General features: G+C 45.3%; 12 protein-coding genes and 2 pseudogenes across 30 annotated transcripts in view; 6 read left to right on the top strand and 8 right to left on the bottom strand.

Moving 5' to 3' along the window:
- LOC139372710 (transmembrane protein 196) overlaps positions 1-6720 on the top strand; it is an 11289-nt gene extending 4569 nt beyond the window's left edge. The window contains exons 3-5 of the mRNA XM_071112502.1: positions 5324-5459; positions 5734-5876; positions 6003-6720. Of these exons, the coding sequence (XP_070968603.1) occupies positions 5324-5459; positions 5734-5876; positions 6003-6071 (348 nt within the window). The 3' untranslated portion in view covers positions 6072-6720. The remainder of the gene's footprint in view (positions 1-5323; positions 5460-5733; positions 5877-6002) is intronic.
- A 10114-nt stretch (positions 6721-16834) lies between these two features.
- On the bottom strand, positions 16835-18152 carry LOC139372367 (RNA polymerase I subunit F; the record flags this gene model as incomplete). The annotated part of the gene is given in 7 exon segments (XM_071112080.1): positions 16835-17141; positions 17144-17235; positions 17238-17392; positions 17572-17745; positions 17747-17775; positions 18010-18038; positions 18041-18152. Coding segments are annotated over 7 exon segments (789 nt in total), but the record flags the coding sequence as incomplete, so codon positions are not given.
- A 7135-nt stretch (positions 18153-25287) lies between these two features.
- LOC139372366 (twist-related protein-like) lies at positions 25288-35903 on the bottom strand (annotated as a pseudogene).
- A 9320-nt stretch (positions 35904-45223) lies between these two features.
- On the top strand, positions 45224-45763 carry LOC139372709 (fer3-like protein). The gene has a single exon (XM_071112501.1). It carries the CDS (start codon positions 45224-45226, stop codon positions 45761-45763), a length of 540 nt encoding a protein of 179 aa, XP_070968602.1.
- A 9575-nt stretch (positions 45764-55338) lies between these two features.
- Positions 55339-84857, top strand: LOC139373669 (sorting nexin-13-like). Of its 10 annotated transcripts, none has more exons than XM_071114500.1 (27): positions 55352-55520; positions 67923-68035; positions 68213-68315; positions 68427-68516; positions 69186-69307; positions 69390-69511; positions 69651-69755; positions 70432-70520; positions 70842-70925; positions 71078-71216; positions 72728-72816; positions 72948-73047; positions 74539-74729; positions 74859-74966; positions 75109-75241; positions 75553-75590; positions 75867-75936; positions 76835-76983; positions 77466-77573; positions 77927-78037; positions 78481-78642; positions 79828-79899; positions 80015-80160; positions 80249-80317; positions 80408-80520; positions 80601-80832; positions 82958-84857. In XM_071114500.1, exons 1-27 carry the CDS (start codon positions 55509-55511, stop codon positions 82977-82979), a joined length of 2892 nt encoding a protein of 963 aa, XP_070970601.1. In that variant the 5' UTR covers positions 55352-55508; the 3' UTR covers positions 82980-84857. The 10 variants fall into 10 exon arrangements, with proteins under 10 accessions (XP_070970602.1, XP_070970599.1, XP_070970601.1 ...); XM_071114496.1 differs by having other exon boundaries at positions 55363-55520; positions 76772-76983; positions 82958-83882; XM_071114501.1 differs by lacking the exon at positions 82958-84857 and having other exon boundaries at positions 55339-55520; positions 80601-81705.
- A 3770-nt stretch (positions 84858-88627) lies between these two features.
- On the top strand, positions 88628-141765 carry LOC139373667 (serine/threonine-protein phosphatase 6 regulatory ankyrin repeat subunit A-like). Of its 3 annotated transcripts, none has more exons than XM_071114489.1 (28): positions 88628-88775; positions 110737-110820; positions 113620-113698; positions 116471-116541; positions 116662-116862; positions 116964-117051; positions 117283-117425; positions 119769-119876; positions 119953-120057; positions 122485-122563; positions 122656-122770; positions 127661-127807; positions 127966-128034; positions 128249-128386; positions 128474-128585; positions 128686-128712; positions 128836-128910; positions 129089-129290; positions 129396-129483; positions 129602-129719; positions 130079-130298; positions 130435-130522; positions 130844-130927; positions 132339-132487; positions 132578-132660; positions 132741-132823; positions 132977-133068; positions 140002-141765. In XM_071114489.1, exons 1-28 carry the CDS (start codon positions 88752-88754, stop codon positions 140307-140309), a joined length of 3180 nt encoding a protein of 1059 aa, XP_070970590.1. In that variant the 5' UTR covers positions 88628-88751; the 3' UTR covers positions 140310-141765. The 3 variants fall into 3 exon arrangements, with proteins under 3 accessions (XP_070970590.1, XP_070970591.1, XP_070970589.1); XM_071114490.1 differs by lacking the exons at positions 88628-88775; positions 140002-141765 and adding exons at positions 101949-102231; positions 136580-136720; XM_071114488.1 differs by lacking the exon at positions 88628-88775 and adding an exon at positions 101951-102231.
- Positions 141766-143411: 1646 nt separating this feature from the next.
- On the bottom strand, positions 143412-154817 carry LOC139372365 (uncharacterized; annotated as a pseudogene).
- A 2102-nt stretch (positions 154818-156919) lies between these two features.
- LOC139373666 (SH3 domain-binding protein 5-like) lies at positions 156920-195799 on the bottom strand. 2 transcript variants are annotated; one of them, XM_071114486.1, is made up of 9 exons: positions 195420-195799; positions 194920-194982; positions 192561-192689; positions 162330-162494; positions 160585-160715; positions 159255-159297; positions 158961-159177; positions 158555-158884; positions 156920-158395 (listed from the first exon to the last, which is right to left on the bottom strand). In XM_071114486.1, exons 1-9 carry the CDS (start codon positions 195498-195500, stop codon positions 158214-158216), a joined length of 1341 nt encoding a protein of 446 aa, XP_070970587.1. In that variant the 5' UTR covers positions 195501-195799; the 3' UTR covers positions 156920-158213. The 2 variants fall into 2 exon arrangements, with proteins under 2 accessions (XP_070970587.1, XP_070970588.1); XM_071114487.1 differs by lacking the exon at positions 192561-192689 and having other exon boundaries at positions 158065-158395; positions 195420-195721.
- A 90-nt stretch (positions 195800-195889) lies between these two features.
- LOC139373664 (gamma-glutamylcyclotransferase a) lies at positions 195890-214312 on the bottom strand. Of its 7 annotated transcripts, XM_071114481.1 has the most exons (5): positions 214012-214304; positions 213465-213610; positions 213211-213343; positions 208603-208701; positions 195890-197566 (listed from the first exon to the last, which is right to left on the bottom strand). In XM_071114481.1, exons 1-4 carry the CDS (start codon positions 214168-214170, stop codon positions 208612-208614), a joined length of 528 nt encoding a protein of 175 aa, XP_070970582.1. In that variant the 5' UTR covers positions 214171-214304; the 3' UTR covers positions 195890-197566; positions 208603-208611. The 7 variants fall into 7 exon arrangements, with proteins under 7 accessions (XP_070970582.1, XP_070970579.1, XP_070970584.1 ...); XM_071114478.1 differs by lacking the exons at positions 195890-197566; positions 208603-208701 and adding an exon at positions 211789-213091 and having other exon boundaries at positions 214012-214312; XM_071114483.1 differs by lacking the exons at positions 195890-197566; positions 208603-208701 and adding an exon at positions 211789-213078 and having other exon boundaries at positions 214012-214309.
- Positions 200424-207306, top strand: LOC139372707 (maturin). The gene is made up of 3 exons (XM_071112500.1): positions 200424-200909; positions 205637-205759; positions 205974-207306. Exons 1-3 carry the CDS (start codon positions 200739-200741, stop codon positions 206079-206081), a joined length of 402 nt encoding a protein of 133 aa, XP_070968601.1. The 5' UTR covers positions 200424-200738; the 3' UTR covers positions 206082-207306.
- Positions 207672-210719, top strand: LOC139373665 (E3 ubiquitin-protein ligase znrf2-like). Its single transcript, XM_071114484.1, has 5 exons — positions 207672-208444; positions 208663-208795; positions 209482-209577; positions 209720-209825; positions 209920-210719. Exons 1-5 carry the CDS (start codon positions 208277-208279, stop codon positions 209975-209977), a joined length of 561 nt encoding a protein of 186 aa, XP_070970585.1. The 5' UTR covers positions 207672-208276; the 3' UTR covers positions 209978-210719.
- A 2101-nt stretch (positions 214313-216413) lies between the features above and the next one.
- LOC139372706 (small nuclear ribonucleoprotein Sm D1) lies at positions 216414-219761 on the bottom strand. The gene is made up of 4 exons (XM_071112499.1): positions 219624-219761; positions 218894-218970; positions 217624-217815; positions 216414-216627 (listed from the first exon to the last, which is right to left on the bottom strand). The coding sequence occupies exons 1-4, from the start codon at positions 219635-219637 to the stop codon at positions 216551-216553; spliced, it is 360 nt and encodes a 119-aa protein (XP_070968600.1). The 5' UTR covers positions 219638-219761; the 3' UTR covers positions 216414-216550.
- A 1711-nt stretch (positions 219762-221472) lies between these two features.
- LOC139373662 (ankyrin repeat and IBR domain-containing protein 1-like) lies at positions 221473-248077 on the bottom strand. The gene is made up of 21 exons (XM_071114475.1): positions 247939-248077; positions 246578-246671; positions 242721-242932; positions 241760-241931; positions 241538-241669; positions 239487-239666; positions 232992-233109; positions 231353-231564; positions 230856-230944; positions 230486-230630; positions 230140-230297; positions 228384-228472; positions 228080-228210; positions 227767-227901; positions 227434-227520; positions 227233-227299; positions 226658-226803; positions 226343-226521; positions 226167-226218; positions 225189-225312; positions 221473-225061 (listed from the first exon to the last, which is right to left on the bottom strand). Exons 3-21 carry the CDS (start codon positions 242906-242908, stop codon positions 223125-223127), a joined length of 4341 nt encoding a protein of 1446 aa, XP_070970576.1. The 5' UTR covers positions 242909-242932; positions 246578-246671; positions 247939-248077; the 3' UTR covers positions 221473-223124.
- A 330-nt stretch (positions 248078-248407) lies between these two features.
- LOC139372364 (receptor-transporting protein 3-like) lies at positions 248408-250411 on the bottom strand. Its single transcript, XM_071112079.1, has 3 exons — positions 250302-250411; positions 249856-250021; positions 248408-248750 (listed from the first exon to the last, which is right to left on the bottom strand). Exons 2-3 carry the CDS (start codon positions 250014-250016, stop codon positions 248408-248410), a joined length of 504 nt encoding a protein of 167 aa, XP_070968180.1. The 5' UTR covers positions 250017-250021; positions 250302-250411.
- Between the last annotated feature and the right edge of the window lie 32452 nt (positions 250412-282863).

Below are 282863 nucleotides of genomic sequence, written 5' to 3'. Positions count from 1 at the left end.
AGGTATTCTGCCACTGTGTACTCTCTGTTTATATAAGGTCACAGGGCGAGACCCAGATACAGACACGTGAGGCAGATGGTTTGAGTGTCTGATATTTATTATAATCCAAGGAGCAGGTAAGAGATCATAAACAAGGTCAGTGTCCAGGAAGTACAGAGTGGCAGGCAGGCTTGAGGTCAGGGCAGGCTGTATGGTCAGGCAGACGGGTTCAGAGTCAAGGCAGGCAAGGGTCAAAACCGGGAGGACTAGCAAAAGAGAGAAAAGAAAAGCAGGAGCACAGAAAAACACACTGGTTGACTTGACAAGACAAGACAAACTGGCAACAGGCACAGATAACACCGGAATAAATACCCAGGGACTAATGGGGAAAACGGGTGACACCTGGAGGTGGGTGGAGACAATCACAAAGACAGGTGAAACAGATCAGGGTGTGACAGTAACCCCCCCCCCCAGCGCATAGCTGGCTGACCGGGGTGCCGGCTGTGAAAGTTGGTGATGAGGGCCGGGTCCAGGATGTCCAGGATGAACGTCGATGACATGGGGGGGTGGGCCTAGAAACAGAAGACAAAAGATTGTGAGACAAGGGCTTAATCTTGGACACATGACAAGTAGGGTGAACACGGAGGGTAACAGCAGACGAACAGCAGTGGGACTAAAGACTCTAGAAATGGGGAAAGGACCAATGAAACAGGGGGAAAGTTAGCAGGATTCCACCCGGAGGGTCAGGTCCCGTGTGGACAACCATACCCTCTGCCCGACCCAATAGCGGGGAGCCAGAGTCTGGTGGCGGTCAGCTTGTCGATGATACCTGGAGGTGGTCTTGAGAAGAGCCGCCCAAGCTCTTTTCCAGGTATGCCAACAGCGGTGGACGAACATCTGGGCTGAGGGTGTGTTGACCTCAACTTCTTGCTCTGGGAAGAGCGGAGGCTGATACCCAATGAAGAATTCGAAGGGGAAGAGTCCAGTAGCCTAGCAGGAAAGAGTGTTCCTAGCATATTCCACCCAGACCAGTTGCTGGCTCCAGTTGGTGGGGTTACTAGCAACGAGACAACCGAGTGTCGTCTCCATGTCTTGATTGGCTCACTCCGACTGGCCGTTGGATTTGGGATGAAACCCGCAGGACAGAATGGCTGACAACACGATAAGGATGCAGAACACCTTCCAGAATCAGGACGAGAACGGAGGACCCTGATCTGAAACCATGTCAACCGGGAGTCCATGGATTCGGAAGACATGCTGGGCCATCTCCTTGGCTGAAGGTAACTTGGGAAGAGGGATGAAATGGGCGGCTATGGAAAACCTATCCAACACTGTCGGAATGGTGGTGTTACCGTCTGACGGAGGAAGCCCAGTGACGAAATCCAGGGAAATATGGGACCAGGGGCAATGAGGGACAGGGAGTGGCTATAGGAGGCCAGACAGAGCTTGCCGCGGAGTCTTGCTTTGAGCACACATCATGCATGCGGCGACAAAGGCCGAGACATCAGGAGCCATGGTGGGCCACCAGAAGCATTGTCGGAGGAAAGCCATGGTACGATGAGCCACAGGATGACAGGTAAGCCTGGAGGAGTGAGCCCATTCCAGGACATGAGGCCGGGCCGGATCAGGAACAAACATCCGGTTAGCCCTAGCCTCCCCAGGGTCCGGCTGGGAACATTGTGCCTTGCGGACCAGAGCCTCAAAACCCCAAACAACTGAAGCTGCCAAATAAGAGGCAGGGAAGATGGTCTCAGATTCAGAGGGAGTGGCAGTGGAACTGTACAGATGGGAGAGAGCGTCCAGCTTCATGATTTCGGTAGGAGATGGTGAAATTGAACATATTAAATAACAGGGCCCAACGAGCTTGCCTTGGGTTGAGGTGCGTGACAGTGCGGAGGTATTCTAAATTCTTATGGTCAATCCACACCAAAAATGGATCTTCTCCCCCTTCCAGCCAGTGCCTCCACTCCTCCAAGGCCATCTTAACCGCTAGGAGTTCCCGGTTCCCAATGTCATAGTTCCTCTCTGCAGGGTTGAGATGATGGGACATGAAGGCACAGGGATGAAGCTTTTGGTCCTAGACGGATTGCTGGGAAAGGACGGCCCCTACTTCCATGTCGGAAGCGTCAACCTCAACCACAAACTGACGAGTCGGGTCTGGATGGATGAGGTCCCCAAAAGCCTTGTCCACTGCTAGAGACCATGTGAATGGTACCTTGGGAGAGGTAAGTGCAGAGAGGGGGGCTGCCAGGTTGCTGTAGCCCTGAATGAAATGGCGGTAGAAATGAACAAACCCCAGAAACGTTGTAGCTGCACCCCGGGTTGTGGTCTGGGGCCAATCCACCACCGCTCTCACCTTTTCCGGATCCATCTGAACATTCCCTTCAGTGATGATATATCCCAGAAAGTAGATAATGGAGCGGTGGAACTTGCACTTCTCAGATTTTACAAACAACGGATTTTCCAGGAGGCGCTGAAGGACATGTCGAACATGGAGAATGTATTCCTGGGCAGAACGAGAGAAAACTAGGATGTCGTCGAGGTAGACAAAAACAAAACGATTCAACATGTTCCAGAGCACATCGATGACCAGGGCCTGGGAGACAGCGGGCGAGTTGGTGAGTCCAAACGGCATGACCAGGTACTCATAGTGTCCACTGGCAGCGTTGAAAGCCGTCTTCCACACATAAGGTGGTGGCCATTCCGAAGGTCCAGTTTGGAAAAGATGGTAGCCCCCCTGGAGAGGTTCGAAAGCTGAGGAGAGGAGTGGTAAAGGGTACCAATTTTTGATCGTAATGTCATTGAAGCCCCGGTAATCAATGCATGGACGCAGGGTCTTGTCCTTCTTCCCCACAAAGAAGAATCCTGCACCAGCAGGAGAGGCAGAAGGGCGAACGCTCCCAACAGCCAGAGAGTCCTCGATGTACTTCTCCATGGTCATGGTCTCAGGACCAGACAGGGAATATAGCCGGCCTCGAGGCGGTGTGGTGCCCGGGAGGAGGTCAATAGAACAATCGTAAGGACAATGTGGAGGGAGGGAGATAGCACGAGCGAGCCTTGCTGAAAACCTCCTGGAGCTCATGGTACTCTGCGGGAATGGCAGAGAGATCCAAGACCGTATTCAAACCTGAAGGTAGACGTTCCGGGGAAGCCTGCACCGCCTTCAGGCAATGTGAATGTCCAGTCAATATCGGGGTTGTGCTTCTGGAGCCAAGAAAATCCCAAGACAACAGGGACGTGGGGAGATTCAATGAGGAGAAGCTGTATTGACTGTGATTACCAGATACCCGCAGAATAACGGGAACTGTGCTGTGCGTGACTCTTCCAAAGGCGCGGCCGTCCAGTGCCCTGGCATCCATGGGAACGGAGAGGAGTTGAGTACGAATACTTAGTTCCGATACCAGGATAGCGTCCATGAAAGTCTCATATGCGCCAGAGTCCATGAGCACCCGGAGAGACTTAGACTGGTCTCCCCACAGCAAGATCAAATAAAAAGGATTTTGGTTAATGGGAATTAAAGGGTTCCCAGTCAGGCTCACCAGTGTACTTGTACCTACTAAGGATTCAGGTCTCTTCACTGGGCAGGTGGCTATGTAATGCTCTACAGCACCACAATACAGACAACTATTGGAGCTTAGCCTGTGCAAATGTTCCCTAGGCGATAATCTAGCTCTTCCCAGTTGCATAAGTTCCGGTGTATCCAACTCACCCGTCGTCAGTGATTCTCGAGGGAGGTCGGGTGGCCTCGGATCCTCTCGGAAAAACAGCCTTCGGGGACTTCTGGATTCTTTCGGAGGTGAGCGAGCCATAGCGGATGGACCTCCTCTCACTCCTGCATTCCCGTAGACGTCCATCAATCCTAATGGTGAGGGAATCAAGGTCCACCGGTAACTCCTGAGCAGCTAGCTCATCTTTTATCACCTCTGATAATCTGTGAAGGAAGGTATCGAATAGGGACTCCGGATTCCAGGCACACTCGGCGGCCAACGTGCGAATATCTACATCGTAGTCTGCCACACTACGGGAGTCTTGATGTAATTCAAGTAGTTTTCAGGCCGGCTCTCCCGGATACCAGAGAATCGAAAACCTTCCTCTCCTCTTCCATGAAGTCTTCCAGATCACGACAAATAGCGGATTGTTGCTCCCAAACTGCCGTAGCCTAGGAGAGCACCCTTTCCGACATTAGCGTAATAATATATGCTATCTTTGACCGATCCAAAGGGAATAAAGATGGCTGCAGCTCAAAAATGAGGGAGCACTGAGAAAGAAAACCCGAGCAGGTTCCAGGATCCCAAAAATATTGCTGTGCAGGTGGTAAGCGGGGTTCTCGGGGAGCCGGGGTAGGCTGTACAAACCCACCACTAATAGTAAAAAGGTTACTGGGTGGTTGGGGGGTCTCAGAGGTGGCGGGCTGCTTATGAGCCAACTCCCTGATTTGCTCCATAATAGCCTTGAACCCTTGGTCGTGTTCCTCCCAATGGTGGCTCTCTCTCCTATCCTCCTCTCAGAAGTCACAGAGGTGTAAATGACTGATCCATACCAAAGTAATTGCTCCTTCCTCACTCTGTGTTATTCACTCTTTCCTCTCCTTTCACTCTTTCCTCTCCTTTCACTCTTTCCATCTCCTGGCTTATGCATCACCCTCTGTCTCCCTCCATCCCACCTTCTTTCTCACGCTCCAAATCTCACTGTCATTCGATCTCACTTTAGTAAAAGCCATCCTCTCCTCTTCTCTTCTCTTCTCTCTGTGTGATGATTAGGTTATGGTAGGTTAGTGTATCTCTGGAGTCTGATGTGTTTCCAAACGATGGCTAATGACTGAAAAGTGAGCTCTGATTTGTAACATTAGAATCCCGACGTGTGTGTATCCACACACACCACACAGACACGCACAAGCACACGCACACAGACACGCACACATGCACACACACACACACACACACACACACACACACACACACACACACACACACACACACAGTAATAAAGTGTGTGGGGATACTTAGTGGTCAGTTCACTGTAACTGAGCTACCAGGAAAAGTCAGAAATGTGTGTGTGTGTGAGAGAGAGAGAGAGAGTGGGAGAGGATAACTATGCAGTAAATAATACATTTTGCTCTGTAAGAAATATTCAACAAAAGCACAATATTTACAGTGATACAGTAGGAAACTATAAACGGTGTGTTCCGTCTCGTTCCCTCCCATCTCAGCATGTATTGTTTCCTGCTGACAAGGTAGCTACAGTATGAGGAGGTGCAATAATTTAAACCTTTCTCTCTCTCTCTCTCTCTCTCTCTCTCTCTCTCTCTCTCTCTCTCTCTCTCTCTCTCTCTCTCTCTCTCTAGATGATTCTGTTCTCAGCCTGCTGTATCTGTGGTCTGATTGGAGGGATTCTCAACTTCCAGTTCGTTCGGGCGTTGGCACGACGACCGGACTCTCTCCGCTCGCTACACCTGGCAGCCATGACCATTGCCTGCCTGGGTATGCAACGCTACGAAAGGCTACAAAACACAGTTAAACATTATATTACGTTACACTACAGGCAAATGAACTCATTCCTACTCCAGGTAGTTGAAGTAGGGCGATGCTGACCCAACAACTCTAATCTGCATGAAACCTATCTTTGTCTGTATATGAAAGGGTTATTATTGAATACCTGCTATAAAGTATGAACTGTGGTACAGTAACATTCAACTAAGTTCTGGCACCATTCAATTCAGTAGGTCTCTCTCCCCCTTCTCCGTCTCTCCTGTAGGTATCTCTTCCTGTACTCTCTCTACCTGGTTGACCTGTCGTCTGGCCAGCTCAGAACAACAGAGGATGTTTCTGGAGAGAGAACACTCACTGCACCACTCACATGAGATGGCTGAGAAGGAACCATACACACACGGATCTTTTGTAAGAAACAAACACACGCTCGCATGCATGCGTGCTCACACATTGCTACTGATTTCTCCTAATTTGTGTGTGTGTGTGTGTGTGTGTGTGTGTGCTTTCATGTATGCATGAGTGTGTTTCTAACAGGAGATCCTGGACAACTCCAGCAACGGGATTCCCCAGATCTCCTACAACAGCAACACCACCTCTCTTTGACAACAGACACACATTGTTGCCCTGACAACAGATACACCTTGTTGCCCTGACAATGGACACACCTTGTTGCCCTGACAATGGACACACCTTGTTGCCCTGATAACAGACACACCTCGTTCTGCTGACCATGGGGTGGTATCATCCAACAGAGCTGAGCAGCACTATTACACAGAAATGAACGCTCTTCTTGGACAAGTTGTTACTAGTTCTGATAGTCCTAACAGACAGTCACATGACCTCATGTGCATGCAATCAATTTGTAATCTCTCTCTATCTCTCTCTCTCTGGCTATATGAATGCAGGTATACTGTGTTTGAAGGAAAATGCTATAGCTATCTGATGTAGAGCAGAATATGGAATGCTTTAAATATTATATATGCAACCAACGATGCAAACTGAATATCAGTGGTGGCCAACCATCCTCCTGGGTAGCTACTGGGTTTGCAGGCTTATGCTCCAGCCCTGCTCTAACACACATAATTAAGTTAATCAAGATCCTGGAGACTGAACACCAAGCTCTCAAGGAGGTGGGTTGGCTAACCCTGCTGTATATTCATGCTTGTATATCAGGAAAACAAACATTATCTATGGAGTGACAATATGTTTCTTTAGGCTTCTATAAAACACACATAAAACTCTGTAAACGTTAGATGGTGTTCTAGATTTCATAACCAGTTCCAGAGACAGACAGACAGACAGACAGACACACACACACACACACACACACACACACACACACACACACACACACGTCAGGCATCCTTTCTGATATTGAATTAGAGGAGGCACGCTCTCTGCTAAGGGGACTATTGTCTGTGGGAGTACAAGATATTGATCTCACACGCCAGTGTGTGTGCGTGCGTGCATGCTAATTGAGCATTAAATCAAAGTGCTCCTTAAAAATGGTCCTCTGAAATCTCATTTAGCTAACCCTATTCACAGACTTGTCTCACTATCTGCTACTACAGACAAGGTAAACACAGTAACCAGAGTACTTAGTTAACCCGGTTGATCTGTCACTATCTGCTACTCAGACAGGGGTAACACAGTAACCAGAGTACTTACTTAACCCGGTTGATCTGTCACTATCTGCTACTACAGACAGGGGTAACACAGTAACCAGAGTACTTAGTTAACCCGGTTGATCTGTCACTATCTGCTACTCAGACAGGGGTAACACAGTAACCAGAGTACTTAGTTAACCCTGTTGATCTGTCACTATCTGCTACTCAGACTGGGGTAACACAGTAACCAGAGTACTTACTTAACCCGGTTGATCTGTCACTATCTGCTACTACAGACAGGGGTAACACAGTAACCAGAGTACTTAGTTAACCCGGTTGATCTGTCACTATCTGCTACTCAGACTGGGGTAACACAGTAACCAGAGTACTTAGTTAACCCTGTTGATCTGTCACTATCTGCTACTCAGACTGGGGTAACACAGTAACCAGAGTACTTAGTTAACCCGGTTGATCTGTCACTATCTGCTACTCAGACTGGGGTAACACATAAACCAGAGTACTTAGTGACAGATCAACAGGGTTAACTAAGTACTCTGGTTTATGTGTTACCCCAGTCTGAGTAGCAGATAGTGACAGATCAACAGGGTTAACTATCTGCTACTCAGACTGGGGTAACACAGTAACCAGAGTACTTAGTTAACCCGGTTGATCTGTCACTATCTGCTACTCAGACAGGGGTAACACAGTAACCAGAGTACTTAGTTAACCCAGTTGATCTGTCACTATCTGCTACTACAGACTGGGGTAACACAGTAACCAGAGTACTTAGTTAACCCTGTTGATCTGTCACTATCTGCTACTCAGACAGGGGTAACACAGTAACCAGGGGCAACACCTACCTTGGTTAGTTACAGTAACTAAACAAGGTAAGAGACATTAGGCTTCTTGACAGACTGCATGTCCATGGGTCCTTAACCTACAGGCACAGACACACACCCACCTGAGACCTGTGACCTCTCAGATAGATCTACAGCTACTCTGACTACATCAATGATGTTCAATAGCTCATTACGCTGTTTGCTTACATCAGACTACACCGTATCCATCGTGTGAGTGTGTTGACAGGGACCACGGCATCAAACTCAGCCAGGGGCTCTCTTGCTGACTAAGGAGCAGTGTCACTATTTATCACTGTGACAACGTCAGACATGCGACGCCAAGGAGAGTAGCAGGACCTGCTGTGTTGTGTGTGTGTGTGTGTGTGTGTGTCGTTGTTCTGAAGACAAGCGTCCAGAGCTGAATCAGACCCGGCCGACCTTACCTATCTAGTGCTGCCCCGTTGTTCTGAAGACAAGCGTTCAGAGCTGAATCAGACCCGGCCGACCTTACCTATCTAGTGCTGCCCTATCACAAAGTGGTAACACTAGAAGAGAGCTCTCCAGTAGTGTGTGTGTGTGTGTGTGTGTGTGTGTGTGTGTGTGTGTGTGTGTGTGTGTGTGTGTGTGTGTGTGTGTGTGTGTGTGTGTGTGTGTGTGTGTGTGTGTGTGTGTGTGTGTGTGTGTGTGTGTGTGTGTGTGTGTGTGTGTGGCTGAACAAGGAAATGGATAATATGCAGTTAGCTGGGTTTTCCGTGCATCGGGAAGGCCGAACAGCAGCCTCCGTCCGGTAAGATCAGGGTGGAGTGTCTGTGTGACTTTATTAACAACGTTTGGTGCACGATCTCTAATACGAAGAAAGTCTCAAGGTTTTGCTCGCCTGAGTTGGAATACCTCATGATAAGCTGTAGACCACACTATTTACCAAAATAGTTGTCATCTATATTCTTCGTAGCTGTCTATTTACCACCACAAACCGACACTGGCACTAAGACTGCAATCAACAAGCTGTATAAGGCCGTAAGCAAACAAGAAAATGCTCATCAAGAGCCGGCACTTCTAGTGGCTGAGGACTTTAATGCAGGAAGACTGAAATCACCTTTACTCCACACAGAGATGCGTACAAAGCTCTCCCTCGCCCTCCATTTGGCTAATCTGACCATAACTCTATCCTCCTGATTCCTGCTTACAAGCAAACTTTCAAACAGATAGTACCAGTGACGCGCTCAATACGGAAGTGGTCTGATTAAGTGGATGCTAAGCTACAGGACTGTTTCGCTAGTACAGACTAGAATACTTCTGGGATTCATCCGATGGCATTGAGGAGTATACCATATCAGTCACCGGCTTCATTAATAAATGCATCGACATACGTCCTCTCTCCACTCCTCTCCCCCTGTGTTGTGGCAGCAGCCAATCAAAGAACTGCAGGTCATATTGCCCAGTCAATCACTGCCTTGACAAGCCAACGAGCCTAAGGTGGGCTCCAATCCGGGTGCTGGAAGGGCGTGGCAAGATTGAGAACTTGGCCCCTGACGGCACCACTATCTCCAACGCACAGCAACCCCAGTTATCTAACTTTGCCAGTAAGACTTTAACAGACAATACAAAATACTCCTCCTGAACACAATTATAAAAGCCAGATTGGGACTGCCTAAGTAGGCCTATTATGTCAAGAAAGACATCAACACACGCTGTACAATAATCAATCATCTTTATTGTAAGTTAACAGGATACAGAGAGCGGGAAAAGACCGTGATCATTAGACCAATAAGGAGAATATCAGTGTTTACTTTTTAACATGTATATGCTGATCTCTAGTGGTTAGAGTGGGACTTACACAACATAGAGGAGAAGGAATATCTGTATATCCAACAGCGGTTGAAAAACAGGTTTTAATGACTCCAACCTAAGTGTATGTAAACTTCCCACTTCAACTGTGGTACACTTTATAAGTTCATTATAACATCATAGTATTTCTCCCTTCAGTGTCTCTAGTTTACAGTGTGGACTCCCCATTCCTGAATCCTGCAGGTCATTGTCACTCATGTCCAGTTCTCTTAGGTGTCAGGAGTTTGAGTTAAGAGCTGAGGCCAAACCTTCTCCTTGTGAGTTTACATTGATTCAGCCTAAACAAAAAATAAGATTGCAAAACAGTTGAAAGTTACTTGTCACCAATCCATATTTGTATAAATAAAGCATAATATGATTGATTATGGGGATTTGTTGTTATTGTGATCTAATACTAAGTACTCACAGAGCTGTTCTGGAGCCTTTGACCACTGGCAGCAGCCTCAGAAATTCTTCCTCTGTCTGGAGTATTTCTTCAGGTCAAATACAACTTTTCTGAAGTCAGTAAAACAAAGACCAGAGCTGACCACTGTTCAGGGGAGAGTTTGAATTCTGAGAGACAGGAAGCTTTGGATCTCCTCCACTAGAGAATGGTCATTCAGCTCCTTCAGACAGTGGGACAGATTGATTCACCTCTCGGGAGAGGGATTCTCTCTGATTTCTCCTTGATGAACTCAACTGTTTCCTCATTGGTCTGTGACCTGTTTCCTTTCTGAGTCCATAAACCTCCTAGAAGAGTCTGATTGGACTCCAGTGAGAGGTCCAGAAGGAAGCGGAGGAACAGGTTCAGGTGTCCATTCTCGCTCTGTAAGGCATTGTCCACAGCTCTCTTGTGTAAGTTGATAATTCATTTGTGGATGGATGATGAGGAACATTTCTAGGATTTGTTTTTGATGAGTGGATTTTTTCCACGGTTGATGAATGTGAAAAAATATAAAGCAGCCAGAAACTCCTGAATGCTCAGATGAACAAAGCAGCACACCTTACCCTGGATCAGCCTACATTCTTTTCTGAAGGTCTGTGTACACACTCCTGAATACACTGAAGCTTCTCATCCTCATAGAAGATCAGATTGCCTTTTTCCAACTGTTTGAAGGCCAGTTTTCCGAGTTACATAATCACATCTTCATCATTGTGTAGAACTTTAGAGGTTCTAAGGTACTTCTGATTCCTCTGTTGGGTCTGAAATACCATAAAGTAAGCGAACATTTAAGACCGTCTTGGACATCTCTCCACTCTGCTTCACTCAACAGTCTCTCTAGAACAGTGGCTGAAATCCAACAGAACACTGGTATGTGGCACATGATGTGGAGACTCCTTGATGTACACTGCTCAAAAAAATAAAGGGAACACTAAAATAACACATCCTGGATCTGAATTAATGAAATATTCTTATTAAATACTTTTTTCTTTACATAGTTGAATGTGCTGACAACAAAATCACACAAAAATTATCAATGGAAATCAAATGTACAGTGGGGCAAAAAAGTATTTAGTCAGCCACCAATTGTGCAAGTTCTCCCACTTAAAAAGATGAGAGAGGTCTGTAATTTTCATCATAGGTACACTTCAACTATGACAGACAAAATTAGAAGAAAAAAAAATCCAGAAAATCACATTGTAGGATGTGTAATTAATTTATTTGCAAATTATGGTGGAAAATAAGTATTTGGTCAATAACAAAAGTTTATCTCAATACTTTGTATATACACTTTGTTGGCAATGACAGAGGTCAAACGTTTTCACACACTGTTGCTGGTATTTTGGCCCATTCCTCCATGCAGATCTCCTCTAGAGCATTGATGTTTTGGGGTTGTTGCTGGGCAACACGGACTTTCAACTCCCTCTACAGATTTTCTATGGGGTTGAGATCTGGAGACTGGCTAGGCCACTCCAGGACCTTGAAATGCTTCTTACGAAGCCGCTCCTTCGTTGCCCGGGCGGTGTGTTTGGGATCATTGTCATGCTGAAAGACCCAGCCACGTTTCATCTTCAATGCCCTTGCTGATGGAAGGAGGTTTTCACCCCCATGCTTCACAGTAGGTATGGTGTTCTTTGGATGCAACTCCAAACACGACGAGTTGAGTTTTTACCAAAAAGTTATATTTTGGTTTCATCTGACCATATGACATTCTCCCAATCTTCTTCTGGATCATCTAGCAAACTTCAGACGGGCCTGGACATGTACTGGCTTAAGCAGGGGGACACGTCTGGCACTGCAGGATTTAAGTCCCTGGCGGCGTAGTGTGTTACTGATGGTAGGCTTTGTTACTTTGGTCCCAGCTCTCTGCAGGTCATTCACTAGGTCCCCCCGTGTGGTTCTGGGATTTTTGCTCACCGTTCTTGTGATCATTTTGACCCCACGTGGTGAGATCTTGCGTGGAGCCCCAGATCGAGGAAGATTATCAGTGGTCTTGTATGTCTTCCATTTCCTAATAATTGCTCCCACAGTTGATTTCTTCAAACCAAGTTGCTTACCTATTGCAGATTCAGTCTTCCCAGCCTGGTGCAGGTCTACAATTTGGTTTCTGGTGTCCTTTGACAGCTCTTTGGTCTTGGCCATAGTGGAGTTTGGAGTGTGACTGCTTGAGGTTGTGGACAGGTGTCTTTTATACTGATAACAAGTTCAAACAGGTGCCATTAATACAGGTAACGAGTGGAGGACAGAGGAGCCTCTTAAAGAAGAAGTTACAGGTCTGTGAGAGCCAGAAATCTTGCTTGTTTGTAGGTGACCAAATATTTATTTTCCACCATAATTTGCAAATAAATTCATTAAAAATCTGTGATTTTCTGGAGAAAAAAAATCTACATTTTGTCTGTCATAGTTGAAGTGTACCTATGATGAAAATTACAGGCCTCTCTCATCTTTTTAAGTGGGAGAACTTGCACAATTGGTGGCTGGCTAAATACTTTTTTTGCCCCACTGTATGTGGATGACTCAACACTATACACTAGTGGTGCAATGGATCACAAAACTCACGGTTCGGATCTTATCACGGTTTTGAGTCACAGATCAGACCATTTTTAGGATCAGCAACAAAAAAAGAGAGACTAATATAACTTTGCTTTCCATTTCTTACTTAAAGAACACACACAAGCGTGAACACACAAGCAAGGAACTTTTCAATGTTTAAATAAAATATTAAAATAAAATATTCAATACTCAATTGTTAAATTAAAGTGCAATATGAGGCATGAAACCTTCTTCATTTAAACAATAGTGGACTAAACAATATATATTAAATATATATTAAACAATATAACTTCAAATAATTTTTCAAAAATATGAATGTTTACGTAGTCTGGGGAGAGGCTAGACCTCTTTGCAGTCACTATGTCCCCTGCTGTGGAGAACACCCTCTCGCTAGGAACTGAAGTACCAGGCACTGCCAGGTAGCATCTTGCCATCATGCTATTCCACCATGCCAGTGGATCACCGCCCACTGGAATGCTGCTTGCTGCCTTGTAGGATGCCACCTCCTCTTTGATGGTGTTGGCAAACGTCTTGCCTGCAGACTTGACATCTCTAGTGATGGTGCTGTCTTCCTCACTTGGGGCCATAGATGGTAGAATCCTTGTTTTCAGGAGGTAGGATCATGGACACAGACAGTGCAGTTTCAGTGCTCAATAGGGTTGTAACCGTTTTGAGGGGTTTGAGCACCTGGAGGACCTCCTCTGCCACTTCCACGCCATCATCAGACAAGGTGACAATGTCTTTATGTTTTTTCAGGGTCTTGTCTGTTAGTGCAGAGTATACAGCTGCCTGCTGCTCAAGATAGCTCTCCAACATGTCAAGTGGAGTTCCATCTTGTTGTGACATGGTGTATGAGCTTGGTAGCAGGTCTTGCTTGGTCTTAAGCACATGAGTGGCTTTTGGGCTTTGGTGGAAAAAGGAAACCACCTTACTGATCCTCCCAAGGAGGCGGTCCATCTGGTTCACTGAGATTCCCCTTTAGGATGCTAAATTGATCACATGTGCAAAGCAAGCTATCTGTGGCCCCAGTCCAGCTTCTATCACTGCATTTACTTGGTTCTTGGCATTATCTGTGGTGATTGGGATATTGCTATTGTGCTTCTCTTGCCTCCACTCTGCTACTGCTCCTAGCAGTACCTGCGCCAGATTTGTGCCTTTGTCACTCTCATAGAGGGGGTGTGTCTGTAACACTGGACTTCACATCTCCCACTCCTCTGTGGTGTAGTGAGCAGTCACAGTCAAGTAGCTTTCCATTGCCCTGGAGGTACACCCATCTGTGGTGAGGGCAACAGAGGATCCCTTGGAGAATTTGTCGATTTTGTAGTGTGGCTCAAGCACTTTCACCGTATTTTAAAAGTTTTGTTTTCTGTCATGGTCAAAACATATTGAGCTAAGATGGGGAGAAGTCTGTCCATAATAAAGCGCTACTCTGATTTTTTAACAGCACTATCAACAAGACAGGTCCTACAGGCCCTAGTTTTGTCGCACCTGGACTACTGTTCAGTCATGTGGTCATGTGCCACAAAGAGGGACCTAGGAAAATTGCAATTGGCTCCGAACAGGGCAGCACGGCTGGTACTTAAAAGTACACGGAGAGCTAACATTAATAATATGCATGTCAATCTCTCATGGCTCATATTGGAGGAGAGATTGACTTCGTCACGACTTGTCTTTGTAAGAAGTGTTGACAGGCTGTAACATTCAAAGAGTGACTGGGTGTGGAGTCAGGCGCAGAGAGCCAAGGATACGGGAAAAACACGCTTTAATGTCCAACCAAAAAATGTACAAATAGGTGACGCCGAACACAGGCGTAAATACACTCCACCTAAAATACACACTGGTATCTAACCGGACAGCGGAAACCCCACAATCATAACAACACCTCTACATAACAGAAACAAGCCCGCACAAACACAAGCGGGCTAATCGAACTTAAATAACACCAACCCCAAAACCCCAACAAGGAACAGATGAAAACAATTAGACAAAACCAAACGAAAAGGGAAAAAGGGATTGGTGGCAGCTAGTAGACCGGCGACGACGACCGCCAAGCGCCACCCAAACTGGAAGGGGAGCCACCTTCGGTGATATTAGTGACACATGCTGAATGCACTGAGGTGTCTGTTTAAATCACAGCTCGGACACCCATGCATACCCCACAAGACATGCTGAGTCACTTTAATAACTCTACCTACATGTACTACGTACATACTACCTCAACTAACCGGTGCCCCCGCACATTGACTCTGTATCGGTACCCCCTGTATTTAGTCTCGCTATTGTTCTTTTACTGCTGCTCTTTAATTACTTGTTACTTTTGTCTTATTCTTATCTGTATTTTTTTTAAACTGCATTGTTGGTTAGGGGCTCGTAAATAAGCATTTCACTGTAAGGTCTACACCTGTATTTGGTGCATGTGACTAATAGCATTTGATTTGATTTGATGCCACCAAAGGTCTCTTCACAATCCTCAAGTCCAGAACAGACTATGGGAGGGGCACAGTACTACATGGAGCCATGGCTACATGTAAATCTATTCCACATCAGGTAACTGATGCAAGCAGTAGAATCAGATGTAAAAAAAAAAACAGATTAAAATACACCTTATGGAACAGTGGGGACTGTGAAGATACACACACACACACATGATAAGACACGCACTCCACACACACGTGCAGATGGATTTTGTATTGTAGATATGTGGTAGTAGAGTAGTGGCCTGAGGGCACACACTTAATGTGTTGTGAAAAGTGTTATGAAATGTAATGAGATGTAATATTTTAACTTGTATATAACTGCCTTAATGTTGCTAGACCCCAGGAAGAGTCATTCTTTGTTTTAGCCTAACTCTTTCTTTCATAAACTTCCTCTTTCTCTCTGCCTCCACTTATTTTTCTTGAAAACGCACAGCATCATAAGACATCTGTTTGTCTACATTCCATTCTTATGACTGCAGTGAAAACACCCGTTCAATGAATGAGGAAACTACTTGAGTGGAGAGTAGGTAAGGACTACAGTTCATGTGCTTCACTCATCTCGCAAGAGATTTCACTTAAGAACCAATGGAATGGTCTCAAATGTGCAAACTCCACCCACCCGATGCCTCAGACATTACACTTTGGTCATTTAACAGACACTTATTCTGAGAAATGTTTCGTTGCAAGAAAGGGGAGTATTGTTAAGTTTTGCTGCACCGAAATAAACTGACAAACCCTACTGCAGGTCCTAAGTCTTATTCTATCCTAACAAAAAAGCACATCATCAATCATATTAGATAGACACACACCTAACAGTAGGCCTAGCTATCTATTTCTCACCTGTGTATTCAGCTCTGTTTTCCATTCTGTTCCTCACATGAAGTGAGGGGAGGGTTGTGGCTCAACATATTTGAAATGACTCTGCACTCCCCCTCCCTGTATAAACCGTCCAGATTGTATAATAATAACTTCCTGGTAAACAGTGTAACAACACACCCACTCAGGTGACTTGGGGAGGTGTCTTTGAGGACATACAGTACATCACTCAATGACCACCCACATCTACAATTACAACTGCTATCCTCTACCACACAAACTTATGAATGGCACACAACACAGTCACTTCCAAATCTATAATTATTTAACTAATATAAACACTTTTCTCTGCTTTACTAAAGCCTTCAATGTGGCACCTATACAAACGTAGAAGGGCTGGATACTAGCAACATGTTTCCCTCTCTCTGAGACCGTTAAGAAAATGGCATAACGCAACAAACAACATGTCCAAAATGGCATTCTACATAATGCACTACTTTTGGCAAGGGCCAGGCCCTATAGAATAGCCCAATGTGGCCCTGGTCAAAATTAGTGCACTCCATAGGGAATTGGCTTCCATTTCAGATTGAAGACTGACAAGTTTAAGACACTGGTTAAGACCTGTTGAACAACCCTACAGCATGTTGATGTGCTCTAGTGATAGCTAGAAGGGTAAAGCTGTAGTTCTAAAATAAATTACTTCTACAGGTTTCTATAGGAAACAATGTTAACAGCTGTGAAAAGGATGCCCCCAACAACATGGGAGTCCTGGGGCTGTGATTAGCTAAACAAACAAAGTCACCGGGTCTACTTAAGGCATTTCACTATAGTCGTCATCATCACCATCTTTTAATGTTCATTCAGTTTCACAAAATAATCTTGCTTCAGTCTTCTAGTCAGTGTCACAGTCATATTTATTTTTCTTCTTCTTGGTTTTGGGTTTCAGAATCGCCATGGAGACAGGACACGATATCATCTCCCCGTTTTCTCTTCCTGTTTAACTTGTCACTAAGGGAACCGCTGGAGTTTCTCCCCTTCAACTCCACGGGAGACCACTCCACTGCCCACTCCTTGACTTTCTGTCGCGTCACCTTCTTTTTTTCCTCCTCTCCTATATGTGGCCGTTAGTGGCGCTGTCCTTTGCTGTTCCAAACACAGCGCCTCCCTGCTGGTTGGATGTTGTTACTGCAGTCTCTTCCACTGTGTTTTCTTTCTCCTCCTCTTGAGTTTCCCAGTGGCGTCAAGAAAGTCCTGGCTTGGTTCTAGATCAGGTTCTAGAGCAGGTTCTGTGTCTGGTTCCTTCAGCTGCTCTGCAGGGTCGTTGGGATCAAAACTCTCTCATGCTGTCATCAGCTCCTGAACCCTGAGAGTGAGAAAACACAACACACACACACACACACACACACACACACCACACATCCAGCGCAGGCACACACACTTTAGTATTTATTTGGGATACAAGGAAATTTCTTGACTACTGATTCTGTGCAGGCCAGTCCAACAGCAATATAGACCATCTCAGACACACACTCTCTAACCTACTGTTTCCTGTCCATTCGTCCTCTGATCAGCAGGACTCCGACTGTGTCTGAGTCCAGCTAACAGACCTCAAACTCCAGCTCCGCTCCTATCCTGGGCCCTGCCTCCCTCCAGGTCTCCATGGTGACATGGGCCGGCTTCGGAATACTGTCGTTAAAAGAGCCGTGGATCAGACTCATGACTCACACCAAGCTTATTTACTCTACCCTGGAGAGGAAAGGAAGGGGAGAGAGGGATAGGAGTAGGGAGAGGGGAGGAGGGATGGGAGAGGAGAGAGTTAGCTTCAACTAGACCTTTCCAAGCAGTGTTTCTGACTCTTTCCATATACAGTATGTTATCATTGTAACTAACTACAACATATCCACACTGCAGTCTTCTTTCTGTAAGTCACATCTGTTCTGTGTCGATCTGATGTCACACACACAGTTACAAAGCTCTCACCAGTAGTTTCTGTCCTCTCTGGGGGGGGGGATGACAAAGTTGGCTTGTATGTCGAGGTGAATGTATCCGTTATCGTCGTAGATGTCTCCATGCTGCCCCAGCACACTGACGTCATCATAGGTCAGAGGCACACCCTTCAGATTGCACAGGTAGACAGGTAAGCAGTGTCAAATTAATTAGTGCACTGCACACTGTAGCAAACTGACAACCAAAACAACCATTTCTTTTGGACAAATTCAGTTAGGTCCCTCCCCATTTCGACCAGTTTTCTTCTGTTTGGGTCCTAGTGAATATGACCCAGGTGTGTTGTCAGCAGAGAACATTGAGTGTGGTGCATGCCAGATACACAGATATGTGCAGGCCAGTGGAGACTTCCTCAGAGGAAGAAGGGAAGGCCTCCTCAGTGAATTCCATTTAAAAAATAGTGAAACATTAAAAAAGCTATCATTTTTAGATAAAACGATACTAAACATATTTACGTGATGTCACCAAATAATTTATTAAAGCACACTGTTTTGCACTGAAGGTCTACAGTAGCCTCAGCAGCACTCTGTAGGGTAGCACCATGGTGTAGCCAGAGGACAGCTAGCTTCCTTCCTCCAAGGATCAGAGAATGAATCTAGTCCTGAAAGCATAAGCTACAGCTAGCTAGCACTGCAGTGGATAAATTGTGGTGAGTAGTTGACTCAAAGAGAGGAAGACAATAGTTTAAATGTTTGAATTTAAAAAATAAATAAATGAAGAAGCAAGAGAGAGAGGGAGAGACAGAGCTAGTTATATTTGAATGTATTTTTTTCACTTTCACAGCTAGCTAGTGTAGCCTACTCAAACACCCGGCTCAAACATCAAGGCATGCTATGTTAGGTTGCTGGCTATAGCTATCCAACACTGGAACTATTCCAAGCCAAGGTAAGCTTTTGGTTTTATTAATTTATTTCCACCTCTTTTGGGCACACCTGCTCATTCAAGGGTTTCTCTTATTTGAACTATTTTCTACATTGTAAAATAATAGTGAATACATCAAAACTATAAAATAACACATATGCTCAGCACTTGTTGGCTGTTTTTCCTTCACTCTGCGGTCCAACTCATTCCAAACCATCTCAATTGGGTTGAGGTTGGGTGATTGCGGAGGCCAGGTCATCTGATGCATCACTCCATCACTCTCCTTGGTGAAATAGTCCTTACACAGCCTGGAGGGGTGTTTTGGGTCATAGTCCTGTTGAAAAAAAATGTTTATTCCCACTAAGCGCAAACCAGATGGGATGGCATATCACTGCAGAATGCTGTGGTAGCCATGCTGGTTAAGTGTGCCTTGAATTCTAAATAAATCACTGACAGTGTCACCAGCAAAGCACTCCCACGCCATAATACCTCTTCCTCCATGCTTCACAGTGGGAACCATACATGCAGAGATAATTTGTTCACCTACTCTACGTCTCACAAAGACACGGTGGTTGGAACCAATAATCTCAAATTTGGACTCAACAGACTAAAGGACAGATTTCCACCGGTCTAATGTACATTGCGTGTTTCTTGGCCCAAGCAAGTCCATTCTTCTTATTGGTGACCTTTAGTACTGGTTTCTTTGCAGCATTTCGACCATGAAGGCCTGATTCACGGAGTTTACTCTGAACAGTTGATGTTGAGATGGGTCTGTTACTTGAACTCCGTGAAGCATTTATTTGGGCTGCAATTTCTGAGGTTGGTAACTCTAATGAACTTATCCTCTGCAGCAGAGGTGACTCTGGCTCTTCCTTTCCTGTGGCAATCCTCATGAGAGCCAGTTTTATCATAGCGCTTGATGCTTTTTTACGATTACACTTGAATTTGTTTTTGAAATGTTCCGAATTGACTGACCTTCATATCTTCAAGTAATGATGGACTGTAGTTTCTCTTTTCTTATTTTAACTGTTCTTGCCATAATATCGAATCGTACTACACCAGCTCTGATGCTCGTCAGATGTGGCAGGGCTTGCAAGCCATTACAGACTACAAAGGGAAGCACAGTCAAGAGCTGCCAAATGACATGAGCCTACCAGACGAACTAAACTACTTCTTTGCTCGCTAAGAGGCAAATAACACTGAAACATACATGAAAGCACCAGCTGTTCCGGAAGTCTGTGTGATCACGCTCTCCACAGCCGAAGTGATTAAGACCTTTAAACAGGTCAACATTCACAAGGCCACAGGGATTACCAAGACATGTACTGCGAGCACCGACTGGCAAGTGTCTTCACTGAAATGTTCAACCTCTCCCTGTCCAAGTCTGTAATACCAACATGTCTTAAACCACCATAGTCCCTGTGCCCAAGAACACGAAGGTAACCTCCCTAAATGATTACTGATCAGTAGCATTCACGTCTGTAACATGAAGTGCTTTGAAAGGCTGGTCATGGCTCACGTCAACACCATTATCCCAAAATTCCAAGACCCACTCCAATTTGCATACCGCTCTAACAGATCCACAGATGATGCAATATTTATTGCACTCCACACTGCCCTTTCCCACCTGGACAAAAGGAACACCTGCGTGCCTCCTATGTTGAACATAATAAACGGCTCTCTATCCACCGGATGTGTACAAAACTCACTAAAAGTGGCAGTAATAAAGCCTCTCTTGAATAAGCCAAACCTTGACCCAGAAAATATAAAAAACTATCGGCCTATATCGAATCTTCCATTCCACTCAAAGATTTTAGAAAAAGCTGTTGCGCAGCAACTCACTGCCTTCCTGAAGACAAACAATGTATACGAAATGCTTCAGTCTGGTTTTAGACCCCATCATAGCACTGAGACTGCACTTGTGAAGGTGGTAAATTACCTTTTAATGGCATCAGACCGAGGCTCTGCATCTGTCCTCGTGCTCCTAGACCTTAGTGCTGCTTTTGAAACCATCGATCACCACATTCTTTTGGAGAGATTGGAAACCCAAATTGGTCTACACGGACAAGTTCTGGCCTGGTTTAGATCTTATCTGTCGGAAAGATATCAGTTTGTCTCTGTGAATGGTTTGTCCTCTGAGACATCACCTGTAAATTTCGGTGATCCTCAAGGTTCCGTTTTAGGACCACTCTTGTTTTCACTATATATTTTACCTCTTGAGGATGTCATTTGAAAACATAATGTTAACTTTCACTGCTATGTGGATGACACACAGCTGTACATTTCAATGAAACATGGTGAATCCCCAAAATTGCCCACGCTAGAAGCCTGTGTTTCAGACATAAGGAAGTGGATGGCTGCAAACTTTCTACTTTTAAACTTGGACAAAACAGAGATGCTTGTTCTAGGTCCCAAGAAACAAAGAGATCTTCTGTTGAATCTGACAATTAATCTTAATGGTTGTACAGTCGTCTCAAATAAAACTGTGAAGGACCTCGGCGTTACTCTGGACCCTGATCTCTCTTTTGATGAACATATCAAGACTGTTTCAAGGACAGCTTTTTTCCATCTATGTAACATTGCAAAAATATGAAACTTTCTGTCCAAAAATGATGCAGAAATATTAATCCATGCTTTTGTTACTTCTAGATTAGACTACTGCAATGCTCTACTTTCCGGCTACCCAGATAAAGCACTAAATAAACTTCAGTTAGTGCTAAATATGGCTGCTAGAATCCTGACTCAAACTAAAAAATGTGATCATATTACTCCAGTGCTAGCCTCCCTACACTGACTTCATGTTAAGCAAGGGCTGATTTCAAGGTTTTACTGCTAACCTACAAAGCATTACATGGGCTTTCTCCTACCTATCTCTCTGATTTGGTCCTGCCGTACATACCTACACACATACCTACGGTCACAAGACGCAGGCCTCCTAATTGTCCCGAGAATTTCTAAGCAAACAGATGGAGGCAGGGCTTTCTCCTATAGAGCTCAATTTTTATGGAATGGTCTGCCTACCCATGTGAGAGACGCAGACTCGGTCTCAACCTTTAAGTCTTTACTGAAGACTCATCTCTTCAGTGGGTCATATGATTGAGTGTAGTCCGACCCAGGAGTGTGAAGGTGAACGGAAAGGCTCTGGAGCAATGAACCGCCCTTGCTGTCTCTGCCTGGCCGGTCCCCTCTTTCCACTGGGATTCTCTGCCTCTAACCCTATTACAGGGGCTGAGTCACTGATGTGATCTTCCTGTCTGGGTTGGCACCCCCCCTTGGGTTGTGCCGTGGCGGAGATCTTTGTGGGCTATACTCGGCCTTGTCTTAGGATGGTAAGTTGGTGGTTGAAGATATCCCTCTAGGGGTGTGGGGGCTGTGCTTTGGCAAAGTGGGTGGGGTTATATCCTTCATGTTTGGCCCTGTCCTGGGGTATCATCGGATGGGGCCACAGTGTCTCCTGACCCCTCCTGTCTCAGCCTCCAGTATTTATGCTGCAGTAGTTTATGTGTCGGGGGGCTAGGGTCAGTTTGTTATATCTGGAGTACTTCTCCTGTCTTATCTGGTGTCCTGTGTGAATTTAAGTATGCTCTCTCTAATTCTCTCTTTCTCTCTTTCTTTCTCTCTCTCTGAAGACCTGAGCCCTAGGACCATGCCTCAGGACTACCTGGCATGATGATTCCTTGCTGTCCCCAGTCCACCTGGCAGTGCTGCTGCTCCAGTTTAAACTGTTCTGCCTGCGGCTATGGAATCCTGACCTGTTCACCGGACATGCTACCTGTCCCAGACCTGCTGTTTTCAACTCTCTAGAGACTGCAAGAGTGGTAGAGATACTCTTAATGATCGACTATGAAAAGCCAACTGACATTTACTCCTGAGGTGCTGACTTGCTGCACCCTCGACAACTACTGTGATTATTATTATTTGACCATGCTGGTCATTTATGAACATTTGAATTTCTTGGCCATGTTCTGTTATAATCTCCACCCGGCACAGCCAGAAGAGGACTGGCCACCCCTCATAGCCTGGTTCCTCTCTAGGTTTCTTCCTGGGTTTTGGCCTTTCTAGGGAGTTTTTCTACACCTGCATTGCTTGCTGTTTGGGGTTTTAGGCTAGGTTTCTGTACAGCACTTTGAGATATCAGCTGATGTACGAAGGGCTATATAAATACATTTTAATTGATTTGATTTGAGTGATGAGTAGGATTCTGTTTTCACATACAAAATAATTGCTTTTGATAAAAACGCATTATCTGCCTTCCCAGGGAATATTCAACATTTATTTAATGGAAAAGTGATAATGCACTTTGTTGATTTGCCTTGTTGATTTTAAATGATACAATCACTGAGGTTAAAGTGCAGACAGTCAGCTTTAATCTGGGGGTATTTTCATCCATTGCGATATCTGTATTTAAGTAGTAAAAAGTTAGGTATTTGGTCCCATATTCATAGCACTCAATGACTACCTCATTTGCACACACAGTATATAGACTTTTTCTCTATTGTGTTTTTGACTGTATGTTTGTTTATTCCATGTGTAACTCTGTGTTGTTGTTTGTGTCGCACTGCTTTGCTTTATCTTGGCCAGGTCGCCGTTGTAAATGAGAACTTGTTCTCAACTAGCCTACCTGGTTAAATAAAAGGTGAAAAAAAGATTATGAATAAAAACTACATCAAGCTTGTGACTCTACAAATGTGTTGGATGCATTTGCTTTTTTTTCCCCAGATTATTTTGTGCCCAGTGGAAATTAATGGTAAATCACATATTGTGTCATTTTGGAGTCACTTTTATTGTAAATAAGAATAGACTATGTTTCTAAACACTTCTACATGAATGATTATGGATAATCCTGAATGAATCGTGACCAATGATGAGTGGGAAAGTTACATGCACAAATATCATACCCAAAGACATGCTACCTCGCATCATTACAATAACAGGTTATCATTTATGGGGGGAGTATGCTCAATGGGTAACATGTCTGGTGAGTATGCAGGCCTAGGAAGAACTGGTACATTTTCAGTTTCCAGGAAGTGTGCAGATCCTTGTGACATGAGCCCATTCATTATCTGGTTGAAACATGAGGTGATGGTGGCAGATGAATGGCACGACAATGGGCCTCAGGATCTTGTCATGGTATCTCTGTGCATTCAAAGTGCCATCGATAAAAATGCAATTGTGTTCGTTGTCCGTAGCTTATGCCTTCCCATACCATAGCCCCACCGACACCATGGGGCAACAGGTTATAGAGCAAACAACCCAATTATCACAACACATAGGTTTTAATATGGCTTCTTTTTTCTCTCTTGGCTTCCCCAGTGATTGTACCCTCACAAGGCTACTGATCGGTTTAAGTTTTTTATTTTTATTATGTCACATGCACAAGTACAGTGAAATGCCTTTCTTGCAAGCTCTGCCTTACTAAACAAGATCTACACTGAGCTGCATGTGATCGAGGGGGACTGGGGAGGGGTCATTGATGAGCACAAGGTCAGACATCTGTTAGCCAGAACACCAGATTCAGCAGAAATCCATTAGCACAATTAACATTTTCAAACCTCTGCTTGACCAAGAGAAGAAAATCGAATCAGTTCTTACAATGGGCATTGCTGGCGTGGGAAAAACTGTGCTGCGACTGGCAGAAAGAAAGGAGAACAAGAACATTGATTTCATGTTTCCACTTCCTTTTTGTAAGATTCATTCTAATATTTGGACTGCAGTCTGATTGAACTGCTTCATCAATTATTCACTAACATGAAAGACGTTACAACTCTTGAGGGAGAGTCTGAAGTTTTGTTCATCTTTGACGGTCTGGATGAGAGTTGACTGCCTCTGGACTTTGATAATAACACAGTGTTGGCAGATGAGACACAGCCAGCCTCTGTGGATGTGCTGATCACAAGCTTCGTTACAGGAGAACTCTCCTCTGGATAACCTCCCGACCTGCAGCAGTCGATCAAATCCCTCGAGAGCATATCAGTCAGTGGACGGTGGTAGGAGGGTTCAACGACCCACAGAAGGAGGATTACTTTGGGAAAAGAGTCAATGATGAGAACCTGGCCAACAAAATCATAACACACACATAAAGACTTCAAGGAGTCTCCACATCATGTGCCACATACCAGTGTTCTGTTGGATTTCAGCCACTGTTCTAGAGAGACTGTTGAGTGAAGCAGAGTGGAGAGATGTCCAAGACGGTCTTAAATGTTCGCTCACTTTATGGTATTTCAGACCCAACAGAGGAATCAGAAGTACCTTAGAACCTCTAAAGTTCTACACAATGATGAAGATGTGATTATGTAACTCGGAAAACTGGCCTTCAAACAGTTGGAAAAAGGCAATCTGATCTTCTATGAGGATGACCTGAGAGAGTGTGGCGTCAAAAAAGCTTCAGTGTACTCATGAGTGTGTACACAGATCTTCAGAAAGGAGTGTGGACTGGAGGTCCCTGAGGATCTTCTTGGCCTTCCTGCGACACCGGATGTTGTAGGTGCCACACGATCAGAGTGCCTACCTCCTCCTTGTAGGCTGGCTTGTCGTTGTTGGTAATCAGGCCTACTACTGTCGTGTCATCAGCGAACTTGATGAAGTTGGAGTTGTGTGATGCCACGCAGTTGTGGATATACAGGGAGTACAGGAGGTGTTGAGGATCAGTGTGGAGGAGGTAATGTTGCCTACCTTCACTATCTGGAGGCGGCCAGTCCAGGACCCAGTTGCATAGGGAGTTCAGTCACAGGGTTGTGAGCTTTGTGGTGAGCTTAGAGGGCACCATGGTATTGAAAGTCGAGCTGTAGTCGATGAACAGCATCCTAATATATGTATTCCTCTTGTCCAGGTGGCTAAGGGCAATGTGCAGTGAAATGACAATTGCGTCGTCCATGGATCTGTCAGGCGGTAGGCGAATTGGAGAGGGTCGAATGTGTCGAGGAGGGAGGAAGTGATGCAGTCTTCGACTAGCCTCCCGAAGCATTGATGACAGAAGTGAGTACTACAGGTCGGTAGTAATTCAGTTGTTACTTTCCCTTTTTTGGGCACAGGCATGATTGTGGACATCTTGAAGCAGGTGGGGATAACGGCCTGAGCTAGAGAGAGACTGAAAATGTCAGAGAACGCAACAGCTAGCTGCTCAGCACATGCTCTGTCGAGCTGTAGTCCGCAGCTAAGGATGCTGTCTGGGCCGGCAGCCTTGCGAGGGTTAACACGCTTTAAGGATTTACATACGTCTTCCGTGAAGACCATAAGCACATAGCCCTCGTTGTCTTCAGGGGCTCTCCTCTGCAGCTCTGAGGCTTGTTGCTCGAAGCAGGAGAAAAGGGTTTTTAGCTCGTAAGGTAGGACGGTGTTGGTGTCTGACTGGCTATATATATATCTTTGTACATATCTTTGTTTAAATCACAATTAAAATAGTATTTACATGCAAATCAAGTTAAATCCAATTCTGATTGAAATAGTAACAAAGGAACTTTCCACTCTTTCGTAGTATGTAATAATTCTTATTATGTGTTTAGGCTGAATCAATGTTGGCCTCAAACTCTTCACACCTGTAAGAGCTGGACCTGAGTGACAATGACCTGCAGAATTCAGGGGTGAAACTGCTCTATTCTGGACTGGAAATTTACATTGGAAACTGGAGACATTGAAGTAAGTTCATTTGGATTGTATGAGACATGTTTAGCAAAATCAACAACTCACCATATATTATGAGAGGGCTTGCAAATTTGACCAATCACCACAGTTTTACTGCATGGTTCAGTCAAGCCACATGTCTATCAAATTTTCAATAAAATTTATAAAGCCGTTTTTACATCAGCCGATGTCAAAGTGCTATACAGAAACCCAGCCTAAAACCCCAAACAGCAAGCAATGCAGATGTAGAAGCATGGTGGCTAGGAAAAACTAGAAAGGCAGGAACCTAGGAAGAAATTTAGAGAGGAACCAGGCTCTGAGTGGTGGCCAGTCCTCTTTTGGCTGTGCCGGGTGGAGATTATAGCTACATGGCAAGATGTTCAAATGTTCATAGATGACCAGCGGGTCAAATAATAATAATCGCAGTGGTTGTAGAGGGTGCAAGTTTAACAGGTCAGCACCTCAGGAGTAAATGTCAGTTGGCTTTTCATAGCCGATCATTCAGAGTTAGAGACAGCAGGTGCAGTTGAAAACAGCAGGTCCGGGACAAGGTAGCACGTGAACAGGTCAGCGTTCCATAGCCGCAGGCAGAACAGTTGAAACTGGAGCAGAAACACGGTCCTAGGGCTCAGGCCCTCCGACAGAAGAGAAAGAGAGAGCGGGGGAAATTACAGGACACCAGATAAGACAGGAGAAATACTCCAGATATAACAGACTGACCCTAGCCCCCTGATACAAACTATTGCAGCATAATTACTGGAGGCTGAAACAGGAGGGGTCGGGAGATACTGTGGCCTCGTCCGTCTATACCCCCGGACAAGTCCAACCAGGCAGGATATAACCCCACCCACTTTGCCAAAGCACAGCCTCCACACAACTAGAGGGATATATTCAACCACCAACTTTAAAAATATATATATACAGTATTTCACCTTTATTTAACCAGGTAGGCTAGTTGAGAACAAGTTCTCATTTACAACTGCGACCTGGCCAAGATAAAGCAAAACAGTGTGACACAAACAACAACGCAGAGTTAAACATGGAATAAACAAAACATACAGTCAATAAAGTATATATACAGTGTGTGCAAATAAGGTAAGATAAGGGAGGTAATGCAATAAATAGGCCATAGTGGTCAAATAATTGTAATTTAGCAATTAAACACTGGAGTGATAGATGTGCAGAAGCTGAATGTGCAAGTCGATATACTGGGGTGCAAAGGAGCAAAATAATTAATAAAAATAACAGTATGGGGATGAGGTAGTTGGATGGGCTATTTACAGATGGACTATGTGCAGGTGCAGTGTTCTGTGAGCTGCTCTGACAACTGGTGCTTAAAGTTAGTGAGGGAGATATGAGTCTCCAGTTTCCGTGATTTTTGCAATTCGTTCCAGTCATTGGCAGCAGAGAACTGAAGGAAAGGCAGCCAAAGGAGGAATTGGCTTTGGGGATGACCAGTGAAATATACCTGCTGGACCGCGTGCTACGGGTGGGTGCTGCTATGGTGACCAGTGAGCTGAGATAAGGCGGGGCTTTACCTAGCAAAGACTTATAGATGACCTGGAGCAAGTGGGTTTGGCGACGAATATGAAGCGAGGGCCAGCCAACGAGAGCATACAGGTTGCAGTGGTGGGTAGCACAAAAAGGATAGCACTGTGATAGACTATCTAATTTGCTGAGTAGAGTGTTGGAGGCTATTTTGTAAATGACATCGCCGAAGTCAAGGATCGGTATGATAATCCGTTTTACTAGTGTATGTTTGGCAGCATGAGTGAAGGATGCTTTGTTGAGAATTTGGAAGCCGATTCTTGATTTAATTTTGGATTGGAGATGCTTAATGTGAGTCTGGAAGGAGAGTTTACAGTCTAACCAGACACCTAGGTATTTGTAGATGTCCACATATTCTAGGTCAGAACCGTCCAGAGTAGTGTTGCTTGAAGGGCGGGCTGGTGCTGGTAGCGATCGGTTGAAGAGCATGCATTTAGTTTACCTTGCATTTAAGAGCAGTTGGAGGCCACGGAAGGAGGGTTGTATGGCATTGAAGCTCGTCTGGAGGCTAGTTAACACAGTATCCAAAGAAGGGCCAGAAGTATACATAATACAGAATGGTAACTTACTACACTGAGACAAGGCCGAGTATAGCCCATGAAGATCTCCCCCACGGCACGAACCCAAGGGGGGGCGTCAACCCGGGCAGGAAGATCACGTCAGTGACTAAGCCCACTCAAGTGATGCACCCCTCCTAGGGACGGCATGGGTAAGCCAGTGACTCAGCCCACTCAAGTGATGCACCCCTCCTAGGGACGGCATGGGTAAGCCAGTGACTCAGCCCACTCAAGTGATGCACCCCTCCTAGGGACGGCATGGGTAAGCCAGTGACTCAGCCCACTCAAGTGATGCACCCCTCCTAGGGACGGCATGGGTAAGCCAGTGACTCAGCCCACTCAAGTGATGCACCCCTCCTAGGGACGGCATGGGTAAGCCAGTGACTCAGCCCACTCAAGTGATGCACCCCTCCTAGGGACGGCATGGGTAAGCCAGTGACTCAGCCCCCGTAACGGGGTTATAATTGTAGCAGCAAAATAATGTTATTGTGTAAAGATAAATGAATGCATGAGATTGCATTGAAAATGAGGGCAGTGACCCAAATGTTTTGTGACTATTGTGTGACAGTTTTGACAATTGTTTCATCTTGTTTCAGGTTGTCATTGTGTAGAGTCTGAGAGGAAGGCTGTGCTTCTCTTGCATCAGATCTGAGATCAAATCCTTCACACCTGAAAGAGCTAAACTACAATTAACCCAGAGACTCTGTTGTCTGCTGTACTGAATGATCCACTCTGTGAACTGGAGAAACTGAGGTAAATAATAAATATGTGGTGGGTTGAAATAATACATTTGTATTATACGGTTTACTTTATACACTTTCCATACTGGTTGTGTATGTCCATACTCAGTCTGTTCTTCAGTTTCTCTGCATTAGCGTGGACCATGATGGAAAGGGGAGGATCAAACGTGGGCTTATGAAATGTAAGTCATCATGACTGCTGTGGAGAGTTAGTAAGCATTTTAAGACAAGAAGGAAATGCAGAGTATAAACAGAGGATGCAACTACATTTCGTCTGGAATTCTATCAAACCAGTCTTTGTTACAAACAACTGCACTTTTTATCCTGAAAACATCTTGTGAGGTGAGTCTACCAGGTCGTAGTAAAGGGTTTTGACTCAAACCCATTCTGTCATTTTATTTCATCACGAGGAAAAGGGCTACTGCATAGATATTATGATGGGGCTACAATTGAACTGAGCACGTGTTGATAAGTTTGAGTTTTATATATTCGGATGAGTTTTATGACATTGTAATATTGATTTTTCTATTCATTTTGTCTTATCATTCTCATTCAGATGCCTGTGAGCTCACTCTGGACCCAAACACAGCACATCACATACAGCAAATACCTCTCTCTGTCTGAGGGAAACAGGGGTGACCCGGATGTGGATGCAGCAGCCCTATCCTGATCACCCAGAGAGATTGAAGGTCTGGCTACAGGTGCTGTGTCGACAGGGTCTGACAGGGAGGCAAATTGGATTGGGAGAGGGGCTTTTATAGGAGTGACATATCAAGGAATCAACAGGAGAGGAATTGATGAAGACCGTTTGCTTGGATACAATGACAAGTCCTGGAGTCTGAAATGAGATAATGACAGTTACTTTGCCAGGCACAATGGGAAGAGTACTGCCATACATGTCCCCCACTCCCATCCCAAGAGAGTTGGAGTGTATCTGGACAGGCCAGCTGGCCAACTGTCCTCTGAAAAACAGACCCATCTGCACACATTCCACTCCACATTCACTGAGCCCCTTTACCAAAGGGTTTGGGCTGAATCTTCTCTGACTTTGTGCCATGCTTGAAATTCATGCAAATAAACTCAAATGTAACAGTGTGACATGATATGATTTCCACTTACTGTCAGAAGAGGAGTGGTGTGTTTTCCTATGCATGGATGGATGTATTCCCTTTCCCATTCCTCGATGTCAGTGGTAGTCAATCCTGGTCCTAGAGTGCCGCAGCCACACCCACTGAATGGAGCAAAAGTATCTCAAAGTCTGTTCTAGAATGTGCAAGAACATTTTGGGAAACATGTAATTCAGTACAAATCGTGCCCAACATAACTAGCGTTAAAGCAAACTGAACGCACCCCTGGTGTGGTACCTAGTTAGAACAAAATCCTGCGGTACCTGCGGCACTCCGGGAACAGGGTTCCTACCCCTGTTCTATTTAGTGGGTGGAATGATCAAACTATTCTGCTTGTACAAAATGCTATGCTGTTTCCAAATGAAACAAAATACCTTTCTCTTGTTAAAGCTTTTAGAATTGATTTGTTTGTCTATGTGCTCATGTGCAAAAGAGACATATACAGTGCCTTGCGAAAGTATTCGGCCCCCTTGAACTTTGCGACCTTTTGCCACATTTCAGGCTTCAAACATAAAGATATAAAACTGTATTTTTTTGTGAAGAATCAACAACAAGTGGGACACAATCATGAAGTGGAACGACATTTATTGGATATTTCAAACTTTTTTAACAAATCAAAAACTGAAAAATTGGGCGTGCAAAATTATTCAGCCCCCTTAAGTTAATACTTTGTAGCGCCACCTTTTGCTGCGATTACAACTGTAAGTCGCTTGGGGTATGTCTCTATCAGTTTTGCACATCGAGAGACTGACATTTTTTCCCATTCCTCCTTGCAAAACAGCTCGAGCTCAGTGAGGTTGGATGGAGAGCATTTGTGAACAGCAGTTTTCAGTTCTTTCCACAGATTCTCGATTGGATTCAGGTCTGGACTTTGACTTGGCCATTCTAACACCTGGATATGTTTATTTTTGAACCATTCCATTGTAGATTTTGCTTTATGTTTTGGATCATTGTCTTGTTGGAAGACAAATCTTCATCCCAGTCTCAGGTCTTTTGCAGACTCCATCAGGTTTTCTTCCAGAATGGTCCTGTATTTGGCTCCATCCATCTTCCCATCAATTTTAACCATCTTCCCTGTCCCTGCTGAAGAAAAGCAGGCCCAAACCATGATGCTGCCACCACCATGTTTGACAGTGGGGATGGTGTGTTCAGCTGTGTTGCTTTTACGCCAAACATAACGTTTTGCATTGTTGCCAAAAAGTTCAATTTTGGTTTCATCTGACCAGAGCACCTTCTTCCACATGTTTGGTGTGTCTCCCAGGTGGCTTGTGGCAAACTTTAAACAACACTTTTTATGGATATCTTTAAGAAATGGCTTTCTTCTTGCCACTCTTCCATAAAGGCCAGATTTGTGCATTATACAACTGATTGTTGTCCTATGGACAGAGTCTCCCACCTCAGCTGTAGATCTCTGCAGTTCATCCAGAGTGATCATGGGCCTCTTGGCTGCATCTCTGATCAGTCTTCTCCTTGTATGAGCTGAAAGTTTAGAGGGACGGCCAGGTCTTGGTAGATTTGCAGTGGTCTGATACTCCTTCCATTTCAATATTATCGCTTGCACAGTGCTCCTTGGGATGTTTAAAGCTTGGGAAATCTTTTTGTATCCAAATCCGGCTTTAAACTTCTTCACAACAGTATCTCGGACCTGCCTGGTGTGTTCCTTGTTCTTCATGATGCTCTCTGCGCTTTTAACGGACCTCTGAGACTATCACAGTGCAGGTGCATTTATACGGAGACTTGATTACACACAGGTGGATTGTATTTATCATCATTAGTCATTTAGGTCAACATTGGATCATTCAGAGATCCTCACTGAACTTCTGGAGAGAGTTTGCTGCACTGAAAGTAAAGGAGCTGAATAATTTTGCACGCCCAATTTTTCAGTTTTTGATTTGTTAAAAAAGTTTGAAATATCCAATAAATATTGTTCCACTTCATGTGTCCCACTTGTTGTTGATTCTTCACAAAAAAATACAGTTTTATATCTTTATGTTTGAAGCCTGAAATGTGGCAAAAGGTCGCAAAGTATTTTTTATTCTCTATTTGGTTAGGTCAGGGTGTGACTCGGGTGGGCAAATCTATGTTTCTATTTCTTTGTTGGCCTAGTATGGTTCCCAATCAGAGGCAGCTGTTTATTGTTGTCTCTGATTGGGGATCATACTTAGGCAGCCTTTTTTCCACCTTTAGTTTGTGGGATCTTGTTTGTGTGTAGTTGCTTTCTGCACTGCATGTAGCTTTACGTTCTTTTTTGTATTTTGTTGTGTTTTCGGTGTCATTTAAATAAAATGTCAAATGTACGCTGCACCTTGGTCCACACTGCACCTTGGTCCAATCCCTCTCTAAATGATCGTGACACTACCAAACTAGAAATGCATTTAGAAATGGACCCATTCTTCACTGTTGTACATCAATAAATACATTGTTATTTCAGATTCCAGGAGAAAAAAAGGAGTGTGACTTTGTATAAACTTGTAGATACAAAAACTGATACTTCATCTGTTTCCAATCCCCATGGGGGGAAATAGTGTAGAGGTCACTTGGTGCAGTCTGCCAGTCTGTGTAAACACTTGGTGCAGTATGCCAGTCTGTGTAAAAACTGAAGGTTTTTGACCTATTGTTGGTCCTATGTGTCCCCTCTAAGGCATATGGCTTGTTGGAGCCATGCACACAGAAGCCTGCTGTCATATCTCCAACCATAGATATGTACAGAAAGTGTTTTTGTTTATGTCTCTAACATTCGTCGTTATGAGGTGTTCCAGCACTGTTTTGAATGTAGCACTCTAAATGGTTTAGTCCTGGTATTGTTCCTGGTGTCGTGTCTTTACTATCATTAACTGAAGACTTTTAGTTTTTATCAAAGATTCTCTGTAATTGCATTTCCTGATTAACTAATCAGGCAAGTGTAATTAACTAGGAAGTCGGGGCACCTTGGAAAATATTCAGATTAAAAGTTATAATTTTCCTAATACAACTTTTCAGATATTTAAATATCTGATCAATTAGTCTTCTTAATTAATTATTTATTTATTTTACCTCACGTCAGTCTCATTCCAAACGTCGTAAATTGTTGGTTATCTGCACGAACCCAGTCTTCATTACGAGTCATCCATACATCAATTGTCTTAAAATCATTTATTTACTAACTAAGTAATTCACAGAAATGCATAAACAAACAGTAGATGGTTACAAGGAAATGATAACAGAGTTTCCCTAGTGGGATAAACCGGCATCGCGGCTTGGTGTACAAAAGGGAAGTGGGGGTCGACTGAGATAAGACAACACACAGTTGATAATTATAACAATTGAAATGCTAATCCTTTGCACATGAATGTTCATTCATTCGGGAACAATTGCAATCAATATATATATTTACGCTCAGTGTGACGGGATCTCTGTTGAGAAGCCAGTTTCTGTTGGAGAGTTTGTCCGCCCTCTCTGTCTCTCTGCCGTGGTTAGAATGGATAGTTCAGAGTGACATTCATTCATGTCGTTATAGAATAGATGTTTCGGAGTTTGTCGGACTTCCCGTTCAATGATACCGAATTCCTAGCTGCAGACCAGTAATTATTATCAAAGACTTGTTCTTATTCTGTCGGCATCGATAGTCTAAGAGTTTAACCACGTGGGATGGTTAAAATATTCAGCAGTCTGGTCTCAAACCTTGGCCCTCTCGTTATCGAGGGAAGCTGGTCTGCAACCTTTGTCGTCTCATATTTGAGAGAAACATGGTCTGTTGAGAAATTATCAAGGTGGGGGTTTTATTCGGAATTGCAGAAAAGGGCCTGTCCCAGGATGCCTGACAATAACTGTGCTCATGGGCGGTCCTCTGATTTAGTTAAACAAAGGGAATTGGAGTTTCCTTCATTAAACAGTCCAAAATCACATTACACAATTTCACAAACAGTATCATCCTTACTCATTCATCTTATTCAACAATTAGATGTAAGCCTCATATCTGAGGCTATTATATAAACAGCGTTATTGTAATGTGGCCGTATTGCCTCCCATGAGTTTCACAAAATTGTACCAAACGGACCAGTTCGTAGCTGGATTCTTCACCGATCTTTTATACCTTCTCCAGAACATAAATGTTGTTCGGTTCTTCAGTTCTGTGAGGTGGAAGAAATTCCTTTGTTCTTTTTAGGAAACTTTACTCTCTCTCTCTCTATACTGTGGCCATGAGGAGAAAATCTCCTCCAGGAATGTACAACCTCTCTGACCACAGCAGCCTGGGTGTAGGAGACAGGGGGGTAGGGGGATGGTGCATAGAAAAGGGCTGGTGCAGGGGGAGGGGTGCTCGCTGTACCCAAAGAGGGCAAAGTCGTGACACTGGTATTGTTGTAATACCACAGTCCAGTTTCAGCATGTGAAACCCCCTGACCAGTATGGATCCTCTTGGATCATCTGTGGATAATAAGAAATTAGATTTGTTACCATTATTTAATTATCATGTCTGATATTTTGGGGAATTTAAATCATGTTAATAAATATATTGTTCAATAAACATTGATTAGTGTAATTCGGTAATTGAACTTTATTTGTGTGTTGTACATTAATCACAGAACAAATGTAAGAAAGTTGTGAGAAATAAAACCCCAGCCTACTCTGTTTGTGCCTCTACAGCGGAGTGAGGAGTGAGAGCTAGTGTAATGTAGCAGACCTGGACCATGCTCCCTCCTCCATCCTCCCTCCTCCATCCTCCCTCCTCCACGCTGAGAGGGCATAGCTCAGATGCTCGTGGGCCACATAACCACAGATGGATGCTGCAGACGCAGGCCCCTCATTCAAATCCAGATCCATCCTCTTGCCCTGCAGTACGGGGTGGAGGAAGTCTAAAATAATAATAAAAATCATCAACATCGCCTTCATCATCATCATCATTATTTCTTTGGCACCTTTTATAATGACGTTGCCGCCCAAAATGCTATCCAAGATTCGCACCTCAAATTATGACGTAAAACACTTTAAAATATAACCACTCAAATAAGCCATTAATTGATTGGTTAATTGGTTAATTAAATAATCATCATAACAGTAGGTAGCCTACCTTGTTACCGCATGGCCAGTTTGAGCGTCTGCATCTTGCTGAGTTTGTCTGAGGGCAGCGCAGGGATGATCTGTCGTGGTGAGGCGAAGGCCTGGTTGAGTGACTGGGTCCTCTGTCGCTCCCATACGTTGGCCATGACACACTGACTCTGCACATCCTCCAGAGACCTGGGTGGGCTGCTCACGCTGCTGACATCCCTCCTGTCGCTTCTGTCACTTCCTCTCCTCCTCTTCCACCTCTTCTTCACAGGGTTGCGGCTTTGTTTTCTGGTTCCTCTACTCCGGTGTTGATCTGTCTCCTACTCACAGTTCCCAATGCTGTAAACCGGAGACTGACAACCCAATGGGGAAAGCATCAAGTCCCCAAACATCACCTGATCACTGACCCTTAATCCCTGACCAATGTACTTAGACCCTGACCCGGGTCACAACATTGGTACACAGCCCCTGGTAACCTAGTGGATTCTGTCCCTTTAACAGAGGAGTAAAGATCTGTATTTCTCTCCCTCTCTCACTCCCTACTTCTTTTCTCTCTCTTTCCCTTCCCCTCTCTCTTTTTCTGTCTTTCACTCTCCCATAAAGCTTTGTCCCTTTCAGAGAGGAGTGTAGATAGTTAACGCTGATCCAGTCTGGCGCCAGCTCCGTGCATCAAGGAGGGGATTCTCTGCCAGTTTGAGGTCTTTATAACAGTGAAGCGCGCCGTGGTGTCATTGGGTGAGATCATAATGTGACAGCAGGAGGGGTGGGTGGGTGGGAGGAGCAGGAGGAACGTTTCCGTTATAAGAAACTAATCTCGCTCACGGTCCATTATGCCTTCTGAGCCAAAAACACCAGTGTCCAGAAATTATTTCAGAATGTTTTATGTTTTACCAATGCATAGTTGCACATGGGAAGTTTTGGGAAAGACTCATTTTAAAAAGTAAAATGTGCATATTTTGATGTATTCAAAGCTGGCAAGGTTAATAGGAGAGATGTAGCGGTGCTCGTCTAATCTTCCTCCGTGAGTTCTACCCTAGGGCACGAATGCGCAATTTGGTGTTTCCAAAAGACCATTCAAATTAGTTGGATTTCTTTAAGCAAATCAATCAGGTTAAATTTGTACAATTTACCTTAATTATTCTAAAGGTCATGAACTCAGTCATAGCCAAATGATAAGTATAGTTATTTGCAGATGATAGATGAGGCTTCCAGCTAGTACATAACGTTCTGAGAACCATGTGTTTCATAGAGCTTGGTGAAAGCGTCATTGTCCTAGTGTTATTTTGCATACAACTCCACAATGTTCTGGGAAGGATGCAGGATACCCAGCTAGCACATACGGTTCTGAAAACTATATGTTTCTTAGGTGGGAATTTCAGCACTGAAGCATAAAGTTTTCTACAGATTTCCTCATGGTTCTATTTAAAGTCATGTTCTCAGAACATTCAGAGAACGTTAAGAAACAACCTTCTTCTGTAGGAATTTCAGTCGATCAGCATAACATTTTCTGCAGGTTCTCAAAACGTTAGGAAAACTTTCCATAAAAACCACAAGAAAACATTAGTAAAGTTTAAAGAAAATTCTAATAATTTTTTTAAAAACACACACATTTCTTTCTCAGCGTCAACAAAACTCTCTCAATCCTTGTTAAGTGTGTTCAGATGTGTTGGCCACTAATTGGCCACACCTGGGCCTGCATCCATGAAGCGTCTCAAAGTAGAAAATTGGTCGTAAGTGCTGAGAATAGAGACATTTTACACCTACTCTTATGCGTAAAAATAAAAGCTTAACTTTAGTCATAAGCGTCTCACCTAGTCAACAGATATTTAGGACACCTCAGGAGATGTCTATCATTCTATTATTAAAGTGGCTGGAGTTGAGTCAGTATGTTGGCAGCAGCCACTCAATGTTAGTGGTGGCTGTTTAACAGTCTGATGGCCTTGAGTTAGAAGCTGTTTTTCACAGTCTCTCGGTCCCTGCTTTGATGCACCTGTACTGACCTCGCCTTCTGGATGATAGCGGGGTGAACAGTCAGTGGCTTGGGTGGTTGTTGTCCTTGATGATCTTTATGGCCTTCCTGTGACATCGGGTGGTGTAGGTGTCCTGGAGGGCAGGTAGTTTGCCCCCGGTGATGCATTGTGCAGACCTCACTACCCTCTGGAGAGCCTTACGGTTGTGGGCGGAGCAGGCGGTGATACAGCTCGACAGGATGCTCTCGATTGTGCATCTGTAGAAGTTTGTGAGTGCTTTTGGTGACAAGCCAAATTTCTTCAGCCTCCTGAGGTTGAAGAGGAGCTGCTGCGCCTTCTTCACAACGCTGACTGTGTGGGTGGACCAATTCAGTTTGTCCGTGATGTGTACGCCGAGGAACTTAAAACTTACTACCTTCTCCACTACTGTCCCGTCGATGTGGATAGGGGGGTGCTCCCTCTGCTGTTTCCTGAAGTCCACAATCATCTCCTTTGTTTTGTTGACTTTGAGTGTGAGGTTATTTTCCTGACACCACACTCTGAGGGCCCTCACCTCCTCCCTGTAGGCCTTCTCGTCATTGTTGGTAATCAAGCCTACCACTGTGGTGTAGTCCGCAAACTTGATGATTGAGTTGGAGGCGTGCATGGCCACGCAGTCGTGGGTGAACAGGGAGTACAGGAGAGGGCTCAGAACGCACACTTGTGGGGCCCCAGTGTTGAGGATCAGCGGGGTGGAGATGTTGTTACCTACCCTCACCACCTGGGGTCGGCCCGTCAGGAAGTCCAGTACCTAGTTGCACAGAGCGGGGTCGAGACCCAGGGTCTCGAGCTTGATGACGAGTTTGGAGGGTACTATGGTGTTAAATGCTGAGCTGTAGTCAATGAACAGCATTTACACATAGGTATTCCTCTTGTCCAGATGGGTTAGGGCAGTGTGCACTGTGGTTGCGATTGCGTCGTCTGTGGACCTATTGGGGCGGTAAGCAAATTGGAGTGGGTCTAGGGTGTCAGGTAGGGTGGAGGTGATATGGTCCTTGACTAGTCTCTCAAAGCACTTCATGATGACGGAAGTGAGTGCTACGTTAAGCTCAGTTACCTTAGCTTTCTTGGGAACAGGAACAATGGTGGCCCTCTTGAAGCATGTGGGAACAGCAGACTGGGCCCTGGTTAAAAGCAGTGGTTTGCGCTTTCAGTTTCGCGCAAATGCTGCCATCAATCCACGATTTCTGGTTTGGGAATGTTTTAATCGTTGCTGTGGGTATAATCATCAATGATGTTGCTCTTGCTGCTGGTGATTCTCTGATCCATCTCTACGCACATGACACCATTCTGTATACTTCTGGCCCATCTTTGGACACGGTGTTAACTAACCTCCAGACGAGCTTCAATGCCAGTTAAATGCAAGTTAAACTAAATGCATGCTCTTCAACCGATCACTGCCCACACCCGCCCGCCTGTCTAGCATCACTACTCTGGACAGTTCTGACTTAGAATATGTGGACAAATGCCTTGGTGTCTGGTTAGACTGTAAACTCTCCTTCCAGACTCATATTAAGCATCTCCAATCCAAAATTAAATCTGGAATCGGCTTCCAATTTCGCAAAACAAAGCCTCCTTCACTCATGCTGCCAAACATATCCTTGTAAAACTGACTATCCTACCGATCCTTGACTTTGGCGATGTCATTTACAAAATAGCCTCCAACACTCTACTCAGCCAATTGGATGTAGTCTATCACAGTGCCATCCGTTTCATCACCAAATTCATCGCCCCATTACTACCCACCACTGCAACCTGTATGCTCTCGTTTGCTGGCCCTCGCTTCATATTTGTCGCCAAACCCACTGGCTCCAGGTCATCTATAAGTATTTGCTGGGTAAAGCCCCGCTAGTATCTCTATTTGCACATTTCTCTTCTGCACATCTATCACTCCGGTGTTTAATTACTGAAGGCATGAAAATGACAGACCTTTCAAACATTGTATGCAAGATTATCAGCAAGTGACTTGATGCCTACTGTGCCAAAACGATCCAGAGTTGTTAAACGGGAGTGACGAGTGTGTTGATAAAACTGTAATATTGTACAATTCTGCTTTAAACAACCATGACGTGAGTCAGTTTGGAACTCGGTAGGAAGTGTTGCAACAGAGGACAGGAGATTGTTACGTGCTATGCGCTTCAGCACTTGGTGGTCCCATTCTGTGAGCTTGTGTGGCCTACTACTTTGCTAGCAGGGCAGAAATTTGGTGTCATGTTGAAAGTCACTGAGCTCTTCAGTAAGGCCATTCTACTGCCAATGTTTGTCTATTGAGATTGCATGTCTGTTTGCTCGATTTTATACACCTGTAAACAACGGGTGTGGCTGAAATTGCCAAATCCACTAATTTGAAGGGGTGTCCCCATACTTTTGTATATATAGTGTATTGGGACATTTTTAAGAGTAGGCAAAGTGATTGTGTCAGGCAAAAATTATATCAAACGTTTTACCATTGCAACATTTGATGTACATTCACATTCACTGTGGTTGTCTGATGCGTGCTATAGAGTTCACAGCTGGCAATGCCTTACCCATCATCCAATGTTATACCTAAAATTGTCATGATTACCAGCTGAGATAAACTTTAATGACTTGATTTTACTTCTAGCTCAAACTTTGTCTGGGCAGTGTCTTAACATCATCTTAGGACAACCTCAGGACAATGTTAGGATAACCTCAGGACAATGTTAGGATAACCTCAGGACAACATTAGGACAACCTCAGCTGAGTCTGAATGGAGCACGGTGCAGGGATGACCCTGCAAGGCTTTACTTTGCTAAAACGAGGCTTCTCTTTTTGTTTGAAGACTTTTATTGAAGACAGGGGGGTGGCCGTAGCAGGATATAAAGCAATGTGAAGGAGAGGAAAACGGAAGAGAAAGAGAGGAAGAGAATACTGTATATAGGTGGAGAAAAACACAGGAGAAAAAATATGCATACATTTTTTGTCTGTGTTGACATGATGCTTCACAGGCCAGCTTTTTGTGTCTCCAGTTTCAGGCTGTGTGTGTTGTGATGGGGACAACAGCAGCAGAGAGAGACATAGCTCTGTATCTCCTGATGAAGGAGGAGATCATTTCTCCTCTCCCCCTCACCCACCCAGTCTCCTTCACCATCCTTCCCTTCCCCCGTCTCCTTTTTCCTCCCGCCACTTTCTCCATCTTTCTGTCTCTCTCTATTTGCTCCCTCTCTCTATCTTTGTCTCAGTTCTACAGACACACACTGGTAGGAAAGACCCGTCTATAGTCATTAGTTAGAGATCACCACTGTCTAAACAGCTCAGCAGTCTGTGGGTCAGTAAATCAAATCAAGTCTAAGTTTATTTGTCACATGCGCCGAAAACAACAGGTGTAGACCTTACAGTGAAATGCTGAATACAACAGGTGTAGTAGACCTTACAGTGAAATGCTGAATACAACAGGTGTAGTAGACCTTACAGTGAAATGCTGAATACAACAGGTGTAGTAGACCTTACAGTGAAATGCTGAATACAACAGGTGTAGTAGACCTTACAGTGAAATGCTGAATACAACAGGTGTAGTAGACCTTACAGTGAAATGCTGAATACAACAGGTGTAGTAGACCTTACAGTGAAATGCTGAATACAACAGGTGTAGTAGACCTTACAGTGAAATGCTGAATACAACAGGTGTAGTAGACCTTACAGTGAAATGCTGAATACAACAGGTGTAGTAGACCTTACAGTGAAATGCTGAATACAACAGGTGTAGTAGACCTTACAGTGAAATGCTGAATACAACAGGTGTAGTAGACCTTACAGTGAAATGCTGAATACAACAGGTGTAGTAGACCTTACAGTGAAATGCTGAATACAACAGGTGTAGTAGACCTTACAGTGAAATGCTGAATACAACAGGTGTAGTAGACCTTACAGTGAAATGCTGAATACAACAGGTGTAGTAGACCTTACAGTGAAATGCTGAATACAACAGGTGTAGTAGACCTTACAGTGAAATGCTGAATACAACAGGTGTAGTAGACCTTACAGTGAAATGCTGAATACAACAGGTGTAGTAGACCTTACAGTGAAATGCTGAATACAACAGGTGTAGTAGACCTTACAGTGAAATGCTGAATACAACAGGTGTAGTAGACCTTACAGTGAAATGCTGAATACAACAGGTGTAGTAGACCTTACAGTGAAATGCTGAATACAACAGGTGTAGTAGACCTTACAGTGAAATGCTGAATACAACAGGTGTAGTAGACCTTACAGTGAAATGCTTACTTACAAGCCCTTAACCAACAAGGCAGATTTAAGAAAAATAAGCGAGGCTATATACAGGAGGTACCGATACAGAGTCAATGTGCAGGGGCACCGGTGTTGAGGAAATTGAGGTAATATGTACATGTAGGTAGAGTTAAAGTGACTATGCATAGATAATAAACAGAGAGAGACTGATACAGACTGATGGTCATGTTAAAATGTGCTTTGCAAGTGGATTAATATAAATCTGTGTGTGTGTGTGTGTGTGTGTCCTTGGGTTTTTATTTCTTATTTAAGACCAATATTTACCCAGCAGCCCCAGGGTGAGATTACCTCATATCTTAGTACAGCTGTGCTTTCACAGCATTTCCACGACTACCAAAGGAATGTCACCGTTTACCCTCCTACCAGGACAACAGAGAGAGAGACAGAGTGTGTGTGTGTGAGAGAGAGGTGTGGGGCAGGTCTTGGGGAAGGGGTTAGAGATTAAGGAGAACCACTAAACTTTGAGTGCTGACATACATGCACCTGACCACACACACACACAGTGGTGGAAAAAGTACCCAAATGTCATACTGTAGTAAAAGTAAAGATACCTTCATAGAAAATGACTCAAGTAAAAGTCACCCAGTAAAATACTACTTGAGTAGAAGTCTACTCTTGAGTAGAAGTATCTGGTTTTAAAGATACTTAAGTATCAAAAGTAGATGTAATTGCTAAAATATACTTAAATATTAAAAGTAAAAGTTTAAATAATTTCAAATTCCTTATATTAAGCAAACCAGACGGCATCATTTTGTAGTTACATTTTTTTTGATGGATAGCCAGGGATGGCAGTAGGGATGACCAGGGATGTTATCTTGATAAGTGTGTGAATTGGACCATTTTACTAGCCTGACAAGCATTCAAAATGTAATGGGTACTTCTGGGTGTCAGGGAAAATGTATGGAGTAAAAAGTACATTATTTTCTTAGGAATGTAGTGAAGTAAAAGTAAAAGTAGTCAAAAATATAAATAGTAAAGTACAGATACCCCCAAATTTGTTCAATTTTCGCCTAAAATGACATACCCAAATTTAACTGCCTGTAGCTCAGGACCTGAAGCAATGATACCATTTGAAAGGAAAGACTTTGAAGATTGTGGAAATGGGAAATGAATGTAGGAGAATATAATACATTAGATCTGGTAAAAGATAATACAAACAAAAAAACATGTGTTTACATTTTTTCCATATTCTTTGAAATGCAAGAGAAATGCCATACTTTCAGATAGGAGTCTAGGTGTAATTTAGATTTTGGCCACCAGATGGCAGCAGTGTATGTGTGCAAAGTTTCAGACTGAGCCAGCGAAGAATTACATTGCTGCACAATATTTTGTATCAAGTCTGCCAGGAGTTTGCCCAAATGTGCCGAATTGGTCAATTGATACATTTTTTAAGTACATAACTATAGAGAACAAACAAAAATGCTATGGTAATAAAAAATGTAAGTTTACACAGTCCCAGGAATGTCATACATGATGGATCATTAGCTTATACACTAACTTTCACACATCTAGATGGCCGGGCGGGGTGGGTGTGGAGCCAGAGACATTCCTACATTTGAACTACATTTGATTTTATCAAACAAAACTGTGCTACATTTTATTTCTGGGACCCTCAGGATGACAAATCAGAGCAAGATTCCTGAATATAAGTACATGAATTACCTTCAGAGGTGAATGTATCAAACCAGTTGCCGTGATAAAAGTGTTTTGTTGTTGTGCACTCTCCTCAAACAATAGCATGGTATTATTTCACTGTAATAACTACTGTTAATTGGACACTGCAGTTAGATTAACAATAATTTAAGTTTTCTGCCCATATGTCCTGGAAAGTTGGCTGATGTACACAATGTCAGTCTATTCACATTAGTGCACATTAGCAACAACCGTCCCGGTTTGGGGACACCCATCCCGAAGAGGCTTTAGTGCTTTCAAGTATTTTTACTTAAGTACTTTACACCACTGCACACACACACACTGTTGTAATGTTGCTCCCCCAGACCCAGACTGTATGGCTTTTCTGGGACTGTGGTATGGATGATGTTGCTTCTTTAGAATGAAGTGTTGTGAGTTTTGTGAAGAGGGTTGTGAGTTTGTACCCCAGGTCATGATGTAATTTCCCACAGTGTTCCAGTGTGAGTAAGGTCCATTCCCGAGGACCCCTAGGTAAACCCTGGCCTTCTCTCTTTCTCTCCTCTCCTTCTCTACTTCTCTCCTCCTCTCCTGTCTTACTCTGGCCTCTCCTCTCCACATCTGGTCTCCTCTCCTCCTTTGGTCTATTCTCCCTATTTCCTCCTCTCCCTCTTTCCTCCACTCCTCTCTTCCTTTCATTCTCTCCTTCTCTCCACCTCTTATCCTCTCCTCCTCCTCTCCTCTTCTCTGGCTTCCCATCCAGGCCCATACTGGTGTGTGGACACTGTCCTCCTACCATGGGAACGAGCAGCTATTTACACTAATTTGCAACAGAAAGCGTTGTGGAGGATAGCGACAGTTGGGAATGTACTATTTGGTGTCTTTCCCTCTCTGGCCTGTGTAAGTGGTAGAAGTGCCATTATTTAGCCTATGAAGTGAAGGAGAGAGAGGAGAGCAAACAGGACTGAATGACCCTCAGGTTGGACTGGCTGTCCTCTTCACTACCTCATTAATGCTTGAAGCGTTCAGACGAACAACACATCAAATGGTGGGCCCGACCTGAGGCTACTACTCTCCTATCCAGCTCAGTTCACTTCCATGGAGATCAGCTCACAGTTCACTTCTGAAATGGACTCCGTTTAGAAGTATAAGGACATGAAAGGCGTGGCGCTGGGGGAGAGGAGAGAAGGGATTTATTAAAACAGCAGGACAGATGACGGTTTGGCGGTTGGACTCGAGCCAAAGAGGAACTCGGAACGCACCCATTCGCAGCCTGACAGGATTTAGAAACATCAGGTGGGGACTGGACAGCTATTCAAAAATCATAACAAGAACATTAAACAAGATTGGTGTGTCTTTCATCCAATATTTTGGCAAAAAGATTTTACTACACTTTTTAAATTAAACTCATGATCCTTTGACCCCAACTGCCTACATAGGATTTGAAAATCTGGAATAACGGTAGGAGGATTGATGTCTTCCACCACAACCAAGGCAGGCAACTGTGTCGGTTATCATCAGGCTTAAAGTGAATGGTGTTGGAGCGTTTACCTTCATGGAGCCAGACCCTAATCTAGTCACGGCTCAGATTATAGATTATTGTGCTTGACTGAGTTCCTAAAGTAACAGGACTATATATTCATTAAATGAACTCTCCCTCCAGACAGAAGTCGTGCTGAAGTCGTGAGTCGTGAGTGTGTGTGTGTGTGTGTGTGTGTGTGTGTGTGTGTGTGTGTGTGTGTGTGTGTGTGTGTGTGTGTGTGTGTGTGTGTGTGTGTGTGTGTGTGTGTGTGTGTGTGTTATAAATGGAGAGGCAGGGCCGTCTTGGGGACTCGGCACTGTATGACTTTGTCAGTGATATAAACCTCATGGAGATTCACCCAAAGTCCACTTCGGGTTCAAAACAGCTCATGGACAGCTTTCTCCCAGTCACTGGCTACCGGGGCCGGTACTACAACCTCTCCTATGTTAACGGGAGCCACCGGGAAACAGGTACAAGCGAGGGGGAACAAACCGGACACGGACATCCCCTGCATGAGATGGCCACAGGGAGCACATCTGCCTACACCTATTACAGCCCAGGCTCTTTCTCACACACATCTCACACACACACCTCAGACACACACACCGGGCGGTCGAAGCGGAGGCGTGTGATCAATGTGGGCCAGCGTCAGGCGGCGAACGTCCGGGAGAGGAAGAGGATGTTCAGTCTCAACGAGGCATTTGATGAGCTGCGGAGAAAAGTTCCGACCTTTGCTTACGAGAAGAGGCTGTCACGCATCGAGACGCTCCGCCTCGCTATCGTTTACATCTCCTTCATGACGGACCTGTTAGAGAACACCTGACCTGATCAGGATCACATAGATCCATCAGGGTTATCAGAGCCAGGTCGATTAATCAGACTGGTTAGTTTGATTGATGCTTCACCTCGGCATCGTTTACAACTCCTTCATGACAGACCTGTCAGAGAACACCTGACCTGATCTATCAGGGTGATCAGAACCAGATTGATTGATTAATTGGTTAATTGTTCAGATATTCCGTTTGATTACATTGATTATATCATATCTATTTATGGAATATAAAGTTTTAGAATGGGGCTATGGTTGTCAATTAACATATATACATTTAATATCAAGTAGCTATTTATGCTGTTTTTATAGTGTTGTAGAAATGTGTTATTAACATTATCCCAAGTGAAATGATGTGTACCAGAGCAACAACAAAAAACACTTGTTTTGTTTTAATAGGTAAAACTGGGTTGATTTTCATGGATTTAATTATAATGGGAAATCAAAGAGATTAGAAAACTTGTTATAAAAAAATATGTGGGTTAGGGTAGGGAACAACAGGATCCAACCCAACGGGGTTAGTCTGTGCATAATAAGGGGATCCAGATAGGGACAGATTTACTTCTCATGTTTATGTATCTATCGAGGTGCTAATTGTATGAGAGGGTTTCAGGGTAGAGATAAAAATGTTGGGTAGGAGGGTGATTAGAGAGATTTACCCAGAGGAGGCTGGTGGGAGGAGCTATAGGAGGACGGGCTCATTAGAATGGCTGGCATGGAATCAATGGAACGGTATAAAACACATCAAACATATGGAAACCACTTGTTTGACTCCGTTCCATATATACCACTCCAGCCATTACAATAAGCACATTCTCCTATAATCCTCCCACCAGCCTCCTCTGGATTTACCACTTAGGGAAAAGTTACCTCGTCAGAACCCACTGTGTGTGTTTGTGTTTGTGTTTGTGTTTGTGGGTGGGTGTGTGTGTGTGTGGAATGCCTGGGTCAGCAACTTTTATAGGAGAGAGTCCGCCACCTAATGGCCAATACAGTCCCTTTAGAAAGTATCCCTTGTCTTTTTCCATATTTTGTTGTGTTTCAGCGTGAATTTAAAATTGATTACATTTAGATTTTTTGGTCCCTGGTCTACACACAATACCCCATAATGTCAAAATGGAATTATGTTTTTTCAAAATGTTTACAAATTAATAAAACATGAAAAGCTGAAATGTCTTGAGTCAATAAGTATTCAACCCCATTTTATGGCAAGGCTAAATAAGTTCAGGAGTAACACTTTGCTTAAGAAGTCCCATAATAAGTTGCATTGACTAAAAGAGTGTTTAACATGATTTTTAAATGACTACCTCATCTCTTTACCAAACACATACAATTATCTGTAAGGTCCCTCAGTCGAGCAGTGAATTTCAAACACAGATTCTCCCACAAAGACCAGAGAGGTTATGGGTATGCTTGTAATCATTAAGGACTGGGGAGTTTTCCAGGATAAAAAAGAAACGGGACGGAGCTAATCACAGGCAAATTCCTGGAGGCAAACTTCAGTCTGCTTATCAACAAACACTGGGAGATGAATTCACCTTTCAGCAGGACAATAACCTAAAACACAAGGTCAAATCTACACTGGAGTTACTTACCAAGAAGACAGTGAATGTTTCTGAGTGGCCGAGTTGCAGTTTTGACTTAAATCTACTTGAAAATCTATGGCAAGACCTGAAAATGGTTGAATAGCAATAATCAATAACACATTTTACAGAGCTTGAAGAATTTTGCAAAGAATAATGGGCAAATGTTGCACATCTTAGATACTTTCCCAGAGAGACTCCTGTAATCGCTGCCTATGGTGCTTTTACAAAGTATTGACTCAGGAATGTGAACATTTATGTAAATGAGACATTTATGTATTTCATTTTCAATAAAATATCTAAAAACGTTTTTTCACTTTGTCATTATGGGTAAACTTAAATGGTTTCTGTGTCTATACAGGATACCAACCTCAACTTAAAAGGTTTCTGTGTCTATACAGGATACCAACCTCAACTTAAATGGTTTCTGTGTCTATACAGGATACCAACCTCAACTTAAAAGGTTTCTGTGTCTATACAGGATACCAACCTCAACTTAAATGGTTTCTGTGTCTATACAGGATACCAACCTCAACTTAAATGGTTTCTGTGTCTATACAGGATACCAACCTCAACTTAAATGGTTTCTGTGTCTATACAGGATACCAACCTCAACTTAAATGGTTTCTGTGTCTATACAGGATACCAACCTCAACTTAAAAGGTTTCTGTGTCTATACAGGATACCAACCTCAACTTAAATGGTTTCTGTGTCTATACAGGATACCAACCTCAACTTAAAACGTTTCTGTGTCTATACAGGATACCAACCTCAACCTAAAAGGTTTCTGTGTCTATACAGGATACCAACCTCAACCTAAAAGGTTTCTGTGTCTATACAGGATACCAACCTCAACTTAAAAGGTTTCTGTGATTGTCACAAATGGCAATTTGCATAATTATTAAAGGACATGAATGTTTAGTCTTTCTCATTTTCCATTAGAAAACAAAACTATACCATTCATTCATGATCCATTTGTGGGTTATATTGCGGAATCTATTGATGTGGGTGGTCTTATGACAAACTCATATGACAAAGTATAGTTTGGGCCCTGTGTGTGTGTGTGTGTGTGTGTGTGTGTGTGTGTGTGTGTGTGTGTGTGTGTGTGTGTGTGTGTGTGTGTGTGTGTGTGTGTGTGTGTCTGTGTGTGTGTGTGTGTGTGTGTGTGTGTGTGTTTGTGTGTGTGCGTGCGCACTCACGTGGGGTTCACTCTCTGCGCCTTTCTCCTCCACGCACATCCAATGTTTGCATTGCGCTCCTGCCGTCCACCGCATCAGTGACCTGCTGTGAGCTTGGAACCGCCCTGTGAGCTCCCTTGGCCGGCTTGCTTTTTAACCTGATCCACTCTCACGGGGTCCCAGAAGGGGGGTCAGAATCACTTAGCCGCATACCTTAGAACAAAGCAAAATAAACAGCCAAACTTAGGCTATGGAAAAATTGCTGTTTACCCTCCTCTGCTCCTATAGAAATGGCTGATATTCTCCCTGGCTTGTCTTTTAGTACAATAGTGCAGAATAGGTCATATCCCAGCTAGCACATTTGGTTCCTTGGAAGTTGTGGGAACGTAAGTGTTTGGTTTCTCATTTGTTCTGCGAACAAAGCCACACGTTTCCTGACCAGTGAACTCGAACCTTTTGAGAACGAAAGTGAATTTTTAGGTTACAAGGAGGTTCTGATTCCCTGAAAGTTCTCCTGGAAGGTTTTATTAACTTTCTGAGAATGGAAATTATAGGTTATTTGAAAGTAATTAAATAACGTTCTGAGAACATGTTTAAATAAGACTTTTAATAACACTGCTAGCTTAGTTTGGGCTAACTTTTTTGAACTCCAATCACAGATAGAACACATGGAAAGGAATTTTCTTAGGCATTAATCATGCAAACATTTATTGTGGCACGGCATCAGTGAGAATCAAATCAATGATCTCCTGTTCTCTATCCATGGAATTAGTCCACTGTGCCACCATAATGGAGCTAGCATTGCATGTTTGTTTTTTTACTCGTATAAAGCTGTTTATTTTTGTCTATTCAAACAGACCCCATTTTAAAGGAAACAAGTGCTCATTAAGATCAGGGCCCGTATCAGGGCCCAAAGTATCTCAGAAAAGGTCCTAAGAATCCTGTTAAAACCTGTTTTAAGACAACAACAAAAACACTGCTCAGACAAAGTTAGAGCTAGGAGTAAATCAACTCCTAAAAGTTTATATCAGCTGATAATCACGACTGATTGAGGTACGGCAAAGGAAAGATAGTGATTCCGCTCACTGACATTGTTGCAAATGATTGGGAATAACCAGTTGCCAGCTGTGAACTCTAAAGAGCACACTTCATACAGCGCAGTGAATGTGACTGTAGATAAAATATTGTAGTGTTTCTCCTCCCAGTGTGTGTCTGTAGAACTGACGGAAAGATAGAGAGAGGGAGCAAAGAGAGAGACAGAAAGATAGAGAGAGGGAGCAAAGAGAGAGACAGAAAGATGGAGAAAGTGGCGGGAGGTAGAGAGGAAAAGACAGAAAGAAAAATATAAATATTGAGCTCGTTTCCTAAACCCTCCCCTGCTTTCTGAGTTAGATCGGTGTGTGTGTGTGTGTGCGTGCGTCCATGTGGGTGTGAGCTGCAGACTGCTGTGTGTCAGCAGAGGTCTTAGGGGGGAAGAGGGGGGAGAAATGGTGAAGGATTTGAGACTGGGAGGGTGAGGGGGAGAGGAGAAATGATCTCCCCCTTCCTCGGGAGATGCAGAGCTATTTCTCTCTCTGCTCCTGTTGTGTGGTTCTCCTCCATCCCCAACACAACACACACAGCCTGAAACTGGAGACACAAAAAGCTGGCCTGTGAAGTCAACTCAGATGAAAAAAAATAATAATAATTCTCCTCTGTTTTTCTCCACCTATATATTCTCTTCCTCTCTTTTTCTTCCGTTTTCCTCTCCTTCACATTGCTTTATATCCTGCTACGGCCACCCCCCTGTCTTCAATAAAAGTCTTCAAACAAAAAGAGAAGCCTCGTTTTAGCAAAGTAAAGCCTTGCAGGGTCATCCCTGCACCGTGCTCCATTCAGACTCAGCTGAGGTTGTCCTAATGTTGTCCTGAGGTTATCCTAACATTGTCCTGAGGTTGTCCTAAAAAACGTTCCCCAAACAATCCCTGAAGATTTGTGGTATTCCTACTCGCAGAGCCCCGGGCCCCTTACCAGTTTTTTTTCATATATCTATGAAGGGCAAGTTTTTTATTTTCAACCTTCACGGTTTAAACCATAGAGATAGGTCAAATCAAATCCAAACAAATCAAATCAAATAAACAAATCAAATAAATCACATACACATGGTTAGCAGATGTTAATGTAAGTGTAGCGAAATGCTTGTGCTTCTAGTTCTGACCATGCAGTAATATCTAACAAGTAATGTAACCTAACAATTTCACAACAACTACCTTATACACACAAGTGTAAAGGAATGAATACGAATATGTACATAAAAATATATAAATGAGTGATGGCCGAACAGCATAGGCAAGATGCATTAGATGGTATAGAATACAGTATATACATACTGTATGAGATGAGTAATGTAGGGTATGAGAACATTGTATAAAGTGCCATTGTTTAAAGTGGCTAGTGATAAATTGATTACATCAATTTGTCCATTATTAAAGTGGCTAGAGTTGAGTCAGTATGTTGGCAGCAGCCACTCATTGTTAGTGACGGCTGTTTAACAATCTGATGGCCTTGAGATAGAAGCTAGTGCCCAAAAGCATGGACAGCGCCACTGAGGACTTTCACCAATTTTAAGTAGTCAACTACATCTCAGAAAAGGTCCTAGGAATCCTGTTAAAACCTCTTTTAAGACAACAAGAAATCCCAGCTCAGAGTAGGTTTTAGGATTATGTGACCAGACAAACTTTGAGCCAGGTATACATTTAAACAGGAAAGTCAGTTAAGAACAAATTCTTATCTACAATGACAGCCTACCAGTGAACAATGGGTTAACTGCCTTGTTCAGGGGCAGAATTACAGATGTTTGCCTTGTCAGCTCAGGGATTATGAACCAGCAACCATTCAGTTACTGGCTCAATGCTCTAACCACTGGGCTACCTGCCGCCCCAGGACAGCTTGAGGTAAAACAAAGATCAGGATGACGCTCATTGACATTGTTGCAAATGATGGGAAATAACCAAGGCATAAGGCATCGCCAATTGTGAACTTTGTAGCACACTTCAGACAACCACAGTGAATGTGACTGTATATCAAATTTTGCAACGGAAAAACGTTTGATGTCATTTTTGCCTGACACGATCACTTTGCCTACTCTATTATCTAATATGTTGGCATGCATAACCTTTTTTTTTAACCAATTCTGATGGTTGTTACAAGTGGAATTTGGACAATATTACAGTTATATCAACACACTCGTCACTCCCGTTTTAACAACTCTAAATTGCTTTGACACAGTAGGCATCAAGTCACTTGCCAATAATGCTGCATACAAGTTTTGAAAGGTCTATAATTTTCATTAAACTCAATCAAAAGTTAACAGAAGCCCTAGATGCCTTCATTTGCCAAATGTATAGGCATGAAGTGTCCTAAATATCTGTCGACTAGGTGGGAGTCTTATGACTAAAGAGGCTTCATACATAGTTTTTTTGTTTTTACCAATAAGAGTATGAATAAAACGTCTCTATTCTCAGCACTTAAGACAAATGTTCTACTCTGAGACGCTTTGTGGATACGGACCCAGGTCACCAGGAGGGATCAGCCAATGAATTATCCTCATGAGGAAACATTCCATAACTCCAGGTAACAGGTAATCACCAACCTTGGCTTCATACCTGTGCAAACCACACACTCTAGGTGGCAGTGTGCACACTTTCAGTTTGTTTGACAACTCATAGAAATAGTAGAAGATGAAAATTGGAGACGGACTCATTACAGTACCACAGTATGAGTCGTAATACCCATAAAACCTAATGGTCAAACAGGGAAATGGTTTTAAAAAAAAATTCACCATTCATTTTTCCCATAGGGGATTTTAGAAGGGCTGTATTTCGTTTAGACTGACCCTGGTGTAATGTTTTGATAACCGTGCAAATCTCTCTAGGATATAGTGACTTTTGTCAATGCCTGTATTTATTCCGCCAAAATTAAATGCTAATTAGTTGCTAATGTGGGTGTCATAAAGAACCACAAATGCCATGATGATCTGGACGAGACTGCTGAAGGTAAGAATCTCTGGATTAACTATCTAATGTTAGCTAAATGTAGTAATGAATAAATTGGCTAGATTTCTTTAAATTGACAATTCTGTGAACTGTCTTGTGCAAGTTTTTATTTTATTTTATTTATTTCACCTTTATTTAACCAGGTAAGCTAGTTGAGAACAAGTTCTCATTTGCAGCTGCGACATGGCCAAGATAAAGCATAGCAGTTTGACACATACAACAACACAGAGTTACACATGGAATGAACAAAACATACAGTCAATAACACAATAGAAAAAAAAGTCTATATACAGTGAGTGCAAATAAGGTCAGACTAAATTGACAGAATACCTGTTAGCAAAGGTATTAGCTAGAGATGACGTGCAGGAGCTTGTAGGGATTTGTAGTTTTGCATGACATCTACTTTGACCCTAATTATTGTGTGGCTTACCTCCCTGGTGCTGGCAGCAGAGCCTGGGACTATATTCAACTCCACCTCTGCTTACTGTGTGACCCTGCTGGGGCCCTGCCCACCTGGAAAGAGGTAAGCATCCTTACTCTATTAATTAAATTAAAATGGCTTTATTGACATGGGAAAAATATGTTTACATTGCCAAATCAGGTGAAATAGATAATAAACAAAAGTGAAATAAACAATAAAAAATGAACAGTAAACATTACACTCACAAAAGTTCCAAAGGAATAGAGGCATTTAACATGTAATATTATGTCTATATACGGTGTTGTAACAATGTGCAAATAGTTCAAGTACAAAAGTGAAAATAAATAAACATAAATATGGGTTGTATTGACAATGGTGTTTGTTCTTCACTGGTTGACCTTTTCTTGTGGCAACAGGTCACAAATCTTGCTGCTGTGATGGCACACTGGTATGTCACCCAATAGATATGGGAGTTTATCAAAATTGGATTGGTTTAAAAAAAAAATGTGGGTCTGTGTAATCTGAGGGAAATATGTGTCTCTGATATGGTCATATATTTGGCAGGAGGTTAGGAAGTGCAGCTCAGTTTCCACCTCATTTTGTGGGAAGTGTGCACATAGCCTGTATTCTCTTGAGAGCCAGGTCGGCCAACTGCAGCCTCTCTCAATAGCAAGGCTATGCTCACTGACTATGTACATAGTGAAAGCTTTCCTTAATTTTGGATCAGTCACAGTGGTCAGGTACTCTGCCGCTGTGTACTCTCTGTTTAGGGCCAAATAGCATTCTAGTTTGCTTTGGTTTTTTGTTAATACTTTCCAATATGTCAAGAAACTATATTTTTGTTTTCTCATGATTTGGTTGGCTCTAATTGTGTTGCGCATCTCTCTGTCTCTGTGATCTCTCTCTCTCTGACTCTCTCTCTCTCTCTGACTCTCTCTCTCTCAATTAAATTACATTATATTCAAGGGCTTTATTGGCATGGGAAACATGTTAACTTTGCCAAAACTAGTGAAGTAGATAATAAACAAAAGTGAAATAAACAATAAAAATGAACAGTAAACATTACACTCACAGAAGTTTCAAAATAATACAAGTATTTCAAATGTCATATTATGTCTATAGTATACAGTGTTGTAACAATGTGCAAATAGTTGAAGTACAAAATGGAAAATAAATCAACATAAATATGGGTTGTATTTACAATGGTGTTTGTTCTTCACTGGTTACCCTTTTCTTGAGGCAACAGGCCACAAATCTTGCTGCTGTGGATATGGGAGATAGATATGGGAGTTTATCAAAATTGGGTTTGTTTTTAAATTCTTAGTGGATTTGTGTAATCCGAGGGAAATATGTGTCTCTAATATGGTCATACATTTGGCAGGAGGTCAGGAGGTGCAGCTCAGATTTTCCTTAAATTTGGGTCAATGGTCAGGTATTCTGCCACTGTGTACTCTCTGTTTAGGGCCACATAGCGTTCTAATTTGCTTTGTTTTTTTGTAAATTCTTTCCAATGTGTCAAGTAATTATATTTTTGTTTTCTCATGATTTGGTTGGCTCTAATTGTGTTGCTGTCCTAGGGCTCTGTTTGTGTTTTGTGAACAGAGCCCCAGGACCAGCTTGCTTAGGGGACTCTTCTCCAGGTTCATCTCTCTGTATGTGATGGCTTTGTTATGGAAGGTTTGGGAATCACTTCCTTTTAGGTGGTGCTAGAATTTAACAGCTCTTTTCTGGGCTCTCTCTATCCTCTCTCTCTCTCTAGTGCCAGCATACAAAGGTGTAAGGTATAGCCAATGTTACCAGTGGGACCCTGAATAATGCATCTATGTGGTAACTGGTCAGTCACTGATCAATCATGTGATTCTCTCGCTCTGCAGGTTAGATGGCTAGTTGTCATCAGAGGCTGGTATGGAAACCACATGTGGTGTCCATGTGTTTGATACTGTTCCATTTATTCAATTTCTGCCATTACAATGAGCCCGTCCTCCTATAGCTCCCACCTGCCTCCTCTGGCGTTCAACTACTTGTCAATCATGCACTTGATAGTTATTTGTAACTTTAATTGATTTTATGTTGAGAGAGAGATAGGCTTTACGACATTTTCATAGGTAGCTGTTGTGTATGCAGTCCATCAAACAATGTCGTTGGCCTGCCTATCTGCAAAACAGTAGCAGACATTCTATTTCCCCACCGAACATAACATACAATCATAAATGTTGATTATGTGTTTCAGAGAAAGTATTTGGCTCAGTCGCAATTGTTAAAGTAGTAGATGAGAATATTTGTAGATTCAACAACACCCAGTCACGGGTGTGTTGCTTGCATCATAACCCTTTTCAGCCAATGAGAGAGCGACGTCGAGAAAAGGGGTGCCGGAGACGTAAAGCTTGTGCAACATGGCGACTCTCCGAAGAGACTACGGAGAGTGGAGATACAACCGCTTTTAAACCAGAAAATCCATATATTTGTGCCTTGTACAATGTGGCGGGTTTAGCCCAAGCTACGACATCTACAACATTGTAAACGATGTTTGCAGAGGTAAGTTCATACTCGCTTCAAGGCGAGTCTATAGTTTGTTTTCCGCGCTGGGCAGTGACAGCGTTGAGTGACAGCAGCCAAACAGCTAGCTAACCGTTTAGCATCCGACCACAGGTAAACATTGGACGATGAGCACCGACAGGCTTGTCTGTTTTGAAAAAAAAAAAAAAACTCCTTGCTCTGTCAGTTAGTCCAGGATTAGATAGCTAATGCGATGAGCTGAAGTTATCCTTGGTGACAATACCGTGCTGGAATAAGCTCTCTGGCTAGGTGGAATAACCAACGTTATGCGTTTACATTATTATGAGTAACGACGTTGCTAACAGGAGAATCTATTCAGCTCAACTGATTCAGGTGAGAATGGAATGGGCGCGTCCCAAAGTAGTTATTAACTAGCTGGCTAGTTAGCTGGTGGCTAGCCCATTCAATAGTACATTCTTGGGCTAGGTGGCTAGCAACATCGATGTCAATTGCCCCATTTGCTTCCTAGCAATATAACTTAGCCTGCTAAATACTAGTAACGTTAGCTAACTTTAGTAATGTTAATTATTAACGTTAGATAATTTATAGCACAACCTTATCAGAGTTAGCTAACTAGCCATGTGTCTTTCTGATTTGACATATTTAACCAACTCACTAGCTATCTAAGTAGTTAAGTTACTTGTTACTGTTTTGCCCTGTTCTGTGTGTAACATTAGCCATTTTGATGTTGGCCAGCTACATTTTGGTAAATACGTGACGTTTAGTCTGCCTGCCCCATCATTACATTATCTGGCTTACACCTGGAACTGTCACCAGTCAAGTTTCTGGTACCTTCTGTCATATAATCTGTTATGTAGGCTAGCTATGTGTTCCAATTATGCCTATGCGGCTGCAACTACATTTCCTATGGTATTTAATTTAGCTAGCTAGCTACATGCAAAGTAGCTACAGTTCTCATCAAATGGGTAATAAGTAAGAGTTTCTATCCAGCCCCACTTCCTGTTCCTTTAAATGGGGCTAGTCAAGTTTCTATCCAGATCAGACCGGTGTCTGAAATGGATGTGTAAAGAACATATGACTGACTGCCTGTCATGTGGAATTGGGAGTTGTGTTCGTTCAGCAGTACTTCTCATTACTCTAATCTGTATTGTCTAAACTGACAGTGTTTTCCATTCCAAGGGTTTTATCTAAAGATAATGCTCTACGCCCATTGAGCCTGGTCTGTTTGACTAGACTACTTACCGGTAATGTAGTTATAACTGCTTATAAAGCAACTCTCTATATAGGCCCTTACAGTTCTCTGGTAACTAGGCTGGTAACCTTAGTATCAAGGCCCTTCCTATGTTGGAGACCTATGGTGTGTGTGTCTCTGCCCGGTGTGGTAGGCCTAATCTAGGTTAGACTATATCTCCTAGGTCTCTGCAGGGTGAAGTATTTTATAGCGCTACTGCTTATAGTAAGTCACTCTCCTAATATATGTGTATGTATGTATATATGTATAACTAGGCAAGTCAGTACAAAACAAATTCTTATTTACAATGACGGCCTACCGGGGAACAGTGGGTTAACTGCCTTGTTCAGGGGCAGTTCAAAGACAGATTTTTACCTTGTCATCTCGGGGATTCGATCCAGCAACCTTTAATTTAATGGCCCAACGTTCTAAATAGTAGTCTATCTGCTGCCCCCTAACTCTGATTACTATCAGGTCTATATGACCTCACTGGGGTAAGTTTAAGTTGTGGCTGACATGGCACATTGTCTCCAGTTAATCTGGGATGTTATGGAAGAAAGAGGGCATTGTGTTGTGCTAGATATCACACCCAAGTATAAAACAGCATTCTTGTCTCTAACCTTTAGAGTTAACCAGTCACAACCTGAACACAACCTGGAGCACAGTAGCCAGCCTGACTGAAAGGAGTTGGCTGTTGTGGTGTAACTGGTCTTACAGTGTAATATGCACCCTCAAGGATATGTGTTTCTCTCACAGCTAAATCTCATTAGTATGTCTTAATCAAGGCTTAGTGACAGCGAGGCGTCAGTCCATCAGAACTGCTCCGCCACGCACGCACGCGCAGCCTGCATCAGTCTAAGGTCACCCTAATAGGGAACTTTAACTGGCCCAGGTCACAGTGCAGTTCTATGGGAGCAGGAGGAGCACGGAGCCCAGTATGCATCATACTGAGGCCTCCCAGCCCTGCTCAGCCCAGCTCCCTCACTCCCCTCTGGGAGCTCCACTCACTTTCTCAGAGGAGAGCTTTTTAATGTTCTGAGCTAATCCCTCAATTACTAACCCCTCACTCATTAAACCCTAACCCCTCACCCAATGTCAGTAACTCCTGACTGTCTTGGAGGCCAAGGGGGCTGTGCTGCTGACAAAGTTGAAACATACATTCGCTAACCCCTGACCTCTTAGCCAGAAAAGGACTGGCCACCCCTCAGAGCCTGATTCCTCTCTAGGTTTCTTACTACATTCCTGGCTTTCCAGGGAGTCTTTCATAGCCACTGAGCTTCTGTATCGGCATTGCTTGCTGTTTGGGGTTTTAGGCTGGGTATCTGTATTAGAGGTCGACGATTAATCGAAATTGCCTATTAATTAGGGCCGAATTCAAGTTTTCATAACGATCGGTATATTTGGACACAGATTTGGCCGATTTATTTTTATTTTTATTTTTTTACACCTTTATTTAACTAGGCAAGTCAGTTAAGAAGGCATTCTTATTTTCAATGACGGCCTAGGAACGGTGGGTTAACTGCCTTGTTCAGGGGCAGAACAACAGATTTTTACCTTGTCAGCTCAGGGATTCAATCTTGCAACCTTACAGTTAACTAGTCCAACGCTCTAACCACCTGCCTCTCATTGCACTCCACGAGGAGCCTGCCTGTTACGCGAATGCAGTAAGCCAAGGTACGTTGCTAGCTAGCATTAAACTTATCTTATAAAAATCAATCGATCAATCATAATCACTAGTTAACTACACATGGTTGATGATATTACTAGTTTATCTAGCTTGTCCTGCGTTGCATGTAATCGATGCTGTACGTATCGTTGCTCCAATGTGTACCTAACCATAAACATCAAGGCCTTTCTTAAAATCAATACACAGAAGTATATATTTTTAAACCTGCATATTTAGCTAAAAGAAATCCAGGTTGGCAGGCAATATTAACCAGGTGAAATTGTGTCACTTCTCTTGCGTTCATTGCACACAGAGTCAGTGTAAATGCAACAGTTTGGGCCGCCTAATTTGCCAGAATTTTACGTAATTATGACATAACATTGAAGGTTGTGCAATGTAACAGGAATATTTAGATTATGGATGCCACCCGTTAGATAAAATACGGAACAGTTCCGTATTTCACTGAAAGAATAAACGTCTTGTTTTCGAGATGATAGTTTCCGGATTCAACCATATTAATGACCTAAGGCTCGTATTTCTGTGTGTTATCATGTTATAACTAAGTCTATGATTTGATAGAGCAGTCTGACTGAGCGATGGTCGGCACCAGCAGGCTCGTAAGCATTCATTCAAACAGCACTTTCGTGCGTTTGCCAGCAGCTGTTTATGACTTCAAGCCTATCAACTCCCGAGATTAGGCTGGTGTAACCGATGTGACATGGCCAGCTAGTTAGCGGGGTAAGTAGTTGTTCCCCTTGCTCTGCATGGGTAACGCTGCTTCGAGGGTGGCTGTTGTCGATGTGTTCCTAGTTCGAGCCCAGGTAGGAGCGAGGAGAGGGACGGAAGCTATACTGTTACACTGGCAATACTAAAGTGCCTGTAAGAACATCCAATAGTCAAAGGTATATGAAATACAAATCGTATAGAGAGAAATAGTCCTATAATTCCTATAATAACTACAACCTAAAACTTCTTACCTGGGAATATTGAAGACTCATGTTAAAATGAACCACCAGCTTTCATATGTTCTCATGTTCTGAGCAAGGAACTTAAACGTTAGCTTTCTTACATGGCACATATTGCACTTTTACTTTCTTCTCCAACACTTTGTTTTTGCATTATTTAAACCAAATTGAACATGTTTCATTATTTATTTGAGGCTAAATTTATTTTATTGACCTGTTATATTAAGTTAAAATAAGTGTTCATTCAGTATTGTTGTAATTGTCATTATTACAAACACACTTTTTTTAAAAATCGGCCGATTAATCGGTATCGGCTTTTTTTTGTCCTCCAATAATCGGCATCGGCGTTGAAAAATCGTAATCGGTCGACCTCTAATCTGTATAGCAGTTTGTGACAACTGCTGATGTAAAAAGGACTTCATAAAATACATTTGATTGATTACCCCCTAACCCCTCAGTCACTGCCATTGGTCACAGGGGCTGTGGCAAGGAAGGGAAGTGAAACCTGTATGCCTGCCTCACTGACATACTGGGCATGGGGTGACTTCATGTGGCAGGGAGTTGTGCAATGTCCTACAACTGATTTTGTTTTTTAGGGAGTTTACAAGGAATGCTTTGTGCTGCTTCAGTCTGGAACCCTCAGCTCTTGTATGGAACCCTCAGCTCTTGTATGGAACCCTCAGCTCTTGTCCTGTGATAGTTTGTGAACACCTGTGTCATCCTCTCCAGTCTCCACTAGTCTGTAGTCTGGTACAGTAGTATACTGGGGAGTGGAGGCTCTCTAAGTCAGTGGAGGAGTGGGTCAGCTAGCGCAGTCTGTAAGTAGTAGAAGTTAACCCTGTAGTGGTTTAATAAGCCCTGTCATCCTCTAGCTCAGGGTTTGTTAAACTATGGGTCGGGAGCAAAAGTGGGCCCTGGGCACTTGAGATGTGTTGCGAGTTATGAGAATACATCTAGATTTGCACACTATTTCTTCTTAATTTGGGTCATTGGAGGACGATTAGGGTCCCGGGAGGACTGTCGGGTTGAATGATGGACATTATACAGTGGAGTGTATGAGAGACAGGACAGCCAGGCATGACTACAGGCAGCTATAGGGCAGACTCTTCGCAGCTGTCTGAGGCTATGGTGGGCAGAGAGGAGTTTTATTAAAACGTCTGAGCCCTTTCTGTTGGAATGGTTTTCCTGAACCTTCTTGCTACCGTACATTATCACAGAAGACAAGCATAATTTGTGACGAGTTGTTTTGTTGTGGCTGGTGAGCTGTCGTTTTGTATTCTCTCCCACTAGTCCCTCTCTGTCTGTCTTTAGCCCTGATAAGGTTAGCCTCTATCAAAGTAGAGGGGGCTAGCCAGTAGCCATATCATAACTTGGCCTACCTGTCTGTCCCTATATTCAGACAGTGATTGTTCCGTGGCGGCTCCACTGTGACGCTGGTGCTCTGATAACCCTAGCCCAGGCCCGCTCATATGGGCCCTCTAACACCATTACGTGTGTGTGTGTGTGTCGAGTCAAGGACGTCTGCTAGCAGCCAGGCACCTCGTGAATGAGGAGAGGCCTCCTTATCCCTGCTGTTGTTAGTAGTATAAAGACCCTGATTGACTGAATACCAGGCGGGTCTAACAATCAAGAGTGTTTGCGGTATGTTCATTCCTCTGTTAGGGTGTCTGAGTAACATTCTGTAGGTTGTGTCTCTGATGATACCTGGCTAGTATGCTGCTTCTCACCAGAGCTAGTCTAGGGAAGAATTTGCGATTTAGCCTGAAATATAGGCCTAGCTGTGACAGCCCATCCTCTTAGCTACTGTAGTATACGTATGGTACAGTGCAAGCTAATGTTTCTAAATTCCCCTGTTTGTAATAATGTAATGTAATAGGCTGTGTAACACAGAGGTCAATAACCTGCAGTAGTCAGTCAGTGCCATGTGTTATTATTTGGCCATGATGACTTTGTTGTTTACTCTCAGGTGAATGTGTTAGCAGCAAGGGACTGACAAGCCTGTTTCATTATGTGAGCGAGGGGAAACGCTATGTGTGTGTATTGTGCACTTGTACAATGTGCGACTTTGCGCGCGCACGTGTGTGTGTTTGTGATATAAAGTTGTGTAAGGGATAGCCCGGCTCTATCCAGCGTGGTTGATTGGAACAGATGGTGTATGTTAAATCTGTGTAAGCTGGAATGATTCAGAGTATGCTGCTGCTAGCTCCTGCCTAGTGTGACGCTTATAGCTGTAAAACTGCTGTACTACTCAACACCATCACCCTGACCCCTGGAAAGGTCAAGACATATCCAGTGTGTGTGTCCTTATAGCTGTAATACTGCTGCAGTACTCAACACCACCATCAGCTTTAACACAGAAGCGTGAGTGTCCTGACCTCTGGAAATGTGTTCTCCCCTCAATCTTAGCTAGCTAATTAGTTATACTGTATCTAAATGAAATCTGGCGACAGAACAATGATGACAAAAGCTTGTCCTACTAATTATTTGCCTCCTTTTGAAATGTTATTGTGTTTCCAAGCCACAGTAATGCACTTTTCCCTAAATCTTCATCGGCACTAGTGGTGCACCGATATGACATTTTTGGCAAATACCGATATCCAAAATTTTCCTTGCCAAAAAAAACTATACCGATATTTAAAATGTTACTGTCCTTTTACGTACAGTTAAATAGTTGAAACACACACACTGACCAAAAAGTTATTTTGTTGCCATATATGTATGTCTCCATTACCAGAAAAACATAATTAAAACCTATTTCTTTCACTTACTTGCTGTGTTGTTTCGTTGTTCATTTGTTCAGTCTCAACCAGGATTTCATCATACATGTCAAGCAGTTAAGTTTCAGCTCTGTCTGTCCGTGGCCTCTCTTCCTCGGTGCGCACTGTCACTGTATCCGTTTCCATCTTGTCCAGCTGTCTAACATTTCACGTAAACCCTGTTCCTTGTCTAAGTAGCGGTCCTTGTACCTAGCATCAAGCATGGTGGGGACAGTAGATGCTCTGACATAATGCCACCGAATCGCTTGTTCACAGCCTCTATCAAAGTACTTTTCCAAGTTAACCCCACAGTCTGTGGCAGACCCAATCCATTGTAAAGGGTTTAAACACTGTTTCCTATGCTTGTTCAATGAACCATAAACAATTAATGAACATGCACTTGTGGAACGGTTGTTAAGACACTAACAGCTTACAGACAGTAGGAAATTAAGGTCACAGTTATGAAAACTTAGGACACTAAAGAGGCCTTTCTACTGACTCTGAAAAACACCAAAAGAAAGATGCCCAGGGTCCCAGCTAATCTGCATGAATGTGCCTTAGGCATGCTACAAGGAGGCATGAGGACTGCAGATGTGGCCAGGGCAATAAATTGCAATGTCCGTACTGTGAGACACCTAAGACCATGCTACAGGGAGACAGAACGGACAGTTGATCGTCCTCGCAGTGGCAGACCACGTGTAACAACACCTGCACAGGATCGGTACATCCGATCAACACACCTGCGGGACAGGTACAGGATGGCAACAACAACTGCCCGAGTTACACCAGGAACGCACAATCCCTCCATCAGTGCTCAGACTGTCCTCAACAGGCTGAGAGAGGCTGGACTGAGGGCTTGTAGGCCTGTTGTAAGACAGGTCCTCACCGGCAACAACGTCGCCTATGGGCACAAACCCACCATTGCTGGACCAGACAGGACTGGAAAAAAAGTGCTCTTCACTGACACGTCGCGGATTGGTCTCACCAGGGGTGATGGTCGGATTCGCGTTTATCGTTGAAAGAATGAGCGTTACACCGAGGCCTGTACTCTGGAGCGGGATCGGGGCAGTGTGTCACAGCATCATCGGACTGAGCTTGTTGTCATTGCAGGCCATCTCAACGCTGTGCGTTACAGGGAAGACATCCTCCTCCCTCATGTGGTACCCTTCCTGCAGGCTCATCCTGACATTACCCTCCAGCATGACAATGCCACCAGCCATACTGCTCGTTCTGTGCATGATTTCCTGCAAAACAGAAATGTCAGTGTTCTGCCATGGCCAGCGACGAGCCCGGATCTCAATCCCATTGAGCACGTCTGGGACCTGTTGGATCGGAGGGTGAGGGCTAGGGTCATTCCCCCCCAGAAATGTCCGGGAACTTGCAGGTGCCTTGGTGGAAGAGTGAGGTAACATCTCACAGCATGAACTGGCAAATCTGGTGCAGTCCATGATGAGGAGATGCACTGCAGTACTTAATGCAGCTGGTGGCCACATCGGATATTGACGGTTACTTTTGACCCCCCCCCCCCCCCCCCTTTGTTCAGGGACACATTATTCAATTTCTGTTAGTCACATGTCTGTTGTTGAATCTTGTTATGTTCATACAAATATTTACACATGCTAAGTTTGCTGAAAATAAACGCAGTTGACAGTGAGAGGACGTTTCTTTTTTTGCTGAGTTTCTTTATAAACCTTCCTCCTGTATTGATGGTTCTCTTCCCTCAGCCACTTTATCTATCTAATGTAAATGACCTGAGCTGATAGATAGACCGTTCACAATGTTATCCCGATCACTATCAGGCTCTTCAGTGAGAGGGATCAGCAGCAGGGTGGCTCTACAGTGCGAGGGATCAGCAGCAGGGTGGCTCTACAGTGGGAGCGATCAGCAGCAGGGTGGCTCTACAGTGGGAGGGATCAGCAGCAGGGTGGCTCTACAGTGGGAGGGATCAGCAGCAGGGTGGCTCTACAGTGGGAGGGATCAGCAGCAGGGTGGCTCTACAGTGGGAGGGATCAGCAGCAGGGTGGATCTACAGTGGGAGGGATCAGCAGCAGGGTGGCTCTACAGTGGGAGGGATCAGCAGCAGGGTGGCTCTACAGTGGGAGGGATCAGCAGCAGGGTGGCTCTGACTCAGATCATGGACAGATCACTTTCAATTTGTTTATTCCCCTGGGGTCCTCCTTTCACACAATACTTTATAGCAAAGCTCTCTGAACCTGTTCCTGGAGACCTACCGTCCCAGGGCTCAACGATAAACTTTTTTACAAGGAGCATGTGTGCCCCAAAGTTGAATAAATAAATAAATGTAGGAGCACAGTGAAAAGTATTTTTAGATATTAAAGCTAGAATCCTTAATTTTTCTAGGCACTCTGATGCTCCTAAATAAAATTGTCAGGTCGCTGGGCCTCCCGAGTGGCGCAGAGTTCTAAGGCACTGCAGTGCTTGAGCCGTCACTACAGATGCAGGTTCGATCTCGGGCTGTGTCGCAGCTGTCCGCGACCAGGAGACCCATGAGGCGACACACAATTGACCCAGCGTCGTCCGGTTTAGGGGAAGTTTTGGTCAGCCGGGATGTCCTTGTCCCATCGCGCTCTAGCGACTCCTGTGGTGGGCCGGGCACACTGCACGGTCGCCAGGTGTACAGTGTTTCCTCTGACACATTGGTGTGGCTGGCTTCCGGGTTAGGTGGGCGTTGTTAAGAAGCAGTGAGGCTTGGCAGGGTTGTGTTTCTGAGGACTCATTGCTCTCAACCTTCGCCTCTCCCGAGTCCGTACAGGAGTGGCAGCGATGGGACAGGATTCTACCAATTGGATATCACAAAATTGGGGAGAAAAGGGTGGTCAAAGAGAGAAATTCCAGGTCGCACAACAAAATATTTTATATATGCGAGTGAAATGGTCACACTATAGAGCCCTGCGTCTTGTAGGTTTTCATTCCAACCCTAATCTAGCACACCTAGATTGGAGAGCCTGGCCTATGTGTGAACAGTACACTTCCCTTCAGTAGCCTGTCTGTGATAACTATGGGAAAATCTCAATTGCATACCCCTAGCATCCTCTCTCCTCCAAACACATTTGATGAGTAGGCCAGAGGCTCTGACCCCCCCCCCAAACCCATTGGAGGGGAAGGTCAGAGGGGCGGTACCTCTGGCCTTCTCATCCAATGGGTTTTGAGGAGTGAGGATGCTAAGAGTATGCAATTGAGATTCTCCCCATGGCCTAATTCTCCCTCCCTTCCTGCATCTGGAGTGCCTGCTTCCTCTAGTGACACACACACACAGTAGCATTCTCACCTCACCTATTGCGATTTTCCTTCCTGCACCTGGAGTGCCACATTCCACCTGAGTGCCCCCTCTGTGACTGTCACACTCCTGTGGGTGGACACACACCTGCCTCACCCATATCACTTCACCTAGCACTCCTGGAACCTTTAGCTCTCACAGCAAACATCTGAAGAATGTAAACAAAACAAATGAACTGTGATCTAGACCCTGGTAGACAATCCTCATGCAAAATAGATTCCGGACCAGCTTTAGCTGTTAGCCTGGCTGTCTTTCAAGTAGCCTGAAGAATCCCTCAGATGTAGGCTAATGACCTGAGGTACTGAATAAACCCGTTGTATCTTGTTCGCCTGTGGGATGTGTGCCAGTGTTGGCTGGAGACTGGGTTACGTACAGAGTCTGCTAGCATAAGCTTGCTAGTGTTAGCCTGCATTTAGGCTGTGTGAGACTAAAGGATGCAGTGAGAAAGCTAGCATAGCATTAGCAGTTAGCTTGTAAGCATGAAACTGGGTCACCGGTAGCTAAGCGACTTAACTCCAACATATGTCTTCTACAGAGGTCCAATGCAGCCGTTTTTTTAAATCTCAATATCAAATCATTTCTGGGTAACAATTAAGTACATTACAGTGATTGTTTTAAATTAAAATGGTCAAAAAGTAACTAAATAGCTTCTTAGCAAAGAGCAATTTCTCAAGCAAGAATTTTGCTAGGTCTGTCTGGGAGTGGTCTGATTGGGGAGGGGGAACTAGCAGTTATTGGCAGAGAGATTTGGAACTCTTTCTTATTGGTCTATTAACTAGTCACAAGGCAGGCCAAAACTCCATCCCACCAAAACAGGCTCAAATTTCAGGCAGACTTTTCAAACAGCTCTTACACTAAAAGGGCATTATCATAATTGTCACAATTTCACAGTATTCTTCCAACCTATGTGGAAATATACATACAAAAAAACGCTGGCAAATCATGTTTTTTGACTGTATTGGTCCTTTAAGTTGTGATGCGCCTAGAAGAGTGTGCTGCCAGTACTGGTAAAAATGTCCATTATTTTTATGCTTACCTTGTATCTGTTTGTCTGTAATTGCAAGCTTTTCTTTGGGTGCTGAAATCTGTAGTAGTCTGTCAAATTGCGCCCCGTAATCCACTGTTTTCCAATGAAGTAGGAAGTTAGCGACTTCAAACATGCAGTAACTCAATACTTATAAAATATGTCATTCTTTAATGCTTACTGTGCACCTGTGCTTGTCCTGATCGCTATAGAGTTGTCAGTTTTGAATCCATAGTTTTTGATAAATAGCCGTCTCTGTTTCCCCTGCCAAATCAAAAACATCTGATTTTTGATGGGGTCCTCCTCCTCTGCTAACAAACAGAGGTTGCTTAAAATGTTACTTTTGTCAAAAACTACAGATTTCAGCACCCGAAGTAAAGCTTGCAGTTACACAGGACAAACCTAGAGAAGGAAAACATTAAATAATGGCCAGCTTTACAATTATTGATTGATAGTGACTCGATGTAGTTGGCGGTACATTCTTCTGGGCGAATCACAACTTCTCTCCGTAGAAGATATTATACACCAAGTGTACAAAACATTAGCAACACCTGCTCTTTTCACGACATAGACTGCCCAGGTGAATCCAGGTGAAAGATATGATCCCTTATTGATGTCACATGTTGAATCCACTTCAATCAGTGTAGATGAAGGGGAGGAGACCGGTTAAAGAAGTATTTTTAAGCCTTGACACAATTGAGACATGGATTGTGTGTGTGCCTGTGTGTGTGCCTGTGTGTGTGTGTGTGCCTGTGTGTGTGTGTGCCTGTGTGTGTGTGTGCCTGTGTGTGTGTGTGCCTGTGTGTGTGTGCCTGTGTGTGTGTGCCATTTCAGTGGGTGAATAGGCAAGACAAGATATTTAAGTGCCTTTGAACAGGGTGTGGTAGTAGGTGCCAGGCGCACTGGTTTGATTGTGTCAAGAACTGCACACTAAACAGTCACACTAAACAGTTTCCTGGGCCAGCTACCCTGTGGAAGGCTTTCGATGCCTTGTAGAGTCTATGCCCTGACAAATTACAAGTGCTAGCATTAGCAGTTAGCTTGCTAGCGTTAGGCTGTAGGCTGTGTGAGATCGGGTTAGGATGCAGTGAGAGAGCTAGCAATGTTAGCAGTGAGGTCAGCAGTTTATCTTTTTCCTGCTCTGACAATAACAGGTAACCTGAGGATGAGAAACTCTCCCTCTCACTTTCTCTCGATCTGACTTTCTGTAGTGTTTTATATTTTATTTAACTAGGCAAGTCAGTTAAGAACAAATTATTTACAATGACGGCCTTCCCCGGCCAAACCTGGACGACGCTGGGCTAATTGTGCGCCGCCCTATGGGACTCTCAATCACGGCCGGATGTAATTTAGCCTGGATTTGAACCAGGGACTGTAGTGACGCCTCTTGCACTGAGATGAAGTGCATTAGGCTGCCACAGTTAATATGTGAAATTAGGTGGGTGATTGCTATACGTTAACCCCCTCCCTCCCCCTCCAGGCCAGTCTGTCTGTGTGGGGATGGGGGGGTCTAGGAGTGGTGCTGTTCCTCATCACTTTTGGACCCTTCGCTATCTTCTACCTGGCCTTCTATATCTGCTGCGTTGTAGGCGGGTAAGTGTGTAAAACCTTTATAGATGTGTTTATGTGAAATGATCTGTCTTGGTTGTATCCCAGCTTTCAATAGGTTTTTACTGAGATTACTAATGAATCTGGTTTACATGTCTTCTTCCTCTTCTCCTCCTCCCCCTCCCCCTTCCACTCTTCTCCCTCTCTCCTCTCCTCCTCCAGTGGTTTTGCGGTCACTCTGTTGTTTGGGAAGACCAACTCAGAGAGACATCTTGAGAAGTGTGAACACTCCTACCTGCCAGCCACGCAAACGGGTATACTGAAGGTAGGATGCACACACTCACCAACACACACTCACACAAATGACTCTCTCTCCCCTCCCCCTCCATCTCTTTCTTTATCTCTCTCTCCCCCCCTCTCTTTCTCCCCCCCCCAGACGTTGGATGAGATGAGGTTGGAGCAGAAGCCTATAAAAATAGACAGGAGACTGACTGGCTCCAACTACATAGACGAGCCTCTGCAACAGGTAAGTAACAGATGGATGAGGGATGGGCAAGTGAAAACAAACGGAGAGGGAGCACAGTGCTGACACACAGCCTGATGACACAGATACTTTCTGCTTACTGGGCTCTGTCTATACAACTGTGATTGAAGCCAAGTCACCAGTTTTAGTCTGCAACTATCTCAATGCAGACATTTATGTCTCTGTAGCAAAGGGGTGTGTTTGAATTTCTGCCTGTCTTAGTGGATGTTTATGTACGTGTCTCAGTGTTGAACATAACAGAGATATTCCCTCTGTTAGTCCTAGAGAACGATAGCTGTGACTGAAATGTATCCACTAAAGGGCTAGTTAGTTGCTATAGCAGCCAGATAAAGTGAGTAGCCTTTAAGTAGCCTAATTAGATCATGACCTGCCTGGATCAGCAGCCCCACTGTCTCTCTCTCTCTCTCTGTGTGTGTGTGTGTGTGTGTGTGTGTGTGTGTGTGTGTGTGTGTGTGTGTGTGTGTGTGTGTGTGTGTGTGTGTGTGTGTGTGTGTGTGTGTGTGTGTGTGTGTGTGTGTGTGTGTGTGTGTGCGCGTGCGTGCGTGGTTTATCTCCCTCTTGTGTTCTGTATGGCCACTGTGGGTTTAATGAAAATGGACTTCTCACCTACAATAATGACTGGCCAGTTTCTCACACTCTCTCCCTCTCCAGGTCATCCAGTTTGCATTGAGAGATTATATTCAGTATTGGTATTACACTCTGAGTGAGGATGAGTCTTTCCTGCTGGAAATCAGACAGACTGTCCAGAACGCTTTGGTCCAGTTCTCTACACGGTAACATTCTATTACTGCTATATTACTGGTGATTTCCTGCTCTTCCTTACTTCTCTATAACTACTGTGTTTTTATTATACAGGTCTAAAGAGGTGGACTGGCAGCCTTATTTCACCACCAGACTGGTGGATGACTTCGCTACTCACCTCCGAGTCTTCAGAAAGGCCCAGGACAGACTGGAGCGCAGGGATGACAATAAACAGAGTAGGAATACACATCCACCGACAGACAGGCGCTCTCTCTCTCTGACATGATGATGATGATTGTGGTGATGTTGATGGTGTTAATTGTGGTAATGACAATTGTGTTGATGAAGGTGACGCTTGTGGTGATGTGTTTCTAGGGGACTTGTCGGAGGAGATGGTGGAGTCATTCTTTGAGGCGGAGGTAGAGATGGAGAGGAGCGTCTGCAGAGACGTGGTCTGCACCTCCCTGAAGGATGAAGAAGGTAGACACACACACACTTTCCATTAGAGCGAAGAAGGTTCACACGCTGCACCTCAACAAGGAAGTTGAAGCAACTTTGAGCCTGTGTGTGTGTGTGTGTGTGTGTATACACTGAGTGTACAAAACATTAAGAACACCTGCTCTTTCCATGACATAGACTGACCAGGTGAATCCAGGTGGAAGCTGTTATCACTTATTGATGTTACCTGTTAATTCCTTCAGTCAGTGTACATGAGGAGATGGGTTAAATAAGGATTTTAAAGCCTTGAGACAATTGAGACATGGATTGTGTATGTGGGCCATTCAGAGGGTGAATGAGCAAGACAAAATATGTAAGTGCCTTTGAACGGGGTATGGTAGTAGGTGCCAGGCACACTGGTTTGTTTTTCATGCTCAACCATTTCCTGTGTCTATCAAGAATGGTCCACCACCCAAAGGACATCCAGCCAACTTGACACGCTGTGGGAAGCATTGGAGTCAATATGGGCCAGCATCCCTGTGGAATATTTTCAACACCTTGTAGAATCCATACCTGACAAATTGAGTCTGTTCTGAGGGCAAAGGGGGGGGGGGGGGGGCAACTCAATATTAGGAAGGTGTTCCTAATGTTTGGTATAGTCGGTGTACATCATGTTGACATTCAGGTACTGATGTCTCTGTGTGTGTCTCTGTGTCAGGGTTCCTGAGGGACTTGTGTGAGGTGCTGCTCTACCTTTTACTACCTCCTGGAGACTTCCACAACAAGAACATGAGATACTTCCTCAGGGTGAGACACACACACACACACACACACACACACACACACACACAAAAGCAGACACGCACACACACAAAAGCAGACATGCACAAGACAAGCTCACACTGTGACACAAACACCAACATGAAATTGAGTGTGATGTGTGGTCCTGAGTGGCTCAGTCAGTAGAGCATGGCGCTTGCAACACCAAGGGTTGTGCGTTCGATACCCGCTGGGGCCACCCATACATCAATATCTATGCACACATGAATGTAAGTGGATAAAAGCCGTCTACTAAATGGCATGAAGTAATATTTTATGTGATGTAATTTGATTGTGTCCATGTCCCAGGAGATTCTGGCGCGAGGCGTTCTCCTTCCTCTGGTCAACCAGCTGAGTGATCCTGATTACATCAACCAGTTTGTTATCTGGATGGTCAGTATCAGTAATCACGTTGATAATCAATATCGTTATTGGAATCTTTTATCAATATTACCACTTGATCAACCAGTTGTAGAAGGTTAGTAGAGATCAATAACTTTTATCAATACAACTGATATAAATGTTATGTAAACGTATGTATGTAGATCCGGGACTCTAGCTGTAACTACGAGGCGTTTATGAACATCTTGAAGCTGACAGACAAAGTGTCTGAGCTGGAGGCTGTTAAAGACAAGGCCCTGGAGGAACTACAGTACCTACGATCACTGGACACCGCAGGAGATGGTACACACACACACACACACACAGACCCACACACACAGACATGCATGACGCCACACTTTTACCATAAAGTAAACTCAGCAAAAAAAGAAATGTCCCTTTTTCAGGACCCTGTCTTTCAAAGATAATTCATAAAAATCGAAATAACTTCACAGATCTTCATTGTAAAGGGTTTAAACACTGTTTCCCATGTTTGTTCAATGGACCATAAACAATTAATGAACATGCACCTGTGGAACGGTTGTTAAGACACTAACAGCTTTCAGACGGTAGGTAATTAAGGACAGTTATGAAAACTTAGGACACTGAAGAGGCCTTTGTACTAACTCTGAAAAACACCAAAAGAAAGATGCCAAGGGTCTCTGCTCATCTGCGTGAACGTGCCTTAGGCATGCTGCAAGGAGGCATGAGGATTGCAGATGTGGCCAGGGCAATAAATTGCCATGTCTGTACTGTGAGATGCCTAAGACAGCACTACAGGGAGACAGGACATACAGCTGATCATCCTCACAGTGGCAGACCACGTGTAACAACACCTGCACAGGATCTGTAAATTCGAGCATCACACCTGCGGGACAGGTACAGGATGGTAACAACAACTGCCCGAGTTACACCAGGAACGCACAATCCCTCCATCAGTGCTCAGACTGTACGCAATAGGCTGAGAGAGGCTGGACTGAGGGCTTGTAGGCCTGTTGTAAGACAGGTCCTCACCAGACATAATTGGCAACAACGTTGCCTGTACTCTGGAGTGGGAGTGGGATCGAGGTGGAGGGTCCATCATGGTCTGAGGCGGTGTGTCACAGCATCATCGGACTGAGCTTGTCGTCATTGCAGGCAATCTCAACGCAGTGCGTTACAGGGAAGACAACCTCCTCCCTCATGTGGTACCCCTCCTGCAGGCTCATCCTGACATGACCCTCCATCTTGACAATGCCACCAGCCATACTGCTCATTCTGTGCGTGATTTCCTGCAAGACAGGAATGTCAGTGTTCTGCCATGGCCGGCGACGAGCCTGGATCTCAATCCCATTGAGCACGTCTGGGACCTGTTGGATCGGATGGTGAGAGCTAGGGCCATTTCCCCCAGAAATGTCTGGGAACTTGCAGGTGCCTTGGTGGAAGAGTGGTGTAACATCTCACAGCAGGCACGGGCAAATCTGTTGCAGTCCGTGAGGAGTATATGCACTGCAGTACTTAATGTAGCTGGTGGCCACATCAGATACTGACCGTTACTTTTGATTTTGACCCCTCCTTTGTTCAGGGACACATTATTCCATTTCTGTTTGTCTGTGGAGCTACTTCAGTTTATGTCTCAGTTGTTGAATCTTATCCTAATACAAATATCTACACATGTTAAGTTTACTGAAATAAACGCAGTTGACAGTAAGAGGATGTTTTTTTTGCTGAGTTTATACATACAATCCCCCAAAAATATATGTATTAATCTCTCATTCCACTCTCCTCTCATCTCCCTCCATCCCATTCCTTCCCTCTTTCTCTCCCTCTCTCAGATATCAATGTTATAAAGAATCAGATCAACAGTCTGTTGTTTGTGAAGAAGGTCTGTGAGACCAGGATACAGAGGCTACAGTCAGGGAAGGTCAGACATGGGGTATTATGGAGAGTTTGATGAACAGTGAAAATTAGTTTAACACACACTTACTAAACCTCTTTCTCTCGTTCTCACGCTTTCTATCTCTCCTTATCTCCACCTCTCTATCACTGCTGTAGGAAGTGGATACTCTAAAACTAGCAGCTAATTTCGACAAGCTGTGCATCATACCACTGGAACACATCCTTGTTCACAACATCGCCTTGCAATTCTTTATGGGTTTGTACTGTACCACACACACACAACATGCAAAGCCAAGTTGTTTTTATATTATATTTAACCTTTCATTTTTTTTATTTCACCTTTATTTAACAAGGTAGGCCTGTTGAGAACAAGTTCTCATTTACAACTGCGACCTGGCCAAGATGAAGCAAAGCAGTGGGACACAAACAACATAGTTACACATGGAATGAACAAACATACAGTCAATAACACAATAGAAAATCTGTATACAGTGTGTGTAAATGAAGGAGGAAAGGCAATAAATAGGCCATAGTGGAAAAGTAATTACAATTTAGCAAATTAACACTTTAGTGACAGATGTGCAGATGAGGATGTGCAAGTAGGGATACTGGTGTGCAAAAGAGCAGAATTTATTATTATTATTATTTAATTTTTTAAGTATGGGGATGAGGTAGGTAGTTGGTTGGATGGGCTATTTACAGATGGGCTTTGTGCAGCTGCAGTGATCGGTAAGCTGCTCTGACAGTCGACGCTTGAAGTTAGTGAGGGAGATATAAGACTCCAGCTTCAGTGATGTTTGCAATTCGTTCCAGTCATTGGCAGCAGAGAACTGGAAGGAAAGGCAGCCAAATGGGTGTTGGATTTGGGATGACCAGTGAGATATACCTGCTGGAGCGCCTGCTACGTGTGGGTGTTGTTATGGTGACCAGTGAGCTGAGATAAGGCAGGGCTTCACCTAGCAAAGACTTATAGATGACCTGGATCCAGTTGGTTTGGCGACGAATATGTAGCGAGGGCCAGCCAACGAGAGCATACAGGTCGCAATGGTGGGTAGTATATGGGGCTTTGGTGACAAAACAGATGGCACTGTGATAGACTGCGTCCAATTTGCTGAATAGTGTTGGAGGCTATTTTGTAAATGACATCGCCGAAGTCAAGGATCGGTAGGATAGTCAGTTTTACGAGGGTATGTTTGGCAGCATGAGTGAAGGAGGCTTTGTTGCGAAATATGATTCTAGATTTAATTTAGGATTGGAGATGCTTAATTAATATGATTCTTGAAGGAGAGTTTACAGTCTAACCAGACACCTAGGTATTTGTAGTTGTCCACATTTTCTAAGTCAGAACTGTCCAGAGTAGTGTTGCTAGGCAGGCGGGTGTGGGCAGCTATCGTTTGAAGAGCATGCACTTAGTTTTACTTGTGTTTTAAGAGCAGTTGGAGGCCAGGGAAGGAGTGTTGTATGGCATTGAAGCTCGTTTGGAGGTTTGTTAACACAGTGTCCAACCAGGAAAGTCAATTAAGAACAAATTCTTATTTACAATAAGTGCCTCCAAGAGTCAAATGGTCTCCGGTGGGGACGTGGGTTGGGGAAAAAACACAGACACAGACAGAAGACACCGGGAAAAACACATACAACAGCAAACAAACTATGTGTGTGAAGGCATGTGTGGGCCTGACAGTGGAGGGCTACATAGGAACATCCTCACCCCTTACCTCTAACCCTTGACCTCTACCCTCTTCTGTAGACTATATGCAGGTGGCTGGGGCCCAGGCAGAGCTGTTCTTCTGGCTGACAGTGGAGGGCTACAGAGTAACAGCCCAGCAACAACTAGAGGTGATGGAGGGATGGCAGAAGGATGGAAAGAAGGGAGGTTCCACTCAAGGACTGCTGAAGGCTGCAGCATTAGGGGTCTATGAACAGTACCTGTCTGATAAGGTAACACACACGCTTTCACGACATACACATACACTTTCGCAACACGCGCACAAACCCACACATTTTCTTCAACTTTTGTCCACCTTTTTCTCTCTTTCTTTCTCCCTCTTCCCCTCTCTCTCTCTCCAGGCGTCCCCCAGGGTGCAAGTAGATGAGGTGTCTGTAGTCAAACTAAGAGAGAAGCTACAGAAGGAAGGAGACCCCACGCCAGAGATATTCGACGAGATCCAGAGAAAAGTGTGTTTTGTTAGTCTGATGAAAAGGTTATCAACTGTCTGAGACTGTAACAGCTAGCAAGCATATTTGAGACCTTTGTGCTCAATGTTTTGTTGTGGATCCAAATAAACTATTCCCATGTGTTCTGGTGTGTGTGTTGCAGGTGTATGACATGATGCTTCGTGATGAGAGGTACTACCCGTCGTTCAGACAGAGTCCCCTCTACATCAGGATGTTAGCTGAACTGGACATGCTCAAAGAACCGTCTTATAGAGGATCAGATGACGGAGATGGAGGTTAGTACGGTCTGTCAATGTCTGTGCGTTGTAAGCATAGCTTAACCCTAACCCAGGTGTGAGAGGAGGGCCGAGTGTCTGCGGGTTTTTGCTTCTCCCTTTTATCAATGAAGGCAATTAGTTAGGAACTCCCCTCACCTGGTTGTCTAGGTCTTAGTTGGACACCTATTGAAAATAAATAACAAAACTAACAGGACACACGACCCTCCATGGAATGAGTTAGAAACCTCTGGCCTAACCCATTCCCCATAACTTTGAAGAGAAACTGTTGTCCTATATCTTGAACTATTTCTCTCTCTCTTCCTCTACAGAATCGTTCAACGGTTCTCCAACAGGAAGCATTAATCTAGTAAGTCCTCGTCAGTCCCTGAGAAACACCAGCGCTCAGTGCAGTCATTAAATACAGCCAGCCCTAGTCACGGTACTGTCTTTTAGAACAGGTGTTATTGGACCTCTAGTGGTGTTCGCTACCCTGCTATAGAGTTGATAAGATTTAACAACTGTTAGGAAATGGTTGACTTTTGCTGCTGTCGAAGTAGCAGTATTGCTGCTGTTGATTGGCTGTTAGTACAGGGATTAACAGTATCTCTGGTTCTTATTGGTTGTTTCTCTCCACTGTTTACAGTCTCTGGATGACCTTTCGAATTCCTGCCATGACGACAATATACAGCTACACGCCTTCATCTCTGACACAGGTACTCACACACTTGAATTCAGACTTGTGATATCCAGTCAGATGAGTGTGTTGTCTGTGGTGGGAGCATGCATTTAGTTTTACTAGTGTTTTAAGAGCAGTTGGAGGACTTAAGCTAGTGTGCTACTGAAAGTTAACCAACTACCATTGTTCTCTCACTTGCATGTGTGTCTACTGACTACTAATGTGGTTTCATTCAGATATGTGTGGGTACAACAGTAGTGGCCTTAAAAACGTTACCCTGTCAAAATGCCTTGATGCTGTAAGAAACCTAGATGCAGTGTTGTCTCCTAACACTACAAGACGGCAGTCCAGTGAGTTCCATTATTTATGGCATGGAATATGTATCTTGGATGATACAATAGCAAGCATGTTTTGACATTTGATTAATGTTTTCGATTGATTTTGGTTGGGCAGGGTGGGCAAGATTTTACAGCGGTGCGACGAGTAACTTTTGTTTTAGGGCCAGAACTGTGTGTGTGCCTTTTTGAACTACTGACCACTCCCCCGACTAGCCCCCTCCTCCCCTCTCCATCACCCTTTGACCTGTAACCTCATCTCCTCACGTTAACCATCAACTTGTATCACTCATGTTACCATCTCATGTTGCTGCTACTTTTCTTTTTACACTTTCATTATTTCATCACCTTTACCATTTCTTCTCTTTTTCCTTCACTTATTCCTTTGCTACTTTTTGTCATCTGTCCTCATTCCCCTTCTCTGTCTCTGTCTGTGCGCTTCCTCTTTATCCTTTCTCCCTTCCCTCTCCTCCTCCTCGCCCTCTCCTCCTCCTCGCCCTCTCCTGCCTCCTCTTCCCCCTGATCTCTGTGTATCAGTAGCTGATGCTTGTCTCCCCGGGGCTGGGTTGGGTATGGGGTTGGGGCTGCTGGGTGCTACAGGGGTGTGTAATGACCACGGCAAGACCTACGCCCTCTACGCCATCACCGTGTGCCGCCGTAACCACGACGGCAGCGAGGACTCCTGGAAAACCTACCGCCGCTACTCCGACTTCCACGACTTCCACATGAGGATCACGGAGCAGGTAAAGGTAAATATATGTGTGTTCCTATAACAAAGTCCTTCTGACTTCTAAGGTGTGTACATAGATATGGAAAGATGCCATACCTTCCATCCTTGCAATCGCATCGTCTGTGACAGCATCTCCATTTTAAAGTTGTATTAAAGTTATACTTCTAAGAGTCCGTTGGCAGTTTGTAAATAAACTGAAAAGGTGCATAACACCACCTAATGTGCTGGAGTGCGTATAGTCTGAACAGGTATAAAGCCAAGGTTGGTGATTTACTGCCTCCTGCACTTAAGGAATTTTGCTTACCTGGATGAAATGAAATGTGATCCTGCCTTAACCCATAGCAAGTCCCACCCAATTGACTACTGGTGGAAGCCCCAATGGTGCTGCCCATGCTAAAAACAGACTTTGGTCCAAGTGCACCCTCCACCCAACTCTATGGATGTGTGATGTACCTCCATTTTGGGAACCTGGCATGTATGTGTGTGTTTGATATATTCCAGTTTGAGAACTTGATGTCGATCCTGAAGCTGCCAGGGAAGAAGACGTTCAACAACATGGACAGAGACTTCCTGGAGAAGAGGAAAAAAGATCTCAACGCATACCTACAGGTGGGAGTGTGTGTAGTATATCTGTTTTACGTGGCTATGCCCATTCCTCTCTTCTCTCTCTGTGTGTGTAGTTGTTATATCTTTAGTATACCTGTTTTACGTGGCTATGCCCATTCCTCTCTTCTCTCTCTGTGTGTGTAGTTGTTATATCTTTAGTATATCTGTTTTACGTGGCTATGCCCATTCCTCTCTTCTCTCTCTGTGTGTGTAGTTGTTATATCTTTAGTATACCTGTTTTACGTGGCTATGCCCATTCCTCTCTTCTCTCCTCTGTGTGTGTAGTTGTTATATCTTTAGTATATCTGTTTTACGTGGCCATGCCCATTCCTCTCTTCTCTCTCTGTGTGTGTTAGCTGCTGCTGAATCCAGAGATGATGAAGGCCTATCCTACTCTGGTTCACTATGTCTATGACTTCCTGGAGAATAAGCAATACAGCAAGGGCAAGGGAGACTTCGCACGCAAGGTACACACACACACACACAAGGCAGATAGCCTAGCGGTTAAGAACTTTGGGCCAGAAACCGAAAGGTCGCTGGTTCGAGTCCCCGATCCGACTAGGTGAAAATTATTTCGATGTGTCCTTGAGCAAGGGACTGAACCCTAATTGCTCCTGTAAGCAGACACTCTTGCTCTGGGTAAGAGTGTCTGCTAAATGATATATTTTTTTACATGTAAAAAAACTCACGTTGCCCAGCTGTACATACTCAAGTGGCTTCGCTACGGAATCGCTCACTACACTCACCTGTCGCGTGTTTGTCTGTGTGTGTCTCATTTACATTATTTAGCAGATGCTTTTATACAGTAGTGGGTGAATACATTTTCATACTGGTCCCCCATGGGAATCGAACCTACAACCCTGGCGTTGCAAGCGTCATTCTTTACCAACTGAGCCACATGTCTCAACAGATGGATACGTTTGTGAACCCACTGCGTAGCTCGATGCGTAACGTGTCCAACGCAGTGAAGAGACTGCCAGATAGTCTGGCTGAAGGGATGAACACTGCTGCTGATAACATGGGACGCATGTCAGAGAAACTGGGCCAGGACATCAAACAGTCCATGTTCAAGGTAAGGACTCGACCTATTAGGGATGTGACAAATGGAAAACATTACTTAACGTTTAAACTGAAAAAATCATATTGGTTTTCCGTTTAAAACAATAAGAAAATGCACATAATTCCACGCGATGCCAGCAACAATTTAGGTCTCGCGGTGTGTCCCTTTCAGATGGTTAAGCATTGCAGCTGTACTACGATTACTGTCCCTCAATTCCACCTTACAAAGTTTACATTTCCTTCTCATTTAACTTCTCACAGTATTGCCCTACAGGGCTTCGCTGCTGTCACTCGTCTTTCTCTACCATTTTTCCAAATGTTAACAACGATGTAGTAGTGGAGTGTCGACTCCAAAAGAATTGACTCCTTGCACATCGACTCCCGGTGTCGACTCCAAAAGAATTAACTCCTTGCACATCGACTCCCGGTGTTGACTCCAAAAGAATTGACTCCTTGCACGTCGACTCCCAGTTTCGACTCCCATTTCTGAGTGTCAAGTTCCAGAATTTTTGGGACAGAGGAGACTTAGTTGCCGTACTTCCGAGAACACAAACACTTGCATCTTTCATAGCGAGCTAGCGAGGAACGGAGAGAGAGGGGAGGGGCACAGTCTAGGCAGGTCGGCCACCAGGCAGAAAGTCAGAACTGTCCACTAGGCCTATCTGCCAATCAAAAACGGTATCTCGCAATTTATTGTCTTGCAACGTCTCACAACGTCAGTAAAGCAAGACCCATCATCAATGAATAGGCTAGGATACTGAGATGAGTGAGATGCAACACTTGGCTCTCAGTGTCTGCGAATGTGCACAGATTCGCTTCACACTGTTCAGTGTGGTTGCCACGGCACCAAAACAGCGGAGAATTTGAGCCTCGCGCTTCAACGATCTTAGTTGTTACGGAAATTGACCCACTATGCTGTTTAGTTTCTGTGTCTATGTAAGGGTTTTTCTTTTCGTTAAGGATCCCAATAAAGCATTTAAACGTTCACAGGCCTACTACCTATACTACAACCTTATATAACCAACATTGGACGCATGTCTGAGAAACTGGGGCAACATCAAACAGTCCATGTTCAACAGTCTTGCTACACTCTCTAACCTTAAGTCCAACCAGACTGACCATGTATTAATTATACTCAGACTATACATCAACCAGACGCTGACTATACTCTGACTATACTCTACTGTCTGATGTCCAGGTGCCTCCACTGCTCCCCAAGTCTAACGTTGACCCAGAGCACTGCCGAGTCTCAGCCCAGCTGGACGACAACGTGAGTACAACACCCCGACTAGCACACGGTCCCACCAGTTTATAGGCCCTCTCCTCTGGAACATGTTCAATTAGTGAAAGCAATATAGTGGTATAACGTTTACTTTGTTTTCCAGGTGGATGATAACATCCCCCTGCGTGTGATGCTGCTGCTGATGGATGAGGTGTTTGACCTGAAGGAGAGGAACCAGTGGCTTCGCAGGAACATCAAGAACCTTCTGCAGCAACTCATCAGAGCCACATACGGAGACACTATCAACAGGTACTGTACACACACACACACACACACACACTCACCAATGCCACATACAGAGATCTGACTGTATTGTCTGCCCCTCTGGTCTCTGCAGGAAGATTGTTGATCATGTGGACTTCATGACAGCTCCAGAACAGGTGGCAGACTACGTCAAGAAGTTCAGGTGACAGACACAGAGACACACACACACACTATTAGATTGCTGTGTGTGATTGGTTAGAAGGTAACTCTCTGTGGTCCCGTCCCTGTGCAGGGATTCATACTGGCCCAACGGAATCCTAGCAGAGTCTCCGCCCCGCCGGGACAAGAACATCCGCATGAGGACACGGGTCGCCGCCAAGACCAACCTATTGGGAATCATGCCAGGTAATGCACGCACACACACACACAGACTGAACACATTTGTTCACTATTAATACATAATTTCTCACTCTATCCTCCTCTAGATGAGTTGAAGCACATCATAGGGGCGGATACGACTCGTAAAGGCATCCTTCGTGTGTTTGACATGTTCCAACACGGACCAATGAATCGTCGGCTGGTCTACGTGCTCCTAGAAGGATTCCTGGAGACCATGTTCCCTCAGTACAAGTTCCCAGAGCTGTTTGTCAAACTGCATTCCCGTTCGCCGCGCACGGCCAGATATACACAGAAACTCAAGAGCACCTCCCTGAAGAGGTGACAGGAGACTGGGATTGGGCAGGGTACTTGGTGACACACACTCGCTCACACGCCGTGAGAGAACAGAGGGAGGAGGGGAGTAGTGGGGAGGGTGTGTATGTGTGCTGGTGAGAAGAGGTGTGCGTGTCCTTCTTTCTATGTCAAGAGGTGCTTTTTGGGCCATCCGAGCACTTAACTCTTCCCTCCTCTCCCCTACATGCCTCTCACACTCTCCTCTCCTCTACTCACTCACACACACACCCTCCTGTGCACAGTTTAGAGACCGCATTTGTGTTTTATTTTATTTTTGTACTTTTTACTTCCTACTAAACTATTTTATTGTAGATGTGTGGTCAGACTGACAGCTGCTCTGATATACACAGCAGCTGATCTCCGTTACTGATACCAGAGAGCAGAGCTATGTATAGAGAAATACATGGGTCGTTCCATGTAATGAGCCCCTTTTGGGTAGTGTTTCCCAAACTCGGTCCTGGGTTCACAATGAGTTTTTTTGCCCTAGCACTACACAGCTGATTTCAAGTAATCAAAGCTTGATGATGAGTTTATTAATCATCTTTGTAGTGCTAGGGCAAAAACCAAAACATGCACCCCTTAAGGTCCCGAGGACCAAGTTCTGGAAACGCTGGGTTAGAGTAATTTGGTGGGAAAGAAATGTAGATATAATGAAGAGCATATTTTCAACCTAATAAAAAGCATAGTTTCCCATCTCAAGAGGTTAAAGAAAAGAATAACTGGGCGGCAGGTAGCCTATCGGTTAAGAGCATTGGGCAAGTAACCGAAAGGTCACTGGTTGGAATCCCCGAGCCGACTAGGTGAAAAATCTGTCGGTGCCTTTAAGGGCAATTAACCATCATTGTTCCTGTAAGTCGCTCTGGATAAGGGTGTCTGCTAAATGACTAAAATGAAGAAACAAAGATGCTAAATGTAAGTGCCAGATAAAGTAACAGGGTTGACCGTAACAGGGTTGACGATTTAACCTTCAATCAGCCATAAATCCCTTGTGACCGGGGGAATGGAAGGCTCTTGTGTGCAACAGGGAGGGGCAATTGAATGCCAGCTTCACAAAAAACAATTAATTCTTAAAACATTTTTAGCCTTTCTATCTATGGGTAACAGGGTTAACATGTTATGCTCAACCCACTCAGTTTTCCACCACAAAACAAGACAAAATGGCAAAAAAGAGTATAACCAGCTCATCTGCTTTTACATTATAATTTTACTGTTAAATGTTCAATTTTTCACTTGAATTAAAAAAAAAGAATAGGATAGTTCATTTAACAGGGTTTACCTGAATGAATCACATTAAATAAATACTCTTCACAAATTACATTGTCAAAGCAACAATATAACTTAGGCTTCACAGTGATGGTGAAAACATGGAGACATTTTGGGGTTAACATCTTCCTAGAAGTCACAGAGAGTGCACGGAGGGACATGGCAAAATGCAGAATTGTGGCACTTTAGCAAGTCTATTCATATTCAAAATCAAATGTATTGAATTGTCCATGTGGTCACTTCATTTAATATAACAGGCTTTTAAAGATGCACTATGCAGAAATTGATCTGCCATTTCCTGGTTGCGCAAATTCTAATAGTTCGCCTAATTTCAGTTTGTGACGAAACAAGCAAGTACAGGGAAGAGAATCATTGTACCATGTAAACCGCCGTGAAATAGCTTTTCGATAACCTAAAATATTGTATTTTCAGCTGTTTGACGCTGGTGTACAAAAAAAAACTAATGTAAAAGTTGCTAAATGAAACTTAAGACCGTGAAGCATAGAAATAACCCACATAGAACATATATACTGCTTCTAAGACTTGCTTTCAATGAGTGACAGATCTATAACTCATATTTCTGTGTGAATTTGGTTGGGTCGCCCAAAAAGTAAGATATTGCAGCTTTAAAAATCAATATTGCCGCACAATTTCTACAAAAAATATCAAAGGGATGCAAAAGGGACTCATTTCGTAGAACGACCCACATAGGTTGACTGGCATATGTTGTGTATATACTGTACCTGTACATAGAAATAGAATGAATAGATTCTTTTTCTACGGGTGTGTGTGTGTGTGTGTATATATATATATATGGGTCTGACTTGTACTGTAATCTTTTAAACAGCAGAAGACAGATGAGGAAATAGAGACAGAGAATGGGCCTGCAGTGTCAACCACATCCGGTTCTGCAAGGCGTTTTTTCACGTTTTGTTATTTTGTGTTTTTTTTTTACACAATGTGACATCCATGCCTGCCATAATCCTTTCACACAGGGAGGCAGGGTTTGGCCTAAAGGCCATTTCCCATTTTTAATGCACCGGTCAGTAGCCATGACAACCAAAGCCCTAGCTGTTTGTGTGTCTGTGTCTCGACAGGCATGATAGAGACAGCTCTAGTCTACTCACTGTGCTTCCTATTGTTAATCATGTGAAAGAAGAAGAAACCAGAATGCACAGCTCACCTGCTTTCTCTAGAGCTGAGACCTGGGTAAATTTGAAATGGCACCCCATTCTAGTGCACTGCTTTTGGACAGACGGATCCTAATAGTAGTCCACTTTTATATTAGGAATATGGTGCCATTTTGGACAGAGCCAGAATGAAATGAAACAGGCCAGACTGTGTGAATGTTGCCGTCTGTGGAGGTGACTTGTCTGTCGGGTATCTACGCATACACAGGTATGCCTATTAGAATGTACTCTGTGGGTCCTGTCTGTCTGTGTTAGGTCTTTCAGAGGTTTTTGTGTGTTTCTGTGTGTTTGAGTGTGTAGCAGTAAGATGCAGCCCTCCCCAGTCAGACACTGTGCCAGTGTGAGCTTTAGTGAAGCAGCCTTAATACAGACCAAGAGACCATGCTATAGTAACGCTCTCTCACTCACACACACACACACACACACACACTCGCAGCACTACGTTACAAAGAGAAAACCCACTGATATCCCTACTTAATCACACTTTTATTGTCATTCATTTTGTGCAATATTTTTCTTTAATGCATGTGTATTTGAATAACTGTATATTGTATAAAATGTAAACTAAAATGTTTTGAAAAATTGTAGAAAAGGTGAAAGAATTCTCCCCCTTCCCCAAAGAAAAAAAGTATTCTAACCCCAACAACCTACATTCCGATGTTAAAAAATAATATGTATTTAGACTTGTTTTATAAGTCTGTTTTTTGGGGGGGTTTCTCACTCCTGATGAATCTGTGGTTTCCGTGCTGATGTGTCAGTAGCAGGAAAGAGGAGTGATCGAGCTAAAGCCTCTGGATAGAAAGCTAGCTCATTGGTCTAGCAATATAGGAGAGGGGCTTATTATCAATTTGAGCCTGTTTGGAGCGTAAACAAAAATGACATCCTGTTAGATGAACCGATGACAGGAGAGACTTTGTCATCTGACCAATCGAATTGCAGGAATACTGTGTTCCTGTGAACCAATAGAATCACTGCTGAAGAGCACTTACTACCCGAGTTCTTCCATTGGCCGAACAGAGCTTCATTCCACTGCTGCCATTGGATGGAACTGTCCCTCGTCTGCTGTGATTGGCTGGCAATGAGCAGCTCTTGACTGTGATTGACAGCGTGAGGACATTAACTCTAAGCTGTGACACCTTTTTAAAGGGAGGTGGATATTTGTCCCTGGACTGGAGAGTTGACCAGGGGAACCCCATAGGACTTCACCTTAAAAGCCTCCACACTCCTCCTGTTCAAGATGGCTTGGCTGTTGATGTTTTTTAATCCCTTGGGGACAGGTTTTCATAGCGTTTACCTCACATCAACATGATCCTGTGTTGTATAAATCATGAAATGAATGGGAACAGAATCTAATGGGTGAACACAATGAGACAACACGGCCTCATGTAGATTTTGATGAAACGTTGCTGTGAAAAACTGGGATCTCCTAGTACATTATGAATCTATGAGAATGAACCGTGTGCATATCTGTGTACAGTACGTGTCTATAGTGTGCCTAAATGTCTGTCAACTCTATTTTCATATTTTTCTTTAACAAAAGATAAAGATCAAACAGAATGTCATGGTCATTTTAGACTGAAAAGAACTCAAGACTCTAGAACCAGAGAAATCTAAAGATTTTAGAGCCAGGGGTGGGTTTTAGACTCTAGAACCAGGTGTGGCCAACCCTCTTCCTGGAGAACTACTGGCTTTTGCTTAAACCCTGCTCTGTTCAAATACACCCAATTTAGCCAATCAAGGTCTCGATGAGGAGCAGCTGAACCAGGTGTGTTAGAGCAGGGCTGGAGAAAAATCCTGCACAGGAGGGTAGCTCTCCAAGAGCAGAGTTGGAGACCCCTACTCTGTGGTGTTTCTTGCATCATGCTTATCAAACTATTCCTTTGGAGACGCTGAACTCCGATCAGTATAACACTAATAATAAAATGATAACTAACTGACCACTGTGTGGTGTGTGGCACGTGTTGCTCTTCAGTGATCTCTCACTCTCCTTCAGAGTCCCTTGCATCCTCCCACTTTGTCTCCCTTTTCTCCCTCACTCTTTTCCTCTCTCTGCAACCACACACTCCAGCTAGAGTTAGCAGGAGCTGCTGTTAGCAGCTTAACACGGTTTAGGAGATGTAGATTTGTAAAAACATTCACTCTCACCAGCTTAGCAGCAGTCTAGCCTAATATGGCTGCAGGGCTTAGCATAGCTGTAGGGCATCTCTCACTTACACACAACACGAATGATGCATTCAAAACAACTGGGATCTAAGGGGGAAAAATTGTTCCGACTAGGGAAAATAGTTTTGAACGGTCATCCAACTCGGAATTCTAAATCGAAAACTCAGGCATCTTTCTGGAGCTCCGACCTGAAGATCATTGATGTCATGATTTGACCTTGTTTTTTTCCAGAGTTCCCAGTTGTCTTGAAAGCACCAAAATACCCTCCCCTTGGCAGCTGATTTGTAGCCAGTGCTATGTCATGACTTCTGTCGATGCTGGGTGGCGTCCTTGCATCTATAGATTTTAATCCGATAGCTCTTGGGTATCTCATATCTGAGCCACATTCTTCACTGATATACATTTGATAAGGAATGTCCCCAGGTCGGGGAGACACTTTAGGCAAAAGGTCAGAGGTAGCCTATCCAGTGACAGCACAAGCTATTAATAACAGTCATTATAGGGACAGACTGCATGTCAATCAACCACCCTGAGCAGGCATAAGTGACATGAGGTCACTTAGGGCCCCCAGCCACTAGGGAACTCAGTCGGGCCTCAAACCTACTATTGAGAGTAAGGATAGTAGAATACACTAAGAATACAATAAATGTGGTTGTGCATCAGCAGTTTTTCTCTGGTAATTACAGTCACTGGCAGTCACTCATTTAGCCATGTCAGCTAATACTTTTTAGATTGGTAGTTAGTCTAGCCAGCTATCAAATATCGACCTGGCCTTCATGGGGCCCACATTGATTTTGTTAGTCATTCTCACTCAGATACTATATTGACATTGCATAAGTCCTTACATGTGTAGAATTGCAGGAAATTAGCTGTAAAGCTACAATGTGTAACTTTTTGGGTGAACCTGACCAAATTCACATAGAAATAAATGTGTTATAGATCTGTCATTCACATTGAAAGCAAGTCTAAGAAGTGGTAGATATGTTCAATGTGTGCTATTTTTGTTTATACATCTTTTGGTTTTCTACACCAGCTTCAAACAGCTGAAAATACAATATTTTTGGTTATGGAAAATATATTTCACAGCAGTTCAGATGGTACAATGATTCTCTACACTACACTTGCTTGTTTTGTCACATAAACTGAAATTAGGCGAACGACTCGAATAGTGCATCTTTAAAACGGCAAACATGCAAAATGGGTAGAACTGCAGGAAATGTGTTATAAAATTACGTTTTTTCTCCGCTCCATGACAAAATGTGTAGAATCGCAGAAAACGTGCTTTAAAAGGAAATGTACTTAAAAAATATATCTCCACTGTCAAGAGGGTGGCCACTAAAATGTTTAGCTGAGAGGTGGGGGGGCACCAAATTTCGCTTATGGCCCCCAGAAGGCTATAACTGGCCCTGACCAAGAGACTGTATCTACTTTACTGATGCATTACGCAGTACCAGTCCAAAGTTTGGACATACTTACTTATTCAAGGGTTTTTCTTTATTTTTACTATTTTCTACATTGTGGAATAATACTGTAAACATCAAAACTATGAAATAACAAATATGGAATCATGTGGTAACTAAAAAAGTGTTAAACAAATCAAAATATATTTTATATGTGAGATTCTTCAAAGCAGCCACCCTTTGACTTGATGACAGCTTTGCACACTCTTGGAATTCTCGCAACCAGCTTCATGAGGTAGTTTTGTTTTGCCACAGAGCACCAGTCTATGGCCCGTTACATGACCGGTCAAAAGCGGTGGGGGAGGAGTGCCCTTCTCAAAACAAGCAAAAATCTGTGCTGCTTGGAAGTGTTCAACAAGGCAGCATAATGCATGGTCTAGAAATATACATATCTTCTCCATAAAATATGTTTGAATTTTCAAACTAGTTTTGAATGGGAAGTATAGTAATATTGTATTGTATCAAAAGCAATATCACTTTTACATGTGAAAACACATACTCACACATAATCATACTCATTACTCCACACGTACTTAGTTACGTCACTTTTGTTTTGAGCCGACTTTGTTTACCTGGGCACCCAGCTTAATCGAATCCCCTCAGTGTTTGACAGGTTCTAGGGATTTTATTTCACAAGATCTCCTCAAAAGTAGTTATTAGAATTGCTGTGTAGAGTTACTAGCTACAGTTGACGTTTACAGTTGAACTAATCTATTTCATAATGATTAATAGTGGGAGTTTTCAATCAATTGTCAAATCTGAGAGATGCACATACAGTATACCTATGACCACGGGCGCAACTTTGGTTTAAGAAGTGGGCAAATATATATATTGTTTTTTTTCTCCAGTTGTGTTATACTCTAAACATCCGCCCGCTCGGAGAGGTCCGCACGGTCCTAAAGCACACCATTGCCTCGTTTTGTATCCCATTCCAATGATAAACCTGTGGGGGACAAAAATGCAATTTCATAATGTTGGAGACAAAAATGCAATTTCATAATGTGGGGGACATGTCGTCCCCGTTCCCATCCCCAGTGAAGGTTGCTCCCCTTCGCCTACCTATCCCACATTTTTATTCTAGGTCCGTTATGTCAAATATTTTCTAAATGGATTTCCCCAATGAAACACGGAAGGAGTTATATTACGCTGGCTGGGGCTGGCCAGGCCTGAACCGGGAAATTGCCCGTCACCATCGGCGAAAGCAGAGAGGAATGCCCTTCTCAAAATCTGGCTTGGTCATGTTGTCAACAGGGCATCATTGTGCATTGTCCAGAAACATACAAGATCTCTTTTCCATAAAATACATTTTTGAATTTTCAAACTAGTTTTCCTTGGGAAGGCAGATAAAGCCGTTTTTGTCAAAAACCAATCACTTTTGCATGTGAAAACACAGAATCCTACGCATCACTCCACATGCTTTTTTTGCGTCACTGTAGTTTTGAGTCGACATCGCAGTCGGCCAGAGCGGGGCACCCGGCTCACGCCCTGGAGGCAGGCAGGTAGGCAGCCTGGTTCCAAAACAAATGCAATCACTTCACCCGGTTTAAACTCCACACACTGGGTAACCCGGGACATATAAACGAATCCCTCATTCCCACCGCTCATCTGCAGCTGACTAACCAGCATCGTTATTGCTCCTGGGTGGAACTTGCCTCTAGCCAATCAATAATCTTTTTACTCGCGGCTGTTATGTTGTTGGGTTTCTTGTGTGCCTGTCTTTGGAAGGAGAGAGCGTGATGCAAACGGGACTATAACGGACCATAACCCTCAGCAGCCGGTTAGCTAGACACGCCGGTAAAACTAAGACATCGGCGAACCAAGAAAAACGATGGTTCTAAAGATTCGAGACCAGGTAGGTTGTGGGCTAATTAGCAACTATCCTAGATAACGTTACTGAAAGAAACCGCTTGTCGTTTAGCTAAGTTAGCCTACATTTGGGTCGTTTGCATAAAGTAAAAACGACTCGAAACTCTTATAATTAGCTAGCTAGCTATATATTTAGCCGAAGTTAAAGCCTGGTAGATATGTAAGTTATATTGCTTTAGCCAACTTATTTTTGCCAGAAAATTAGTTTGTCAAAGCATAGCTACATGGAAAGTCACCTGGCGTCATGACAGATAACTCTCAGCTGGTCAGCAACAGGTGTAAAGTCCAAAATGGGTGTTTGCACGTGAGTGTATCCAAAGGTCCTTGACACTCTACAAGTTGTTTAGTGTACTGCCCACTCACAAGAGCATGCACCCTCTGTCTGCCAATATCCTTCCAATATACACACACTTGTCTTAACACTCCCTGTCTGTTATAGTAGGCTAGTCTATTCTCCAGTTCCTAGGGTGTTTTGATTCTTCTGAAATGTGTTTTTAGGAATACACACACCCGTGTCAATTTTAGCATGTAAATCTTGGTGGGGCAAACTCAACAACAACAAAAAATATCGATGCATGCCAGCAAAGCCACAACACTAACGGTGACAAACGGCGCCCACAAACTGTTCGTTGAGGCTTATTTACTGCCTTGTAAAAAAACAAAGCTGATTTAGCACACTTCAAATCACATTTTATTGGTCACATACACATGGTTAGCAGATGTTTTTGCGAGTGTAGCGAAATGCCTCTGCTTCTAGATCTGAGAGTGCAGCATTATCTAACAGGTAATACCTAACAAATTCCACAACAAAACCTAATACACACAATCTAGTAAAGGAATGGGATAAGAATATATAAAATATGTGGATGAGCAGTGACAGAGCGGCTAAGATGCAATAGATAGTATAGAATAGATAATGTAGGATATAGTATATACACTGCTCAAAAATAAAGGGAACACTAAAATAACACATCCTAGATCTGAATGAATGAAATATTCTTATTAAATACTTTTTTCTTTACATAGTTGAATGTGCTGACAAAAAAATCACAAAAATCATCAATGGAAATCAAATTTATCAACCCATGGAGGTCTGGATTTGGAGTCACACTCAAAATTAAAGTGGAAAACCACACTACAGGCTGATCCAACTTTGATGTAATGTCCTTAAAACAAGTCAAAATGAGGCTCAGTAGTGTGTTTTGCCTCCACGTGCCTGTATGACCTCCCTACAACGCCTCCTTATGAGGTGGCGGATGGTCTCCTGAGGGATCTCCTCCCAGAGCTGTACTAAAGCATCTGCCAACTCCTGGACAGTCTGTGGTGCAACGGGTGGATGGAGCGAGACATGATGTCCCAGATGTGCTCAATTGGATTAAGGTCTGGGGAACAGGGGGGCCAGTCCATAGCATCAATGCCTTCCTCTTGCAGGAACTGCTCACACACTCCAGCCACATGAGGTCTAGCATTGTCTTGCATTAGGAGGAACCCAGGGCCAACCGCACCAGCATATGGTCTCACAAGGGGTCTGAGGATCTCATCTCAGGAACCTAATGGCAGTCAGGCTACCTCTGGCGAGCACAAGAAATGCCACCCCACACCATGACTGACCCACCGCCAAACCGGTCATGCTGGAGGATGTTGCAGGCAGCAGAACGTTCTCCACGACGTCTCCAGACTCTGTCACGTATGTCACGTGTTCAGTGTGAACCTGCTTTCATCTGTGAAGAGCACAGGGCGCCAGTGGCGAATTTGCCAATCTTGGTGTTCTCTGGCAAATGCCAAATGTCCTGCACGGTGTTGGACTGTAAGCACAACTCCCACCTGTGGACGTCGGGCCCTCATACTACCCTCATGGAGTCTGTTTCTGACCGTTTGAGCAGACACATGCACATTTGTGGCCTGCTGGAGGTAATTTTGCAGGGCTCTGGCAGTGCTCCTCCTGCTCCTCCTTGCACAAAGGCGGAGGTAGCGGTCCTGCTGCTGCGTTGTTGCCCTCCTACGGCCTCCTCCACGTCCATGTACTGGCCTTTCTCCTGGTAGCGCCTCCATGCTCAGGACACTACGCTGACAGACACAGCAAACCTTCTTGCCACAGCTCACATCGATGTGCCATCCTGGATGAGCTGCACTACCTGAGCCACTTGTGTGGGTTGTAGACTCTGTCTCATGCTACCACTAGAGTGAAAGCACCGCCAGCATTCAAAGTGACCAAAACATCAGCCAGTAGGCATAGGAACTGAGAAGTGGTCTGGTCACCACCTGCAGAACCACTCCTTTATTGGGGGTGTCTTGCTAATTGCCTATCATTTCCACGTTGTCTATTCCATTTGCACAACAGCATATGAAATGTATTGTCAATCAGTGTTGCTTCCTAAGTGGACAGTTTGATTTCACAGAAGTGTGATTGATTTGGAGTTACATTGTGTTGTTTAAGTGTTTCCTTTATTATTTTGAGCAGTGTATATATCTCATATGTAAACATTCTTAAAGTGGTATTATTAAAGTGCCTAGTGTTCCATTTATTAAAGTGGCCAATGATATCAAGTCTAGGTGGGCAACTGCCTATCTGTGCTAGTGATGGCTGTTTAACAATCTGATGGCCTTGAGATAGAAGCTGTTTTTCAATCTCTGTCCCAGCTTTGATGCACCTGTACTGACCTCGCCTTCTGGATGATAGCGGGGTGAACAGGCAGTAGTTTGAGTGGATATTGTCCTTGATGATCTTTTTTGCCTTCTCATGACATTGGGTGTTGTAGGTGTCCTGGCGGGCAGGTAGTTTGCTCCTAGTTATGTGTTGTGCAGACCTCACTACCCTCTGGAGAGCCCTGTGGTTGTGGGCAGTGCAGTTGCCGTACCAGGCGGTGATACAGCCCTACAGGATGCTCTCTATTGTGCACCTGTAAAAGTTAGAGGGTTTTTGGTGACAAGCCATATTTTTTTCAGCCTCCTGAGGTTGAAGAGGCACTGTTGCGCCTTCTTCACCACACTGTCTGTGTGCATGGACCATTTCAATTTGTCGGTGATATGTCCCCCGAGGAACTTTCCAGCTTCTCCACTGCTGTCCCGTCTATGGATAGACTTGCTTAAACAAATGTGGTTTCTACTGACTGGCATAAGTGGACAACGAGCGCATAAGAGGCAATCTGTAATTTTGATTATAAACTGGGTGGTTCACGCCCTGAATGCTGATTGACTGAAAGCTGTGGTATATCAGACCGAATACCACTGATATGACAAAACATTTATTTATAATGCTGTAATTGCGTTGGTAACCAGTTTATAATAGCAATAAGGCTCCTTGGGGGTTTGTGGTATATTGCCAATATACCATGGCTAAGGGCTATATCCAGGCACTCTGTGCTGCGTCATGCTTAAGAACAGCCCTTAGCCATGGTATATTGCCCATATACCCACACCCCCTCGGGCCTTATTGCTTAATTAAGACATGAGCTAGGACGAATGTAGTCAATATAACTATTTGTTCAGCACTTTTGAAATGTACAGCGACAGAATTCAGAACATGGGCCGTTCTTACAGTATTCTCCCAGTACATCAAGTCAGAACCATAGGATAAATAAAGGGGACATATAAACAGACAATGAAAGCTCTTACAATATTCAATGATTACATACAACAAGCTATAGGCTACATGTGCACCAACAAGTCAGAACAGTAGGCTAAATTGTGAGGGGGAAAGGGAACAATTTATTAGGGTGAGGAACATGGGCTATGAACAGCTTACCACAAAACATTTTTGCAGCAGCATACAATACATTTTTGACTCACCTTGATGTACTGTATTCACTTCAACAGGAAGATGGCATGGTGGTCCTTCGTGGGCAAATTTGGTCATCAAAGTTTGGCATTCTCTGGATTTATGGTGCTTTCAAGACAACTGGGAACTCTGGGAAATAAACAAGGTTCAATCATGACGTCAGTGATCTTCAGGTTGGAGTTCTAGAAAGAGGCCTGAGTTCCCAACTTGGAATACATATTTGGATGACTGTTATTTTTTTCCCCCCCAGAGCTCCCAATTGTCTTGAACTCACTGAAGTCTGAGATTTCCCAGTTTTATGTATAATTTATCTTCATAAAATTATTTGCCATTAGATTGTCGACTTGATTCATGATGATGACTGCTAGCTTGGTAGCTAAGATTTTGAAAGTATGATGTTGACATGATCAGTCCAATCAAAGCTACGGTAGATATAACGTGATTTCATGTCATTTTATCTGTGGCCAATGACCTTGAGCCTTCTTGGATGGGCACTTCTAATATAACTCTATGGCAGCACCCAAGGGGCTCCAATTTTCTAGCTCTACCTGTACATTTTGCAGTGACGTAATGTCCCCATGACTGACAGAACACTGAGCCAATCACGGCGCAACTAGAGAACATTACCAATCCCCTGACTCAAATGTACAGTAAATGTATCAATCATAAATTAACAGTAAACTCACAAGTTTCAAAAGAAAATAAACATTACAAATGTGACCGATCGGCTCGATTCGGTCTTATGTAGCAAAATTTGAAATTGTGTTTTTTTACATTGGACAAAGGTTGAGACTCTAGAAAATGGTATATCATACACTACAGTTGAGGAACAATGGGAAAGTAATTATGCTTTGAAAGTTGATAGACTTGTAAACCCACTTTTGAGAAAATGGCCCTGGGAATGTTTTGGTAAAACTACTGGAGAGCTCTTTGTCTACATCTATTCAGCATTGTTCACACCCTGTTTAACCTTAGCCCCACCCATCTCTTTAAAGATTCACGTGAGGCCTTGTGCTAAACAGAGTGAGTAGTGTACTAAACAACCAAATATTTCAAGACTAAAGGCAGTTGTTGCAGTGACATCATGAACACTCACAACCATGAATGAACGATTCTCCCTCTGTCACGGGTGCCATGGTTTCCCTTAGTTTGAAGATTTATAACACGCCAGAATTTTTCCATCTCCTTAGCTATCATACTCTGCTTCGAGTCTTCTTGGGTATGACGCTACAAGCTTGGCACGTGCAATTGGGGATTTTCTCTCATTCTTCTTTGCAGATCCTCTCAAGTTCTGTCAGGTTGGATGGGGAGCATCGCTGCACAGCTATTTTCAGATCTCTCCAGAGATGTTCGATCGGGTTTAAGTTCAGGCTCTGGCTGGGCCACTCAAGGACATTCAGAGACTTGTCCCGAAGCCACTGCTATGCTGTCCTGTTGGAAGGTGAACCTTCGCCCCAGTCTGAGGTCCTGAGCTCTCTGGAGCAGGTTTTCATCAAGGATCTCTCTGTACTTTACTCTGTTGATCTCTCCTTCGATCCTGACTAGTCTCCCAGTCCCTGTCGCTGAAAAACATCTCCACAGCATGATGCTGCCACCACCATACTTCACCGTAGGGAAATCATGTCCAATAAATTGGAATTTGTGGTCTGTATATTTGATCATTTCATTGAGGATACCATCAACACCACAGGCCTTTTTGGGTTGGAGGGTTTGTATTTTGTCCTGTAGTTCATTCAGTGTAGTTGGAGAATCCAGTGGGTTCTGGTAGTCTTTAATAGCTAATTCTAAGTTTTGTAAATGATCATGTTTTTGTTCTTTGTTATAGAGCCAAAAATATCTGAGAAGTGATTTATCCATACATCTCCATTTTGTTTGTTTAGTGTGTTCCAATAACATTGAGCCGATTTCTGACAAGCTTTTCCTTATTTTTTTCATATTGTATTTCTCTACTGTTTGTGTTGAATTCTTAGTGCCTTCAGAAAGTATTCATACCCCTTGACTTATTCCACATTTTGTGTTATAGCCTGATTTCAAATTGGATGAAATAGATTTTTATCACCCATATACACACACTACACCATATTGACAAAGTGAAAACATGTTTTTAGAAATGTATTCACACCCCTTTGCTATGACACTCCTCACTCCAAATTGAGCTCAGGTGCATCCAATTATTTTTGTTATCATCCTTGCTGTCACTACAATTTCATTGGAGTCCACCTGTGGCCAATTCAATTGTTTGGACATGATTTAGGTCCCACAGTTGACAGTGCATGTCAGCAGAATCTATACCATGAAGTCCAAGGAACTGTCTGTAGATTTCTGAGATACAATTGTGATGAGGCATATATCTGGGGAAGGGTATAAAACTATTTCTAGAGTGGAACTACCCAGACTCTGTCTAAAGCTTGCCGTCCGAACAAACTGAGCAACCGGGCAAGAAGGACCTTAGTCAAGTTGATGACCAAAAACCCAATGACCACTCTGACAGAAATACAGAGATCCTTGGCGGAGATGGGAGAACCTGTCAGAAGAACAACAGTCTCTACAGCACTTCACCAATCTGGGCTTTCTGGGAGTGGCCAGATGGAATCCAGTGCTGAGACAGAGGCACATGACATCACGCCTGGAGTTTGCAACAAAGAAAGGCATGTGAAAGACTGGTGATAAAGCAAAATATTCTATGGTTAGATGAGATAAAAATGTAACGCTTTGGCCTGAATAAAAAACACAATGTCTGGAGAGAACCAGGCACAGCTCATCACCCGTCTAACACCATCCCTACCGTGAAGTATGGTGGTGGCAGCATCATGCTATTGTGATTATTTTCAGCGACAGGGACTGGGAGACTGGTAAGGATAGACGGAACAATGAATGGGGCAAATCCTTGATTAGAACCTGCTTCAGAGTGCAAACAACCTGGGAGACTGGAATGTAAAATTTTTGCCAAAGGTTAATGACCCCGAAACATACACCCAAAGCAATACTGTGAATGTCTTCAGAACAAGGATGTGAAAGTCCTTCAGTGGCCCAGCTAAAGCCCAGACTTAAATCTGTGGAAAGACTTGAAAATGGCTGTTTACCGCCGTTCTCCATCTAACCTAACCCCCCTAGAATTTGATGTCCGCGCCCCTGCGGAAATTGAGTTAGCATAATCAGAAAATCCCCATAAAAATATATTAGTTTAAGCTAGAGATCTGATGCGTCTCAATCCGCAGATGTCGCACTTCGGCATCTACGGTGAAAGGTGTCAGAGCTAGAACAGTGTTTGTCAGACCATGAGACATCCCGAAAATCGGTCTTCTGTCTGTAGCGTCCGAACGGTTTGGCCTACAAACTATACTGAACAAAAATACAAACACTATGTAAAGTGTTGGTCCCATGTTTCATGAGCTGAAATAAAATATCCTAGAAATGTTCCGTATGCACAAAAAGCTTATTTCTCTCAAATGCACAAATTTGTATTTCATCCCTGTTAGTGAGCAGTTCTCCTTTGCCAAAATAATCCATCCACCTGACAGGTATGGCATATGAAGAAGCTGATTGAACAGCATGATCATTACACAGATGCACATTGTGCTGAGGACAATAAAATGCCACTCTAAAAGTGCAGTTTTGTCACACAACACAATGCCACAGATGTCTCAAGTTTTGAGCGATTGTGCAATTAGCATGATGACTACAGCAATGTCCAACAGAGCTGTTGTCAGAGAACTTAAGCCGCCTCCAACATAAAGTTGCCAGTATGTTCAACCGGCCTCGTGTATGGCGTTGTGTCAACGTTGTGAACAGAGTGCCCGACGGGGGCGGTGGGGTTATGGTATGGGCAGGCATAAACTATGGAAAACGAACACAATTGCATTTTATCGATGGCAATTTGAATGCACAGATACCGTGACAAGATCCTGAGGGCTATTGTCGTGCCATTCATCCTCATCACGGCAACATGTCTCAAGGATATCTACACAATTCATGGAAGCTGAAAATGTCCCAATTATTCCATGGGCTGCATACTCACCTGACATGTCACGCATTGAGCATGTTTGGGATCCTTTGGATTGACGTGTACGACTGCGTGTTCCAGTTCCCGCCAACTTCACACAGCTGTTGAAGAGGAGTGGGACAACATTCCACAGGCCACAATAAACAGTTGTATCGCGCAGCATGACGTAAATGGAGGTCACACCAGGAACTGGTTTTATTTTTATTTTTTTTAAGGTAACTGTGACCAACGGATGTTTAACAGTATAACTTTAAACCGTCCCCTCGCCCATACCCGGGCGCGAACCAGGGACCCTCTGCACACATTAACAACAGTCACCCACGAAGCACCGTTACCCATCGCTCCACAAAAGCCGCGGCCCTACTTCAAGGTCTCGGACCAAGTGACGTCACCGATTGAAACGCTATTTAGCGCGCACCACCACTAACTAGCTAGCCATTTCACATCCGTTACTGTATTCCCAGTCTTGTGAAATCCATAGATTAGGGCCTAATGCATTTTAAACTGACTGATTTCCTTATATGAATCATTGAAATTGTTTAATGTTGTGTTTATATTTTTGTTCAGTATATTATGACCCCTCTATTGAAAGATGAGACTCTCACGAACACAATGGTCGTCTCCGTTTTGCTCCAAGACCCCACCCCCCCCCACACACACACACACACACACAACCGTCTTGGGACTTGTCTGAATTTGGTACAGCTGATCTGCCAACTTTTGTCTGTAGTGTCCGACCAGTTTGGGGTACACACTAATATGACCCCTCTCTCACGATCACTCACATATTTTTCTCTATGATGCTCACAAGACTCATCTGAAGGTCCCCAGGTACCAGTTGAAAAAATGAATGGAAGTACAGTGAATCTATTGAGACTGTTTAGTGCCAAAAACAAGGGGTTAAATACTTGTCAAAAAGATAATAAAAGTGAAAAATCCTGATCTTAGTGCATTCGGAAAGTATTCACATCCTTTCCCTTTTTCCACATTTGGTTACGTTACAGCCTTATTCTAAAATTGATTAAATGTATATTGATGAGGACCACTCTACGCACAATACTGCATAATGACAACAAAAAAAAAACAGGTTTTGGGATACATTTTTCTTGACATTTAAAAAAAATAATATATAAGTATTTAGATCATTTGCTATGAGACTCGAAATTGTGCTCATTTGCATCCTGTTTCCATTGATTGTCCTTGAGATATTTCTACAACTTGATTGGAGTCCAACTGTGGTAAATTCAGTTGATTGGACAAGATTTGGAAAGGCGCACACACGTCAGTATGTATAAGATCCCACAGTTGACAGTGCATGTCACAGCAAAAACCAAGCCATGAGGTCGAAGGAATTACACGTAGAGCTCCAAGACCTGATTGTGTCGAGGCATAGATCTGGGGAAGGGTACCAAAAAATGTCTCCATTATTGAAGGTCCCCAAGAACACCATCATTCTTAAATGGAAGAAGTTTGGAACTACCAAGAATCTTCCTAGACCTGGCCGCCTGGCCAAATTGAGCAATCGGTGGAGAAGGGCCTTGGTCAGGGAGTGGACCAAGAACCCAATGGTCACTCTGACAGAGCTCCAGAGTTCCTCTGTGGAGACGGGAGAACCTTCCAGAAGGACAATCATCTCTGCAGCACTCCACCAATAAGGCCTTTATGGTAGAGTAGCCAGACAGAAGACACTCTTAAGTAAAAGGCATGTGACAGCCCGCTTGGAGTTTGCTAAAGGACTCTCAGACCATGAGAAACAAGATTCTCTGGTCTGATGAAACCAAGATTGAACTCTTCTGCCTGAATGCCAAGTGTCACTTCTGGAGGACACCTGGCACCATCCCTACGGTAAAGCGTGGTGGTGACAGCATCATGCGCTGGGGATGTTTTTCAGCAGCAGGGACTGAGAGACTAGTCAGGATCAAGGAAAAGATGAACGGAGCAAAGCACAGAGTAATTATTGATGAGAACCTGCTCCAGAGCCCTCAGGACCTCAGACTGGGACTCATCCCACACCCACTCAATTGGGTTGAGATCCCACACCCACTCAATTGGGTTGAGATCCCACACCCACTCAATTGGGTTGAGGTCCCACACCCACTCAATTGGGTTGAGGTCCCACACCCACTCAATTGGGTTGAGGTCAGGTGATTGTGGAGGCCAGGATGCAGCACACCATCACTCTCCTTCTTTGTCAAATAGCCCTTACACAGCCTGGAGGTGTGTTGGGTCATTGTCCTGTTGAAAAACAAATGATAGTCTCACTAAGCACATATCAGATTGGATGGCGTGTCGCTGCAGAATGCTGTGGTAGCCATACTGGTTAAGTGTGCCTTGAATTCTAAATAAATCACTGCTAGTGTCACCAGCAAAGCACCATCACAATTCCTCCTCCATGCTTCACGATGGGAACCACACATGTGGAGATCGTACATTCACCTCCTCTGCGTCTTACAAAGACACTGCAGTTGGAACCAAAAATCCTAAATTTGTTATTGTCCATTGCTTGTGTTTCTTTGCCCAAGCAAGTCTCTTCTTATTGGTGTCCTTTAGTTGTGGTTTCTTTACAGCAATTCAACCTTGAAGGCCTGATTCATGCGGTCTCATCTGAACAGTTGATCTTGAGGTGTCTGTTAATTGAACTCTGTGAAGCATTTATTTGGGCTGCAATTTCTGAGGCTGGTAACTCTATTAAACTTATCTTCTGCAGCAGAGGTAACTCTGGGTCTTCCATGTCCTGAGGCGGTCCTCATGAGAGCCAGTTTCATCATAGGGCTTGATGGTTTTTGCGACTGCACTTGAAGAAACCTTCAAAGTTCTTGAAATGTTCTGAATTGACTGACCTTCATGTCTTAAAGTAATGATGGACTGTTGTTTCTCTTTTCTTATTTGGGCTGTTCTTGCCATAATATGGACTTGGTCTTTTACCAAGGAGGGTTGTCTTCTGTATACCAACCCTACCTTGTCACAAAACTGATTGGCTCAAATGCATTAAGAAGGAAAGAAATTCCACAAATTAACTTTTAACAAGGCACACCTGTAAATTGAAATGCATTCTAGGTGACTACCTCATTAATCTGGTTGAGAGAATGCCAGGAGTGTGCAAAGCTGTCATCAAGGCAAAGGGTGGCTACTTTTAAGAATCTCACATATAAAATATATTTAGATTTGTTAAACACTTTTTCGTTACGACATGATTCCATGTGTTATTTCATAGTGTTGATGTCTTCACTATTATTCTACAGTGTAGAACATAGTAAAACATGAATAAACCCTGGAATGAGTAGGTGAAACAACTTTTGACTGGTAATGTATATATTTATTTCCTGGTCGTTTTTATACAGTATCTCTCTGATATAGGACAGACACTTCAGAACAAACTTCCTTGGGGGGGTCCTATCTGCTGTTCCATGTAGTGAATATTTTATTCAATGCATTTGTATGGGCTAATAGTTGTAAGGCCCCCAAAAAGTTGAGGGGTATGAATACTTTTGAAGGCACTGTAGATCCTCTAGATGGCGTCTGGTAGCTCAACATCCTGTGTGTGTGTGTGTGTGTGTGTGTGTGTGGACAGATGACCTTTATTACGAACACAGAGCAGGAACAATATATCTAATAACTCATGGCCTTTCTGACTTCCCATCCATCCATATTCCAAAACATAAGTTTGTCAGTTTTCAAGCCTCAGAAGCGGAAACCCAAATTGCATTGATTGATGCAGGACTGTGTGTGGATGTGTTCACATGAGGCTGGAGCTGGTTGTTCCTATGTTACTGAATACCAATACCTTGGGTGTGTTTGGGTATGTGTGAGCATCCGTGTGTGAATGAGTATTACATTACAAACACACACAGTCCTGTGAGCAGGGTTAGAGAAAAGATCAGGGTAAGCATGCCTGTTCTCTCTCACACACATCTCTTTACCTACCCATTCACACCTCTTTGCTATGACAATCCAAATTGGGCTCCGATGCATCCTATTTCTTTTGATCATCCGTGAGATGTTGCTATATGTCAGTACACCCTTATGGGACAATGTTTCCCAGAATAGACATGTTCTGTGGTTCTTCTAACTGGTGCTGTTTTTCTGCAAACAGCCCAAATCTGGTGCTGGTAGCCCCTCCGATGTCTATACCATAGAGACAGACTGGTCATATGATTTAGATCTGCTCTATTGCAGGTCTTCCAACACACACACACACACAAAGCAAAGTGGGAGAATGCATGCACACACACTGATTTAATGGGGTTTTGTGGCTAGACTAGAATGCTCCTCTAGGCTCTCAGGCTCTGCCTCCCATATGAAAACAGTTACAATAGACACACACACTGCTCTAGTTGTCTTGCCAGTTTGTTCCAGTTTTTATAATGAGGGAATAGGGGAAGCTCAGCCACCAATGCACCAATGGGGTTACTGGCATACACACACACACACACACACACACACACTGGCATACACTTCTCTTTAAGTTCTGTGAGAGGGATAAAGCCTCTCTTCTCCTAATGGAGAACACAGCAGAGCCTTTGTGCCCGAATAAAAACACAGACCAGTACAAACCAGTACAGACCACTACAGACCAGCAGTACAGAAACTATGGACCAGACCAGTGCGGACATAATTACAGACCAGTTACATAGACCCCAGCAAGGTGTCCACCATAGACACCATTAAGGACCAGTGCAGACCACTATAGAACAATACAGACTTCTACAGTGTTGACCAGTACTGCTGCACCAGATCCAGGATGTGACCTTTTTGTCAGTGCTTGTCTGTCTGGACTGAGAACAGGAGGATAACTGACTGGCTGCTGAGCTACCTACCTACCTACCTACTGCTAGCTGTCCCCTCGCTCTCCCTCTCCCCTCCCCCTTTCACCACACCCCATCCCCTTTTTCTCTCCATCTCTCGCCTCCTCCCCCTTCTCTCTCTCTCACCCCCTTCTCTTTCTCATCTCTCTCTCTCTCTCTCTCTCGATGAAAGCGCTGGTTTCAGCAGCTTTCTGAATAGAGCAACAAATACACACAGCTCCGGCTCACAGCATTGTCCTCACTAATCATAGGGCCTCTGTGTGTATGTGTGTGTTTGGCTACAGCAGCACAGGCGGCAGTGGTATATGTAGCTTCCTGTGTGCTAGCCAGTCAGATCAGTCTGCCGCATGCCGCTGCTGCCATTATACTGAGGAATCCCTAGCCACTGTGGGTCGAGAGAGAGAGCGAGAGAGAGCGCGTGCGTGAGGGAGAGGGAGCTGCCAGACTGCTGTAGCTCGGTAACAGTCGAGGACATCGAGAGGACAGAGCTGCTTTCAGCTTGGATTATATTATACCCCAGGAGCTGCACTGTTACAGTGGGGGGGCTGGTGTGTGGAGAGGGGGTACGGTGTGTTATTAAGAGAACGAGGGCAGTTGGAACTACAGAGCCGTGTGTGTATGTGAGCGGTACAATGTGTGTGTCTGTATAAGGGGGGTACGTTGTATGTGTGTGTTAACGATGCGGTCGGAGCGTGCGAGCCGTGTGTGTATCGTGGTGCTGGAGGAGGAGGAGGAGGATGAACATTCCTCTCCTCCTCGTCCCTCTCCTCCTCACCCCTCTCCCCTCCTTCACCCCAAACCCTCTCCGGACCGCAAGTCCCATCATGCCGTATGTCGCAGATCTCAGGAAGACAAGGTGAGACTGAGGGACCACCTCCGCTGTTTTGGTTGCCTGTGGATTAGCCTAACGTTTTTGCCAGGGTTAGAGATGCACTTAGCTTGTGAGTGTTTTGAATAGAATAATTTATTGTCCTCGAGAGAATCTGTCATGCACAATTTAAATAGCACCGGCAAAACAATACAGATGTGTATACTGCACAGCACACACAATATAAGGTTGCATGTTGCTAATAGTGAACTATGCACCAAGCCTTTAGCTAGTGTTTGGTTATGGCTAGCGTAATGATGTTTCAAACATCCTCACTGGTAGTGATAAGGAAGATACTGGCTGCCAGTAGCAGATTTACATTTGTTTTTTTGATATAGGCTTAACATTTTGCATAGTCCTCTGCATAATGAACTACATTTGTTAAGAGACCCAACCAATGTGGCTGCAGATCCGGTATGGAATTTTAGATAAGAGGTTAGAACCTGCCACTAACGATTTCTCGGACACAGATGAAGCCTAGTCCTGGGCTAAAAAGCTATTTAAATGGGGACTCCATTAACTAGCCCATATAGCTTTAGATGGGAAGTTGGAGAATTGCCTATAAGAGAGAAGAATAGGAGTGTTGTTGGTTCTTGTCTTGTAGTCAGTCAGTGTCATAATTAGAATGGCCTGTACAGACAGATACTAACATGTCTCACTGTTATATTGTTATTTATAGCCAGAAAATGATAGCTATGCTTTGAATTAAAAAAACCCATGTTAAACATTGGTGATACCTGCCGTGTGTCAGTATCAGGCATCACCATGCTCTCCCACACCTGCAAAAGGAGGGAGTGAGAGATGAATGGATGGAGGAGATTCATTCACCCTTTCTCTCTCTCAATAAGGACTCCTCAGACAGAAGCCTTCGTTCCTCTTTTACACTCCTTCTCTCCTCAGACCAGCTGGTGTTTAACAGACCAGGTGGCCAGGTTGTGTTTTAACCCCTCACAGCCTGGCAGGCTTTCTGTTGCAGACACACAAGTGGCAAACAGAGTGATACGGCTAATGTGTGTGTGGAGGGGGGACCTTTCAGAGAGTGCGTGTCAGGCACGTGTGTGTTTGTGAGTGAATTCTTTTGGGCTTTGCAGCTGCCAGTGTCATAAAAGTGACCCCCTTCCCGTATACACTGACTGACCCCTCCCCCCGCCTGTACTCCTGCTATGCCAGACACCTGAGAAGAGGGGAGGTTTAGTGGGGGGTGCTGACTGGCAAAGTTGGTTTTAGGATCAGAATGGATTGAGGGGGTTTATAGAAAAACATGGGGACTGTGGTCCAGTATGCCGTTTGATACACACAAACTCACTACTGTAGCCCAGAATGAAGCTGCTGTAGGGCAATTCCACTGTACCGAAATGATGCTTTGTCTAAAAGTTCACTTTAAAATGTATTCCAAACCAAAAACATTGATTTCAAAGTTTAACAAACCATACAACTCCATGAACAAGGACTACTTTGAACAATTTACACAGAAAATTTAACAAAAACACATTTACTGGAAGAACTGTGCAGATGCAAAATTTGGTAACAAAATTAGGGTAATGTCCCTCAGTTTATGCGACCAGGTTTGCCAAAAACTCTGCTCCGAATTGAAATGAAAAGATACAGTGCTTTCAGAAAGTGTTCATACCACTTGACGTATTCCATATTTTTTTGTTACAAGCTGAATTCAAAATGGATTACATAAAAAAAAATCTCACAATGCCTCATAATGAAAAGGTGAAAACATGTTTTTAGAACATTTTGCAAATGTATTGAAAATGAAATACAGAGATATCTAATTTACATAAGTATTCACATCCCTGAGTCAGTAAATGTTAGAATAACATTTGGCAGCAATTTACAGCTGTAAGTCTCTAAAAGCTTTGAAGACCTGGATTGTACAATATTTGTACATTATTCTTAAAAAAATTGCTCAACCGCTATCAAGTTGGTTGTTGATCATCGCTAGACAGCCATTTTCAAGTCTTGCCATAGATTTTCAAGGCGATTTTTAAGTCATCTGTAACTAGGCCACTCAGGAACGTTAAATGTCATCTTTGTAAGCATCTCTAGTGTATATTTGGCTTTGTGTTTTAGTTTATTGTCCTGCTGAAAGGTGAATTTGTCTCCATGTCTGTTGGAAAGCAGGCTGAACCAGGTTTTTCTCTAGGATTTTGCCTGCATTTAGCTCTATTCTGTTTCTTTTTATCCCAAAAACTCCCCTGTCCTTGCCTATGAGAAGCATACCCATAGCATGATGAGTGAAAGCCACCGCAAGCCACCGCCATGCTTGAATACCAGTCAAAAGATTAGACACACCTACTCATTTAAGGGTTTTTCTTTATTTTTACTATTTTCTACATTGTAGAATAATAGTGAAGACATCAAAACCATGAAATAACACATATAAATCAAAATATATTTGAGATTCTTCAAAGTAGCTACCCTTTGCCTTGATGACAGCTTTGCACACTCTTGGCATTCTCTTGGCATTCTCTCAACCAGCTTCGTGAGGAATACTTTTCCAACAGTCTTGAAGGAGTTCCCACACATGCTGAGCACTTGTTGGCTGCTTTTCCTTCACTCTGCAGTCCAACTCATCCCAAACCATCTCAATTGGGTTGAGGTCGGGTGATAGTGGAGGTCAGGTCATCTGATGCACCACTCCTTCTTGGTCAAATAGTCCTTACACAGCCTGGAGGTGTGTTTTTGGGGTCATTGTCCTGTTGAAAAACAAATGTTAGTCCCACTAAGCCCAAATCAGATTGAATGGCGTGTCGCTGCAGAATGCTGTGGTTTTTGCCTTGAATTCTAAATAAATCACTGATAGTGTCACCAGCAAAGCACCATCACACCACCACCTCCGTGCTTCACGGTGGGATCCACACATGCGGAGATTATCCGTTCACCTACTCTGCATCTCACAAAGCCACTGCAGTTGGAACCAAAAATCTCCTCAAATTTGGACTCATCAGACCAGATGACAGATTTCCACCGGTCTAATGTCCATTGCTTGTGTCTCTTGGCCCAAGCAAGTCTCTTCTTCTTATTGGTGTCCTTTTAGTTGTGGTTTCTTTGCATCAATTCAACCATGAAGGCCTAATTCACGCAGTCTCCTCTGAAAAGTTGATGTTGTGTCAGTTAGGAGGGGGGGGGGGGGGCAGTTGTGAGCTGAACATAACAGTATTCCAGTGGACTGTACTGGTAACTACTATGTTTTCCCATTGTAGCCAATTCAATTGCAGTAATTCCGTTAGTGATTTGTTACAAAATATCGAGTTTTATCCACTTAATAATTCATAAACAAACTTGAGATCAGTCAAAACTATAACAAATTAGTAGGTCTACCTTGTTACTTCTGTGAACTTTTTTTAATTCTACCTCATGAGGGAGAGAAATTAGAAAATATCTTAAAGATGCAGTGCATTTGGAAGTATTCAGATCCCTCAACTTTTTCCACATTTTGTTAATTTAATACATTTTAGAATAAGACTTAAAATAAAAAAAATCCTCTTCGATCTTCACACAATAGTGTGCAAATTTAAAATAAATAATACCTTATTGACATACAGTTGAAGTTGTAAGTTTACATACACTTAGGTTGGAGTCATTAAAACTCGTTTTCCAACCACTCCACACATGTCTTGTGGAGGACATGCGAAGCTGCTGGAGGAAACAGGTACAAAGGTATCTATATCCACAGTAAAACGAGTCCTATATCGACATAACCTGAAATGCAGCTCACCAAGGAAGAAGCCCCTGCTCCAAAACTGCCAGTAAAAAAAACGGACTACGGTTTGCAACTGCACATGGGGACAAAAATTTTACTTTTTGGAGAAAGGTCCTCTGGTTTGATGAAACAAAAATAGAACTGTTTGGCTAGAATGACCATTGTTATGTTTGGAGGAAAAGGGGGAGCCTTGCAAGCCGAAGAACACCATTCCAACCGTGAAACACGGGGGTGGCAGCATCATGCTGCTGGAGCGACTGGTGCACTTCACAAAATGGATGGCATTATGGATGAGATGTTACTTCAATATATCCAAATAATTATCAAGACATCGGTCAGGAAGTTAAAGCTTGGTCGCAAATGGGTCTTCCAAATGGACAATGACCACAAGCATACTTCTGAAGTAGTGGCAAAATGGCTTAAGGACAACAAAGTCAAAGTATTGGAGTGGGCATCACAAAGCCCTGACCTCAATCCCATAGAAAATGTGTGGGCAGAACTGAAAAGGTGTGTACGAGCAAGGAGGCCTACAAACCTGACTCAGTTACACCAGCTCTGTCAGGAGGAATGGGCCAAAATTCACCCAAGCTTGTGGAAGGCTAGCTGAAACGTTTGCACCAAGTTGAACCATTTAAAGGCAATGCTACCAAATACTAATTGAGTATATGTAAACTTCTGACCCACTGGGAATGGGATGAAAGAAATAAAAGCTGATAAAAATCATTCTCTCTGCTATTATTCTGACTTTTCCCATTTTTAAAATAAAGTGGCGATCCTAACTGACCTAAGGCAGGGAATTTTTACTAGGATTAAATGTCAGGAATTGTGAAAAACAGAGTTTAAATGTATTTGGCTAAGGTGTATGTAAACTTCCGACTTAAACTGTAAGTATTCAGAACCTTTGCTATGAGACTCGAAATTGAGCCCAGGTGCATCCTGTTTCTATGGATCATCCTTGCGATGTTTCTACAACTTGATTGGAGTCCACCTGTGGTATATTCAATTGATTGGACATGATTTGGAAAGGAACGCACCTTTCTATACAAGGTCCCACTGTTGACTGCATTTCAGAGCCAAAACCAAGCCATGAGGTGGAAGGAACTGTCCGTAGAGGTCTGAAACAGGATTGTGTCGAAGCACAGATCTGGGGAAGGGCACCAAAATACCAAGAGTCACATCTGCTGGAAACCTGGCACCATCCCTACGGTGAAGCATGGTGGTGGCAGCAACATGCTGTGGGTATGTTTTTCAGTGGAAGGGACTGGGAGACTAGTCAGGATCGAGTGAAAGATGAACGGAGCAAAGTACAGAGAGATCCTTGACGAAAACCTGCTCCAGAGCCCTCAGTACCTCAGACTGGGGCGAGGGTTCACCTTCCAACAGGACAACGACCCTAAGCATCCAACCAAGACAACTCATGAGGGGCTTCGGGACAAGTCTCTGAATGTCCGTGAGTGGCCCAGCCAGTGCCCTGACTTGAACTCGATCGAACATCTCTGGAGAGACCTGAAAATGGCTGTGCAGAGATGCTCTCCATCCAACCTGACAGAGTTTGTGAGGCTCTGCAGAGAAGAATTGGATAAACTCCCCAAGTACTGGTGTGCCAAGCTTGTAGCGTCATACCCATAGAACTCAAGGCTGTATTCGCTGCCAACGGTGCTTCAACAAAGCACTGAGTAAATGGTCTGAATACTTAGGTAAATATATTTCATTTTTTTAAAAAACCTGTTTTTGTTTTATCAGGTTTGTTGAGGGGGGAAAACGATTTAATCCATATTAGAATAAGGCTGTAACGTAACAATTTGGAAAAAGTAAAGGGGTCTGAATACTTTCAGAATGCACTGTACAATAACAAAGTATATGGACACCTGCTCGTCGAACATCTCATTCCAAAATCATGGGCATTAATATGGAGTTGGTCCCCCTTTTGATGCTGTAACAGCCTCCACTTTTCTGACATTGCTGCAGGGACTTGCTTCCATTCAGCCACAAGCATTAGTGAGTTTGAGCACTGATCTTGCGTTCCAATTAATCCCAAAGGTGTTCAATGGGGTTGAAGTCAGGGCTGTGTGCATGCCACCCAAGTTCCTCTACACAGATCTCGACAAACAGTTTCTGTGTGGACCTCGCTTTGTGCACAGGGGCATTGTCATGCTGAAACAGGAAAGGGCTTTCCCAAAACTGTTGCCACAAAGAATTGTCTGGAATGTCATTGTATGCTGTAGCGTTAAGATTTCCCTTCACTGGAACTAAGGGGCCTAGCCCAAACCATGGAAAAACAGCCCCAGACCATTATTCCTCCTCCATCAAACTTTACAGTTGGCACTATGCAGTCAGGCAGGTAGCATTCACCAAACCCAGATTAGTCCGCCTGACTGCCAGATGGTGAAGCGTGATTCATCACATTTCCACTGCTCCAGAGTCCAATGGCGGTGATCTTTACACCACTCTATCCGATGCTCGGCATTGTACATGTTGATCTCAGGCTTGTGTGAGGCTGCTCAGCCATGGAAACCCATTTCATGAAGCTCCCAACAAACAGTTATTGTGCTGACGTTGCTTCCAGAGGCAGTTTGGAACTTGGTAGTGAGTGTTGCAAACAATTTTTACGCGCATTAGCACTCGGTGGTCCCGTTCTGTGAGCTTGTGTTGCCTACAACTTCGCGGCTGAGCCGTTGTTGCTCCTAGACGTTTCCACAATAACAACACTTACAGTTGACCACCGGGACAGCTCTAGCAGGGCAGAAATTTGATGAACTGACTTGTTGGAAAGGTGACAACGGTGCCACGTTGAAAATCACAGAGCTCTTCATTATGGGCCATTCTACTGCCAATGTTTGTCTATGGAGATTGCATGGCGGTGGTCTCAATTTTATACCCTGTCAGCAACAGGTATGGCTGGAATAGCCGAATCCACTAATTTGAATGCGTGTCCACATGCTTTTGGCCATGTGCTGTATGTGGGTTACTGGTAACAGAAAGGTGCAAGGCAATGTTTCTTAAACAGAAGGAGAATCATTTCTCCCAAACTATACTGAACAACAATATAAATGCAACATGCAACAATTTCAAAGATTTGACTGAGTTACACTTCATATCAGGAAATCAGTCAATTGAAATTCATTAGGCCCTATGGATTTATATGACTGGGAATACATATATGCATCGGTTGGTCACTGATGCCTTAATGTGACCAGCATTTGCCTCATGCAGCGCGATATCTCCTTCACATTGAGTTGATCAGGCTGTTGATTGTGGCCTGTGGAATGTTGTCCCACTCCTCTTCATTTGTTGTGTGAAGTTGCTGGATATTGGCGGGAATTGGAACACGCTGTCGTTCACGTCAGTCTAGAGCATCCCAAAAATGCTCAATGGGTGAGAATGCAGGCCATGGAAAAACCTTGACATTTTCAGCATCCAGGAATTGTGTACAGATCCTTGCAACATGTAGCTGTGCTTTATCATGCTAAAACAGGTGATTTCAGCAGCTGAATGGCACGATAATGGATCTCGTCACAGTATCTCTGTGCATTCAAATTGCCAAAGATCAAATGCACTTGTGTTTGTGCACTCTGTTCACAAAGTTGACATCAGCGAACTGCTCGCCCACATGATGCCATACACGTGGTCTGCGTTTGTGAGGCTGGTTGGACAAACTGCTCGCCCACATGATGCTATACACCTGGTCTGCGTTTGTGAGGCCGGTTGGACGTACTGCCAAATTCTCTAAAACGACAGAAGCGGCTTATGGTAGAGAAATTTACATTAAATTCTCTGGCAACAGCTCTGGTGAACATTCCTGCAGTCAGCATGCCAATTGCACGCTCTGTGGCATTTTGTTGTGTGACCAAACATATTTTAGTGTGGCCTTTTATTGTCCCCCGCACAAGGTGTAATGATCATGCTGTTTAATCAGTGTCTTGATGGATTATCTTGGAAAAGGAGAAATGCTCACTAACATGTATGTAAACAAATTTAAGAGAAAAAAGCTTTTTGTGTGGAACATTTCTGGGATCTTTTATTTCGGCTCATAAAAAATGGGACCAACACTTTACATGTTGCGTTTATATTTTTGTTTAGCGTAAATATAATTGTTGATATTCGTTGCCAGATCTTAAAAAAAAGTTTTTTTTTAGAACGTATTCTGGTAGATGTCAAAAACCACTGTTTGACCAGAGATCAAAGCCTACGCTTATAGCTGTGGGAAATGGTTGAAAATGTTTTAATGCCTTAATATCTCAAATATAGACTCTTAGCTTTTTGCTCCTATGACCTTCAGATGTTGGTGCTCATGGTTCCCTTTAGATGAAAAAGCCCTGTCGTAATTGTCAGCATGTAACCAAACTGTAGTAACGTTAGCAAGCAGGATGTTAACAGGTTCTGTCTTGTTAGTCATCTAGCCAAGTCATTCAGAGGAAAATTATCTAGCACCTTTCCATCTCTCTCTCCAGTTTTCTCACTATCTATTCTTTCCATTGTTTGCTCTTGTTGTCTCTCTCTCTCTCACTCACTCAAATTCAATCTGCTTTCATTGGCATGAATGATAGTCAATGTTGCCAAGGTGAAGAGATGCACCTAAATATTATGAAAACAACAGCGACAACAATAATAATAGTAGCTATAATACTAAATAATCCAAAATATATATTTATTTTACACACACACACACACACACACACACACACACACACACACACACACACACACACACACACACACACACACACACACACACACACATACACAGTGACTGATAGTTCTCTCTGTGTCCTCCCATACAGCCCTCTCTGCTGAAAGCCATCTTCAGTGTGGACCCTAATGAAGTCCGCTCCCTCATATTCAAGAAGGAGGATGTAAACGTACAGGTAACATTACTGTACACACACACAGACAGGAGTCAGTCAGTCCATAAGCATCTCTTGCTCTAAATTGCTTGCAAATCCATCCTCTCCTCATCTCCTATCCTCTCCTCATCTCCTCTTCACACTTCATTTGCAATGATTGTCAAAGACTTGACAGGTGGACGCTCATCATTAGGCTGGCTTTCCTGGTCAGTTCTCATCATTAGGCTGGCTTTCCTGGTCAGTTCTCATCATTAGGCTGGCTTTCCTGGTCAGTTCTCATCATTAGGCTGGCTTTCCTGGTCAGTTCTCATCATTAGGCTGGCTTTCCTGGTCAGTTCTCATCATTAGGCTGGCTTTCCTGGTCAGTTCACATCATTAGGCTGGCTTTCCTGGTCAGTTCACATCATTAGGCTGGCTTTCCTGGTCAGTTCTCATCATTAGGCTGGCTTTCCTGGTCAGTTCACATCATTAGGCTGGCTTTCCTGGTCAGTTCTCATCATTAGGCTGGCTTTCCTGGTCAGTTCTCATCATTAGGCTGGCTTTCCTGGTCAGTTCTCATCATTAGGCTGGCTTTCCTGGTCAGTTCTCATCATTAGGCTGGCTTTCCTGGTCAGTTCTCATCATTAGGCTGGCTTTCCTGGTCAGTTCACATCATTAGGCTGGCTTTCCTGGTCAGTTCTCATCATTAGGCTGGCTTTCCTGGTCAGTTCTCATCATTAGGCTGGCTTTCCTGGTCAGTTCTCATCATTAGGCTGGCTTTCCTGGTCAGTTCTCATCATTAGGCTGGCTTTCCTGGTCAGTTCTCATCATTAGGCTGGCTTTCCTGGTCAGTTCTCATCATTAGGCTGGCTTTCCTGGTCAGTTCTCATCATTAGGCTGGCTTTCCTGGTCAGTTCTCATCATTAGGCTGGCTTTCCTGGTCAGTTCTCATCATTAGGCTGGCTTTCCTGGTCAGTTCTCATCATTAGGCTGGCTTTCCTGGTCAGTTCTCATCATTAGGCTGGCTTTCCTGGTCAGTTCTCATCATTAGGCTGGCTTTCCTGGTCAGTTCTCATCATTAGGCTGGCTTTCCTGGTCAGTTCACATCATTAGGCTGGCTTTCCTGGTCAGTTCTCATCATTAGGCTGGCTTTCCTGGTCAGTTCTCATCATTAGGCTGGCTTTCCTGGTCAGTTCTCATCATTAGGCTGGCTTTCCTGGTCAGTTCTCATCATTAGGCTGGCTTTCCTGGTCAGTTCTTTCAGATCAGTGCATTGAAGGACAGGAAGAGAGGACAGACTTTTTAGAAAATTGAAGAATAGCCAATGTGTCTGTACTCTCGGTCTCTTACTAAATTAATGTTGAGAGGCCATAGTCTTTCAGCCAATCAATCAGGTAAGGGTAGGTTAGTTCCTTCTTTTCAACTCCCTCTCTGTTCAGCCCTCTCTCTTTCCCTCTCACTCCCCCGTCATCCCTCCCTCTCACCCCCGCCCACATTCTCTCCCTCTCTCCCTGACGTCTTTTCTCTCTCTCCCCACCCCCTCTTTATCTACTCCCCCCCGTCTCTATATTGCTGGGGTCATCAGAGACATTTTGGTCTGTTTGAGTCAGCAGTTTTCAGTCTGACCTATTACAGGCCTCCCTCTCCGTCATGTGACTTTGTTTACGACCTACGTTACTCCCCTGATTGCCCTCTGCTGCATGGAGAGAACAAGAGATGGAGGGAAGCAGAGAAAGAGAGAGGGAGGGAGGGAGTTAGACTGGAGGGGTTAGAGAGAGGAATGGGCAAGGGATAGAGATGTAGAGAACGAGGAAGAGGGGGAGGGCATGGAAGGGAGGGAGAGAGAGCTGGAATTGATTGTTCCATCCATCCAGATTGACTAGCGTGGTTAGTTAGTTCTACAGAGAGGACCTGCTTTGTATGGTCAGACAGACGGTAAAACATCCTCATTACAGAAATGAAGAGGGAGAGCGACAGAGGTACTCTTGTAGTCACACATCGGTCACACACACACACACACACACACACAGGACCACTGGTCGATAGGCCACCCCCCAGGGAGAGCAGAGGGAGGAGAGAAATCCCTCCATCATCCTGTCATCCTGCCTTTATTACCTTGCTCCCTGGTAGGCTGACAGAAGACTGGCCAAAACTACACACACTGACCAATGATTGGCCACAGCTCGAGAGACCACAACAATCTAACACACTTGTTAACCTTTCCTTTCTGAGTTAATTGCAGGTGAAAATGAAGATGCTCTCTTAAACAGTTGATTGTGACATCGTTGGGCGGTTTCCCATTTTACCAATTAAACCTTGTCCTGGATAATAAAGAAATGTCAATGGAGACTCCATTGAGCTAGATGTTTTTGTCCAGGACTAGGCTTAATCTGTGTCTGGGAAAGCAGCCCAAAGATTTTGGGTAAGAGGAGTGGAGGAGTGATGCTGTCATTAGTCTGGCTTCTAGTGAGATCCCTGCCAAGTACAGTAGTAGTTGACCCCCTCCCAGCTACCCTGCAGTGTCTACCAGACTCCTGAAAATGAGGAGAGCGGGGAACAGGGAGAGCGGGGAACAGGGAGAGCGGGGAAGTCAAGACATCCACTTGGTTGTGATTCAGGAAGCTTACCCGTCACACTTGGCTGGCTGCGCTGTTGTGTGGGACATAGTTGTGCTCCCTCTTGTCTACTGGCAGCATAGTGAGAAGCTGTGTGTGTGTGTTCAAGTTTATTATGAACATTGAAGCTAGTTTGAAATGATATGTTTTACATACTGTACCTCCCTTCTAAAATGAACATAAAAGTTGAATGTGTGACATTTCTTTCTGCTCTGGTCTCTACCAGGACAGTGAGAAAAGGACCCCGCTCCACGCTGCAGCCTACCTAGGAGACGCTGACATCATCGAACTCCTCATCCTCTCAGGTACACATCTTACCTGTCTGCCTGTTATACCTGTACCTGTCTGCCTGTTATAGTGTACCTGTCTGCCTGTTATACCTGTACCTGTGCCTGTTATACCTGTACCTGTCTGCCTGTTATACTGTACCTGTCTGCCTGTTATACTGTACCTGTCTGCCTGTTATACTGTACCTGTTATACTGTACCTGTGCCTGTCTGCCTGTTATACTGTACCTGCCTGCCTGTTATAGTGTACCTGTGCCTGTTATACCTGTACCTGTGCCTGTTATACCTGTACCTGTCTGCCTGTTATACTGTACCTGTCTGCCTGTTATACTGTACCTGTCTGCCTGTTATACTGTACCTGTTATACTGTACCTGTGCCTGTCTGCCTGTTATACTGTACCTGCCTGCCTGTTATACTGTACCTGTGCCTGTTATACCTGTACCTGTCTGCCTGTTATACCTGTACCTGTCTTCCTGTTATACTGTACCTGTCTGCCTGTTATACTGTACCTGTCTGCCTGTTATACCTGTACCTGTCTGCCTGTTATAGTGTACCTGTCTGCCTGTTATACCTGTACCTGTCTGCCTGTTATACCTGTACCTGTCTGCCTGTTATAGTGTACCTGTCTGCCTGTTATACCTGTACCTGTGCCTGTTATACCTGTACCTGTCTGCCTGTTATACCTGTACCTGTCTGCCTGTTATACTGTACCTGTCTGCCTGTTATACTGTACCTGTCTGCCTGTTATACTGTACCTGTCTGCCTGTTATACTGTACCTGTTATACTGTACCTGTTATACTGTACCTGTCTGCCTGTTATACCGTACCTGTCTGCCTGTTATACTGTACCTGTCTGCCTGTTATACTGTACCTGTTATACTGTATCTGTCTGCCTGTTATACTGTACCTGTCAGCCTGTTATACTGTACCTGTTATACTGTACCTGTTATACCTGTCTGCCTGTTACACTGTACCTGTCTGCCTGTTATACTGTACCTGCCTGCCTGTTATACTGTACCTGTTATACTGTACCTGTCTGCCTGTTATACTGTATCTGTCTGCCTGTTATACTGTACCTGTCTGCCTGTTATACAGTGGGGCAAAAAAGTATTTAGCCACCAATTGTGCAAGTTCTCCCACTTAAAAAGATGAGAGGCCTGTAATTTTCATCATAGGTACACTTCAACTATGACAGACAAAATGAGAAAAAAAATCCAGAAAATCACATTGTAGAATTTTTTAAATGATTGTAGACCTGCACCAGGCTGGGAAGACTGAATCTGCAATAGGTAAGCAGCTTGGTTTGAAGAAATCAACTGTGGGAGCAATTATTAGGAAATGGAAGACATACAAGACCACTGATAATCTCCCTCGATCTGGGGCTCCACGCAAGATCACACCCCATGGGGTCAAAATGATCACAAGAACGGTGAGCAAAAATCCCAGAACCACACGGGGGGATCTAGTGAATGACCTGCAGAGAGCTGGGACCAAAGTAACAAAGCCTACCATCAGTAACACACTACGCCGCCAGGGACTCAAATCCTGCAGTGCCAGACGTGTCCCCCTGCTTAAGCCAGTACATGTCCAGGCCCGTCTGAAGTTTGCTAGAGAGCATTTGGATGATGATCCAGTCTTTTTGTTTGTTATACCTGTCTGCCTGTTTGTTTGTTATACCTGTCTGCCTGTTTGTTATACCTGTCTGCCTGTTTGTTTGTTATACCTGTCTGCCTGTTTGTTATACCTGTCTGCCTGTTTGTTTGTTATACCTGTCTGCCTGTTTGTTTGTTATACCTGTCTGCCTGTTTGTTATACCTGTCTGCTTGTTATACCTGTCTGCCTGTTTGTTATACCTGTCTGCCTGTTTGTTTGTTATACCTGTCTGCCTGTTTGTTTGTTATACCTGTCTGCCTGTTTGTTTGTTATACCTGTCTGCCTGTTTGTTTGTTATACCTGTCTGCCTGTTTGTTTGTTATACCTGTCTGCCTGTTTGTTTGTTATACCTGTCTGCCTGTTTGTTTGTTATACCTGTCTGCCTGTTTGTTTATTATACCTGTCTGCCTGTTTGTTTGTTATACCTGTCTGCCTGTTTGTTTATTATACCTGTCTGCCTGTTTGTTTGTTATACCTGTCTGCCTGTTTGTTTGTTATACCTGTCTGCCTGTTTGTTTGTTATACCTGTCTGCCTGTTTGTTTGTTATACCTGTCTGCCTGTTTGTTTATTATACCTGTCTGCCTGTTTGTTTATTATACCTGTCTGCCTGTTTGTTTATTATACCTGTCTGCCTGTTTGTTTGTTATACCTGTCTGCCTGTTTGTTTGTTATACCTGTCTGCCTGTTTGTTATAGCTGTCTGCCTGTTTGTTTGTTATAGCTGTCTGCCTGTTTGTTTGTTATAGCTGTCTGCCTGTTTGTTATAGCTGTCTGCCTGTTTGTTATACCTGTCTGCCTGTTTGTTATACCTGTCTGCCTGTTATACCTGATAAAACTAAGATACCTAAAAAGCCTATTAAATTGGAAGACTTAGTATGAGAATTTGGTCACAGCAGCCAATGTTGACATCACCCATTCGTGGAGAGGAAATGATAGGGAGAGAGATGTGGAGGCTGTTTCCCTGTATTTGTTGTGATGGAACAGTATCACGTGATGTGATGGTCTATTTTAACCCCTTACACACATGGGCCTCTCAAAGGATCATGGGGGTTTCCTCTAGTAACTCGTGGGTCCCCACCCACTCTCTGTCAGAGGAAAGTTAACCCTTAACGTTTTCTCTCCCTGTGTTTTTTTAGGAGCCAGAGTAAATGCTAAAGACAATAAGTGGTTAACTCCTCTTCACCGAGCTGTTGCCTCCTGCAGCGAGGTAACAGACTGTCACCCACACCACACACACACCTTCATCAATGCTCTTTCTCATGCTGCATCAGTCTTGTTGAAACAGTGATTATGTCAATGCTCTTTCTTTGTGTGTGTGTGTGTGTAGGATGCAGTGTGTATGTTGATAAAACACAGTGCTGATGTGAACGCGCGGGATAAGAACTGGCAGACTCCTCTCCATGTTGCTGCCAACAACAAGGCTATCCGTGTTGCAGAGGCCCTCGTCCCATTGCTTAGCAACGTCAATGTGTCGGACCGGGGTGGACGCACAGCCCTGCACCATGCTGCCTTCAGCGGACACCTGGAGGTAACACACACACATTCACAGAGGTATTAGTTGCCATTTCATGAGGCTAGTATGACTTCACTGTGTGTGTGTGTGTGTGTGTGTGTGTGTGTGTGTGTCAGATGGTGAAGCTGCTTCTCTCCAGAGGAGCTAACATCGACGCCTTTGATAAGAAAGACAGGCGAGCCATCCACTGGGCTGCCTACATGGGTAAGACACCCCCACTCAGAGCTATACACTATAGAGGGATTAGAATGTCAAAACGCTTGTATCAATACATTTTGATTTGATGATTAGATGTTTTCTAGAAACAAAATGGTATGCTAACAAAATGGTATGAAATGGTATGCTAACAAAATGTACTCTTACCCGCTCTCTTTCTCCCCTCTCTCCCTCCATTTCCTCCTCCCTTCCTCTCTCTCTACATCTCCCTCCCTCCAGGTCATATGGAGGTGGTGAGGTTGTTGGTGTCTAGTGGAGCAGAGATGGACTGTAAAGATAAGAACTCTTATACTCCTCTACATGCCGCTGCCTCTAGTGGGATGACTACCACTGTCCAATACCTGCTGGGGCTGGGGGTACAGGTACACACACATCATTCAATACCTGCTGGGGGTACAGGTACACACACATCATTTGATTTCATCCTCTCCTAATAGCAAAGAAAGAAGTCTATTGAGATACACAAACTAACTGTTTCTCTCTCTCTCCCTCTCCCCCCGCCTTCGCTCTCTCCCCCCGCCTTCGCTCTCTCCCTCCGCCCTCGCTCTCCGCCCTCGCTCTCTCTCTCCGCCCTCGCTCTCTCTCCCCGCTCTCGCTCTCTCTCCCCGCTCTCGCTCTCTCTCCCCGCTCTCGCTCTCTCTCCCCGCTCTCGCTCTCTCTCCCCGCTCTCGCTCTCTCTCCCCGCTCTCGCTCTCTCTCCCCGCTCTCGCTCTCTCTCTCTCCGCCCTCGCTCTCTCTCTCCGCCCTCGCTCTCTCTCCCCGCTCTCGCTCTCTCTCCCCGCTCTCGCTCTCTCTCCCCGCTCTCGCTCTCCGCCCTCGCTCTCTCTCCCCGCTCTCGCTCTCTCTCCCCGCTCTCGCTCTCTCTCCCCGCCCTCGCTCTCTCTCCCCGCCCTCGCTCTCTCTCCCCGCCCTCGCTCTCTCTCCCCGCTCTCGCTCTCTCTCCCCGCTCTCGCTCTCTCTCCCCGCTCTCGCTCTCTCTCCCCGCTCTCGCTCTCTCTCCCCGCTCTCGCTCTCTCTCCCCGCTCTCGCTCTCTCTCCCCGCTCTCGCTCTCTCTCCCCGCTCTCGCTCTCTCTCCCCGCCCTCGCTCTCTCTCCCGCCCGCCCGCTCTGTCTCTCCCCGCACACCTGCTCTCTCTCCGCTCTCTCTCCCCGCTCTGTCTCTCTCGCTCTCTCCCCGCTCTGTCTCTCTGTCCTTGCACTCCCCCTCTCCCCGCTCCCCCTCTCTCTCCCGCTCCCTCTCTCCCCGCTCCCTCTCTCTCTCCCGCTCCCTCTCTCTCTCCCACTCCCTCTCTCCCCGCTCCCTCTCTCTCCCGCTCCCTCTCTCTCTCCCGCTCCCTCTCTCTCTCCCGCTCCCTCTCTCTCTCCCGCTCCCTCTCTCTCTCCCAATCCCCCTCTCCCCGCTCCCCGCTCTCTCTCCCCGCTCTCGCTCTCTCTCCCCGCTCTCGCTCTCTCTCCCCGCTCTCGCTCTCTCTCCCCGCCCTCGCTCTCTCTCCCGCCCGCCCGCTCTGTCTCTCCCCGCACACCTGCTCTCTCTCCGCTCTCTCTCCCCGCTCTGTCTCTCTCGCTCTCTCCCCGCTCTGTCTCTCTGTCCTTGCACTCCCCCTCTCCCCGCTCCCCCTCTCTCTCCCGCTCCCTCTCTCCCCGCTCCCTCTCTCCCCGCTCCCTCTCTCTCTCCCGCTCCCTCTCTCTCTCCCACTCCCTCTCTCCCCGCTCCCCCTCTCTCCCCGCTCCCCCTCTCTCTCCTGCTCTCTCTCTCCCCGCTCCCTCTCTCTCCCGCTCCCTCTCTCTCTCCCGCTCCCTCTCTCTCTCCCGCTCCCTCTCTCTCTCCCAATCCCCCTCTCCCCGCTCCCCCTCTCTCTCCCGCTCCCCCTCTCTCTCCCGCTCCTTCTCTCCCCGCTCCCCCTCTCTCTCCCGCTCCTTCTCTCCCCGCTCCTTCTCTCCCCCGCTCCTTCTCTCCCCGCTCCTTCTCTCCCTGCTCCCCCTCTCTCTCCCGCTCCCTCTCTCCCCGCTCCCCCTCTCTCTCCCGCTCCTTCTCTCCCCGCTCCTCCTCTCTCTCCCGCTCCCTCTCTCCCCGCTCCCCCTCTCTCTCCCGCTCCTTCTCTCCCCGCTCCCCCTCTCTCTCCCGCTCCTTCTCTCCCCGCTCCCCCTCTCTCTCCCCGCTCCCCCTCTCTCTCCCGCTCCTTCTCTCCCCGCTCCCCCTCTCTCTCCCGCTCCCTCTCTCCCCGCTCCCCCTCTCTCTCCCGCTCCCTCTCTCCCCGCTCCCCCTCTCTCTCCCGCTCCCTCTCTCCCTGCTCCCTCTCTCCCCGCTCCCCCTCTCCCCGCTCCCCCTCTCACCGCTCCCCCTCTCCCCGCTCCCCCTCTCTCCCGCTCCTTCGCTCCCCCTCTCTCTCCCGCTCCTTCTCTCCCCGCTCCCCCTCTCTCTCCCGCTCCCCCTCTCTCTCCCCGCTCCCCCTCTCTCTCCCCTCTCCCGCTCCTTCTCTTCCCGCTCCTTCTCTTCCCGCTCCCTCTCTCCCCGCTCCCTCTCTCTCTCTCCCGCTCCCTCTCTCTCTCTCCCGCTCCCTCTCTCTCTCCCGCTCCCTCTCTCTCTCCCGCTCCCTCTCTCTCTCCCGCTCCTTCTCTCCCCGCTCCCTCTCTCTCCCCGCCCTCCCTCTCTCTCTCCCCGCCCTCCCTCTCTCTCTCCCCGCCTTCTCCCTCCATCTCTCTAGATAAACCAGGGTAATATTTATGGTAACTCTGCCCTCCATATGGCCAGTTATAATGGCCAGGATGTGGTGGTCAACGAACTCATAGAGGCTGGAGCCTCCATCAACCAGGTACACATCTGTGTGTGTGTGTGTGTTGGTGTGCGTGTGTTGGTGTGTACATTGTAACTTTATCTCTCTCTAACAGGTGAATGAGAGGGGTCTGTCTGCGCTGCACTTCTCAGCCTGTTCCCGCCAGGGGGCGCTGTGTCTGGAACTACTGCTTGGGAACGGAGCTAATGTCAACATCAGGGTACACACACACACTTCTCCTAGGCCAACAGGGTAGTAGTGGGACATATGGTGTGGGGTGTGAGAGAAGAGCTGAAGTTGCTCAGGGCGGTAGGGTGTGGGGTGTGAGAGAAGAGCTGAAGTTGCTCAGGGCGGTAGGGTGTGGGGTGTGAGAGAAGAGCTGAAGTTGCTCAGGGCGGTAGGGTGGGGGGAGTGTGAGAGAAGAGCTGAAGTTGCTCAGGGCGGTAGGGTGGGGGGGTGTGAGAGAAGAGCTGAAGTTGCTCAGGACGGTAGGGTGGGAGGTGTGAGGGAAGAGCTGAAGTTGCTCAGGACGGTAGTGTGGGGGGAGTGTGAGAGAACAGCTGAAGTTGCTCAGGACGGTAGGGTGGGGGGAGTGTGAGAGAACAGCTGAAGTTGCTCAGGGCTATAGGGTGGGGGGAGTGTGAGAGAAGAGCTGAAGTTGCTCAGGGCGGTAGGGTGGGGGGGGTGTGAGAGAAGAGCTGAAGTTGCTCAGGACGGTAGGGTGGGAGGTGTGAGAGAAGAGCTGAAGTTGCTCAGGGCGGTAGGGTGGGGGGAGTGTGAGAGAAGAGCTGAAGTTGCTCAGGGCAGTAGGGTGGGGGGAGTGTGAGAGAAGAGCTGAAGTTGCTCAGGACGGTAGTGTGGGGGGAGTGTGAGAGAACAGCTGAAGTTGCTCAGGACGGTAGGGTGGGGGGAGTGTGAGAGAACAGCTGAAGTTGCTCAGGGCTATAGGGTGGGGGTGGTGAGAGAAGAGCTGAAGTTGCTCAGGGCTATAGGGTGGGGGTGGTGAGAGAAGAGCTGAAGTTGCTCAGGGCGGTAGGGTGGGGGGGTGAGAGAAGAGCTGAAGTTGCTCAGAGTGGGAGGTGTGAGAGAAGAGCTGAAATTGCTCAGGACGGAGGGTGTGGGGTGTGAGAGAACAGCTGAAGTTGCTCAGGGCTGTAGGGTGGGGGGGGGGGAGAAGAGCTGAAGTTGCTTAGGGTGGGGGGGTGAGAGGTGTGAGAGAAGAGCTGAAGTTGCTCAGGGCGGTAGGGTGGGGGGGGGTGAGAGAAGAGCTGAAGTTGCTCAGGGCGGTAGGGTGGGGGGGGTGAGAGAAGAGCTGAAGTTGCTCAGGGCGGTAGGGTGGGGGGGTGAGAGAAGAGTTGAAGTTGCTCAGGGCGGTAGGGTGGGGGGGATGAGAGAAGAGTTGAACCCCTCTGGGTGGAAGTTGCTCAGGGACAGTTTCCATAAGACCTTTAGACCTTTAGTCCTGATCTGAATAGGAAGGTTTATAACACAGGGAACATCACCCAGTCCTGATCTGAATAGGAAGGTTTATAACACAGGGAACATCACCCAGTCCTGATCTGAATAGGAAGGTTTATAGCACAGGGAACATCACCCAGTCCTGATCTGAATAGGAAGGTTTATAACACAGGGAACATCACCCAGTCCTGATCTGAATAGGAAGGTTTATAACACAGGGAACATCACCCAGTCCTGATCTGAATAGGAAGGTTTATAACACAGGGAACATCACCCAGTCCTGATCTGAATAGGAAGGTTTATAACACAGGGAACATCACCCAGTCCTGATCTGAATAGGAAGGTTTATAACACAGGGAACATCACCCAGTCCTGATCTGAATAGGAAGGTTTATAACACAGGGAACATCACCCAGTCCTGATCTGAATAGGAAGGTTTATAACACAGGGAACATCACCCAGTCCTGATCTGAATAGGAAGGTTTATAACACAGGGAACATCACCCAGTCCTGATCTGAAAAGGAAGGTTTATAACACAGGGAACATCACCCAGTCCTGATCTGAATAGGAAGGTTTATAACACAGGGAACATCACCCAGTCCTGATCTGAATAGGAAGGTTTATAACACAGGGAACATCACCCAGTCCTGATCTGAATAGGAAGGTTTATAACACAGGGAACATCACCCAGTCCTGATCTGAATAAGAAGGTTTATAACACAGGGAACATCACCCAGTCCTGATCTGAATAGGGAGGTTTATAACACAGGGAACATCACCCAGTCCTGATCTGAATAGGAAGGTTTATAACACAGTGAACATCACCCAGTCCTGATCTGAATAGGAAGGTTTATAACACAGTGAACATCACCCAGTCCTGATCTGAATAGGAAGGTTTATAACACAGGGAACATCACCCAGTCCTGATCTGAATAGGAAGGTTTATAGCACAGGGAACATCACCCAGTCCTGATCTGAATAGGAAGGTTTATAACACAGGGAACATCACCCAGTCCTGATCTGAATAGGGAGGTTTATAACACAGGGAACATCACCCAGTCCTGATCTGAATAGGGAGGTTTATAACACAGGGAACATCACCCAGTCCTGAACATCACAGCTAATAGTTAACTCTTCTGACAAACAGAATGAAATATCTTGCTTTCTTTCTCTCTTTCCCCACTCCAGAGTAAGGATGGGAAGACCCCTCTCCACATGGCAGCCGTCCATGGAAGGTTCTCTCGTTCTCAGGCTGTCATTCAAAACGGTGAGGCCCGCCCCAAAACACCACACACACACTGCTATTGGTCTATTAATATTTCAAACACCCTACTATTTGCTCTTTGTCTGTCTGTGCAGGTGCAGAGGTGGACTGTGAGGATAAGAATGGGAACTCTCCTCTTCACATCGCTGCTCGCTACGGACACCAGTTATTGATCAACACTCTGCTCACACACGGAGCCAACACCGCCAAGTAAGACACACACAAATACACTCAGTGGCCAGTTTATTAGGTACACCCATCTATTATTGTGTCGGACCTCCCTGTAGCCATGAAAGGATGAGCCTAGTCAGCAACAATGTTCAGATACTATGTGGTGTTCAAACATTGCTCAGTTGGGACCAAGGGACCTAACGTGTGCCAGGAAAATATTCCCCACCATTACACCACCACCAGCCTGTACTGTTGACACCAGGCAACATGGATCCATGGACTCAGGCTACTTAAGCCATATTCTCACACTGCCTGTCAGCATGATTCATCAGGAAACGGGATTCATCGGAACAGGCAATGTTTTTCTACTCCTCAATTGTAGGAAGGTTTAAACAGCATGATCATTACACAACTGCACTTTAAAATGTTAAGTTTTGTTACACAACACAATGCCACAGATGTCTCCGGTTTAGAAGGAGAGTACAATTGGCATGCTGACTACAGGAATAACCACCAGAACTGTTGCCAGAGAATTGAATGTGAATTTCTCTACCATAAGCCGGCTTCAACGTCGTTTGAGAGAATTTGGCAGTATATCCAACCGGCCTCACAACCGCAGACCAAGTGTAACCACGCCAGCCCAGGAACTCCACATCCGGCTTCTTCACCTGCAAGATTGTCTTGAGACCAGCCACCTGGACAACTGATGAAACTGAGTATTTCTGTCTGTAATACAGACCTTTTTTGGGGAGAAAAACGAATTAGCTCCCAAGTGGGTGAGCCTATGTCCTCCCAGACCCACGCATGACTGCACCCCTGCCCAGTCGTGTGAAATCCATATATTAGGGCCTAATACATTTATTTCAATTGACTGATTTACTTCTGTGAACAGCAACTCATTAAAATTGTTGCATGCTGTGTTTATATTTGTGTTAAGTGTATATACAGTGCATTCAGAAAGTGTTCAGACACCTTGACTTTTTCCACATTTTGTTACGGCACAGCCTTATTCTAAAATGGATTAAAGTTTTTTTCCCTCATCAATCTACACACAATACCCCACAATCACAATGCAAAAACAGGTTTTTAGACATTTCAGCAAATAACAAAAATGATATCACCATTTACGTAAGTATTCAGAACCTTTACTCAATGCATTTTTGAAGCACCTTTGACAGAGATTACAGCCTCGAGTCTTCGCGGGTATGACGCTACAAGCTTGGCACACCTGTATTTGGGGAGTTTCTCCCATTCCTCTCTGCAGATCCTCTCAAGCTCTGTCAGGTTGGGTGGGGAGCGTCGCTGCACAGCTATTTTCAGGTCTCTCCAGAGATGTTCGATCAAGTTCAAGTCCGGGCGCTGGCTGGGCCACTCAAGGACATTTAGAGACTTGTCCTGAAGCCATTCCTGCGTTGTCTTGGCTGTGTGCGTAGGGTCGTTGTCCTGTTGAAAGGTGAACCTTCGCCCTAGTCTGAGGTCCTGAGGGCTCTGGAGCAAGTTTTCATGAAGGATCTCTCTGTACTTTGCTCCGTTCATCTTTCCCTTGATCCTGACTAGTCTCCCAGTCCCTGCTGCTGAAAAACATCCCACACATGATGCTGCCACCACCATGCTTCACTGTAGGGATGGTGCCAGGTTTCCTCTAGACGCTTGGCATTCAGGCCAAAGAGTTCAATCTTAGTTTCATCAGACCATATAATCTTGTTTCTCGTGGTCTTCGAGTCCTTTCGGAGCCTTTTGGCAAACTCCAAGAGGGCTGTCATGTGCCTTTTTTTTTACTGAGGAGTGGTTTCAGTCTGGCCACTCTACTTTAAAGGCCAGATTGGTGGAGTGCTGCAGAGATGGTTGTCCTTCTGGAAGGTTCTCCCATCTCCACAGAGTGACTCTGGAGCTCTGTCAGAGTGACCATCAGGTTCTTGGTCACCTCCCTGACCAAGGCCCTTCTTCCCCGATTGCTCAGTCCAGCTCTAGAAAGAGTCTTAGTGGTTCCCAACTTCTTATATTTAAGAATGATGGAGGCCACTGTTCTTGGGGACCTTCAAAGCTGCAGATATTTTTTTTGTGTCTTTCCTTAGATCTGTGCCTCGACACAATCCTGTCTCAGAGCTCTACGGACAATACCTTTGACCTCGTGGCTTGGATTTAGCTCTGAAATGCACTGTCAACTGTGGGACCTTATATAGACAGGTGTATGCCTTTCCAAAATCAATCAATTGAATTTACCGCAGGTGGACTCCAATCAAGTTGTAGAAACATCTGAAGTATGATCAATGGAAACCGGATGCACCTGAGGTCAATTTTGAGTCTCATAGCAAAGGGTCTGAATACTTATGTAAATAAGGCATTTCTGTTTTTTATTTTTAATACATTTGCAAACATTTCTAAAAACCCTGTTTTTGCTTTGTCATTATGTGTGTAGTTTGAGATAAAAAAAAAAAATGTAATCCATTTTAGAATAACGCTGTGACGTAAAAAGGTAAGGGGTCTGTATACTTTCCGAATGCACTGTATATCGATAGATGGATACACACTACAGAAGTTTGGGGTCACTTAGAAATGTCCTTGTTTTTGAAAGAAAAGCTATTTTTTTTTGTCTATTAAAGTAACATCGAATTGATGAGAGAAATACAGTGTAGACATTGTTAATGCTGGAAATGACTATTGTAGCTGGAAACGGCTGAACTTGCCTCCCACTTTCTATTCTGGTTAGAGCCAGGTTGTGCTGTTCTGTGTAGGGAGTAGTACACAGCGTTGTATGAGATCTTCAGTTTCTTAGCAATTTCTCGCATGGAATAGCCTTCATTTCTCAGAACAAGAATATACTGACGAGTTTCAGAAGAAAGTCTTTGTTTCTGGCCATTTTGAGCCTGTAATCGAACCCATAAATGCTGATGCTCCAGATACTCAACTAGTCTAAAGAAGGCCAGTTTTATTGCTTCTTTAATCAGAACAACAGTTTTTAGCTGTACTAACATAATTGCAAAAGGGTTTTCTAATGATCAATTGGCCTTTTAAGATGAAAAACTTGGATTAGCTAACACAACGTGGCATTGGAACACAGGAGTGAAGGTTGCTGATAATGGGCCTCTGTACACCTATGTAGATATTCCATTAAAAATCAGCTGTTACCAGCTACAATAGTCATTTACAACATTAACAATGTCTACACTGTATTTATGATCAATTTCATGTTATTTCAATTTACAAAAAATGTGCTTTTCTTTCAAAAATAAGGACATTTCTGTGACCCCAAACATTTGAACGGTAGTGTATATATACAAAACCAGTCAAAAGTTTGTACACACCTACTCATTCCAGGGTTTTTCATTATTTTTACTATTTTCTACATTGTAAAATAATAGTGAAGACATCAAAACTATGAAACACACATATGGAATCATGTAGTAACCAAAAAACTGTTTAACAAATAAAAATATATTAGCCACCCTTTGCCTTGATGACAACTTTGCACACTCTTGGCATTCTCTCAACCAGCTACACCTGGAATGCTTTTTCAACAGTCTTGAAGGAGTTCCCACATATACTGAGCACTTGTTGGCTGCTTTTCCTTCACTCTGCAGTCCAACTCATCCCAAACCATCTCAATTGGGTTGAGGTTGGGTGATAGTGGAGGCCAGGTCATCTAATGCAGCACTCCATCACTCTCCTTCTTGGTCAAATATCCCTTACACCGCCTGGAGGTGTGTTGAGTCATTGTCCTATTGAAAAACAAATCATAGTTCCACTAAGTGCAAACCAGATTGGATGGCATATCGCTGCAGAATGCTGTGGTAACCATGCTGATTAAGTGTGCCTTGAATTCTAAATAAATCACAGACAGTGTCACCAGCAAAGCACCATCACATCCCCTCCTCTATGCTTCATGGTGGGAACCACACATGCGGAGATCATCCGTTCACCTCCTCTGCGTCTCACAAAGACACAGCAGTTGGAACCAAAAATCTCAAATTTGGACTCATCAAACCAAAGGACAGATTTCCACCGGTCTAATGTCCATTGGTCATGTTTCTTGGCTCAAGCAAGTCTCTTCTTATTATTGGTGTCCTTCAGTAGTGATTTCTTTGCAGCAATTCAACCATGAAGGCCTTATTCACACAACAGAGTCTCCTCTGAACAGTTGATGTTGAGATGTGTCTGTTACTTGAACTCTTTCAAGCATTTATTTGGGCTACACGTTCTGAGGCTGGTAACTCTAATGAACTTACAGTTAACGATGGGTCTTCCTTTCCTGAGACGGTCCCCATGATAGCCAGTTAAATCATAGTGCTTGATGGTTTTTGCGACTGCACTTGAATAAACTTCAAAAGTTCTTGAAATGTTCCTTATTGACTGACCTTCATGTCTTAACGTAATGATTGACTGTCATTTCTCTTTGCTTATTTGGGCTGTTCTTGCCATAATATAGACTTGGTCTTTTACCAAATAGGGCTGGCTTCTGTATACCACCCCTACCTTGTCACAACACAACTGATTGGCTCAAACGCATTAAGAAGGAAAGAAATTCCACAAATGAACTTTTAACAAGGCACAAATGTTAGTTTAAATGCATTCCAGGTGACAAAGTTGTCATCAAGGTAAAGGGTGGCTACTTTGAAGAATCTCAAATATAAAATATATTTTGATTTGTTTAACACTTTTTTTTGGTTACTACTTGATTCCATGTGTTATTTCATAGTTTTGATGTCTTCGCTATTATTATACCATGTAGAAAATAGTAAAAATAAAGAAAAACCCTTGAATGAGTAGGCGTGTCCAAACGTTTGATTGTTACTGTGTGTTTACACACAGACAGACTTATCACACATGGAGACAACTCCGCTAAGTCTACACTCATTCACTAGACGGAGTTGGAGACTATCACTGTGACATACACCTGGCTAAGCACCGCTGACGTGATGTTTGTTACAGGCGTGGCGTCCATGGCATGTTCCCCCTCCATCTGGCAGCACTCAGTGGCTTCTCTGACTGCTGCAGGAAACTGCTCTCCTCAGACTTCCACATAGACACTCCTGACCACTTTGGAAGGACATGTCTACATGCTGCAGCTGCAGGAGGGTGAAACAACAACTCTTTAAACCCTCCCCTTTTTCGTGTCTCTCTGTCCTTTGCTCTTGGATTTTTAAGTCCTTTCTGCAGTTAGTTGTTCTATCCAATGTTCTACTGTACAATACATTTTTTCTCTCTTTCTCTCTCGGTCTCCCTCTCTCCATCAGGAACCTGGAGTGTTTGAATCTGTTGTTGAATACAGGAGCAGATTTCAACAGAAAGGACAGGTTTGGAAGGTCAGTGGTTCAGCTTTACGTTCAGCCTTTGTGTGTTTGTGTGCGTACATGCCTGCATAAAGAAATGTTTCTGTTCTATGTAAAGAAGATGAAGTATTGTTCTTCCTCTTCTCTCCAGGGGTGTATTCATTATGTCGATTCTGTTGCAAAACATTTCTTAAACAAAAGCAAATGGACTCCATGCCTGTTGTGACAGTAACACTCTTCTCTCTAGGACTCCTCTTCACTATGCCTGTTGTAACAGTAAATCTCAGTGTGTGTTTGCCCTGGTGGGGTCTGGTGCTGGAGTCAACGAGCTGGATGAAAGGGGCTGTTCTCCTCTACACTACGCTGCTGCTGGCACAGAGGGAAAGTTAGTAGTAGTAGTAGTAGTAGTAGTAGTTGTCTGTCCTGTCTGTCTTGTCTGTCCTGTCTGACCCTCTGTGTGTGTGTGTGTCAGGTGTGTAGAGTACCTGTTGAGGAGCGATGCCAACCCAGGGATCAGAGACAGACAGGGCTACAACCCAGTCCACTATGCATCGGCATACGGACACACACTCTGCCTTGAACTGGTTAGTACATCCTGCTCGTACATGACCTACCCGGACACCATTACCTACTTCCCACTACAAGTAGTGACTGGGTTTGACATTCTGTCGTTTTGTTTTTCAGATATCCAGGGAGACTCCTCTAGATGTGGTAAGTAGCTGGACAACATTAGTGGTCTGATGACATGGGAGAGGAGTACCCTCTGCTGCTTGTTCTAATGTTCTAGCTTTTTAGAGAATAATAACGAAGGCATTCTCTCTCTCTCTCTCTCAGCTGATGGAGACATCTGGTACAGACATCCTGAGTGACTCTGATAACCACGCCCTCATCAGCCCCCTTCACCTCGCGGTGAGTCACACACACACTCCGCTGCTTTACGTGGGGCACAATGCATTGCACAATGCAAGGAAGTTTGGGAAGCACCGTGATTAATATATAGATTTGTATTGATTGCTGTGTTCCCCAGGCGTACCATGGTCACTGTGATAAATATATGGATTTGTATTGATTGGTGTGTGTTCTCCAGGCGTACCATGGTCACTGTGGCGTGTTGGAGGTGTTGGCTGCTGGTCTGTTGGAGGTGGACATTCGGACCCCTGAGGGCCGGACCCCGCTCTCCCTAGCCTGCTCCAGGGGCCACCAGGAGTGTGTGTCACTTTTACTGCACCACGGAGCTCACACACACACCAAGGATTACACGCTGAAGAGGACAGCCTTACATGTTGCAGGTATTATATGTATATGAGAGCCAGCAGGCACGCAATGACTACACACACACACACACATTGCATACCCATCTTTTTCCCTAACCCTGAGTGTGTCTCCTCCTGCAGCGATGAACGGCCACTCTGACTGTCTCCGTCTCCTCATCAACAACACAGACACACACAACTCTGTAGATGTACAAGACGCCAACGGACAGTAAGTGTGTGTGAGAGACTAATGTATTGACTGTGTGAGCTAGCTACTTTTAGATTTGCCTGATTAATCAATGATGGATTGATTGAGTGATTGGTAAATATATTGATTGTGTGTGTAGGACCCCTCTGATGCTGGCGGTACTGAGCGGACACACAGAGAGTGTATATTCTCTACTGAGTAGAGGAGCTGACGTAGAGGCTAAAGACCACTGGGGCAGGACTGCACTACACCGCGGGGTGAGACACACAAACTCCCTAGTCCCTATACAGTCACACACACACACACACACACTATATATTCACATACACCATACACACAAGCACAAACACAAAAACACACACACACACACCATATACACATACAGTGCATTTGTAAATTATTCAGACCCCTTGACGTTTTCCACATTTAGTTATGTTACAGCCTCATTCTAAAATGGATTCAATCGTTTTTTCCCCATATCAATCTACACACTACCCCATAATGACAAAGTGAAAAACGGAATACTTTCTGAATGCACTGTACACCGTACACACCACACATACAAACTCACAGACACAAGAACACACACCTTTAATGATCTGTTTTGTTTCTCTAGGCGGTGTCGGGTCATGAGGAGTGTGTTGAGGCGTTGTTGCAGCGTGGGGCGAGTGTGTGTGTATGTGACCGGGCAGGGCGCTCTCCGCTACACCTGGCAGCAGCTTGCGGACACACCGGGGTGCTGGGAGCACTACTTCAGGCTGCTAATGCCTTGCACACTCACACACTTCTTATCGACAACCACGGATACACACCGCTGCACTGGGCCTGCTACAATGGTAAACATGTACACACAGCGTTAGAGAATCATCAGATTAATGTTGGTTAACTGATCTGAATGAATGATAAACTAGAATTAGATGTAGACAATACGGTGATATACTTTTGACTGTTTCTCTGTCTCTCTCGCTCCAGGTTATGATGGGTGTGTAGAGTTGTTGTTGGAACAGGAGGTGTTCAAGAAGACACAGGGAAACCACTTCAGCCCTCTGCACTGTGCCGTGTAAGCCTCAACTCTCACAACTAATGCCTAGGCTTAAGCGCAGGGTGCTAACACAGTATTGAGGGTTCGAACCCAGTCAGTCACTCGTGTGCTGAGATTCACAGGTCCTAGTATGTCTATGACCACCTAAATAAATATATGATCACTAAAAAGGTGTCATTTGTGTTACATCAGGATGTAAATAAAATATTAAATGAGTGTAAAAGTGTGATTGGAAATGATGCAGACAATGACATTGATAGAAGCCTCAATCTACTTGCAATTTTAAAGATGATCTACCCCCGAAGGAGAAAGAAAGTGTTTCCTCTCTGCTTGTTTCAGTATGAATGACAACGAGGGAGTCGCTGAAATGTTGATCAACTCTTTGGGTTCTGCTATAGTCAACACTACAGACACCAAGGGCAGGTGAGACACATTATTACACGCATATATACACTCACTGGACCGTTTATTAGGTACACCCATCTAATACTGTCTCGAACCCACCTTTGCCCCCAGAACAGTCTGACTTCTTCGGGCATGGATTCTACAAGTTGTCGGAAACTTTCCTTGCTCAGTTATTGGTATCAAGGGACTTAACGTGTGCCAGGAAAACATTCCCCACACCATTACACCACCGCCACCAGCCTGTATTAGGCAAGATGGGTACATGGACAAATCCTAACTTTGCCATCAGCGTGACGCAACAGGGCCCGGGATTCGTCGGACCAGGCGATGTTTTTCCAGTCCTCAATTGTCCAGTGTTGGTGATTGTGTGCCAACTGAATTTGCTTCTTTTTGTGGAACCCAGTGTGGTCGTCTGCTGCAATAGCCCATCCGTGACAAGGATCGACAAATTGTTTGTTCCGAGATGCCGTTCAGCAGACCACTGTTGAACTGCACTGTTATTTGTCAGTTTGTGGCCCGCCTGTTAGCTTGCACGATTCTTGCCATTTTCCTTCGACCTCTCATCAACAAGCTGTTTTCACCCACAGGACTGCCGCTGACTGGATGTTTTTTGTTTGTTGCACTCTTCTCTGTAAACGATAGACACTGTCGTACATGAAAAGCCTAGGAGGGCGGCTGTTTCTGAGGTACTGGATCCGGTGTGCCTAGCACCGGTCATACCACGCTCAAAGTCGCTTCAGTCACTTGTTTTGCCCAATTTCAACGTTCAATCAAACAGTAACTGGATGCCTGTCTGCCTGCTTTATATAGTAAGCCAAGGCCATGTGACTCACTGTCTGTAGGAGCGATCCATTTTTGTGAATAGGATGGTGTACCTAATAAACTGTCCAGTAGTGTTTTAATTACACACAAATTATTAAACACACACACACATACACAGCCCTAGTCTTTTGGGGGCCCTAAGTGAAATGTTGTACCTAACGGGCAAAACATATTAGTGCCCCCCCCCTCTTGTCGGTGAACCCCACCCTCTTGTTGTTTTTCAATGGGGCGCAGAGAAGATTGAACAAATTTCATGCAATTCTACTAATTTTGCAATGGGGCAGAGAAAATGTAGCAGTTTTATAGTTAATTTCATGAAACTACACATTTTGCCATAGGGTTGAGACATTTTTGCAGTTTAAAGCAAATTTCCTGCAATTTTCCAAATGTTGCCATGAATTTTGCCATGACCATGTTAATATGATATCTTAGTGAGAGTAAATAAAATCACTGTGGGCCCCCTGGATGTCAGAGCCTATGGGCACGAGCCCCTCTAAGTCGAGACCCGACTGAGTTTTTTTGGGGGCGTGTTGGGAGGTCCGCCCCTACACAGACTCGCAGAACGTGAGGTAGTGTGTGTAACAGTGACTGCTGTCACCCTTTGTAGGTCTCCCCTGCATGCGGCAGCATTCTCAGACCACGTGGAGTGTGTGTCCTTGTTGTTGAGTCACGGAGCTCAGGCGAACACCTCCGACACACACACACGGACCACGCCGCTGATGATGGCAGCGCACAACGGACAGACCAACGCTGTGGGTCAGTACACACTCTCTATGCTTCTCCTCTCCTTCCCTACTACCTATCCCTCACACCTTACCTATTCTGGTGTCTCTCTCTCTCATATAGAGGTGTTGGTGAGCAGTGCTAAGGCAGACCTCACACTACAGGATACTAACAAGAACACAGCTCTTCACCTGGCCTGTAGCAAGGTAATACTCACACATGCACCATATATGGTTAATCAAATGACTGTTTGTTAAATGTTTTACCCTCTCTCTCTCACCATCAGGGCCATGAGACCAGTGCGTTGTTGATACTAGAGAAGATATCAGACAGAAACTTTATCAACTGCACCAACACTTCTCTACAGACGTACGTACCCCAAATGATTTTTGGAATTGGAACACACCACAACCCAACATAGTGTTATTAGTTAGCATGTTATTAGGCTAGTATGACTTCACTCTGCAGGTGTGTGTCTGTCTCTCCCTCTTTCTCCTCTCTCTCTCTCTCTCGCGGCCTCAGGCCCCTCCATGTAGCAGCTAGGAATGGTCTGACCGTAGTAGTTCAGGAGCTGCTGGGGAAAGGAGCCAGTGTTCTAGCGGTGGATGAGAACGGTCAGTATCATAATACTGTCACACACTCACCCTCAAACTCTACAAGCACACATACTGACACGCAAGCATACACAGGCCCGGTCCTGGCCAGTATGCTGCGAAAGGCGAGACACCAAAAATTGCAACCCTCCTCTTATCCCTGCAGAGTAGAATGGTAGCCTAGGCTATAGCCTACAGAAGGGTTCATCAACTAGATTCAGCCACGGCCCATAATTACGATTTATTTGTAAACTAAATTGACCGCAAGAAGCCAAAACAGATTTTATTAAACACAATTTCAAACCTTGTGTAAGGGGTGCGTAACTGGTGGCAGGGAAGTCAGACACAGGAGAGCAGAACTAAGTATTAGACGGAGCAGTTTAATACAAAACCAACGGCATCAAGAAATAACAACTTGGGTACAAAACCCGACACGCACCAGTCAACATGTGTACAAGCACTTACAAACAAACAATACCACACAAAGACATGGGGGGAACAGAGGGTTAAATACACAACACGTAATGAGGGAACACACAGGTGTGTGGGAAGACAAAACAAATGTAAAATAAAAAAATGGATCGGCGATGGCTAGAAGACCGGTGACGTCGAACACCGCCCGAACAAGGAGAGGAACCGACTTCGGTAGAAGTCATGACAGTACCCCACCCTTGATGCGCTGCTCCAGCAGTGCGCCGACACCGGCCTCGGGGACGACCCGGATGGCTAGGCGCAGGGCGATCCGGACGGAGACGGTGGAACTCCTGCAGCGTTGAAGGGTCCAACACGTCCTCCACCGGAACCCAGCATCTCTCCTCCGGACCGTACCCCTCCCAGTCCACGAGGTACTGAAGGCCCCTCACCCGATGCCTCGAATCCAGTATGTAACGAACGGAGTACACCGAGGAGGAACCTCCCGCACCTCAGACTCCTGGAGCGGGCCAGCCACCACCGGCCTGAGGAGAGACGCATGGAATGAGGGGTTAATACGGTAATGGGGGGAAGTTGTAACCTGTAACTCACCTCGTTCAGTCTCCTCATGACTTTAAATGGCCCCACAAACTGCGGACCCAGCTTCCGGCAGGGTAGGCGGAGGGGCAGGTTTCGGGTCGAGAGCCAGACCCAGTCCGCCTCACTGCGGTGACGGTCTGCGGCGGCTTTCTGGCGCAGCACAGCGTGCTGAAGGTGAACATGGGCGGCGTCCCATGTTTCCTCCGCGTGTCGGAACCAGTCTTCCACCGCATGAGCCTCAGTGGCCAATACCCTAGTACGCACTGGAAGGGGGAGAGGTTAGTGGAGGAGTGGCGGAGCGAGTTCTGGGTCATATCTGCCCAGGGCACGAACGCTGCCCACTCCCCCGGCCGGTCCTGGCAATAAGGCTTCAGAAACCTACCCACATCCTGGTTTACTCTCTCCACCTGCCCGTTACTCTCGGGGTGAAAACCTGAGGTGAGTCTGACTGAGACCCCCAGATGTTCCATGAACGCCCTCCAGACCCTCGAAGTGAACTGGGGACCCCGATCAGACACTATGTCCTCAGGCACCCCGTAGTGCCGGAAGATGTGTGTATACAAGGCCTCCGCAGTCTGTAGGGCCGTAGGCCGGGCAGCGGGAGGAGACGGCAGGACTTAGAGAAACAATCCACAACAACCAGGATCGTGGTGTTTCCCTGTGATGGGGGAGATCAGTCAGGAAATCGATCGACAGGTGTGACCATGGCTTCTGTGGAATGGGTAAGGGGTGTAGCTTACCTCCCGAGCAGGTGCCTAGGAGGCGCACAGCCGAATGGACAGATCCACCAGCTGGTCGAAGGTGAGAGTGGTGTCCCTGCAGGCCAACTCTCGACGGACATCCTCGCGCAAACTGCAGCGATAGTGGCCGATCAGGGCCCTGTCGTTCCATCCCGCTCCGGAGGCCAGGGTCTGAAAGTCCAAAGCAAACTCCTGTGCGCTCCTCGTCCCCTGCCGCAGGTGGTAAAGACGTTCACCCGCCTATCTGCCCTCGGGCGGGTGGTTGAAGACTGCCCAGATACTATGGGTGAACTCCTCAAAGTGGTGCAGTACCGCATCTCCTTCCACCCACATGGCATTGGCCCACTCCAGGGCTTTCCCCGAGAGGCATGAGACAAGGGCGGACACCCTCTGGGTGGAAGGTTCCCAGGTATAACTTCAACTGCAACAGGAAACCCTGGCAGCGGGCAGCCGTCCCATCGTAATCCGCTGGGAGGGTGACACTTTGCTTACATGTGTTAATGATCACATATCTCTCTCTTATGTGTTATACTTTGGAACAGATTTCCAAAGTTATACTTTGGAACAGATTTCCAAAATAAAAAATGCTCAGAAAACTTGGGAGGCCAAATAAAATCACCCGCGGGTCAAATTCGGCCCCGGACCGTCAGTTGGGGAACCCTGGCCTTCAGTGTCAGCCCGCAATGCACATTTATGAATGCCTATCTGTGGTAGCTTACCATTTGTAAAACATGCAGTTGCATTGGCTTTATAGTCCTGATACCTGACAAAGACTTAAGACTAATCATTTTTGCTGTTCAAACCCTGAAAATCAGCTACTGCTAAACTTCCCCTAAAGTACATTTTTATACATTTGCCAAAATGATATAATTACTTGTATATACATAAATAAATGAAATACTTCACCAGAGAGCATGATGATCATTAGCTTCTTTAACAAAATTGCTGTGTATTGTTTCAAATCCCTAGCGGGAGAGCCTATGCCTAGTTGGAAAGGCCGCAAATTTGGGCAGCTTGCGTGGCAATAGACCTAGCTGATTGAGTTGCAGCTGTTGGTGACAAGGATCTGAAATATAATTTCTTTAATAAAAATGTGAAATGTTGGTGTGTAGCGAAGATATAGTTGAGTCTGTCCAGAATGTACTCACCTGTCTCCCGAAAAATGATTGCGCATGCCTGAGCACGCATAATAGGGGGAATTGGGAATACGTGGGACACTTTTTGCATTTCCCTCTCCTGTAATCTGTTTCAACATCTATCCAACATATTAGCCCAACACGTGATGCATTTCTGAAATCCTCAAGATGTTTCCTAATCACTCAAAAATGACAAATGTTTATCATATTTACAGACTGCATGACACACCCATTTGTGTACCCTGAACCAAAACCATATTTTCAATTTGCATTTGATAAACTAGGACAGCAGGTTAGATAAACTGGGACAGTCCTAATTGTACCCCAATGATAATTCCATTTTGTGTGATTAGGAAAAATCTTGAGGATTTCAGAAAGGTACAAAATATAAACATTAGACTGGCAACTTATTTTATTTTGATGCACCAGTACATAGAATGCACATACATCACAATTTTTACACAGTGGATTATTTATGACAGTTTGATAGCTTTAACATCGAAACAGGGAAAAAGGCTATGTCACTGATCTATGTGCTTTGAGGGTGAGCTCCCTGTTTGAAGATTGCTCTGCCACCCTCTGTCACACCAATGAAGTAATGTGATTTCTCTGCAAGGGCGTAGTAACAATAGTTTTGATTTTCAGAACAAGAAATAAACTTCAGATGAAGCTGTCCCAGTTTATTTGATGTCCCACGTTTTCTGAATTCTACCTGGCCTGCTGCAGGAAAGTGCCCATTTGGGGATGTCAGATCTTTAGTCTTTAAAGCTGCACTATGCAGAAATTCTCTGCTGTTTCCTTGTTGCTAAAATTCAAATAGTTCGCCTAATTTCTGTTTGTGACAAAACAAGAATGATTGTACCATCTGAACTGCTGTGAAATATGTTTTTCATAACCAAAAATAAGTATTTTCAGCTGTTTGAAGCTGGTGTAGAAAACTGAAAGTTAGATGCAAAAACTAAATTTAAGAATGGGAAGCATAGAAATAGCACACACAGAAAATATCTACCGCTTCTTAGACTTGCTTTCAGTGAAGAATGACAGATCTATAACTCACCTTTATGTGAATTTGGTGGTTGCCCAAAAAGTAACATTGCAGCTGTAAATCACCACCACAGTAAGTCAAGCCTTTTTATTTTGTATCCATTGTGAACAATAATAGTTACTCACAAATCATGTTTCCAGCCAACCTTTTTATGCCCGTAAAGTACATCTTGGATAAAATAAATGAAATGACCGGCCCGATGGAAACAGAAAATATGTCAGTAAACTTTGCAAATGTCGACAAAACAAAATGCCCTCGACAAGGTGGGATCTTTTTGAGTGGGTAAAATGAATTATGTGAGAAATATCGGCACAAATATTGCTATAATAACCCATCATATCGATGTAAACTTGGAGTCACGCGATGACAGGCTGTGTGGTCCTCCCACATAGGCCGGTGAAAGTGCAAGGTGATGAGTTTGACGCTCCTTTCCAATAAATATTAAGGGTCTTATTCTGTTGACATGATCATCGATGCATTTTTTTTTTTGCATTGCTTGGCTCCCATTTGACAAATAAAAATAATTTCGCTCTTTTGTGTATAATAATCTCAGCATGTAGGATATACCCGCACTGTGTCTAATCTCAGCATGTAGGATATACCCGCACTGTGTCTAATCTCATTGTGTAGGAAATACCCGCACTGTGTCTAATCTCATCGTGTAGGATATACCCGCACTGTGTCTAATCTTATCGTGTAGGATATACCCGCACTGTGTCTAATCTCATCGTGTAGGATATACCCGCACTGTGTCTAATCTCATCGTGTAGGATATACCCGCACTGTGTCTAATCTCATCGTGTAGGATATACCCGCACTGTCTAATCTCATCGTGTAGGATATACCCGCACTGTGTCTAATCTCATCGTGTAGGATATACCCGCACTGTGTCTAATCTCATCATGTAGGATATACATGCACTGTGTCTAATCTCATCATGTAGGATATACCCGCACTGTGTCTAATCTCATCGTGTAGGATATACCCGCACTGTGTCTAATCTCATCGTGTAGGATATACCCGCACTGTGTCTAATCTCATCGTGTAGGATATACCCGCACTGTGTCTAATCTCATCGTGTAGGATATACCCGCACTGTGTCTAATCTCATCGTGTAGGATATACCCGCACTGTGTCTAATCTCATCGTGTAGGATATACCCGCACTGTGTCTAATCTCATCGTGTAGGATATACCCGCACTGTGTCTAATCTCATCATGTAGGATATACATGCACTGTGTCTAATCTCATCATGTAGGATATACCCGCACTGTGTCTAATCTCATCGTGTAGGATATACCCGCACTGGTTCTAATCTCATCGTGTAGGATATACCCGCACTGTGACCGTGAGCTGTTGGCTAGAGCGCATGTGCCAATACCAGAGTGGGCACACTGTACATAACACAACATGCTTTGTGAGTAAACCATCAGTAGAGTCAAAAATGTGATGGAAATCCATTTAACTTTCTGTTTTATTCGGTACATGGGAATTCAACCGCAAAAGGTATGTGCACGGTCAGTCTTTTATCCGCAACAAGTCAATTTGATGGAAATTATTCTGTGGTGAGAAAATGCGCTCATTTCTTTTGCCTACGTACATTTGAGCATATTTGCATGAAAATTGGTCTCCAATATATACAAAAAAAATGTCCAACACTCTCCCCCTCCATAATCACCAAGCCTCCGTATGAAAGAGCAAAATGTCACGCTCGGAGGATCCCACATATACAGTGGAAACATCATAAAATACCTGAGAACTTTTCCTTTGCCCAAAAACAGCTGTGTCCGTCCCAAGCTCACTGGCGCAAGAAACTCTTAGGGCCCAGCTAGTTGTTGCAAGTTAGCTATAGTGACCCCTTTGGGACAGACCCAGTTGATTTGATTCTATACAATGTTGCACTTTACTAGCAAATGCTCAAATCATGACCGATAGAAAGGGAGGCAGACAGGCAGAGTAGAGAGTTGAATGCGATTGAAAGAACCTGCATTTTTACCAGGATATTTATTAATGTTTTTATTTGTCAGCGTTATGTATTTTTACTTAGTTGGTAATGGAAGTTATAGGCCTACAGCACTGTTGCATTGGCCTATAAGCAATCTGAGTTCCTTTAGCCGCCAATAGCTCACGGTGTATCAATGTCCATACATATGGCAGAGGCTGGTGATCTCGCATTAGTTGAATTTTAGATTTGTATTTTAATTCATTGTATTATTAACCACGTGACAATGATTTTGAGAAACAAAACGTTATTATCGAAAGGAAACTGTTCTAACTTTATCAAGCATCGCATTATATTGGAAAATGCAGTTTATTTTCTTCTCAGCCATGGTCAGCTTAGAAATTGATGAATAGAGCTAAAAACTTGAAATAGCTAATTATCATGATTAGCTATTGATTTGGAAACACATATGTAGGCCTAAAAAGTTTCTCATGACATTGTCATACATTTGGTCTGCCTGTAGGCTCCAGAAAAGGCCACTGGGTCTCCCAACCCTCTCTTCAGGCCACTCCAGACATTTCACATTTTTAACTGGAAAACCTGATTAATTTATTCAACTAATCATCAAGCCTTTGACTAATTGAATCCGGTGTGCCAGTTTAGGGTTAAAACAAAAATGTGAAACGTCCGGGGGGCCGAGGAGAGGGTTGGGAAACGCTGGACTAGCCTGCATGATATGTTAGATGACATTGACAGAGCATTGTTGGCGCAGCGTCTCTTGCACCATGAGGAGACTCGATGGGCATGGGCAAGATACATATTTTGCGCCCCTGCCTTTGGCAAAGTGGGTACTGCTTATCATGGCCCTGCATCAGCACTCCCTTTAATAGCCCATATCCCACTGGATGGGAAGTTTTCATTGTTTAGGGGCAGAATTATGTGTGGTGTTATGTTGTTGTAGGTGTGTATTGGTCAGTTTACCTTGGAAAATTACGCCCTCGTCAATCTGCTGCCTAATGGGGGGCCTGCCCTGCACACACATTCACACACACCCTCTTTCTCTCTCTCTCTCCCCCCTAGGTTATACTCCAGCCCTGTCCTGTGCACCTAACAGAGATGTAGCCGACTGTCTCGCTCTCATTCTTAACTCCATGCTGCCCGCCTCTCCCCTGGTCTCCATAACAACGCTTCCTGCTTCCCCTCGTATCACGATGGCAACGCTTCAATCTGTCAATCACTACTCCAATCACCAATCAAAAGGAGTAGCATTTGAGTCCCCTCCCCCTCTAAGGACTGACCACACCTCCTACTGCAGGCAGGACCGCCTACTCTGCGTTTCCCCCGACGACGATAACGAGTTTAACGACTCTGATTCTGAGACCTACTGAAGACACGCCTACCTTGGATATCCCACCTCCTCTTTGGCAGGATTTTAGGACTCCACTCTCTGAACCACTCACTCCACTACATTCTGTCCTCTCGTCCCTTCCCAAGAAGAGGTTTAATACTAAAGTAAAATGAGGACTGTCGTCTTCTGGACTGGGTGGCAAGGGTGTGTAGCTCCAGTCTTCTAGGATTGGTTCTTGCTACCAAACATCTGCCCTATGACAATGAAAGGGCTGGGGCTGTACGTATGGAGAGAGCAGAGGGACAATCCTAGCCAAACGGACCAACAGACTTTACATCTCTAATTTCTGTATCTCCAGATCTCTTCCTTTAGGGGTTTTCTTCTAGCCTGGGTACCAGTCTGTTCTAGCCTGGGCACCAGTGTGTTTAGTGAATATTCCACTACTTGTATTATTTTATTCATATACCAAAGCTGTTTAGCATGACAGGAGTGGAATGATGGCTAAACAGACTAGTACCCAGACTAGTTTTATTCTAGTTAAGTTTCATTTATTATAATGGACAAACAGAGACAGAACTTATCACTGTTCACCTAATGCGGCGTCAATACTGAATCGAGTCACTGAATCTCACAGAAGAGTTATAATACTAGTTACTACTGTCTGATTCATTACTGTCTGATTCATAGAGTCGATTCCTCCAGGAGAGGAGTTAGTAAGGCCTCAGTCACTAAGGTACCGTCAGTCTTAAAACTTCACACCCTGAATGTTTCTACACTAGCTGAGAAAGGAAACGTGAGTGTGTGTGAAATGTTGCCAGGAGAGAGAAGTCTTAAGACTACATTTGGTGCAATGTTCTTAATGACTGATAACGAATAAAACAATGATTGATTCTCCAAATGATGGTGGGAATAGATGAAGCACATGTATGCACTAGGTATGGAATAGAGGGTGTGTCCTAATCTCTCCTTGTGTGCACTTGTTCACTTTCCTTCAACAATTTGTAAGGAAGTGCCTAAACCAAGCCAATGCTTTTAGTAGTGCACACTTCAGGACCAAGGGTGTCATGTAGAGCACTAGGTGGCATGATGTATTCAACTATATTATAGGGAACGGTCATGATGGATTCAACTATATTATAGGGAACGGTCATGATGGATTCAACTACATTATAGGGAACGGTCATGATGGATTCAACTATATTATAGGGAACGGTCATGATGGATTCAACTATATTATAGGGAACAGTCATGATGGATTCAACTATATTATAGGGAACGGTCATGATGGATTCAACTATATTATAGGGAACGGTCATGATGTATTCAACTATATTATAGGGAACAGTCATGATGGATTCAACTATATTATAGGGAACAGTCATGATGGATTCAACTATATTATAGGGAACGGTCATGATGGATTCAACTATATTATAGGGAACAGTCATGATGGATTCAACTATATTATAGGGAACGGTCATGATGGATTCAACTATATTATAGGGAACGGTCATGATGGATTCAACTATATTATAGGGAACAGTCATGATGGATTCAACTATATTATAGGGAACGGTCATGATGGATTCAACTATATTATAGGTAACGGTCATGATGGATTCAACTATATTATAGGGAACGGTCATGATGGATTCAACTATATTATAGGGAACAGTCATGATGGATTCAACTATATTATAGGGAACAGTCATGATGGATTCAACTATATTATAGGGAACGGTCATGATGGATTCAACTATATTATAGGGAACGGTCATGATGGATTCAACTATATTATAGGGAACGGTCATGATGGATTCAACTATATTATAGGGAACGGTCATGATGGATTCAACTATATTATAGGGAACGGTCATGATGGATTCAACTATATTATAGGGAACGGTCATGATGGATTAAACTATATTATAGGGAACGGTCATGATGGATTCAACTATATTATAGGGAACAGTCATGATGGATTCAACTATATTATAGGGAACGGTCATGATGGATTCAACTACATTATAGGGAACGGTCATGATGGATTCAACTATATTATAGGGAACGGTCATGATGGATTCAACTATATTATAGGGAACGGTCATGATGGATTCAACTATATTATAGGGAACGGTCATGATGGATTCAACTATATTATAGGGAACAGTCATGATGGATTCAACTATATTATAGGGAACGGTCATGATGGATTCAACTATATTATAGGGAACGGTCATGATGGATTCAACTATATTATAGGGAACGGTCATGATGGATTCAACTATATTATAGGGAACGGTCATGATGGATTCAACTATATTATAGGGAACGGTCATGATGGATTCAACTACATTATAGGGAACAGTCATGATGGATTCAACTATATTATAGGGAACGGTCATGATGGATTCAACTATATTATAGGGAACGGTCATGATGGATTCAACTATATTATAGGGAACAGTCATGATGGATTCAACTATATTATAGGGAACGGTCATGATTGATTCAACTACAGTTGAAGTCAGAAGTTTACATACACTTAGGTTGGAGTCATTAAAACTTGTTTTTCAACCACTCCACAAATTCCTTGTTAACAAACTGTAGTTTTGGCAAGTCGGTTTGGACGTCTACTTTGTGCATCACAAGTCATTTTTTCAACAATTGTTTACAGACAGATTTAACTTATAATTCACTGTATCACATTTCCAGTGGGTCAGAAGTTTATATACACTAAGTTGACTGTGCCTTTAAACAGCTTGGACAATTCCAGAAAATGATGTCATAGCTTTAGAAGCTTCTGATTGGCTAATTGACATCATTTGAGTCAATCGGAGGTGTACCTGTGGATGTATTTCAAGGCCTACCTTCAAACTCAGTGCCTCTGCTTGAAATCATGGGAAAATCAGAAGAAATCACATAAAAAAAAATTGGTTCATCCTTGGGAGCAATTTCCAAATGCCTGAAGGTACCACATTCATCTGTACAAACAATAATACACAAGTATAAACACCATGGGGACCACGCAACCGTCCTACCGCTCAGGAAGGAGATGTGTTCTGTCTCCTAGAGAACAAAGAGGTTGGAGAACATTGATTTACTTTATTTTCTCTCTCGCAGACTCACTCACACACGCACCCTAGTCCTGGTCGTACACCCTGCCGTAGAGACATGCGGTCACCAATCCGACAGACATCCCTGAGTGTTCCATGGTCACTCGACCATCTGTGGTCTTCTCGATCCGGTCGGGTCCATCTACAACCATGCCACTACCTAGCAACGATGGGTAAACGTACCGCGTTCCGAACTTCCCATCCAACCGGAAGTCCACTCTAGACTCTGCCTCCTCCACTCCCTTTCCACAGGAGCTGACCTCTGACCCCGAGCACCGGACCAACGCACACACCTGGAGGGGGAGGAGTTAATCATTAATGCCATGAGCCAACTATTGACAAATCTGTCAATGTGCCCTTGAGCAAGGCACTTAACCCTAATTGCTCCTGTAAGTCGCTATGGATAAGAACATCTGCTAAATTACTCAAATGTAAATGTAAGATCACAGCTGTAGAATTAAATTTAAAAAACATTGCATGTATACATAAACACAGGATCCCTACCAGTTCCAAATGTAAGTTGTAATCAGGGTTGGGGTCAATTTCAATTCAGAAAGTAAACAAAATTCCAATTCTACATTTCCTCATTAAGAAGCATTGAAGAGATTTGGAATTTACATTTCAGTGTACTTCCTGAATTTTAAATGGAATTGACCCTAACCCTGGTTGAAATGCATGCATGTAATGTAAATGTTTCTCCCTACCTGCAAGGTGAAGCGTCCCGCAAACGTGTGTTTGCCAGCGAACACCCCAAGAGCATAGAGCTCTGTATTGCCACCCTGTGTGGACCGTTGGTATTGCAGGTGGCAGCAGAGCAGACCGTCACACAAAGTCAGCTGGCCCTCTGAATCAAGCAGCAAGGCGAAGAAGAACAGGTCACCCGCCATAAAGGCATTGAAAGGGGGAGGGAGTGGGAGAGAGGGAAGGAACTGCGGCAGAGGGAGGTTCACCCTCTCCTCCTGTCTCCCCCTGTCCTCCGGGCTCTCCCTGCCCCTTTGCCTCACCCTGTCCTCCTGTCTCCCCCTGCCCCTTTGCCTCACCCTGTCCTCCTGTCTCTCCCTGCCCCTTTGCCTCACCCTGTCCTCCTGTCTCTCCCTGCCCCTTTGCCTGCTTCTGTGTTGCCAGCCAGTCACTGTCCAGTACAGGTATCCTCAACACCAGCAACTTCCCCTCCTCTGGCTCCCCAGGGTGGTGGAAGGCGTGGTGATAGATGGAAGTACTAGGGGTGAAGATGCCGCTGCCCGTCATAGCCTTGCTGTCATGCCTGAGGTTAGCCGCCAACAGAGTGACGTTAGCTCCCAGACTGACCGCTCTCTGGATCTGAACCGCTGTTAGTAGAGGAAGCAGATTCATCCAGGCTGTGGGGAAGATCATCTGTCTGATACCCTGAGAGAGATGAAGACAAACATTAAGACTTTGGATGAATTCATTTGCATCCATATTGAAACATTGTGCGACTTTGTGTACCTTCTCCAGTAGTCTGACAGTAGGGTCGTGAAACAGGATGTCAAAGCAGGTGAACACTCCAAACCGTCCGGCGAACGGCGTGTCAAAGGTCACCACCTCTAGTCTGGGCGGGGTATCGAATTCCGTCTCAAAGAACAGGTTTTGTTTGTGGTAGCGAGCCGCCAGGGAACCATCAGACCTGCAGTGAATGGGAAAACTAAATGTATTTTCATCTATATTACCCAAATCCTTGTGTAAAAGTAATACAATTATTATGCAAATAAAATAAAGTCCTATAGAGAATGGTTGCTGATAAGGGTGCGCATAGGATGAAAAGCAAAAACATAATTCCAAGACCCTCCTGTATAACTAAAAAGCTTTTGGAAATCAATTCCCCTATTCCAAGAGAACCTCTGGAGGTGTAGAATACCTGTAGTGCTCCCTGTACAATAAATTATTTTCTCACAGGATCAAGAAACGTGTTTAAAACAGAAACAACCCATTTACCACCGACCTGAAGACTACATCAGTGTTGAACTGCCAGCGCCCATCAGGGGGGCAGGGAGTTTGAGAGGGGTCAAGGTGGGGATGAGAGGTCAGAGGGCAGGGCTGGAGGTCAGGCATGTTTGCCACCAGGTACAGTTGGTGACGTCGAGCCATGCAGCTCAAACTCTGGAGGACCTGAGAGAGAACAGGGCAGAACACACATTCAAATTGATGACATTAGACATGGATGGTGGTAAGTAAAGGTGTGTGTGTATGTGCATGTGTATACCTCAGTGTGATTGTGTCTGTCAGATTGTGTACAGGGGTTCCAGTCCTCAGTCAGTGGGTCAGGGATGGTCTCTAGGTAACCAGAGATGGACAGACGACTGAAGTTGAATCCATGGATACCGTCTTCTGGAAATACTATGATCTGAGCCCCTGTTCTGCTGCCCGTGCGGCCTGCTCCTCATAGGCCTTCAGGTTCCTCATCATGTGCTCGAGCGCCGCGGCCCGAGACAGAGGCACATGCGGCTCTGGGTTCAGAATCACCTGATGCTCGTAGACTGTGGCCACGTAGGATGGACAGGAAGTCCCCTCTGTCCTGTCCCCAGCCCGGGTTCACGTTACTGGGGACAGATAGAGAACAGCAACCACCACTGCCAGGAGGACACGGAGGGACATGGCGGAATGACCAGTGCCCAGGAACTTCTGACTTTTTATAGACTGATGAGTACGAGTTCAATGATTCATTGAACAAATATACTGAAAAAAACATGCAACAACTTCAAAAATGTTACTGAGTTACAGTTCATAGAAGGAAATCAGTCAATTAAAATAAATACATTTGGCCCTAATCTATGGATTTCACATGATTAGGAAGAGTTGCTGCCATAGGAGGGCATAGGTCCACCCACTTGGGAGCCAGTTACACCCACTGGGATGCCAGGCCCAGCCAATCAGAATGATTTTGCCCCAACAAAAGGGCATTATTACAGACAGAAATTAACCTCAGCACCCCCCTTCAGACAATCCAGCAGGTGAAGAAGCCAGATGTAGAGGTCCTGGGCTGATGTGGTTGCACATGGTCTACAGTTGTGAGGCCGGTTGGATGTACTGCCAAATTCTCTAAAACAAGGTTGGATGGTCTGAGGGCGTGTTCTCCTGTGTCAGCCCATGCAGTACTGCAGCATGATCGCTACGGGGCAGCAGTTCACTATTGCCGTAGCTGAATCAGAATTAGTTAGGTAACATAGATAAATAAGATGTTTTATTTATTTTATACTTGTCGTTAGATTGTCTTCTTTTGGACTATACTGTTGGCAGTTGCATTTTCCTCTCTCTTCTCTAGGGAACAGTACTTGGGGCCCAGAGAGGGGAGAGGTCAGGCTTGTCTTTTACATGACTGGTAATAGGCAGAATATCAGAAAGGGAGAAGTCAGGTTTGAACATTGTCTTCATAATGAATATATCTGTGAAACCATGTGAAGGGCTCCACTATGTCTGTACTCCAGTCACTCCCTCTTTTTCCCGTTGGAGGGAGGAGTATGGCAGTGTCTGGAACCATTGTATGTCCCCTCTGATGTTGCACTTATCTTGAGATAGTATAGGACCTAGACGCTCACTACTCTCCGGGAGTTTGTCCAGGAGGGGGGTATTTGAGATGGGAGTATCTAGAATTGACAATTGATATATGCCATTGGATGAGGTAATGTTTTGGTAAATCGAAGTACCAAGAACGAGAAGTAGAACCTTGTCTTAGAGAGCAAACTGAACGATAATTTATAGATAATGCTGTCCGTCTATGGGATACTCCTCTCTCAAGTAAAAGTCTTTCTTTGTGAACAGTTCCTAAGATCTGTGGTTTGTCATGTCGACTAGGGGGTGGATCTTTGCTATAAATGATCTCAGTTGCCACTATGTTGACACTCTCAGAATTCATTTATAGACACTGAATTGATCTGAGAGTCACAGGGCTATGGTGAAGCTCATATTATTAAAAGATGAAGTTTTAAAGTATAACTCTGACTTGTGTGTGGTTTGTAAACTCTCCTTTCACTTAGTAATACAGGAAATTACCACGACACTATACATATCAGGGAGATAGTTAGAGGATGTGACATTGTGTCTGCCCATTATGGCGTCTGTGAGAGCATGGTGTCGAGGTGACTAGTATGGGCTATCTCCCTGAAGTTCCTTTTAGGTTCACTCACGCGTGGGTACAGCTAGAGGTGCAGTTGTTAGCTAGCAAGAAATGTGATTCACTTTGCTAGATAGCTATGCTGCACTTGAACGACTTATTCACATTTAGCACATATCTTAGTTGTCAATAAAAAAAATGATTTGGCATCACTCAAATGGTAGGGAGGGCAGGCAGGCAGGCAAGTTCCCATTCAGTTGTCAAATCGTGGGTTGGGACCAATGATATGTATACACCCTGGATGACTGACAGGGGGCACTGTATTGAAGCCACCACGCACCCATCTTGGCACTCCCCAATTGTAAAAAATATTTTGGATGCTATATAAACAGTAGTGTTGTGTGGGTAAAATCACTGGGGAAGCCATGCCAGACCATTTTTTTATATTACAACCTACTGTACGTGTTGTGATAATTGTGAAGTTTAGCTGGGGTAAATTCAATTGATTGGACATGATTTGGAAAGGCACACACTTTTCTATATAATGTCCCACAATTGACAGTTTATGTCAGAGCAAAAACCAAGGAATTGTCCGTAGACAGACAGGATTGTGTCAAGGCACAGATCTGGGGATGGGCACCAAAAACATTCTACATCAAATCAAATTGTATTTGTCACATACACATGGTTCGCAGATGTTAATGCGAGTAGCGAAATGCTTGTGCTACTATTTCCGACCATGCAGTAATATCTAACAAGTAATCTAACCTAACAATTTCACAACAACTACCTTATACACACAAGAGTAAAGGAATGAATAAGAATATGTACATAAAAATATATAAATGAGCGGTGGCCGAACGGCATAGGCAAGATGCAGTAGATGGTATCGAGTACAGTATGAGATGAGTAATGTAGGGTATGTAAACATTTTTCCTTTGAGAAATGAAGTAGCACTGTTCAGAACGAGGGTAGAGAGAAGTGTACTCTTTGTTAGAGGCGCGTGACCTGAAAGCTCGCTACACTTTTGTTTTCCTTCGGTATTGAACACAGTTTATCCCGTCTTAAATGTTATCGATTATTTACGTTAAATACCAAAAGGTGTATTAGGAAAGTTGTTTGAAATGTTTGGACAAAGATTACAGGTAACTTATGAGATATTTAGTAGTCATGTTGCGCGAGTTGGAACCGGTGTTTTTCTGGATCAAACGCGCCAAATAAATTGACATTTTGGATACATATCAATGGTATTAATCGAACAAAAGGACCATTTGTGATGTTTATGGGACATATTGGAGTGCCAACAAAAGAAGCTCGTCAAAGGTAAGGTATGAATGAAATCTTTATTTCTGCGTTTTGTGTCGCTCCTGGCGGGTTGAAATATGATTGTCTGCGTTTGTTTGCTGGGGTGCTATACTCAGATAATAGCATCGTTTGCGTTCGCCGTAAAGCCTTTTTGAAATCTGACACGTTTGCTGGATTCACAACAAGTGTAGCTTTAATTTGGTGTATTGCGTGTGTGATTTCATGAAAGTTGAATTTTTATAGTAATTTATTTGAATTTGGCGCTCTCACCTGGATGTTGGCCAGGTGGGACGCTAGCGTCCCACATATCCCAGAGAAGTTAACATGCCACTCACGACAAAAGCTCCAGCTGAAATGTCATTGCAGAATCCATAAATGAAATGTGTAATGAAACATGTGTGTAACTGTATGAAGCAAAGGTCTTAAGTTAAAACATTCTACTGCAATGGTTTTACAAGTTTGTACAACCCAGAATGAAGGGTTTGAAAGGATGAAATGTCTGGTTTTATGTGTTGATTTTGTTTACTACCCAGAATAAAGGGTTTGAAAGTGTCTGGTTTGAAAGTGTCTGGTTTTATGCATTGATTTTGTTTACTTACTTCTTTGATAATTTAAGTAATAACCAAATGAATCAAATGTAATGATAATTATTACAGAGTGAATGATAAGAGGAACTTTGTTTGTGCTTTTCTAATAACAAATTTCTGTGTTCATGCAAGTGACTGAATGTTCCTGGGAGTAATCCTCACTATCAGGAGAGCAATTTGGCAGTATGCCCAGAACCTTGTTTTGAAAACAAAAGGGATATCTCAGTTTTAAGATCTCAGCTTGGAGAGAGGAAGCCTTATGAGGTATTGGTCGGTCACATGCATAAACCAAACGTTAATGATGAATTCATTCTAAATAATGAATAAGCTAAATCATGCAACTATAACTTGTCTGTGTAAGCAGCATATAAGAGATCTAATGGGACTGCCTTAGGCAGAGCTCCTGACAGACGTGTACTATGGTGCATCAAGTTGGTTGGAACCTCTCCAGTTAACTGACAATAAAGAATGATTCATTTAAGTTTGACTTTGAGTGTCCCTGTGTAGAATATCCATAACAAGATTGATAGTGAAATGTTATAATGTTGAAATAATAGGATGATGATGGGATGTTGAATGTTTTAGGTTAGAGTGAAATAAGAATTGAGTGAAATTAGAATATTAAAGGTTGAGACGTCACTACCATTAAAGTGATGACGGCTATTTTATCAAATCAATTGACTAATTATTACGTGATTAAATTAATAATGTAACAATTAACTCCTTAGTAACTTGGAACACCATGGGGAAAAAATGGTTTAATGAGTTACCGTTTCCCAATTAACTCCAGAATATATTGTTATCATACCAGTCATCCATTCATCTTTATTCATATCCATTAATCACATCAGTCTCATTCTGAACGTTGCAAAATTATTGGATACAGTTAAAGTCTAAAGTTTACATACACCTTAGCCAAATACATTTAAACTCAGTTCTTCACAATTCCTGACATTTAATCCTAGTACAAATTCCCAGTCTTAGGTCAGTTAGGATCACCACTTTATTTTAAGAATGTGAAATGTCAGAATAATAGTAGAGAGAATGATTTATTTCAGCTTTTATTTCTTTCATCACATTCCCAGTGGGTCAGAAGTTTACATACACTCAATTAGCATTTGGTAGCATTGCCTTTAAAGTGTTTAACTTGAGTCAAACATTTTGGGTTGCCTTCCACAAGCTTCCCACAATAAGTTGGATGAATTTTGGCCCATTCCTCCTGACAGAGCTGGTGTAACTGAGTCAGGTTTGTAGGCCTCCTTGCTCGCACACACTTTTTCAGTTCTGCCCACAAATGTTCTATAGGATTGAGGTCAGGGCTTTGTGATGGCCACTCCAATACCTTGACTTTGTTGTCCTTAAGCCATTTTGCCACAACTTTGGAAGTATGCTTGGGGTCATTGTCCATTTGGAAGACCCATTTGTGACCAAGCTTCAACTTCCTGACTGATGTCTTGAGATGTTGCTTCAATATATCCACATAGTTTTCCTGCCTCATGATGCCATCCATTTTGTGAAGTGCACCAGTCCCTCCTGCAGCAAAGCACCCCCACAACATGATGCTGCCACCCCCGTGCTTCAAGGTTGGGATGGTGTTCTTCGACTTGCAAGCATCCCCCTTTTTCCTCCAAACATAACGATGATCATTATGGCCAAACAGTTCTATTTTTGATTTATCTGACCAGAGGACATTTCTCCAAAAAGTACAATCTTTATCCCCATGTGCAGTTGCAAACTGTAGTCTGGCTTTTTTATGGCGGTTTTGGAGTGGTGGCTTCTTCCTTGCAGAGCGGCCTTTCAGGTTATGTCGATATAGGACTCGTTTTACTGTGGATATAGATACTTTGTACCTGTTTCCTCCAGCATCTTCACAAGGTCCTTTTCTGTTGTTCTGGGATTGATTTGCACTTTTCGCACCAAAGTACATTCATCTCTAGGAGACAGAACGCGTCTCCTTCCTGAGCGGTATGACGGCTACGTGGTCCCATGGTGTTTATATTTGCGTACTATTGTTTGTACAGATGAACATGGTACCTTCAGGTGTTTGGAAATTGCTCCCAAGGATGAACCAGACTTGTGGAGGTCTACAAAAAAATTATGCGGTCTTGGCTGATTTCTTTTGATTTTCCCATGATGTCAAGCAAAGAGTCACTGAGCTTGAAGGTAGGCCTTGAAATACATCCACAGGTACACCTCCAGTTGACTCAAATTATGTCAATTAGCCTCAGAAGCTTCTAAAGCTGACGACATCATTTTCTGTACATTTCCAAGCTGTTTAAAGGCAAAGTCAACTTAGTGTATGTAAACTTCTGATCCACTGGAATTGTGATCCAGTGAATTATAAGTGAAATAATCTGTCTGTAAACAATTGTTGGAAACATTACTTGTGTCATGCACAAAGAAGTCATCCTAACCGACTTTCCAAAACTATAGTTTTTTAACAAGACATTTGTGGAGTGGTTGAAAAATGAGTTTTAATGACTCCAAACTAAGTGTACTTATCACTTTCAACTGTATATATGTATTTTTTTTAAGTGAATCACATTTTTATTTGGGGTACCCCTGTACCCCAGTTTGGGAATAGCTGCTTTAGATGATACAGAAACGGTACAGAGAACAAAGAGGTTGGAGAACATTTATTTACTTTATTTTCTCTCTCTCTCTCGCTCTCACACTTTCACACTCACACACGCACCCTAGTCCTGGTCGTACACCCTGCCGTAGAGACATGCGGTCACCAGTCCGACGGACATCCCTGAGTGTTCCATGGTCACTCGACCATCTGTGGTCTTCTCGATCCGGTCGGGTCCATCTACAACCATGCCACTACCTAGCAACGATGGGTAAACGTACCGCGTTCCGAACTTCCCCTCCAACCGGAAGTCCACTCTAGACTCTGCCTCCTCCACTCCCTTTCCACAGGAGCTGACCTCTGACCCCGAGCACCGGACCAACGCACACACCTGGAGGGTGAAGGATTAATCATTAATCATTGATACCATGAGACGACTAAGTGAAAAATCTGCCAATGTGCCCTTGAGCAAGGTACTTCCTGAATTGACTGGAATTTAAATGTAATTGACCCCAACCCTGGTTGTAATGCATGTAATGTAAATGTTTCTCCCTACCTGCAAGGCGAAGTGTCCGTCAGCCGTGTGATTGCCAGCGAATGCCCCTAGAGCATAGAGCTCCGTATTGCCACCCTGTGGGGACCGTCGGTACTGCAGGTGGCAGCAGAGAGGACCGTCACACACAGTCAGCTGGCCCTCTGAACCATGCAGCAGGACGAAGGAGAATGGGTCACACATCATAGAGGAGATGAAGTGAGAGGGGGATGGGGAGGGATTGGGAGAGAGGGTAGGAAGAGAAGCGGAGAGAGGTTCACCCTCACCCTCTCCTCCTGTCTCCCCCTGCCCCTTTGCCTCACCCTGTCCTCCTGTCTCTCCCTGCCCCTTTGCCTCACCCTGTCCTCCTGTCTCTCCCTGCCCCTTTGCCTGCTTCTGTGTTGCCAGCCAGTCACTGTCCAGTACAGGTATCCTCAACACCAGCAACTTCCCCTCCTCTGGCTCCCCAGGGTGGTGGAAGGCGTGGTGATAGATGGAAGTACTAGGGGTGAAGATGCCGCTGCCCGTCATAGCCTTGCTGTCATGCCTGAGGTTAGCCGCCAACAGAGTGACGTTAGCTCCCAGACTGACCGCTCTCTGGATCTGAACCGCTGTTAGTAGAGGAAGCAGATTCATCCAGGCTGTGGGGAAGATCATCTGTCTGATACCCTGAGAGAGATAAAGACAAACATTAAGACTTTGGATGAATTCATTTGCATCCATATTGAAACATTGTGCGACTTTGTGTACCTTCTCCAGTAGTCTGACAGTAGGGTCGTGAAACAGGATGTCAAAGCAGGTGAACACTCCAAACCGTCCGGCGAACGGCGTGTCAAAGGTCACCACCTCTAGTCTGGGCGGGGTATCGAATTCCGTCTCAAAGAACAGGTTTTGTTTGTGGTAGCGAGCCGCCAGGGAACCATCAGACCTGCAGTGAATGGGAAAACTAAATGTATTTTCATCTATATAACCCAAATCCTTGTGTAAAAGTAATACAATTATTATGCAAATAAAATAAAGTCCTATAGAGAATGGTTGCTGATAAGGGTGCGCATAGGATGAAAAGCAAAAACATAATTCCAAGACCCTCCTGTATAACTAAAAAGCTTTTGGAAATCAATTCCCCTATTCCAAGAGAACCTCTGGAGGTGTAGAATACCTGTAGTGCTCCCTGTACAATAAATTATTTTCTCACAGGATCAAGAAACGTGTTTAAAACAGAAACAACCCATTTACCACCGACCTGAAGACTACATCAGTGTTGAACTGCCAGCGCCCATCAGGGGGGCAGGGAGTTTGAGAGGGGTCAAGGTGGGGATGAGAGGTCAGAGGGCAGGGCTGGAGGTCAGGCATGTTTGCCACCAGGTACAGTTGGTGGCGTCGAGCCATGCAGCTCAAACTCTGGAGGACCTGAGAGAGAACAGGGCAGAACACACATTCAAATTGATGACATTAGACATGGATGGTGGTAAGTAAAGGTGTGTGTGCATGTGCGTGTGTATACCTCAGTGTGATTGTGTCTGTCAGGTTGTGTACAGGGGTTCCAGTCCTCAGTCAGTGGGTCAGGGATGGTCTCTAGGTAACCAGAGATGGACAGACGACTGAAGTTGAATCCATGGATACCGTCTTCTGGAAATACTATGATCTGAGCCCCCTGGAAGAGAGTCAGAGAGAGTGTCTATGTTTGCTTTGGCAATGTATAACACTTTCCATGCCAATGAATCCTTTTGAATTAGAAAGACCGAGACAAGGAGAGAGAGGGACGTGGAGGTTGTTTCTCTGTGTGTTATGAAGGAACAGTAACGTGATAGAAAGGGGTAAATGGAGCTGTAAAGCTGATAACTCAAAAACTTCAGATTGATGTTTATCCTCCTGGTCAAAGGTACGTCTTCTCCAGTCCTCGAGAGCTTATCTGCAGGGTGTGCAGGCTTTGTTCCAGCCCTGTATTAACACATCTAGTTGTATTAATTGAAAGAGAAGACCATCTCCCAGTCCCTCCCACAGGTGTGCCTACCTGTTCCGCTGCCCTTTTGAATTAGAAAGACCGAGACAAGGAGCGAGAGGAACGTGGAGGTTGTTTCTCTGTGTGTTATGAAGGAACAACCTGTTCCGCTGCCCGTTCGGCCTGCTCCTCATAGACCTTCAGGTTCCTCATCATGTGCTCGAGCGCCGCGGTCCGAGACAGAGGCACATGCGGCTCTGGGTTCAGAATCACCTTGTGCTCGTAGACTGCGGCCACGTAAGATGGACCAGGAGTCCCCTCTGTCCTGTCCCCAGCCCGGGTTAACGTTACTGGGGACAGATAGAGAACAGCAACCACCACTGCCAGGAGGACACGGAGGGACATGGCGGAATGACTATTGCCCAGGAACTTCTGACTTTTTATAGAGGACCAATGAGTACAACGAGTTTAATGATCACAGTCCAAATTTTCAACATTCGTACCTTGAGGCTGGTCATCTCTCCTCATCTTTAGGGTTACAGCAGTTCACAACACACTCTCCATTCGCTAAACAGTTTTACATACACACACAGAATAAAAAGTGCACATTCACTCACACGCACACACACAAACTCAAGGTCACAGCTGGCACAACACACGCACAGGCTAATGGCTACACACCCACGGAGTACATATACACCCACAGAATTACATTCACATTCACACACACAAACGGTCTTCCAGAGCCTAAATACACACCCGTTTGGGCCAAGATATTACAAGGACAGTATTCACTGAGTAGAAGAGTGTAGTAGGGGTATTGATGTTCAGTTGGGGTATGTACTGAGTAGAGGAGTGCAGTAAGGGTATTGATGTTCAGTTGGGGTATGTACTGAGTAGAGGAGTGCAGTAGGGGTATTGATGTTCAGTTGGGGTATGTACTGAGTAGAGGAGTGCAGTAGGGGTATTGATGTTCAGTTGGGGTATGTACTGAGTAGAGGAGTGCAGTAGGGGTATTGATGTTCAGTTGGGGTATGTACTGAGTAGAGGAGTGCAGTAGGGGTATTGATGTTCAGTTGGGGTATGTACTGAGTAGAGGAGTGTAGTAGGGGTATTGATGTTCAGTTGGGGTATGTACTGAGTAGAGGAGTGCAGTAGGGGTATTGATGTTCAGTTGGGGTATGTACTGAGTAGAGGAGTGCAGTAGGGGTATTGATGTTCAGTTGGAGAGGAATAATTAATTAGCTGTTATTGAAGACGGCTTTTTTAAACATTAAAACGATATAGACATAGTGAAGCCCTAAGGAGGTTTAGGTGAAAGCCCTATGAGGAGGTTTAGGTGAAAGCCCTGAGGAGGTTTAGGTGAAAGCCCTGAGGAGGTTTAGGTGAAAGCCCTGAGGAGGTTTAGGTGAAAGCCCTATGAGGAGGTTTAGGTGAAAGCCCTGAGGAGGTTTAGGTGAAAGCCCTGAGGAGGTTTAGGTGAAAGCCCTGAGAAGGTTTAGGTGAAAGCCCTGAGGAGGTTTAGGTGAAAGCCCTGAGGAGGTTTAGGTGAAAGCCCTGAGGAGGTTTAGGTGAAAGCCCTGAGGAGGTTTAGGTGAAAGCCCTTAGGAGGTTTAGGTGAAAGCCCTGAGGAGGTTTAGGTGAAAGCCCTGAGGAGGTTTAGGTGAAAGCCCTGAGGGTATCTTGAATTTACATTTATAATGTTGGCATAGATTTTTATAATAAACTAGAACTTGAATAAACTTTGCTTTGATGTTCCAAACCTGGAGTCGTCAAAGAGTCATATACACGTGCATGTTGTTGTCTTACTTCTAATTCATTTGATCAATACACGTGCATGTTGTTGTCTTACTTCTAATTCATTTGATCAATTGAGGATTTTGAGAATCTGATTAATTAATTAGAAATCATACATTCTGGAATAAAGGGACCTAGTACCAGACTATAGTACTAGGACATTGGTAGGAGTCTGTGAAGGATTTAATCTAGGCCTTGCCAGACAGGAGAGATTATCCTTATAATGTCTAAAGTGAAAGCTCTGACCTGAACAGCAGGAAGCATGTTAGGTTGAGGAGTTAGACAGCATAGGCACTAGGCTCTGGGGATTGCCCGCTAAGGCCCTTATCGCCTAGGTTGAGATATAGTTCCTAGCTGTGGCCAGCCTGTTGATTAGGTTGTGCAGCCTCTATCAGGCCTTTAAGAACTGGGACAAGGTGTAACTGACTGATTTGGGATAGGCAGATCCGGCTTAGATTCCGGCCCAGAAAAGGGCACACACACACAGACAGGGAGTCTCAGAGCTTTGACGCAAGTCATGAGATAACACTGCACCAGCTGAGAGTAGCAGGAAGAAAACACTCTCGCCAGTGTGTGTGTGTGTGTCAGGTAGTGTTTGTTTACATCCATTAGCATTGAGGGAGAGACACAATGGTGACTTTGGGGTTAAAGTGTGTGAGTGTGTTGGGGGGCAGGTTCCTGTTTGTGAGGCTACAGTGCGTCAGTGTCAGACACACTCAGACACACACAATGAAGTGTCAGGATGTGTTTTATTCTAAGAACAGATACATAGTGTAGGTCAGAGACACAGAGCATAAATATAGACTCTCTCTACTGGAGTTAGAATGTACTCTCCCCATACACCATACAGGAGTCATACACCAACACTACAACTGCATTGAAACAGTCTCTACACACACAGTCGCCCTACTTACCACACATAGCGACACACACAAACACGTACAACACATAGTAATTGCAAACAACCCCAGTCAGTCTATGTGAGGGAGAAAAACTGCAGTAACAACCCCAGTCTGTCTATGTGAGGGAGAAAAACTGCAGTAACAACCCCAGTCTGTCTATGTGAGGAAGAAAAACTGCAGTAACAACCCCAGTCTGTCTATGTGAGGAAGAAAAACTGCAGTAACAACCCCAGTCTGTCTATGTGAGGGAGAAAAACTGCAGTAACAACCCCAGTCAGTCTATGTGAGGGAGAAAAACTGCAGTAACAACCCCAGTCTGTCTATGTGAGGAAGAAAAACTGCAGTAACAACCCCAGTCTGTCTATGTGAGGGAGAAAAACTGCAGTAACAACCCCAGTCTGTCTATGTGAGGGAGAAAAACTGCAGTAACAACCCCAGTCTGTCTATGTGAGGGAGAAAAACTGCAGTAACAACCCCAGTCAGTCTTTGTGAGGAAGAAAAACTGCAGTAACATGCTGTTCCTCTGACACACACACACACACGCGCACGCACGCACACACACACACACGCGCGCGCGTACGTGCGCTGAGACCACAGTAACCTCTGCCCCTCACACACGTTGTGGGATCAGGGGAGCCGGGGGGCTCAACAGCCATATTTACATATCTCTCTCCAGGATAATTCCAACATGTCACAATAGTGTAAACTCCCCCCAGCTTACACCAATCAATAGCTTTTAAATCCATGACAGTGATTGTGCAAGTCCACCCTTTTTGGAAGATTGGGACACAGCCATAGCAAGGTCTCTTTCACACCCTTCCTTGGTTTGGAGTGTTTTAAGGTGTAGACAATAGACTTGCCTGGCTATGATCCCCCACAATCCCCAAGTTTATTTCCCCTTCCAGGTTATTCCAGATCAGTTCTGGCCAAGATCCAAAATGGCAGCCTATTGCCAATATTCCATATTTCCTATGCATGGAATAGGGTGTGATTTCAGATTTGTCCCTGGAGTGAATAAAACACATTGTAATGTTACTGAAGTTCATAGAAACGCTCAGTTAGAGTTTAGGCTTAAAGGTCATGAGTCAAGGGTCAAGGGTAAGAGGTGAAGTTGTCTGTCCGTTAGGCGCTGTTGGTCTGGAGGATGGTAAGGTTGGGAATATGTGTTGTAGTGGCGGAGCTGGAGGTCGTCTTGGGGTCATCCTTGGAGTCGTCGTTCCCAGGATGCAGTGGGTGTGTTATTGTTAGGGTCAGCTTACTTAGACCTGCCTCCAACTTCTGCTCCGCGCCCTCTGCTCTGTCCCCTACACACACACACACACACACACACACACACAAAAGCAGAGTTAAAGGTGAATAAACGTATTTTCTAACATACAGTCCTATAAACAGTAGCCCAACAATAATCCAAACAATTAACACATTTATAGACACAAAGTCACCGGAAAAACACATACACCCACCTCTTTCCTGGTCGCAGTCTGGGGAGGAGGCTCCACTGCACTGGGAGCGGGGACCGAGGAGAGGAGAACCACACCTCCACTCTGGGCTTAGCCAGCCGCCAGGACTGTGTCCCTCCATGGCACTGGGACAGGACGAGGACATAAGGGATGGGCAGGGGGAGAGGTAGGCAGAGGGGGTGGAGAATGAGGAGGAGGGCAGGTCCAGAGGGGTGGAGGGGTAGGCATGGAGAGAAGAGGAGGGCATATCGAGGGGAGCGGAAGTGGAGTGTGTTTTTGTCTCTTCCTCTGATCCACCCCTGTTATCGCCTTCATCAAACGTCACAGATGCCACTGGAAAACACACACAAATTAACATACACACACATTAAAACCTGGCTGTGTGCACGTATCTGTGTGTGACACTCACAGGACAATCCGTCTGACTCCATCTTGAAGTTGGTGATGTCCTCATTTCCCCCCTCCCCCTCAGCCCCCACGCCCCTCCCTCTGGTTCCCATGGTGATGGAGTGTCGCCGGGAGTGGATCTCCTCGGAAATGGTCTCTAGGTTATGCAGCGTTGTGCGGTAGTCTGCCTTGGCAACGGTCAGCTTGGCCTGAAACTTGTCTACATGTCGTCTTAGTTGCTGAGAGAGAAGAAGAGACGTTACAACACACAAGCAACTTATTGTGTATCTATGGCAACAATAAACACTGTACATACCTCAAGTTGTAGGTAGTATTTTGCCTTCAGTTCAAAATATGGCCTGCGGGTGGAGAGAGAGAGCGGGGGAGAGAGAGGGAGCGGGGGAGAGAGAGAGAGCGGGGGAGAGAGAGAGAGCGGGGGAGCGGGGGAGAGAGAGAGAGCGGGGGAGAGAGAGAGAGCGGGGAGAGAGAGAGAGAGCGGGGGAGCGGGGGAGAGACAGGGAGCGGGGGAGAGAGAGAGCGGGGGAGAGAGAGAGAGCGGGGAGAGAGAGAGAGCGGGGGAGCGGGGGAGAGAGAGAGAGCGGGGGAGAGAGAGAGAGCGGGGAGAGAGAGAGAGCGGGGGAGAGAGAGAGCGGGGAGAGAGAGAGAGCGGGGGAGAGAGCGAGAGCGGGGAGAGAGAGAGAGCGGGGGAGAGAGAGAGAGCGGGGGAGAGAAAGAGAGAGAGAGAGAGAGAGGGGGAGAGAGAGAAGGCGAGAGAGAGAGAGAAGGCGAGAGAGAGAGAGAGAGAGAGGGGCAGAGAGAGAAGGCGAGAGAGAGAGAGAGAGAGAGGGAGAGAGAGAGAAGGCGAGAGAGAGAGAAGGCGAGAGAGAGAGAGAAGGCGAGAGAGAGAGAGAGAGAGAGAGCGAGAGAAGGCAAGAGAGAGCGAGAGAGAGAGAGAGAGAGAGAGAGAGAAGGCGAGAGAGAGAGAGAGAGAGGGAGGGGGGAGAGAGAGAAAGAGAGAGAGAGAGAGAGGGGGGGGGGGAGAGAAGGCGAGAGAGAGAGAGAGAGAGAGAGAGCGAGAGAGAGAGAGGGGGAGAGAGAGAAGGCGAGAGAGAGAGAGATAGAGAGAGAGAGAGAGAGAAGGCGAGAGAGAGAGAGAGAGAGAGAGAGAGAGAGAGAGAAGGAGAGAAGGCCAGAGAGAGAGAGAGAAGGCGAGAGAGAGAGAGAGAGAGAGAGAGATTTGAATCACTAGTTCTTTCAGAGCGCTGTATAGTCGTTATAGCAACCATGAACCTCTGGAAAAATAACACTCCACCTCCAACAGCTGCTACATTCCACAGGCCCTTAAGGGAAACACACACTTCGCCCCCAAACTCACACACACACACTACTCCAAAACTCACACATAGTACAAACACACACACACACTACCCCCAAAAATCTCAAACACACACATACAATCACACACACATGTACCTACACTATGCCCAAACTCATACACAACAGGCACAGGCCTACCCGGCCAACATCTGCAGGTCATCACATTCAGCACCGAGAGGCCCAAGATAGGGGCGGCTGAGTGTGTGTATCCTTCCTTTATCTTCTCAGCTAGTCAGTCACATTAACAGGACCAAAACACACACACACACCTGGACTTGTTGATGGTGCGTTTTAGTTTCTTCTCCAGCTGTCTCATATGACTGATGCAGGCGTTATAGTGGTTCGCCGTCTTTCTGTGCTCTAATTCGCTACGAGTCCTCGCCGTCTCCGCCTCCATCACCTGCAACAGCCAATAGGGTGGCAGAGTCAGTCTAGCAGAGTCAGTATTTGGTGTGTGTGCTTTGATCTATTCCACCAAGATCAAGCTACTACTACTACTAATAGCGACGTGCATGCACACATACACACACACACACAAGCGACGCGCATGCACACATACACACACACACGCGAAGTGCATGCACACATACACACAAACACGCGACGTGCATGCACACATACACACACACACGCGACGTGCATGCACACACACACACACACAAGCGACGTGCATGCCCCACCCTGAGGATCAGTCTTTTTCAGACATTAATTTCCTGTGTTTGAGGGGAGCAAAATCTACTTGTCTCTTATATCTTGCTGGATTGATTGCATTCATTTTTCTCTGGCAATTCTTTCCCACTCTTCCATGTGCCATTTGTTATTCCCCGTTAACGTTACGATCACAGAAACGTTTGTAATGACCTGTCAAACACACTGGTAATGGCTGAAATGGGCTCAGTGGAATACATTGTCATTCCGTTGCGTCTATATAAGAACGGAGAAGCTTGGTCTGGGATTTAACGCACCGTCTCTACACTTACATCACAAGAAAGAGAAGAAAGATCACTTTATTTTGGTGGCCGTTTTTTGTGCAATTAAAAAAAATCCTAATTTAATGAAGTTGAAATGTTCACAAATGAGATGCGCTGAAATGAAAGCAACTTCCTGAAATGAACACTCAGGTTATAGTAGTATTATGTCTGATCTTGCAGACAATGTAAAGAATGTTTAGATAGGTGTAATCTAGAGCCAAGCCTGTTGATTTTTCATCTGAGGGTATCCTGCTATTGACACACTTGTTGAATAATGCAACAGAACGTGACAACAACAGTAATTAATGAGGTAGTCGAGACAGCGCTTGTGGGTGCAGGTAGGCCGAGACAGCGCTTGTGGGTGCAGGTAGGCCGAGACAGGGCTTGTGGGTGCAGGTAGGCCGAGACAGGGCTTGTGGGTGCAGGTAGGTCGAGACAGCGCTTGTGGGTGCAGGTAGGCCGAGACAGCGCTTGTGGGTGCAGGTAGGACGAGACAGGGCTTGTGGGTGCAGGTAGGCCGAGACAGCGCTTGTGGGTGCAGGTAGGCCGAGACAAGGCTTGTGGGTGCAGGTAGGCTGAGACAGGGCTTGTGGGTGCAGGTAGGCCGAGACAGGGCTTGTGGGTGCAGCCCTATTTCACCCCTTTAGGTGAATTAACTTATTCATATATACACAAATGAACCCGGTGTGTTTATGCAATTAAGGCACATATAACTTTATTTTAAGACATTTTTATTTATTTTTTACCTGAAACCACTAGAAAATGTATATTTGAGTGCATTAAAAAAAAGATACATGTGAATTCCTACCAAAACTGTAAAATGTTTTTATCTGCAATAATTCCGTCAATATCTGCTGTATTTTAAAAATTCTAAAGGTTCGGAGTGTCTTCATCCATGTCCAGCTGTTGTATTTATTAGACTTGTTTTAAAACCTTTTGATGACCATTGCTACTACAAAGGCCTAATCAAGCTAACAAACCCAGTCGGTCACAGTCTGCACACTCTGTAGCTTTCCAGGACCAAGAGTTGTGTGTTTACCCACCCTGTTGGTGGCGTGGTTGAGCATCTCCTGCCAGGCTGAATCAAACTGTCTGCTGTCCTCCTCCAGGAGTCTCTCCTCTGCCAGGGCGATGGTCTCTTTAGCCGCCCCCAGGATCTCCACCGCCCTCTGAAACTCCCCCGTCGCCCTCTGGGCCTCCAGCTGGGCCTGGGGGGGTAATGAATGCTTTAATGTACTTTAATGAATACCTGAATACTTTATTTAAAGGGAAATGTACTTTGCACGATCCCTCTTGCAAAAATAGGTTTCTAACCTTCTGGTTATTATTCCTGGTTAAATAATGGTTATAAAAAAAACTAACAAGAGGGGGAGGAAAGGGGACGATGGTGGGGAGGAGAGGGGACGATGGTGGGGAGGAGAGGGGATGATGGTGGGGAGGAGAGGGGATGATGGTGGGGAGGAGAGGGGATGATGGTGGGGAGGAGAGGGGACGATGGTGGGGAAGAGAGGGGATGATGGTGGGGAGGAGAGGGGACGATGGTGGGGAGGAGAGGGGATGGTGGTGGGGAGGAGAGGGGACGATGGTGGGGAGGAGAGGGGATGATGGTGGGGAGGAGAGGGGATGATGGTGGGGAGGAGAGGGGACGATGGTGGGGAGGAGAGGGGACGATGGTGGGGAGGAGAGGGGACGATGGTGGGGAGGAGAGGGGACGATGGTGGGGAGGAGAGGGGACGATGGTGGGGAGGAGAGGGTATGATGGTGGGGAGGAGAGGGGACTATGGTGGGGAGGAGAGGAGATGGTGGTGGGGAGGAGAGGGGACGATGGTGGGGAGGAGAGGGGATGATGGTGGGGAGGAGAGGGGATGATGGTGGGGAGGAGAGGGGACGATGGTGGGGAGGAGAGGGGACGATGGTGGGGAGGAGAGGGGACGATGGTGGGGAGGAGAGGGGACGATGGTGGGGAGGAGAGGGGACTATGGTGGGGAGGAGAGGGGACGACGGTGGGGAGGAGAGGGGACGATGGTGGGGAGGAGAGGGGACGATGGTGGGGAGGAGAAGGGACGATGGTGGGGAGGAGAGGGGACGATGGTGGGGAGGAGAGGGGACTATGGTGGGGAGGAGAGGGGACGATGGTGGGGAGGAGCGGGGACGATGGTGGGGAGGAGAGGGGACGATGGTGGGGAGGAGAGGGGACGATGGTGGGGAGGAGAGGGGACGATGGTGGGGAGGAGAGGGGACGATGGTGGGGAGGAGAGGGTATGATGGTGGGGAGGAGAGGGGACTATGGTGGGGAGGAGAGGAGATGGTGGTGGGGAGGAGAGGGGACGATGGTGGGGAGGAGAGGGGACGATGGTGGGGAGGAGAGGGGACGATGGTGGGGAGGAGAGGGGACGATGGTGGGGAGGAGAGGGGACGATGGTGGGGAGGAGAGGGGACGATGGTGGGGAGGGGAGGGGACGATGGTGGGGAGGGAAGGGGACGATGGTGGGGAGGAGAGGGGACGATGGTGGGGAGGAGAGGGGACGATGGTGGGGAGGAGAGGGGATGATGGTGGGGAGGAGAGGGGACGATGGTGGGGAGGAGAGGGGATGGGGTCGGGCTGGGAGGGGGGAGGAAGCAGCGGAGAGGACTGGGAGGGGGGGAGCAGAGGAGTGGACTGGGAGGGAGGAAGAAATCAGAGGAGAGTACTGGGAGGGGGGGGCAGAGGAGAGGACTGGGGGGGGGGAGAAAGCAGAGGAGAGGACTGGGAGGGGGGGGCAGAGGAGAGGACTGGGAGGGGGGAAGAAAGCAGAGGAGAGGACTGGGAGGGGGAAGAAAGCAGAGGAGAGGACTGGGAGGGGGAGCAGAGGAGAGGACTGGGAGGGGGGGGAGCAGAGGAGAGGACTGGGAGGGGGGAAGCAGAGGAGAGGACTGAGAGGGGGGGAGCAGAGGAGAGGACTGGGAGGGGGGGGGAGCAGAGGAGAGGACTGGGAGGGGGGAAGCAGAGGAGAGGACTGGGAGGGGGGGAGCAGAGGAGAGGACTGGGAGGGGGGGAGCAGAGGAGAAGACGGGGAGGGGGGAAGCAGAGGAGAGGACTGGGAGGGGGGGGGCAGAGGAGAGGACTGGGAGGGGGGGTGGCAGAGGAGAGGACTGGGAGGGGGAGCAGAGGAGAGGTCAGGGAGAGGTGAGGGGGCAGAGGGGAGGACGGGGAGGGGGGAAGCAGAGGAGAGGACTGGGAGGGGGGGAGCAGAGGAGAGGACTGGGAGGGGGGGTGGCAGAGGAGAGGACTGGGAGGGGGGAGCAGAGGAGAGGACTGGGAGGGGAGAAGCAGAGGAGAGGACTGGGGGGGGGGGCAGAGGAGAGGACAAGGAGGGGGAGGAAAGCAGAGGAGAGGACTGGGAGGCGGAGGGGGGAAAGCAGAGGAGAGGACAGGGAGGGGGAGGAAAGCAGAGGAGAGGGGACTATGGTGGGGAGGAGAGGGGACGACGGTGGGGAGGAGAGGGGACGATGGTGGGGAGGAGAGGGGACGATGGTGGGGAGGAGAAGGGACGATGGTGGGGAGGAGAGGGGACGATGGTGGGGAGGAGAGGGGACTATGGTGGGGAGGAGAGGGGACGATGGTGGGGAGGAGAGGGGACGATGGTGGGGAGGAGAGGGGACGATGGTGGGGAGGAGAGGGGACGATGGTGGGGAGGAGAGGGGACGATGGTGGGGAGGAGAGGGGACGATGGTGGGGAGGAGAGGGGACGATGGTGGGGAGGAGAGGGTATGATGGTGGGGAGGAGAGGGGACTATGGTGGGGAGGAGAGGAGATGGTGGTGGGGAGGAGAGGGGACGATGGTGGGGAGGAGAGGGGACGATGGTGGGGAGGAGAGGGGACGATGGTGGGGAGGAGAGGGGACGATGGTGGGGAGGAGAGGGGACGATGGTGGGGAGGAGAGGGGACGATGGTGGGGAGGGGAGGGGACGATGGTGGGGAGGGAAGGGGACGATGGTGGGGAGGAGAGGGGACGATGGTTGGGAGGAGAGGGGACGATGGTGGGGAGGAGAGGGGATGATGGTGGGGAGGAGAGGGGACGATGGTGGGGAGGAGAGGGGATGGGGTCGGGCTGGGAGGGGGGAGGAAGCAGCGGAGAGGACTGGGAGGGGGGGAGCAGAGGAGTGGACTGGGAGGGAGGAAGAAATCAGAGGAGAGTACTGGGAGGGGGGGGCAGAGGAGAGGACTGGGGGGGGGGAGAAAGCAGAGGAGAGGACTGGGAGGGGGGGGCAGAGGAGAGGACTGGGAGGGGGGAAGAAAGCAGAGGAGAGGACTGGGAGGGGGAAGAAAGCAGAGGAGAGGACTGGGAGGGGGAGCAGAGGAGAGGACTGGGAGGGGGGGGGGCAGAGGAGAGAACTGGGAGGGGGGAAGCAGAGGAGAGGACTGAGAGGGGGGGAGCAGAGGAGAGGACTGGGAGGGGGGGGGAGCAGAGGAGAGGACTGGGAGGGGGGAAGCAGAGGAGAGGACTGGGAGGGGGGGAGCAGAGGAGAGGACTGGGAGGGGGGGAGCAGAGGAGAAGACGGGGAGGGGGGAAGCAGAGGAGAGGACTGGGAGGGGGGGGGCAGAGGAGAGGACTGGGAGGGGGGGTGGCAGAGGAGAGGACTGGGAGGGGGAGCAGAGGAGAGGTCAGGGAGAGGTGAGGGGGCAGAGGGGAGGACGGGGAGGGGGGAAGCAGAGGAGAGGACTGGGAGGGGGGGAGCAGAGGAGAGGACTGGGAGGGGGGGTGGCAGAGGAGAGGACTGGGAGGGGGGAGCAGAGGAGAGGACTGGGAGGGGAGAAGCAGAGGAGAGGACTGGGGGGGGGGGGCAGAGGAGAGGACAAGGAGGGGGAGGAAAGCAGAGGAGAGGACTGGGAGGCGGAGGGGGGAAAGCAGAGGAGAGGACAGGGAGGGGGAGGAAAGCAGAGGAGAGGACAGGGAGGGGGAGGAAAGCAGAGGAGAGGACAGGGAGGGGGAGAAGCAGAAGAGAAGACAGGGAGGGGGGAATGCCGAGGAGAGGACAGGGAGGGGGAGAAGCAGAGGAGAGGACAGGGAGGGGGGAGGAAAGCAGAGGAGAGGACAGGGAGGGGGGAGGAAAGCAGAGGAGAGGACAGGGAGGGGGGAGGAAAGCAGAGGAGAGGACAGGGAGAGGGAGGAAAGCAGAGGAGAGGACAGGGAGAGGGAGGAAAGCAGAGGAGAGGACAGGGAGAGGGAGGAAAGCAGAGGAGAGGACAGGGAGAGGGGGAAGCAGAGGAGAGGACAGGGAGGGGGGAAGCAGAGGACAGGACAGGGAGGGGGGAGGAAAGCAGAGGAGAGGACAGGGAGAGGGGGGAAGCAGAGGAGAGGACAGGGAGAGGGGGGAGGCAGAGGAGAGGACAGGGAGGGAGGAATGCCGAGGAGAGGACAGGGAGAGGGAGGCAAGCAGAGGAGAGGACAGGGAGGGGGGAATGCCGAGGAGAGGACAGGGAGGGGGAGAAGCAGAGGAGAGGACAGGGAGGGGGGAGGAAAGCAGAGGAGAGGACAGGGAGGGGGGAGGAAAGGAGAGGAGAGGACAGGGAGAGGGGGGAAAGCAGAGGAGAGGACAGGGAGAGGGAGGAAAGCAGAGGAGAGGACAGGGGGGGGAGCAGAGGACAGGGAGAGGGAGGAAAGCAGAGGAGAGGACAGGGAGGGGGAGGAAAGCAGAGGAGAGGACAGGGAGAGGGAGGAAAGCAGAGGACAGGGAGGGAGGGGGAGGAAAGCAGAGGAGAGGACTGGGAGAGGGAGGAAAGCAGAGGAGAGGACAGGGAGAGGGAGGAAAGCAGAGGAGAGGACAGGGAGAGGGGGAAGCAGAGGAGAGGACAGGGAGGGGGGAAGCAGAGGACAGGACAGGGAGGGGGGAGGAAAGCAGAGGAGAGGACAGGGAGAGGGAGGAAAGCAGAGGAGAGGACAGGGAGAGGGAGGAAAGCAGAGGAGAGGACAGGGAGAGGGAGGAAAGCAGAGGAGAGGACAGGGAGAGGGGGAAGCAGAGGAGAGGACAGGGAGGGGGGAAGCAGAGGACAGGACAGGGAGGGGGGAGGAAAGCAGAGGAGAAGACAGGGAGAGGGGGGAAGCAGAGGAGAGGACAGGGAGAGACAGGGAGAGGGAGGAAAGCAGAGGACAGGGAGGAGAGGACAGGAAAGCAGAGGGAGGACAGGGAGAGGGGGCAGAAGGACAGGGAGATGGAGGAAAGCAGAGGAGGGAGGGAGGAAAGCAGAGCAGACAGGGAGAGGGAGGAAAGCAGAGGAGAGGACAGGGAGAGGGAGGAAAGCAGAGGAGAGGACAGGGGAGGGGGGAAAGGAAGCAGAGGAGGGAGGACAGAGGAGGGGGAGGGAAAGCAGAGGGAAGGCAGAAAGCAGAGGAGGACAGGGAGAGGGGGGAGGCAGAGGAGAGGACAGGGAGGGGGGAATGCAGAGGACAGGACAGGGAGGGGGAAGCAGAGGAGAGGACAGGGAGGGGGGAATGCCGAGGAGAGGACAGGGAGAGGGGGGAAGCAGAGGACAGGGAGAGGGAGGAAAGCAGAGGAGAGGACAGGGAGAGGGGGAGAAGCAGAGGAGAGGAGCAGAGTAAAGAGAGAGGACAGGGAGGGGAGGGGAAGCAGAGGAGAGGACAGGGAGGGGGGAATGCAGAGGAGAGGACAGGGAGGGGGGGGAGGAAGCAGAGGAGAGGACAGGGAGGGGGAGGAGAGCAGAGGAGAGGACAGGGAGAGGGAGGAAAGCAGAGGAGAGGACAGGGAGGGGGGAATGCCGAGGAGAGGACGGGGGGGGGGGAGAGGGGGGGAAGCAGAGGAGAGGACAGGGAGAGGGAGGAAAGCAAAGGAGAGGACAGGGAGAGGAGAAAGCAGAGGAGAGGACAGGGAGGGGGGAATGCCGAGGAGAGGACAGGGAGGGGGGGAAGCAGAGGAGAGGACAGGGAGGGGGAGGAGAGCAGAGGAGAGGACAGGGAGAGGGAGGAAAGCAGAGGAGAGGACAGGGAGGGGGGAAGAGGAGAGGACAGGGGGGGGGGGGAGAGGGGGAAGCAGAGGAGAGGACAGGGAGAGGGAGGAAAGCAAAGGAGAGGACAGGGAGAGGAGAAAGCAGAGGAGAGGACAGGGAGGGGGGGAAGCCGAGGAGAGGACAGGGGGGGGGGAAGCAGAGAGGAGCAGAGGAGAGGACAGGGAGAGGGAGGAAAGCAGAGGAGAGGACAGGGAGAGGGGGAAGCAGAGGAGAGGACAGGGAGGGGGGAAGCAGAGGACAGGACAGGGAGGGGGGAGGAAAGCAGAGGAGAGGACAGGGAGAGGGAGGAAAGCAGAGGAGAGGACAGGGAGATGGAGGAAAGCAGAGGAGAGGACAGGGAGAGGGAGGAAAGCAGAGGAGAGGACAGGGAGAGGGGGACGCAGAGGAGAGGACAGGGAGGGGGGAAGCAGAGGACAGGACAGGGAGGGGGGAGGAAAGCAGAGGAGAGGACAGGGAGAGGGGGGAAGCAGAGGAGAGGACAGGGAGAGGGGGGGAGGCAGAGGAGAGGACAGGGAGGGGGGAATGCCGAGGAGAGGACAGGGAGAGGGAGGCAAGCAGAGGAGAGAACAGTGAGGGGGGAATGCCGAGGAGAGGACAGGGAGAGGGGGGAAGCAGAGGACAGGGAGAGGGAGGAAAGCAGAGGAGAGGACAGGGAGAGGGGGAGAAGCAGAGGAGAGGACAGGGGGGGAGTAAAGCAGAGGAGAGGACAGGGAGGGGGAGGAAAGCAGAGGAGAGGACAGGGAGGGGGGAATGCCGAGGAGAGGACAGGGAGGGGGGGAAGCAGAGGAGAGGACAGGGAGGGGGAGGAGAGCAGAGGAGAGGACAGGGAGAGGGAGGAAAGCAGAGGAGAGGACAGGGAGGGGGGAATGCCGAGGAGAGGACAGGGGGGGGGGGAGAGGGGGGGAAGCAGAGGAGAGGACAGGGAGAGGGAGGAAAGCAAAGGAGAGGACAGGGAGAGGAGAAAGCAGAGGAGAGGACAGGGAGGGGGGGAAGCCGAGGAGAGGACAGGGGGGGGGGAAGCAGAGGACAGGGAGAGGGGGGGAAGCAGAGGAGAGGACAGGGAGAGGGAGGAAAGCAAAGGAGAGGACAGGGAGAGGAGAAAGCAGAGGAGAGGACAGGGAGGGGGGGAAGCAGAGGACAGGGAGAGGGGGGAAAGCAGAGGAGAGGACAGGAAGAGGGAGGAAAGCAGAGGACAGGGTGGGGGAGGAAAGCAGAGGACAGGGAGGGGAGAGGGGGAAAGCAGAGGAGAGGACAGGGAGGGGGGAATGCCGAGGAGAGGACAGGGAGAGGGAGGAAAGCAGAGGAGAGGACAGGGAGGGGGGGAATGCCGAGGAGAGGACAGGGAGAGGGGGGAAAGCAGAGGAGAGGACAGGGATGGGGGGAAGCAGAGGACAGGGAGAGGGAGGAAAGCAGAGGAGAGGACATGGAGAGGGAGGAAAGCAGAGGAGAGGACAGGGAGAGGGAGGAAAGCAGATGAGAGGACAGGGAGGGGGAGGAAAGCAGAGGAGAGGACAGGGAGAGGGAGGAAAGCAGAGGAGAGGACAGGGAGAGGGAGGAAAGCAGAGGACAGGACAGGGAGGGGGAGGAAAGCAGAGGGGAGGACAGGGAGAGGGAGGAAAGCAGAGGAGAGGACAGGGCGAGGGGGGAAAGCAGAGGAGAGGACAGGGAGAGGGAGGAAAGCAGAGGACAGGGAGGGGAGAGGGGGGAAAGCAGAGGAGAGGACAGGGAGGGGGGAATGCCGAGGAGAGGACAGGGAGAGGGAGGAAAGCAGAGGAGAGGACAGGGAGGGGGGGAATGCCGAGGAGAGGACAGGGAGAGGGGGGAAAGCAGAGGAGAGGACAGGGATGGGGGGAAGCAGAGGACAGGGAGAGGGAGGAAAGCAGAGGAGAGGACATGGAGAGGGAGGAAAGCAGAGGAGAGGACAGGGGGAGGGAGGAAAGCAGATGAGAGGACAGGGAGGGGGAGGAAAGCAGAGGACAGGGAGGGGAGAGGTGGGAAAGCAGAGGAGAGGACAGGGAGAGGGAGGAAAGCAGAGGAGAGGACAGGGAGAGGGGGGAAAGCAGAGGACAGGACAGGGAGGGGGAGGAAAGCAGAGGGGAGGACAGGGAGAGGGAGGAAAGCAGAGGAGAGGACAGGGCGAGGGGGGAAAGCAGAGGAGAGGACAGGGAGAGGGAGGAAAGCAGAGGAGAGGACAGGGAGGGGGGAATACCGAGGAGAGGACAGGGAGAGGCGGGAAAGCAGAGGAGAGGACAGGGATTGGGGGAAGCAGAGGACAGGGAGAGGGAGGAAAGCAGAGGAGAGGACAGGGAGAGGGAGGAAAGCAGAGGAGAGGACAGGGAGAGGGAGGAAAGCAGAGGAGAGGACAGGGAGAGGGAGGAAAGCAGAGGAGAGGACAGGGAGAGGGAGGAAAGCAGAGGAGAGGACAGGGAGAGGGAGGAAAGCAGAGGAGAGGACAGGGAGAGGGAGGAAAGCAGAGGAGAGGACAGGGAGAGGGAGGAAAGCAGAGGACAGGACAGGGAGGGGGAGGAAAGCAGAGGGGAGGACAGGGAGAGGGAGGAAAGCAGAGGAGAGGACAGGGAGAAGGGGAAGCAAAGGAGAGGACAGGGAGAGGGAGGAAAGCAGAGGAGAGGACAGGGAGGGGGGGAATGTCGAGGAGAGGACAGGGAGAGGGAGGAAAGCAGAGGAGAGGACAGGGAGGGGGAGGAAAGCAGAGCAGAGGACAGGGAGGGGGGAATGCCGAGGAGAGGACAGGGAGAAGGAGGAAAGCAGAGGAGATGACAGGGAGGGGGGAATGCCGAGGAGAGGACAGGGAGAGGGAGGAAAGCAGAGGACAGGACAGGGAGGGGGGGAAAGCAGAGGGGAGGACAGGGAGAGGGAGGAAAGCAGAGGAGAGGACAGGGAGAGGGGGGAAGCAGAGGAGAGGACAGGGAGAGGGGGGAAAGCAGAAGAGAGGACAGGGAGAGGGATGAAAGCAGAGGAGAGGACAGGGAGAGGGGGAAGCAGAGGAGAGGACAGGGAGGGGGGAAGAAAGCAGAGGAGAGGACTGGGAGGGGGGAAGAAAGCAGAGGAAAGGACTGGGAGGGGGGAGCAGAGGAGAGGACTGGGAGGGGGGGGGGGCAGAGGAGAGGACTGGGAGGGGGGAAGCAGAGCAGAGGACTGAGAGGGGGGGAGCAGAGGAGAGGACTGGGAGAGAGGGGAAGAGGAGAGGACTGGGAGGGGGGAGCAGAGGAGAGGACTGGGAGGGGGGGGGAGAGGACAGGACTGGGAGGGGGGAAGCAGAGGAGAGGACTGGGAGGGGGGGCAGAGGTGAGGACTGGGAGGGGGGAAGAAAGCAGAGGAGAGGACTGGGAGGGGGAAGAAAGCAGAGGAGAGGACTGGGAGGGGGGGGGGGGAAGAGGAGAGGACTGGGAGGGGGGAAGCAGAGGAGAGGACTGGGAGGGGGGAAGCAAAGGAGAGGACTGGGAGGGGGGGAGCAGAGGAGAGGACTGGGAGGGGGGGGGAGCAGAGGAGAGGACTGGGAGGGGGGAAGCAGAGGAGAGGACTGGGAGGGGGGGAGCAGAGGAGAGGACTGGGAGGGGGAGCAGAGGAGAGGACAGGAAGAGGGGAGGGGGCAGAGGAGAGGACGGGGAGGGGGGAAGCAGAGGAGAGGACTGGGAGGGGGGGGGGAGCAGAGGAGAGGACTGGGAGGGGGTGTGGCAGAGGAGAGGACTGGGAGGGGGGAGCAGAGGAGAGGACTGGGAGAGGGAAGCAGAGGAGAGGACTGGGGGGGGAAGCAGAGGAGAGGACAGGGAGGGGGAGGAAAGCAGAGGAGAGGACTGGGAGGGGGAGGGGGGAAAGCAGAGGAGAGGACAGGGAGGGGGAGGAAAGCAGAGGAGAGGACAGGGAGGGGGAGGAAAGCAGAGGAGAGGACAGGGAGGGGGAGAAGCAGAGGAGAAGACAGGGAGGGGGGAATGCCGAGGACAGGACAGGGAGGGGGAGAAGCAGAGGAGAGGGCAGGGAGGGGGGAGGAAAGCAGAGGAGAGGACAGGGAGAGGGAGGAAAGCAGAGGAGAGGACAGGGAGAGGGAGGAAAGCAGAGGAGAGGACAGGGAGGGGGAGGAAAGCAGAGGAGAGGACAGGGAGGGGGGAATGCCGAGGAGAGGACAGGGAGAGGGAGGAAAGCAGAGGAGAGGACAGGGAGGGGGGAGGAAAGCAGAGGAGAGGACAGGGAGAGGGAGGAAAGCAGAGGAGAGGACAGGGAGAGGGGGGAAGCAGAGGAGAGGACAGGGAGAGGGGGGGGGGGTGCCGAGGAGAGGACAGGGAGAGGGAGGCAAGCAGAGGAGAGGACAGGGAGGGGGAGGAAAGCAGAGGAGATGACAGGGAGGGGGGAATGCCGAGGAGAGGACAGGGAGAGGGAGGAAAGCAGAGGAGAGGACAGGGAGGGGAAATACCGAGGAGAGGACAGGGAGAGGGGGGAAAGCAGAGGAGAGGACAGGGATGGGGGGAAGCAGAGGACAGGGAGAGGGAGGAAAGCAGAGGAGAGGACATGGAGAGGGAGGAAAGCAGAGGAGAGGACAGGGAGAGGGAGGAAAGCAGATGAGAGGACAGGGAGGGGGAGGAAAGCAGAGGACAGGGAAGGGAGAGGTGGGAAAGCAGAAGAGAGGACAGGGAGAGGGAGGAAAGCAGAGGAGAGGACAGGGAGAGGGTGGAAAGCAGAGGAGAGGACAGGGAGAGGGAGGAAAGCAGAGGAGAGGACAGGGAGAGGGAGGAAAGCAGAGGGGAGGACAGGGAGAGGGAGGAAAGCAGAGGAGAGGACAGGGAGAGGGGGGAAAGCAGAGGAGAGGACAGGGAGAGGGAGGAAAGCAGAGGACAGGGAGGGGAGAGGGGGGAAAGCAGAGGAGAGGACAGGGAGAGGGAGGAAAGCAGAGTAGAGGACAGGGAGAGGGAGGTAAGCAGAGGAGAGGACAGGGAGGGAATACCGAGGAGAGGACAGGGAGAGGGGGGGAAAGCAGAGGAGAGGACAGGGATGGCGGGAAGCAGAGGACATGGAGAGGGAGGAAAGCAGAGGAGAGGACATGGAGAGGGAGGAAAGCAGAGGAGAGGACAGGGAGAGGGAGGAAAGCAGAGCAGAGGACAGCGAGGGGGGGAATGCCGAGGAGAGGACAGGGAGAGGGAGGAAAGCAGAGGAGAGGACAGGGAGGGGGAGGAAAGCAGAGGAGAGGACAGGGAGGGGGGAATGCCGAGGAGAGGACAGGGAGAGGGAGGAAAGCAGAGGAGAGGACAGGGAGGGGGGAATGCCGAGGAGAGGACATGGAGAGGGAGGAAAGCAGAGGAGAGGACAGGGAGGGGGAATACCGAGGAGAGGACAGGGAGAGGGGGGAAAGCAGAGGAGAGGACAGAGATGGGGGGAAGCAGAGGACATGGAGAGGGAGGAAAGCAGAGGAGAGGACATGGAGAGGGAGGAAAGCAGAGGAGAGGACAGGGAGAGGGAGGAAAGCAGATGAGAGGACAGGGAGGGGGAGGAAAGCAGAGGACAGGGAGGGGAGAGGGGGGAAAGCAGAGGAGAGGACAGGGAGAGGGGGGAAAGCAGAAGAGAGGACAGGGAGAGGGATGAAAGCAGAGGAGAGGACAGGGAGAGGGGGAAGCAGAGGAGAGGACAGGGAGGGGGGAAGAAAGCAGAGGAGAGGACTGGGAGGGGGGAAGAAAGCAGAGGAAAGGACTGGGAGGGGGGAGCAGAGGAGAGGACTGGGAGGGGGGGGGCACAGGAGAGGACTGGGAGGGGGGAAGCAGAGCAGAGGACTGAGAGGGGGGGAGCAGAGGAGAGGACTGGGAGAGAGGGGAAGAGGAGAGGACTGGGAGGGGGGAGCAGAGGAGAGGACTGGGAGGGGGGGGGAGAGGACAGGACTGGGAGGGGGGAAGCAGAGGAGAGGACTGGGAGGGGGGGCAGAGGTGAGGACTGGGAGGGGGGAAGAAAGCAGAGGAGAGGACTGGGAGGGGGAAGAAAGCAGAGGAGAGGACTGGGAGGGGGGGGGGAAGAGGAGAGGACTGGGAGGGGGGAAGCAGAGGAGAGGACTGGGAGGGGGGAAGCAAAGGAGAGGACTGGGAGGGGGGGAGCAGAGGAGAGGACTGGGAGGGGGGGGGAGCAGAGGAGAGGACTGGGAGGGGGGAAGCAGAGGAGAGGACTGGGAGGGGGGGGAGCAGAGGAGAGGACTGGGAGGGGGTGTGGCAGAGGAGAGGACTGGGAGGGGGGAGCAGAGGAGAGGACTGGGAGGGGGAAGCAGAGGAGAGGACTGGGGGGGGAAGCAGAGGAGAGGACAGGGAGGGGGAGGAAAGCAGAGGAGAGGACTGGGAGGGGGAGGGGGGAAAGCAGAGGAGAGGACAGGGAGGGGGAGGAAAGCAGAGGAGAGGACAGGGAGGGGGAGGAAAGCAGAGGAGAGGACAGGGAGGGGGAGAAGCAGAGGAGAAGACAGGGAGGGGGGAATGCCGAGGACAGGACAGGGAGGGGGAGAAGCAGAGGAGAGGGCAGGGAGGGGGGAGGAAAGCAGAGGAGAGGACAGGGAGAGGGAGGAAAGCAGAGGAGAGGACAGGGAGAGGGAGGAAAGCAGAGGAGAGGACAGGGAGGGGGAGGAAAGCAGAGGAGAGGACAGGGAGGGGGGAATGCCGAGGAGAGGACAGGGAGAGGGAGGAAAGCAGAGGAGAGGACAGGGAGGGGGGAGGAAAGCAGAGGAGAGGACAGGGAGAGGGAGGAAAGCAGAGGAGAGGACAGGGAGAGGGGGGAAGCAGAGGAGAGGACAGGGAGAGGGGGGGGGGAATGCCGAGGAGAGGACAGGGAGAGGGAGGCAAGCAGAGGAGAGGACAGGGAGGGGGAGGAAAGCAGAGGAGATGACAGGGAGGGGGGAATGCCGAGGAGAGGACAGGGAGAGGGGGGAAAGCAGAGGAGAGGACAGGGATGGGGGGAAGCAGAGGACAGGGAGAGGGAGGAAAGCAGAGGAGAGGACATGGAGAGGGAGGAAAGCAGAGGAGAGGACAGGGAGAGGGAGGAAAGCAGATGAGAGGACAGGGAGGGGGAGGAAAGCAGAGGACAGGGAGGGGAGAGGTGGGAAAGCAGAAGAGAGGACAGGGAGAGGGAGGAAAGCAGAGGAGAGGACAGGGAGAGGGTGGAAAGCAGAGGAGAGGACAGGGAGAGGGAGGAAAGCAGAGGAGAGGACAGGGAGAGGGAGGAAAGCAGAGGAGAGGACAGGGAGAGGGAGGAAAGCAGAGGAGAGGACAGGGAGAGGGGGGAAAGCAGAGGAGAGGACAGGGAGAGGGAGGAAAGCAGAGGACAGGGAGGGGAGAGGGGGGAAAGCAGAGGAGAGGACAGGGAGAGGGAGGTAAGCAGAGGAGAGGACAGGGAGGGAATACCGAGGAGAGGACAGGGAGAGGGGGGGAAAGCAGAGGAGAGGACAGGGATGGGGGGAAGCAGAGGACATGGAGAGGGAGGAAAGCAGAGGAGAGGACATGGAGAGGGAGGAAAGCAGAGGAGAGGACAGGGAGAGGGAGGAAAGCAGAGCAGAGGACAGCGAGGGGGGGAATGCCGAGGAGAGGACAGGGAGAGGGAGGAAAGCAGAGGAGAGGACAGGGAGGGGGAGGAAAGCAGAGGAGAGGACAGGGAGGGGGGAATGCCGAGGAGAGGACAGGGAGAGGGAGGAAAGCAGAGGAGAGGACAGGGAGGGGGGAATGCCGAGGAGAGGACATGGAGAGGGAGGAAAGCAGAGGAGAGGACAGGGAGGGGGAATACCGAGGAGAGGACAGGGAGAGGGGGGAAAGCAGAGGAGAGGACAGAGATGGGGGGAAGCAGAGGACATGGAGAGGGAGGAAAGCAGAGGAGAGGACATGGAGAGGGAGGAAAGCAGAGGAGAGGACAGGGAGAGGGAGGAAAGCAGATGAGAGGACAGGGAGGGGGAGGAAAGCAGAGGACAGGGAGGGGAGAGGGGGGAAAGCAGAGGAGAGGACATGGAGAGGGAGGAAAGCAAAGGAGAGGACAGGGAGAGGGAGGAAAGCAGAGGAGAGGACAGGGAGAGGGAGGAAAGCAGAGGAGAGGACAGGGAGAGGGGAAAGCAGAGGAGAGGACAGGGAGAGGGAGGAAAGCAGAGGAGAGGACAGGGAGAGGGAGGAAAGCAGAGGACAGGACAGGGAGGGGGAGGAAAGCAGAGGGGAGGACAGGGAGAGGGAGGAAAGCAGAGGAGAGGACAGGGAGAGGGGGGAAAGCAGAGGAGAGGACAGGGAGAGGGAGGAAAGCAGAGGAGAGGACAGGGAGAGGGAGGAAAGCAGAGGAGAGGACAGGGAGAGGGAGGAAAGCAGAGGAGAGGACAGGGAGAGGGGGGAAAGCAGAGGAGAGGACAGGGAGAGGGAGGAAAGCAGAGGAGATGCAGAGGAAAGGACAGGGAGAGGGAGGAAAGCAGAGGAGAGGACAGGGAGAGGGAGGAAAGCATAGGACAGGACAGGGAGGGGGAGGAAAGCAGAGGGGAGGACAGGGAGAGGGAGGAAAGCAGAGGAGAGGACAGGGAGAGGGGGGAAAGCAGAGGAGAGGACAGGGATTGGGGAAAGCAGAGGACAGGGAGAGGGAGGAAAGCAGAGGAGAGGACAGGGAGAGGGAGGAAAGCAGAGGAGAGGACAGGGAAAGGGAGGAAAGCAGATGGGGACAGGGAGGGGGAGGAAAGCAGAGGACAGGGAGGGGAGAGGGGGGAAAGCACAGGAGAGGACAGGGAGAGGGAGGAAAGCAGAGGAGAGGACAGGGAGAGGGAGGAAAGCAGAGGAGAGGACAGGGAGAGGGAGGAAAGCAGAGGAGAGGACAGGGAGAGGGAGGAAAGCAGAGGAGAGGACAGGTAGAGGGGGGAAAGCAGAGGAGAGGACAGGGAGAGGGAGGAAAGCAGAGGAGAGGACAGGGAGAGGGAGGAAAGCAGAGGAGAGGACAGGGAGGGGGAGGAAAGCAGAGGAGAAGACAGGGAGAGGTGGGAGAGGACTGGGAGGGGGGAAGCAGAGGAGAGGACTGGGAGGGGGGGAGCAGAGGAGATGACTGGGAGAGGGAGCAGAGGAGAGGACTGGGAGGGGGGAAGCAGAGGAGAGGATGGGGGGGAGGGGGAAAGCATAGGAGAGGACGGGGAAGGGGAGGAAAGCAGAGGAGAGGACTGGGAGGGGGAGGCAAGCAGAGGACAGGGAGGGGGGAATGCCGAGGAGAGGACAGGGAGGGGGGAGGAAAGCAGAGGAGAGGACAGGGAGGGGGGGAAGAAAGCAGAGGAGAGGACAGGGAGAGGGGGAAGAAAGCAGAGGAGAGGACAGGGAGGGGGGAAGAAAGCAGAGGAGAGGACAGGGAGAGGGAGGAAAGCAGAGGAGAGGACAGGGAGAGGGAGGAAAGCAGAGGAGAGGACAGGGAGAGGGGGGAAAGCAGAGGAGAGGACAGGGAGGGGGAGGAAAGCAGAGGAGAGGACAGGGAGGGGGGGAAGCAGAGGAGAGGACAGGGAGAGGGAGGAAAGCAGAGGAGAGGACAGGGAGAGGGAGGAAAGCAGAGGAGAGGACAGGGGGGGGGGAAGCAGAGGAGAGGACAGGGAGAGGTGGGAAAGCAGAGGAGAGGACAGGGAGAGGGAGGAAAGCAGAGGAGAGGACAGGGGGGGGGAGCAGAGGAGAGGACAGGGAGAGGTGGGAAAGCAGAGGAGAGGACAGGGAGGGGGAGAAGCAGAGGAGAGGACAGGGAGAGGGGGGGAAGCAGAGGAGAGGACAGGGAGGGGGAGGAAAGCAGAGGAGATCCTTAAATATTAAAAGTCAATAGAGACCTAAAGGTCAAGAGGACTAAAGTCAATAGAGTACTACAGGTCAAGAGGACTAAAGTCAATAGAGACCTAAAGGTCAAGAGGACTAAAGTCAATAGAGACCTAAAGGTCAAGAGGACTAAAGTCAATAGAGTACTACAGGTCAAGAGGACTAAAGTCAATAGAGTATTAAAGGTCAAGAGGACTAAAGTCAATAGAGTACTACAGGTCAAGAGGACTAAAGTCAATAGAGACCTAAAGGTCAAGAGGACTAAAGTCAATAGAGTACTACAGGTCAAGAGGACTAAAGTCAATAGAGACCTAAAGGTCAAGAGGACTAAAGTCAATAGAGTACTACAGGTCAAGAGGACTAAAGTCAATAGAGTACTACAGGTCAAGAGGACTAAAGTCAATAGAGTACTACAGGTCAAGATGACTAAAGTCAATAGAGTACTACAGGTCAAGAGGACTAAAGTCAATAGAGTACTACAGGTCAAGAGGACTAAAGTCAATAGAGTACTACAGGTCAAGAGGACTAAAGTCAATAGAGTACTACAGGTCAAGAGGACTAAAGTCAATAGAGACCTAAAGGTCAAGAGGACTAAAGTCAATAGAGTACTACAGGTCAAGAGGACTAAAGTCAATAGAGTACTACAGGTCAAGAGGACTAAAGTCAATAGAGTACTACAGGTCAAGAGGACTAAAGTCAATAGAGACCTAAAGGTCAAGAGGACTAAAGTCAATAGAGTACTACAGGTCAAGAGGACTAAAGTCAATAGAGTACTACAGGTCAAGAGGACTAAAGTCAATAGAGACCTAAAGGTCAAGAGGACTAAAGTCAATAGAGTACTACAGGTCATGAGGACTAAAGTCAATAGAGTACTACAGGTCAAGAGGACTAAAGTCAATAGAGTACTACAGGTCAAGAGGACTAAAGTCAATAGAGTACTACAGGTCAAGAGGACTAAAGTCAATAGAGTACTACAGGTCAAGAGGACTAAAGTCAATAGAGTACTACAGGTCAAGAGGACTAAAGTCAATAGAGTACTACAGGTCAAGAGGACTAAAGTCAATAGAGTATTAAAGGTCAAGAGGACTAAAGTCAATAGAGTACTACAGGTCAAGATGACTAAAGTCAATAGAGTACTACAGGTCAAGAGGACTAAAGTCAATAGAGTATTAAAGGTCAAGAGGACTAAAGTCAATAGAGTACTACAGGTCAAGAGGACTAAAGTCAATAGAGTACTACAGGTCATGAGGACTAAAGTCAATAGAGTACTACAGGTCAAGAGGACTAAAGTCAATAGAGTACTACAGGTCAAGAGGACTAAAGTCAATAGAGTACTACAGGTCAAGAGGACTAAAGTCAATAGAGACCTAAAGATCAAGAGGACTAAAGTCAATAGAGTATTAAAGGTCAAGAGGACTAAAGTCAATAGAGTACTACAGGTCAAGAGGACTAAAGTCAATAGAGTATTAAAGGTCAAGAGGACTAAAGTCAATAGAGTACTACAGGTCAAGAGGACTAAAGTCAATAGAGTACTACAGGTCAAGAGGACTAAAGTCAATAGAGTATTAAAGGTCAAGAGGACTAAAGTCAATAGAGTACTACAGGTCAAGAGGACTAAAGTCAATAGAGTACTACAGGTCGAGGACTAAAGTCAATAGAGACCTAAAGGTCAAGAGGACTAAAGTCAATAGAGTATTAAAGGTCAAGAGGACTAAAGTCAATAGAGTACTACAGGTCAAGAGGACTAAAGTCAATAGAGTACTACAGGTCAAGAGGACTAAAGTCAATAGAGACCTAAAGGTCAAGAGGAGTAAAGTCAATAGAGACCTAAAGATCAAGAGGACTAAAGTCAATAGAGACCTAAAGGTCAAGAGGACTAAAGTCAATAGAGTACTACAGGTCAAGAGGACTAAAGTCAATAGAGACCTAAAGGTCAAGAGGACTAAAGTCAATAGAGTACTACAGGTCAAGAGGACTAAAGTCAATAGAGTACTACAGGTCAAGAGGACTAAAGTCAATAGAGACCTAAAGGTCAAGAGGACTAAAGTCAATAGAGTACTACAGGTCATGAGGACTAAAGTCAATAGAGTACTACAGGTCAAGAGGACTAAAGTCAATAGAGTACTACAGGTCAAGAGGACTAAAGTCAATAGAGTACTACAGGTCAAGAGGACTAAAGTCAATAGAGTACTACAGGTCAAGAGGACTAAAGTCAATAGAGTACTACAGGTCAAGAGGACTAAAGTCAATAGAGTACTACAGGTCAAGAGGACTAAAGTCAATAGAGTACTACAGGTCAAGAGGACTAAAGTCAATAGAGTACTACAGGTCAAGAGGACTAAAGTCAATAGAGTATTAAAGGTCAAGAGGACTAAAGTCAATAGAGTACTACAGGTCAAGAGGACTAAAGTCAATAGAGTACTACAGGTCGAGGACTAAAGTCAATAGAGACCTAAAGGTCAAGAGGAGTAAAGTCAATAGAGACCTAAAGGTCAAGAGGACTAAAGTCAATAGAGACCTAAAGGTCAAGAGGACTAAAGTCAATAGAGTACTACAGGTCAAGAGGACTAAAGTCAATAGAGTACTACAGGTCAAGAGGACTAAAGTCAATAGAGACCTAAAGATCAAGAGGAGTAAAGTCAATAGAGTACTACAGGTCGAGGACTAAAGTCAATAGAGACCTAAAGGTCAAGAGGAGTAAAGTCAATAGAGACCTAAAGGTCAAGAGGACTAAAGTCAATAGAGACCTAAAGATCAAGAGGACTAAAGTCAATAGAGTACTACAGGTCAAGGGAACTAAAGTCAATAGAGTATTAAAGGTCAAGAGGACTAAAGTCAATAGAGACCTAAAGGTCAAGAGGACTAAAGTCAATAGAGTACTACAGGTCAAGAGGACTAAATTCAATAGAGTACTACAGGTCAAGAGGACTAAAGTCAATAGAGACCTAAAGATCAAGAGGAGTAAAGTCAATAGAGACCTAAAGGTCAAGAGGACTTAAGTCAATAGAGTACTACAGGTCAAGAGGACTAAAGTCAATAGAGTACTACAGGTCAAGAGGACTAAAGTCAATAGAGTACTACAGGTCGAGGACTAAAGTCAATAGAGACCTAAAGGTCAAGAGGAGTAAAGTCAATAGAGACCTAAAGGTCAAGAGGACTAAAGTCAATAGAGACCTAAAGATCAAGAGGACTAAAGTCAATAGAGTACTACAGGTCAAGAGGACTAAAGTCAATAGAGTATTAAAGGTCAAGAGGACTAAAGTCAATAGAGACCTAAAGGTCAAGAGGACTAAAGTCAATAGAGTACTACAGGTCAAGAGGACTAAATTCAATAGAGTACTACAGGTCAAGAGGACTAAAGTCAATAGAGACCTAAAGATCAAGAGGAGTAAAGTCAATAGAGACCTAAAGGTCAAGAGGACTTAAGTCAATAGAGTACTACAGGTCAAGAGGACTAAAGTCAATAGAGACCTAAAGGTCAAGAGGACTAAAGTCAATAGAGTATTAAAGGTCAAGAGGACTATAGTCAATAGAGTACTACAGGTCAAGAGGACTAAAGTCAATAGAGTACTACAGGTCAAGAGGACTAACGTCAATAGAGTACTACAGGTCAAGATGACTAAAGTCAATAGAGTACTACAGGTCATGAGGACTAAAGTCAATAGAGTATTAAAGGTCAAGAGGACTAAAGTCAATAGAGTACTACAGGTCAAGAGGACAAAAGTCAATAGAGTATTAAAGGTCAAGAGGACTAAAGTCAATAGAGACCTAAAGGTCAAGAGGACTAAAGTCAATAGAGTATTAAAGGTCAAGAGGACTAAAGTAAATAGAGTACTACAGGTCAAGAGGACTAAAGTCAATAGAGTACTAAAGGTCAAGAGGACTAAAGTCAATAGAGTACTACAGGTCAAGAGGACTAAAGTCAATAGAGTACTAAAGTCAATAGAGTATTAAAGGTCAAGAGGACTAAAGTCAATAGAGTACTACAGGTCAAGAGGACTAAAGTCAATAGAGTACTACAGGTCATGAGGACTAAAGTCAATAGAGTACTACAGGTCAAGAGGACTAAAGTCAATAGAGTACTACAGGTCAAGAGGACTAAAGTCAATAGAGTACTACAGGTCAAGAGGACTAAAGTCAATAGAGTACTACAGGTCAAGAGGACTAAAGTCAATAGAGTACTACAGGTCAAGAGGACTAAAGTCAATAGAGTACTACAGGTCAAGAGGACTAAAGTCAATAGACTATTAAAGGTCAAGAGGACTAAAGTCAATAGAGTACTACAGGTCGAGGACTAAAGTCAATAGAGACCTAAAGGTCAAGAGGACTAAAGTCAATAGAGACCTAAAGGTCAAGAGGACTAAAGTCAATAGAGTATTAAAGGTCAAGAGGACTAAAGTCAATAGAGACCTAAAGGTCAAGAGGACTAAAGTCAATAGAGTACTACAGGTCAAGAGGACTAAAGTCAATAGAGTACTACAGGTCAAGAGGACTAAAGTCAATAGAGACCTAAAGGTCAAGAGGAGTAAAGTCAATAGAGACCTAAAGATCAAGAGGACTAAAGTCAATAGAGACCTAAAGGTCAAGAGGACTAAAGTCAATAGAGTACTACAGGTCAAGAGGACTAAAGTCAATAGAGACCTAAAGGTCAAGAGGACTAAAGTCAATAGAGTACTACAGGTCAAGAGGACTAAAGTCAATAGAGTACTACAGGTCAAGAGGACTAAAGTCAATAGAGACCTAAAGGTCAAGAGGACTAAAGTCAATAGAGTACTACAGGTCATGAGGACTAAAGTCAATAGAGTACTACAGGTCAAGAGGACTAAAGTCAATAGAGTACTACAGGTCAAGAGGACTAAAGTCAATAGAGTACTACAGGTCAAGAGGACTAAAGTCAATAGAGTACTACAGGTCAAGAGGACTAAAGTCAATAGAGTACTACAGGTCAAGAGGACTAAAGTCAATAGAGTACTACAGGTCAAGAGGACTAAAGTCAATAGAGTACTACAGGTCAAGAGGACTAAAGTCAATAGAGTACTACAGGTCAAGAGGACTAAAGTCAATAGAGTACTAAAGGTCAAGAGGACTAAAGTCAATAGAGACCTAAAGGTCAAGAGGACTAAAGTCAATAGAGTACTACAGGTCAAGAGGACTAAAGTCAATAGAGACCTAAAGGTCAAGAGGAGTAAAGTCAATAGAGACCTAAAGGTCAAGAGGACTAAAGTCAATAGAGTACTAAAGGTCAAGAGGACTAAAGTCAATAGAGACCTAAAGGTCAAGAGGACTAAAGTCAATAGAGTACTACAGGTCAAGAGGACTAAAGTCAATAGAGACTACAGGTCAAGAGGACTAAAGTCAATAGAGTACTAAAGGTCAAGAGGACTAAAGTCAATAGAGACCTAAAGGTCAAGAGGACTAAAGTCAATAGAGACCTAAAGGTCAAGAGGACTAAAGTCAATAGAGTACTACAGGTCAAGAGGACTAAAGTCAATAGAGTACTACAGGTCAAGAGGACTAAAGTCAATAGAGACCTAAACAGGTCAAGAGGACTAAAGTCAATAGAGTACTACAGGTCAAGAGGAGTAAAGTCAATAGAGTACTACAGGTCAAGAGGACTAAAGTCAATAGAGACCTAAAGGTAAGGAGTAAAGTCAATAGAGACCTAAAGGTCAAGAGGACTAAAGTCAATAGAGACCTAAAGATCAAGAGGACTAAAGTCAATAGAGTACTACAGGTCAAGAGGACTAAAGTCAATAGAGTATTAAAGGTCAAGAGGACTAAAGTCAATAGAGACCTAAAGGTCAAGAGGACTAAAGTCAATAGAGTACTACAGGTCAAGAGGACTAAATTCAATAGAGTACTACAGGTCAAGAGGACTAAAGTCAATAGAGACCTAAAGATCAAGAGGAGTAAAGTCAATAGAGACCTAAAGGTCAAGAGGACTTAAGTCAATAGAGTACTACAGGTCAAGAGGACTAAAGTCAATAGAGACCTAAAGGTCAAGAGGACTAAAGTCAATAGAGTATTAAAGGTCAAGAGGACTATAGTCAATAGAGTACTACAGGTCAAGAGGACTAAAGTCAATAGAGTACTACAGGTCAAGAGGACTAACGTCAATAGAGTACTACAGGTCAAGATGACTAAAGTCAATAGAGTACTACAGGTCATGAGGACTAAAGTCAATAGAGTACTACAGGTCAAGAGGACTAAAGTCAATAGAGTACTACAGGTCAAGAGGACTAAAGTCAATAGAGTACTAAAGGTCAAGAGGACTAAAGTCAATAGAGACCTAAAGGTCAAGAGGACTAAAGTCAATAGAGTATTAAAGGTCAAGAGGACTAAAGTCAATAGAGTACTACAGGTCAAGAGGACTAAAGTCAATAGAGTACTAAAGGTCAAGAGGACTAAAGTCAATAGAGTACTACAGGTCAAGAGGACTAAAGTCAATAGAGTACTAAAGTCAATAGAGTCAATAGAGTACTAAAGGTCAAGAGGACTAAAGTCAATAGAGTACTACAGGTCAAGAGGACTAAAGTCAATAGACTAAAGTCAATAGAGTACTACAGGTCAAGAGGACTAAAGTCAATAGAGTATTAAAGGTCAAGAGGACTAAAGTCAATAGAGTACTACAGGTCAAGAGGACTAAAGTCAATAGAGTACTACAGGTCAAGAGGACTAAAGTCAATAGAGTACTACAGGTCAAGAGGACTAAAGTCAATAGAGACCTAAAGGTCAAGAGGAGTCAATAAAGTCAATAGAGACCTAAAGGTCAAGAGGACTAAAGTCAATAGAGTATTAAAGGTCAAGAGGACTAAAGTCAATAGAGACCTAAAGGTCAAGAGGACTAAAGTCAATAGAGTACTACAGGTCAAGAGGACTAAAGTCAATAGAGTACTACAGGTCAAGAGGACTAAAGTCAATAGAGACCTAAAGGTCAAGAGGAGTAAAGTCAATAGAGACCTAAAGTCAAGAGGACTAAAGTCAATAGAGACCTAAAGGTCAAGAGGACTAAAGTCAATAGAGTACTACAGGTCAAGAGGACTAAAGTCAATAGAGACCTAAAGGTCAAGAGGACTAAAGTCAATAGAGTACTACAGGTCAAGAGGACTAAAGTCAATAGAGTACTACAGGTCAAGAGGACTAAAGTCAATAGAGACCTAAAGGTCAAGAGGACTAAAGTCAATAGAGTACTACAGGTCAGAGGACTAAAGTCAATAGAGTACTACAGGTCAAGAGGACTAAAGTCAATAGAGTACTACAGGTCATGAGGACTAAAGTCAATAGAGTACTACAGGTCAAGAGGACTAAAGTCAATAGAGTACTACAGGTCAAGAGGACTAAAGTCAATAGAGTACTACAGGTCAAGAGGACTAAAGTCAATAGAGTACTACAGGTCAAGAGGACTAAAGTCAATAGAGTACTACAGGTCAAGAGGACTAAAGTCAATAGAGTACTACAGGTCAAGAGGACTAAAGTCAATAGAGTAGTAAAGGTCAAGAGGACTAAAGTCAATAGAGTACTACAGGTCAAGAGGACTAAAGTCAATAGAGTACTACAGGTCGAGGACTAAAGTCAATAGAGACCTAAAGGTCAAGAGGAGTAAAGTCAATAGAGACCTAAAGATCAAGAGGACTAAAGTCAATAGAGTATTAAAGGTCAAGAGGACTAAAGTCAATAGAGACCTAAAGGTCAAGAGGAGTAAAGTCAATAGAGACCTAAAGATCAAGAGGACTAAAGTCAATAGAGTATTAAAGGTCAAGAGGACTAAAGTCAATAGAGACCTAAAGGTCAAGAGGACTAAAGTCAATAGAGTACTACAGGTCAAGAGGACTAAAGTCAATAGAGTACTACAGGTCAAGAGGACTAAAGTCAATAGAGACCTAAAGGTCAAGACGAGTAAAGTCAATAGAGACCTAAAGATCAAGAGGACTAAAGTCAATAGAGACCTAAAGGTCAAGAGGACTAAAGTCAATAGAGTACTACAGGTCAAGAGGACTAAAGTCAATAGAGTACTACAGGTCAAGAGGACTAAAGTCAATAGAGACCTAAAGATCAAGAGGAGTAAAGTCAATAGAGTACTACAGGTCGAGGACTAAAGTCAATAGACACCTAAAGGTCAAGAGGAGTAAAGTCAATAGAGACCTAAAGGTCAAGAGGACTAAAGTCAATAGAGACCTAAAGATCAAGAGGACTAAAGTCAATAGAGTACTACAGGTCAAGAGGACTAAAGTCAATAGAGTATTAAAGGTCAAGAGGACTAAAGTCAATAGAGACCTAAAGGTCAAGAGGACTAAAGTCAATAGAGTACTACAGGTCAAGAGGACTAAAGTCAATAGAGTACTACAGGTCAAGAGGACTAAAGTCAATAGAGTACTAAAGTCAATAGAGTATTAAAGGTCAAGAGGACTAAAGTCAATAGAGTATTAAAGGTCAAGAGGACTAAAGTCAATAGAGTACTACAGGTCAAGAGGACTAAAGTCAATAGAGTACTAAAGGTCAAGAGGACTAAAGTCAATAGAGTACTACAGGTCAAGAGGACTAAAGTCAATAGAGTACTAAAGTCAATAGAGTATTAAAGGTCAAGAGGACTAAAGTCAATAGAGTATTAAAGGTCAAGAGGACTAAAGTCAATAGAGTACTACAGGTCAAGAGGACTAAAGTCAATAGAGTACTACAGGTCAAGAGGACTAAAGTCAATAGAGTATTAAAGGTCAAGAGGACTAAAGTCAATAGAGACCTAAAGGTCAAGAGGACTAAAGTCAATAGAGTATTAAAGGTCAAGAGGACTAAAGTCAATAGAGACCTAAAGGTCAAGAGGACTAAAGTCAATAGAGTATTAAAGGTCAAGAGGACTAAAGTCAATAGAGTACTACAGGTCATGAGGACTAAAGGCAATAGAGTATTAAAGGTCAAGAGGACTAAAGTCAATAGAGACCTAAAGGTCAAGAGGACTAAAGTCAATAGAGTACTACAGGTCAAGAGGACTAAAGTCAATAGAGACCTAAAGGTCAATGGAAATAGTGTTTTTTCTGTAATAGGGGATTAATGATCAGTGGGTCAGGAAATTCAGGAATTGGAGGAATTTCAGACTCATACCTGCATGGCAAGTTCTCATTGGTCCAAATTGTTTATATATTGAACCTGAAATAGGACACTTGTTATTTGGTCATTGGCCCAGTTTTATTGCAAGGAATTCTAATTGGTCAACCACAGGCTAGGGTTGGGTTATAAAACTACATCCTGCCCTTTGTTCAGGAAAGAATCACAGGAGAGAATCACTGAAGAGAATCACTGAAGAGAATCACTGAGGACAGGGGAGAATGAACATCTACCTTTCAGCATTACATCTCCTCTTTGAATAAACCTATTTTTCTACCCCTGATTTACTTTGTGGTATGTGTTATTGAAGAGAAATGTCAACTGCTAACAACCTCCTGAACCTTCCACTTCTCTCTGTCTCCTCTCAGTCTCCTCTCAGTCTCTTCTCAGTCTCTTCTACACTCAGTCTCCGCATCGGAATATCACAGGAGAGACAGTAGTGGGCTGGGGAGTGGAGGGGGTAGTGGCGTGCGCTGGGGAGTGGAGAGGATAGTGCAGGGTGGTGGCGTGCGCTGGGGAGTGGAGGGTATAGTGCAGGGTAGTGGCGTGCGCTGGGGAGTGGAGAGGATAGTGCAAGGTGGTGGCGTGCGCTGGGGAGTGGAGGGTATAGTGCAGGGTGGTGGCGTGCACTGGGGCGTGGAAGGGGTAGTGCAGGGTGGTGGCGTGCACTGGGGAGTGGAGGGTATAGTGCAGGGTGGTGGCGTGCGCTGGGGCGTGGAGGGGATAGTGCAGGGTGGTGGCGTGCGCTGGGGAGTGGAGGGTATAGTGCAGGGTGGTGGCGTGCGCTGGGGCGTGGAGGGGGTAGTGCAGGGTGGTGGCGTGCGCTGGGGAGTGGAGGGTATAGTGCAGGGTGGTGGCGTGCGCTGGGGCGTGGAGGGTATAGTGCAGGGTGGTGGCGTGCGCTGGGGCGTGGAGAGGATAGTGCAGGGTGGTGGCGTGCGCTGGGGCGTGGAGGGGGTAGTGCAGGGTGGTGGCGTGCGCTGGGGAGTGGAGGGTATAGTGCAGGGTGGTGGCGTGCGCTGGGGCGTGGAGGGTATAGTGCAGGGTGGTGGCGTGCGCTGGGGCGTGGAGGGTATAGTGCAGGGTGGTGGCGTGCGCTGGGGCGTGGAGAGGATAGTGCAGGGTGGTGGCGTGCGCTGGGGAGTGGAGGGGATAGTGCAGGGTGGTGGCGTGCGCTGGGGAGTGGAGGGTATAGTGCAGGGTGGTGGCGTGCGCTGGGGCGTGGAGAGGATAGTGCAGGGTGGTGGCGTGCGCTGGGGAGTGGAGGGGATAGTGCAGGGTGGTGGCGTGCACTGGGGCGTGGAGAGGATAGTGCAGGGTGGTGGCGTGCGCTGGGGAGTGGAGGGTATAGTGCAGGGTGGTGGCGTGCGCTGGGGAGTGGAGGGTATAGTGCAGGGTGGTGGCGTGCGCTGGGGAGTGGAGGGTATAGTGCAGGGTGGTGGCGTGCGCTGGGGCGTGGAGGGGATAGTGCAGGGTGGTGGCGTGCGCTGGGGAGTGGAGGGTATAGTGCAGGGTGGTGGCGTGCGCTGGGGAGTGGAGGGTATAGTGCAGGGTGGTGGCGTGCGCTGGGGCGTGGAGAGGATAGTGCAGGGTGGTGGCGTGCGCTGGGGCGTGGAGGGGATAGTGCAGGGTGGTGGCGTGCGCTGGGGCGTGGAGAGGATAGTGCAGGGTGGTGGCGTGCGCTGGGGAGTGGAGAGGATAGTGCAGGGTGGTGGCGTGCGCTGGGGAGTGGAAGGGGATAGTGCAGGGTGGTGGCGTGCACTGGGGCGTGGAAGGGGTAGTGCAGGGTGGTGGCGTGCGCTGGGGAGTGGAAGGGGTAGTGCAAGGTGGTGGCGTGCACTGGGGCGTGGAGGGGGTAGTGCAGGGTGGTGGCGTGCGCTGGGGAGTGGAGAGGATAGTGCAGGGTGGTGGCGTGCGCTGGGGAGTGGAGAGGATAGTGCAGGGTGGTGGCGTGCGCTGGGGAGTGGAGGGGGTAGTGGCGTGCGCTGGGGAGTGGAGAGGATAGTGCAGGGTGGTGGCGTGCGCTGGGGAGTGGAGGGGGTAGTGGCGTGCGCTGGGGAGTGGAGGGGGTAGTGCAGGGGGGTGGCGTGCGCTGGGGAGTGGAGGGGGTAGTGCAGGGTGGTGGCGTGCGCTGGGGCGTGGAGGGGGTAGTGCAGGGTGGTGGCGTGCGCTGGGGCGTGGAGAGGATAGTGCAGGGTGGTGGCGTGCGCTGGGGAGTGGAGGGTATAGTGCAGGGTGGTGGCGTGCGCTGGGGAGTGGAGGGTATAGTGCAGGGTGGTGGCGTGCGCTGGGGAGTGGAGGGTATAGTGCAGGGTGGTGGCGTGCGCTGGGGCGTGGAGAGGATAGTGCAGGGTGGTGGCGTGCGCTGGGGCGTGGAGGGGATAGTGCAGGGTGGTGGCGTGCGCTGGGGCGTGGAGAGGATAGTGCAGGGTGGTGGCGTGCGCTGGGGAGTGGAGAGGATAGTGCAGGGTGGTGGCGTGCGCTGGGGAGTGGAAGGGGATAGTGCAGGGTGGTGGCGTGCACTGGGGCGTGGAAGGGGTAGTGCAGGGTGGTGGCGTGCGCTGGGGAGTGGAAGGGGTAGTGCACGGTGGTGGCGTGCGCTGGGGCGTGGAGGGGGTAGTGCAGGGTGGTGGCGTGCGCTGGGGAGTGGAGAGGATAGTGCAGGGTGGTGGCGTGCGCTGGGGAGTGGAGAGGCTAGTGCAGGGTGGTGGCGTGCGCTGGGGAGTGGAGGGGGTAGTGGCGTGCGCTGGGGAGTGGAGAGGATAGTGCAGGGTGGTGGCGTGCGCTGGGGAGTGGAGGGGGTAGTGGCGTGCGCTGGGGAGTGGAGGGGGTAGTGCAGGGTGGTGGCGTGCGCTGGGGAGTGGAGGGGGTAGTGCAGGGTGGTGGCGTGCGCTGGGGCGTGGAGGGGGTAGTGCAGGGTGGTGGCGTGCGCTGGGGAGTGGAGGGGGTAGTGCAGGGTGGTGGCGTGCGCTGGGGCGTGGAGGGGGTAGTGCAGGGTGGTGGCGTGCGCCGGGGGGAATCTGGGGGTAGTACAGGGTGTTAGTGGGAAGCTAGGGGTAGTGCAGGGTGGTGGGGGGAAGCTGGGGGTAGGGCAGGGTGGTGGGGGGAAGCTGGGGGGAAGCTGGGGGTATTGCAGGGTGTTGGCGTGCGCTGGGGGAAGCTGGGGGTAGAGCAGGGTGTTGGCGTGCACTGGGGGAAGCTGGGGGTAGTGCAGTGCGCTGAGGGGAAGCTGGGGGTAGTGTAGTGCACTGGGGGGAAGCTTGGGGTAGTGCAGGGCGCTGGGGGGAAGATTGGGGTAGTGCAGGGCGCTGGGGGGAAGATGGGGGTAGTGCAGTGCACTGGGGGGAAGCTGGGGGTAGTGCAGTGCACTGGGGGGAAGCTGGGGGTCGTGCAGTACACTGGGGGGAAGCTGGGGGTAGTGGAGTGCACTGGGGGGAAGCTGGGGGTAGTGCAGTGTATTGAGGGTAGTGCAGGCAGTGCAGGGCGCTGGGGGGAAGCTGGGGGTAGTGCAGTGCACTGGGGGGAAGCTGTGGGTAATGCAGGGCACTGGGGGGAAGCTGTGGGTAGTGCAGTGCACTGGGGGGAAGCTGGGGGTAGTGCAGGGTGGTGGGGGGAAGCTGGGGGTAGTGCAGTGTATTGAGGGTAGTGCAATGTACTGGGGGTAGTGCAGGGTGGTGGGGGGAATCTGGGGGTAGTGAGGGACAATATATTCCACTTAGCAGGCACTTTCAGTTCATTGAATCCTAACATTTTTTAGTTTGTATGTGATGTGATCCCTGTGGGAGTTGAACCCACAACCTTGGTGTTGCAAGCGCCACACACTTACCAACTGAGCTAAACAGAAACAGGATGAGATGGGGGGGAAGGAGAGAAGGAGGGAGGATGAGAAGAGTAGCTGTTGGATCAGCCTCCTCCATTAAGCAGGTCACATATGAAATATGAAATATTCAGACATGAATCATAACTCAACAATGGAAGGGTTTATCCCCAAGGCTCACTGTGGGCTGCTAGCTAGATAAGGCTGTGGCCTATTTATGTCACTCTCCTCTTACATATACACACACAGCCACACAAATACACAGTACACAGCCCCACAAATACACAGTACACAGCCCCACACAGCCACACAAATACACAGTACACAACCACACAAATACACAGTACACAGCCACACAAATACACAGTACACAGCCCCACAAATACACAGTACACAGCCACACAAATACACAGTACACAGCCACACACAGCCACACAAATACACAGTACACAGCCCCACAAATACACAGTACACAGCCCCACAAATACACAGTACACAGCCACACAAATACACAGTACACAGCCACACAAATACACAGTACACAACCACACACAGCAAGTCAATGCGTGTGGGTGTTTGTGAGCTGGTTCAGACCCTGCGTTGTGTCCCACCATATCTGCCACACAGCTGAAGCTGTCATCTACACATGCTGTACCTCTACATTGACCAGGCTGATGGAGAAAGTGAAACCTAGGACACACACACACTCTGTCCGCTTGTACCCCCAGCCAAACTCTTTCCTGTCAAAGCACAGACAGGTCAGCTACATTTTCAGTTGGCAGACACACACACGCCAGTCATTTGTTGAATGACTGAAACGCTGCCCTCTCATATGCTGTTGCCAGGGGTGAGGAACCGAGCCCCCTGGGGGGTCTGAATATCTGCCATGAGCCAATCAGAGTAGCTATAGGAGATGGGCGCGACAGGAGGGGCAGAGGACCTGTCTCAAAATACCCACAATACCCCTGGCTGGCCACCTCTCCTGGTCTCCACACATCCCCCCCATCACCCTAACCCCCCCGCTCACTCACACACCCACACACCCACAGACAGACAGACAGACAGACAGACAGACAGACAGACAGACAGACAGACAGACAGACAGACAGATTAGAGAGGATACATAAAGAAAGGATTAAACACCTCCACCTGAGAGACTCATCTATCCCCCTACTAACCCAATGACAGAGTGTGTGTGTGTGTGTGTGTGTGTGTGTGTGTGTGTGTGTGTGTGTGTGTGTGTGTGTGTGTGTGTGTGTGTGTGTGTGTGTGTGTCTGAGTAGCAGTGTGTGATCAGTCTGAGTTAGAGAACGGGAGTGTGACAGAGTTATAAATAGACACAATGTGACTGCTAGTCTGGCTGTGAACTCCTTGAGTGTGTGTGTGTTCTCATTAAAACGTTCCTATCATGTACACTGTTGGACCCCTGCCTGTCTGGCTACCTGCCCATCTATCTGGCTGAGAATCTGTACTTCAGAAGACCACCGGCTCTACTCAAGGTCTAATGTAACGTGTGTGAGGGGCAGAGGTTACTGTGGTCTCAGCGCATGCGCGTGGGGGTGTGTGTGTGTTTGTGTACCTGTCTAGCCACTCTCCTGGCCTCCCAGTAAGGTTTGGAGTCTTCTACAGCTCTGCCGATCCTCTTCACCTGCTCATCCAGCTTCACTGTGGCTTCTACCAGCACCGCACGGAACCTCTGGCGACAGTCCTACACACACACACACACACACACACACACACACACACACACACACACACACACACACACACACACACACACACACACACACACACACACACACACACACACACACAAACACACACACAAACACACACACAGCAGTTAGTAAAGTACCAATAAATCTCCATATTCAAAGACCTTCCCTCAGGGATCCTATACTGAATGTATGACATCTTGTCCTGTTCTATTCTATTGTCACTACTGCATGTTAGCTCCACAGACAGGGGGTGCTCATTTGTACACAGAGAGTGTATATATAACACTGTATCAGTGTCTCTGTGTTGTGCTGTTATGGAAAGTGTTTTCGTTCCCCTCCTCTCCTCCTCACTTCTCCTCCTTTCCTCCTCTTCTCCATCCCAAATCAGAGAACTGAGATAGTCAGGCTTTGTGCTTTCCTCAAAAGAGCTGTGTCAACTAACTCAATAAAACACTAACCCACTTAACCTAGCACACACAAACCACCAGCCTGCAGACAGGAACATTACCACTATGCTGTTATATATTGTCTAAAATGGTCTAATGTCTAAAATTAGGGGCTGAGAAATGTGTCTATCTCCCTGTCAAAGAGGTGTGTGTGTGTGTGTGTGTGTGTGTGTGTGTGTGTGTGTGTGTGTGTGTGTGTGTGTGTGTGTGTGTGTGTGTGTGTGTGTGAAGGCGTGTGTGAAGGCGTGTGTGTGTTTAGCACCAGCTTTGCGAATCAGATTTAGGTGCTGTAACACCTGCATCCTGTCGTCATATGAGAAAGGTAGGAGGTTACAAAGAGAGGGGTAGAGATGGATGGGGAAGAAGAGAGTGGGGAGGAGGGGGACTAGAGGGGAAACTAGCTTCCTGTGACCTCGTCACACTTCTGTGATTGTTTCTGTGGTGATGGAGGTATGATGCAAAGGTTTCTGGGACATCCACTGAGAGATGTTTAAAATAAACATGTTATTATTTGTGGCACTGGAAAAGAACATGAACTAAAACAGTGGTCCATAAAGTTTCAAGCCTCCTGATACTGTGACCCACCACGCCTAACAGCATTACAAATGTATTTCTAATAGCTGATGGCCAGAGAGAGAGAGAGAGAGAGAGAGAGAGAGAGAGAGAGAGAGAGAGAGAGTCGTCCCAGGGTTTAATGGTCAGCGAGAGAGGCCACTCAGGCTTGTCTACCCTACAGGGTCTTTAGACGGGGTCAAGCCAGTCAACCCTACAGGTTCTCTAGAGGGGGTCAGAGTCACCTTTGTTTATAACGTAAACAACTTGACATACCTAACATACCTCGCCTTCAGACATTCTCTTTCGATGGACTAGATTCCTAGAGATATACAACACACTGTGTGTATAACACATGCCTTACATGTGGATGTGGATAATATATGTGTACTCTTCCTGAAACACAAAGAATATGCTGACATTTCCACTAAGTACTCAACGTTTTAGTAAACTCGCTCTCTTCTTCCTCTCTCACTCACTCTCGCTCCCATTCTCACTCCTGTTCTCTCTCTCCCTCTCCCCATTTCCCTATTTTTCTCCCCCCCCCCTCTCTCTCTCTCTGTCTCTCCCCCTATCTCTCTCTCTCTCCCTCTGTTGTTGTTTTAACCTCTCTGGGCTCAAAGGAAAGAGTTTGGAAGAGATCGTATTTCTAATGAAAACCAGAAAACAAAAGGAGATGGTTTAGGACAAAATGAAGAAGTCAGTCTTGGAACACACTGCTAAAGAGTCAAAAACAGGACAGAGTTGTGTCCCTCCAAACCAGGAACAAGCTCCTCTTCTATCCAAAAACAACCTCAATTTAGCATTATAGAAACTTGAAATTGTGTGTTTATATCCGGAGTAGGGGGTAGGGGATAGGGAGTAGAGAATAGGGATGAATAGGGAGTAGGGAGGGGCAGTAGGAAATGTGCTGTGTGAGATTTTTTCTGACCAGAAATTCCATCCAGGAAAACTGTGACAAGCATCACACAGGGACCGCGTCCCCTACAGATGTAGGATCTTAATTTGAGCCAGTTTGCTACAACAGGAAAATAATCCTGCAGCAGTAGGAAATGTGAATGATTATCTGGATTATAATTGATGGACATTTTTGTAGGGGTTGATTCAGTTTTCGTAAGGGAAAATCAAGTCTGAAATGTCAAAGTGGAGATTACAAACTTTAGAAGCCTTTTAAAATCCCAAATACACTACAAGTTTACATTTTCCTGCATTCCTGGCCTACCTCCAGCTCTGTCTCCCAGCGGTTGATGTCATCTGTAGACTGGTTCAACTTCTCCAACTCCCCCTGTTTACACACAACACACAGGAGACAGGGAGGAGGGAAGGAGGAGAGAGGAGGATATAGGGTGGAAAGAGAATGCAGAGATTGGTAAGAGAAAGGATGGAGTGTGTAAATAGAGAGAAGAAGGAGAATGGAATGAGGAGAATAGAATTGGAGGGAAAGCAAAAAAGATGGAGGTATGAAAAGAAAAGCAGGGGAGTGTTAATTCAAATATGTCATGATCTCAGCCAGGCCCTAACACATCTGGAGATGGTTAAACGTTGAACGTGTGTGTGTGTGTGTGTGTGTGTGTGTGTGTGTGTGTGTGTGTGTTGCCTCTAGATAACCTTCACTTCTCTTTACCACCTCATGTCCCATTGTCATTCCGACATGCATAATAACGTAATAACATCATCATATCTATCTTGCTACAATAATAACAGCTAGGCTAATCACTGTACCTGGATCCTGGGGTCCAACTCTTCCTCCTCGTGAGATTCACACTTTTCCTCTGATCTGTTTCCATTTTCCAACTTCTCCATATTTATTTATTTTTGGGGGGGGGGGTTCTTTGAACCAGGGTGCTATACAAAATGCGACCCCCGCCGAGATGAGACTTCAGCGGCTAGTTTAGTTCAGGCGGTCCGTTGCCTCTGACTACACCCGTAGAAGACTCAACAGTATGATAGAATCCACAGCAAGCTTGCAAATACACGAATATACTGCAGTTAGATAGAGAATGGGAGATGCAGGAAAGCGTGTCTGTCTGTAGCTCATCATTGAAATGAATCCCACAGACACAACAGTCGGTTCTGCTGAAAGCGACTCACCCCGACAGATACTGACCGTGTGAGTGAGTTAGAGGGTTTCCACTAGTTACCAAAGCCAAAAAGTCATAATTGGATATATCGTAAAAATTCGTGAAACAAAATTTTTATTTTTGGTCTTAATTTAAGGTTAGTGTTGGGCATAACATTAGCAGTATGGTTAAGGTTAGGGTTAGATTTAAAATCACATTTTAAGAAGATACATTTCAGAAATAGGCGGGGTTTATGACTTTGTGGTTGTGGTAACTAGTGACGACCGTGTTAGAGAGAGGCACCAGAGAGAGAGAGAGATGAAGAATGCAAAAATCTAAGAAAGAAATCGAGAGACAGAGAGATCCAGAAAACCTGAGCCTACGCCTTCCCTATGTTGAATCACTAAAACGATACAGAAATACCCTACGGAAAAAGAGGGAGCAGCACATCAGAAAACAGCTCAATGTAATTGAAGAACCCATAGACTCTCACCACTTCTGAGAAAATTGGAACACGCTAAACAAACAACAACAACAATAGTTATCTATCCAAAACGGAGATGAATGGGTAAACCACTTCTACAATCTTTTTGGCTCTATAACAAAGAACAAAAAGCAAAAAAATATACATGATCAAATACAAATCATAGAATCAACTATTAAAGACTACCAGAAGCCACTGGATTCTCCAATTACATTGAATGAACTACAGATACAAACCCTCCAACCCAAAAAGGCCTGTGGTGTTGATGGTTTCCTCAATGACATTATAAAATATACAGATCACAAATTAAAATTGGCTATACTTAAACTCTTTAACATCATCCTTAGCTCTGGCATCTTCCCAAATATTTGGAACCAAGGACTGATAACCCAATCCACAAAAGTGGAGACAAATTTGACCAATAACTACCGTAGGATATGCGTCAACAGCAACCTTGGGAAAATCCTCTGCATTATCATTAACAGCAGACTAGTTCATTTCCTCAGTGAAAACAATGTACTGAGCAAAAGTTAAATTGTCTTTTTACCAAATTACCATACGACAGACCACGTATTCATCCTGTACTTTACAAACAAACAAAACAAAACAAAGGCAAAGTCTTCTCATGCATTGTTGAATTCAAAAAAGCTTTTGACTAAATTTGGCATGAGGGTCTGCTATATAAATTGATGAAAAATGGTGTTGAGGGAAAAACATACAACATTATTAAAATCCATGTACACAAACAACAAGAGTGGTAAAAAACACACATTTCTTTCCACAGGGCCATGGGGAGAGACAAGGATGCAGCTTAAGCCCCACCCTCTTCAACATATATATCAAGGAATTTGCGAGGGCAATAGAACTGTCTGCAGCACCCGGCCTCACCCTACTAGAATCTGAAGTCAACTGTCTACTGTTTGCAGATCAAATCAAATCAAATCAAATGTATTTATATAGCCCTTCGTACATCAGCTGATATCTCAAAGTGCTGTACAGAAACCCAGCCTAAAACCCCAAACAGCAAGCAATGCAGGTGTAGAAGCACGGTGGCTAGGAAAAACTCCCTAGAAAGGCCAAAACCTAGGAAGAAACCTAGAGAAGAACCAGGCTATGTGGGGTGGCCAGTCCTCTTCTGGCTGTGCCGGGTGGAGATTATAACAGAACATGGCCAAGATGTTCAAATGTTCATAAATGACCAGCATGGTCGAATAATAATAAGGCAGAACAGTTGAAACTGGAGCAGCAGCACGGCCAGGTGGACTGGGGACAGCAAGGAGTCATCATGTCAGGTAGTCCTGAGGCATGGTCCTAGGGCTCAGGTCCTCGAGAGAGAGAAAGAGAGAAAGAGAGAATTAGAGAGAGCACACTTAAATTCACACAGGACACCGAATAGGACAGGAGAAGTACTCCAGATATAACAAACTGACCCTAGCCCCCCGACACATAAACTACTGCAGCATAAATACTGGAGGCTGAGACAGGAGGGGTCAGGAGACACTGTGGCCCCATCCGAGCACCCATCAGATGATCTGGTGCTTCTGTCCCCAACCAAGGAGGGCCTACAGCAGCACCTAGACTTTCTGCACAGATTCTGTCTGACTTGGGCCCTGATAGTGAATCTCAGTAAGACAAAAAATTACAGTGTTCCAAAAAAAGTCCAGTCGCTAGGACCACAAATACAAATTCCATCTAGACACCGTTGCCTTAGAGCACACAAAAAAACTATACATACCTCGGCCTAAACCTCAGCGCCACAGGTAACTTCCACAAAGCTGTGAATGAGCTGAGAGACAAGGCAAGAAGGACCTTCTATGCCATCAAAAGGAACACAAAATTAGACATACAAATTAGGATCTGGCTAAAAATCCTTGAATCAGTTATAGAACCTATTGCACTTTATGATTGTGAGTTCTGGGGTCCGCTCACCAACCAAGAATTCGCAAAATGGGACAAACACCAAATTGAGACTGTGCATGCAGAATTCTGCAAAAATATCCCCCGTGTACAATGTAAAACACCAAATATTGCATGCAGAACAGAATTAGGCCGATACTCACTAATGATCAAAATCCAGAAAAGAGATGTTAAATTCTACAACCACCTAAAAGGAAGCGATTAACAAACTTCCCATAACAAAGCCATCACCTACATAACCTGGAGAAGAGTCCCCTAAGAAAGCTGGTCCTGGGACTCTGTTCACAAACAGAAACAGACCCCAAAGAGCCCCAGGCCAGCAACACAATTAGACCCAACCAAATCATGAGAAAACAAAAAGATAATTATTTGGCACATTGGAAAGAATTAACAAAAACACAGAGCAAACTAGAATGCAATTTGGCCCTAAACAGAGAGTACACAGCGGCAGAATACCTCACCACTGTGACTGACCCAAACTTAAGGAAAGCTTTGACAATGTACAGACTCAGTGAGCATAGCCTTGCAACTGAAAAAGGCTGCCATAGGCAGACCTTGCTCTCAAGAGAAGACAGGCTACATGCACACTGCTCACAAAATGAGGTGGAAACTGACAATTTTAATAAACTCCCATATTTAATGGGTGAAATACCACAGTGTGCCATCACAGCAGCAAGATGTGTGACCTGTTGCCACGAGAAAAGGGCAACCAGTGAAGAACAAACACCATTGTAAATACAACCCAAATGTATTTGTATTTATTTCCCCTTTTGTACTTTAACTATGTTCACATCGCTACAACACTGTATATAGACAAAGTATGACATTTAAAATGTCTTTATTCTTTTGGAACTTCTGTGAGTGTAATGTTTACTGTTAATTTGTATTGTTTATTTCAATTTTCTTTATTATCTACTTCACTTGCTTTGGCGATGTTAACATATGTTTCCCATGCCAATAAAGCCCTTAAATTGAAATTGATATTGAGAGAGGGAGCTGTGGCGAGAGATTAGATCAAATGGGAATTGGGGATAGTGTGCCCGTTTCTGACCATTAAGTTGAATGTAGAAGCAGGTGCGAGAGGATAAAAGAGAGCACAGAGAAGGTGAAAGGACTGCACTCACTGTATTATCATAGTCATACTGACGTGTTGTGTTATTATGTAGAAGTCATGAATAACCTCATACTGAATAAGAAAGGTATGTTCAGTACAAGTTCAGGGTGAACAAGTTATGTGATCAGGTTAATAAGCAGCTGTGAGAGAGAGAAGAGAAGAGAGAAGAGAGAGAGAGGGAGAGAACTTTGTATAAAGCTCCTGCCCTCCAAACACACTCACTGGAATGGCACAGTGTGGTCAATGGGTGGGAAGGACCGCCTCGCTCAAGTAGTACTTTACTGGGTGACTTTCACTTCTACTGGAGTCATTTTATATTAAGATATCTTTACTTTTACTCAAGTATGACAATTGAGTACATTTTCCACCACTGGAAAATGTACCACACACACACACACACACACACACACACAAACACAAACATGAGGGATCACAATGTTCTCTCAATGTTCTGTCTACGGTGTGTATAGCATATATAGAGTATAGGTTTCAAGCTGCCATGTCTATGTGATCATTGTATGAAAGGGGTCCAGTGGTTCATTTCACCAGAGGGACAATCTAGATAGGGTGCTGCTACCACCTAGCGGACCTCTGTACCTCTGTCAGCTAGCCTACACACGGTATAGTTTGTATTTATTGTAGCCTAGACAGTGCAAGCCCACATTATCTTTGCTTAAGGTGTGTGGACTGAAAAGCCTGCCTCATTCATTCATGTTGGAATGAAGACAGTTGTAGAAATAAACTTCAGTATAAATCATTGGTAAATGGAGTTAGCCTAGTGTCATTGCAATAAGTAGGCTAGGCCTAGGCTGCAGCTTTAAACCCACGTGTGATTACGCTTACTATTATATAACATTTCTAGACAGTGCCTATATAATAAGATTAGGCATATAGGCCTACTGCTCTATGTAGAATAACATTAATTTAAATAGGGAATACATGTGAAATGACACCCTATTTCCATGTATAGTCTTGAACGTTAGTCTCTGGCTGCTTGTTGAGAACGAAACAATAATTTCGTATGGAGGCACGGAATTTATCGATGACAGCAGTGTGCCGCGTCTCAGCCTGTCGTCATCGCGTTGAATCGTTAATGGGCGTAACGTTCCACAACGCGTGCGTAACGTATGTATGCGACCCCAGAACGGACTGCTCCCTGCTGATCTCATCGGTTAATGGACTAATGAAAGGATGAGGGTTTGAGAAAACACCTTATTGTTACCGAATACCGTGAAGCCAGTGTAATGCGATAGTGAAAAGATATTGTCTCTCTCGCCACGCGCATGGCGCGTTAGGGGAAACTGCAGGCTACAGCTGTCTGTCCGGTCAGCTGTTTTTATTTACCGAGAGACAGCAGCATCAATAGGAGGGCACGAGACCACAGACTAGTCTATACCGGCGCCCCGGACCCCCACAGACCAGACCACCAGGACTAAGAGAGAGGAGGGCAGAGAGAGAGAGAGAGGATGGAGTTTAAGCAGCTGGTGGAGGTGGCGGAGAAATGGTGTTCGTCTGTTCCGTTCGATCTGATCTTTGCGGAGGAGGATGATGAGAGGAGACTGGACTTCTACGCAGAACCGGGAATCTCCTTCTATGTCCTTTGTCCCGATAACATGACGGGAGGGACCGAGAATTTCGTAAGTGTGTGTGTGTTCGTGTATGCGTTTGTGTGGTTGCAGTGTTTTGGGGTTTGCTTCTCGGGTCCACCGGCGCAGTGTGTGTGTGCGCAACGGGAATGATGTCACTGCAGTTTGATTTGGTGCACCGGACTATAGCACGCCTGGCGCGCATGTTGTTTTGGCCGCATAATATGCCGCGACCTCTTTTATCTGCAAACAGTTGGGATAAACCGCATTGAGCTGCTATGGGCATGTCGCTTGTCCTGCGCATATAGACACAGGCCTGCAATAGCAGTGCTGTTGTTGTTTTGTCCGCTGAGTGACTCTGTATGTGCATTACATATTTACATAGCAAATGTATACAACATGAGGTATTACTGCAAGTTGCCTATGGAGGGATGCACGGCCCTGAGTTCTTATTGGCCCCACAATCGCTGCGACTGCTGACATAATCTATTTACTGCCGGGCGCTGCGCCAGGAGAACTGTGGTGTCCGCGCCCTATGGCCAGCTGATGTAGAGTGGGGACTAGAGAGCTCCTGTGTGATGCAGATGTGTTTTCTCATGTAGGCCTGTTTGGTCTCTAGTCTGTTTACTGCACTAGGTCCTATCCCCACCATCTCTGCCACTTTCTCTCCCTCCTGTCTCTGCCTCTCTGATTCACTCTCTCACTATCACTCTCTCACACACACACAAACTGTTTTGTTCCTCTATCCTCCTGGGGACCTAAAATGTATTTCCATTCCAAATCCTATTTTCCCTATCCATAAACCTACACGTAACCCCTTACCCTAACCCTAATTCTAACATTAACCCTAATTGTAACTCTAAACCTAACCCCTAAATTTAAAATATCCTTCTTTGGGAAATGTCCCCACAAAGGCGAATTTACCTTGTTTTACTGTCCTTGTGGGAACTTTTGGGGATTTTAGGTCCCCACAAGGATAGAAGAACCAACCCACACACAGGCACAGTGCTGGGTAGTCCCAAGGGCAGACACTGGCAGTACCAGTCTGCAGTGAAATACGGTACTCCTCTCTCTCTCTGGCTGGCAGATTAGATCCTGTTACCATGCCAATCAATACTGCTATCAGCAGGGGGAGACACACACACATAGTGAATGCACCGCTCCCTCTCGGTCACAGGGGAACACTGTTTAGGGTTGGCCAATCCCTGGAGAGCTCATGGGAGTGCCAAGGCTTTAAGTTCAGGAGGCTAACACAGTCTTGTGGCACACAGATTCAAACCCCAGTCAGTTATACCTGTGTGATTCACTCACGTCCATGTCCAGTATCTTAAGGTTCTGTGTGTGTGTGTGCGTGCGTGTGTGTGCGTGTGTGTGTGTGCTTAACTACAGCAGTAGTTGTTCCAGTAACAGTCCTACATGATCTCCTGTCCTTGAATGTCTGTGTTATCTCGCTCTCTAATCTCTAGATTCTACTTCTACTAGCTGTACTCTGACCTCATATAAAACTCAGTGTATCTACCCAACATCTACCATGTGTACAGTGGGGGAAAAAGTATTTAGTCAGCCACCAATTGTGCAAGTTCTCCCACTTAGAAAGATGAGAGAGGCCTGTCATTTTCATCATAGGTACACTTCAACTATGACAGACAAAATGAGACAAATTGTAGGATTTTTAATGAATTTATTTGCAAATTATGGTGGAAAATAAGTATTTGGTCACCTACAAACAAGCAAGATTTATGGCTCTCACAGACCTTCTTCTTTAAGAGGCTCCTCTGTCCTCCACTTGTTACCTGTATTAATGGCACCTGTTTGAACTTGTTATCAGTATAAAAGACACCTGTCCACAACCTCAAACAGTCACACTCCAAACTCCACTATGGCCAAGACCAAAGAGCTGTCAAAGGACACCAGAAACAAAATTGTAGACCTGCACCAGGCTGGGAAGACTGAATCTAGAAATAGGTAAGCAGCTTGGTTTGAAGAAATCAACTGTGGGAGCAATTATTAGGAAATGGAAGACATACAAGACCACTGATAATCTCCCTCGATCTGGGGCTCCGCGCAAGATCTCACCCCGTGGGGTCAAAATGATCACAAGAACAGTGAGCAAAAATCCCAGAACCACACGGGGGGACCTAGTGAATGACCTGCAGAGAGCTGGGACCAAAGTAACAAAGCCTACCATCAGTAACACACTACGCCGCCAGGCACTCAAATTCTGCAGTGCCAGACGTGTCCCCCTGCTTAAGACAGTACATGTCCAGGCCCGTCTGAAGTTTGCGAGAGAGCATTTGGATGATCCAGAAGAAGATTGGGAGAATGTCATATAGTCAGATGAAACCAAAATATAACTTTTTGGTAAAAACTCAACTCGTCGTGTTTGGAGGACAAAGAATGCTGAGTTGCATCCAAAGAACACCATACCTACTGTGAAGCATGGGGGGGGGGAGAGAAATCATGCTTTGGGGCTGTTTTTCTGCAAAGGGACCAGGACGACTGATCTGTGTAAAGGAAAGAATGAATGGGGCCAAGTATCGTGAGATTTTGAGTGAAAACCTCCTTCCATCAGCAAGGGCATTGAAGGTGAAACGTGGCTGGGTCTTTCAGCATGACAATGATCCCGAACACACCGCCCGGGCAACGAAGGAGTGGCTTCGTAAGAAGCATTTCAAGGTCCTGGAGTGGCCTAGCCAGTCTCCAGATCTCAACCCCATAGAAAATCTTGGGAGGGAGTTGAAAGTCCGTGTTGCCCAGCAACAGCCCCAAAACATCACTGCTCTAGAGGAGATCTGCATGGAGGAATGGGCCAAAATACCAGCAAAAGTGTGTGAAAACATTGTGAAGACTTGCAGAAAACGTTTGACCTCTGTCATTGCCAACAAAGGGTATATAACAAAGTATTGATATAAACTTTTGTTATTGACCAAATACTTATTTTCCACCATAATTTGCAAATAAATTCATTAAAAATCCTACAATGTGATTTTCTGGATTTTTTTTTCTAATTTTGTCTGTCATAGTTGAAGTGTACCTATGATGAAAATTACAGGCCTCTCTCATCTTTTTAAGTGGAAGAACTTGCAAAATTGGTAGCTGACTAAATACTTTTTTGCCCCACTGTATATATACACTGCTCAAAAAAATCAAGGGAACACTAAAATAACACATCCTAGATCTGAATGAATGAAATATTCTTACTAAATACTTTTTTCTTTACATAGTTGAATGTGCTGACAACAAAATCACACAAAAATGATAATTGGAAATCAAATGTATCAACCCATGGGGGTCTGGATTTGGAGTCACACTCAAAATTAAAGTTGACAACCACACTCCAGGCTGATCCAACTTTGATGTAATGTCCTTAAAACAAGTCCAAATGAGGCTCAGTAGTGTGTGTGGCCTCCACGTGCCTGTATGACCTCCCTACAACGCCTGGGCATGCTCCTGATGAGGTGGCGGATGGTCTCCTGAGGGATCTCCTCCCAGACCTGGACAGTCTGTGGTGCAACGTGGCGTTGGTGGATGGAGCGAGACATGATGTCCCAGATGTGCTCAATTGGATTCAGGTCTGGGGAACGGGCGGGCCAGTCCATAGCATCAATGCCTTCCTCTTGCAGGAACTGCTGACACACTCCAGCCACATGAGGTCTAGCATTGTCTTGCATTAGGAGGAACCCAGGGCCAACCGCACCAGCATATGGTCTCACAAGGGGTCTGAGAATCTCATCTCGGTACCTAATGGCAGTCAGGCTACCTCTGGCGAGCGCATGGGGGGCTGTGCGGCCCCCCAAAGAAATGCCACCACACACCATGACTGACCCACCGCCAAACCGGTCATGCTGGAGGATGTTGCAGGCAGCAGAACGTCCTCCACGGCGTCTCCAGACTGTCACATCTGTCACATGTGCTCAGTGTGAACCTGCTTTCATCTGTGAAGAGCACAGGGCACCAGTGGCGAATTTGCCAATCTTGGTGTTCTCTGGCAAATGCCAAACGTCCTGCATGGTGTTGGGCTGCAAGCACAACCCCCACCTGTGGACGTCGGGCCCTCATACCACCCTCATGGAGTCTGTTTCTGACCGTTTGAGCAGACACATGCACATTTGTGGCCTGCTGGAGGTCATTTTGCAGGGCTCTGGCAGTGCTCCTCCTGCTCCTCCTTGCACAAAGGCGGAGGTAGCGGTCCTGCTGCTGGGTTGTTGCCCTCCTACGGCCTCCTCCACGTCTCCTGATGTACTGGCCTGTCTCCTGGTAGCGCCTCCATGCTCTGGACACTACGCTGACACAGCAAACCTTCTTGCCACAGCTCGCATTGATGTGCCATCCTGGATGAGCTGCACTACCTGAGCCACTTGTGTGGGTTGTAGACTGCTCCTCATGCTACCACTAGAGTGAAAGCACCGCCAGCATTCAAAAGTGACCAAAAGATCAGCCAGGAAGCATAGGAACTGAGAAGTGGTCTGTTCAACACCTGCAGAACACTCCTTTATCTTTGTCTTGCTAATTGCCAATAATTTCCACCTGTTGTCTATTCCATTTGCACAACAGCATGTGAAAGTTATTGTCAATCAGTGTTGCTTCCTAAGTGGACAGTTTGATTTCACAGAAGTGTGATTGACTTGGAGTTACATTGTGTTGTTTAAGTGTTCCCTTTATTATTTTGAGCAGTGTCATTAGCACAGTATTACAGTGATAATGTGACAATGTGGCTACATGGGTTAGGTTAATAACATGTGTGTGGGGTGGGGTGTGGTGTGTGTGTACGTCTACAGCATGTATGGAGTGAGAGTGAGGACTGCCTGCCGTTCCTACAGCTAGCCCAGGACTACATCTCCTCCTGCGGGAAGAAAACACTGCTAGAGGTCCTGGACAAAGTCTTCACTTCCTTTAGACCTGTAAGTAGCCTAACGCTATTTAATAAAACAACTAGACTACTCCTAAAGAAAAGAACATAACAACTGTTAAATGTCATCCTCTCCCTCATCTCGGTCTACTTCTCCTTCTCTCTCTCCCCTTTTCTCCCCCTCTCTCTTAATCTCTCTCCATCTCTCTCTTTCTCTCCCCCCTCTCTCTTTCTTTCTCACTCTCCCTCTCTCTCTCTCTCTCTAGTTGCTGGGTCTACCAGACATAGATGATGAGACGTTTGAGCAGTACCATGCAGGCGTGGAGGAGGAACCAGGGCCGGACCACCAGCAGATGGGAGTCAGCCAGCAGTGATGTCCGACCGGGCCACAATAATTACCCACACCTCTGGTTTCATCCCCTGCATCAATACACAGGCCCAACGACCCTGTAGCGACTATACAAAGTCATAATGTATACTCAGATTCATAATGTACACATACACACACACACACACACAGGACAGCCGGACAGCCAGCCTGCTGAAATGTACCATTGCGTTCTTTAACTTATCAAAAGCTTTGCTCTCCAGATATTGCACTCCTTCTCATGTCACACGCGCACACACACACACACACACACACACACACACACACACACACACACAGCTGTGTCATACAACATTATTATTAATGTCATTCATATAGCAGGCTACAACATTACTATAGTTTATATTACTAACCACCACCATGCTGGTTCTAGCATGATAAGCATGACACTCTCCAACCTTGCTCAGCATATCCACCTAAAGACAAACAATCAACTAGTCTAGCAGCAACAACATACTCCCTCCACAGCCTGGCCACCCAGACATAGCAGAGCACTGTCACTGTCAATCATGTAACACCTGACTGGAACCATCCACTGTACCACACAATGCTAGCCAAACCAGCACATTGTTGTGACCTTGTAAAAATGTTAGCGGTGAAAATAGAGGGAGGAATAGAGCAGAAATGTAATCCTATGTTATAAACTGTCCCTTATGTACTGCTGTGAAGTTGGCCAAGAGCTGCTGTATCTGTGTGTTTATTTCATAGTGTGTGTGTGTGTGTGTGTTTTGTGTGTTTGTGCGTGTTTTGTGTGTGTGTGTGTGTGTGTGTGTGTGTGTGTGTGTGTGTGTGTGTGTGTGTGTGTGTGTGTGTGTGTGTGTGTCACCACCATCAGTGCACTGCTACGCTTTTACTATCCCCACGGACCTGAAGGAGTAGGATGAAGTTGTTTTTAGACACTGATCCAAGGTCATTTTCCCCCGTTATTGGGATTGGGGAAAGGAAACTGTTCCTAGATCTGTGTCTACAGGCAACGTCTACCTGCAGCAGCCTTCTTCCACCTTACTAAACTAGGCCTACACTTGTTACTCTCTCTGAACATGGCAACTACGATAGATGTAAGTCTCTCTCCGAATGCTTTTAAGTCTTTACTTATGAACATCATTTTTAGTTACATTATTTAACTGAATGTTTGTCATGCTAATGTGTGTTTTTATGTTCTGTCCTCCAGTGTGTGTGAAGGTATTCAATAAAACAAATGTGTGGAGGGAGCAGTGAGTCTGACTGGGTTTTTGATATGCAAATATGATGTACATATTACATATCTATATTAAGTATGACAATTATATATCTGCCTGGCTTTTTAGAAACATCTGCTATGTCTATAGCCTAATCTGTGTCCATGCAACTTTTGCTGTTGTTCATGGGTTTGATGTCACTTGACCACACACACACACACAGAGAAGGAGGAAGGCATTAGGGCAAACCTTTTGCATGGCCCGGTGTCCTGGTTGGGCGGAGTTTGTACATGCTCGACCATTCCATTGGTCTTTAAGCTAAATCTCCACTCATCTAGGAGACCGGGCCATTCAAAACGAAGTCGACCATTGCTTAGCTCCTGTCGACAATCGCAGTCAGCAGGCGAAACTACAGCAGAGCAGATCGAGATCATAGTGACGCCGCTTTCGTTTCGACAGTCTGTAATCGAGAAATGTTGAGAAGGTGCATACATAGTCACTAAAGTGGTCGGACCTACTGTCGCGGTGTGGGACTTGTGCGGCAAACCGCCATGATCTTAGCGCATAGAATATTGGAATGATGCGGCGACGCACCAATAAACTTTCATATGGAGAATGAAACGATTTGGCAGTAAATGTTGTCCGTCGAGAATCAGTCCGTTATCCCATTTGATTTTACTTTGGACTTTTCAAGCCACTTTTATTTCTTTGGCTGTTTTGGCACAACTACTGGACTGGACACTGTCATGCCTCTGTCTCTCTTGTGACATCGAGTTTCAGCGTTTTTTCTAGGCTATTTATGGTTTATTTGAATAGTGACAGTATATGAACACTGATATATCGATTAAACATCAATCTGAAGCTTTGCACATTGTGTAGGACCATTTTCAACACCTGTCCCTGATGGGCTTCATGAGAGAAGAGAACTTTCTAGGACTGTTCTGTTTTATAGACCTTATAGGACTTCATATCTTGGGGAAGTTGGAATAGGACAGGAGCCACCATGGGTGTCAGGCAGAGTAGCCCCGTGGCTGAGAGTCGAACCCGGGCATATTCTAGCCCTGTTGAACCCTCTGGAAGCAGCACTACCCCAGGGTTCAGATACACAGCCAGTCCTGGCGGCCCCAGAATTCGCTACACCGGAGGGACCCAACCCAGCTCCTACCACCAGGTGTGTGTAATGAAAGTGGTTTGGAAACATACTTCCATGATGAGTAACTGCCTGAGACCTGAAGATTTGTGTTAGCTCCACAAGCTAATGCCAAGGCTTCAGTTCAGGATGCTAACACAGTGTTGTGTCACACAGGTTCAAACCCCGGGCAGTTATACCTGTGTGATTCACTCACGTCCATGCCCAGTATCTTGACGTTCAGTGTGTCTGTCCACCAGACAGGGATGAGTATACCACATGGTGGCTGGAGCAGCAGTCTGGACCAGGAGGAGACAGATGGGGAGAGAGGAGGGGAACACCAGATGATGATTGGCTCTCTACCACTTCACCTGTCCCCTCACCTACTGGGAGGTAGGCTAAAGTGTGTACGTGTTTTTCAGGTCCTGACTGTCTAGTTGTAGCCTGCTGTATGTTTCCCTCTGGGTGCATGTTTAGTTTTTTGCCCCAGCACTACAAAGCTGATTCAAATAATCAAAGCTTGATGATGAGTTGATTATTTGAATCAGCTGTGTAGTGCTGGGGCAAAAACCAACATGTGCACCCAGAGGGGTTCCCGGGACCAAGTTTGGGAAACACTGGTCTACATGATATCTTATTCTACAACAAGAAAACTGTGTGTTGTTCTAAAGCCTCTCACTTGGCAGATAAGAAAAGGATATATAACAAATGTGCTTTCTCCCTGTGAAATACACATACACCCTCTTCTGTTGTGGGGCGAGAGGAGCACATTAGGCCACATAAGCATGTACTTCCTCCATGGCACATGTCTCACACACCTACACACACACAAACACACAAATCTAGGTTTTGTACTGGAGAGTGAGTGTCTGTCAGTCTGTAACTTATTAAACTTTTCTTAAGGAACCATGAATGTCATTGTGATCATAAATTGACCTTTGGTCATTATGCAGACATGACCACATGGTTGATCTATTTTTACACACTCACTCACTCACTCACTGAGTTTGTGATGAGACCGAGAAAAAGGTCTGGTTGGATGGATTGTGTGCTGACATGTCCTGCTCCATTTTTCCCAGGCTTTCTCTGTCCTGTGTGCAGTAAGTTTGTGGCGTCAGATGTGATGGAGATCCATCTGATCATGTGTCTCACCAAATCACGACTCCGCTACAACGGTGAGTGTGTGATTGTATATCTCTCTGTGTACGCCCAATAATCTTGTTAGTCTGCCTGTTTGGCCTGCTGGTTCAGGATGCCTTCTGATTGGCTAGCATGGTATGTCAGGATGATGATTGATTTGTGTGTGTTGTGTCCCAGAGGATGTTCTGGTGAAAGATAGTGGGGAGTGTGCCATCTGTCTAGATGAGATGGAGCAGGGACACACCATCTCTAGACTCCCCTGTCTCTGTATATACCACAAAGGGTAACTACACACAAACACACCTGACTACAGTAAGATGCTGTTACTTTACTCGTGTCCCCCTCGCGCTCTCTCTCTCTCGTTCTCTTTCTCTCAGGTGTATAGACGAGTGGTTTGAGGTGAATCGTTCGTGTCCAGAGCACCCCGTGGACTAAGGGCTCAGATTCCCACAGAATATCTACCTACTTCATCCCCATTGTCATGACATGCTGGCCTACGAATCTACTTCATCTAGATCTGTGTCTGACCTGCTGGTCTGTGAATCTACTTTACCTATCAATGTCTGACCAGTGACACAAGCCTGTGAAGTGTTGTGAATTGCCAGGAACCTCATGATACGATATTATCACGATACTTACGTTTCTTTTTTTATACTTTTAGTCATTTAGCACAGTGGTTCCCAGGGTGGGTGCGGGGGTCTCAGTCCAGCTTTAAACCTACTCTTGAAAGTTGTAATAGTAGAATGCACAATGTGCAATTTAGAAATTGGGCAGTGCATCATCAGTCCTCTTGTCACGTTAGTCATTGCATACCTTAGAGAGCTATTTATAACTTGTCAGAAATGTCCAGAAGAACTAGCCCATGTCAGCTAACAATTGCATTTGCACCATGACAAAATGTGTAGAATTGCATGAAATAAGCTTTAAACCTGCTAAATTCTCTCCACCAACAAGAGGGGTGTGAATCACCAAAAGTGATTGTGCCCATAGAAATAGACGTAGCATATGTGCACGCAGGGGAGGCTTGGGATATTCCCCACTACTGGAAGTGGGGCCCTGAGTGAAAAGGTTTGGGAACCCCTGATTTAGCAGACAGTCTTATACAGAGTGACTTACAGTAACTGCATTCATCTTAAAATAGCTAGGTGGGACAATCACATATAACAGGCATAGTAAGTACCCGTGGAGGTTGGTGGGAGGAGCTATAGGAGGAGGATGGGCTCATTGTAATGGCTGAAATGGAACAGTATCAAACACGTCAAAAATATGGAAACCATGTGTTTGGCTCATTTCCATTAATTCCATTACAATGAGCCCATCCACCTATAGCTCCTTCCACCAGCCTCCACCGATAAGTACATTTTTCCCAAAGTCAGAGCTAGGTGGGGGTGGGGGAGGGAGTTGAGTGCAAGTGTTGGTTCATAAACTACTTAGGTGCCAATACGATATGTATTGCGATTCTATATGTATTGTGATTTTAATTGCGATTTGATGTTCCAAACATATTGCTCACCATATGTCTGCTGCAGAGAGACGAGAGAGAGCATGAAAACGAGCTTTGATCATTCAGTGAAATAAGAGCTGGAAACATGTTGGCTCAGTATTTAAAAAGAAGACCGAGAACAAGCTACAGGATGAAAAATACGTGAGTTCTGGTGCAGGTACAGCTGACTAGTACTAGCAATTATTATTATTTGTAAATCTTTAATTTTTTACAAATCAAAGTTTGGAGTCATATTGATAATATCGTCCAAAATATCACGATATGTAACTGTATACATTTCCCCACATCACTACTGGTTTGTCTCACTCACTTGCTAAAAGACTAAACGGGATAACCTGAATATACACTCAAACGCACATTTAGAGACCATTATGGGTTATGGGTCTTCTGAGAGTGTTGGTAGACTGCTAAAAGAGCAGAGTTCTGGTGCCCGACTGCAGTCGATGACGTGGCACGCAACCATTGGTTGAAGCATGCAACGTCTGAGCAGGGTAGCACGACCATCACCTCCAGTGATCTAATCCTCTCAGATTTGAGTGAGTAGGGTGGAATTTGGGATGAGGGGGCATACATTCATTGATTCATATTACTGTATGACAATGTAATAATGAGTTTGTTGATCATCAGCTGTACTGCTGCGGAGTGAGGGAATTTAGACAATTGTAAGCGCTGTGACTGAAACATGCTGCTAATTTTGAGTCTCAATTACACACATTTATGTCAATATTGAAATCACATCTTCTGTTGGTTCATTGCTTTATTTCTGTGGTTGTGAAAAATCTAGGTGGCATACAGCAAATCCAGCAGAAATGTTAACATTTGATTTAAACACACCTTTAATTTACTCAAGCATCTTTGTTATATATATATATTTTGCACAAGTTTGTATTCATTGAATTAAGTAAAAACTAAAGCACAAATAAAACTCCAGAATTTGTACTGGGACACTATGGTGATAATTCTGTATATACATAGTTGTATGTTCAACGTCATTAATGACTACAAAATTATGTTTTGTTGAAAAGACAATTGGACCAGATACAGTTTGGGGAGCAGAGATCCTTCAGACGTTTCTTAAGAAACAAAGAATAACAATTTACATTAAATCAATTGATTTCTGAAGTAACTGATTTCATTCAGTATACATCTATTAAATACATTACAACATCTCCCATTTCTCTCAAAGGCCCCATTCCATTTCAATTGAACCATTCGTCATCAAATCTCTCCAAAGCCACATCACATGCATTTGTCTTTATGGTGCCTGTCTGTGTGTTTGTCCAAAATGGCACCCTATATAGTGCACCACTTTTTTTTTTTTTTTTTTACCCCTTTTCGTGGTATCCAATTGTTGTAGTAGCTACTATCTTGTCTCATCGCTACAACTCCCGTACGGGCTCGGGAGAGACGAAGGTTGAAAGTCATGCGTCCTCCGATACACAACCCAACCAGCCGCACTGCTTCTTAACACAGCGCGCCTCCAACCCGGAAGTCAGCCACACACGGAGGATACACCGTGCACCTGGCAACCTTGGTTAGCGCGCACTGCGCCCGGCCCGCCACAGGAGTCGCTGGTGCACGATGAGACAAGGATATCCCTACCAGCCAAACCCTCCCTAACCCGGACGACGCTAGGCCAATTGTGTGTCGCCCCACGGACCTCCCGGTCGCGGCCGGTTACGACAGAGCCTGGGCGCGAACCCAGGGACTCTGATGGCACACTGCGCCACCCGGGAGGCCAGTGCACCACTTTTGACCAGAGCCCAATTGGTTGTCATTTCAGATGGATTCTGGCTACGTTTACACAGGCAGCCCAATTCTGATATTTTTTCCACTAATCACATCAGATCTTTTCAGAGCTGATCCGATTGGTCAAAACACCAAATCAAAAGACCAATTAGTGGAAAAAAATATCAGAATTACTTAATGACCTGTGAGATCTTGTCCAGGATAGAAGGGCCGCTGTAGTTGTTGGTCTGAACCTCTTCTAGTCTCCTCATGTACTGCACTGGTAGACCGTTCTGCTGGGCTCCTAAACACACCACCTACACACGTTATTTCCTTTCACTTGCTTGTACTGCGGGGAGGGGGGCAGGCTTGTGTGTGTATCTGTTTGCATTGTGGTGAGGGAAAACAGGCGTGTGTGCGTCCAATGTGTGTTTACCTGTTTGTATTGTGGCGAGGGGGGACAGGCGTGGAAGCGGTTCATCTGGTACGTTCTACAGAGCAGTGCCCCGTTGTCTGTCTCCACTGTCACCTCTAAGGGGAAGTACATACCCATGTCCACCCCCTCCTGCCTACACACACACACACAACATGGAGGGATGAGGTGAAGTACAGGATGAAGACCAGAATGTATGTTGCCATCAGATGAGACTCACTGGTGTGTGTGTCTGTGTGTGAGAGAGAGTGACTCACTTGTCCAGGCTGGCTAGGTGGTCGTTGCTCATCCTCCAGACCACCCCCCACACCTCTCCCCCCTCTTTCTGCTGGATGGTTGCTACTCCTCCATGCCAATGGTTATCAATGTGCTCCCCCCACAGACCAAAGTTCAATGTGTAGTTCTGCTGGGGAGGTATAGGGTAGTAAGTAGGGGGGGGAGAGATGAGAAAGAGAGACCCTGTTAGAATACTATGACAATGCATTTTTGGATGTGTCACATAGCCTACTCTGTAACACCTTTTCACTGTGTGAGTGAAGACAATAGTATTCATTTTCTATTCGAGGTCATTCTATTCTTTATATAGACTGGGGGGAATTAATTTACTCCATGCAATTGAACTACTCGGGACGAGAAGCCTAGGGCGTAGAATTATAGCGTCATTTTGCGGCCGGTTGGGCTATTGAACGCCATGAAAGAACGCCATGTTGCTTGTTGGTTATCTCCTACTAGCTACACCAGAAGAGTCCGAAATATCCAAACTAAAAGTCGCTTGCCTACTGGGGGCGCTGCGAACCTGATTACCTTCAGTCGGCCGGTGCAATGAAATATAGCTGAGGGGTTCGCCAGCTGAAGTCTCTCCTTCAACAAGTTGCTTCCAAAAGCAAAATACATGAAGTGATCTGCTGTTGCTGCCATGTTTCCTAAGCAAAACCTTGCGATATGAGCCAAGTTACCAATCATACGATAATGTCAGCCTTTGAATTATATAAAAAGATCACCGGTTAAAATAAAAGTGAAATAAATAGCGATATACCCAATTATTTACATATTAGCTACAGCCCATTATTACTCATGCAATCGGCTTTTTTCCGGGTAGTGTGTCCGGCTCATCTCATTGGCTGGAAGGGGCTCAACCTGTTAAAGACACAGTGTATGATTTTTGAATGTTCATGTGCGCTATCAAGACATTCTTAAATATAGCGTGCTTAATAGCTGAGTCTAAATCGGTTGGTTTTGAGCAGTGCAGAAAAAGACCTTCAAACGGAACAAACCAGTTTAAATGCATATATTTTTTAAATTATCACTTCGCTTTTCCCGAACAGTACGGTTCCACATACAGTCGATCATCATGTGACAAAGATAATCATGTTATCACTGTTGAGTCATTCCCGAAAACTCAGCCTGTGTTGAATTCAATCCCAAAGTGATCCTTTAACATTTTACAGCTTTTTTGTTTAAAAATCATTTTCACATTTTACAATCATATTAGGCTAGTTCATATAAATAATTCAGCTTTCACTTCAATACATGGTTTACAGATTTAAGTTTCCATGGAAGTTTTTGTAGTTCAATGTTTAATTAAGAATTGTGTTTGTGGGTACAAAAAGTTGTTTTATTGTCCTAATACATCTTGTCTTACAAATCGCATTGTACATTATGCACATTATTGTCCATCAATTCTTTAATTTATTTGACATTTTACCATGCTGGGGAATTATTCACCTGTGGTACTACTGCTGGGTTACCATTGGTGGTTATTTTGTAAATGTGTTGATGAACAAACAACCAGCTGTACATGTAATGTAGCTAAAACATTTATTTATAGGGTAAAGAAATCATCAGAAAACCAATAAATCAAGACAAAGGAGATGATTGTGGACTACAGGAAAAGGAGGACCGAGCACACCCCCATTCTCATCGACGGGGCTGTAGTGGAGCAGGTTGAGAGCGTCAAGTTCCTTGGCATCCACATCACCAACAAACTAACATGGTCCAAGCACACAAAGACAGTCGTGAAGAGGGCACGACCACACGTTTCCCCCTCAGGAGACTGAGAAGACTTGGCATGGGTCCCCAGATCCTCAAAGTTATACACCTGCGCCAGAGAGCATCCTGACCGGTTTCATCACTACCTGGTATGGCAACTGCTCAGCCTCTGACCACAAGGTACTATAGTGTAGTGCGTACGGCCCAGTACATCACTGGGGCCAAGCCTCCTGCCATCCAGGAACTCTATACCAGGCAGTGTCAGAGGAAGGCCCTACAAATTGTCAGACTCCAGCCATCCTAGTCATACTGTTCTCTCTGCTACCGCATGGCAAGCAGTACCGGAGCACCAAGTCTAGGTCCAAGAGGCTTCTAAACAGATTCTACCCCCAAGCCATGACTCCTGAACATCTAATCAAATGACTACCGACTATTTGCATTACCCCCCTACAATGTTATCTATGCATAGTCACTTTAATAACTCTACCTACATGTACATATTACCTCAACACCGGTACTCCGTATATAGCCACGCCATTGTTATTTTAATGCTGCGCTTTGTCATTTCTTTCTTTTTATTTTGAAAGGTATTTTCTTAAAACAGCATTGTTGGTTAAGGTCTTGTAAGTAAGCATTTCACTGTAAGGTCTACACCCGTTGTATTTGGCACATGTGACAAATACAATTTGATTTGTTCAGTTAGCTAGTTACCTAGCGATGAGCATTCAGAGTTCAGTGAGCTGGATCATGTGGCTCCAGTCAGAAAAAAAAAAACTGTTCATTTGGCTCTGAACCAGCTCGTCATTCAGTAGTGCCTCATGTAAAGCCTCAAGTTGTCTGCCAGATCGTAATAGACGTTCAAACACTAACCTTAGATGGCTTATTAAAAAAAATATATATAAACATCCCCACTGCAAAAATGAATGCGGACCAGAATTAGGCTCTCTCCTCACCGTCGACTGTTCCTGCAGTGAGGAATTACCATCTTCAGAGAATGTTAGTACTTACCTACAGATAATCGTTATCTGGAGATCAAAAAGCAGTAGTAACAGTACGCAAATCAGGGAGTCAAATGAATGGCTCTTTCATATGTTCAACAAAGACATCCGTTCAAAAAGAGAGCCGTTAGTTTGCAAACGACCATCACTGCTAACTGGACCAACTACACAACAGCCAAAACAAGTATGATAATAAAGTACTCAAAACACTTCTGTTCATGTGGAACATCTTTAATATACAAAATAAGAAACAAGTCGGGCTCGGGATTCACAAAAGTTTCCTCAGAAAAATGACAAAACAAAAACGTTGTTGTACAAACAATAGGATATGACTGACAGCCGCGTAGTCATGGCGATCATCTCCTGGGCCCTCCCCTGCCTCGGCCTCTCCCCCTGCCACGCCCTCTTCCTCTGCCCCTTCCACGCCCAGCCACTGGAGAGAGAAATAGAGGGAGATTAAGGAAGAGGAGATGATTAGAGATGAGTTATGCACCACAAATACATGGACTCTCCCATCCTTGTCCTCAGGACTTGTTTGTCAAGCTCATTGTTGGGAGCCGTTTCTTACGGAACAGCGTTTGCCTAATATTAATTTGGCTGATTTGCTAGTTTTAATTTGGGTCTGATGAAGCAAATGTTCAAAGGTGAGACCTCAGTCATCAGAAGCTAGGCATTATAAATGCTATGCAACTCACCCAACCCTAACTCAGACAGAACCACTGTGGATTTATGAAACCTCTAACCAGTGTGGCTACGAAACAGTTCAACCTCCAACTTTCAATATGGCTGCTGTGGCAGGCTCAAAACACCCAAATACCCAGTAGCACTCCAGAAGGAAGGTCGGCCACATTACGTCACCCCACATTCTAGTACACAATTACTCTCAACCTAGTTACAACTTTACAAAACAAATAGTTCAGACTGCTGGTCTTTGCTCATGGTCCTGAACAGCTGTAGTGTGTTTAAGTTCCAGCTAAGCAATAGAACACCTCACTGAATTAATCAAAAAGGCGTTGGCAAGCTAACTCTACTGTGTCGTTTCTGGGCTGGCTCGAAAGCCTACACACCCTGTAGCTCTCCAGGATCAGGAGTGAACACTGATCTAGGCAGACTTAGGTTGAATGTCAAAAGTATTGCTGGCGTCCTCTCCCATTGCCTCCTCAAAACATCAAAGGGAAGAGGAGAGCATTGGAGAACAACCTCTGATATTCTACTGATATGCCGACAAGCACCACGCCCTCCTATTTTCCTAGTGTACTCACCAGCCACTCTATTCTTGGACTTGACCTTGGGTTTTATGTCCAGCTCCCTCCCCACCATTTCACCCCCCCATCCCTGTGTACTCACCAGCCTCTCTTCTTGGACTTGACCTTGGGTTTTATGTCCAGCTCCCTCCCCACCATTTCACCCCCCATCCCTGTGTACTCACCAGCCTCTCTCTTCTTGCTCTTGACCTTGGGTTCTATGTCGACCAGCAGAGTGTCCAGCGGCAGGCTGTCTGGCAGGATGAAGTATCTGATGTTGTTCCCACGGATACTGAGGCTCTCCAGCTGGGTGGGCTCACGGTTCTTCAGAGTCATCTTTACCGCCTTCAGATGAGTGTTCATACTCACATCCACACCTGGGACACACAGTTAATGATCATTGTTAATAATCAATGCAACATTGACATTATCCCACCCCTGGTTAGCCACTATTGGCTTAAAAAGCCAAACCTAACAATATCTGCCAATTCATTTCCAGCAATATTGCCCATCTGTGTGGTATGATACCAGTCTTGTGGGTTGACAGAAATAGTCTCCCCAAAACCTTCTCAGTTAAATGTTAACTGCAAAGTAGGCTTACCTGGCAGAAGTACATCATGAGTAAGTATATCATTTGTATTTATTATTTGCAAACTTTGCCATGAAATGAGCAGCAGCAGAAACATCACTAGATGGCACATTCCTCACTTGCTAGATGTGCAATAAAATAAAAATGGGCCAGATGCACAATTAAAGGGGAATTACACAAAATTTAAACATCTTAGTTTTCTTCCAGACCAAAATTAATAAAGGTCTTCTCATGTGATTTAAGTATTGGCATAACTCAGAACATCCAATTGAATTGTTTCTCTTCAAACAATTGTAATTATGAGTGAAAACCAGGAAAAATAAAACAGAAAACATAATTTTTGGGGGAATCAGATTTTATAGGGCCCCCTTAAGAGTTGTTTATTAACCATTATTTTACCAGGTATATTGGCAGAAAACAGTACACTACTTCCTCTTTCACACTGGGGATCCTGAGTCGCGCAGCAGTCTAAGGCAAAGCATCGCATTGCTAGAGGCATCACCACAAACCCAGGCTGTATCACAACTGGCCATGATCGGTCCCATAGGGCGGCTCACAATTGGCCCAGCGTCATTCGGGTTAGGGGAGGGTTTGGCCGGGGTAGGCAATCATTGTACATAAGAATTTGTTCTTAACCAACTTGCCTAGTTAAATTCAAAAACACATTTAAAAAAGGACCTGGAGAAGAATGTGCCAATTTAAATGGCAAGGGAAACAAATTAGTAGCTCTTAACATGCTAGAAAAGGTTGAAGATCGCAGGTTTAGACTGTACCTGATACAACACCCTATACTTGACTGTCTTTGTTTATATTCAGAGGCATCTCAATAATCCTACTCAGACAGACAGAGGGGGCAGGGTCTGTACCTGTGATTGTTCCATGGACCTGGGTGCCATTCTTCAGCTCAATGGTCACAGTCTCGTGGCTGAGTTTCATCAAAAAGCTACAGGAGGAGAAAAGTCATGGGTATTAGAGGCAATGTTATAACTAATGCAGTTTATCAAGTCTGTGAATACATACTAGCTTGCTAGTCATCAAGGTCCTATAAACGATATCGACAACTTCAATAGACAATGGGGCGGTAACTAGTAAGAACTACCTAGTTTGCAATGACTACAATGTCCAACACAAACGAAAATGACAAACACCAACCGGATGACTTGTCATGGAAACTGAACTTAAACAAGAACATTGTTTTTGAACCATTGGTTGTTGTGGGTAATCGGTCAGGGCCCTGCCTACACACTGCAGTGGTTAATTAACTAAAAGCAAGTTAGCATATCGGTGGCTAGCAAACAACAGTTGTGCATACAAAGTAACTAGTTAGTTCTCAGCGGCAGATACGTAAATAATCGATGTTTATGGCGTATTCCGCGGCTAGAGGTCCATTCGTTAACGTTATAGAAAGTTGGCTATCTAGTCACTTCTGCACGTCGCTCATTCATTCATTCATTCAATTCAGTTAGCTGCTTCCCGCCTCAGAATTTAGCGAACAGCTCGCACTCCAAATCTAAATCCATCCAGCGACACAAAACCCGTACTTTTCACCTTTCATCTAAGTATAAGACTAAAGATCATTTTGTTGAATATTCTTACCGTACGAGTTTCATGTTGGTGATGATTTGCAGAGACAAAATCTCCACCAAAGACAAAAAAATTACAGCGTAGAACTGAACGCACAGGCAGCTGTGTATAAAATACGTTTCGTCGCAGGAACATCGGCGTCATAAAAACGCTCCAGAACCAGGAAATGCATAAAGAAAAGAGCTTCTTCTTTAATGCGGTTTAACAGCGGTTGGCATCCAATAAATGTTGCATTACCGCCACGTACTAGACTGGAGTATACGTTGCTTGAATTTTGTTGTTGTTAAATACCCTACCATCTAACACTAAACTCACAAAGAATAAATCATAAGAATGGAATGATCTACCATATAAAGATCTTTGGCCAAGTCAATAGAAATAGCAGCACAACATTGCTTAGAATCAAGGGCAATGGTGACATCATTGAGGACCTTTAAGGTTGCAGTGACACATCCATAACCTGAGTGGAAACCAGATTGCATACCAGCGAGAATACTATAGGCATCAAGAAAGCCAGTCAGTTAATTATTGACAAGTTTTTCCAACACTTTTGATAAACAAGGCAAAATAGAAATTGGCCTATAACAGTTAGGATCAGCTTGATCTCCCCCTTTAAATAAAGTATGCACAATGGATACCTTCCAAGTATTGGGAACCTCCCCAGAGAGGAGAGACATGTTAAAAAGGTCAGAGATAGGCTTGGTGATGATAGGGGCTGCAACCTTAAAGAAGAAATAACCTTCTGACCCAGAAGGTTATATGGGGTCAAGTTTAAGGAGCTCCTTTAGCACCTTGGACTCAGTGACAGCCTGCAGGGAAAAACTTTGTAGCGGGGCAGAGTAAAAAGAGGGAGGAGCATCGGGGCAAGGAGGCATGGCTGAGTCAAATAGGAATCCTGACTTAATGAAGTGGTGATTAAAGAGCCCAGCCATGTGATTCTTGTCAGTAACAACCACATCATCAACATTAAGGGACATTGGCAGCTGTGAGGAGGAGGGTTTATTCTCCAGGTGTTCACTTTTTCCACTCCTACTATCACAGCATCATCTTTATCCGGACCCTCGGTGCAAGCTCCTGGCTTCGAGAACTTCACCTTTCACCTCCGATACGTCGCCATCATTCACATCAATTTCTCCTCCTGTCTTCAACTTACAGCTTACACTTTCTACCATTCTTCTTTATCAAACATCTCCCCTTTTCCCGCCATTTTTAACCAACTCAAACTCACCCTCTTCCACCCTCTCTTAGTCCTCCTCTGCCCCTCTTTTTCCCTCCATTCTTCCTCCGTGTTCCAAGTATACCTCTCCTTATGATAATACTACACTTCTCCTGACATACATCTTGCTCTTGCCTTCTCGAGCGACGCCATTTAACCGTCTGCCACAATCTCCGTACAATCAGAACGAACCCCTCGGGATGTAGCGCTCAACAGTGCATCCCACTTAAAAAGCAGCTGTTCGTCTTGATGTTCTTCTTTATAAAAAAGGTACCGCAACACTTTTCCATTTCAAACAAGCGCAATCTCTTTCTCCCGGATTCCTCGATTCATTCCTCAAACAACCACAGATAAAACAAGTTATACAAATCTTTGGAACATCTAGTGTTTGATAGAAAATCACAGAAATGCGTGACAGGAAAGATTCAGTCGATGTATGTTGAAACCCTTTGACAGAAGTACTAGCATTCCATTGTTAATGAGCAATTGTGTTGGTGCACCTTCCTTTATCGATAATGTTGTTTAATGAGGTTGTCCAACTCCCTTGTTGAAAGCCTTTTTACTGTATGACGTGACGCAAGAATTCTATAGTGACAAAATATGTAGTCAATATCATTGAAAGAAAAGTAAATTGAAAGAAATGTGTTTTTTTAAATCTTTTTTTTATTGAGAGTAAACGTTTTACTAATACTTTCAGTCCTTGGCCACATCGAACGTCACTGTCTGTCATATGGACTGGGAATGGATCAAGTATCACCTATGAAAGTGCAAATAACAACAAGGTTTATGGTTGCCAGGGTACAGTAATATAAAAATCAGATGCCTGGGTTACAAACTATGACACAGCCACTGGCCTTGAAACTTTCAATTAAGTACCAAGAAAATACAAAACAAAGAAAACAAAAAGAAATCTAATAAAAACCTTAGTGTGAATAAAATTGGACTAAATAAACAATTATCTTAACTTAAAACAGTGGTGTTGTACAAAAAAATACACTCCAAATCCAGACTTCAGTGTTCCATTTCATGTTTTGTATGATCAGCGCACGTCACATCGCACCCTACTATAAACTAGTGCACTACTCCAGATGGTTGCACACTACACGCAACAGTTAAGTTAAACCATGGTTGCGTTTCTAAATGTTATTCTATATCCAATGACTACTTTATTTAAGCAGCTTATTACAATTAAATAAGATAAATATGATTTTAGAAATTATATTATAAACTCTTGTAGACTGCAGATTCATCTCTATAAAGTTGACTATATTATAATCATCCTACCAGTGCTAACCATCTCTATAACACCAACACAAGAAAAATAACAGCTTCCTGTCCTGTACCTAGTCAAAGACCTGGGAGAGTAGAAGTGCTGATCTAGGATCAATTGAGCCTTTTAGATCATAATGAATAAGATTATATAGACAGGGAGGACCTGGTCCTAGATCAGCACCACTACTCTGAAACGCTTGATACATATGACCACAGACCACAGCTGCTTCCAAAAACACATCTTATCTCAAGAGGAAAGGAAACCATGTCAAAAACAAAACAACCCTATAGTAGTAATAATAGTCATACTATTCTTTGCACGTTGCTTGAGGTTCCATATGAAAAATAGGGGATTCTCAATAAAAATGAGGCACACTGATCAACTCAGCCGTGGACTGTTTCTAAAGAGTAGCCATGTCACGGTCCCGCTCTCTCTCCCTCGCTCTCTCTCTGTCATGGAGTTTTGATCTGGATAAATAAAGGTTGAATAAACAGTAAAACAACTCGCCCTGGTCTTAGGCTGAGGAGACCACATACAGTCAGTCCATCAGTAGTGGAATGGATATGGACGATAAAATCACTAAAGTCACTCATATTTGATTGTATTTAAACACATCTCATCTGCTCTGATCAACTCTGGTCACTGCATGACCTGATCAGATCTGGGTCACATGACCTGACCAGACCTGGGTCACATGACCTGACCAGATCTGGGTCACATGACCTGACCAGACCTGGGTCACATGACCTGACCAGAACTTGGTCAAATATACTAATTAGCTTTCGGTGCCCAGCAAGCTAAATCAAGTGGACACCCCATGTTAAATGTCAGACTTTTCTCCTGTTCTTTCCTCTAAGTGCTTTTCATCCCCAAATCTTTCCTAAGCTCTTTCTCTGATAATGCCATTAATCACTCTCTCTTCCTCTCTTTTCTCTCCCTCATCTCTGTCACTGCTGCTTATCATTACCTCGCTCCCACTCTCCTCCTCTCTTCCTCCTGCTCTCTGTCATCTGTCTGTCTGTTGTCACACCAGGTGAACTTGCTCTTCCCACTCCGGGCGTGATTGGTCCTCCACTACCCAGGCGGTGGGGCTTGAGTCTGTCTTGGTAGGAGTGAGGTTGTCATCTCCACAGTGTGTGTGTGAGTGTATGTGTGTGTCCAATGCGTCCTGCGACAGGTCCGACACAAACCCTGTGACTACACACTCCACATACTCCTCACCCTCACAACACTCCAGATCCAGAGTGCTGGGTCTTTTAACCTCCAGGCTGTCTCCAGGGCCGGGGGAGCCAGCCTGTCCCCTACCCGCCTCTCCCTGCCGTAGCTCGGCTAGGGCCTCCCCACTGAAACTGGCCTGGGCGTCAGGAGGGGAATCACTCTTTGGGTCCCCACCATCTTGGAGTGAAACAGTGGGTGAGTCTGTCTCTGTGTCCGGAGGTGAGTATTTCTCCGGGGGTGAGCCAGTCTCGGAGCTAGCTGAGGGGATGAGGTTGATGTTCTGGGGGCTGTCCTGGGGGTGTGTGTGTTGGATCCAGGCCATGATGTTGTCCAGGAGCAGGGCTTCAGCTGAGGGGTCCAGGCGCTCCAGGCAGCCCGGGTCACTGGGGGTGAAGGGACCACCTGGAGGGACCACTGGGGAGACGAGTTCTGGGTCTGGGGAGGGGAGCAGGAGGCCGTGGGGGTCTGAGGAAGTGCGGCATGGGTCAGGATTCGAGGTGTAGTCTGGGTTAGGGGTGTAAGGGTCCAGGTTAGGGTTGTAAGGGTCTGGGTTAGGGTTGTAATGGTCTGGGTTAGGGTTGTAAGGGTCTGGGTTAGGGGTGTAAGAGTCTGGGTTAGGGGTGTAATGGTCTGGGTTAGGGGTGTAAGGGTCTGGGTTAGGGGTGTAATGGTCTGGGTTAGGGGTGTAAGGGTCTGGGTTAGGGGTGTAAGGGTCTGTGTTAGGGGTGTAATGGTCTGGGTTAGGGGTGTAAGAGTCTGGATTAGGGGTGTAATGGTCTGGGTTAGGGGTGTAAGGGTCTGGGTTAGGGGTGTAAGGGTCTGGGTTAGGGGTGTAGTGGCTGGAGTGGCAGCAATGGTGGTGGTTCTGGTCAGGATGTGTGTCCTGGGTGCAAGATATGGTTTGGTCTGGTTCAGGGTTATGGGGAAGGCTGAACATAGCATATGGCTCTGGGTCTGAGGGGTAAAGGATTGTGTGTTTAGGGCTAGAAGATGCTGTAAGGTCTGTGTGAGAAGGAGATGTTTTAGTGTAGAGGCTGGGTTGGCAGTGAACAGAACTGTAGAAGGCATTGATAGTGGGATGGCCACGGTTTTGGTTTTGACCACAATTATGGTCGTGTTCTGGAGTGAAGGGAATGTTGATAGTGGTATGGTCCTGGTTATGATCACAGGTGTGACCGTAGCCGTGTGTATAAGGTGTGCTGAGGTCAGGTTCCAGAACAGCATAGCTGTGGTCAGTTGTATAAGATGTGTAGCTAAGGTCCTGACTCTGACTGTACCTGGGGGAAGGGTTGTAGTGGTCGTAGGTGTGATCTAAGCTATATGGCGTAGGGATATTAGTGTTGTCTAGGGTATATGGAGTAGTTATTTGTCCCAGTCTCATCAGACTTTCTCCTAGCTCTAACAGCTCAGCATTTAGCGACTGGTTAGGGTCTGGTCTAGGGAGGTTAGAGGAGCCACTGGCCCCCAGAGAACCACCCACACTGGAGGGGTCCTGAGTCTCACTGAGGCTCCCCACCCCTGGACCCATTACTGGCCCTATATCCAGACCCTGTCCAGACCCAAGCCCTGGGCCCTCAATCACACCAGAGCCTCTTTCCAGTCCTCCTCCCATCCCTCTCTCCATTTCTCTCTCCCTCCGTGAGTCCTGTAGTGACAGTTGGATGGCCAGTAGAATGTTGGGGTCATCTTCATCCAGTGACCTCAGAGGCTGTCTCCGCCCCTCAACTCTCTCCTGGAGGACCTCTGTCACACGTAACAATAACAACACAAGAAAACGTCAAAGAAACACAGGCCCTACTGATAAATGACTGTGTGTGTGCGTGTGTGTGTGTGTGTGTGTGTGTGTGTGTGTGTGTGTGTGTGTGTGTACCTGTATTCTCAGGGTTCTGGTTGGGCTCAGGAGTACTGCTGTTGCTCCTCAGACTGTGTAAACTCGGCATGTCTCCTCTACGACGCGGCCGGTGTCTCCGCCGGTACTGGAAATCAGCATACTCCTACAAGTAGTACATTATACAGGTAGTACATTATACAGGTAGTACATTATACAGGTAGTACATTATACAGGTAGTATATTATACAGGTAGTATATTATACAGGTAGTATATTATACAGGTAGTATATTATACAGGTAGTACATTATACAGGTAGTACATTATACAGGTAGTATATTATACAGGTAGTATATTATACAGGTAGTACATTATACAGGTAGTACATTATACAGGTAGTATATTATAAAGGTAGTACATTATACAGGTAGTACATTATACAGGTAGTACATTATACAGGTAGTATATTATACAGGTAGTACATTATACAGGTAGTACATTATACAGGTAGTACATTATACAGGTAGTATATTATACAGGTAGTATATTATACAGGTAGTATATTATACAGGTAGTACATTATACAGGTAGTATATTATACAGGTAGTATATTATACAGGTAGTACATTATACAGGTAGTACATAATACAGGTAGTAAATTATACAGGTAGTATATTATACAGGTAGTACATTATACAGGTAGTATATTATACAGGTTAGTTATTTTTTATTTTACCTTTATTTAACTAGGCAAGTCAGTTAAGAACAAATTCTTACTTTCAATGACGGCTTAGGAACAGTGGGTTAACTGCCTTGTTCAGGGGCAGAATGACAGCTAGGGATTCGATCTTGCAACCTTCTGGTTACTAGTCCAACACTATAACCACTAGGCTACCTGCCGTGTGGTAACATGGATGTTTGTGCTAAGATGGAGGATGTGGCTACAAATATGGACCTGTTGCTCAAATTCTCATAGAGAAACAGTATAAAAGCTTGACCATGGTGTTATGTGTAGTTACCTCAGGAGAGGTGAATCCCAGGTACTCCCAGTCCCATGATCCAGCAGGGAAACTGAAACACATTCAATATGGAGCTTTGTAAAGAAAGGCCAACCCTGTTCTGTCTACTGCCTGTTGGGAAAAATATATCTTTCTCTCTCTCTCTCTTGCTCTGTCGGTCTCCCTCCCTCCCTCACCTCCTCCTAGGTACTTCAGGTGAGTCGTTAGGGGCCACCCCTCTAGCCACCGAGGCCAGGAACTCCTCTCTCTTCTGCTGTACCAGACAGGCAGCGCTGACTATCTTATGACACGGCGTACGCAGGTAGGGACGGTTCACCTTCTGAGCCAAGTCCTCCACCGCCATCTCCAGATCAGTCTGGGGAACAGAGGGATGAGTAGAAGGGTAGAGAAATAGGGAGAGAGTGGACACACACACACACACACACACACACACACACACACACACACACACACACACACACACACACACACACACACACACACACACACACCTGCATGAGTTCAAATATCTCCTTCTGTGTGCTGTGAGGCTGGAGGAAGAATCCGTAGGGGTAGGAACACTTCAACACACGACGTGTCTTCAACAACTCACACACACCGTCCTCTATAAATCTGGTGTCTGGGGGGGAGCCCTCACCTAGAGGAGAGACACACACTACTGTTAGAAACACACAAACACTGCTGCTAGAAACAGAAACACACACACTGCTGTTAGAAACACACAAATACACACACACTGCTGTTAGACACACACGCACACAAACACTGCTGCTAGAAACAGAAACACACACACTGCTGTTAGACACACACGCACACACACTGCTGTTAGAAACAGAAACACACAAATATACACACACTGCTGTTAGACACGCACGCACACACACTGCTGTTAGAAACAGAAACACACAAATACACACACACTGCTGTTAGAAACACACAAATACACACACACTCACACACACACCATACGCAGGACACACCATCCTCTCCCTCCATCGTTATACAAGAGGAGAGGCAGGGACAGCCTCTGAGGTAGAAAGTAGAGTCAGATAGGTCAGAGACTCACATCCAATGAAGGCTCTACTCAGCTGTTCCATCTTCTCTTTGGCTGTTTTCAATAGTCTCTGTTCTAACTAGAGAGAGAAAGAGAGAAGATACAGGGGGGTAGAGAAAGAGAGAGAGCGAGAGGGATAGGGAGAAACATCACATTTTAGAAAACAACATTGGTAGATATCATAAATACAATATCATGCTGTGTGTGTGTTACCTTATAGCTGTGTTCATGGTTCTTATAGCGGCTGTAGTAGTGCATGAAGCGGTCCAACTCCTGAAAACTCTTGTGCTTCTTTTCCGCCTGAAAAACACACACTCCTGTCAAATACTTAACGTAACATGTCAGAGTGTGTGCAGTGCTAGTGTGTGTGGTATGTTGTTCTTCTATCCTTGTGTTGACCTGAAATCCGCAAATATCCCCATTTTAAGCTTAGGGTTAGGTTTAGGGTTAGAATTAGGGTTAGGCGTTAGGGAAAATAGGATTTTTAATGGAAATATATTTTAGGTCACAACGAGGATAGAAAAACAAGTATGTGTGTGTGTGTACCTCTCCAGTCATCTCTTTGGACTGCTCCTCTAGCTGCGTGATGACCTCATAGCGTGTACAGCGGTAGTATCCTCCAGTTGAAGAGCTGTGTTTCTTCCACTCTTCCAGACAGATCCAGCAGAAGTCATACTTACACTGCAGACAGAGAAACAGGTGTTGTACATACATGGTAATAACCCTGTCTTATTGCTTTAATATATAATCTAATATAATCCCACAAGGCTCTATGTTGGGACTGCTTCAATATCTTCCTCAACACCATTAAAATGTAACAAAGCTGGTGTGTGTGTGTGTGTGAGGTGTGTGTATGTACCTTGGCACACTGCATGTGGTTGCAGCCCTCATTCTTCTGTATGGGAGACTTGCAGTTGGCACAGGGTTTAGAGTTGGTTAACAACCACAGACAGTTAGCTGCATCCTCATACGACTCCGATACACCTGCCACTGGATACAAACACACACATACAAGCACATTCGCACATGTACACAAACATCACCAACATGCACACACACACATACCAAGATCAGCATATACAATCATGCGTTTATTATAACATACTGTATATCTGTGTGTGTGTGTGTGTGTGTGTGTTTAGTGTGTGTGTGTCTGTGCTCACACTCTTCTGGCTTCATCTCTGAGACTTTCTGCAGCCACATCCTCCATGTCTGACAGTCGCATGGCTCATGGGCCTCACCTAGACACTCCCTGGAGAGAGAGACAGATAGAGGAGAGGAGAGAGAGAGAGATAGAAAGAGAGAGAGAGAGAGAGGAGAGGAGAGAGAGGGTAGAGAGAGAGACAGAGGAGAGAGACAGAGGGAGAGAGAGAGAAGAAGAGGGGGAGAGAGAAAGAGGAGAGACAGTTAGAGGAAGAGATAGAGGGGGAGAGAGAGAGAGACAGATGGAGGAAGAGAGAGAGGAATAGAGGGAGAGAGAGACAGATGGAAGACAGAGGGGAGAGAGATGAGGGAGACAGATGGAGGAAGAGAGTAAGAGAGGGGGACGAATATACATATACAGTGCATTCAGAAAGTATTCAGACCCCTTCACTTTTTCCACATTTTGTTATGTTACAGCCTTATTCTAAAATTTATTACATTTTTTTATCCTCATCAATCTGCACAATACCCCATAATGACAAAGCAAAAACAGATTTCTAGAAATGTTTGCAAATTATTATTTTTTAAACCCAGAAACATCACATTTACATAAGTATTCAGACCCTTTACTCAGAACTTTATTAAAGCACCTTTGGCAGTGAGCCTCGAGTCTTCTTGGCACACCTGTACTTATGGAGTTTCTCCATTCTTCTCTGCAGATCCTCTCAAGATCTGTCAGGTTGGATGGGGAGCGTCACTGCACAGCTATTTTCAGGTTTCTCCAGTGATGTTCGATCGGGTTCAAGTCCGGGCTCTGGCTGGGCCACTCAAGGACATTCAGAGACTTGTCCCAAAGCCACTCCTACGTTGTCTTGGCTATGTGCTTAGGGTTGTTGTCCTGTTGGAAGGTGAACCTTCGCCCCAGTCTGAGGTCCTAAGCGCTCTGGAGCAGGTTTTCATCAACGATCTCTCTGTACTTTGCTCCATTCATCTTTCCCTCGATCCTGACTAGTCTCCCAGTCCCTGCCCCTGAAAAACAACCCCACAACATGATGCTGCCACCACCATGCTTCACCGTAGGGATGGTGCCAGGCTTCCTCCAGACGTGACGCTTGGCATTCAGGACAAAGAGTTTAATCTTGGTTTCATTAGACCAGAGAATCTTGATTCTCATGGTCTGAGGGTCCTTTAGGTGCCTTTTGGTAAAGTTCAAGTGGGCTGTCATGTGCCTTTTATTGAGAAGTGGCTTCCGTCTGGCCACTCTATCATAAAGGCTTGATTCGTGGAGTGATGATTGTCCTTCTGGAAGGTTCTCCCATTTCCACAGAGGAACTCTGGAACTATGTCAGAGTAACCATCGGGTTCTTGGTCACCTCCTTGACCTTAATATAGACAAGTGTGTGCCTTTCCAAATCTTGTCCAATCAATTGAATTTACTACAGGTGGACTCCAATCAAGTTGTAGAAACATCTCAAGGATGATCAATGGAAACAGGATGCACCTGAGCTCAATATCCAGTCTCACAGCAAAGGGTCTGAATACTTATGTAAATGTCATATTTCTGTTTTTTACTTCTAAAAACCTGTTTTTGCTTAGTCATTATGGGGTGTTGTGTGTAGATTGATGAGGAAAAACATTAATTTATTCAATTTTAGAATAAGGTTGTAACGTTACAAAATGTGGAAAAAGTGAACGGGTCTGAATACTTTCTGAATGCACTGTATCATTCTCTACGTTTAAGACTTTTCCCCATGAGACGGTCTGATGTGTGTGTACCAGCAGAAGAGGTGACCCTTGCCACAGTCGACTGCAGGGGAGGGCAGCAGGGGGAACCCCAGGTGGTTGACCCCCGGACCAGGCCTGGTCAGTCTGACCGCTCTCTCACACCGCACTGCCGGGCACCACCGAATAGATGGGTTGTTCTCCACGAACGCCTAGAGAAGATACACGCAGGCAGGCAGGCAGGCAGGCAGGCAGGCAAGCACACACACACACACACACACACACACACACACACGCAGACAGGGAGGAGAGATAAGATGCTTTGAGAGCGACATTGTGTGTGTGAGTGTGCATGTGTGTGTGTGCGTGCGTGTGTGTACGTGTACGTGTGTGTGCGTGCCTTGATGTCAAACTGCAGGTATCGTTTGTCCATCTCTCTGGAGACAACACTCTCTATAACCTGAACAGGCACCAGCTGGTAACAGTCACAGGCAGGACAGAAGATGTTATGAGCCTCACCCTCCTGGATCTTCACATTCAGAAACCTGAAACAAATCACATCCAATTCAATCATTATTGGATCTACAGTCAATATTTAAATTGATATGGCTTGCTCTTGCCATTTATACTGTGCATTCCTGCCTTGTGGATATTTTTCTATTCAGTTTATACGTCTCTATTGTAATATGTGTCGTATAGGCCTGTGACAATTGAATTTCCCATGAGAATCCATCGTGTTTAATTCAATTCAAACAGTGTAAGTGACGTACCCTTCCCAGCAGGCTCGGCAGAACTCATGACCACAGGACATGTCTATTGGGTCTTCAAACACTGAGATGGAACACAGGCAGATCCCACACTGGAGGGAAAGAGACACCCCACACAGTCAGAGGTATACACTACATCACACACAAACACGCACATATGCGTTACGGATGTCACGTTGCTTAGCAAGTACCACTCTCAAGCTCGTTTCGGTTCATACCTGGCTGGAACTCGAGACCTCTACTTTGCTAACACACGTGACCGCCCTCCTTAACAATGTTCTAATGGTTGGAGACACCCAAAAGGTACTAATTGGATGGCTCCATTCTCAACATTTCAAGCTAGCTGTGGAGTGGGCTTACGGTACGTTCTTAACTCTGTTACACACTCACACAGGTAGCCAGGGCTTGATGATTGGTTGGTTAGTAGGATCAGGTGTGCTCGTGCTGGGGTAGAACAAAACTGTGCAACCTGTCCTGGACCAAAATGTCATGTGACTCACCGTAGTCCCTCCCTCCTCCCCTGGGGTGAGGCAGCTGTCAGTGAGGGACGTGAGGGTTAGGGTGAGGGGGGAGCGAGGGGTGCGCGGGGAAGGCAGGGTGTCCCAGGCATTGCACCCGCTAGGCGGGGGTGTGGGCATCAAGACCCCAGACCGCTGGCAGCACTCCTCAGAATCACTCATCCAGGCTTCCAAAAGCTTCTCTCTGTCCCAGTCTGTTACACACAGAGACAGAGAGGTTAGAGTGACACACACACCTTCATCAGCTCCTACGTGTCCCAATTAGATACACAGAGACAGAGAGGTTAGAGTGACACACACACCTTCATCAGCTCCTACGTGTCCCAATTAGATACACAGAGACAGAGAGGTTAGAGCGACACACACACCTTCATTGGCTCCTACGTGTCCCAATTAGATACACAGACAGAGAGGTTAGAGCGACACACACACCTTCATCAGCTCCTACGTGTACCAATTAGATACACAGAGACAGAGAGGTTAGAGTGACACACACACCTTCATCAGCTCCTATGTGTCCCAATTAAATAGACAGAGACAGAGAGGTTAGAGTGACACACACACTTTCATCAGCTCCTACGTGTCCCAATTAGATACACAGAGACAGAGAGGTTAGAGCGACACACACACACACCTTCATCAGCTCCTACGTGTCCCAATTAGATACACAGAGACAGTATACACACACACACACACACACCTTCAACAGCTCCTACGTGTCCCAATTAGATACACAGAGACAGAGAGGTTAGAGCGACACACACACACACCTTCATCAGCTCCTACGTGTCCCAATTAGATACACAGAGACAGTATACACACACACACACACACACACCTTCAACAGCTCCTACGTGTCCCAATTAGATACACAGAGACAGTATACACACACACACACACACACACACACACACCTTCAACAGCTCCTACGTGTCCCAATTAGATACACAGAGACAGAGAGGTTAGAGTGACACACACACACACCTTCATCAGCTCCTATGTGTCCCAATTAGATACACAGAGACAGTATACACACACACACACACACACCTTCAACAGCTCCTACGTGTCCCAATTAGATACACAGAGACAGAGAGGTTAGAGCGACACACACACACACCTTCATCAGCTCCTACGTGTCCCAATTAGATACACAGAGACAGTATACACACACACACACACACCTTCAACAGCTCCTACGTGTCCCAATTAGATACACAGAGACAGTATACACACACACACACACACACACACACACACACACACCTTCAACAGCTCCTATGTGTCCCAATTAGATACACAGAGACAGAGAGGTTAGAGCGACACACACACACCTTCAACAGCTCCTACGTGTCCCAATTAGATACACAGAGACAGTATACACACACACACACACACACACCTTCAACAGCTCCTACGTGTCCCAATTAGATACATAGATACAGAGAGGTTAGAGCGACACACACACCTTCATCAGCTCCTACGTGTCCCAATTAGATACACAGAGACAGTATACACACACACACACACACACCTTCAACAGCTCCTACGTGCCCCAATTAGATACAGAGACAGTTTACACACACACACACACACACACACACATGAAACACACACACACCGTGTGCTCTGAGCAGTGCCTCAGCGGTGAAGAGAGGAGCCTGCAGCATGTCAGCTGTCTCCACTATCAACATGTCCTTCAGTCTCCTCAAGTCCTGCAGCTTCAAACCCTCATAGGGCTGGTGATGAGAGGGGAGGGAGAGAGGGGAGAGATAAAGAGAGAGAGTGAGAGAGAGATTAAGAATTGTAAAAGCTAGGAAAACATTTGATCAAAAACCATAACAGTATGCTTGTCCCTCTGTGGCTACTTTTCACAGCAAATGCATCTCTGATTTAAAGTGTGTTTGTGTGACTTGATTTATTTCATTATTATAGTGTCTTGCATCTTCAAGATGACCAGACCACGTTGGCTTACAAGACACTGTATCTGCAGTAGCAAAGACATTTTTCCACATTTTGTTGTGTTAATAAAAAATGGATGAAATTGAGATTTTGTGTCACTGCCCTCCACACAATATCCCATAATGTGAAAGATAATGCAATCTCAATTGCACTCCACACAGTCCTTTCCCACCTGGACAAAAGGAACACCTATGTGAGAATGCTGTTCATTGACTTCAGCTCAGCATTCAACCCCATACTGCCCACGAAGCTCATCAATAAGCTAAGGACCCTGGGATTAAACACCTCCCTCTGCAACTGGATCCTGGACATCCTGATGGGCCGCCCCCAGGTGGTAAGGGTAGGCAACAACACATCTGCTATGCTGATCCTTAACACTAGTGCCCCTCAGGGGTGTGTACTTAGTCCCCTCCTGTACTCCCTATTCACTCATGACTGCATGGCCAGGCACGACTCCAACACCATCATTAAGTTTGCTGACGACACAATAGTGGTAGGCCTGATCACCGACAATGATGAGAAAGCTTATAGGAAGGTCAGAGACCTAGCAGTGTGTTGCCAGGACAACAACCTCTCCCTCAATGTGAGCAAGATGAAGGAGCTGATCGTGGACTACAGGAAAAGGAAGGCCGAACAGGCCCCCATTAACACCGACAGGGCTGTAGTGGAGCAGGTTGAGAGTTTCAAGATCCTTGGTGTCCACAACACCAACAAACTATCATGGTCCAAACACACCAAGACAGTCTCCCCCTCAGGAGACTGAAAAGATTTGGCATGCGTCCCCAGATCCTGAAAAAGTTATACAGCTGCGCCATCGAGAGCATCCTGACCGGTTGCATCACCGCCTGGTATGGCAACTGCTCGGCATCTGACCGTAAGGCGCTACAGAGTGTAGTGCGTACAGCCCAGTACATCACTGGGGCCAAGCTTCCTGTCATCCAGGACCTCTATACTAGGCGGTGTCAGAGGAAGGCCCAAAACATTGTCAAAGACTCCAGTCACCCAAGTCATAAACTGTTTTCTCTGCTACCGCACAGCAAGCGGTACCAGAGCGCCAAGTCTCGGACCAAAAGGCTCCTTAACAGCTTCTACCCCCAAGCCATAATACTGCTGAACAATTAATCAAATGGCCACCCAGACTATTTACATTGACCCCCCCACCTCTCTATTTGTTTTGTACACTGCTGCTACTCGCTGTTTACTATCTGTGCAGTCACTTCACCCCTACCTACATGTACAAATTACCTCAACTAACCTGTACCCTGCACACTGACTCTGTACCGGTACCCCCCTGTATATAGTCTCGTTATTGTTATTTTATTGTGTTACTTTATATTATTTTTTACTTTAGTTTATTTGGTAAATATTTTCTTAACTCTTCTTTAACTGCACTGTTGGTTAAGGGCTTGTATGTAGGCATTTCACTATAAGGTCTACCTACACATGTTGTATTCGGCGCAGGTGACAAACAAAGTCACCTGCGCCGAATATGATATGAAATATGTTTTTAGAAATCTTTACAAATTAATTAAAAATTAAAAGCTGAAAGGTCTTGAGTCAAAAACTACTCAACCCCTTTACTATGGCAAGCCTAAATAGGTTAATGAGTAAAAATGTGCTTAACAAGTCACATAATAAGTTGCATGGACTCAATCTCTGTGCAATAATAGTGTTTAACATGATTTCTGAATGACTACCTCATCTCTGTACCCCACACATACAATTATCTGTAGGTCCCTCAGTCGAGCAGTGAATTTCAACCACAAAGACCAGGGAGGTTTTCCTATGCCTTGCAAAGAAGGGCACCTATTGGTAGACATTGAATATCTCTTTGAGCATGGTGAAGTTATGAATTACACTTTGGAAGGAAACCGCTCAAGGATTTCACCATGAGGCCAATGGTGACTTTAAAACAGTTACAGAGTTTAATGGCTGTAACAGGCGAAAACTGAGGATGGATCAACAACATTGTAGTTACTCCACAATACTAACCTAAATGACAGAGTGAAAAGAAGGAAGCCTGTACAGAATACAAATATTCAAAAACATGCATCCTGTTTTCAATAAGGCACTAAAGTAAAACAAAAAAATGTAGCAAAGAAAAGTACTTTATGACCTGAATACAAAGCATAATGTTTGGTGTGAATCCAACACATCACTGAGTGCCACTCTTCCTATTTCCAACCATGGTGGCGGCTGCACCATGTTATGGGTATGAGTGTCATCAGCAAGGACTAGGGAGTTTATTAGGATGAAAATAAACGGAATAGAGCTAAGCACAGGCAAAATCCTAGATGAAAACCTGGTTCAGTCGGCACTGGGAGCCAAATTCACCTTTCAGCAGGACAATAACCTAAAACACAAGGCCAAATATACACGTGTTGATTACCAAGATCACATTGAATATTCATGAGTGGCCTAGTTAAAGTTTTGACTTAAATCGTCTTGAAAATCTATTGCAAGACTTGAAAATGGCTGTCTAGCAATGATTAACAATCAACTTGACAGAGATTGAAGAATATTGTACAATCCAGGTGTGCAAAGCTCTTAGAAAGACTCACAGCTGTAATCGCTGCCAAAGGTGATTCTAATGTATTGACTCTGTGGTGTGAATACTTCTGTAAATTAAATATTGTGCCAACATTTAGAAAAACATATTTTCACTTGTATGTACATGGGTGAGAAAAAACATATATATTTAATCAATTTTGAATTCAGGCTGTAACACAACAAAATGTGGAATAAGTCAAGGGGTATGAATACTTTCTGAAGGCACTGTATATACTGTATGTTGATTGTGTACATTCTGTATATATATATATATATTGTCCATATATACTGGCTCTGTATATTGTTTATTGTGGCAGCACCATTTCATAGAGTCAATACCCCTTAATGACAAAGCGAAAACAGGTTTTTAGACATTTTAGCAAATGTACAGAAATAGCTAATTTACATAAATATTCAGACCCTTTGCTATGAGATTTCAAATTGAGCTCAGGTGCATCCTGTTTCCATTGATCATCCTTGAGCTGTTTCGACAACTTTATTGGAGTCCACCTGGGGTAAATTCAATTGATTGGACATGATTTGGAAAGGAACACACCTGTCTATATTAAGGTCCCACAGTTGACATTGCATGTCGGAGCAAAAACTGAGGTCGAAGGAATTTTCCATAGAGCTCCGAGACAAGATTGTGTTTGAGGCACAGATCTGGGAAAGGGTACCAAAAAAGTTCTGCAGCATTGAAGGTTCCCAAGAACACAGTGGCCTCCATCATTCTTAAATGGAAGAAGTTTGGAATCACCAGGAATCTTCCTAGAGCTGGGCGCCTAGCCAAACTGAGCAATCGGGAGAGAAGGGTCTTGTTCAGGGAGGTGACCAAAAACCCGATGGTCACTCTGACAGAGCTCCAGAGTCACTCTGTGGAGATTGGAGAACCTTCCAGAAGGACAACCATCTCTGCAGCACTCCACCAATCAGGCCTTTATGGTAAAGTGGCCAGACGGAGAGTGGCTCAGCCAGAGCCCGGACTTGAACCTGATCAAACATCTTTTGAGAGACTTGAAAATAGCTGTACAGCGACACTTCCCATCCAACCTTTTTAGGATCTGCAGAGAAGAATGAGAAAAACTCCCCAAATACAGGTGTGCCAAGCTTGTAGCGTCATACCCACGAAGACTCAAGGCTGTAATCTCTGCAAAAGGTGCTTCAACAAAGTACTGAGTAAAGGATCTGAATACTACTGAAAAAAAAAACAATTAATACATTTTAGAATAAGGCTGTAACGTAACAACAATTGGAAAAGGTCAAGGGGTCTAAATACTTTCCGAAAAAGGTTCATCCGAAAAAAAATCTAAAATTGATAAACAAAACAAAAACCTACTTTAATGATAAAGCTTATCTTGACGTATAGTCTATGCTTTGCAAAAGAAAATTGCACCCAGAAACACTTATTTTCTAAATAACCATTCCAGCTTCTCTTAGTCTCTAACCCAAAATAGTTCTGGTTTCAGTTGTTGCATTTTATCAAACAAGGTTACTGTCAAATCATCATATAAAGTACAGTACAATAAAAAGCGCAGTTCATTCTCAATCTCCCCTGAATCGCAAACAGTACATAGCTGCTCTTCTTCCATTATTGCATTAAACCTATCTTAATTGCCAGAGGAAGTATCCTGGTTCTCAACTAGGCACACAGTGACCTTTGGTTTCTTGTTAGGTGAGAGGTGACATAGGGTTCCAGATCATAGTTGTTTTTGATTTGGTTGTTCTGAGTTTTGGTTTAAGTCATATATCAGTTGGCCATTTTTCTTTGTAGCTAAGCTTTCACTTGTGTTTGATCCTGTTGACATCGTAACTTCTTTCTAAATATGTGTTGTAGATTCGCTTCCTTAAAAACAGAATTGAGTTCCTTTGTCCATGGGTAATTGAGTTCCTTTGTCCATGAATAATTGAGTTCCTTTGTCCATGGGTAATTGAGTTCCTTTGTCCATGGGTAATTGAGTTCCTTTGTCCATGGGTAATTAATTTCCTTTGTCCATGGGTAATTGTGTTCCTTTGTCCATGAGTAATTGAGTTCCTTTGTCCATGGGTAATTGTGTTCCTTTGTCCATGGGTAATGAGTTCCTTTGTCCATGGGTAATTGAGTTCCTTTGTCCATGGGTAATTGTGTTCCTTTGTCCATGAGTAATTGTGTTCCTTTGTCCATGGGTAATTGTGTTCCTTTGTCCATGAGTAATTGTGTTCCTTTGTCCATGGGTAATACATTTCCTTTGTCCATGGGTAATTGTGTCCCTTTGTCCATGGGTAATTGAGTTCCTTTGTCCATGGGTAATTGTGTTCCTTTGTCCATGGGTAATGAGTTCCTTTGTCCATGGGTAATTGAGTTCCTTTGTTCATGGGTAATTGTGTTCCTTTGTCCATGGGTAATTGTGTTCCTTTGTCCATGGGTAATTTAGTTCCTTTGTACATGGGTAATTGAGATCCTTTGTACATGGGTAATTGAGTTCCTTTGTCCATGGGTGATTGAGTTCCTTTGTCCATGGGTAATTGTGTTCCTTTGTCCATGGGTAATTGTGTTCCTTTGTCCATGGGTAATTGTGTTCCTTTGTCCATGGGTAATTGTGTTCCTTTGTCCATGGATAATTAATTTCCTTTGTCCATGGGTAATTGTGTTCCTTTGTCCATGGGTAATTGAGTTCCTTTGTCCATGGGTAATTGTGTCCCTTTGTCCATGGGTAATTGAGTTCCTTTGTCCATGGGTAATTGAGTTCCTTTGTCCATGGGTAATTGAGTTCCTTTGTCCATGGGTAATTGAGTTCCTTTGTCCATGGGTAATTAATTTCCTTTGTCCATGGATAATTAATTTCCTTTGTCCATGGGTAATTTAGTTCCTTTGTCCATGGGTAATTGTGTTCCTTTGTCCATGGGTAATGAGTTCCTTTGTCCATGGGTAATTGAGTTCCTTTGTCCATGGGTAATTGTGTTCCTTTGTCCATGGGTAATTGTGTTCCTTTGTCCATGGGTAATTGAGTTCCTTTGTACATGGGTAATTGAGATCCTTTGTACATGGGTATTTGAGTTCCTTTGTCCATGGGTAATTGAGTTCCTTTTGTACATGGGTAATTGAGTTCCTTTGTCCATGGGTGATTGAGTTCCTTTGTCCATGGGTAATTGCGTTCCTTTGTCCATGGGTAATTTAGTTCCTTTGTCCATGGGTATTTGTGTTCCTTTGTCCATGGGTAATTGAGTTCCTTTGTCCATGGGTAATTGTGTCCCTTTGTCCATGGGTAATTGTGTGTTTTATCCCAGTTGAATAACTTTTTTCTTATCCTGTCCTCTGGCATGTTGATAAGGCGGTTCCATAACCTAATCATTTTACCCATGTCCTATTTCACAGGGCACCCAACCCATGTCCTATTTCACAGGGCACCTAACCCATGTCCTATTTCACAGGGCACCTAACCCATGTCTCTTTGAATAGCCAGGCTTGGAACAAACTTATGCACTCCAAGGAAATGTTGTATGGCTCTATTTTGAATAAAGTTAGCTGTTTAGGATTATTTTGTGTGTGTGGTGCAGCATTCTGCATTCAGTGACGAAGTGCAGTTTCGCGGCAGCGGCTGCTCTGTGTCGGTGGTGTGTAACTCACCTCTTTATGGCGCAGCGTGCTGCTGGGTGTCTGTGTCTCGGTGTGTGTGTGTTGTGAGAACACCATCATGGCTTCGAGGCGCAGGGCCAGGTGTGTGTGCTGCTGTCTCTCTGCGTGGTCACACGGGGTTAACTTCTCCTCGTCCTCCACAAACAGGTCTGACCCAGCCTGGACCAGGAGCTAACACACACACACACACACACACACACACACACACACACACACACACACACACACACACACACACACACACACACACACACACACACACACACACACACACATACACACACACACACACACACACACACACACACACACACACACACACACACAGGAGAAGTGGGAGGCAAAAGGGCAAGAGAGAGGAAGAGTTAAAAGATGAGAGAAGTCAGTCTCTCTCTCTCTTACCTCTCTCTACACAGTCTCACTCTTTCTCTTACCTCTCTCTACACAGTCTCTCTCTGTCTCTCTCTCTTTCTCTTACCTCTACAGTCTCTCTCTCTCTCTTTCTCTTACCTCTACACAGTCTCACTCTTTCTCTTACCTCTACACAGTCTCTCTCTCTCTCTCTCTCTTTCTCTTACCTCTACAGTCTCTCTCTCTCTCTTTATCTTACCTCTACAGTCTCTCTCTTTCTCTTACCTCTACACAGTCACACTCTCTCTCTCTCTTACCTCTACACAGTCTCTCTTTCTCTTACCTCTACACAGTCTCTCTCTCTCTCTCTCTCTCTTTCTCTTACCTCTACAGTCTCTCTCTCTCTCTTTATCTTACCTCTACAGTCTCTCTCTTTCTCTTACCTCTACACAGTCACACTCTCTCTCTCTCTTACCTCTACAGTCTCTCTCTTTCTCTTACCTCTACACAGTCTCTCTCTCTCTCTCTCTTTCTCTTACCTCTACAGTCTCTCTCTCTCTCTTTATCTTACCTCTACAGTCTCTCTCTTTCTCTTACCTCTACACAGTCACACTCTCTCTCTCTCTTACCTCTACAGTCTCTCTCTTTCTCTTACCTCTACACAGTCTCTCTCTGTCTCTTACCTCTACACAGTCTCTCTCTCTCTCTCTCTCTCTCTCTCTTACCTCTACAGTCTCTCTCTCTCTCTTTATCTTACCTCTAGTCTCTCTCTGTCTCTTACCTCTACACAGTATCTCTCTTTCTCTTACCTCTACACAGTCTCTCTCTTTCTCTTACCTTTACACAGTCTCTCTCGCTCTCTCTTACCTCTACAGTCTCTCTCTCTCTCTTACCTCTACAGTCTCTCTCGCTCTCTCTTACCTCTACAGTCTCTCTCTTACCTCTACACAGTCTCTCTCTTACCTCTACAGTCTCTCTCTCTCTCTTACCTCTACAGTCTCTCTATTTCTCTCTCTCTCTTACCTCTACAGTCTCTCTCTTTCTCTCTCTCTCTTACCTCTACAGTCTCTCTCTCTCTCTCTCTTACCTCTACAGTCTCTCTCTCTCTCTCTTACCTCTACACAGTCTCTCTCTTTCTCTTACCTCTACACAGTCTCTCTCTTTCTCTTACCTCTAGACAGTCTTTCTCTCTTTCTCTTACCTCTACACATTCTTTCTCTCTCTCTCTCTCTCTTACCTCTACACAGTCTCTTTCTCGCTCTCTCTCTCTATCTTACCTCTAGACAGTCCCTCTCTCTCTCTTACCTCTACACAGTCTCTCTCTCTCTTTCTCTTAACTCTACAGTCTCTCTCTCTCTTAACTCTACACAGTCTCTCTCTCTCTTACCTCTACACAGTCTCTCTCTCTCTCCTACCTCTACACAGTCTCTCTCTCTCTTACCTTTACAGTTTCTCTCTCTCTCGCTCTTACCTCTACACAGTCTCTCTCTCTCTCTCCTACCTCTACACAGTCTCTCTCTCTCACCTCTACACAGTCTCTCTCTCTCTCTCTCTCTTACCTCTAAAAAGTATCTCTCGCTCTCTTACCTCTACACTCCCTCTCTCTCTCTCTTACCTCTACACAGTCTCTCTCTCTCTCTTACCTCTACACAGTCTCTCTCTCTCTCTCCCTCTCTCTCTCTCTCTCTTACCTCTACACAGCTCTTCATGCCAGCAGCAGCAGCGTAGTGTAGACAGGTGCTGTTCCTGTTGTCTGTAGCATTAATGTTAACCCTTTCATACTGTCCTCTGTCCAGCCTAGCCCCGGTCCAGCTCAGGATCATCTGGACACACACACAATATTGTTAGCACTCTAATGTATTTGTGTGTGTGTTCTTTGTGTGTATGTATTATTTGAGTGTGTCTGTGTATACCTGTAGGCAGTCTGCCCTGCGCTGTTCGTCTCTCTGTGGTCTGGCCAGTCTGGGAGACAGTGCCCCCTCTGGCAGAAGCAGGATGTGCGCTCCCTGACACAACGCATGCAGACATGTCTCATTCTGCACGTTCCGCTTGTTAGGGTTCCCTTCTTTACTGAAAAGGAATGACCTGGAGGGGGTGGGTGGGTGGGTGGGTGAGAGAGAGAGAGAGAGAGAGAGAGAGAGAGCGAGAGAGAGAGAGAGAGGTTTACCATCTTTACAGAAGAGGAACCGTCCTTTCATAGCATATTTTCAAAGCAGAGTGGACAGATGACAGGCATTCCAGTTCCAAGTCAACATTATGCTGGGGCTGCAGTCCTCAGGTAGTTTATATTCAACATCTCTGTCTGTCTACAGATCCATTTACTGATTACCTCCCCTTCATCATCTACTCCCTCTCTCCTCTCCTCTCCCCATCCCACTCTCTTCCTCCACCTCACGGCTCTCTACTCTCCCTCCCCTCTGCTGAATCTGTGAGAAACAGCATTTATCACACAGCAATAACCACTGTAGCAATAATCGCATAATCTGACACACAGGCAGAAAGACAGACTGAAATACATTCTGCTAAGTACACATCAGATAAGCGCACACTTCGGTCAAGTGCACTCAAACAGATGGCTGAATGGAAGAGTAATTTGATAGGCAGGAAGGTACCGAAATAGACCTGCAGTTAACGAACTGGCCTTTAACACACACACACAATTAGCTGGCCTTTTCAACCCGCTTCCTCTGACCCCTGTAATCACCCAGAGAGAGAAAAGAAGGAGGGGAGGATCAGTGAAAGGAAGATAAAAAAATAGGCTCATTGACAGCCTGTCATCTCCTCCCAGGGGTCAGACTGCTAACACACTGGAACTCTCTCTTCTTCTCTCTCCATCGCTCCCTGTATCCCTGAAACATATCTAAGGGGTGTTACCTGAGCAGGCGTGTCATGGCGTGCCTGCAGGTGTAGTGGAGGGGTGTGTTGTGTTGGTAGGTCTCTCCGTAGGACGCGTTGGGGTCCAGCCCCTCTCTGAACTGGCTGTTGCCCTCGTACAGTTGCCATGCCAACGCCTCGTCCCCGCTGACTAGAGCCTTCCGGAACTTAGTGGCTGTGTTCCCCATCACTGCCCTACAGGGGGCGTCGCACTGGGATCATTCAGCACAATTAATCACCTTTATCATTCAGAATTTATATATATATATGTGTGTGTGTTAATAACATACACTACCAGTCAACATTTTTAGAACACCTACTCATTCAAGGGTTTTTCTTTATTTTGACTATTTTCTACATTGTCATCAAAACTATGAAATAAATCATATGGAATCATGTAGTAACCAAAAAGGTGTGCGCCACAATTGACATGCCTGAGTTAAGAGGACCTGGTGAAACTCTACTTTAGAATTGGCTTTAGTAACAAGGAAATCCTTGTTCCTTTAGCACATAATAACCATATTATAAGTTGTCCCTGTCATGGTACCTTTCGATTTCCTACAATTTTATAGTCATTATTATTCCTTGTTTGTTATTATAGCTAAGATTCAATGGAGGTTATTGGTCAGCGTAGAGATGAGATTGGGAATGGGTGGCTGGGAGCGCATCAGACACTTCTCTGAGGTGTGTGTGGGGATTCCACTCATCTCACTTCAGTCTCTCGTGGATCCACTTTGCCCAAGTAGACCACCACCAGCCACTATATTTTAATTAAATTAAATTAAACAAGATAATACAAGCTGATCACAATACTTAAGTGACAGTCTGTCTCCAATGTATGTACAATGACATAATTCACAGACTTTTGGTACATTAGTTGCAGCTTAATAGCCCTAAAAACCATAGCACCTCAAAGTAAAATAAGTACTTTGCTTTACGTTTTTTGTGTTTTCTGTTAAAACCTGTTGAGTGTAGGGGGCAGTAAGGGGCAGTATTTTGATGTTGGATGAAAAACGTACCCAAATGAAACTGCCTATTTCTCAGGCCCAGAATCTAGAATATGCATATAATTGTCAGATTAGGATAGAAAACATTCTAAAATTTCCAAAACTGTCAAAATATTGTCTGTGAGTATAACAGAACTGATATTGCCTGCCTTCGCTCCATTTAAAGGGATATCAACCAGATTCCTTTTCCTATGGTTTCCCCATGGTCTTTAGACATAGTTTCAGGCTTTTATTTTGAAAAATGAGCAAGAAAGATCACATCGCGTCATTGGACGGCTGGGTGCCAGCAGCGTTTTGCATGCGCAACAGCTTGGAGCAGACATTTTCTCTCTCTCTCCTATTGAAGAAGCTACAGTCCCGGTTGAAATATTATTGATTATATATTGTAAAAACAACCTGAGGATTGATTATAAAAACCGTTTGACATGTTTTTACGAACTTTACGGATACTATTTGGAATTTTCGTCTGCCCGGTCGTGACCGCTCGAGCCTGTGGATTTTTGAACATAATGCGCCAAACAAATGGAGGTATTTTGGATATAAAAATAATCTTTATGGAACAAAAGGAACATTTATTGTGTAACTGGGAATCTCGTGAGTGCAAACATCTGAAGATCATCAAAGGTAAGCGATTCATTTTATTGCTTTTCTGACTTTCGTGACCAATCTACTTGGCTGTTTGTAATGTTTTGTCTGCTGAGAGAGATGTCATTACATAAATGCTTCGTATGCTTTCGCCGAAAAGCTTTTTTGAAATCTGACACGCCAGGTGGATTAACAGCAAGCTAAGTTGTGTTTTGCTATATTTCACGTGTGATTTCATGAAAATTAAATATTTTTAGTAATTTAATTTGAATTTGGCACTCTGCAATTCAGCGGATGTTGACGAAAATGATCCCGGTATGGGATGGGTGCATCAAGAAGTTGAATGTCTGCTCAGGCCACATGCTCACACGCTCTATATGTTTTGTACACTCAGGATACAGTGAATTTTGAAAGTATTCAGACCACTTGACTTCCTCCACATTTTGTTACGTTACAGCCTTATTCTAAAATTGATAAAATAAAAATGTTCCCTCATCAATCTACACACAATACCACATAATGACATCACAATACCACATAATGACATCACAATACCACATAATGACAAAGCGAAAACAGGTTTTTAGACATTTTTGCATATCTATTAAAAAAAAAATGAAATATCACAGAAATGCAGTACCAGTCAAAAGTTTGGACACACCTACTCATTCAAGGGTTTGTCTTTATGTTTACTATTTTCTACATTGTAAAATAATAGTGAAGACATCAACACTATGAAATAATACATTTGGAATCATGTAGTAACCAATAAAGTGTTAAACAAATCAAAATATATTTTAGATTCTTCAAAGTAGCCACCCTTTGCCTTGATGACAGCTTTGCACACTCTTGGCATTCTCTCAACCAGCTTCACCTGGAATGCTTTTCCAACAGTCTTGAAGGCGTTACCACATATGCTGAGCACTTGTTATCTGCTTTTCCTTCACTCTGCTGTCCAACTCATCCCAAACCATCTCATTTGGGTTGAGTTCGGGTGATTGTGGAGGCCAGGTCATCTGAGGCAGCACTTCTTCACTCTCCTTCTTGGTCAAATAGCCCTTACACAGCCTAGAGGTGTGTTGGGTCACTGTCCTGTTAAAAAACAAATGATAGTCCCACTAAGCGCAAACCAGATGGAATAGTGTATTGCAGCAGAATGCTGTGGTAGCCATGCTGGTTAAGTGTGCCTTGAATTCTAAATAAATCACAGACAGTATCACCAGCAAAGCACCCCCACACCATCATACCTCCTCTTCCATGCTTCACGGTAGAAACCACACATGCGGAGATCATCCATTTACCTACTATGCGTCTTACAAAGACATGGCGGTTGGAACCAAAAATCTCAAATTTGGACTCATCAGACCAAAGGACAGATTTCCACTGGTCTAATGTCCATTGCTCGTGTTTCTTGGCCCAAGCAAGTCTCTTCTTCTTATTGGTGTCCTTTAGTAGTGGTGTCTGCAGCAATTTGACCATGAAGGCCTGATTCATGCAGTCTCCTCTGAACAGTTGATGTTGAAATGTGTCTGTTACTTGAACTCTGTGAAGCATTTATTTGGGCTGCAATTTCTGAGGCTGGTAACTCTAATGAACTTATCCTCTGCAGCAGAGGTAACTCTGAGTTTTCCTTTCCTGTGGTGGTCCTAATGAGAGCCAGTTTCATCATAGCGCTTGATGGTTTTTGCGACTACACTTGAAGAAACTTTCAAAGTTATTGAAATGTTACGGATTGACTGACCTTCATGTCTTAAAGTAATGAAGGAGTGTCGTTTCTCTTTGCTTATTTGAGCTATCCATGCCATAATATGGACTTGCTATTTTACCAAATAGGGCTATCTTCTGTATACCAACCCTACCTTGTCACAACACAACTGATTAGCTCAAACGCATTAAGGAAAACAATTCCACAAATTAACTTTTAACAAGGCACATCTGTTAATTGAAATGCATTCCAGGTGACTAACTCATGAAGCTGGTTGAGATAATGCCAAGAGTGTGCAAAGCTGTCATCAGGGCAAAGGGTGGCTACTTTGAAGAATCTCAAATATAAAATATATTTTGATTTGTTTAACACCTTTTTGGTTACTACATGATTCCATATGTGTTATTTCATATTTTTGATGTTGTCACTATTATTCTACAAGAAAATAGTAAAAAATAAAGAAAAAGCCTGGAATGAGTTGTACTGTATATGGAATAATACAATACATTCATGTAATAATTCATCACTAATTTGAATCTTTGATAATAATAAACACTTACCTCCGCTATTCAGTCCTCACCTCCTCTTCCTCTCCTACACCTCCTCTTCCTCTCCTCCACTACTCACAGCTCAGACATGGCCCACACCCTCACCCTGCAGAGAGAGAGAAAGAGAGAGAGGGGGGGGGGTCAATTAATCAATCAACTAATCTATCCATTTATGAAACATTTATGAAACATCCAACATGACTAAGTTACTGATTAACTGAATAGGGTTAATATTAATTGCCATGTCTACTATATAAGCTACAGTATCTGGATCCACAGACCCCATCATTTATAAACAGTCTCTGTGTTCCACCATTTTCTGCTCCAGTAAGTCTGCTGTAGACAGGGAGGGTGTGTGTGTGTGTGTGTGTGTGTGTGTGTGTGTGTGTGTGTAGGTGGGGGGCTAGTGATAGTTTATAGGTCACGCTGTCTGTTCTACTCTCAACTCCACACAGCTTCAGCTGCTTCCAGCACACTTCGCCTCCCTCTCTCCCCTCACATTATTGCAGCATCCTCAAACCAATAATCACAGTTTTCCATTGACAAAAAATATAATTAACAACCACTGGCTTTTGGTGGCATGTTGTGTTTATAACAGACAGCTTGTGTTTATAACACATAGCTTAATAATACAAAATGTATCACACACAAAGTGTTTATAAGCGTATTATAATGAAGTTGGCTAAACACAATAAGTTGCCAGCCAGCTACTTACATTTTCACACCAGGGAGAAGTACCAAGAACAATAAACAGTGTAAAAGTGTCAGACTCAAGACAAAGAGACGTTAGCTGGCTAGTGCACATAGTCTGTCAGCCTGACTTCTCTAACGTACTGTAGCTAGCTATATCGTCGTCAGTCCATGCGGCCACCTGCCATGTAGCCTACGGCTATACCATTAACTTTGGCTGGTGGCTTTATTTGGTGCTGTCTGGCTCTTTCACCAGGTCAGTATGGACAGACTTGCTCACTTGTTCGCTAGCTACGACCTAGCCATTCATGACTAGCTAACAATAATAGCTAGTCATAGCTACATGGCTAGCTGCCACCGTTCTGCTAGCTAGCTACATCTGGCTGACGTGAATGTCTGTAGTGTAGTTAAACGCGATTTCAAGTTATGCTGGTTCAAGCTGATGCTAGGGCTGTGGTTTATTTTAACAACTAGTGTCTGTCTTGGTGGGCCTCAATTCAGCCTTGTCAAATCATTATAATTCTATCTACTTAGCTACAACTGGCTAACAGCTAGCTAGCTAATGACAGCAGTGGAAGCATCTAGCTGATAGCTAACACCCATCATTAGCTACTTAGCTATCAAGCTACTTACAAACATCGATTCATTTGGACATCAGTTGGACATACAAACATTCATAATACCGTTATTTCATAATTTTCCTTCTCGACTCCCCACCATCATCTCCTTCTTTCTTTCTCTCTCCAATCTCAGTTCTTCTCAGTGATGATGCGAGATGCTGCTGTTTCTGTTGATGCTGGCAGGAAAAGGCATCATACGCATGAGCAGCACAAGCTGTCGCTGGCCATTTCCACCTGATTGTTCAATACATGTCTCTGTCTCCTTGTCTTCCTTTATCAGAGATGGGTAGAAAAGTTGTTTTAAAAAATGCCTCAAACTTTTCCAAATCGTTCAAATGTGAAAACTGTAGAAGTAAAAAAAACACTCAAAGCACATGAAAGTCTTCCGATTTTGTTTATTACACATAATACATGTTTATTGCACAACTCTAAAGTCCATAGCACAACATTATAGATAGCGCTGTTTTTAATATTTTTACAACGAATTCTAGACAACATTAGGCTATGTGCCCCTCCCTCCCCCCTCTCTCCTCTACTGTTCTTGACAGCAGATGCCCAGTCTGCAGGCCTCACACAGGGCTTTCTCATGGGGCCTCTTCCACACCTTCTCTGATCCTTCTGACCCTTCCTCCTCTTCCTCCTCCTCCTCTCCATAGCAGTTCTTCCTAATCTTTACAAACAGCCGGAGCAGTGCCTCTTCCACCTCATTCTTTGAAAAGCCTGGAAGTTCAAACTCTTCCCGGCAGCGTCTGCATGCCTGGCCGAAAGGCCGCATCAGGACGGTCCCCCGGCCTGTCTCATCCCACAGCCGATAACGGAACACTACCACCACCCGTGCCGACGGCCATGTCTTAGAACACTCACCACACTGGAACCTGAGGGAGAGAGTTAGAGGGGGGAGAGAGAGAAGGAGGGAGCATTACAATGAGAGCATATCTATTGGCATGGAGTTCCATCATGTCCAAGTCAACAGAAGGAGTTGAAGACAAGTGGTTTGTTTCCACATTGTGGTGCTGCAGTGCCAATCTTCTAAATCTGTGAGCTGCTGAGCTCTTTGTGGAGCCAAGTCAGGGCAAATCCATAGAGATTGATAGAGGGCTCATCTTTGTAACTGTGTTAGAGTTGTCAGATTGTCTGTTAGTCAATTCTGAACTTTTTGCTCTCAGAGCGTTCAGAGCACACACTGGACGCTCTGGACGAGGAGAAGGGTTCATTCGAGCGTTCTGACCTCACAACCGCAGTCAAACCCCCAAGCTAACGAGCAAAATGTGTCTACCTTGCTAGCTACTTCCAGACACAAATGAGAGAACACTGGCTATTTTACTCGCCTAGCAGAGCTGGTTAAGCTTTCATGTTATCTAGAGCATTAGTGACTGTAACTGTGCTGCTGGCAACAATTTAATTATGTTTTTTTGCCGATGTTTAATGACACCAGTCATATTCAGGTGTTGCGCTTCCTAAATTCATCAATTATTCTGCGCTCTGGTACATTCAGACCAGGGTGCTCTGAAATCGGAGTAGATAGCCAGTGTGAATTTACAAACGCACCAGAGCCGCCATGAGCAGAGTGCATGCAGAGCGACCTGCCTGTGCGGAGGGAGCGAGCGACAGACATAGAGGAGCAGCTAATGGAATGACTAATGGTGGAAGTTATCTCTGTATTTCGGGTTTCGGGCAGGGCTGGGCTTTAAATTTGTCAAAAGCAATCGGGACTGCGTAGGGCAGGGCCTGAATGTCACAGGCATGGGTAGGGATCGGGCTTAAAATTCATGCACGTGCAGGGCTCTACAACAGGGTCACCAGGAGGGATCAGCCAATGAAGTTGGAAGCCCCACCCAGTTGACTAGATTAAAATTAGGGAAGCCCTCAATGGCGCTGCCCATGCTAATGGGGCATTTTGGCATCTAGAGGCTTCTATCATTCTCTATGGGCAAATCACAGGCCTATTATAATTATAATTATAGTAAGGGAAAAACGTACTGTCCGTTGGCACAGTGGCTGTACACCCGCCATCTTCTCCTCCTCTCCTCCTTGGTGAGTGTTTCTGTCAGGCCGTAGTTGAAGTGGAAAGCCCACTGGTCACTGCTGCCCAGCTCCTCATCCAACATCTCCTCAAAACACTCTGACCACCGGGTGGGCATCCAGTCTGCGCAACACAAACACGCACACACACACACACACACACACAGATCAGGACTGGTCAGAAAGTGCAGATGGGGCTTTACAGATGAATGCACATACAAATGCCTAGGCCTACTGCCATTATGTAAATAAACAAGCAAAAACTATATAGGATAAAATAAACAAAATAAATTAAAAGTATTGCCTACAGTACGTACCTGTATTCATGGTTCTCAATGTTGAAGAACAAATGCTAAAGAATGTTGAAGAACAAAATAACAAAATGCTATTGAAGAACAAATTACCTGTTGGTGTTGTTATATTGCTCGGTATGAGCTGGGAATATTTATATGTTCCCGGGTGCTATGGCCTTGACGTTGGGATTTGGAAACTGAAATTTAACGGCTTCTTTCGCTGAGGATGTGTACGCGGTCCAGGGTACTATTGCCCTGCCTGACGTTGCGATTTGGAAACCGAAACTCACCGTCTACTTTCACATTTTGCTGGCCAAGTTCTTGGCATGCTGCCCACTGTACCCTGTCTTCCATTGTCACTGAGCGCAACTGACGACCAGCACTCGAGAGACAATATTTTTTACAAACCCCAGAAACGGAACTGTTACTTAAATAGAGCCATGACTATATGGAACTCTATTCCACATCAAGTAACTGATGCAAGCAGTAAATTTAGATTTAAAAATCTGATTTAAAAAAACACCTTATGGAACAGCAGGAAGGTTGAAGCAACACAAACATAGGTGTAGACACATGCATGCACACACAATAACATACGCACTATACACACACATACACATGGATTTAGTACTGTAGATATGTGGTAGTGGTGGAGTAGGGGCCTGAGGGCACACAGTGTGTTGTGAAATCTGTGAATGTATTGTAGTGTTTTTAAAATGGTATAAACTGCCTTAATTTTGCTGGACCCCAGGAAGAGTAGCTGCCAAGGCAGCAGCGAATGTGGATCCATAGTAAATAGAAATACATGCAAAGGCTCTGCCCCATTCTGTCATGTTCACTGACAGTTAGGCCATAAAGACAAGCATGATCCTGACCACTGCCATTTTTTATCAGTTGAACATTTGCTGGATACAGATAATTGTAGGCCCAACATAAAATGATTATAAAATAAGGCTCCTAGATGATAAAGTAATCTCTAAGTAGACTTAACTGTTGGTTTAGTGTGTTATTCAAATAATTTATGGGTAACAATAAAGTTACTATAATGTTTCAGTTACAATGGTCAAGAAACAACTATAACTTTTCTGTGAACCATGGTGTGTTTTTATATATACTGAACTAACAAATAAATGCAACATGCAACAATTTCAAAGACTTTACTGAGTTACAGTTCATATAAGGAAATCAGTCAATTAAATTAATTATGGCCTAATCGATGGATTTCACATGACTGGTAATATAGATATGCATTTGTTGGTCATAGATACCTTTAAAAAAGGGTGTGTGGATTCAAAATACCAATCAGTATCTGGTCTGATCACCAGACTTGGCGGGAACTGGAGCAAGCTGTCGTACACGTCGATCCAGAGCGTCCCAAACATGCTCAATGGGTGACATGTCTGGTGAGTATGCAGGCCATGGAAGAACTGGGATTTTTTCAGCTTCCAAGAATTGTGTACAGATCCTTGCGACATGGGGCCGTGCATTATCATGCTGAAACACAAGGTGATGGTGGCGGATGAATGGCACAACAGTGGGCCTAAGGATCTCGTCAAAGTATCTCTGTGCATTCCAATTGCCATTGATAAAATAGAATTGTGTTCGTTGTTCGTAGCTTATGCCTGCCCATATCATAACCCCACCGCTACCATGGGGCACTCTGTTCCCAATGTTGACATGAACAAACCGCTCGTCCACACAACGCCATACATGTAGCAGTTATGAGGCCGGTTGGGCGTACTGCCAAATTTTCTAAAACAGCTTTGGAGGTGGCTTATGATAGAGAAATGAACATGAAATTCTCTGGTAACAGCTCTGGTGGAAATTCCTGCAGTCAGCATGCCAATTGCATCTGTGGTATAGTGTTGTATGACAAAACTGCACATTTTACGGTGGCCTTTTATTGTCCCCAGCAAAATGTGCACCTGTGTTTAATCAGCTTCTTGATGTGCCACACCTGTTAGGTGGATGGATTATCTTGGCAAAGAAGAAATGCTCACTAACAAAGATGTAAATAAATTTGTGCGTCAAATTTGAGAGAAATAAGCTTTTTGTGCGTTTGGACAATTTCTGGGATGTTTTATTTCAGCTCCTGAAAACACTTTACATGATGCATGGCTATAGTTCAGTGTAGATTGGACTACTATACAACATAGTATTTATGTTCACTTTATTCAGGAAAACAAGGACCAAAACAAGAAGCAGGCAGATAGTAATAGCAGGCGCGGTAGTAGTTGCCCTTGTCTTTGATTTCTGAGGTAAGATAGGAATGACAGTTAAGATTTTGTTCTGTAAATAGTTTTTCTGTACCCCTAATAACATCTTGCTCTGCCTCAGAGTATACTTCCTGAAGTACCTTCTCATGTCCAGTTTAACAGTACGCCTATGTTCCTATGAGTCTTACCAAGTATCCCAGGTGGATAGGCCTGGGCCAAGTACCCACAGGGGAACACTGATATGTGGGAACACCAACCCCATGTTGAAAACCACTGCAGTAATAAGCAAAATGATTCAGTGAGTCAAAATGGCATTTGTCATACATGTTTATCCATGTGGCTCAGTAGGTAGAGCACTTGCAATGGCAGGTTGTGGGTTCAATACCCACGGGGAACCAGTATGAAAAAATACAAAAATATATGCACTCACTACTGTAAGTTGCTCTGCACCAAAGCTGTGGAACAATAGTATGTAAAGGAGAGGAACAATTGATCGTTCTTATTCATAATATAAGTGTTCAGTATTTATTATTGTAAGCTGAAAAACAATGAACATTTAGTTTTTTCCTGTTTGAGGAAGGGGAAGCCTGGACCAGAAGTTCACCAGTTCAAATTCCCACTCGCCCACATAACGCCAGAAATACAATTTCCAAACAACCACTATAGTCTCCAAAAGTCTTAAGAACAATTTTTCACATTGGTGAATTTAAGATCACCTGAGTTTATGGAATGATTATGATAGCATAATCATAACATATGTTGTTCTAATGAGGTTGGTTTATTACTGGACTATATTCCCGTTACCTTGTTTATGCAATTAGTATTTTAAATTATCCGTTAGCTGTTTTTTTACGTGTTATTTCTTACATTAGTACCCCAGGTCATCTTAGGTTTCATTACATACAGTCGAGAAGAACTACTGAATATAAGATCAGCGTCAACTCACCATCAGTACGACCAAGAATATGTTTTTCGCGACGCGGATCCTGTGTTCTGCCTTACAAACAGGACAACGGAGCGGATCCCATGCAGCGACCCAAAAAAACGACTCAGAAAAAGAGGGAAACGAGGCGGTCTTCTGGTCAGACTCCGGAGACGGGCACACCGTGCACCACTCCCTAGCATTCTTCTTGCCACTGTCCAGTCTCTTGACAACAAGGTTGATGAAATCCGAGCAAGGGTAGCGTTCCAGAGGGACATCAGAGACTGTAACGTTCTTTGCTTCACGGAAACGTGGCTCACTGGAGAGACGCTATCCGAGGCGGTGCAGCCAACGGGTTTCTCCACGCATCGCGCAGACAGAAACAAACATCTTTCTGGTAAGAAGAGGGGCGGGGGCGTATGCCTTATGGCTAACGTGACATGGTGTGATGAAAGAAACATACAGGAACTCAAATCCTTTTGTTCACCTGATTTAGAATTCCTCACAATCAAATGTAGACCGCATTATCTACCAAGATAATTCTCTTCGATTATAATCACAGCCATATATATCCCCCCCCAAGCAGACACATCGATGGCTCTGAATGAACTTTATTTGACTCTTTGCAAACTGGAAACCATTTATCCGGAGGCTGCATTCATTGTAGCTGGGGATTTTAACAAGGCTAATCTGAAAACAAGACTCCCTAAATTTTATCAGCATATCGATTGCGCAACCAGGGGTGGAAAGATCTTGGATCATTGTTACTCTAACTTCCGCGACGCATATAAGGCCCTGCCCCGCCCCCCTTTCGGAAAAGCTGACCACGACTCCATTTTGTTGATCCCTGCCTACAGACAGAAACTAAAACAAGAAGCTCCCACGCTGAGGTCTGTCCAACGCTGGTCCGACCAAGCTGATTCCACACTCCAAGACTGCTTCCATCACGTGGACTGGGACATGTTTCGTATTGCGTCAGATAACAATATTGACGAATACGCTGATTCGGTGTGCGAGTTCATTAGAACGTGCGTTGAAGATGTCGTTCCCATAGCAACGATTAAAACATTCCCTAACCAGAAACCATGGATTGATGGCAGCATTCGTGTGAAACTGAAAGCGCGAACCACTGCTTTTAATCAGGGCAAGGTGTCTGGTAACATGACCGAATACAAACAGTGCAGCTATTCCCTCCACAAGGCTATCAAACAAGCTAAGCGTCAGTACAGAGACAAAGTAGAATCTCAATTGAACGGCTCAGACACAAGAGGCATGTGGCAGGGTCTACAGTCAATCACGGACTACGGGAAGAAATCCAGCCCAGTCACGGACCAGGATGTCTTGCTCCCAGGCAGACTAAATAACTTTTTTGCCCGCTTTGAGGACAATACAGTGCCACTGACACGGCCTGCAACGAAAACATGCGGTCTCTCCTTCACTGCAGCCGAGGTGAGTAAGACATTTAAACGTGTTAACCCTCGCAAGGCTGCAGGCCCAGACGGCATCCCCAGCCGCGCCCTCAGAGCATGCGCAGACCAGCTGGCGGGTGTGTTTACGAACATATTCAATCAATCCCTATACCAGTCTGCTGTTCCCACATGCTTCAAGAGGGCCACCATTGTTCCTGTTCCCAAGAAAGCTAAGGTAACTGAGCTAAACGACTACCGCCCCGTAGCACTCACTTCCGTCATCATGAAGTGCTTTGAGAGACTAGTCAAGGACCATATCACCTCCACCCTACCTGACACCCTAGACCCACTCCAATTTGCTTACCGCCCAAATAGGTCCACAGACGATGCAATCTCAACCACACTGCACACTACCCTAACCCATCTGGACAAGAGGAATACCTATGTGAGAATGCTGTTCAATGACTACAGCTCGGCATTCAACACCATAGTACCCTCCAAGCTCGTCATCAAGCTCGAGACCCTGGGTCTCGACCCCGCCCTGTGCAACTGAGTACTGGACTTCCTGACGGGCCGCCCCCAGGTGGTGAGGGTAGGCAACAACATCTCCTCCCCGCTGATCCTCAACACTGGGGCCCCACAAGGGTGCGTTCTGAGCCCTCTCCTGTACTCCCTGTTCACCCATGACTGCGTGGCCACGCACGCCTCCAACTCAATCATCAAGTTTGCGGACGACACAACAGTGGTAGGCTTGATTACCAACAACGACGAGACGGCCTACAGGGAGGAGGTGAGGGCCCTCGGAGTGTGGTGTCAGGAAAATAACCTCACACTCAACGTCAACAAAACTAAGGAGATTATTGTGGACTTCAGGAAACAGCAGAGGGAACACCCCCCTATCCACATCGATGGAACAGTAGTGGAGAGGGTAGCAAGTTTTAAGTTCCTCGGCATACACATCACAGACAAACTGAATTGGTCCACTCACACAGACAGCATTGTGAAGAAGGCGCAGCAGCGCCTCTTCAACCTCAGGAGGCTGAAGAAATTCGGCTTGTCACCAAAAGCACTCACAAACTTCTACAGATGCACAATCGAGAGCATCCTGGCGGGCTGTATCACCGCCTGGTACGGCAACTGCTCCGCCCTCAACCGTAAGGCTCTCCAGAGGGTAGTGAGGTCTGCACAACGCATCACCGGGGGCAAACTACCTGCCCTCCAGGACACCTACACCACCCGATGTCACAGGAAGGCCATAAAGATCATCAAGGACATCAACCACCCGAGCCACTGCCTGTTCACCCCGCTATCATCCAGAAGGCGAGGTCAGTACAGGTGCATCAAAGCTGGGACCGAGAGACTGAAAAACAGCTTCTATCTCAAGGCCATCAGACTGTTAAACAGCCACCACTAACATTGAGTGGCTGCTGCCAACACACTGACACTGACTCAACTCTAGCCACTTTAATAATGGGAATTGATGGGAAATGATGTAAATATATCATTAGCCACTTTAAACAATGCTACCTTATATAATGTTACTTACCCTACATTATTCATCTCATATGCATACGTATATACTGTACTCTATATCATCGACTGTATCCTTATGTAATACATGTATCACTAGCCACTTTAACTATGCCACTTTGTTTACATACTCATCTCATATGTATATACTGTACTCGATACCATCTACTGTATCTTGCCTATGCTGCTCTGTACCATCACTCATTCATATATCCTTATGTACATATTCTTTATCCCCTTACACTGTGTACAAGACAGTAGTTTTGGAATTGTTAGTTAGATTACTTGTTGGTTATTACTGCATTGTCGGAACTTGAAGCATTTCGCTACACTCGCATTAACATCTGCTAACCATGTGTATGTGACAAATAAAATTTGATTTGGGTGGGTGCTGCTATGGTGACCAGTGAGCTGAGATAAGGCGGGGCTTTACCTAGCAGAGACTTGTAGAGCCAGTGGGTTTTGCGACGAGTATGAAGCGAGGGCCAGCCAATGAGAGCGTACAGGTCGCAGTGGTGGGTAGTATATATATATATTTTTTAAATGTATTTTACCTTTATTTAACTAGGCAAGTCAGTTAAGAACAAATTCTTATTTTCAATGACGGCCTAGGAACTGCCTGTTCAGGGGCAGAACGATAGATTTGTACCTTGTCAGCTCAGGGGTTTGAACTTGCAACCTTCCGGTTACTAGTCCAACTCTCTAACCACTAGGCTACCCTGCCGCCCCATATGGGGCTTTGGTGACAAAACGGATGGCACTGTGATAGACTGCATCCAATTTGTTGAGAAGAGTGTTGGAGGCTATTTTGAGGCTATTTTGTAAATGACATCGCCGAAGTCGAGGATCGGTAGGATGGTCAGTTTTACGAGGGCATGTTTAGCAGCATGAGTGAAGGATGCTTTGTTGTGAAATAGGAAGCCGATTCTAGATTTCATTTTGGATTGGAGATGTTTACACTAGAGAATGGTATCAAATTTCAGTAAATCAGGAAAGAGAATACATTGTTGTTTTAGCTTATAAGATGTACTAATGTACCTCCTGGGGGTGAAATGCACAGGCACATCTCTGAAGCCCTCCGAGCAGAGTTGGCCACGGACCTGCATTGTTTTTTTTATCTATCTGTAACAATACATAAGGAAGCCTGTGTTAGGAAGTACCATGCTGGTGACTTCAACATCTCACAGCATTCTCAAGCAGCTCACCTCCCACACCCAAAACCGGGAGTCTCGCTCTCTCTGGAACATTCCTTAACCTGTTGTGATTGGTTGACAAGATCAAAGGTTTGGACTTTGACACTGTGTATAGTCTCTTTGTTACAATATGCCATGACAATTTTATGGCCAAATATTATAATAAAGTTGCTGTTCATTAGTAGTAAAGGACTACATTTAATGACATGTATTTCTAGTACAGTATGTTTTCTAGATGACCACAGTTCAAATGTCATAGACCTATGCATGTTTTGCCATTATCTTATCATAATACATACATTCTGAAAAAGGTCCTACTGTACCACAGCTTGCCTGTTGCCTGTATTGGCAGGTCAAACCCCTGTGGTGGCAAATGTCCACAAGCAGGACATCCACTGCTTTATGGGCCTTATGGGACCTTTAAACATCTGAAGCAAACAAGATGTATGTTTCACACTACCACAAGAATCATTTGCAATACATAGCAAACCTCATGTAAACCAGGCTAATACAGTCAGCCTTCAAGAATACATAGCGTGATTGGAAAATGTGTCAGTATTCATGCAAGTAAGCTAATCAAGCATTATGGCAAATTAGTCAACTTAGGCTTTATCAGCTAAACTATATGATGGACCGACTACTTTTAATTAATAAACAAATACATTGGCATATAGGTAATGTTAGCTATGGCTAGACATGTTTATAACAAAGTCTATCCCCTGGATATCAAAGCATTATCTAACTTAGCTGGCATAATATAGCTACCATCTAAAAGGTCTAAAGAAAATCAACTGATACCAACTAATAGCTCCCCCTATTTGAAAGTGAATGCTATGCTACTGTAACGTTACCAAATGATATTCGTGACCGTACTGTAAGCTGTTTACATAGCTAGATACAGTAGCAAACGTTAGCTAGATAGCTAATGAACGTAGCTAGCTGAATGGCATTTACTAAAATGGGCAATAACTTAACCTTGGTAACATAAGCAGATTGCATAATATTTTAGATCTCACCAATTTTGACACTTATCTTACCTATTAAAAACGATTGCTAGTAGCTAGAGCTGTACAGTCGTGGCGGCCAAAAGTTTTGAGAATGACACAAATATTAATTTTCACAAAGTCTGCTGCCTCAGTTTGTATGATGGCAATTTGCATATACTCTAGAATGTTATGAAGAGTGATCAGATGAATTGCAATTATTTGCAAAGTCCCTCTTTGCCATGCAAATGAACTGAATCCCCAAAAACATTTCCACTGCATTTCAGCCCTGCCACAAAAGGACCAGCTGACATCATGTCAGTGATTCTCTCATTAACACAGGTGTGAGTGTTGACAAGGACAAGGCTGGAGATCACTCTGTCATGCTGATTGAGTTTGAATAACAGACTGTAAGCTTCAAAAGGAGGGTGGTGCTTGGAATAATTGTTCTTCCTCTGTCACCCATGGTTACCTGCAAGGAAACATGTGCCGTCATCATTGCTTTGCACAAAAAGGGCTTCATAGGCAAGAATACTGCTGCCAGTAAGACTGCACCTAAATCAACCATTTATCGGATCATCAAGAACTTCAAGGAGAGCAGTTAAATTGTTGTGAAGAAGGCTTCAGGGTGCCCTAGAAAGTCCAGCAAGCACCAGGACCGTCTCCTAAAGTTGATTCAGCTGCGGGATCGGGGCACCACCAGTACAGAGCTTGCTTAGGAAAGGCAGCAGGCAGGTGTGAGTGCATCTGCACGCACAGTGAGGCAAACACTTTTGGAGGATGGCCTGGTGTCAAGAAGGGCCAAAGAAGCCACTTCTCTTCAGGAAAAACATCAGTGACAGACTGATATTCTGCAAAAGGTACAGGTATTGGACTGCTGAGGACTGGGGTAAAGTCATTGTCTCTGATGAATCCCCTTTCCGATTGTTTGGGTCATCTGGAAAAAAGCTTGTCAGGAGAAGACAAGGTGAGTGTTACCATCAGTCCTGTGTCATGCCAACAGTAAAGCATCCTGAGACCATTCATGTGTGGGGTTGCTTCTCAGCCAAGGGAGTGGGCTCACTCACAATTTTGCCTAAGAACACAGCCATGAATAAAGAATGGTACCAACACATCCTCCGGCTACTTTGAAGAATCTCAAATATATTTGTTTAACACTTTTGACTGATATTGTACATTTTGTTCTCGCCTTGTCAAGAGACGCCATTTAAACGGCTGTCACAATCTCTGTACAATCAGCACGAACCCCTCGGGATGTAGCGCTCAACAGTGCATCCCACTTAAAAAGCAGCTGTTCGTCTTGATGTTCTTCTTTATAAAAAGCTACCGCAACACTTTTCCATTTCAAACAAGTTCGCTCTTCCAACCACGCTTCACTTGCTTGATACCCTTTCACGTCCCTGGGTCTTCTTCTTCTTCTGTGGGTTTTATGGCCGACTACAACCCAAAATGGTGTATTGTCGCCACCAATTGGATGGGTTGAAACACCCCCAAAACGTTAAAAATATATCTGTACGTAATAGGGAAACTAACTTAATCCACCGTAATAAAAATAGTACATTGCCAAAACAAACAAATCTCTAACTTCTTCCATCTTTTAATTCTCCATATCTACCTTCTCGGGGTCTAGGACCTGAGAGGGTGGTATGGCTCTAGGACCCGAGAGGGTGGTATGGCTCTAGGACCTGAGAGGGTGGTATGGCTTGTTCCAATATTCCATGTAACTTTCGCTGAGAAATCTTTCAGCCCCAGGAACCGCTCCGCCTCATCCACTATGATTTCTATCTTCCAGGACCTTCTCTCCACCTTGGCAGTGCCATTAATTACCATAGCTACAGTGCCTTGCGAAAGTATTCGGCCCCCTTGAACTTTGCGACCTTTTGCCACATTTCAGGCTTCAAACATAAAGATATAAAACTGTATTTTTTTGTGAAGAATCAACAACAAGTGGGACACAATCATGAAGTGGAACGACATTTATTGGATATTTCAAACTTTTTTAATTAACAAATCAAAAACTGAAAAATTGGGCGTGCAAAATTATTCAGCCCCTTTACTTTCAGTGCAGCAAACTCTCTCCAGAAGTTCAGTGAGGATCTCTGAATGATCCAATGTTGACCTAAATGACTAATGATGATAAATACAATCCACCTGTGTGTAATCAAGTCTCCGTATAAATGCACCTGCACTGTGATAGTCTCAGAGGTCCGTTAAAAGCGCAGAGAGCATCATGAAGAACAAGGAACACACCAGGCAGGTCCGAGATACTGTTGTGAAGAAGTTTAAAGCCGGATTTGGATACAAAAAGATTTCCCAAGCTTTAAACATCCCACGGAGTACTGTGAAAGCGATAATATTGAAATGGAAGGAGTATCAGGCCACTGCAAATCTACCAAGACCTGGCCGTCCCTCTAAACTTTCAGATCATACAAGGAGAAGACTGATCAGAGATGCAGCCAAGAGGCCCATGATCACTCTGGATGAACTGCAGAGATCTACAGCTGAGGTGGGAGACTCTGTCCATAGGACAACAATCAGTCGTATATTGCACAAATCTGGCCTTTATGGAAGAGTGGCAAGAAGAAAGCCATTTCTTAAAGATATCCATAAAAAGTGTTGTTTAAAGTTTGCCACAAGCCACCTGGGAGACACACCAAACATGTTGAAGAAGGTGCTCTGGTCAGATGAAACCAAAATTGAACTTTTTGGCAACAATGCAAAACGTTATGTTTGGCGTAAAAGCAACACAGCTCATCACCCTGAACACACTATCCCCACTGTCAAACATGGTGGTGGCAGCATCATGGTTTGGGCCTGCTTTTCTTCAGCAGGGACAGGGAAGATGGTTAAAATTGATGGGAAGATGGATGGAGCCAAATACAGGACCATTCTGGAAGAAAACCTGATGGAGTCTGCAAAAGACCTGAGACTGGGACGGAGATTTGTCTTCCAACAAGACAATGATCCAAAACATAAAGCAAAATCTACAATGGAATGGTTCAATAATAAACATATCCAGGTGTTAGAATGGCCAAGCCAAAGTCCAGACCTGAATCCAATCGAGAATCTGTGGAAAGAACTGAAAACTGCTGTTCACAAATGCTCTCCATCCAACCTCACTGAGCTCGAGCTGTTTTGCAAGGAGGAATGGGAAAAAATTTCAGTCTCTCGATGTGCAAAACTGATAGAGACATACCCCAAGCGACTTACAGCTGTAATCGCAGCAAAAGGTGGCGCTACAAAGTATTAACTTAAGGGGGCTGAATAATTTTGCACGCCCAATTTTTCAGTTTTTGATTTGTTAAAAAAGTTTGAAATATCCAATAAATGTCGTTCCACTTCATGATTGTGTCCCACTTGTTGTTGATTCTTCACAAAAAAATACAGTTTTATATCTTTATGTTTGAAGCCTGAAATGTGGCAAAAGGTTGCAAAGTTCAAGGGGGCCGAATACTTTCGCAAGGCACTGTATAAAGGCCAAAGTCCACCATCTTAACCTTTAAAATGTCAGGAACCTGCTGGTGAAAGGCAACCCATGCAAACTGCAGTGTAGGCCTATCCACTACCATGGACTCTTCTGGTGCACCATTCAAACCCTCAACCCTTTTCACAGCTGCTGCATATGAAAGGCTCTGTACAACCCTGACTTTGGCCACCTCATTCTCTTTCACCCTTGTGGGGCATTCGAAAGATGTGGCTTCATCGACTTCTCCCTTATGCAAACACTTGATGCATGACCAAAAGCTTTACAATGATCACACTGCATTGCTCTTGGGATAAATGCTCTGACTCTGTAGTTAATATACCCTAACTGCACTTGAGTAGGGAGACTCCATATCAAAAAACAAAAGAACAGATACTCTTCCATTTTTCACCACTCACCACATGATTCATCCGACGTGCTTCAATCACTCCAGGAATATTTTCAATCTGTTCAAAATCGACTTCCCACGAGAAGCCAGATATAACCCCCTTGAGGGGTGCCCTGTTTCGAATCGACACACACGACACTTCAAACTTAGCAAATCGGTTAAGACATAACTCACGTTCCTTCTGATCCGCAGAAGCACAAAAATTCGAAACAAGCCCGCCTCTCGTCATCCTCACAGCCTTCAATTTACCCAGCACTCTCTCCACCAGTTTGGATAACTCAAATTGTTTCTTCAAGATTGGTACTCTTCTCAGCTGCTCCTCATTAACAAACCTTACTCCTACTAGATACGAAGGGTCATTCTCATCATTGTACACTACTTTGCTCAATTTTCCATTATTTTGGACAATACTCCAATTCTCCTTGATTCTACAGCCATTGTATTCAGAATCCACTTCATCATCCGCTTCCGCCATCTTTCGATTCTCTACGGCGGTTGGCTGTGTCAACTGGGCTTGCAGTTGACGTACAACGCCTCCTGGCGGCCATGTTGGAAGACCACCGCATGAATTCTTCGTTTCGACAACAGCAGAGTGGCAACCCCAAACTGCATGATAACAGTGATGACTAAAACTAGTTTATTCATGGTCATTTTCTGTGGAGTAGTTGGCTGCTCTAACAAGGCATGAAAGGCGGGGTGTGACGCTATTGTCCTTCTTCCAAAGAATGAGAAGCTATTCATGATTGGCTTTTGAAACATGTACATGGAGATGATGATTGGACATGGTTAACACCCTAACTTGAGTAAAATAGCGCCAAAGCTCCAAGAGCTTGTGCTAAATGACTAAAATGTAAATGTAAAATTTCATTCAACACTGGAACATTTAACCCACAAATTATGCAAAAACAAACATAAACCAAGCCAACTGGAAAAAGGAGAAGTAATTTATTGATAAATTAATATTATATAAAAGACAAGAAAAAAAGTATTACATGTTTAAGCACAGCAGACATAACATACAGTAGACAGCCCATAGGGAGGAGGTCAGAGACCTGGCCGTGTGGTGTGTAATATTTATTTAACTAGGCAAGTCAGTTTAGTAAAAATTATTATTTACAATAATGGCCTACACCGGTCAAACCCGGACGACGCTGGGCCAATTGTGCGCTGCCCTATGGGACTCCCAATCACGACTGGTTGTGATACAGCCTGGAATCGAACCAGGGTGTCTGTAGTGACAGCTATAGCACTGAGATACAGTGCCTTAAACCACTGCGTCACTCGGGAGCCCTGGTGCCAGGACAACAACCTCTCCTTCAACATGATCAGGACAAAGAAGATGATTGTAGTCTACAGGAAAAGAAGAACCCGGCACACCCCCATTCTCATCGACGGGGCTGTAGTGGAGCAGGTTGGGAGCTTGTAACCAAAAAAGTGTTAAACAAAACAAAATATATTTTAGATTTAGATTCTTCAAAGTAGCCAACCTTTGCCTTGCTGATAGCTTTGCACAAGCTTGACATTATCTCAACCATATTTCCCTGGAATGCTTTTTCAAAAGTCTTGAAGGAGTTCCCACATATGCTGAGCATTTGTTGGCTGCTTTTCCTTCACTTTGCGGTCTCATCCCAAGCCATCTCAATTGGGTTGAGGTCAGGTGATTGTGGAGGCCAGGTCATCTGATGCAGCACTCCATCACTCTCCTTATTGGTCAAATACCCCTTACACAGCCTGGAGTTGTGTTGGGTCATTGTCCTGTTGAAAAATAAATTATAGTCCCACTAAGCGCAAACCAAATGGGATGGTGTATCACTGCAGAATGCTGTGGTAGCCATACTGGTTAAGTGTGCCTTGAATTCTAAATAAATCACAGCAAAGCACCCCCACACCATCTCCTCCATGCTTCACGGTGATAACCACACATGCTGAGATCACAAAGACACGGCGGTTGGAACCAAAAATCTTAAATTTGGACTCATCAGACCAAAGGACAGATTTACACCGGTCTAATGTCCATTGCTTGTATTTCTTGGCCTAAGTATCTCTTCTTCTTATTGGTGTCCTTGAGTAGTGTTTTTTTGCAGTAATTTGACAATGAAGACTTGATTCATGCAGTCTCCTTTTGATGCTGAGATGTGTCTGTTACTTGAACTCTGTGAAGCATTTATTTGGGCTGCAATTTCTGAGGCAGTTAACTCAAATGAACTCATCCACTGCAGCAGAGTTTGGGTCTTCTCTTCCTGTGGCGGTCCTCATGAGAACCAGTTTCTTCATAGCGCTTGATGGTTTTTGCGACTGAACTTCATGAAACTTTCCGAAATTGAATAATCGTCACGTCTTAAAGTAATAATGGACTGTTGTTTCTCTTTGCTTATTTGGGCTGTTCTTGCTATAATATGGACTTGGTCTTTTGCCAAATAGAGCTATTTTCTGTATACCACTCCTACCTTGTCACAACACAACTAATTGGCTCAAACGCATTAAGAAGGAAAGAAATTCCACAAATGAACTTTTAACAAGGCACACCTGTTAATTGAAATGCATTCCATAAAGCTGGTTGAGAGAATGCCAAGAGTGTGCAAAGCTGTAATTATTTTTATTTATTTAACAAGGCAAGTCAGTTAAGAACAAATTCTTATTTACAATGACGGCCTACCCCGGACAAACCCTAACACAGACAGCAATCACAGACAGCAATCGATTTCATTTTTGAAATCGGACACGATGGGTAGATTAACAAGATGTTTATCTTTCATTTGTTGTATTGGACTTGTTAATGTGTGAAAGTTACATATTTCTAAAAAATATTTTGGAATTTCGTGCGCTGCCTTTTCAGCGGAAAATGTTATCGGGTTCCGCTGTGCTAGGAAGGTTAACATTTTTTTGGTTACTACATGATTCCATATGTGTTATTTCATAGTTTTGATGTCTTCACAATTATTCTACAATGTAGAAAATAGTAAAAAATAAAGTACTGCATTTTTATCATAATCTTTAGAATATAGTTTTCTGTGGCATCATCTCGCAACCTGCAGTATATGTAGTTTAGCTGTATATAAACAACATAATCTGAGTCATAATGATAATACAAGAGAAAGATAATAGAGAGTGATTCTTACCAGTGAAGAGAGAACCATGAACTGTGCTGCCTGAGTCAGGTAGTCGTGCATCTAAAAGAAAAATGATTGTAAATATCTAAAACATGTGTATAACATTAAAATCAGTATGGTATTAGAAAGATGTAATTCTAAGATCATGACAATTAAATTATACTACAAAACATTAAGAACACCTGCTCTTTCCATGACATAGACTGACCAGGTGAAAGCTATGCTCCTTTATTGCATGTAATTTGTTAAATCGGTGTGGATGAAGGGGAGGAGACAGGTAAAAGAAGGATTTTTAACCCTTGAGACAATTGACATAGATTGTGTATGTGTGCAATTCAGAGGGTGAATGGGCTAGATAAAATATTTAAGTGCCTTTGAACAGGGTTTGGTAGTAGGTGTCAGGCGCACCGGTTTGTGTCAAGAACTGCAATACTGCTGGGTATTTCACGCGCAACAGTTTCCTGTGTGTATCAAAAATGGTCCACCATCCAAAGGACGTCCAGACAAATTGACACAACTGTGGGAAGTATTGGAATCAACAAGAGCCAGCATCCCGATGGAACGCTTTCGAAACCTTGTAGAATCCATGCCCAACGAATTGAGGCTGTCCTGAGGGCAAAAGGGTAGGAAGGTGTTCTTAATGTTTTGTACACTCAGTGTAGTTAGGTAATGACTTACCAGTAGTTAATATACCATATTATTTCAGTGTACCAATTTTTGTAATCTACCAGGTTATTTAATTAGCTATATCTTTGATAATTCTCCAAAAATTTCCCAGACTGCACTTGGACATTCCTCCCAATGAATTACAAAAAGTATTTTATTTTTAGGGACAGATAGCAATATACTGGGGGGAGGGGTGGTCCAAAATAGGGGAGGGTTGTCAAACATATTTTTTTGCTTTGGGGTGGATTGTGTTGTAGTCTACCAGTCTAACGGTCTATCCTGCCCTCTATCCACCATTCACAGTGACAATAGTGATAGGTGGATCATTTGTCCAGGTCTGCAATAGGCTAACTAGCAATCATACCACACATAAAAACATTCAAAGCTGCATACATTTTCAGTATGAATTGACAAGAACAAATAGGAATAGCTGATAGGCAGCGGAGAGGCCATGTGCAACAATGCGCATTTAAGAACAATGCAGACGTGAGACACATTGCTCAAAAATCTCCCAGAATGATCTTGTTTAGGGACAATACAATTATCCTCCCTAGACTAATTAATAATTGCATTATTGTTTTCAAGTGAGTACAAAATTCTACTCTAGGCTGCAGTGAAAATTTCATTTGAATAACTGCGCAAAATCCCTGTGAAATGAAATGTTTCAATCGACTTGGGTCAGTTGTGGGTCTATTCTCTACAGTTTACAAGGTCTAGAAAGGCACAGTAGCAGGCCAGTCTGGCTATATTTTTACTTCTGATACTGAATGCGCAGTCTGTTCCGGATCATCATTCTCCAAAGTCCTCCTATAACAATGTGGCCACATATGCTCCCGGTAGGGCCAGTTATTCAGGAATGCTTAAAACTTCTAGGGGGCGGTATTTTCACGTCCGGATGAAAAGTATGCCCAAAGTAAACTGCCTGCTACTCAGGCCCAGAAGCTAGGATATGCATATTATTAATAGATTTGGATAGAAAACACTCTGAAGTTTCTCAGAGTGTTTGATGAATGATGTCTGTAAGTATAACATAACTTATTTGGCAGGCGAAACGGCGAGGACAAACCATCCAGGATTTTTTTTTTTGAGGTCACTCTTTTCAATGGGTTTTCATAGGGAATCTAGAATTGGCAGTTGCTTGCAGTTGCTTGCTTGCAACTCTCAAAAGCAGTTGCTTGCAGTTCCTATCGCTTCCACTGGATGTCAACAGTCTTTAGAAATTGGTTAATGTTTTTCCTTTGCGAAAGGAAGAAATAGTCCTGTTCAGAACGAGGGTCGAGTGAAGTGTACTGTTTGATAGAGGCGCATGACCTGAAAAGCACACTCCACATTATTTTCCTCCGGTATTGAAAGCAGCAAGATGAACAAGAAGTTCATCTTTAAACCAGTGTATAACATTTGTCTGATTTATGAATTATTATTATGAGTATTTCTGTTTTTGAATTTGGCGCGCTGCTATTTCACTGGGTGTTGGGGATTGGCGCGCGAAGGGATCACTAAGAGGTTGCGCACCTCCTCTAAAATCCAAGCGGCTATCCCTCGCACACCTAGAACTTAACACTTCAATATAGCTTAAATATTTATCCTTTAACTTTTAAAATGTATTACCTTTTATATGTGGCATTAACTCAACCTGTCACAATGTTTTAATCTGATTAGGCTACTTAAAAATTATCCCGTAGGAATGCGCACAATCATCGAAAATATAATTCCACATCTTTAAAATGGCTTGACATTAATCAGGTTTCCATACAACCTTTTTATGTGAGTAAAGTATCCTACATCATGGGAAAGCATGCAGTTTATTAGGCTCCAGATTAAATCAATTACGATGAACTTCACAGGGTGGTGAAAGTGCACTGTGATGAGTTTGATGCTCCTTTCAATAAATATTGAGGGTTTTATTCTGGTGACATGACGATTGATGCTTGGCTGTCATTTGACAAATAATTATCTCATCATGTAGAATGCTAAACCTGCACTGTATTTGCATGCTGTTGGTTAGAGCGCAAGTGCCAATACCAGTGGGCACATTTGCTATATCTATGCATTATTTTTTGTGACAAAACCATATAGGCCTAGAGTTGCCAGCTGGACGGTATTTCCTCCCCTCTGACACATTTGTTCGGCTGGCTTCTGAGTTAAGAGAGCAGTGTGTCAAGAAGCAGTGAAGCTTGGCAGGGTTGTGTTTTGGAGGACGCATGGCTCTTGACCTTCGCCTCTCCCGAGCCTGTATCATGTGATGGGACAAGACTGTAACTACCAATTGGGGAGAAAAGGGGGGTAAAAGTACCAAACAAAATGTGGTGGAAACTCATCTAACTTGGACTTTTTTTTATTCCGAACATGGGAATTTAACCTCAAAAGTTATTTTTAAGTGCACTACATATTTATGCACAGACTTGTAACTTCAACAAGTCAATTTGATGAAAACACAACTCAGATGGGAAAATGCGGCAGGTAATTATTGGCTTTTGGCTGATAAAAATAAATAAAATTGTAGCCAGGACAGGCTGTCTATCATAGCCTACATCCAGAATTCGAGCTTCAGCACCATTCTCTCACACCTGAGTCTGCTGCTAAGGAAAGAGAGAGAGAGGAGCCTTGGCCTAGGCCACTGTTGATTGTGAAGATGGAGGCATTTTTCATTGAAGTAAAACTAAAGTTAGAGGAAAAAGAGTATGCTTATAGTGAAAAACCTACAAGGGAAATTGTATATAAGTTTGAATACTGTAGTGGACTAAGATGGAAGGAAAGTTGGCATGGCCAAATGCAGGCTCCTGTGCAACTCCCTATTCAGGTAGGATGCAATTTTGAAACTTAAAATGTATTTATAATAATTTGCTTTATCATTATTATTATTGTATATAATTGTTATTATTGTAAGCTTATTTATGAATCGAAATATTAATTTGCAACACCTATTTTGTTTAATTCTGTCGAGACATTTTTATTGGCCAAATTAAATCCGATCTGTCTTTTTAATTGTATCTAGTTTAGGATGGTAAGTAGGTCTGTTGTAAAATAAATAAAAAATGTATGTTATTTGTTGGGTATGGTTGGCACTCTCCTTTGTTGGTAATTGCTGTTGTAGCCTGTTCAAAGTTTTTATGACGGTTTAAACCAGTTCGCATGTGTTTTGTTTCATTCTGTTTCAGCAATGCTGTGTTTGCCGGAATATAATAGCCTGCTCATAATTTCCCTATAAGCAATGGCTTGACTTACTTTTGGTATTACCCTAATAAAGTTTTGAAACTTTTGTGAAGGTTTGGTGTAGCTGTTATTAAGCTTTAGCTACTGCAAGCCTATAATATGAAGGCAGTGCGCACCGGTACTCCAACTGACTCAGACAGTTTAACTTGAGGTGAGGAATGTTTCAGGCCTACCAGAGTTACTCCTATAATCTAACAATTGAACGCTTATCTTTATAACAACTATGATGATCAAAAATTTACGAATTAGCCTCCTTCTGTAAGTCTATATCTGTATAGCATACACAGTAGCCATCTGACATAAAGAAATGCATATAGGTATCATAGCATTCTGTCAGCATATCTTCATCTCTCTTTATCTCTCTGGGGCTAGGCCTAAACTTCTCTTCTTTTATATAGACGATATATATTTTGAATATTACTATCATACAGTGGACACCTAAGCCTATAGGCCTATGCACGCAATGCCTCGATGCATTTAGTGCTCAAATCTACGACAGCTGAACCATGAGGCGGACAATTATTGTTTTAGGAAAGTAGCCTAAGAACCAATAAAATGATAGGCTATAAAGTGTTTGCATATGCTACACATCGAAAGACAAGGAATAGCGTTTTTGTCATTTGTTATAAGGACAAGTAAATGTGGCTCATTTTGTCAATATCCCTCGTTTATTGATGGTGCTGGCTGCGCCAGGTCGGATTTGAATACACATAATGGTTCACCAGCAGCCCCAAACATCTAAAGAATAAGCTACAGACTGGAGTTGAATATTTTCCTAGTATTTTACAAACTTTCCATCCCGAGAAGAATCACTGGTATGTCCCGCCCAAACCGAAAGGGTCATTCTAAAGTATATAAAGAATAAAAATATGTCTGGATTTGATTAGAGCCTTGACCAGCATAAAAAGTCAAGTCTGATGCTGCCTGAGCTTGATGAGCCATACTTAAAATAAAAATAATAATAAAAAAATAAAAATTTATGAGCCCGGTTTGGGCTCATTTTATGAGCCCAAACCCCAACAAGACCAAATGATTGTGCCCTTATCCAATACATAGCATCATATGATATAGGCTACCGCACATTACGTACGACAGAAAAACATAAAACCCATAGATGTAGCTATGCTCTCCTGTGTAAGTGAATGAAACAAACTCCAATAAACTCATCTTTTTGAGTGTGGTAGTATTGTATGAAACTATAGTATATGGACTGGGATTAAGCACCTCTTTCAGACCATGAATCTGGGAGAGAACGTGTGATGCTGGTGCAGGCGGCCCACAACGTTACAATTATAGGCTAACAAATTTGATTTAAAATGTTGAAATATAATAAAACGTATAATTAGTAGGCTGAGGCATGCATACCTTTCATATTCCCCCCTAATGTTGTGCGATGTGCGTATTAGCCTGCCTCCTCTTTCTATTTCTTCATTCCTTACTCGCTTTCAACAGTTACATTGAATACGTTTTGTTTTCCTTATCTTCATCATTGTAATGACATATTTGAATAATATAGGACTAGAATGAGATGTAGACGGAAATATTTCATCTTCGCTAAGATTTAATGATTACGGGTCTGAACAAATAACTGCTACAGCCTACCGCCATCCTACGTTCTCTCTTCTTTCAAACTCCCCGGCCCGTGGCTGTGAGTTCTATTGGCTTGTATTTAACATTCAGCAAACAAGAGCTAGCATCCCTCTTCCAATAGTCAATTAGTATAAGAAATGCAACAACAACAAAAAATCCAGCAAGCTATTCTAGTCTAGTTTTTCCTGAGACAGCTAAGGAGCGTTTTTAGGCAAAGTCAGCACAATAACTGTTTGTCGGGAGCTTCATGAAATGGGTTTCCATCGGCTGGAGTGGTGTAAAGCTCGCCAACCATTGGACTCTGGAGCAGTGTAAACGCGTTCTCTGGAGTGATGAATCACACTTCACCATCTGGTAGTCCGAATGACGAATCTGGGTTTGGCGGATGCCAGGAGAACGCTACCTGCCCCAATGCATATTGCCAACTATAACATTTGGTGGAGGGGGAATAATGGTCTGGGGCTGTTTTTCATGGTTCGGGCTAGGCCACTTAGTTCCAGTGAAGGAAAATCTGAATGCTACAGCATACAATGACATTCTAGATAATTCTGTGCTTCCAACTTTGTGGCAACCATTTGGGGAAGGCCCTTTCTGCTTCAGCATGACAATTACCCCGTGCACAAAGCGAGGTCCATACAGAAATGGTTTGGAAGAACTTGACTGGCCTGCACAGAGCCCTGACCTCAAGCCCATCGAAAACCTTTGGGATGAATTGGAATGCCGACTACGAACCAGGCCTGATCGATCAACATCAGTGCGTGACCTCACTAATGCTCTTGTGGCTGAATGGAAGCAAGTCCACGCAGCAATGTTCCAACATCTTGTGGAAAGCCTTCCCAGAAGAGTGGAGGCTGTTATGGCAGCAAAGGGGGGACCAACTCCATATGAATTAATGCCCATCATTTTGGAATGAGATGTTCGACAAGCAGTTGTCCACAAACTTTTGGTCTTGTGTAAACTTTTGGTAGTGTAAATATAAGGCTAATAACTGGCTAATTACATGAAAGAGGTAGGCTAGTACATATATACAGTTGAAGTCGGAAGTTTACATACACTTAGGGTTGAGTCATTAAAACAAATTTTTCAACCACTCCACAAATTTCTTGTTAACAAACTATATTTTTGGCAAGTTAGTTAAGACATCTACTGTGTACATGACACAAGTAATTTTTCCAACAATTGTTTACAACCGATTATTTATCTTATAACTTACTGTGTCACAATTCCAGTGGGTCATAAGTTTACATTCTGTCACTGTCACGTTCTGACCTTTATTCCTTTGTTTTGTCTTTATTTAGTATGGTCAGGGCGTGAGTTGGGGTGGGCAGTCTATGTTAGTTTTTCTATATTTCCTATTTCTGTGTTTGGCCTGATATGGTTCTCAATCAGAGGCAGCTGTCTATCGTTGTCCCTGATTGAGAACCATATTTAGGTAGCCTGTTTTCCTTTGTGTTTTGTGGGTGGTTATTTTCAGTCTTTGTGTGTCTGCACCAGACAGAACTGTTTCGGTTGTCCCCGGTGCGTGTGCATAGCCCGTCCGCCGGGCTAGAGTGGGCATCGAGCCAGGTGCCATGAAGCCGGATCTACGCATCTGGTCTCCAGTGCGTCTCCTCGGGCCGGGGTACATGGCACCAAAACCTTGAAATCAGCCCTTGCCTTGACAGGAAGCCAGTGTATGGAGGCTAGCACTGGAGTAATATGATATAATTTTTGGGGTTCTAGTCAGGATTCTAGCAGAAGTTTATTTAGTGCTTTATCCGGGTAGCTGGAAAGTAGAGCATTGCAGTAGTCTAACCTAGAAGTGACAAAAGCATGGATTAATTTTTCTGCATCATTTTTGGACAGAAAGTTTCTGATGGCTTTAGAAGCTTCTGATAGGCTAATTGACATCATTTGAGTCAATTGGAGGTGTACCTGTGGATGTATTTCAAGGCCTACCTTCAAACTCAGTTAATATTAGCTTGACATCATGGGGAAAAAAATAAAAAATCAGCCAAGACCTCAGAATTTTTTTTGTAGTCCTCCACAAGTCTGGTTCATCTTTGGGAGAAATTTCCAAATGCCTGAAGGTGCCACGTTCATCTGAACAAACAATAGTATTCAAGTATAAACACCATGGGACCACGCAGCCGTCATACCGCTCAGGAAGGAGACGTATTCTGTCTCCTAGAGATGAACGTACTTTGGGGTGAAAAGTGCAAATCAATCCCAGAACAAGAGCAAAGGACCTTGTGAAGTTGCTGGAGGAAAACGGTACAAAAGTATCTATATCCACAGTAAAACGAGTCCTATGTCAACATAACCTGAAAGGCCGCTCAGCAAGGAAGAAGCCACTGCTCCAAAACCACCATTAATAAAAGCCAGACTACAGTTTGCAACTACACATGGGGACAAAGATCTTACTTTTTGGAGAAATGTCCTCTGGTCTGATAAAACAAAAATAGAACTGTTTGGCCACAATGACCATCGTTATGTTTGGAGGAAAAAAAGGGAGGTTTGCAAGCTGAAGAACACCATCCCAAACGTGAAGCACGGGGGTAGCAGCATCATGTTGTGGGGTGCTTTGCTGCAGGAGGGGCTGGTGCACTTCACAAAATATATGGCATCATGAGGCAGGAAATTATGTGGATATATTGAAGCAACATCTCAAGACATCAGTCAGGAAGTTAAAGCTTGGTTGCAAATGGGGCTTCCAAATAGACAATGACCCCAAGCATACTCCCAAAGTTGTGGCAAAATGGCTTAAGGACAACTAAGTCAAGCTATTGGAGTGGCCATCACAAAGCCCTGACCTCAATCCTATAGAAAATTTGTGGGCAGAACTGAAAAAGCGTGTGCAAGCAAGGAGGCCTACAAACCTGACTCAGTTACACCAGCTCTGTCAGGAGGAATGGGCCAAAATTCACCCAACTTATTGTGGGAAGCTTGTGGAAGGCTACCTGAAACGTTTGACCCAAGTTAAACAATTTAAAGGCAATGCTACCAAATACTAATTGAGTGTATGTAAACGTCTGACCCACTGGGAATGTGATGAAATAAATAAAAGCTGAAATAAAGCATTCTCTCTACTATTATTCTGACATAACACATTCTTAAAATAAAGTGGTGATTCTAATTGATCTAAGACAGGGAATTTTTACTTGGATTAAATGTCAGGAATTGTGAAAAACTGAGTTTAAATGTATTTGGCTAAGGTGTATGTATATTGGTATATTTTGTTTGTTGGTTGTGTGGTGCATTGGCACAGAAACATTTTGGTGGAGAATTAGTCGCATGTATTTTATGTAATTATAAATATGACATCAAAATGTTGAAAATCTGATTCCCTCCTTGCTGATCATTGTCTACAACTGGCTCTGATCGTGAAGTAATGAAACATGCAGGGAGAGTGAGCTCCTCTGTGGTGGTCGGTCGAACCCTCAACCTTCTGGCCCGTAGCCCTGCGTGGCATCGACTGTGCCACAAAAGCATGCTGAAGTGGCAAAGCTGATATCAATGTTTATAAAGACAGGGTCACTACAGTTCTTGTTATTTGTGGTCATTAACATTATTTTGAGGTAATTCTATTAAAGAGGAGGGTGTTACATTTATTTTACAGTACAATTGGAGGGTCTTGTAAAAATATAGAGGTGGCGCAGATGAGCCTGTCATAGAGGAAAGGAAGGATATTGATCCTCTGTAGATTGAGGGAGCTCAGGTCTGCCCTCACTCATCTTGTGAAGACGTGAGGAGCCAGGGAGAGACCGATGAGTAATACCTCAAACTGGTATGCCTGGCACTGGAAACTCATGCGTTCCGGCAACAGAGGAACATGAAAGTAAGCATCCTTTAAGTCCAGGGACGTGAACCATTCCCCTGCGGCTACGGTCTGGAGAACGTCGACTGTCCGCAACATGTGAAAGAGAAGAACTTTTAGGAAAACATTGAACCATTTTAAATCCAGAACTGGATGGAAGCCTCCGTCTTTCTTCAGAACCAGGAAATAGATTGAGTAAAAGCCATCTTGCTGTTCTGAAGCTTTTACTCTTGTGATCGCGCCCTTCTCCAGGTTGAGGGTGTAGGCTTTCTGGGGGTCTGTGACAAGTCATTCTGATCCCTGAAAATGGTGGGAGCTGGCGTCGGAACTGCAGCCTGTACCCTTGTGAGAGGGTCAGCACCACCCATGGGTCTGAGGAGTGGGATGACCAGTAGGTCAGGTTCTGCTGGGTAAATCGGTCGACAGCCGACCCCTGCAATTCAGTTTCTGCCCCCACTCCTGTTTGTGGGATTGGGGGACCGCTGACCACGGCCACGGCGTCTTGGGGGGTATGGCTGCAATGCCATCTGGGTCTGGAGAACACCTGTGTTAGGCTGGTTGTAGGACCAAGGGCGTGTGTAGGGCTGGGCCGAGTGAGAGCAGTAAGGTTCCTCTACCGTCTTTTATGACCGAAAAGAGCTTCTGGACATCAGAACTGGGATAACTCACCTCAAATTGGACGAGGAGTTCTTCTTCAATGAGTCGGACGCGAGGGATATACTACGGACACCCGACCAGGCCCAGAGCCCCGTGATTCGCTGGAAATGGAAACATAGTTTGAACTACTCGCCTCTGGGCACAGGTATAGGGCACCCCTCAGCAGGAAAAACAGAACTAGACAATCATTTGTGCCAGGTGTGATATCCCTCCAAATAGCTCTGGCTAATGTTCCTGTCGACCCAATAAGGCCAGTAGGCTAGCAGGCGTGGACTAATTTTCATTATCCAATGACATGTTAATGTATTTAACCCTCTGTTTCCCCCATGTTTGTTGTGCGTGATTATTTCTATGTTCAGTTCGGTTTATGATGGCTGGTTTTTTGACGGGTGCTGTGTTCACCCGTGCATAATATTCCCGTTGGTTATTGGTCAAGTGTATTTGTTTACCTTGTGCCTTTATTTTTTGAGTAAAGTACGTTGCTCACTCATTTTGCTCTCCTGCACCTGACTTCATGCACCAGCTACACTCACCTTCTGACAGTATGTAAACTTCTGACCCACTGGGAATGTGCATTATTCTGACATTTCACATTATTAAAATAAAGTGGTGATCCTAACTGACCTAAAACAGGGAAATTTACTAGGATTAAAACTGAGTTTAAATGTATTTGCCTAAGCTGTATGTAAACTTCCGACTTCAACTGTACCTCTGCAACAGAATCCTGAACTTCCTGACGGGCCGCCCCCAGGTGGTAAGGGCAGGGAGCAACACATCTGCCACGCTGATCCTCAACACGCGGGCCCCTCATGGGTGCCTGCTTAGTCCCCTCCTGTACTCTCTCTTCACCCATGACTGCGTGGCCAAACACGACTCCAACGCCATCATTAAGTTTGCTGACCACCCAACAACGGTGGTAGGCCTGATCACCGACAACGATGAGACATTCTATAGGGAGGAGGTCAGAGAACTGGCAGTGTGGTGCCAAGACCACAACCTCTCCCTCAATGTGAGCAAGACAAAGGAGCTGATCGTGGATTACAGGAAAAGGCGGGCCGAACGGGCCCCCATTAACATCGACAGGGCTGTAGTGGAGCAGGTCGAGAGTTTCAATTCCTTGGTGTCCATATCACCAACAAACTATCATAGTCCAAATACACCAAAACTGTCGTGAAGAGGGCACTACAAAACCTTTCCCCCTCAGGAGACTGAAAAGATTTGGCATGAGTCCCCAGATCCTCAAAATGTTATACAGCTGTACCATTGAGATCATCCTGACCGGTTACATCATCACCTGTTATGGCAACTGCTTGGCATCTGACCGTAAGGCGCTACAGAGGATAGTGCGTACGGCCCAGTACATCACTGGGGCCAAGTTTCCTGTCATCCAGGACCTCTATACTAGGCGGTGTCAGAGGAAAGCCCCAAAAATTGTCAAAGACTCCAGTCACCCAAGTCATAGACTGTTTTCTCTGCTACCCCACGGTAAGCGGTACCAGAGCGCCAAGTCTCGGACCAAAAGGCTCCTTAACAGCTTCTACCCCCAAGCCATAATACTGCTGAACAATTAATCAAATGGCCACCCAGACTATTTACATTGACCCCCCCCCCCCCACCTCTCTATTTGTTTTGTACACTGCTGCTACTTGCTGTTTACTATCTGTGCAGTCACTTCACCACTACCTACCTAAACTTACAAATTACCTCAACTAACCTCACACTCGGTACCAGTACGTACACCCTGTATATAGGCTCGTTATTATTTTATTGTGTTACTTTTTATTATTTTCACTTTAGTTTATTTGGTAAATATTTTCTTAACTCTTCTTGAACTGCACTGTTGGTTAAGGGCTTGTAAAGTAAGCATTTCACGGTAACGTCTACACTTGTTGTATTTGGCTCATGTGACAAATAAAGTTTGATTAGATTTGTTCTTCAAGCTCAGAATGTGAAAATACATTATTAATTATAAATATAAAATATTTCTTATGCAATATAATACAATATATACTAATTCATCAAATGAACTAAAATAACAGTAACCGGAGACGGGATACAACAGCTTCCCCAATACAGGGTAGAGAGCTACAATCATTTCGCAATATAATTTTGAGTGAGCCTAGCTATGACCACAGGGCTGGAGCAGGAAAGATATCATGTTTAAATGTAGGCATATTTATGCGAAACATGCACGAATGGCCGTCGTTTGGTAGCATGTTAGTGATACCAGTGGAGAGGAATGCCTAGGGGAGGCAATCCAAAATCTCACGTTTTATAGCTGGTTAGGCTAACCTTCTGTTAAGGTTTTCTTCTGATGAAGGAGAGGAGGACCAAAATGCAGCATGGTTATTTGTATACATCTTTAATAAAGATGAAAACACGAACAGTATACAAAAACGTGAAAAAACCTAAACAGCCTATCTGGTGCAAACAAACACAGAGACAGGAACAATCACCCACCAAACACTCAAAGAATATGGCTGCCTAAATATGGTTCCCAATCAGAGACAACGATAAACACCTGCCTCTGATTGAGAACCACTTCAGGCAACCATAGACTTTTCTAGATAACCCCACTATACCACAATCCCAATACCTACAAAAACCCCCAAGACAAAACACACCACATAATTAACCCATGTCACACCCTGGCCTGACCAAAATAATAAAGAAAACACAAAATACTAAGACCAGGGCGTGACACCTTCCTAGATGTGTTTATCTAGGGAAGAGACCCGTTTGAGTTTTAAATAGTTGAAGGACAAGTAGTGCCCGGTGGCCTTGATAACAACCACAGCAGGGATATATTGACAAGGTTAACACCGGAATACGGTGGCCAACACACACACACACTAACTGTTGGGCTAAATGAGTACAAGACAAGGAAGCCTGATATCCTTATATAAAAGGGATAGGTAGGGGAGACCTGGTGACAGACTGACAGTACACACAACTCACACAGTTTAGTTTACAGGAGCAGCGCAGCAGTCAACATGCGCGACACAGCTAAACTAACTGCGAGAAGGATATTAGAGACAGTGCGTGGTCTGATTTACGGTTTTATATGTCCTCCCGCTGTCACTTCACCTGCGTGATTTAGTTGTGATTATTACTTAACCTGCGCGGAGTGCGAGGGATATAATCCATAATTTCAACTGTACTGACAGTCTGAAAGGTATGAAGTAGAACACACACACTACTACTACCAGTAGATGGCAGTACTTTTCATATTTAATGCTAGCTGGATGTTGCTCTGAAATGTTTTGTGTGTATACAGTATCATTGTTTGGCTGTGTTGAGTTTGTTAGCCTTTATACTCTGGGGCCCAGGACAGCTTGGCTGCTGTGGCTGGTGTGTTTTACACCCTAATACACTATATCATACCACTCAGTCAGTGAATCTAAGTCAGCACTCCCAAAGACACAGTACGCTCACACAGACACATACACACACACCAGTCAGTGTCAGCTTTAGTCACATTAAGACTTTATTACAATATGTTTTTTTGTTAAACATGACATCATAAAATACAATAGAGTTGTAAAAGAAAACATTTCCCAACTGTGCAAAATCCCTTTAATTCTGATATTCTGATTGTCTTACTACAGTCATTAATCATGTTAATAAAAAATGACACAAGACGTTATTTAACAGCCTGGTGATAGGCTATCATTTGTCACTTGTTACAGTATCAACAACAAACCCTTTTTATCTATACCAATATTTACACATTCCCTTATCGGTGTTGTAGAACTCGAGACCATCTCGCAGTGTCTGCTTTCCACCAGACACTGTAAGATTAATTCACCTTTCAGCAGGACAATAACCTAAAACCGAAGGTCAAATCTACACTGGAGTTGCTTACCAAGAAGATAGTGAATGTTCCTCGAGTCCATTCTCGAGACCACATATTGAGTGTCTCGGTCTTGTCTTGTACTCACTCTTGACTCTGTCTCAGACAGTGAGGTATCAAAATGTCTTCCCGAGACCAGCAGAGTAAAAAAATGAATAATTATCAGCTCCCATTCAGTCAGGGCATAAAACCACTTAGCCAGGTCAAATATCTTAACAGCCTTTATACCTGTTATAGACATGTTGCGCAGTGGTGAACCTATAGATCTTCAGTATGTAACAGGTTAGTACAGTGGTGAACCTATAGGTCTTCAGTGTGTGACAGTGATGAACCTATAGATCTTCAGTATGTGACAGTGGTGAACCTATAGATCTTCAGTATGTGACAGTGGTGAACCTATAGATCTTCAGTATGTAACAGGTTAGTACAGTGGTGAACCTATAGATCTTCAGTGTGTTACAGGTTAGTACAGTGGTGAACCTATAGGTCTTCAGTGTGTGACAGTGGTGAACCTATAGATCTTCAGTATGTGACAGGTTAGTACAGTGGTGAACCTATAGATCTTCAGTATGTAACAGGTTAGTACAGTGGTGAACCTATAGGTCTTCAGTGTGTGACAGTGGTGAACCTATAGGTCTTCAGTATGTGACAGGTTAGTACAGTGGTGAACCTATAGATCTTCAGTATGTGACAGGTTAGTACAGTGGTGAACCTATAGATCTTCAGTATGTGACAGGTTAGTACAGTGGTGAACCTATAGGTCTTCAGTGTGTGACAGGTTAGTACAGTGGTGAACCTATAGGTCTTCAGTGTGTGACAGTGGTGAACCTATAGGTCTTCAGTATGTGACAGTGGTGAACCTATAGGTCTTCAGTATGTAACAGGTTAGTACAGTGGTGAACCTATAGGTCTTCAGTGTGTTACAGGTTAGTACAGTGGTGAACCTATAGGTCTTCAGTGTGTGACAGTGGTGAACCTATAGGTCTTCAGTATGTGACAGTGGTGAACCTATAGGTCTTCAGTATGTAACAGGTTAGTACAGTGGTGAACCTATAGGTCTTCAGTGTGTGACAGGTTAGTACAGTGGTGAACCTATAGATCTTCAGTATGTGACAGGTTAGTACAGTGGTGAACCTATAGATCTTCAGTATGTAACAGGTTAGTACAGTGGTGAACCTATAGGTCTTCAGTATGTGACAGGTTAGTACAGTGGTGAACCTATAGGCCTTCAGTGTGTGACAAGTTCGTGATTCTGAAAGGACCGTAATACCAGAGCACTAATGTAGGAGAGTACACTTTTTGTAAAACACAAAGGGCCAGTGGTCTAGTTGAGGGTATACGCAGGTATAAGCCATATACCCACTTTTGTTTTAGTGGGCATTGCTTATACTCTTAATCCCTACTGATGCGTATCAAAGTAGTGTAGTAGAGGTATACGACTTATCAAATATGTAGTATAATAGAGAAATCATGCACAAAGTAGCCTACACAATCGCAAAGCGCGTGAAATACAGTCACATGCGTTCCACACACATAGCCTAGTTTCAGCGGAATATTATCTGCAGGCAGCAAGAGTGTGCAGCTCTCAACTAGTTTTGACATCCATAGCCGGCAGGGTAGGAGACATTTTAACTTATGATATCTACCAGTAAATGATAACTAAGTTAACAATGGGTACGCAAACCAGGTATTGAAAAAGTTAAGTCCTTATTGTTGGTTAGAAGGCTATTTGTCATCATGTGCTGCATCCGGGGTGTAGACATGGATGGGCCTGGGTGGACAGAGGCCCACCCACTGTGGAGCCAGGCCCTGACAGGCCCACCTAATCAGATTGATGTGGTTTTAGCATTGTTGTGGCCTTAGACCGTCACAATTTGGTCTTTTTTCTTTTAAAAAAAAGTGTGATTTTGAGAGTGAAATGTACTTTCACACAGGGTGCCTTTCCTTCGCTGGGTGGGCCATTTGGGAACTTTTGGGCAAAATTAGAGTATACCCACTTCTCCAGACACCACTGCATGGAAAGACAGCAGTCCCACACAGCATGATGTTAAAGGATAAGCAGTCCATAAACTCAGACATAATAATCCAATAGGTCCCAATCATAAGAACACAAAAACACAACCATTAAGCATTTCCCAATCAAAATGTACAAGTATTACTTCCCATTGCAAAAAACATTTCATGTTTAGCAAACAAAGTAACCGGTGACCTAAAGTTTAAAGTGAAAATGACAGCGTTTTAACTAGGGATGCACGATATATCGGTGAATATATCGGAATCGGACGATATTAGCAAAAAATGGCAACATCGGTGTCGCCCGAGATCTAGTTTAATGGTGATGTTAAAAACCAGTGTCAAAGCTACCGTGCATACTTATATAACGTAGGTACAGTGCCTTGCAAAAGTATTCGGCCCCCTTGAACTTTGCGACCTTTTGCCACATTTCAGGCTTCAAACATAAAGATATAAAACTGTATTTTTTTGTGAAGAATCAACAACAAGTGGGACACAATCATGAAGTGGAACGACATTTATTGGATATTTCAAACTTTTTTAACAAATCAAAAACTGACAAATTGGGCGTGCAAAATTATTCAGCCCCCTTAAGTTAATACTTTGTAGCGCCACCTTTTGCTGCGATTACAGCTGTAAGTTGCTTGGGGTATGTCTCTATCAGTTTTGCACATCGAGAGACTGACATTTTTTCCCATTCCTCCTTGCAAAACAGCTCGAGCTCAGTGAGGTTGGATGGAGAGCATTTGTGAACAGCAGTTTTCAGTTCTTTCCACAGATTCTCGATTGGATTCAGGTCTGGACTTTGACTTGGCCATTCTAACACCTGGATATGTTTATTTTTGAACCATTCCATTGTAGATTTTGCTTTATGTTTTGGATCATTGTCTTGTTGGAAGACAAATCTCCGTCCCAGTCTCAGGTCTTTTGCAGACTCCATCAGGTTTTCTTCCAGAATGGTCCTGTATTTGGCTCCATCCATCTTCCCATCAATTTTAACCATCTTCCCTGTCCCTGCTGAAGAAAAGCAGGCCCAAACCATGATGCTGCCACCACCATGTTTGACAGTGGAGATGGTGTGTTCAGGGTGATGAGCTGTGTTGCTTTTACGCCAAACATAACGTTTTGCATTGTTGCCAAAAAGTTCAATTTTGGTTTCATCTGACCAGAGCACCTTCTTCCACATGTTTGGTGTGTCTCCCAGGTGGCTTGTGGCAAACTTTAAACAACACTTTTTATGGATATCTTTAAGAAAAGGCTTTCTTCTTGCCACTCTTCCATAAAGGCCAGATTTGTGCAATATACGACTGATTGTTGTCCTATGGACAGAGTCTCCCAGCTCAGCTGTAGATCTCTGCAGTTCATCCAGAGTGATCATGGGCCTCTTGGCTGCATCTCTGATCAGTCTTCTCCTTGTATGAGCTGAAAGTTTAGAGGGACGGCCAGGTCTTGGTAGATTTGCAGTGGTCTGATACTCCTTCCATTTCAATATTATCGCTTGCACAGTGCTCCTTGGGATGTTTAAAGCTTGGGAAATCTTTTTGTATCCAAATAAACTTCTTCACAACAGTATCTCGGACCTGCCTGGTGTGTTCCTTGTTCTTCATGATGCTCTCTGCGCTTTTAACGGACCTCTGAGACTATCACAGT

This window comes from Oncorhynchus clarkii, chromosome 18 (genome assembly GCF_045791955.1).
Source record: "Oncorhynchus clarkii lewisi isolate Uvic-CL-2024 chromosome 18, UVic_Ocla_1.0, whole genome shotgun sequence".
NCBI classification, from domain to species: domain Eukaryota; kingdom Metazoa; phylum Chordata; class Actinopteri; order Salmoniformes; family Salmonidae; genus Oncorhynchus; species Oncorhynchus clarkii.
This window is presented reverse-complemented; position numbering and strand designations above follow the sequence as displayed.

Coding starts and splice junctions, on each gene's coding strand:
- LOC139372709 (XM_071112501.1), top strand. CDS start 45,224: ATGGAGAGGCAGGGCCGTCTTGGGGACTCGGCACTGTATGACTTTGTC.
- LOC139373666 (XM_071114486.1), bottom strand. CDS start 195,500: ATGGAGAAGTTGGAAAATGGAAACAGATCAGAGGAAAAGTGTGAATCT. Junction 159,298..160,584: donor CGCACCATCAACAAGTCCAG/GTGTGTGTGTGT, acceptor CTCCACCCGCAG/GCCATATTTTGAACTGAAGG. Junction 158,885..158,960: donor GGAGTCAGACGGATTGTCCT/GTGAGTGTCACA, acceptor TGTGTTTTCCAG/TGGCATCTGTGACGTTTGAT.
- LOC139372364 (XM_071112079.1), bottom strand. CDS start 250,016: ATGCCCACCCGGTGGTCAGAGTGTTTTGAGGAGATGTTGGATGAGGAG. Junction 248,751..249,855: donor AGCCACTGTGCCAACGGACA/GTACGTTTTTCC, acceptor TCTCTCCCTCAG/GTTCCAGTGTGGTGAGTGTT.
- LOC139373665 (XM_071114484.1), top strand. CDS start 208,277: ATGGGTGTCAGGCAGAGTAGCCCCGTGGCTGAGAGTCGAACCCGGGCA. Junction 209,578..209,719: donor ATCACGACTCCGCTACAACG/GTGAGTGTGTGA, acceptor GTTGTGTCCCAG/AGGATGTTCTGGTGAAAGAT. Junction 209,826..209,919: donor CTCTGTATATACCACAAAGG/GTAACTACACAC, acceptor TCTTTCTCTCAG/GTGTATAGACGAGTGGTTTG.
- LOC139373664 (XM_071114476.1), bottom strand. CDS start 214,170: ATGATTGGTAACTTGGCTCATATCGCAAGGTTTTGCTTAGGAAACATG. Junction 213,614..213,987: donor TCAGGTTCGCAGCGCCCCCA/GTAGGCAAGCGA, acceptor ATACCTCCCCAG/CAGAACTACACATTGAACTT. Junction 213,092..213,210: donor CCTCGCCACAATACAAACAG/GTAAACACACAT, acceptor TAACGTGTGTAG/GTGGTGTGTTTAGGAGCCCA.
- LOC139372707 (XM_071112500.1), top strand. CDS start 200,739: ATGGAGTTTAAGCAGCTGGTGGAGGTGGCGGAGAAATGGTGTTCGTCT. Junction 200,910..205,636: donor CGGGAGGGACCGAGAATTTC/GTAAGTGTGTGT, acceptor GTACGTCTACAG/CATGTATGGAGTGAGAGTGA. Junction 205,760..205,973: donor TCTTCACTTCCTTTAGACCT/GTAAGTAGCCTA, acceptor CTCTCTCTCTAG/TTGCTGGGTCTACCAGACAT.
- LOC139373667 (XM_071114488.1), top strand. CDS start 102,040: ATGTGTGTGTTAACGATGCGGTCGGAGCGTGCGAGCCGTGTGTGTATC. Junction 129,484..129,601: donor GTACAAGACGCCAACGGACA/GTAAGTGTGTGT, acceptor TTGTGTGTGTAG/GACCCCTCTGATGCTGGCGG. Junction 130,523..130,843: donor AGCCCTCTGCACTGTGCCGT/GTAAGCCTCAAC, acceptor TGCTTGTTTCAG/TATGAATGACAACGAGGGAG.
- LOC139373669 (XM_071114491.1), top strand. CDS start 55,824: ATGAGTAACGACGTTGCTAACAGGAGAATCTATTCAGCTCAACTGATT. Junction 69,308..69,389: donor TTGGTCCAGTTCTCTACACG/GTAACATTCTAT, acceptor TTTATTATACAG/GTCTAAAGAGGTGGACTGGC. Junction 69,512..69,650: donor CAGGGATGACAATAAACAGA/GTAGGAATACAC, acceptor ATGTGTTTCTAG/GGGACTTGTCGGAGGAGATG.
- LOC139373662 (XM_071114475.1), bottom strand. CDS start 242,908: ATGGGGAACACAGCCACTAAGTTCCGGAAGGCTCTAGTCAGCGGGGAC. Junction 233,110..239,486: donor GCACGCTGCGCCATAAAGAG/GTGAGTTACACA, acceptor TCTCATCACCAG/CCCTATGAGGGTTTGAAGCT. Junction 230,631..230,855: donor TGCCGAGCCTGCTGGGAAGG/GTACGTCACTTA, acceptor GATTTGTTTCAG/GTTTCTGAATGTGAAGATCC.
- LOC139372706 (XM_071112499.1), bottom strand. Junction 217,816..218,893: donor GGTCCATGGAACAATCACAG/GTACAGACCCTG, acceptor TGTGTGTCCCAG/GTGTGGATGTGAGTATGAAC. Junction 216,628..217,623: donor GAGCAAGAAGAGAGAGGCTG/GTGAGTACACAG, acceptor TTCTCTCTCCAG/TGGCTGGGCGTGGAAGGGGC.